Below are 218,744 nucleotides of genomic sequence, written 5' to 3'. Positions count from 1 at the left end.
GTGGGTGCTATATTTGGAGATTTCTGTTTCAAAATATTTTCGTGGATTTAAAATTGAATGGAAATACTTTGCAATTTAATTGTGCAAGATATCATTTTTGCGAATTTACCATGATCGCAGAAATAAATTGCACATGAGAAAGTTGGTTTAGAGTATCTTGGAGCTGCTGTTGTAGAGAGGTTAAGATGTTGCCCACCTCTGTCACTTGTCAGATGCAATATGATACGGATGGTTTTCCTCCACCTCATAAACCTGGCACGTCCTTACTAAAAGGTAAATCACGCCAAACTTAAGCTAACCTTCTCTTAGTAGGCCTCAGCAAGCAATATCAGGTACACTGTACTTGGTCCTTAATAAGCAAGAATAACAGAATCATCAGTTTTAAAATATTGTGTGTCGACTGTCTACAAATGATGTCCAACATCTGAACTTTAACACTACACAAGGGATCTTGTAGTAAAACTGAAGGCAGCTCTGGGGAACCAATCGGAACCAATCAGGCAATCACAGGTCAAAAATTTCCTTAGAAGACTGAGGATAGAGCGACGCCCAACTTCAAAGCCACAGTCAACCACTATGTACCATTATTCCGTCTTTGCATATTACAGAGTTAGGTCCCTTGCGGGTAGATATCGATTGTTACGTCATTATTTTGTAAACACAATTCACATCGTTTTCGTCGAAAAGTATGACGCTATTCTTGCAAACACACGACGTCACAATCAATACCTACTCGCAACGACAGATAACTCTGTAATATGCAAATACAGCACTATGTGCACTAAAGGACTAAGTTACCTGTTCTGTTCTGATGCCTCCAGTTTTACTATGAGACAGTTCAGGGGTGAAAATATCATACGTGATCGGAACCCCTGGAGTATCAAGGATGGCCCTGGGCTAGTGCTCTAAAATGAATTTTTACACTCCTGACAATACAATGATTTCATCAAAACAACTCTTTAAACTGATAAAATCTGCATGGAATAATAAGTCACAAAGACACCAAACAGGTTTTTTTTTCTTTATTTTTTTGCACCTTTACTGTACAGCCCCAGCCAATATAGTCTCTACTTGGAGGTGGAGGCAGACATTGATGTACGACTTCCGGATCGGCTACGCTTCCTCTCCTTAGCCTCCTTCATTCTCATAGCCAATAACTTAGCATACTCAGCAGCATCCTCACGCTTCTTGGATGCCCTCTTCCTCTTCAGAGCAATCTTGTGGCGTTTACGCTGGAGAACAACTGGGGTCACAAGTCGCTGGATCTTGGGGGCCTTTGTTTTTGGTTTTTTGCCTGAAGATAACAGAATTGTTTTTACATAATATTCTCAGTTTGTATTGATATATCTTCCATTATGAGTAAATATCAGGTTATTCACCTGTAGCATATATATTTTTGAAGGTTAACTGATGGTGTCTTAACAAATCAGGGTTTTTGCCAGCTATTTTGGGAAAAGGACCCCAAGCAAAATTTTGGAAAATATCATCGGGTGTTTTTCAAAATTGGGAAAATATGATTTTAATAAATTTTATTCATTTTTGAAAAGTTTTGGAAAAATACACGAACTTTTACAAGATATTTATATTATTGTCGTAGCTTTTCACATCATTTGGGAGTTTTAACTTAATTTGACCATAGTTGGGAAAATGTTGACTAAATTTGGGAAAATACATTGCTATTTTTCAATTGGGAAGGGGTCCTTTTACCGGACCCTACAAAGGCCTGGCAAAAACCCTGGGTGTCTATTAACAAATAGAAATGTGGCTAAAAAAATTTCTTTCTGAATATCAAACATATTCTCATAATTTTGTTTTTCACTTTCGTTTTTAACATGGCAAATTAACGCTGTACATGAACAGTATGTACAGGATAGTATAAAATGGACATAATTTGTAGATTACAGAAAACCATGGTTGAACCTACCCTCTTTCTGTGGAAGTGGACGGCGGACGACATACTGGCGAACATCATCCTCCTTTGTTAAGTTGAAGAGCTTTCTGATCTTGCTTGCCCTTTTAGGTCCAAGCCTTCTGGGAACATTGGTGTCGGTCAAGCCCGGGATATCCTGCTCACCTAAAAAGTGAAATGCGAAAAAGGAATTATGATGACTTTTTTTTTTATTGCAGTAATGGTGTTTTCAACAGAAGGCAAATTTTTAACTGCTTTCGTTTTTTCATTTCATTCCACTATCACTTATTATTTCCCCTAACCCCCTCCCCCAACTATTAATATAATCAGATCCTCAGAAAATCACACAGAAATATCGCAAACATAACACTGAACACATCATCAACAGTCCTCAGATTTTTCTCTCTTCACAGACCCATTTTGAGTCTCTAAGCGAGCTGGGTGTATAGTTGTCATCATTGTAACTGTGATTTCTATTTGATAGCATCTTTTGTTTGATCTAGACTTGTACTTTAAGAAACATGTTTAGAACCAGGATTTTACAAATCTCAATTGAAAACTTCTATTCTACTACTATATATATTATATTGTACTGAAAGGGGTTAACCAGCTTAGCATTAAATTTTGCAGAATATATCCTATATACATGTAGACACAAATTTCTGTTTTTACTGGCAATGTTTGAGTCAGCTAAGTAAATTGGGCATTGGTATCTTAATATTGACTATTCATGTGGACAGAAAGTGAAATTACTAATACACTTAATCATTAATGTTTCAAAGTACAAAATGATCAAGAAATTTGCCACATCAAACAGTCCTCAGATTTTTCTCTCTTCACAGACTCGTTTTGAGTCTCTAAGCGAGCTGGGTGTATAGTTGTCATCATTGTAACTGTGATACATGTGTAAATTAATAATGAAGAACAGAGGAGCAAATCATATGAAATTCTGAAGATGAACAAAAACTTTTATTTGTAAGACATAAGTCACATGGAAATCTTAATGCACATGTTTCCATATCTTCTAAAGTTACAAACAAATACTTGTTTTATTTAATTTGGATTGTCTTAATATTTTCTTCAACAAATCAATAGTTTTAAATTGCAGATTTTCAATTTCATGAATACTTCGGATGTCACCAACACCAGATTCAGAAAAAGATATTTAGAAAATGAACCTGCAGCATAATTATAACTTATTTTAAAAAAAAAAGTATTTTGCTTTCAAGCTTCAATAAAGAACATATCAAATCAGTATATCACAGTCCTCAGATTTTTCTCTCTTCACAGACTCATTTTGAGTCTCTAAGCGAGCTGGGTGTATAGTTGTCATCATTGTAACTGTGAAATAACTGTTTATTATTGAGTAATTCCTACAAGCAATATGAATTTAAGATAAAGCAATACTCTATCATAATATATACTGTATTTCGACCAATAAGTGCCTATGTCCCTTTAAGAGCCTCTCACTCTTTTCGAGGCCTCAATTTCAATTGCCCAGGCATAAAGAACCAAACTTCACAAAGCTGTATAGATTTGCAATAATTGTCTTATCAGCATCTTTTCACCATAATTTTTTTTTTCAAATTTAAAAAACGCCCTGAGCGCTTATTGGATCGAATACGGTACTTTGGTTTTGAAATTGCTTTTTATTCCCATAGGTAGCCGGTACTAGTAGTGGAAAGAGGAAGTAACTCTTTCAATATGTGATATTTCTCAAGTCTTAAGATGGATTGTCGAGTAGGAATGTGCCATCATTAAAATAAATCTAGCATGGGTAGATACTCCCTCCCTATAAGCCATGCACTATTAAATGTTCAAAACAGTTGAAAATTTATCCCATTTTGATTTATACAGGAGAGTCCAAATTGTGTTTACGAGGTACTGGATCATCTCCTAGAGTTGCCAATGTGCCAGAACCAGAAAAAGTATCAATTTCTCAGAATTTGAAAACATTCTATGTCCAATAAGAATATCACTGTCTCAGATTTGTCTCTCTTCACAGACCCATTTTGAGTCTTTAAGCGAGCTGGGTGTATAGTTGTCATCATTAATTGTAAGTGTGATATCAGATTATCACAAATAATGAAATTAAGTTTAGTAGGTGGCATAGCATTCATTCATTCTTCCACATTTCTATCTTTAAGTTTTGCCATCCTATACCTAGCGCATGCATTTAATTATCAACAATTTGATAAGAAAATATTTGCAGAAATAAATAATTCTTTTATCATTTAGATTTAGTAACTACTTGCTAAAAATATCTTTTAGTTAGAATTTTAAAAAACCGATTTACATTAGGAATTTCATAAGCTTTCATACAGTCCTCAGATTTTTCTCTCTTCACAGACTCGTTTTGAGTCTCTAAGCGAGCTGGGTGTATAGTTGTCATCATTGTAACTGTGATATCAGAAATAGAAAATAAAATAAAGAAAGGAACGAAGTTCAGTCAGTAGCTTTCATATAACATATCATTTCATGTTTCTAATTTTTTTTTTTTAATTTTTATTAACCTATACCTATAGCAATCAAAACTGCATATATCAACAAAACATTTGCAGTAATGAGTAAATCATTTAGAAACTAGAAATGTCTGTAAAGGTAGAATTATGGCGAATTGCATTAGACATGAAACAAGCTTTAAAATACAGTCCTCAGATTTTTCTCTCTTCACAGACCCATTTTGAGTCTCTAAGCGAGCTGGGTGTATAGTTGTCATCATTGTAACTGTAAGATCAAGTTTTTTTTGGTTTTTGTTTTTTAAATATCTATTGCACAGGAAGTATCTACTTTGTTAATTAGCAAGATTTTAAAAATATTTTCTCATTTCTTTAGTTTATATTAGTATACTACACTTACAATGTTATTGTTTCTAAGATTGTCAAATTAAATATACACTTAACAAGAGATCCCAGAGGGATCTTGGCGCCCACCAAAGATTGATCTATGTCTGACAAATGAAAGAGGGATCTTTTCTCTGCTTTTCAAACTTACAATTCTTTTTTCTGCTTTTCAAACTTTAAACTATCAAAATCCAAGATGGTGGTCGCAAAATGCAATAGGCAGAACTAGGGTCCTAGAGGAACCTACATATGATATTTGAGAACAATCCCTTCAATACTTTCTGAGAAATAGCGGTAACAAACTTTAACTATCAAAATCCAAGATGGCCACCGGTCGGCCATCTTGTTGACCGATCAGTCCCAAAATGCAATATGCACAACTGGGGTCCTAGGGGAACCTACATATGAAATTTGAGAAAAATCCCTTAAGTACTTCCTGAGAAATAGCGGTAACAAACTTAAACTATCAAAATCCAAGATGGCTACCTGGCGGCCATCTTGTTGACCGATCAGTCCCAAAATGCAATATGCACAACTGGGGTCCTAGGGGAACCTACATATGAAATTTGAGAAAGATCCCTTTAGTGCTTTTTGAGAAATAGCGGTAACAAACTTTAACTATCAAAATCCAAGATGGCTACCTGGCGGCCATCTTGTTGACTGATCAGTCCCAAAATGCAATATGCACTACTAGGGTCCTAGGGGAACCTACATATGAAATTTGAGAACAATCCCTTCAATACTTTCTGAGAAATAGCCGTAACAAACTTTAACTATCAAAATCCAAGATGGCTGCTTGTCGGCCATCTTGTTGACCGATCAGTCCCAAAATGTAATATGCAGAACTAGGGTCCAAGAGGAACCTACATATGAAATTTGAGAACAATCCCTTCAATACTTTCTGAGAAATAGCGGTAACAAACTTTAACTATCAAAATCCAAGATGGCCACCGGTCGGCCATCTTGTTGACCGATCAGTCCCAAAATGCAATATGCACAACTGGGGTCCTAGGGGAACCTACATATGAAATTTGAGAAAGATCCCTTCAGTACTTTCTGAGAATTATGCGTAACAAACTTTAACTATCAAAATCCAAGATGGCGGCTGGTCGGCCATCTTGTTGACCGATCAGTCCCAAAATGCAATATGCACAACTAGGGTCCTACGGGAACCTACATATGAAATTTGAGAAAGATCCCTTCAATACTTTATGAGAAATAGCGGTAACAAACTTTAACTATCAAAATCCAAGATGGCTGCCTGGTGGCCATCTTGTTGACCGATCAGTCCCAAAACATAATATGCACAACTAGGGTCCTAGGGGAACCTACATATGAAATTTGAGAAAGATCCCTTCAGTGCTTTCTGAGAAATAGCGGTAACAAACTTTAACTATCAAAATCCAAGATGGCTACCTGGCGGCCATCTTGTTGACCGATCAGTCCCAAAATGCAATATGCACAACTAGGGTCCTAGGGGAACCTACATATGAAATTTGAGAAAGATCCCTTCAGTACTTTCTGAGAAATAGCGGTAACAAACTTTAACTATCAAAATCCAAGATGGCGGCTGGTCGGCCATCTTGTTGACCGATCAGTCCCAAAATGCAATATGCACAACTAGGGTCCTAGGGGAACCTACATATGAAATTTGAGAAAGATCCCTTCAGTGCTTTCTGAGAAATAGCGGTAACAAACTTTAACTATCAAAATCCAAGATGGCTACCTGGCGGCCATCTTGTTGACCAATCAGTCCCAAAATGCAATATGCACTACTAGGGTCCTAGGGGAACCTACATATGAAATTTGAGAAAGATCCCTTCAGTACTTTCTGAGAATTAGCCGTAACAAACTTTAACTATCAAAATCCAAGATGGCGGCTGGTCGGCCATCTTGTTGACCGATCAGTCCCAAAATGCAATATGCACAACTAGGGTCCTAGGGGAACCTACATATGAAATTTGAGAAAGATCCCTTCAGTACTTTCTGAGAAATAGCGGTAACAAACTTTAACTATCAAAATCCAAGATGGCTGCCTGGCGGCCATCTTGTTGACCGATCAGTCCCAAAATACAATATGCACAACTAGGGTCCTAGGGGAACCTACATATGAAATTTGAGAAAGATCCCTTCAGTACTTTTAGAGAAATAGCGGTAACAAGAATTGTTAACGGACGGACGGACGGACGGAAGGACGGACGGACGACGGACCACGGACGAAAGGCGATTTGAATAGCCCACCATCTGATGATGGTGGGCTAAAAATATAAAGACAGACTGAGGAATGTATCAAAACATAATACAGGTTACAGATATCTAAGTCAATTTTCAAATGAATCAGTCCTCAGATTTGTCTCTCTTCACAGACCCATTTTGAGTCTCTAAGCGAGCTGGGTGTATAGTTGTCATCATGGTAACTGTGATTTCAGAAATTGAGAATAAAATAAAGAATGGAACAAAGTTCAGTCAGTAGCTGTCATATAACTTATCATTTCATGTTTCTATTCTTTTTTTTTTTTTTTTAATTTTTGTTAACCTATACCTAAAGCAATCAAAACTGCATAAATCAACAAAACATTTACAGTAATGAGAAAATCATTTAGAAACTAGAAATGTCTGTAAAGGTAGAATTATGGCGAATTGCTTTAGAAATGTAACAAGCTTTAAAATACAGTCCTCAGATTTGTCTCTCTTCACAGACCCATTTTGAGTCTCTAAGCGAGCTGGGTGTATAGTTGTCATCATTGTAACTGTAAGATCAAGTTTTTTTTGTTTTTTTCTTTAAATATCTATTGCACAGGAAGTATCTACTTTCTTAATTAGCAAGATTTTCTCATTTCTTTAATTTATATTAATATACTACACTTACAATGTTATTGTTTCTAAGATTGTCAAATTAAATATACACTTTAAAATATAAAGACAGACTGAGGAATGTATCAAAACATAATACAGGTTACAGATATCTAGTAAGTCAATTTTCAAATGAATCGCAGTCCTCAGATTTTTCTCTCTTCACAGACCCATTTTGAGTCTCTAAGCGAGCTGGGTGTATGTTGTCATCATTGTAACTGTGATTTCTATTTGATATCAACATCTTTTATTTGATCTAGACTGGTAATTTCAATTGAAAACTTCTATTCTACTACTATATAAATTGTACTGAAAGGGGTTAACAGCAATAGCATTAAATTTTGCAGAATCAGTGTTCAATCTACAATTATTTTTCGTGGGTCCTTTTCAATGGTTTTTGTGAAAACCATGGGTCCCCCCCACAGTGTTAAAGATACCCATTCCCAGAAATTTCATGGGTCCTTTTAAAATGCTATGAGTACAGGACTCGGGATGCGCACGTAATTTATCACTGCAGAATATATCCTATATACATGTAGATGCATATTTCTGTTTTTACTGGCAATGTTTGAGGCAGCTAAGTAAATTGAGCATTGGTATCTTAATATTGACTATTTATATTGACAGAAAGTAAAAATACTAATAGTATAAACTGACTTAAGTCTTTAATACTTCAAATTACAAAAAGATCCAGAAATTTGCCAGACCAAATTTTGAAAATGCCAACAACAGTCCTCAGATTTTTCTCTCTTCACAGACCCATTTTGAATCTCTAAGCGAGCTGGGTGTATAGTTGTCATCATTGTAACTGTGTTGTGTAGCGTTTGAGTTATCGATTATCATTTTAAGGTAAGGATAAATATAATTTGACAAAACTGATCTATCAAATCAGCACAAATAATTTCCCATTTTTTAAAATGCCTACATGCCCTTACATATCTAATTTTGATGACAGTCGGTTGCTTTATGTAACAGATAAAATACATCTTATCTAGGACTGTTAAAAAGGATGGACATTAGTAGAACCACTGAGCAAATCATTTGATTTCATTAAGCAGTTAAGCTCTTGTACAGTTGTAAATAAAAGAATTTTTATGTGTGAATTGCTATGAATTTTACCTTTTTTGACAATGGCCATAGAAAGAACGCTGAGATTGCTGTCTACGATGCAGCCCCTGACGGACTTCCTGCGTCTCTCACCGCTTCTCCTGGGTCTGAAGCAAGAGTGACCCTTGCTCAAAAGAAGACGAACTCTGCCATTTGTCAAAATTCCCTGTTTCATGGGGAATCCCTGCTTGTCGTTACCTCCTGTAATTCTCAAAATGTAACCCTGCAAGGCAAAAGATGCATTTTCATTGTCTAACATACTATAGATTTTAATATAAGTTAATAGTAACTAACTGTATAGCAAATCAATGATGCTATGTATAAATTGGAAACAGTAAGTAAGACCAACAGTTCAATAGCAAAATTAGGCTATATTACTAATTTTATAATTGTTGTAGCAAAAGGTTTGCATAACAATCCGGGAATTAGCCATTCTCCATATGAAATTGGAATGGAATATTATGTGGAAATGGATGAAAAAGAGAACAGACTCTTTATTCTATTTCATAGAAGGGACTTATAAAACTTGTTCAAATACTACCTTCCATTCATCTCCAAGATGTTCAGCAGAGACTTCAGTTGCAATACGTCTGTCGTAAAATGGACGCAACTTTCTCTCATCATCAACTTCAATCAGTTTTTGACAGCCAGTGGCCGGATATGATATATTCAGCTGAAAGCATAAAAGTTTTTAAGTGCTTTACAATATATACTTATTGTTAACTGGAATTAAATTACTTTATTACTAATTGGCTTACAGCGAGTATGCACAACAATCCAACATCTAGTATTTAAACAGATGGTAAGAGTAACTCACTTAACTAGCCTGGTTAAGATAAATTAGTCTTTCACATACTTTTATTTACAACAAATTTCTCATACCATTTCTGGTTTATTGTTTTCCAATAGACTCAAATATATTGAGCCATTGCCGAAATCAAACGATCAAAAAAGGTATTTTCTGCCTATTTGTAGAAACACATATACATCAACTGCTCTTAAACCTTGTTAAAAATCAAAACACACTTGCATTGTTCTATTGGAAAAAATGCTATTTCCATGAGCAATATTTTTGCAAAGGGGTGGGTGGAAGCTCAACATTCCTAAAAAATGTTTTGGAATCCAGCAACTGGGTATTTCCCGGAATATAAAAGAAAGCAGGTTCAACACAAAATATATGCAGTTGGACAGACTTCCTTTTAAATCCATTCACTAGATTTTGTGCATACAGTTACCTGGTCCTACCAAACTATACATAACTTCAACATGAAATAAGATATCTACATCACAATATAAAATTTAATTTTTATTTCATCTACGTTTTAACTCCTGTACTTATGTTATATCATAAGCAACTGCTCTAGTACTCATTCAAAAGAACAGGGCATCAAATATCAACTGGTTATGTTTGAACATCAAACTACGGCAATAATTTGGACTTTAAGATTAATTGGTAAAATTGGTTCCATGCCTATCAATATTTGTTTTGGTCAGCACTCTGCACACTACACTTTCAGGTACCCGTTATTCAGTAGGCCTAAATTGATACTGTACCCAAATTGATACCCTGATTGAAAAAATACCTAAAACATTTGCGTTGTTAAAGTTTACCTCATTTCTCAGTGGTGATACCAAAGATGCATCATTTATTGATAATTACACTTCGTTTTATGTAACTATTTTTGTTATTTTCTCTGAAAGATAACTTTGAAATTGATAACTCTGTCTGAAACGTGTTAATCCCTAGAAATGTGGCCGTGGGACAGTTACTTTTTGTACTGTAATAGTGTTTTTTCAAAGCGTAAGGCCTTCTCAAAGAAAATTTTCTTAAAAAATGAAATTTAAGATATAAACACTTAACAGAAATAGATAAAATACAGTTGCCACACATTATTTTTTTATTTAGTCACGTGCAAATTGCTCTTTGCATAGCATTATTTCTCCATCTTAATTTTAACTAAAACTGTTACTAGATTCAAGTATTTTGTAACTTGATTGATTCATAATTATGTTTGTAGTTTTTTTACATTGAAATTTTTTACAATCATTAAAAATAATTGATAGTGGTCTTTTGACATATACACCACATTGGAACTATATAAGCTTAGGTGAATGCCACAGAAAACTGAATTTAAATCATTGAAATATCACACAAGTCATTACGTTGTGTTACGGGGTACCAAATTAGCACAGGTACTGTTGTTAAAACACAATTTTTACAGTAAAATGCATAGCTGTATTCCGTATAACTTGTTATAATAAACGCAACTACGTCCCCTTTATAAAGTAAAATCACAAAAATCTATATAAATTGATTTTTCTTAATTTTATACATTTTTTCTTGCTGTGTATCAATTTGGGTACACATCATGCCACAAATCTAGAAATTTCGAGACATGATATTAATCGTTCTAACAATAAAAATAAGCACTGTAATAAGAAAAACAAAGCATAAAAATAAAGTTTGTATGCTTTTGTTCAAAACAAAACAGAAAAAGGTGAAGCACACCAAGCAACAAATGTCATATAAGAGAAATCTACGTGTATTGGTATCAATTTGGGTACTACACTTTCAGGTACCCGTTATTCAGTAGGCCTAATAACCAACCGACTAACAACAGTAGAGATTGAAAAAAAATCATACGATGCCGATGGGGTGTTTTCAGCTAAGTTAGTCTATCGGATATCACGACGCATTTCTACAGACACTTAAATTAACAAATATTAGCAATGACAAGCATACATTTCATGATTCGGAATCCAAAGTACAGGCGTTTTGTTTACAACCCTCTTCACATTGACGTTAGAAAAATTCTACATGTGAAGAAAAATCCGATCATTATTAGAAACATCGGGGGTTGTAACATCAAATCGCCTATCCTTATACATAGATTGATTATCAGTGCTTATTTTGGAAACTTTATTTTTTCGGCAAGTGTCTCAGAATTCGTATAATAATAATTTTGTTCACCTTCATGCTGATCGGTGCCGATCAGTATGGCTTATACCGGAAGAAAGGACTTTCGAGGAGGTCTCGCGTTTTGACGTTTTGAACGTGACTTCCGGTTGAGAACTTGTCCCAAGAGGAAAAGTGTAAACACAAACATCAGCACGTTTTACAGCTACGCAGTTGATTAACTGTTGACGCGTTTAATGTACATCCAACGAAAATTATTCAGAATGGCTAAATAGAGTGATGCATAATACCAACAAATATCACAAAATTGATAAAGAACACAATGCGTAGATCCCAGTTTAGCATCACTTCAAACGCGGGAATATTCAGAATGTGCAAAATCAGTAAGTTCTAAAAATGAGGCTGAGGCAATCTCATTTTGCATAAAGCAATCTGAAATAGTAATTAGTTATGTAAACATTTTCACGATGTTGATGGATTGAATTCTATGATTTTATTCTCAAGAATAATATGTGTTTCATTCAATTTGATAAAAAAGTCACCTTTAGTTTGTACAAGGACGTATAGGAGGAGGATAAGCTTAAGTCACACTAGGCTTTGGAGAAGTACAACGCAGGAGCTTTTGTAATTGAGCTGCACTGACCGTGAAGTTGGGCGACAACTGATTTTCCTTTGATATCCGCTGGCACAGCCTTTGATGTAGCTTGTGGGTGCGGATGCGAGGGTTACCGCCTTACATAATAAGTCATTCTGATGCGGGCTGTCATTTCATGAGCTGTCGTATTTTTTAACGAAAATTTAAGACAGGTCTTCTTAATTTTTCATCCTTAAAGCAAGTAATAAACGTTGTGAAATTTAATGAACTTTACATTGGTGTTTCATTTGACTCGATAAGACAAGTATTTGTTGAGAAAAATGGTTTTTATTCCGGGTTCATAGGCATCTCGCGTGGTGTTTAGTAGTGTAAAGAGACAGTGACGAATCCTTCTTACTTAATATGACTGAACACAAGGCCTTAAAACGCCCAGCCAGATGTTTCAGTAACCATTAATTATGCAATGATAAAAAGTTCAATTAATGGAAATAACGGATCTGAATTTTCTGTTTATTTTTTATTCATATATCTGACTCTATCCTTGTCCCAAAACCCCCATTTGAGAAGAAAGTCCACATAGAGAAAGAAGAAATTTTTATTTCCGTAACAGATATTCCGTTTTGGGTCAGCTGCATGATTATATTGGAACTGGAAGGTGGTCTATCACTTGAACGCTTGCAAATAAAGAGCAATTGCACTGAGCTTCTACTGGACGAAGATTACCTTCGTTGGATCATAAAAGCGTTTGAATCGCTTGATTATATATTGAGCTGACTTCAAAGCATCGCATTCACGCTGATGGGATTTTTTACAGTGGGTAAAAAAATTACGGCCACAAACTGAAGCTGTCAGTGTGTAGGATTGAATTTTGAAGATTGTGTTTAATCTTATATTTTTATGTATGTGTTACCTTAGAAGTGCTTCGCACTTCGTGCCCTCTGGGCATGCGCAATCAGTATTTCATTCCATATAGGATATAGTGTCACGGAATTTTTTCAGGATGCAATTAATTATTTTTCATATTTTTAACTTTAGGTAAAATAAGAAGCTCAAACTTTTCAATGGTGGTAAAAGTGTAAAGTAAGTAACTTTTGTAACTGAAGAAAAATACTAAATTGTCTGCTCCTGTTTTTTATAGTGAAAAAAATACCATTTGTCAGCGGTAGAGCATCTTTAAACTATATGCATATTTCATTATGTTTTCCCAGCGTTCCTTGGACTGTGAAAAGCGTAGAATTATCTTGAAGTGATGGAGGAGGACTGGAGTATTGGTGAGAATCAAACACAAGAAGGAACGTCTAAATTCATCGTCCTCGATTCTCAAGAACAGGTTGACGAACCTCAGCAGGACTGGCCTGCTCTGCAACCTCCAATGGTATAACATTTAGTTATCGCAATACATGTACAGTGGACCTTAGATTATCTAAACACTTGTGTCCACATGCAAATCTATGCGAATTATTAAAATATATAAGCTGATATAGAATACAGTCTGCTAGGATTTATGAATCAATAATTTTAGAGTACTTCATGTGCATTTGTTCAATATATGTGGAACCAGTATTTGATTTCCATTAACTCAATGCATAATATTGGCTGGTTGGAGTTTTGTTTTCATGCCTTATTGAAAAAACGGTATAATTTAATATGAACTTATCTGTGTGTGTGTGGTCAAAGATTGAAAGATATCATCAAACAGTGCTTTATGTTGTTTAAACTTTTTCAGGCTGGCTCATCAGAGGCAAATAACAACCAACAACCAAACAAGAGCAGACGGTTAAGTCTGATTGGGGACTTGTCCGAGGACGAAAGGAAATTAGGTGATGCATGTATATTAGAAGATAAATTCATTATTGCATTTATAGCCATTAAATATGGACATTGTTGAATTCTTGTTGGTTTTGGCAATTAACTGATTTAACAGTTCTAGATAAATTGTTATTTCCTTCCAGTAAACTGTAATCAAAGAATTGTTGATATGTTCCAGCTCGAAGGAAGCCGTCAAAACTTGATTCTGAGGACTGCTCAGTTTACTGATAGGAAATACCGTGTTGGACTCACTCTTTTACATATTTACTTGGATCCTTAGTGAAGCCTCTGTATTCTTTTTGATCCATGGCCAAAACCAACAAGAATTCAACAATGTCCATATCCTAGTGTTGCCCTCCATCCCATCCCCCAATCCCCACCCCGTAGTGAAAGCCCTCCATCCCATCCCCCCATCCCCACCCCGTAGTGAAAGGAAATTAAGTGATATATGTATGCTTGACATTGAGTAGAGTCACAAGTTCAAGATTGCACTCAGAAAATTGATTTTACAGTTCTAGATATATGATAATCTATTATATTTCTTATAGCAGAGATAAGTTTTATGCCTCGACTCAAACTTGGAGGGGGATGGGGTTGGCTATAGGCTCCAGTGTTAGCCATGTTAACCCTCCCTGCCCTGCTTTGATAATTATATATATACAGTCAAGTTTAGATCTACTTTACAATAATTGAACTTTCAACATTAAAGTCGTAAAATGTCACAACATATTAGTAAAGTATGGAACAAGATGTTTCATTTCACGTTTGATTTGATTTTTTTCAGAAAATGCAGAGGTGTTAGTACTTGACAGTGAGATTGAGGGGACAAACTTTTTACACAAACGAAGCCTTTCTAACAAAGGGTACAGATTGCCAAGGTAAATACATACTGTAAAGGCCTTTATAAATAATGATATTTCAATTAATCACATAACTGGTGTTGTTCAAAATATATATTATATAATATATAATATATTTGAAATATTGTACGATACAAACTTTTTATAAAGGAGTTTCACCTCTATATAAAGGAAACATAGAAAAGGCATACTCATCTATCCTATTTGGTTCATTTTACTATTTATTTGACCTCTATATATATATATATATATATAAATACAGGACACCTGTCTATAAAGCACATATTTGTTATGTCCTTTTGTAGTTCTTAATAGACAGGTTTGACTAAACAAGTAAGTTTATAATAACATTGTTCTGAATTCATATACTATATGAAACCATACTGAATTTTGATATGACATGAATGTCTCCTATCATATCTGAGCTGGAAAGATAAAAAAAAGTTTTATGCCCCTCTCAAGAAATGGAGGCTGCAGATTTCAGTTTGGGGATAGTATTCAGAAGACACTTGACTTGTGTTAGTCTCTGTGGGACATGAGTGATTGTTAACCAATGAGTGTTGTTAGTGTATATGAAAATAATGGCTGATGTAAATGTCTTAAGATGACTAGGAAAACTACAGTGAGACAAATCTATATATCTATCTATGTTAAATTATGCACTAAGAAAAAGAAAACATGAATAGATTATTGCATTGTAAAAAAAAAACATGAGTTGTGGTCTTTGAGGCATAGCTTATAATTTTAGGATGAGGCATAGCTTATAATTTTAGGATGAGGCATAGCTTATAATTTTAGGATGAGGAATAGCTTATAATTTTAGGATGAGGCATAGCTTATGATTTTAGGATGAGGCATAGCTTATAATTTTAGGATGAGGCATAGCTTATAATTTTAGGATGGAAACTTTCTAACACTGCTTATGATATGGAACATATACATCCAAGGATTATGCTTTCAGAACTTCATTGTTGAAAATATATAAGCAAATGAATAATGTCTTTTGGTGTTATCCAGTGACGCAGATGAAGTGATCAGCGAATCGGAGGATCAAGTGAATGAAACTATATTAGAAAGACCCCCTAAAGGTAGGTAGGCAAGAGTATCAAAAAATTGACTTTTAAAAAGAAATGTGATGTGCAAGTTTTTCCAATGCATGTTTCTGTTAAAACTCAAATACATATATTTACTGAAACATTTAAAAGACATTGTGCCTGAAAGGCCTGAAAACGTTAGCGAATGAGAATGCTGCATTGATATTTTTATTTTCACTGTACATTTGAAAAATATATATACATTTGTAGCCCTGCAGGTAGGGCGTTATAATTGTACTTGCTGCCCCTATTGCATGAACGTAAAAGGCAACTAAATTTAGGATCTTTTCTTCCTAATTAACTTTGTTCTTCCTAACGTCTCCCTTGACACCGTCTCACTTTTGGCCTTGAGTTGAGCGTTTGCCCCTGTGAGGAAGGCTCTAGGTTCTGTCTCATGGCCGAGACACACCAAAGTCTATAAAAGTCATGATTTCTGCTCCTGCTTTGCCCCAGCATACAGGGAATGGGACGACTGGTTTACCCGTTGTCAGTATAATGTGACCTGGTGGGGTGTGTTGCTTGGTGTCTTTGGTGGCATGCTTCAGTTATATAGCACTATACTATCTGTATGCTATCTTATGTAATTACGTCCACAGCCAAGTGTAACCAGCAGAAGGTAACAGGTAACACCTGATATACTCCTAAATGAGAATCTCAACTAAAGATTCTCATACATTGTAATGTATTACATACCAAACATGCAAGAAAAGTTACATCGGACAGACAGGAAATTCCCTACCTAAGAGAGTACAAGTGCACATCAGAAACCAGAAAGATCCCAATAAGTGAACATTTAGATGTGTGTGGAAATGGACGCTTTAAAAATCTTTTCTTATCATCAGATGATAAGCTCATGCAATATCAAAAGAAAAAAAAGGAAGACACTTTCATTCAACTTTTTGGACAAAACTATTTATTTCTTCATATTGAATGTAGGTGATGGTAAATGTACGAGTGAAGACGATGAAAACCAAACTGAGGCCTCGGGTAGTAAAACAATACACAGCAGTACTGGGAGTGGTTCAAGGTAAGTTGGTCAATCTGTAATTATAGCGAATGGTTGTTATTATCAAGGACAAGTTGTGTAATTTATAGGAAATGTTTCAACACATTCACCCTAGAAATTTCATAATGGACTGGTCTAGTCTTTGATGTAGAAGAGTCTAAATGTGTCTTCAGGGGTGAATGAGTAAAATGTGATCTTCAAGTTTTAAATACACATCATACAAGCATATTTGCACTGGATAAAATCTTCATATTAATGTTTAACACTTATCTGAAATATTGACACTAGTCACAAATACTGCTGAAAACACACCAATATGTTATATACAATAGACTTACATCATATACTGAGGTGAAATATTGACACTAGTCACAAATACTGCTGAAAACACACCAATATGTTATATACAATTGACTTACATCATATACTGAGGTGAAATATTGACACTAGTCACAAATACTGCTGAAAACACACCAATATGTTATATACAATTGACTTACATCATATACTGAGGTGAAATATTGACACTAGTCACAAATACTGCTGAAAACACACCAATATGTTATATACAATTGACTTACATCATATACTGAGGTGAATAACATATTTAATGTAGTAAATGCATTAGTTGATCAATATTCATTTACTTTGGATTAAAAATATAAAAAATCTCTTTTATCATATAATCTGCCTGATGCATAATATTATGTACCCATCGCATAACATTATGTACCCATCGGTTTCGCGCATATCATATTTTTGCACATTTTACTAATGTAATATGACCTTGAACGGTTTTTAGCTCACCTGGCCCAAAGGGCCGGTGAGCTTATGTCATGGCACGGCGTCCGTCGTCCGTCCGTCCGTCTGTCCGTCAACATTTCCTTTAAATCGCTACTAGTCATAGAGTTCTGAATGAAATGTAACCAAATTTGGCCACAAACATCCTTGGGGGAAGGGGAACAGAACTTGTATAAATTTAGGCTCTGGCCCCTCCTGGGGCAGGACGGGAGGGGCCCAATAGGGGAAATAGAGGTAAATCCTATAAATCGCTACTTGTCCTAGAGTTTTGCATGGATTGTGACCAAATTTGGCCATAAACATCCTTGGGGAAAGGGGAAGAGAATTTGTATAAATTTTGGCTCTGACCCCCTGGGGATAGGAGGGGTGGGGCCCAACAGAGGATTTAGAGGTTAATATTAAAATTCCTTCAGAAAAGAAACAATGAACCTGTATTCAGAACATTACTTGGCATTACAAACCAGGTGAGCGATACAGGCCCTCTGGGCCTCTTGTTAGGTCAACTGACCCCGGCCGTCCGCCATGCATTAACTTTTCACATTTTGAACTTCTTCTCTAGTTCTACCTGTGCGATTTGGCTGAAACTTGCATGAAATGATCCTGACATGGTCCCAACAAAGTGTTGTTATTTTTCGGGTTGATCTGAAATCCAAGATGGCTGCCACAGTCGCCATCTTGAAAACACATTTTGAACTTCTTCTCAAGTTCTACCGATGCGATTTGGCTGAAACTTGCATGAAATGATCCTGACATGATCCCGACATAGTGTTGTTATTTTTCTGGTCGATCCGATATCCAAGATGGCCACCACAGCCGCCATCTTGAAAACACATTTTGAACTTCTTCTCAAGTTCTACCAGTGCGATTTGGCTGAAACTTGCATGAAATGATCCTGACATGGTCCCGACAAAGTGTTGTTATTTTTCGGGTCGATCTGAAATCCAAGATGGCTGCCACAGCCGCCATCTTGAAAACACATTTTGAACTTCTTCTCAAGTTCTACCAATGCGATTTGGCTGAAACTTGCATGAAATGATCCTGACATGGTCCCGACATAGTGTTGTTATTTTTCTGGTTGATCTGAAATCCAAGATGGCTGCCACAGCCGCCATCTTGAAAACACATTTTGAACTTCTTCTCTAGTTCTACCGGTGGGATTTGGCTAAAACTTGCATGAAAGGATCCTGACATGGTCTCGACAAAGTGTTGTTACATCATTGGTTGATCCCAAATCGAAGATTACTACCATGACACTATATCTAATTAATTTCCTATATGTTAAGGCCCTTGGGCCTCTTGTTTGAAATCAAATTTGTTGAAAGAAATTGAAAATGATCCTGACATGATCCTGCTAATTGTATTTCTGTATATTGTTAGTGCATGTGGCCCGAAGAGCTGGTGAGCTTATGCCATGGCGCGGCGTCTGTTGTCAGTCCTTGTCTGTCCATTGGTCAATATTTTCTTTAAGTTGGCTTCTGGTCATAGAGTTTTGCAAAGGTTGTGGCCAAATTTTGATTAGAGAAATCCTTAAAGCTTGGCGAATGGGGACAGAGTGTTTATAAATTTTACAAGACCCCCTCCCCCCTCCACCCCCCCCACTTCATATCTTATTTATCACTTTTCCCTTTTCTCCTCCAGCATTGTTATGCTGAGATATGATTCTGCTAATTGTATTTCTGTTTATATAAATTCATTTTGATGATTGTACAAATTCAGCATTGTGGTAACATGTACAAGATAGTTTTTATGTTGAAATTTGATTGTGTAAAAATCTTAACAATACGTGCTTCCTTGTATGATACATCACCAACTGTGATTCAAGAGACGTTATCTGGTTGTTTTCCTGTCCAGTACTTGTGTACACCGTTATAAACAATGCATTTTGAAGAGAAAACACTTGAGCCGAGTGGTGAGGCGAATTTCATCATAGGTTTGTGTCTGCATCTAACAATTTCCATAATATTACAGCAAGGAAATATTTTCCTTCAACACTTGTAACTTGTGGTCTATATTTAATTTGACATATTGTTTGCAACAACATGATAAAGAGATATATGTATCAACCAACAGTTTTAAATGTTATATAGAGATTAATATTTGACGTGATCACATCAAATTTTCTTTCAACAAAGAAAATGGATTAAACTATTTTCATTGCCTATATTAAGTTTCTACAAAAGCTAATTAAGCGTTAACTTAGGATGGCTTAGTCTTTGAACAACAGCAGGCGCAGCATGTAATCAGGAACACACTGGAATAGATGATCAAGCCTATAGCAGAGTAAAGCATCAGTAATGAGCAGAGGCAACATGTGATCAGGAACAAACTAAAAAAGATGCTGAAGTCTATAGCAAAGTAAAGCATCAGTAACGTAGCCTGGTAAGTGTTTTAACCAGATACAAAATATCAACCAGATACAAAATATCAAAGAAACTCAATATAACAAAGCATGACAATTTATTGACTCGTGCCCTATCCGGGCCTCGAACTCACAATCTACGGCACACAATCCCCTAGCCAAACATAGCTGCGCCTTCTACCACTGCGCCACATCCACATCTCTATTGGGTGCCGTAGATCGTGAGTTCGAGGCCCGGATAGGGCACGAGTCAATAAATTGTCATGCTTTGTTAACCAGATACAAAATATACTTTTATATTCCAACAAAGAACTGTACAACAAATACTAAGTTCTATGGGTTTATTCATTGCATCCTCATGATGAAAACATATGTGAAAATGAAATAAACAATAATGTTCATGACTGTAACGAAATGATTGATAAAATTGATATAATATCTACAAAATAAAAGACATACACAGTAATTATATATAAATCTATATGTTCATACTATCTACAAAATAAAAGACATACGCAGTAATTATATATAAATCTATATGTTCATAATCAATTCTCACACAAATGATCACCTGTATATAGATGTATACTTATGTCTATGTGTTGTTCGAATTTATTCTTATGAATATTATAAGACTCCTTCATATATGGATATTAAGGATAGGGATATTCTAGTGGATGGTCACAAAATTTTGTAAAACTCGAGGCTTGCTGAGGGTTTACGACATTTTGTGATCGCGAGGGTAAAATAGCCCTATCCTTCATATCCATATATGAAAGAGTGTGAGGCTTTATTGCATGGGTAGCAATGCTATACAGCCTCAGGTGATATGAGATTCTTGTCTGAGACCAGCCAGAATTTACATGTACACCTGAAGGTATGAGAGAAATATATATACAGTCGAGACTGTCTGAGCGACCCCCTGTATGTAGCGACTCCCTGTCTTATGTGACCTTACTTGAGACCCCACCAACATAATTTGCTATAAAATGGGTCTGTTTTCAGCGACTCCCTGACTTATGTGACAAGCTACCATGTTTTTACAACCCCAAAACTATAAAACGTCTGTCTTGAGCGACTGTTCATTCTCCTCTCTCTTTAATTATAATCGATAAAGAGGTGTGAACATTAAAATAAACATTCACTGTTGACTACGATAAAAGTACATTACTGTGTAACCAGTTTTGACAGATCATGAAAGATCGTTTTTTTCACAACATTTGGCGACATAACTTAAAATAGGTCAGCTACCATCCACACATTTCTCCTTAATAAACAATGGTAAACATCGACAATAAATAACTGGACAAATTGAATAAATCAGCATGTTTTAATTGGCCTACCGTATCATCCTATGTCTATGGCTTGTTGTGAGTGACTCGTTTTTGTTTTGTACGTGACATTTACGACCAAACATAATTGCACTCCTTGGTATAAGTAAAAAGTCATTATGACTGCCATCCTGAAGTCAGCAATCCTATCTTTTCTTCAAACGTTTCTCCTAACGCCAGTTAGTCTTGTAAAAACAAATACACGATTTAGGCTTGTGTAATGGCCATTTCGTAGTGGTCATTTTAGGACAGGTCTGTTTTTTGTGGGTTTTTTTAACCATGGTAATCAATTTTTTTTTTCAACTAGTAAAAAAAAAAGAAATAGGATTCTTAACCCAAAATTACACGCCTTCAGGTATAATTTTTGTTTTAAAGCCAAATATCAATGTACGTGCGTCTGCTTGTATTTATTACTAAATGATTTTTGATTAAAAAAAAGATTAAAATAATTCAGTTTTTTTTTTCTAAAAATTTGTAATTATTATTTTTAATTCATTTAAAAAAAAATCAGTTTAATTGATATATTTATAAACAAGAATAAATTTAAAGACAATTAAAGACAGATTTTCTGACAGTGATGTCGTGGATAAACTTGGACTGTCTTAAGTGACTCCCTGTCTTATGTGACTTATTTGTAACAGACCCTTGGAAAGTCACACAAGACAGTCTCGACTGTATATATTTATTTATTATAATTATATGACTTCCATGTTTTCCCATTCAATAAAGCTATTTCATCAATTTTATGTATTACACACGTTTAATATAACCTATATGCATTGCGATTGGTTGATTCCAATAAATGGTACATATTTCAACGTGTGGGACACAACCTTCTTTTTACTACGATATTTCATTATGAAATCCTGAATTGAACGACGACACCACACTAATCTGTAGATTCATAACGGTGCGTAAAATCAATATCATTTCTCACCTTCTCGTATTAATTTGAACATGATAATCAACGAATCTCCTAAATCAAACAGTTAAAGTTCAAATTGGTGTAAAAATAGCGTCTGGCAGTCCTGCATGAATGACTGTTGGGGAATTATTTTCGTGCCAAAGGTCAATCCATGACGTCACGAAAACGTCACAATCTAAAATGTCGCTTATGTGCTACAAAATTGATTAATTTCAACCTTTTTTCCTTGCATTCAATTTGTCGCCTCACTTTTAAATCATTTACATGTAAAGATTTGATAATGAAGTACATGATAAAACTAGATTAATATTTTAGATCAACTGGTTATTTTTCGCACTAGCTATTACGGCTTTGGTACATGTACTTGAGCAACTTTTGTTTTCTAGTGATACAGTCTGAATCTACACTTCCTGCTTATTGTAAATTGACTTAATTTTGAGTTTCTATCTTATCTGATATCTTACTGATGTTAAGCTGACTTTAAGCTTTAATCCTTCACAAGGAAATGTTAACACATAAGGAACAAAAGACTTCCATATAACTGGCTATTTATGCTGGTCATAATTATACCCGACTGTATGTACGGTATCACAATAAGTCACCATGAGAAAATAGGCCTACACAAGAGTTTAAAAATGATATAGGCAAGCTCAAGGAACTAACAGTTTGTTTTATATGACTCATGTTGTTTTATAATCTCTGGGCTTGCCACCTGGAGATATCTAGGTAGAAGTTCAATTCCATGAACATGTATTGTCAGTATTTAATGAAATAAAAGGACACAGAAAATTGATATTGTAAAGCTAGTGATCAAATATATTTAGACTGTCAAAGGGAAATTTGTTAAAATTTGATTTTCTCGTTGTTGAAACTTTGAGCCCTCAAAATTAATTAGCTTTAGAAACAATTTTTTAAGTGTGTGGTGACATGATGCTGAGGTTTCTCTTAATTGTTAAAATTTTAATTATTTTTACAGATCAATTAAACCAGGAACCATGATGAACCCTGTAGAGAGTCAACAAAAGTCTCTTCTCCTGTCAAAATACCTGGAGAGGAAGTTTGTTGGCACAGCAGAGGGCCTTTACATCAAGAGAAAAATGATAATCATACGAGACTGCATTCACAGTTTTGATCACACGGATATAATTATGACTGGAAGTCGTGGAGAGGGTTGCAGTGTAAAGGGTTCTGACGTGGATATAATGGTCGTGGACAAATCTGTAGCAGTTATGTACCCTGATCAATGTATTCCACCACACCTCGCAAACAAAACCATTCTGTACATTCAAGAGGCTGTCAACTGTCGCCCTGGCTTTGTCCACTTAGAGTTATGTCAGCTGAAAAGCGGATCTACACAACCTTTTTATGATTCACTTGTTAGAATAGGAAATTCAGTGTTTATTTCCAGTGATATATACAGAGAACACATTAACAATGATTGTTCTATGTACTTTAGTGAATTTGCATCTAATGGACCTAGTGCAACAAGGGACACCTCAAGTGGTAGCACTGACTTCGTTGCTTGTTTTCAATGTTACACTTGGCCAAAAGAAGCAAGGAATTGGATTCAGCGTGCACGTCTTTGTGGGTCGCCTCATCCAAATTTGATAGACAAGATTGTGAACCGTGGATGCCATCTTGTCCCGGTCGGTGACAAGTGTTCAGAAGATACATTTTTACAATGGCGGATCTCATTTGCAGCAGCAGAAAGGTGCTTAGTTCACAGCTTTACCCATATCCAGGTCAAAGTGTACACACTGTTGAAATATTTCTTAAGACAAATAAAGCAGACATTGAAAGACACTATTGGTGATGACGACATTTTGTGCTCCTACTTTCTGAAAACAACCATGTTTTTTGCAATAGAGGACACAAGTGAAATATTCTGGCAAGATAAAAATCTGTTTTATTGTTTTTGGTTTTGCTTCAACATTATCATTGCGTGGGTCAGAGCAGGATTTTGTCCCAATTACTTTATCCCATCAAACAACATGTTCCAGCGGAAAGTACATGGGCAGCATCAATTAATGTTGCTGGATATTTTGGACAACTACCGTCAGATGAAATGGCTGTGTCTCTCAGTAGGGAATGTCTACAGACCCACAATATGGGAAGATCTTAGTGATACATTGACCACGAGTATAAATGCAAGCTCAATTACCACACAAGAAAATATTATGTGTCTGGATATTAACACTATTGATGCTTTACGAAATAGACATTTACGTAACAGAATAAACATTGTCAAGTTGTTTGACTTGTTTTTTTCATCTAAGTCAGAGTTTGAGGAAGTTTACTTATATTTCCATGCCATTGATTACCTCAGATGTCTTGCCTCACAACTGATGCTTGACAATGGGTGTTATAATCAAGGGGCTGTTCTAGGCAACAAGGCGGGCTACAAGAAACTAAGGAAATGTAAATATTGGATGTCTCCCAATGCTCTAATGGGAACAAACATTTTGCATTTGGCGGTATTCCATTTCCTGACTGGAAATTTCCACAAATGCCTGGAGTTCAGCAGATCCACTAAGAAACTGGCTTCATGCTTCTATCTATCAAACATTACTGCAAATATGTACCAACCTCCTTTTGCATGTGATTTATTAAGCAGGCTTCAAAAAATATTCTCAGACCTCATTAGATCGAATCATACTTGTATGAATTTTTCTCCCCTTTTTCTAGAGCTGTCCAGCGAGTACAGAGGACTAAAACAAAGATTCTACATCCCACCTCTTCCATTCATCCTATTCTTGGATTTTCTGTGTTGCAATGAGCTTAAAGATATCAGAGGGCGTGATGAAGCGTTAAACCAATTGATACAGGTGCAGTTTGATGAGGACCAGGGAGGGCAGGTGTACTGGATTGTCCACACACTCCTCGGGATCTGTTACCAAACACTTGGTGACTTTCACAATGCCATCAGGGCTTACTGGGCATCTATACAATCAAACAATGATTATAAGTATTGGAAGAATCCTGCCATTGACAGAATAGCTGTTGTGTATTTATGTATGTATGCATTGCAGATTTATCCAAATGGAAAATAAAGAGACTGGTCTCATTAGTATACATGTATACGTGACCTTGTGCAGGTAAGACTCAAACAAATGTACCCACACAGAATGCCATGGGATTCAAACTGAATTTTTTCTCACCATTATTACCCAAAACAGATGTGGGATTGGAGGTTTTGTTTTTTTTTTTAGATTTCTGGCATACAAAACAAATAAGGGCAATAATTCTTATTCTGATTTTTTCATATATAGCAATGTTAGGATAGACCAAATTTCACAAACACATTTCTCATCAATATCAAATGGTCCTTTATTCTATCTACATTGTTTATCATGATTAATCAATCTATATTTTTACAAAGATATACAGGTCAATAAGTAATAGCTCATCACACAACTTCTTGGACCTGGAAAACAATATGTGTGTACTTGCCTTTTCCCTTTACTAGAACTTAAATTTCTATACATTTTGATATAGCCCTTATCAATATAAAACTTTCATCCTTGATGTCTGATAATTGACAAAGACCCATTTTTTTATTGCACAAGTCATCACAATAACATTCCTTTGAATAATAATAGAAGATTCCGTCCTGATTTGTGAGGAAATCAGCAATAAAATTTGAAATGTGGTGGCCTAAATGTAATTGCAGTAGGCTTGAGAACCAAGTAACTAATTTGTTTGGCCCCATGTGTGTGATATTTCGACATCTCAACATACTGACAGATAAATGAAGCCTTCTGGATATACCACAGTCAGCCAGTATCAAAACAAGGATGAAGGGACACACAGACTCTAGCACATATATGACTAGGTATTAGGCAAAGATTGAGTCATTTTGGACCATTACAATTCTATAGCATAGTGTTGTATACTCAGCAGTGCCGAAATTATTATCAAGCATATGCGACTTTCATTTGAAAGACAACTCGTACACTTTTTACACCTTTTTTGTACTTATGCTGCAAGGTCATTTGTTGGATGAAGGTGACAGGTGAATGTACATATACTAGTCATCGAATGGTCACATGTAATTAGGAAAACACTTTCAAAAAAGAGGAGAATTTAATGTCATAAACACCATCAATATTGTACATACAATTTCATCACATATTCCGCCTGATATCCAGTGATTTTGCCCGTGTAATATTTTTGTATGTACTATGGAGCAATTTTTAGTGACTGTGCTGGACAAGAAATCCATTCCTATGGCAACACAGTAACGATAAATTGATGTCAGGAAAAATGCTGTGAAGTCAGCATTTTGGAAAATAGCGGGACATAATTAGGGCCTTTGCTGGGTCTTTGCAATACATTTTGACGTGAGAGTCTTCAAAATGTTGGATGTTGTAGTTATGTGATAAAAAATATCTTTAATTTGTGTCCATTTTATATGAGATTTTATAAAACATGTCTCATAGTTTAAATTTTTGCTTGCCAAGGCTTGCAAGAATAAGATTTCTTAGACTTGTTTCATAAAATCTCATGTGAAATAATCACTCATTTAAGATCCTATATGTATACATGTATCTGAATTTCTGCCTATTTATCATCTATCAGACTGTGAACAAGAATTATTACAGTTATAAGTTATTTTATGTAAGAAATTTTCTTTGGAAATACCTGTAAGCAAATTTTCAGTGTTTGATTAACATGTTATGATGTATGAAGTCATGACATATACTCATGTTTTTGTTGTAAATAAAGCAATGTGTTTGATGTATAATCTTTTTTTTTTTATCTTTTTAAAAAAAATCATAAGCTTTGACAGAACAAAATTATATTTTAGTCTACAGATATCCAAAGTATTTCAGGAAGTATACACAGAATGTTTAGGTCACCAGCAACAAACTGTCATGTGACCAACTTTAATCACCCCTTTTGTGTCTATTCAATTCTTCAAGGTTATAGTTATCAAAAAGAATAAAGGCTTCAGACAAGGTATAAAAAACACTAGGCACAGTTTTATCTGGTTATAGAATAATGTAGAAAGGGAGTTTCAGTCAATTAAATCCGGATGGTTACATGCAAAAACTTCAAAAAATGTTATCTCTATTCTAATATTTAGTTAATTAGGACTTGAAAAAATGAAAATGTGAATACCGCGTATTCACACATTGACCTATCCTTTGACTCCTTAAATAGCCATGATTGCAGAAAAAATCAGATAATCTGATTAGTATATGCAGCTGACCCTAAGGTATCTTCACTCAAAATATTTTGCTAATCACTGAGTGGCCGTAAAATGGCCCAAAGTGATCCCCCGCCTTTGAACCCAAGGACTTGCATGTCTGCATCATGCTTAGGTGAAAAAGAAAACATGCAACTGGGTAGTGTTTCAAACACCTTGCTGATTCTGATAGTGAAAAGCAGAAGAGTTGGATAGAATTTTCTCTGAAACATAAAGAAAAGTTATTTCATTTTTTCATTAAAACAAAGAAAAATGAAATTATTTTTGTTTATAGTTACCTTATCATGGTGTTAAATGCTATATGCCGGTCCGACGGACATGTCCGGCAAAATTTGACTCGGACCGGCTATCTTAAAAACAACTGCCTGGATACTAATAGCAGGAAGTTATGTTTACTTAAAAAATTCACATTAATGTTCGGTCCAGCAAAATCTTGTTCTGTCCGGCTTACTCACAGTCCTTGCCGGTCCGAATGTCCGGTCATTTTGTTCAACTTTCGCGATGTCTGGCATATTGCAGCAATACATCAATACTTTGCTATATTGTGGCAGCACTGATTCATCATTTAAGTAAATATAATATATAGAGAGCAATGCCCTCAGTGTACCTTTATTCAATTATTTTGATGTACATCAAAGTACCAAACTACCTGTATCATCTGTTGTCGCACACAGAACCTTTTGCTTGTTATGACATAGTCCAGGGGGGATCAATATTATGACAGTGATAGTAACCCTCAGAGTACTTTATTCAATTATTTTGATGTACATCAAAGTACCAAACTACCTGTATCATCTGTTGTCGCACACAGAGCCTTTTGCTTGTTATGACATAGTCCAGGGGGGATCAATATTATGACAGTGATAGTAACCCTCAGAGTCAGAGCAATGAGGATGACTTCCCATCTACAGAGAAAGTGTGAAATTAGACCGTCACAGAATTAGCTGTCAAGAATGAACAAAATCTGTTGTGCAGCTTGTCTTTGTTGACAATGATCAGAAATTGCAACATTTCCAAATGCAGCAAAAGCAGTTTTAAAGCCAGTAACCTTTCTTGCATGTTTGAAAAAAAAAATCACTAGATTTCAGAAGAAAACATGTTGTTTCTGAGGCATTCTCTTATTTGACAGTCATTAAAGACGACTTGGTCTAGTTGATTGTTTTACTGAGGCTAATATACTTTCCTTTAACAGTTTCCACTCCAACAGCAGACAAGGTCTTGGAAGTTATCAACATGCAGAAATGTCTCATACAGGACTCCAGGGACATAGGTTCCGGATGTTTCAGGAAACTCTCTCCCAGGACATTTTCCTGGAGGACCAAGGTAAGATCACTGTTAAGTTTCTGATTTGAGGCCTATGTAACTGACATATTACCACAACTCATCCACCTCTGGATTGTGAGTTTGAATCCCAAGTGGGACAGTGGTCAGGTGCTGACTGCTGCCTGGTAGATGATGTTTTTTCTCTGGGTACTCAGGCTTTCCTCCACCATCTAAACCTAGCATGTCCTTATATGACCCTGACTGTTAATACGACATTAAACAATCTAATTAAAAGTGTTCCTGGTTTTGTTAGGGAATACTGCTTATGAATTTTTTTATTGATAAATAAATCCCCTAGGATGTGTTACGGATGTAAATTTAAAATTGTTTGTTTAGTTTTACGTCCTATTAACAACCAGGGTCATGTAATGACGTGCCAGGTTTTGTGGTAATATGTTGGAACATTTAAACCACTCTGCCAAGTAACTGACCCCCATGTACATCCAAGCATTGATAGAAGTGATTAAAATTCCTATATTCAGTTTAATGATCAAGCTGTTCAAAAGTTGTAGGAAGGAAATCCATTCTTTAAGAAAAGATTTGATATATTTACTAGGTATTATTTCAATGATGTATTTCAAAGTATTTTTTTCACCAATTGCAATATTACTTTAAGGATTACAGTAAAACCTGCCTCAGTATAAAGACCACCTGTTTATGAAGACTACTTTGTTAGGGTCCCTAACGACTAATTTCAGCACAATTCAACCTGTGTGTAAAGAACACCAATGTATACAGACCGTTTTGCCTCTGTCCCTTGAATGGTCTTTATACACAGGTTTTGACTGTACATTGTATTTTCAGATAAACAAATAAGGTGTTTTGTCATAGTTATGTTACTTTTTTTATAATTTATGATAAAAAAAACTCCTCTATTACTGTAAACCAGCTTTCATTCACGTTACTATACTTCACAATTTCGGTTTTAAAAACATTCTCGTGGAGAAGTTTCACAGATTTAAAATTAAACAGGAATACCTCTTAAAAAGAAAGTTGGTTTACAGTAAAGTAACGATATCCTTGATCTCATGCTATGATTGGGTCTCTGTTAGAGGACAATAGAGAATCGTCGACTCCCTCTGAGTTCATCGGAAGTCTACAACTGTCTAACCAGCCAATGTTAGTACCGGAAACAGTAGACGAGGAGGAGTGAGTACTTTATTTACTGTAAATCAAAAATTGATGCTCTGTCATGAAGTAATAGGGAGATGAAACGTATCAAGTTACAAATGTTTGCCTAATCACATCCTGTCTCATCTCATCACATATTCTGTTTTTCCATTCTGAAATTTAGACACTTTATTATTATATTTTTACGTGTTAAAATAATATGTGTTGTTAAATTTAGTCATAGACTTACTGACTTTAAAGAGACAATTCACTCAGGTTAATTCTTTTACATAACCAAGAAGCAAAATATGGCATAAATGTACTGTTCTACATTTCTTATGAAACATATAACACAAAATATTGACAAATTCCATGTCATTGTTTAGTATTTTAGTTGATACCGTTGTAATTACAAGCGGTTGATCAATACGATTAAGCAGGTACAGTATGTACGCTGTACCTATACCCGAGCCAAAGCTACGCTCGTTAAACAAATGAACTACATAACCACTGAGCAGGTGATAAATGATTTTTTAGGCAAGACAATTCACCAAATAAGGTAAACATACTACTGTCAGAGCGATTTGAGCAGTTCTAGACAAAAGTAGCATTTCTCTACGAGCAAGGGACAGGGTTCGACATACAAGATGTTCGACCACAATGTGTAATGGCAGACAGTGAGCGAGTTTAAACATTTCACAAACACAGTAAAACTGACTAATCTAATTTCCATTAGAACTGGGTTTTTTCCAATATATGTACAAATTTAAATGCTCCCTTAGACTGAATTGTCCCTTTAAGATTATGTCATTTGACTGTATATAGGTAAAGTCTAGTACAGGTTAACAATTTGTATCCGGTTTATTTGCATCATATATATGATATTTAACGAAATGATGGTTGTAATTGTAACAGCTTCATTGATAATTGGTTTATTTTCCTACATTTATATGTTATCTGATATATATATACTGAGGTGTGCTCTATCTGTCAACAGAAACGCCATTCCGCCATCACCAACAGCCTATGGAAATGTTCCTATGATAATCCCCTCGTCACCGACAGCTGGAAAAACTACAGGTAAACTATCCGGTATTGTTTTAAAGATGGTATACAGTTCCATGCATGTAGCATCTGTAACAACCAACAGAGGTGTTGGCTACTTCAATTATAAGAGGTTCCATATACGTCACATCAGTTACAGCATTGATGACGGGTGGCCATGATGATGAGGATGAGTGATGAAAATGATGAATTACTGTAAAAATTAAGAGTAAATGTAAATGATGAAAGGATTTGATTGGTGAAAGTGATGATAAATGGCTATGAGTTATGAGAATGATAATTTTGAGTGTGTTGATGAGGAACAATTATGACTGATGAGGATGAACTTTTAAATGTGAATGAAAATCTGGTGAGAATGATAATGATGATAAGAAATAGTGCGCATGATTAGAAGGAATATGATAATCTATATAATTTGAAAATAATTAATTTAACTGTTTTTGTCTGTATATATTACTGCTGTTGGAAAAAAATAAAACAATCACACACAAAAAATGTCACATCTCAGAGGTATCAGTTGCATTATTTTGATTGTTTCCATGGGGCCGCGGTGGCCGAGTGGTTAAGATGTCCCGACATATTACCACAAGCCCTCCACCTCTGGGATGCAGGTTCGAATCCCATGTGGGGCAGTTGCCAGGTACTGACCGCTGGCCGGTGGTTTTTCTCCGGGTACTCCGGCTTTCCTCCACCAACAAACCTGGCACGTCCTTACATGACCCTGGCTGTTAATAGGACGTAAAACTAAACAAACCAAACCAAACCAAAAAATTGTTTCCATCAATACAATTAATATTTGTAAGTGAAATGGGATTCCGAGTTAAGTTAAAGAATGTAATCTAAACATGATTTATTAAATGCCTATTTATACTGTATAACATAAAATATCTGTGTGTACTTTATTTCGTTATTTTTAACTTTTATGTAATTTTGTGGATAGGAATATTTATGGTTAGCCAATAGAACAATGTTGACATTAATCGTGGTTTATATATTTATAGTTCAGTAACAATTGCAAAAACAACCAAAGTTTCATGCAGTATCAGCAAAATATACTGGTGATGATCACTCCATTAAATACAACTTCCTTTGAATTTGCGAAAAATGCTATTTTATTTTGTTTTTAGTTAATTTAATATTGAATCATACAAATTTGATTTAATTTACTTCTAGACTCTGATATTGATGATTTAGATGAGCATGAGTTTAATCCTGCGGCAGAGAGTACATTTGCTGATAATCCAACAACCCGACATTCTCAGGTAGGCCTTCTGATGAAAGATGTATATCAAATATATTTGTTTACTATTTTATATTATTTGGACCTAATTGTTACAAGAATTGACATTTGGAGTAAGTGTACTCATCTGGTGATTGTTGAATGAATAAGATTTGCTCATGTTAGGGCCCTGCAAAAACACTACAAGTCCTATATTTTTAGCAGAGTCTAAGTTTATTTGATAAAATCAAATGTACAGCAAGCTTAGTGTCGTAATTTCTAACAATACTTCACACTACTGCTGTAAGCCATCTTATTTTTGTGTGCGATTTGATGTCACAAATTTTGTTATCTAAGTAAATTTGTGTAAGCTTAGGTATCTTTGCAAGTTATATCTTCATCAGTTATATTGTAAGGTACTGCAAAAAAACTTATTTTAATGGTGATTTCATTTCATGATATTTAACTTCTCGATCGATTGAGATCTACTTTTCCTGTAGTATAAACTGAAATATTTTCAAAGTATTTTATTTTTTTTTGTGATGCCCAATGACATTTTCACTGGTCCCTCTGTTTTACTTGTAGTTGAATCTTTTTCGCAGCGATTTATTTTACTGATTCTAATACTAAATAGACAGCAAAATACACGAAAATAAGTAGTTGGTTTATGCTACAGTTTAACTATATTTGGCTGGTATAGACAGATTTCTGGATTATACAGGTTTGAATTAATATGATTAGAAGCAAAGTCTGTGAGAAGCAAATACTAAGTCAGAATAGACCAGGATCCAAATTACACAAGAGTCGGTTTAGACAAGGGTCAGTGTTGACAGGTTACACTATTACTACTCAGTTTTTCTTGTTAAAGAAAACTTTCAAGGTTAAGTAGCAGAGATGGAGTAAAAGAAAACTTTTAATGTTAAGTAAAGAAAACTTTCAAGGTTAAGTAAAGAAAACTTTCAAGGTTAAGTAAAGAAAACTTTCAAGGTTAAGACAACTTAGAGATGGAGTAAAAGAAAACTTTCAAGGTTAAGTAAAGAAAACTTTCAAGGTTATGTAAAGACAACTTTCAAGGTTAAGTAAAGAAAACTTTCAAGGTTAAGTATTAGAGATGGAGTTAAAGAAAACTTTCAAGGTTAAGTAGCAGAGATGGAGTAAAAGAAAACTTTTAATGTTAAGTAAAGAAAACTTTCAAGGTTAAGTAAAGAAAACTTTCAAGGTAAAGTAAAGTCAACTTTCAAGGTTAAGTAGCAGAGATTGAGTTTAAGAAAACTTTCAAGGTTAAGTAAAGGACAACTTTCAAGGTTAAGTAAAGAAAACTTTCAAGGTTAAGTAGCAGAGATTCAAGGTTAAGTAAAGAAAACTTTCAAGGTTAAGTAAAGAAAACTTTCAAGGTTAAGTAAAGAAAACTTTCAAGGTTAAGTAAAGAAAACTTTCAAGGTTAAGTAAAGAAAACTTTCAAGGTTAAGTAAAGAAAACTTTCAAGGTTAAGTAAAGAAAACTTTCAAGGTTAAGTAAAGATGGAGTTTAAGAAAACTTTCAAGGTTATGTAAAGACAACTTTCAAGGTTATGTAAAGAAAACTTTCAAGGTTAAGTATTAGAGATGGAGTTAAAGAAAACTTTCAAGGTTAAGTAGCAGAGATGGAGTTTAAGAAAACTTTCAAGGTTAAGTAAAGAAAACTTTCAAGGTAAAGTAAAGTCAACTTTCAAGGTTAAGTAGCAGAGATGGAGTTTAAGAAAACTTTCAAGGTTAAGTAAAGACAACTTTCAAGGTAAAGTAAAGTCAACTTTCAAGGTTAAGTAGCAGAGATGGAGTTAAAGAAAACTTTCAAGGTTAAGTGGCAGAGATGGAGTTTAAGAAAACTTTCAAGGTTAAGTAAAGACAACTTTCAAGGTAAAGTAATGTAAACTTTCAAGGTTAAGTAGCAGAGATGGAGTTTAAGAAAACTTTCAAGGTTAATAAAAGAAAACTTTCAAGGTTAAGTAAAGAAAACTTTCAAGGTTATGTAAAGACAACTTTCAAGGTTAAGTAGCAGAGATGGAAAATTAATTGACAATGTTACAATATTGATTTTACCACAGAGTTCAGAAGAAAGTGGTTTGTACCATGACAGTAGTAGTGGGAAGTCAGAGGAACAAAATGTGACTATTAAAAAAGTGTCTCCCAGATCTCTACCTTCTGATGAGGTGAGTTAGTTAATTCCTCCACCCCTTAACATGCATTTAAACTCTTCTTATTCAAATGTCGGAACAGCTTATAAATTTTCAGGGATGAATGAGTTGATATATCTCTTTGCAAATATAGAAGATGTCATTTAATAGTTTTATGTCTTATCTGCACAGATTTTGGAATGGCTTTTACTTTGAAGTTATCACATTTATTTCAGTCATCATATGATAAAAGCATATGTCCTTAGCATGAATATATTTCTGAATATTCAAGAGTGAGAAACTTGAAAGCTGTCCTTATGGGGTGGGGATTCATAATATACTGTAGTATAAATGGTGGGGCTGACCCCTTGTGGGCCCAAGGGGCGGGGCTAAAATGGGTCAATATAACAATATCCATATCTTTACAACTTCGTCTCTGAAACTATTCTAGTAATGGATAACTCCTGTGTAATATGTTTTTATTTTTTAGGTCATCTGACCCGAAGGGTCAGGATGACCTATTGTCATCATGCACCGTCCGTCGTCGTGCGCCGTGCGCCGTGCGCCGTCCGCCGTCCGCCGTCCGCCGTCCGCCGTGCGCCGTGCGTAAACTTTTTATTCAAACGACTTCTTCTCAATAACCGGAAGGCCCAGGGTACTCATATTTGGCCTGTAGGTTGCTGGGATGGAGGGCTACCAAGTTTGTTCAAATGAATGACCTTGACCTTCATTCAAGGTCACAGGGGTCAAATAGGCTAAAATCCTTTAAACAACTTCTTGTGAATAACTAAGAGGCCTAGAGACCTGATATTAGGCCTGTGGCATGCTGGGATGAAGGGCTACCAAGTTTGTTCAAATAAATGACCTTGACCTTCATTCAAGGTCACGAGGGTCAAAAAGGCTAAAATCTTTAAACAACTTCTTCTCAAGAACCAGAAGGCCCAGGGTACTGATATTTGGCCTGTAGGATGCTGGGATGAAGGGCTACCAAGTTTGTTCAAATAAATGACCTTGACCTTCATTCAAGGTCACAGGGGTCAAATAGGCTAAAATCCTTTAAACAACTTCTTGTGAATAACTAAGAGGCCTAGAGACCTGATATTAGGCCTGTGGCATGCTGGGATGAAGGGCTACCAAGTTTGTTCAAATAAATGACCTTGACCTTCATTCAAGGTCACGAGGGTCAAATAGGCTAAAATCTTTAAACGACTTCTTCTCAAGAACCAGAAGGCCCAGGGTACTGATATTGGGCCTGTGACATGCTTGGATGAAGGGCTACCAAGTTTATTCAAATGAATGACCTTAACCTTCATTCAAGGTCACGGGGGTCAAAAAGGCTAAAATATTTAAACGACTTCTTCTCAAGAACCAGAAGGCCCAGGGTACTGATATTTGGTCGGTAGGATGCTGGGATGAAGGACTACCAAGTTTGTTCAAATAAATGACCTTGACCTTCATTCAAGGTCACAGGGGTCAAATAGGCTAAAATCATTTAAACAAATTTTTGTGAATAACTAAGAGGCCTAGAGACCTGATATTAGGCCTGTGGCATGCTGGGATAAAGGGCTACCAAGTTTGTTCAAATGAATGACCTTGATCTTCATTCAAGGTCACAGGGGTCAAATAGGCTAAAATCTTTAAATGACTTCTTCTTAAGAACCAGAAGGCCCAGGGTACTGATATTTGGCCTGTAGCATGCTGGGATGAAGGGCTACCAAGTTTGTTCAAATAAATGACCTTGACCTTCATTTAAGGTCACAGGGGTCAAATAGGCTAAAATCTTTAAATGACTTCTTTTCAAGAACTAGAAGGCCAAGGGTACTGATATTGGGCATGTAGCATGCTTGGATGAAGGGCTACCAAGTTTGTTCAAATGAATTACCTTGACCTTCAATCAAGGTCACAGAGGTCAAATAGGCTAAAATCTTTAAACGACTATGTTGTATTGTACTAATAGTCAGATGACCGTTAAGGCCCATGGGCCTCTTGTTATTTTTTAGGGGAACAAAGATGTACAGCGTGAGAAGATATCGACGTTGGTAACTGATGATGTGGAAACGTGTGGGGAATCGTTACACCTACACAATAGTGCTACGGAATCTCACTCCCACCAGCAGGTAGGTCATGTCTGGTGTCGCCCAATCATCTTCTGTAAACCAACGGGCTTTCGCGGCTATTAAATTTCGCAATATCCATTTCAAAACAACAAAGATTAACATTCACAGATTTAATGATATCTATATTGATGGTGTAGATATTAATTCCTGGAGACAAACTTTCGCGAAGTATAATTACTTGGATCGCGAAATTGGTGAAAGTATATTGCACACAAATGAAAGTGTATTTCAATATATATCACCTTCCTGAAAGCTTGTTTTATAGAGTGTGTCTTGATTGTTGAATTTTTATCATGTGATTACCATAGTCCCCTTTTAATAAATTCTCAAGGCCCGATATTACATCTGTTGCATGTAAGGGTGCAGAAATAAGTTAAATAATATTGTTGCTCTGAATTAAATACCACCCTTTAACTTTAAAAATGTGTTTCTAGCACAATACACTGTGTCAGGCCATCAGTAAACCTTAACAGTTGTTGGTTAACAATTTGTTTATATCACATGTGTGCTATAAACTCGCATTCTGATTGGCTGAAATAATGAACTTTGACCAGGACTACTTTTTAAAACACATTACACAATTCAGAGAATTCAATAGCTGTAGTGAAATATCATATTATCACATACTTCGCCTTATATCCAGTGATTTTGCCCGTTTAATATTTTTGCATATGTCACTAGTGTAATATGACCTGGAGCGATATTCATTGGCTGGAAATTCATTGTGAAGTCAGACAGAAACAATAAAATGACGTCAGGAAAAATGATGTGACATCAGGATTGCGAGGACGGCAGGACAAAATAGCGGCCTCGCTGAAATTTCTAAATACGTTTTGATGTGAAATTCTTTGTTATGTAGGTTTTGTAGATATGTGATAAAAAGTATCTTAAATTTGTGTTCATTTCATATGAGATTTTATGAAACTTATCTCGAAGATTTAATTTTTGCTCACCAAGGCTCGCAAACTTCTTAAAAACTTCTTAGACTCGTTTCATAAAATCTCATCTGAAATGAACACTCATGTAAGATCCTATATGTATTATACAGTTTATATCTGATGGTGATCATAAACACACAGATTGTTCTGTAGAATTTTCACAACACCATAAAATCACAAAGAATAAAAATTGACTTTCTCATTTTTGAAAACCATTGCTTTGGACATACATTATACATTTATCTCTGTAGAGAGAAGAGTCTGTAGAGGTCGTTGAGGTAGAGGAAAAGAAAGAGGACAGTGTCATCATCATCAGCTTTGATGAGGGGACAGATCAGGGAGATGTCACACAGAAAAGTTTGGGTAAGTGTGTTACAGTGGTAGGTCTGAATAGGAATAGACATTATGTGTCATTTCAATAACCTGTACTTGATATTTAATCAAGGTTTAATGCTAGTATTTTTAGCACACCTGGCCCAAAGGGCCGGTGAGCTTATGTCATTGCACGGCGTCTGTCCGTAAACATTTCTTTTAAATCGCTACTAGTCATAGAGTTCTGCATGGAATGTAACCAAATTTGGCCAGAAACATCCATGGGGAAAGGGGAACAGAGTTTGTATGCATTTTGGCTCTGACCCCAAGGGGGCAGGAGGGGCCAGACCCAATAGGGAAAATAGAGGTAAATCCTTTAAATCGCTACTTGTCATAGAGTTCTGCATGGAATGTAACCAAATTTGGCCAGAAACACCCTTGCAGAAGGGAACAGAGTTTGTGTAAATTTTGGCTCTGACCTCTTGGGGCAGGAGGGGAGGGGCCCGATAGGTGAAATAGAGGTAAATCCTTTAAATCGTGACTTGTCATTGAGTTCTGCATGGAATGTAACCAAATTTGACCAGAAACATCCTTGGGGGAATGGGAACAGAGTTTGTGTAAATTTTGGCTCTGACCCCCAGGGGGTAGGAGGGGCGGGGCCAAATAAGGGAAATAGAGGTTAATCCTTTTTAATTGTTACTAGTCATAGAGTTTGCACGAAATGTTACCAAATTTGGCCAGAAAAATCCTTGGGGGAAGATGAACAGTGTTTTTATAAATTTTGCCTCTGACCCTACTGGGGGCAGAAGGGGCGGTGCCCAATAAGGGAAATGGAGGTAAACCCCCTAGAGCAGAAAGAATGGTTCTCAATAGAGAATTTAGAGGTAAATCTTAAATTCCTTCAGAAAAGAAACAATGAACCTGTAATCAGAACATAACTTGGCATTACAATAACCAGGTGAGCGATACAGGCCCTCTGGGCCTCTTCTTTAGGAAATTTTATGATAACAAAATTAATTGCACAACCGATGAAATTAAATAACAGTGACATCAATGGTTATAATTAAATTTTCAGACCATTTGATAAATACAATATTTTTTATTCAACAACTAAATTTTGGTATCCGTAGACTTCAGTTATTTTGGTATCCTTATTTAAAACTTCAAGTCTTTAGGTTTCTTTGAAAAGGATATCTTATTCACACTATGATGCTTTCAAAAACATAACTTTTTTTGAAGTTCATATTTCATTCAAAACCTTACTATTTCTATGCCACTGCTATGACATAAAAGGGGATGTACATGATGGCTTTACATCCTGCCCTGTGTTATCTTACTTTGATATATTGAAGCTATGACTTTAATTTTGTACAGACATTTTTAGTATGCATCAACTCTCATGGTGATTTGTGTTACAGAGGAAGAGGGATCAGAAGGAACCCAGTCACAAGATCTGGTCTTACATCTAACACCTTCCCAGTACTCCAAAAGTCAGGCCTCACAGAGGGGGAGTAACTCTTCACAAAAACAGGACTTCACACACTCGCCAGCCCTGGATCCTCTGTCTCAGGAAAATGATGGTACTTATGTGACTTTTCATACATGTACACAGAATTTGCAGTAATTAATACATGTTCTCAGCATTGGCGGTAAATGATATTAATACTTGCTGTTAACATGTATATATATATATGTTTTGGGATGATCTTGCATCAAAAGCATAGAGCAAAAATCATTGAAATTATTGGATCTGTCATATAAAGTATTTTAGTCCAGAAATTTATCAGTCTGCATACCGGGTCTCTAATAGTTACCAGGCCGCGATTTCTCGAAACAATCATGACAGCTTAAGTCAAAGATTAAAAGTTATTTTTATTATGTAATCTATGTTTATAATTTTAGACTAAGTTCGTTTGTTACTTAAATTTGTTTTGAGAAATCGTGGCCAGGTATTATAATTATCAGAATGGATGTAAGGAATTTAGATGCTATCAAAATTAATTTTTGAAAATTTCTTCTTGCTTTTGATGCTTTAGTTTGAATGTCTGATATGAAAGTACTTGTATCTCATGGAACAAAAATTTTCAGTCTAGGTTGTAAATTCAGATAAAATCTTATTTCAGATATGGGAGTCAACCCAGAGAAAGATAAGTCTAATACTTCAAACTCAGATTCAGGTATGTAAAAAGTCTAATACTTCAAACTCAGATTCAGGTATGTAAAAGCTTGGATTAAGCTTAAATTATTATTTTATAATGACTACTCTTAGTATGCAGGGAGATATATTTAAAATGAGTTAATGTGGTAATAGATCCTTCATTTCATTTCCAACTGGAAGTGATCACTGTGGTTCTCATGACATCAATAGATACATGGATATTGTTGACAGAACAGAACATTTTATTTGTTGATGTATTAAAAACCAAATTAAAACCCAAGACCTATATCAGATTGCTAAATTTTAACTCGCCAAATTATATATTAATTGGTTTACTTTCAGTTTTCATGGCTAAATCGTCAAATATTACGACTGGGAAAATTCCCCGCTATATGGTAGTTGTTTCAAATATGTACCAGGACAAAATGTCTGAATGAACTCCAGTCATTTTGTAATTCTATAAACATTTGGTTTCCCATCAACAGCTGGCTTCCATCTGTCACTACCAAAGGATGGTACCCTACTCCACCCTGTTGAAATCTCGTCCGGCCAGAACAAGCCACTGTCACAAACGTCCCCCGGACAGAACCAGCCACCATCGCAAACGTTATCACCACACTACCCCACACCACCACCTGGGCCCTCCCATCAGGCCACAGCTTGTGAAACCAGGTAAATAACCTTCAATGTTTCCATGTTGTGTTATGGCTACATGGGTTCTTTGTGGTGGCCGAGTGGTTAAAGTGTCCTAATGTTCTACCAATAACCCTCAGCCTGGGTTGCAAATTCGATTTTCTACATGAGGCAGTTTTCAGATACAGATCTCTCATTAGTGGTTGTTTTCTGGGAACTCTTGCTTCACTGTATCTTCTGAACTTGGTACATGGAGGTTAATGGGAAGTAGAACAAACCAAGCCAGAGTGATGTCACATAGATTCCAAAGTAATATCACAAAGCACCATGAATTTTAAATAAGTTTACCTTGAAATCTGTGAAATTCTTGTATGGCCGTAAAAGCTGTAGAAGTAATATGACAATTTTGAGCTACCAAAACGATGTGGGTAAAGTATTCCAGGATTATGACATCATGATTTGAAGTGATTTTTGTTTTTATGACATTACTATCACCAAAGTGTGACTAATTGATGATAAATCATATTTCATTCACATCTTTTGGTAACTTGAAACACCCATATTGGGTATTATGTGCTGTTACCATGGTAACTATGATGTAGTTATGGATATATTATAATGTTTTATTCATTGATACTGTATGCTGTAGGCCTGTTCCTGCTCCATCTCTCACCATGATTGACACACAAACATCCATGTCAGAGCCTGGCTTCACTTTACATAGTAAGTAGTTATACACTAAAACTTGCCGTGATCTCCTTTAGAAAACCAATAAAATGCTACATGACTGCATGTACCCGTGTGAAAGGTGTTCCGGTAAACGCCTGTGGCTATGACCTGGCAGCCGTCGTTATGACAACACACACTAGTGTCATGTGGTAGTGTGTATTTTACACATGACTGTAGCTGGCCTAGGATTTTCTTGGCACATGGCGACAAGAAATTGTCTGGATTATTGCGAGAAATTAATTCTGTTCCCAAAACAGAGTTCTGGATTTGGAATCCGAATTTCCGGACTAGTGAGTATAAACAACGTTACGGAAATCCATTCCCTGACATTTCCGTCTGGATTGTGAGTTTTCCTGACTATCAGCATTTGGATTATAACGGGCCCACTGTGGTTCGTACTATGATGGATATCTTATAATAACTTTGTTGGTGAATGAAAATCACTACGCTATGACCATGGCTTTGTTAATAATTTTGACCTTGAATTCAAAATTTACTTTATAGGACCAGAGATGAGAGAGATTCCTTCAGAACAGACTGAAGACAGTAGATTTGAAGTGTTTCGTCAAAAAAAGGGAACTGGCAAGTTGACAAGGTCACCTTCAAAACGTCAGATCATCAATGATGGAAGGTGAGTTGGTAAAATGTTACTGTATCACATTACAATAACAATACTGGAATATTGATAGAAAATTGAGTTTTCTATGTGTTGACTGTTGTCTACATTTTACTGTGTACTACAAAACGGTCATTGGCGCTGTGTTTCGTGTATTAAAAACAATGAAAAACTTACTTTGAAGCATTCGAAGATGATCAGCAAATGAAACATATTAAATGCATTCAAACCAATAAGTGCCCAGGGAACTACAAATAAAACTTGATGAGATACTTAAAAAGACAAAATTTAGACCAAAATTATTGTAAAAAAAAACCCACAAGTCATTTTGAAAAAGAAACTATATGGTATTCATGTTTTCAGTCTACATTTATTCAAGATTTTATTTCACGAGAAACAGATTTGAGTCCTGAAAAAGAAGGATGGTGCTCTTATAGGGATGGAGACACTCTTTTGATTTTGTTTGAACGCAGTAATTGCTCTTCCTCTCATCTCATTGTTAACCACCAACTCTCTACCCCCCTTGAAAAAGTAAAACCCAATTGTAATTGTTCCAGTGATGACGAGTGCATTCCTATTGGGAGTGGGAATAAAAGGACCAGAGAGGACACACTGTCACCGAGGGCCGAGAGTCAACAGCTACCGAGACTGAAGAAAACTCGAACATTATCTAGTGAGGCTACGTCGACGGGATACCAGGCCAGTATGGAGGGGATGGACACAGCCAGTCCGACAGAACACATGGTAACCTCTAGCAATTTTCATTTAAAAAAAAAAGATTTACTGTAATCCTACCAGGGCTTTTTCTAGGGGCTTTTTGGGGCCGATAATGGGCCCGATTCCCAATGGAAATTATTTCAAATTTATGTCAAATTCCCAAAAAATACAGTTTACTCCTGGAAATTTTCTTCCCAATTCCTTTTCCAAAATAAGGTAAAAAGGCCTCTTTAATTAAGTGAAAACAATTTTCATGTGGAATTCATCTGTTGCTTATCAGACCTACATCCTGTTATCATGTTCTATTTTAGGAGATACAAGAAGATGTTGAGGATATCATGATGCAAGAAACAGAAAGTTATGATGCCGGCCAGACTGTACAGAGGATGGATGTTGGTGAAACCAGTGAACAACACCATACTCAGATAAAAACTGGTGGTGTTGACGCTGTCAGCAAAGATAGGCAACCATTCCAAATAGTGACCGGTAATACTCACGGACAAAACATGGAGGACAGTGCAATAACCTCTCCGAAGCCTTCCAATGCAGATATGTCCATTGCTAGTGAAGACCTATCCCATTTGGAGCGTGTGAAGGAAACAATTAAACATGGACACCGACGAGGAAAATCCAAAGGGAAGAAAAGTATTCTGAAAAAACGGACGGAACATGACAAGGAGATGACTGGAATCTCGGAAAGACAAAAGGAAACAGGTTTACAAGATCCATACACATTCCATGGGTCTCAGTCACAGGCAACATCCCTCACGAATACAGACACTGTCCCTTTAGTACCCGAGGTACGCTAATTCATTGGTATCTAAATTTGTCACAAGGACTATGAGTTCCGGGGTTGAATAGATATCCATCCCAATATTGTAAAAGTAATTATTTTATAAAGCCATCATGATATCTTCTGCCATCAACTCAATGACAAATTGATATTTTTTCTTTTCTATATCCTTTAACTTGAAACCAACTTATTTTTGGATGCAATTAGATTTTGTAGGTAATAAGAAATGGCGCTAATAAATTGCCATGAAAATGCTTTGAATACAGGTAAATTAAATCCATAGAAGAATAGATCGCCAAATTAAATTGTCTTGAAAATATCCTTGGGTATGAAAACACGAAATTAAATTGGCATGGAAATAAGATGCAATTTTTTTCATTTATTTTTTGAAGAGTCTTTTTGAGAAATGAATTATCTTTTGAAGGCCAATGTTGGACAGGACCAAACCAAAACATCAGAACAGCAGCCTGCTCCTGGTTCATCAAAGATGGAGACAACTCCAACAACTACAAGAAAAAAATGGAATAGAGCCGTTCACAAAAAATCAGGCGTCAAAAAAGCCGGCCCATCACAACATGTATCATTTCATAACTCTGTAAAAAATAAATCAACTCCTCCGAGGACAGAAACACCAAAACGAACGCCAGAAACACCAAAACGAACGCCAGAAACACCAAAACGAACGCCAAAACCACAAAGAAGGACAAGTGATTCAGGGACACTGGATAGAGAGGTAACAAGGACGCCAGTAGCGGGCCAGCTCGCTGTAAGATCTCCGTCGGTCAATCCATCTACCACTATAGTAACTCCTGTTACAGCACAAGCAACGTCTATAGTAGAACCTACTGTCAGTCAGTCTGCTACGATGGCTCCTCCCCCAGCTGTCACCCCTGTGAGGACAACCCCTATATGTCAGGACTTGGTAGTCGGTCCGTTGTCAATGACAACATCTGACACCACCATTCCGCCTCTACCACAGGAAACAGTCGTTACTAAAACTGTGTACAGAATGTGGCTGTTAGAATGTAAGGAGATAACTCAGACATTCCGCAGTCCTGATGGACATGTCACACGACAAACAACCAAAAAGGTAAGTATAACACTTGTATCAGTTAAAATGTCAAGGTCATGACAAAGACTTATTTTCATATGTCCGTCTAAAGTTCAAGGTCATGACAAATACTTATTTTTATATGTCCGTCTAAAGGTCAAGGTCATGACAAAGACTTATTTTCATATGTCCGTCTAAAGGTCAAGGTCATGACAAATACTTATTTTTATATGTCCGTCTAAAGGTCAAGGTCATGACAAATACTTATTTTTATATGTCAGTCTAAAGGTGAAGGTCAAGACTAATGCTTATTTTTATTATACTTATTACTTTTATGATGCTAATAATTAGAGGTAAAGATTCATATGGCCAGAATGTCTACATCATACCAAGAAAGTGTGTTCTAAATCACTTAAATTAGCAAATACAAATATCAAGATCATGATGAAAGTGGTAATGTTTCAATGTTTCAAAATCTTAGAGTAAAATTCTTCAAAGGTCAAAAATTGGAAATTAAACTTCATAAACTTATACTCTTTCAATCGTCTTCTATTATTCTGTAATTTGTTGGTCATGACTTAAGCAAAATGCTAAAATGATTTATAAAAAAAAATTGATTTTAAAGGCTGACTTCAATTCTTTTGTGAAATGGTATTTCTTTAATCTGGATGCTAGAATTTGATCGAAGAATAAAAATCTAATTTCTTTTGGCTATTGTAGATCTAGGTTTGAACCCAAATTATAATGATTAAAAATAGATTTCAGACTTATTCATAGTGATCTAATATCATGTTGTTATTCTCATAGCTAATTTAGCAAAGTTTGTTTACTATTCTTTGACAGGAAGAAGATCCTCCAAAACTGCTGAAAGAAGTGACAACTGAAACTACGGAGCTGCTATCTGTGTCCGATCTCTCTCCGTCACCGTCACGAAGCACCAGCACCATGACCTCTGGTGACCTTGCAGATGTCAGTTCCTCCATCTCACGGTCCAGTAGTGGTAGTAACCGCGGGTCACGTCAGAATCTCGCCAGTCTAGAAGGGATGGGAATATCTCAGATAAACATAGAGAAATCGGCGACAGATATGGATACCTACTTCACCCCGCCTGAGCCAGTCTCAGCACCAGGTCTGTAACATACTGTAAAATTACACGTTTTCGTGGTAATCATATTTTCATGCTATGCACTTATTATATTTGTTTTATGCATTTGATATGATAAGGTAATTGTGAACTCTTGAATTTCTCTAAGTACCTGTTCTAATGCAATTTTGTGGTAAAAGTTGATTGTGCCAAATAAATAAGTTAGACTTGACCATATGTCAATTAGAAATGACACATAGCGAAGTGGTTTCTGATACTTTATATCATAAAATGTTTGTTGTGTAGAAATTTGTGTTGTTTGGAAACCATGAATATGTAAACAACGAAGATGTAAACATACAATCATGGTTACAAAGACTTACCTCAGATATTTCTACCCACAAAAAATAGACTCCAGACCATGACAAAAAAGTACCCAAGTAAAAGCCACTGACTTGGCCTAAAAGTTTTAATTTTGTTAGTTTTGTGATGTTTAGATTTATTTTATTTTATTAGCCAGAAGAACAAGTGCTGTAGAGAAACCTAAAGAAGTAAAACCAAATGAAACAACAAGGAGAAGCTCAACTCAGCCGTCTGATTTTGAAATTTCCCCCCATGTCGGTGAACTGTCCACCATTAACAAAACAGGAAGTGATGTAATGGAGACATCACATTTGACTGAAGAAAAAAGGCATTCAGAATCACTTTTTACAAGTTCAACAGAAGATTGTGAAAAACTTGCTGAAGATAAGGAAAAGACGGATGAAGGTGAGAAAGCTGCTGGACAACCAAAGGATTTGGGTGATATTAGTGAATCTTCAGACGGCATTCCATGTGGGCAGACGACAGTCAGTATCGCTGTGTCATCTGACGGAGTAGAGAATGAAGCAAAGCATGATGTCAGGGAACCAGGTAATGTAAACAAACCACATTGTTAAGCATTGAACGTCTTTCAGTGGCATTCATAGCGAAAAAGAATGCCAATTGAACAGAGGCAAATTCAACATGAAGCACTAGCAAGCATAGCATTCATATTACTTGTGATACAACTACACATACAATTCATAATAAGCGCTTGAATTTCATAGACTATATGAAAGCCAACTGCACTTGGTAAGGTTACAAAGTGGGACTACAGTGAAAATATAGATATTGAAATATGAAATGATTTTATGGCTGAGGATAAGATTCATCGTAAGCATTGTTAGGATTATAGTAAGCTTCAAATTTTTGTTTGATTTTTGAATAATCCTATAATACAGTAAAACATCTTTATAATGAACACTCTTACAACAAATTTGTGGTTATTTGTTAGTAATTACCGTTTCCGGTCCGGTTGATATCAGATATCTGCAATGGGTATAACAAACAACTATGCTTACATCAAAGTTAATTTGTTGGTCCCCAGAGGTTCGTTATAATCATATTTTACAGTAGCTGTACATACACATTTAGTAATTTGGAGTACCCATAATTTACTGTACATATACATTTAGTAATTTGGAGTAATCTTTCATACTTCCCTTTCATAATTCTGGTATAGCCCAATTTTAAACTTCAATTGAATTCTAATTCCAGCCACTTCTGACACCACCAGTAATGATCCCCATTCATCAAAGAGGAGGAAGCGATCTGAAACCAGTGGTAGCAGAAGTTCAGAGATCAGGTAGTATTTCATATAAAAACATGGATAAGGGTTCAGCCCAGTGGTTAAGATGTTCAATATTCTAACACTAAACTTACAACACTTAAAGGTTTATGTGTCTTACATTCTGTCACTAGTCCTCCACCTCTTGTCCAGGGTGTCCAAGTGGTTAAGATATCTGACATTTTACCACTAATCCTCCACCAGTGTCCATAGTGGGTGAGAAAATTCTGATAAATTGTTCTACAGTAATCTTTACATACTCATTATTAGAACGAGATGTTAAGCTTTCAGATAATTTATGATATAGCCATGTGAAGTTTTTGCAATTAATATTGAAAAATAATGTAACTATTGTAATACCAAAGTCTTACAGAGCACAAAAACAAATTATCTGCATTAAATCAAATGTGGTATTGTTTAAATTGTAGCCCTCAGATATCCTATCAGGATCCAACCCTAGTCAGACCTGACCCTGCCCTACTCTGTACTCCACCCACGAAGGGGAGCGCCATCAAAAGTGAGACTGTGATAGGTAAGTACTCTGCCCTAGTCAGACCTGACCCTGCCCTGCTCTGTACTCCACCCACGAAGGGGAGTGCCATCAAAAGTGAGACTGTGATAGGTAAGTACTCTGCCCTAGTCAGACCTGACCCTGCCCTGCTCTGTACTCCACCCACGAAGGGGAGTGCCATCAAAAGTGAGACTGTGATAGGTAAGTACTCTGCTACTAGTCAGACCTGACCCCCCTGCTCTGTACTCCACCCACGAAGGGGAGCGCCATCAAAAGTGAGACTGTGATAGGTAAGTACACTGTACACTGCCCTAGTCAGACCTGACCCTGCCCTGCTCTGTACTCCACCCACGAAGGGGAGCGCCATCAAAAGTGAGACTGTGATAGGTAAGTACACTGCCCTAGTCAGACCTGACCCGCCCTGCTCTGTACTCCACCCACGAAGGGGAGCGCCATCAAAAGTGAGACTGTGATAGGTAAGTATACTGCCCTAGTCAGACCTGACCCTGCCCTGCTCTGTACTCCACCCACGAAGGGGAGCGCCATCAAAAGTGAGACTGTGATAGGTAAGTACACTGCCCTAGTCAGACCTGACCCTGCCCTGCTCTGTACTCCACCCACGAAGGGGAGCGCCATCAAAAGTGAGACTGTGATAGGTAAGTATACTGCCCTAGTCAGACCTGACCCTGCCCTGCTCTGTACTCCACCCACGAAGGGGAGTGCCATCAAAAGTGAGACTGTGATAGGTAAGTATACTGCCCTAGTCAGACCTGACCCTGCCCTGCTCTGTACTCCACCCACGAAGGGGAGCGCCATCAAAAGTGAGACTGTGATAGGTAAGTACTCTGCCCTAGTCAGACCTGGCCCACCGCCCTGCTCTGTACTCCACCCACGAAGGGGAGCGCCATCAAAAGTGAGACTCTGATAGGTAAGTACTCTGCCCTAGTCAGACCTGACCCACCGCCCTGCTCTGTACTCCACCCACGAAGGGGAGTGCCATCAAAAGTGAGACTGTGATAGGTAAGTATACTGCCCTAGTCAGACCTGACCCTGCCCTGCTCTGTACTCCACCCACGAAGGGGAGTGCCATCAAAAGTGAGACTGTGATAGGTAAGTATACTGCCCTAGTCAGACCTGACCCTGCCCTGCTCTGTACTCCACCCACGAAGGGGAGCGCCATCAAAAGTGAGACTGTGATAGGTAAGTATACTGCCCTAGTCAGACCTGGCCCACCGCCCTGCTCTGTACTCCACCCACGAAGGGGAGCGCCATCAAAAGTGAGACTGTGATAGGTAAGTATACTGCCCTAGTCAGACCTGACCCTGCCCTGCTCTGTACTCCACCCACGAAGGGGAGTGCCATCAAAAGTGAGACTGTGATAGGTAAGTATACTGCCCTAGTCAGACCTGACCCTGCCCTGCTCTGTACTCCACCCACGAAGGGGAGCGCCATCAAAAGTGAGACTGTGATAGGTAAGTACTCTGCCCTAGTCAGACCTGACCCTGCCCTGCTCTGTACTCCACCCACGAAGGGGAGTGCCATCAAAAGTGAGACTGTGATAGGTAAGTATACTGCCCTAGTCAGACCTGACCCTGCCCTGCTCTGTACTCCACCCACGAAGGGGAGTGCCATCAAAAGTGAGACTGTGATAGGTAAGTATACTGCCCTAGTCAGACCTGACCCTGCCCTGCTCTGTACTCCACCCACGAAGGGGAGCGCCATCAAAAGTGAGACTGTGATAGGTAAGTATACTGCCCTAGTCAGACCTGGCCCACCGCCCTGCCCTGCTCTGTACTCCACCCACGAAGGGGAGCGCCATCAAAAGTGAGACTGTGATAGGTAAGTACACTGCCCTAGTCAGACCTGGCCCACCGCCCTGCTCTGTACTCCACCCACGAAGGGGAGTGCCATCAAAAGTGAGACTGTGATAGGTAAGTATACTGCCCTAGTCAGACCTGACCCTGCCCTGCTCTGTACTCCACCCACGAAGGGGAGTGCCATCAAAAGTGAGACTGTGATAGGTAAGTACTCTGCCCTAGTCAGACCTGACCCCGCCCTGCTCTGTACTCCACCCACGAAGGGGAGCGCCATCAAAAGTGAGACTGTGATAGGTAAGTACACTGCCCTAGTCAGACCTGGCCCACCGCCCTGCTCTGTACTCCACCCACGAAGGGGAGTGCCATCAAAAGTGAGACTGTGATAGGTAAGTACACTGCCCTAGTCAGACCTGACCCTGCCCTGCTCTGTACTCCACCCACGAAGGGGAGCGCCATCAAAAGTGAGACTGTGATAGGTAAGTACTCTGCCCTAGTCAGACCTGACCCCTGCCCTGCTCTGTACTCCACCCACGAAGGGGAGTGCCATCAAAAGTGAGACTGTGATAGGTAAGTACACTGCCCTAGTCAGACCTGACCCTGCCCTGCTCTGTACTCCACCCACGAAGGGGAGTGCCATCAAAAGTGAGACTGTGATAGGTAAGTACACTGCCCTAGTCAGACCTGACCCTGCCCTGCTCTGTACTCCACCCACGAAGGGGAGTGCCATCAAAAGTGAGACTGTGATAGGTAAGTACTCTGCCCTAGTCAGACCTGACCCTGCCCTGCTCTGTACTCCACCCACGAAGGGGAGTGCCATCAAAAGTGAGACTGTGATAGGTAAGTATACTGCCCTAGTCAGACCTGACCCTGCCCTGCTCTGTACTCCACCCACGAAGGGGAGTGCCATCAAAAGTGAGACTGTGATAGGTAAGTACACTGCCCTAGTCAGACCTGACCCCGCCCTGCTCTGTACTCCACCCACGAAGGGGAGCGCCATCAAAAGTGAGACTGTGATAGGTAAGTATACTGCCCTAGTCAGACCTGGCCCACCGCCCTGCTCTGTACTCCACCCACGAAGGGGAGCGCCATCAAAAGTGAGACTGTGATAGGTAAGTACACTGCCCTAGTCAGACCTGACCCTGCCCTGCTCTGTACTCCACCCACGAAGGGGAGTGCCATCAAAAGTGAGACTGTGATAGGTAAGTACACTGCCCTAGTCAGACCTGACCCTGCCCTGCTCTGTACTCCACCCACGAAGGGGAGCGCCATCAAAAGTGAGACTGTGATAGGTAAGTACTCTGCCCTAGTCAGACCTGACCCTGCCCTGCTCTGTACTCCACCCACGAAGGGGAGCGCCATCAAAAGTGAGACTGTGATAGGTAAGTACTCTGCCCTAGTCAGACCTGACCCTGCCCTGCTCTGTACTCCACCCACGAAGGGGAGTGCCATCAAAAGTGAGACTGTGATAGGTAAGTACACTGCCCTAGTCAGACCTGACCCTGCCCTGCTCTGTACTCCACCCACGAAGGGGAGCGCCATCAAAAGTGAGACTGTGATAGGTAAGTACACTGCCCTAGTCAGACCTGACCCCGCCCTGCTCTGTACTCCACCCACGAAGGGGAGCGCCATCAAAAGTGAGACTGTGATAGGTAAGTACCTGCCCTAGTCAGACCTGACCCTGCCCTGCTCTGTACTCCACCCACGAAGGGGAGTGCCATCAAAAGTGAGACTGTGATAGGTAAGTACTCTGCCCTAGTCAGACCTGACCCTGCCCTGCTCTGTACTCCACCCACGAAGGGGAGCGCCATCAAAAGTGAGACTGTGATAGGTAAGTACACTGCCCTAGTCAGACCTGACCCTGCCCTGCTCTGTACTCCACCCACGAAGGGGAGTGCCATCAAAAGTGAGACTGTGATAGGTAAGTAATCTGCCCTAGTCAGACCTGACCCTGCCCTGCTCTGTACTCCACACCACGAAGGGGAGCGCCATCAAAAGTGAGACTGTGATAGGTAAGTACACTGCCCTAGTCAGACCTGACCCTGCCCTGCTCTGTACTCCACCCACGAAGGGGAGCGCCATCAAAAGTGAGACTGTGATAGGTAAGTACACAGTACACTGCCCTAGTCAGACCTGACCCTGCCCTGCTCTGTACTCCACCCACGAAGGGGAGCGCCATCAAAAGTGAGACTGTGATAGGTAAGTACACTGCCCTAGTCAGACCTGACCCCGCCCTGCTCTGTACTCCACCCACGAAGGGGAGTGCCATCAAAAGTGAGACTGTGATAGGTAAGTACACTGCCCTAGTCAGACCTGACCCTGCCCTGCTCTGTACTCCACCCACGAAGGGGAGTGCCATCAAAAGTGAGACTGTGATAGGTAAGTACACTGCCCTAGTCAGACCTGGCCCACCGCCCTGCTCTGTACTCCACCCACGAAGGGGAGCGCCATCAAAAGTGAGACTGTGATAGGTAAGTACTCTGCCCTAGTCAGACCTGACCCACCGCCCTGCTCTGTACTCCACCCACGAAGGGGAGTGCCATCAAAAGTGAGACTGTGATAGGTAAGTACTCTGCCCTAGTCAGACCTGACCCTGCCCTGCTCTGTACTCCACCCACGAAGGGGAGCGCCATCAAAAGTGAGACTGTGATAGGTAAGTACACTGCCCTAGTCAGACCTGACCCTGCCCTGCTCTGTACTCCACCCACGAAGGGGAGTGCCATCAAAAGTGAGACTCTGATAGGTAAGTATACTGCCCTAGTCAGACCTGACCCTGCCCTACTCTGTACTCCACCCACGAAGGGGAGTGCCATCAAAAGTGAGACTGTGATAGGTAAGTACACTGCCCTAGTCAGACCTGACCCTGCCCTGCTCTGTACTCCACCCACGAAGGGGGAGTGCCATCAAAAGTGAGACTGTGATAGGTAAGTACACTGCCCTAGTCAGACCTGACCCACCGCCCTGCTCTGTACTCCACCCACGAAGGGGAGCGCCATCAAAAGTGAGACTGTGATAGGTAAGTACTCTGCCCTAGTCAGACCTGACCCCGCCCTGCTCTGTACTCCACCCACGAAGGGGAGCGCCATCAAAAGTGAGACTGTGATAGGTAAGTACTCTGCCCTAGTCAGACCTGACCCTGCCCTGCTCTGTACTCCACCCACGAAGGGGAGCGCCATCAAAAGTGAGACTGTGATAGGTAAGTACACTGCCCTAGTCAGACCTGACCCTGCCCTGCTCTGTACTCCACCCACGAAGGGGAGTGCCATCAAAAGTGAGACTGTGATAGGTAAGTACACTGCCCTAGTCAGACCTGACCCTGCCCTGCTCTGTACTCCACCCACGAAGGGGAGTGCCATCAAAAGTGAGACTGTGATAGGTAAGTACACTGCCCTAGTCAGACCTGACCCTGCCCTGCTCTGTACTCCACCCACGAAGGGGAGCGCCATCAAAAGTGAGACTGTGATAGGTAAGTAAACTGCCCTAGTCAGACCTGACCCGCCCTGCTCTGTACTCCACCCACGAAGGGGGAGCGCCATCAAAAGTGAGACTGTGATAGGTAAGTACACTGCCCTAGTCAGACCTGACCCTGCCCTGCTCTGTACTCCACCCACGAAGGGGAGCGCCATCAAAAGTGAGACTGTGATAGGTAAGTACACTGCCCTAGTCAGACCTGACCCTGCCCTGCTCTGTACTCCACCCACGAAGGGGAGTGCCATCAAAAGTGAGACTGTGATAGGTAAGTACACTGCCCTAGTCAGACCTGACCCTGCCCTGCTCTGTACTCCACCCACGAAGGGGAGTGCCATCAAAAGAGACTGTGATAGGTAAGTATACTGCCCTAGTCCCTGGAAACCTACCTGCCCTGCTCTGTACTCCACCCACGAAGGGGAGCGCCATCAAAAGTGAGACTGTGATAGGTAAGTACATACTGCCCTAGTCAGACCTGTCCCTGCCCTGCTCTGTACTCCACCCACGAAGGGGAGCGCCATCAAAAGTGAGACTGTGATAGGTAAGTACACTGCCCTAGTCAGCACCTGACCCTACCCTGACTCCTCCACCCACGAAGGGGAGCGCCATCAAAAGTGAGACTGTGATAGGTAAGTACACTGCCCTAGTCAGACCTGACCCTGCCCTGCTCTGTACTCCACCCACGAAGGGGAGCGCCATCAAAAGTGAGACTGTGATAGGTAAGTACACTGCCCTAGTCAGACCTGACCCTGCCCTGCTCTGTACTCCACCCACGAAGGGGAGCGCCATCAAAAGTGAGACTGTGATAGGTAAGTATACTGCCTAGTCAGACCTGACCTGCCCTGCTCTGTACTCCACCCACGAAGGGGAGCGCCATCAAAAGTGAGACTGTGATAGGTAAGTATACTGCCCTAGTCAGGACCTGACCTGCCCTGCTCTGAGCTATATAGTTAGAAGTCCACCTCCCACAACACAGCTGACATTAGTCTAGGTAAGTCTGTACATATTGTATATACACTGTAGGACTATAGTTAGAAGTCCACCTCCCACAACACCAAAGACAGCTGACATTAGTCTAGGTAAGTCTGTACATATTGTATATACACTGCTAGGACTATAGTTAGAAGTCCACCTCCCACAACACAGCTGACATTAGTCTAGGTAAGTCTGTACATATTGTATATACACCTGTCTATAGTTAGAAGTCACACTCAACACAAAGACAGCTGACATTAGTCTAGGTAAGTCTGTACATATTGTATATACACTGTAGGACTATAGTTAGAAGTCCACCTCCCACAACACAGCTGACATTAGTCTAGGTAAGTCTGTACATATTGTATATACACTGTAGGACTATAGTTAGAAGTCCACCTCCCACAACACTGCTGACATTAGTCTAGGTAAAGTCTGTACATATTGTATATACACTGTAGGACTATAGTTAGAAGTCACCTCCCACAACACAGCTGACATTAGTCTAGGTAAGTCTGTACATATTGTATATACACTGTAGGACTATAGTTAGAAGTCCACCTCCCACAACACAGCTGACATTAGTCTAGGTAAGTCTGTACATATTGTATATACACTGTAGGACTATAGTTAGAAGTCCACCTCCCACAACAACAGACAGCTGACATTAGTCTAGGTAAGTCTGTACATATTGTATATACACTGTAGGACTATAGTTAGAAGTCCACCTCCCACAACACACAGCTGACATTAGTCTAGGTAAGTCTGTACATATTGTATATACACTGTAGGACTATAGTTAGAAGTCCACCTCCCACAACACAGCTGACATTAGTCTAGGTAAGTCTGTACATATTGTATATACACTGTAGGACTATAGTTAGAAGTCCACCTCCCACAACACAGCTGACATTAGTCTAGGTAAGTCTGTACATATTGTATATACACTGTAGGACTATAGTTAGAAGTCCACCTCCCACACAACACAGCTGACATTAGTCTAGGTAAGTCTGTACATATTGTATATACACTGTAGGACTATAGTTAGAAGTCCACCTCCCACAACACAGCTGACATTAGTCTAGGTAAGTCTGTACATATTGTATATACACTGTAGGACTATAGTTAGAAGTCCACCTCCCACAACACAGCTGACATTAGTCTAGGTAAGTCTGTACATATTGTATATACACTGTAGGACTATAGTTAGAAGTCCACCTCCCACAACACAGCTGACATTAGTCTAGGTAAGTCTGTACATATTGTATATACACTGTAGGACTATAGTTAGAAGTCCACCTCCCACAACACAGCTGACATTAGTCTAGGTAAGTCTGTACATATTGTATATACACTGTAGGACTATAGTTAGAAGTCCACCTCCCACAACACAGCTGACATTAGTCTAGGTAAGTCTGTACATATTGTATATACACTGTAGGACTATAGTTAGAAGTCCACCTCCCACAACACCCAAGACAGCTGACATTAGTCTAGGTAAGTCTGTACATATTGTATATACACTGTAGGACTATAGTTAGAAGTCCACCTCCCACAACACAGCTGACATTAGTCTAGGTAAGTCTGTACATATTGTATATACACTGTAGGACTATAGTTAGAAGTCCACCTCCCACAACACCCAAGACAGCTGACATTAGTCTAGGTAAGTCTGTACATATTGTATATACACTGTAGGACTATAGTTAGAAGTCCACCTCCCACAACACCCAAGACAGCTGACATTAGTCTAGGTAAGTCTGTACATATTGTATATACACTGTAGGACTATAGTTAGAAGTCCACCTCCCACAACACAGCTGACATTAGTCTAGGTAAGTCTGTACATATTGTATATACACTGTAGGACTATAGTTAGAAGTCCACCCTCCCACAACACCCAAGACAGCTGACATTAGTCTAGGTAAGTCTGTACATATTGTATATACACTGTAGGACTATAGTTAGAAGTCCACCTCCCACAACACCCAAGACAGCTGACATTAGTCTAGGTAAGTCTGTACATATTGTATATACACTGTAGGACTATAGTTAGAAGTCCACCTCCCACAACACAGCTGACATTAGTCTAGGTAAGTCTGTACATATTGTATATACACTGTAGGACTATAGTTAGAAGTCCACCTCCCACAACACCAAAGACAGCTGACATTAGTCTAGGTAAGTCTGTACATATTGTATATACACTGTAGGACTATAGTTAGAAGTCCACCTCCCACAACACAGCTGACATTAGTCTAGGTAAGTCTGTACATATTGTATATACACTGTAGGACTATAGTTAGAAGTCCACCTCCCACAACACAGCTGACATTAGTCTAGGTAAGTCTGTACATATTGTATATACACTGTAGGACTATAGTTAGAAGTCCACCTCCCACAACACAACACAGCTGACATTAGTCTAGGTAAGTCTGTACATATTGTATATACACTGTAGGACTATAGTTAGAAGTCCACCTCCCACAACACAGCTGACATTAGTCTAGGTAAGTCTGTACATATTGTATATACACTGTAGGACTATAGTTAGAAGTCCACCTCCCACAACACAGCTGACATTAGTCTAGGTAAGTCTGTACATATTGTATATACACTGTAGGACTATAGTTAGAAGTCCACCTCCCACAACACAGCTGACATTAGTCTAGGTAAGTCTGTACATATTGTATATACACTGTAGGACTATAGTTAGAAGTCCACCTCCCACAACACAGCTGACATTAGTCTAGGTAAGTCTGTACATATTGTATATACACTGTAGGACTATAGTTAGAAGTCCACCTCCCACAACACCCAAGACAGCTGACATTAGTCTAGGTAAGTCTGTACATATTGTATATACACTGTAGGACTATAGTTAGAAGTCCACCTCCCACAACACCCAAGACAGCTGACATTAGTCTAGGTAAGTCTGTACATATTGTATATACACTGTAGGACTATAGTTAGAAGTCCACCTCCCACAACACAGCTGACATTAGTCTAGGTAAGTCTGTACATATTGTATATACACTGTAGGACTATAGTTAGAAGTCCACCTCCCACAACACAGCTGACATTAGTCTAGGTAAGTCTGTACATATTGTATATACACTGTAGGACTATAGTTAGAAGTCCACCTCCCACAACACCCAAGACAGCTGACATTAGTCTAGGTAAGTCTGTACATATTGTATATACACTGTAGGACTATAGTTAGAAGTCCACCTCCCACAACACAGCTGACATTAGTCTAGGTAAGTCTGTACATATTGTATATACACTGTAGGACTATAGTTAGAAGTCCACCTCCCACAACACCAAAGACAGCTGACATTAGTCTAGGTAAGTCTGTACATATTGTATATACACTGTAGGACTATAGTTAGAAGTCCACCTCCCACAACACAGCTGACATTAGTCTAGGTAAGTCTGTACATATTGTATATACACTGTAGGACTATAGTTAGAAGTCCACCTCCCACAACACAGCTGACATTAGTCTAGGTAAGTCTGTACATATTGTATATACACTGTAGGACTATAGTTAGAAGTCCACCTCCCACAACACCCAAGACAGCTGACATTAGTCTAGGTAAGTCTGTACATATTGTATATACACTGTAGGACTATAGTTAGAAGTCCACCTCCCACAACACAGCTGACATTAGTCTAGGTAAGTCTGTACATATTGTATATACACTGTAGGACTATAGTTAGAAGTCCACCTCCCACAACACAGCTGACATTAGTCTAGGTAAGTCTGTACATATTGTATATACACTGTAGGACTATAGTTAGAAGTCCACCTCCCACAACACAGCTGACATTAGTCTAGGTAAGTCTGTACATATTGTATATACACTGTAGGACTATAGTTAGAAGTCCACCTCCCACAACACAGCTGACATTAGTCTAGGTAAGTCTGTACATATTGTATATACACTGTAAGGCTATAGTTAGAAGTCCACCTCCCACAACACAGCTGACATTAGTCTAGGTAAGTCTGTACATATTGTATATACACTGTAGGACTATAGTTAGAAGTCCACCTCCCACAACACAGCTGACATTAGTCTAGGTAAGTCTGTACATATTGTATATACACTGTAGGACTATAGTTAGAAGTCCACCTCCCACAACACACAGCTGACATTAGTCTAGGTAAGTCTGTACATATTGTATATACACTGTAGGACTATAGTTAGAAGTCCACCTCCCACAACACCAAAGACAGCTGACATTAGTCTAGGTAAGTCTGTACATATTGTATATACACTGTAGGACTATAGTTAGAAGTCCACCTCCCACAACACAGCTGACATTAGTCTAGGTAAGTCTGTACATATTGTATATACACTGTAGGACTATAGTTAGAAGTCCACCTCCCACAACACAGCTGACATTAGTCTAGGTAAGTCTGTACATATTGTATATACACTGTAGGACTATAGTTAGAAGTCCACCTCCCACAACACAGCTGACATTAGTCTAGGTAAGTCTGTACATATTGTATATACACTGTAGGACTATAGTTAGAAGTCCACCTCCCACAACACCAAAGACAGCTGACATTAGTCTAGGTAAGTCTGTACATATTGTATATACACTGTAGGACTATAGTTAGAAGTCCACCTCCCACAACACAGCTGACATTAGTCTAGGTAAGTCTGTACATATTGTATATACACTGTAGGACTATAGTTAGAAGTCCACCTCCCACAACACCAAAGACAGCTGACATTAGTCTAGGTAAGTCTGTACATATTGTATATACACTGTAGGACTATAGTTAGAAGTCCACCTCCCACAACACAGCTGACATTAGTCTAGGTAAGTCTGTACATATTGTATATACACTGTAGGACTATAGTTAGAAGTCCACCTCCCACAACACCAAAGACAGCTGACATTAGTCTAGGTAAGTCTGTACATATTGTATATACACTGTAGGACTATAGTTAGAAGTCCACCTCCCACAACACAGCTGACATTAGTCTAGGTAAGTCTGTACATATTGTATATACACTGTAGGACTATAGTTAGAAGTCCACCTCCCACAACACAGCTGACATTAGTCTAGGTAAGTCTGTACATATTGTATATACACTGTAGGACTATAGTTAGAAGTCCACCTCCCACAACACCAAGACAGCTGACATTAGTCTAGGTAAGTCTGTACATATTGTATATACACTGTAGGACTATAGTTAGAAGTCCACCTCCCACAACACCAAAGACAGCTGACATTAGTCTAGGTAAGTCTGTACATATTGTATATACACTGTAGGACTATAGTTAGAAGTCCACCTCCCACAACACAGCTGACATTAGTCTAGGTAAGTCTGTACATATTGTATATACACTGTAGGACTATAGTTAGAAGTCCACCTCCCACAACACCAAAGACAGCTGACATTAGTCTAGGTAAGTCTGTACATATTGTATATACACTGTAGGACTATAGTTAGAAGTCCACCTCCCACAACACAGCTGACATTAGTCTAGGTAAGTCTGTACATATTGTATATACACTGTAGGACTATAGTTAGAAGTCCACCTCCCACAACACAGCTGACATTAGTCTAGGTAAGTCTGTACATATTGTATATACACTGTAGGACTATAGTTAGAAGTCCACCTCCCACAACACAGCTGACATTAGTCTAGGTAAGTCTGTACATATTGTATATACACTGTAGGACTATAGTTAGAAGTCCACCTCCCACAACACCAAAGACAGCTGACATTAGTCTAGGTAAGTCTGTACATATTGTATATACACTGTAGGACTATAGTTAGAAGTCCACCTCCCACAACACAGCTGACATTAGTCTAGGTAAGTCTGTACATATTGTATATACACTGTAGGACTATAGTTAGAAGTCTACCTCCCACAACACAGCTGACATTAGTCTAGGTAAGTCTGTACATATTGTATATACACTGTAAGGCTATAGTTAGAAGTCCACCTCCCACAACACAGCTGACATTAGTCTAGGTAAGTCTGTACATATTGTATATACACTGAAGGACTATAGTTAGAAGTCCACCTCCCACAACACCCAAGACAGCTAACATTAGTCTAGGTAAGTCTAGGTTCAATAGGCACTAACTTCTCTTTGGGGTGGAAAGTATGGTTTATGTAATTTCTATTTTTTATACGACGAGTGAATGATATCTGGTGGGACATTTTCGATGACTAGTAGGATGTGTCACCTTCATCAGACAAACGGCCAGGCAGCATAAGTAAACTAAGGTGTAAAAAGTGTACAAGTTGACTTTGAAATGAAAGTTAACAGGATTTTGGCACTACTGATCAGACAACACTGATGACAGCTCCCTTTGTGCCGAAATATTTCAACAATATTCTGAGTTAATATTCAGTTTACGGGAAAGTACTATTCACACTTTTATGTATTTACTTGGATCTCTAGTGAGGCCTCTGTATTCATTTGGATCAACGGCCAGTTCCATTGAGATTTTCACTTATTTCCACATTCTAGCACGTTGCGCCTCCATCCCTCTGTAGTGTTAATATGTTATAGAATTAGGGGGACTTGATCTCAAAACACCATAGATTATTTGTGCTATTTCATGTATAAACATCTTATATTAGAGGAATAAGATTGGAGAGAAAAAAATATCTGATCCATATTGATAAATTTATAACTTATTGGACTATGTTGGAGTTTTAATGGCAAACATGAAAAAAGTATTTTCTTTAAATGCCACAATTGATGTTTAATTCAAACTTTCCCAGATAACCTGGTGGACAGCAAAAGAAGGATGAGTAGCAGATATGAACAACAGGACTTGCCAAATCGGAAAACCAGACCATCAACTTCAAAACCTACCATAGATGCTCCAACCACATCTACATCTCATTCGTCATCGTCTGTCAAACGGAAACGAGGGGGCACAGTTAAAGCCAATCCAGTCGCTACGAGTACTCCTACCCCAGCTAAGACAGCTTCCAGCAGGTTGAGAACCGCAGGTAGTCTAAATGTTATAATGATTTCATCTTTCACACCTGGGGCCATGGTGGGCGAGTGGTTAATATGTCCTAACATACAAGAATAGTATCAGATGTGAAGATAAAGAATTAATTCTTGATATGAAGGGTCGTGATATTCTGCCATTCAGGGTTACAATTTATTAAAAACCCTAGATTGAGAGGAAATCTTAGGTGACATACTCATTGATTGGTCAATTGTAGATCTGAAATGTTCATTGATTGGTCAGTGGTAGATCTGATATGCTCATTGATTGGTCAGTGGTAGATCTGACATACTCATTGATTGGTCAGTGGTAGATCTGACATACTCATTGATTGGTCAGTGGTAGATCTGACATGCTCATTGATTGGTCAGTGGTAGATCTGACATGCTCATTGATTGGTCAGTGGTAGATCTGACATACTCATTGATTGGTCAGTTGTAGATCTGAAATGCTCATTGATTGGTCAGTGGTAGATCTGATATGCTCATTGATTGGTCAATGGTAGATCTGACATGCTCATTGATTGGTCAGTGGTAGATCTGATATGCTCATTGATTGGTCAGTGGTAGATCTGACATACTCATTGATTGGTCAGTGGTAGATCTGACATACTCATTGATTGGTCAGTGGTAGATCTGACATACTCATTGATTAGACAGTTGTAGATCTGATCTGATATGCTCATCGATAAGTCAGTGGTAGATCTGACATACTCATTGATTGGTCAGTGGTAGATCTGACATACTCATTGATTGGTCAGTGGTAGATCTGACATACTCATTGATTGGACAGTTGTAGATCTGATATGCTCATCAATAAGTCAGTGGTAGATCTGACATGCTCATTGATTGGTCAGTGGTAGATCTGACATACTCATTGTTTGGTCAGTGGTAGGTCTGACATACTCATTGATTGGTCAGTGGTAGATCTGACATACTCATTGTTTGGTCAGTGGTAGATCTGACATACTCATTGATTGGTCAGTTGTAGATCTGACATACTCATTGATTGGTCAGTGGTAGATCTGACATACTCATTGATTGGTCAGTGGTAGATCTGACATACTCATTGATTGGTCAGTGGTAGATCTGACATACTCATTGATTGGTCAGTGGTAGATCTGACATCTCATTGATTGGTCAGTGGAGATGTGACTGACATGCTCATTGATTGGTCAGTGGTAGATCTGACATGCTCATTGATTGGTCAGTGGTAGATCTGACATGCTCATTGATTGGTCAGTGGTAGATCTGACATGCTCATTGATTGGTCAGTGGTAGATCTGACATGCTCATTGATTGGTCAGTTGTAGATCTGACATGCTCATTGATTGGTCAGTGGTAGATCTGACATGCTCATTGATTGGTCAGTTGTAGATCTGACATGCTCATTGATTGGTCAGTTGTAGATCTGACATGCTCATTGATTGGTCAGTGGTAGATCTGACATGCTCATTGATTGGTCAGTTGTAGATCTGACATGCTCATTGATTGGTCAGTTGTAGATCTGACATGCTCATTGATTGGTCAGTTGTAGATCTGACATGCTCATTGATTGGTCAGTGGTAGATCTGACATACTCATTGATTGGTCAGTGGTAGATCTGACATGCTCATTGATTGGTCAGTGGTAGATCTGAAATGCTCATTGATTGGTCAGTGGTAGATCTGACATACTCATTGATTGGTCAGCTGTAGATCTGACATACTCATTGATTGGTCAGCTGTGGTTCTAACATACTCATTGATTGGTCAGTTGTAGATCTGACATGCTCATTGATTGGTTAGTTGTAGGTTTGGACACTAGCCCTGTAGGAGCTGCCGTTAGTTCCCCTGTGACACCGAGAAGATCTCCCCGCAAAGCAAGAATCGGTAAGATTGGGAAATAAAAACAAAGATGGCATAATAGATTGATGCAATACCCATGTAATATTACCCCTTTTCCCATTCAAATTATTGCCACCCAACTTATGTTCATGGCAACTTAATTTGGCATTTTCATTATTTACATCTTTCCACAGCAAGTCAATTTCGAAATATACAGTTAAAAAGGTTCATTTGATTTGTTGTTAAAACGTTTCCACAGTGATTTATTTTCATGAGTTTTAAATGGCCAAGAAATTTATCACTTGCAAAATTTACAGGACTATCATGTAAAATCATACACTTAAGTGTTGCTTTGTTTTTCAGGCCTGTTCCACAGGGACAGGGATGCTAGGCCGCGACGTAAGACCCTACAATGTTATAATGACTTAAGTGTTGCGTTGTTTTTCAGGCCTGTTCCACAGGGACAGGGATGCTAGGCCGCGACGTAAGACCCTACAATGTTATAATGACTTAAGTGTTGCGTTGTTTTTCAGGCCTGTTCCACAGGGACAGGGATGCTAGGCCGCGACGTAAGACCCTACAATGTTATAATGACTTAAGTGTTGCGTTGTTTTTCAGGCCTGTTCCACAGGGACAGGGATGCTAGGCCGCGACGTAAGACCCTACAATGTTATAATGACTTAAGTGTTGTTTTGTTTTTCAGGCCTGTTCCACAGGGACAGGGATGCTAGGCCGCAACGTAAGACCACATTGTTTAGGGGCATTGTGTTTTTGTTGACTCATGTAGACAGGACAAAAGAACAAAAGGAAGAGGAAAAGAAAATCTTAGAGGATTCGTCTCTTGATGTTTCAACCGATGAGAGTAGCTCAAATGGTAAGACTGTGCTGGCAAACATTGGCAGAGATGGCATTCAGAAATAAATGTGTTGAGCACAAAAGAATTTTAAAATTATGAGGGATGGGTGAGATGTACTTTATTTTTAGAGAGGTAAAACACCATTTTGTGATCATTCTCTATATCCAGTGAGTACAGAGGTAAAACACCATTTTGTGATCATTCTCTATATCCAGTGAGTACAGAGGTAAAACACCATTTTGTGATCATTCTCTATATCCAGTGAGTACAGAGGTAAAACACCATTTTGTGATCATTCTCTATATCCAGTGAGTACAGAGGTAAAACACCATTTTGTGATCATTCTCTATATCCAGTGAGTACAGAGGTAAAACACCATTTTGTGATCATTCTCTATATCCAGTGAGTACAGAGGTAAAACACCATTTTGTGATCATTCTCTATATCCAGTGAGTACAGAGGTAAAACACCATTTTGTGATCATTCTCTACAAACAATGTGTATCAATTAGATGGATGATGAGGTGTCTAAAAACCTTTCTCTATATCAACTAAGTTAATATTTTTGAAAAATATCTAGAAATTTTGTATCAGGTTTTACATGTATATTCAAATATTTTTTTACTATTTTTCTTAAATAAATAAAACTTTACGTAACCTTTTCCAACTTAATCAACTGAATATCATTTTTATGATCCTACCATGAAATAGGGAATATTAAGTGTCCATCCCGTCTTTTCTTGTCCTGTCGCACCCTTGTGAGTTCAATTTTTTAGCCCACCATCATCAGATGGTGGGCTATTCAAATCGCTTTTTGTCCGTGGTCCGTCCGTCCTTCCGTCCGTCCGTCCGTTAACAATTCTTGTTATCGCTATTTCTCAGAAAGCACTGAAGGGATCTTTCTCAAATTTCATATGTAGGTTCCCCTAGGGCCCTAGTTGTGCATATTGCATTTTGGGACCAATCGGTTAACAAGATGGCCGCCAGGCAGCCATCTTGGATTTTGATACTTAAAGTTTGTTATCGCTATTTCTCAGAAAGTACTGAAGAGATCTTTCTCAAATTTCATATGTAGGTTCCCCTAGGGCCCTAGTTGTGCATATTGCATTTTGGGACCAATCGGTTAACAAGATGGCCGCCAGGCAGCCATCTTGGATTTTGATACTTAAAGTTTGTTATCGCTATTTCTCAGAAAGTACTGAAGGGATCTTTCTCAAATTTCATATGTAGGTTCCCCTAGGGCCCTAGTTGTGCATATTGCATTTTGGGACCAATCGGTTAAAAAGATGGCCGCCAGGCAGCCATCTTGGATTTTAATACTTAAAGTTTGTTATCGCTATTTCTCCAGAAAGTACTAAAGGGATCTTTCTCAAATTTCATATGTAGGTTCCCCTAGGGCCCTAGTTGTGCATATTGCATTTTGGGACCAATCGGTTAACAAGATGGCCGCCAGGCAGCCATCTTGGATTTTAATACTTAAAGTTTGTTATCGCTATTTTCTCAGAAAGTACTGAAGGGATCTTTCTCAAATTTCATATGTAGGTTCCCCTAGGGCCCTAGTTGTGCATAATGCGTTTTTGGATCGATCGGTCAACAAAATGGCCACCAGGCAGCCATCTTGGATTTTGATAGTTAAAGATTAATATCGCTATTTCTCACAAAGTACTGAAGGGATCTTTCTCATATTTCATATGTAGGTTTCCCTAGGGCTCTTGTTGTGCATAATGCGTTTTTGGATCGATCGGTCAACAAAATGGCCGCCAGGCTGCCATCTTGGAATTTGATAGTTAAAGTTTGTTATCGCTATTTCTCACAAAGTACTGAAGGGATCTTTCTCATATTTCATATGTAGGTTTCCCTAGGGCTCTTGTTGTGCATAATGCGTTTTTGGATCGATCGGTCAACAAAATGGCCGCCAGGCTGCCATCTTGGAATTTGATAGTTAAAGTTTGTTATCACTATTTCTCAGAAAGTATTGAATGAATCTGTCTCAAATTTCATATATAGGTTCCTCTATGGCCCTAGTTGTGCATATTTCGATTTGGGACCGATCGATTTACAAGATGGCCGCCAAGGAGCCATCTTGGATTTTGATAGTTGAAGTTTGTTACTGCTATTTCTCAGAAAGTACTGAAGCGATCTGTCTCAAATTTTATATGTAGTATGTTTGCAAAAGTTTGAAAAGCAGAGAAAAGATCCCTCTTTCCATTGTCAGACATAGATCATTCTTTGGTGGGCGCCAAGATCCCTCTGGGATCTCTTGTTTTTTATTGCAGATGGAGGCAGGAATATTTGATCTTACAGATATTTTTAGCTGAATTATTCTTAAATCAGAATGTATTTCTTCTTACAGTAGCAGATGAACCTACAATACCATTTGACAAGAACCAGCTGAAGGTCTGGATAGAGGATGGAGGTGGAATAATATTAGAAAAGTACAATGAGGCAGAGGTAAAAATATTTTCATACCTTATTCGACTTTTAAATTAGAATTCAGCACCTTTATACCTCTAAGCACCTTTGCCCCCTTTTGAGGTCTTTCAAAAATTTCACTGACTTTGAATTAAAGTCCCATTATGTTTTCGTAATATATTTGATTGAAAAAATTACCAAATTTCGTCAAATGATAGAGTTGATATCCTTATGGCAATATTTCTTACTTAAAAATATCGTAGTTAATCAGGATTGTAGCTATGATGGGGGATTCCGTTGTTTCCCTCTGTTGGTGCCACAGTCCATAGTTAGGTAAACATCACATATGAGAACCGCTTTGTATAACCTTTGACCCAACGTATGTTTGTCAACTGATAGATATTGACAGACCTTATTTTCGTCGTTTCTAATAAATGAGTCTCTTTATACATTAATTAAAATTCTACTTATAATCTTTAAAATCCTTTAAAAACTATTATCAAACATTGGTCATATGAAAATAGTTAGGGAGTCAATTACGTGGGAATAAGTTAGTATTAAGCAAACAAACAGCTTTGCACGAGACCATACAATGCACTGAACACAGGTAAGAGCGAAGCGGGTACACGCTTTATTAAGATACACATTTACGTGTTCTATTTATATATATATTTACAAATATGCGTTTTTGTCGAAACAGTACATATTTGAACAAAATTAAATAAAAATAAATTGATAAGGATCATCGATGTTTAGTTTGTAGAGCATTCATAAAAACATAATGGGACTTTAAATGCAGACTGAAATCATGAAAACTGTGTAGATTTCTTAGGTTTATTGATTTCTTTTGCAACGTGATTTCTGGCTCACTTTGTGCAATAATTTTATGAAAGACTAAATCCAAGCTTGGTTCTATTAAGTCGATTATGGTATTCATTATATCGAAATTTGGCTGTAAAAGTGGATTTTGTTTTATTTCATGTGTCAAATGTGATCATGCATTGTCTTTCAAAATTATTTCTTTGCTTTATTCAATTGGATAAAGAAATTTTTCTTTTAACATTAGAATTCTGTTTGACAGGTGTCGTCTGCTCGTCAGTGTATATTACTGTCAGATAGCTACCAGAGAACCGTGAAGTATTTCCAGTGTTTGGCCGCAGGACTTCTCTGTCTGTCCCATGTGTGGGTCTACGATTGTTATTCAGAGGTAACATAATATAATATTGATGAATTTTGAAAATAATGTAGCTAATCTGGAACAGCATCAAGCATCTCCATGTGGTGTATAATTTTTTTTTTTTTTTTTAATGACTTAACCAAATTTCTGTTTGATAAGCCTTTATAAAAAAGAAAAGGACAGTTTTGTTATCAGAATATAGCAAAAGTTATTATGTATTTACGCAAGATGAATACTTTGGGGTTTTTTTATGAAAAATTGTGTATTTTGATATGATGTTTTTGTGTGTTGAAAGGAAGAACTATTAGACCACAAGGCCTACATACTACCATCTGGTATCAGTCTTGAGAAGAGGCGATTAATGGAATGGTAAATATTAGAGTTCATCTCTATCTCAAACAGAAACTTTTGCTGGAGCCAAATTCTTGGGGCTCTGGTCCACTTGCTATCATGTACCAAATGTAGGTCACTGTGACCTGTATCAAATGTAGGTCACTGTGACCTGTATCAAAATAAATCGTTTATAGTCTGCAGTACCAACATGGTCTGTCAATTGAGATTCTGAGATTTGTAATTACATTACCTACATTAATGAAAAAACTTGTGCAGGCTTAAATTATAACATTTAAGTCTGATATTTGTAAAATTATCTTAATGTACATGTACTTTGAAATCTTGAAAAATTCTACTTTACAGGAAGCCGACATTAAATCTACTAGTCAATATGAAGGTCATGGTGGAGTCTGAGAGTGATAAATTTAAGGAGGAATGGACAGCCATTGTCAGGATAGCAGGAGGGGAGGCGGAGACCAAGATACAGACACGTAACCAACGAGGTAATACTGTTAGGACGTCAACATTTTCAGATAGTCTGTTCCTACATATATTAATGTCATAAACCCAGGACGTCAACATTTACAGTTAATGTGTTCCTACAGATATATTAATGTGGTAAAACCCATTTCCTGTTAAATGTACCTAGAAGTATAATGCGTTACCATTAGTCATAGACTGCATAGCCACATTAAATGTCAAGCTACATTGGGCAGGAGCAAAGCAGTTGGCATAAGTCATCAATGTTTTTTCTGGATACTCAGGCTTTCCTCCACTTTAAAAGTGTCCCATTTACAATGCTTTCACAAGGACTTATATCATCATATCAATTCAAGCATTCAATCACTAAATTTAATACATTAATTTGATAGGTGGTGTCCTTTTTCCCACAGTATTTTTTCTGTGTAATTCTGTTTTATAGTTATTTTGTGTTAAAAATGAAATATAAAAAAAAATATGATTTATTTTCTTTCAGTCAATGTAATTCTATCAGACAAGTCCTGCCCCAACAGTGTCGTCCGGCGGGCCAAACAGCTCAACGTGCCTGTAGTATCAACAGAATGGATGATACAGTGCTTGATCAACAGTCAGCTCATGGCATATGACGGTCATCCTAAATATCGATATGACTACAATCAGAGCTAACAGATTGAAGAAATAAACATAAAAGATATATATTATTAGATATTTTTGCACCCCACCCCCCTCCATAATTTGTTAAGGGAAAAACCCAATAATGGAATATATCTCTACTTCTGAATTAAATTTGATACACATAATGGAATAGCCCAAAGTCATTTGATGGGTCAACCATATTTTCACTGCATCTTGATAAAGAATGTCTTTAATAATCACAAAGCAAATGTGCAATATACCTTTTATATTTCTGACATACCTTAACTTTGTATTTTATAACTCAGGTGGACAAATTTTGACATTTTCACAATTACAGATGTATCTTAACCTTGAAAACATTTTATATTGAAAATAAATAAGTAAAAAACACATTTTTTTATCACTATTAATTAGTTACTCTAAGATTTTGATGATACCTTTTATTCATTGTCATGATTAGAATTCTCAATTTTTAATTGTTCCCTACCCTTGATCTCTTAATCATAATGATATTGTAATATGATATACAGCATGTTTATAAAATTGTTTTTAAGTATGTTTCAGTTTTAATGAAGACTTCCTTTGGATCTGGTTTTTACAGTAAACTCCTGTAATCTTTCTATAAATATTGATACATATAATTTGATAAAATCAGAATGTGGTTTTAATCATATTGATAAAGTTAAGTGGTAAGGTAATTGTGACCTTGACTTCAGGGTCATAGGTCAACTAAATGCAATTTTCCTGGTCTTTCTTGTAGAATCCATAATAAATTTCAAAATTACAGTGCTGAAACTTAAATTATGCCTTAATCACCTGAATATATGACAGGCAATAATAATATGTCAATATCTGAGTTTTGAATATTCAAAGTTTTACCAGTGTTGGATGCTGTTACCATATGGTCTATTAGAATAGGCAATTTCTTATGGGTAATACCAAAACGAGTCAGTGACCATTATCTGGTTGTGTATTCATATACAGGAGCATTATCTCTTGCGTGCAGAAAACTTTGACAGAAATGTGGTTCATGTCATTATCCTAAAGTTTTCATCGACCTTCTGTTTTAAGTATCCGGCTTGTGTTATTGTATATACAGCACTGATATGAGCAATCAAACACTGATGCTGGAGGACTTTGAAGAATTGTTGTACAATATTAAAATTTCTTTTGTGATAAAGTTTGTATTCTATGTACTTGAAATTTGTTAGTGCTTGTTAGAGGTTTATGTTTTATTTGAAAATTAATTTTAGTGACTTTATGTATGTGTAATGTTATGTACAATCATGTTTTAAGTTTTCATCATTTCTTTTTATGTTCTTGAAACTTTTAATAAATCATCTTTCAAAAATAAAATACTTCAGATCTATTTTTAACTATTTTTAACTTAAGTGTTTTCTTTAGATTTTGGATATTGACTTGCATATTTGTAACCCTGGTCAATACTAGCCAAACGATATCGCTCAGCTAGAGAGAACTTCTCTTTAGCTTGATCAGTTAAGCGTCAGACTATCCAGAGGTCAATCACAATTGCTATCCAAGCATTCCATATAATTTATCATGTCCATGAAGTTTTTTAGGCAATAATCAACTGATAGTCTGTTTCGTAATTTGTCTTCTTGAAATCGTTTAACATTTTGTAAATCGTTTAACATTTTGTAAAAAAAAAAAAAAAAAGAAAGAAGATGAAAAAAATCACTAACACTGTTTAAATTCACACAAGGCAGCATGCATGCTGTTGATAGGCGATTTTGCAATTCAGCAGTCATACAAATAATGTAAAAATATCATTAGAGCAAGATACTCAGCTTGTATATTTATATACACATGATTGATGTATCTGTTACATCTATATATATATATATATGATGTATCTGTCACATCTATATGTACATAAACCAGAAAATAATGTATATATGATGTATCTGTTACATCTATATAAACATAAACCAGAAAATGATGTATATATGATGTATCTGTCGCATCTATATGTACATGAACTAGAAAATTATGTACATAAAAACCTTGTGTGTCTGTCACATCTATATATGGGTCAGTAAGTTTAAGCATCAGATTTCATGTACTGAAATCTAATGTCATTTGAGTCATACTTTTAAACATTTAATGTTATTTACACTTTTTATGAACGATTTTAACAAAAGGAATGTGTGACTGTGTGACTGTATATGGGAATATGTTAAAAGTTGTGCCAAAGCTGAATGATAATAAAACCATTTGTTACTGTGCAGCTTTCTTGATATTGTTTTAATATGTATTGGCCCTTGATCCCGTAGCCACTCAAGTATTTGTTTGTACAACTTTGTCCATTATCACCAAAATTAATATTTAAAGGTGACTTTGCAGCATTTTACTGAAAAGCATCTTGGATATTCCAGGGGTTACTATCAATGCCATAATATCCACCCCAGACTATGTCGTTCTGAAGTTCTGAAGGCTCTGTGTGACAACAAGTGGTTACATCCCTTGATGAACAGAAAAAGAATTGAATAACTGTACATTGTGTGGCTTAAGTTAGGTGTTGCTCTCTCTGTAATCTTCAAAGGAAATCTCTGCAGGCCTGTAATTGGTCTTTTTTTCTCTCCTGAACTACATTCAGTTTTACAGGTGTGGATATTACGACAGAGATAGTAATCCATGGAATATTGGGGATGACTGAAAAGAGAAATATTTCGTTGTGACATCTAACGAGAATGTTACAAAGGTTAAAGGTAGGGACATAATTTTATGCACATTCACATGTTATTGAACTCATTCAGCAAACAGAAGTTTCACAGAAACAACCGATCAAACTATATCATTTTTATAGAAAAACATGTAATACTTTTTTTCACGTAGTAAAATAAATGAACAAATTCAAAAGTAACGAAAAATATTTATTTCCAATGAGTTCTTTCTCACCACAGTTAATGAGATATACACATCTCGGTATCATTTCGCTGATTACAAATAACAAAGAACTCCATCTCTCATCCCATCGACTAAATCACAAACTAATGTAGGGGAACACAAATCAATGATTTACTCATTTCTGCATACCTATGCTAAGTACATCCGAGTTCTGGATATAGCTAGTTAAGATGTTGGCATAATATCAAAATCACTTGATATGTATATGCATGAGTGAAAATGATCAATAAATGGACATAAATTGAAATTTTGCTTATTGAAAAAAGGGGGTGGAAATGTAATAGAAAATCAAATGATTATTAATTATTCTTGGCCAAGGTGTTGGAAAAATACAGAGCTGTAACTTGATTTGCCTTCTACTTCTAGAATATACCTCCCGTTCACTCAATCGTAGTTCTTCTACTTCAGAAGGTCTTCCGTCTATAGGCTGAAAGATCTTCTGAGAAGACTTCTCTTTTCAGAAGAGCATAAATCGAGTTGAGCTCAGCCAAGTTATATTAATCCCTTCAGTACAAGTTACCAGTAAACAATATACACTGAATTAGGTTTGGTAAACATGGGTTCCATATAGAATTCAAATAAACCATCGCAATATTACTGATTTATTATGTAATGATTTTCTTCAATGTAATATAGTAGGTAATTTTTGTATGACATGATACAATGTGAAATACCTGCTTGGTAATAAGTAACACAGTTCACAAAAACCTAACCCATCTCAAATATTTCCGAAAACCTACCCCATCTTAAACATTTATCTTTACTACCGAATTATTAACAACTAATTGAAATAAATAATTATAATTTTAGTACATGAAGAACTAAGGTTACTAAATTCACACTTCACGTACATTTACTAACAAAAAACATCGGACGACACATATACAGCACCCACATGCTTTTGATTACTCAACTAATTATCATCATGTCATATACTCAATGGTAATGCAACAGCTATATGCTGAATATTGAAATAAAATGAATCGACATTACCACATTAATGGGAAAACCACTCATAATTCATAAATACACCAATAAGAAACTAGAATATTTGATACATTAAATTACAACTGTACATTATCATGTATATATATGTGTAGACGTTTACATGGCACACTAGACAGTATTCTTAATGTGAATTGTATCTGTCAATGACTTCAGCAACTTATTTAAAGGGACAATTCAGTCTAAGAGAACATAAATATAAAACTCAGTTCCAATAGAAATTAGATCAGTCGGTTTTACTGTGATATGCCAGAAAATTCCATGGTGGTGAAATGCGTGCGAAATGTTCAACTCGCTCGCTGTCCACCATTACACATTGTGGTCAAACATCTTGTATGCCGAACTCTGTCCCTTGCTCGTAGAGTAATGCAACTTTCGTCTAGAACTGCTCAAATCACTCTGACAGTAGTGCGTTTACCTTATTAGGTGAATTGTCTTGCCTAAAAAATCATTTATCACCTCCTCTGTGGTTATGTAGTTCATTTGTTTAACGTGCATGACTTTGGCTTGGGTACAGGTACAGCGTACATTTTGTACCTGCTTAATCGTATTGATCAACGATTTGTAATTACAACGGTATCAACTAAAATACTCAACAATGACGTGGAATTTGTCAATATTTTATGTAATACGTTTCATAAGAAATGTAAAACAATACATTTATGCCACATTTTGCTTTTTGGTTATGTAAAAGAATTAGCCCTAGTGAATTGTCCCTTTAAAACTTTTAATAATAAATGCATGTATATTAAAGATGCTCCACTGTAATCGAGCATAAATGATATTCATGATTTGGTCTATAATTTGTGTTTACTCATGTAAATATATATGAAATGATACAAAATAACTTGGTGGATGTGCAATCTGGAGTTTTATATAGGACATAGTGCAGTGTATTTTTCTGGAACACAATTCATTATTTTCAATATTTTCATCTTAAAATAAGAAGCTGAACTTTTTTAATGGTGGTAATGGTGTTAAGTAAGCAATTTTTATAACTCAAGAAAAATACTTTATCTGCTACTGTTTTTGATAGAAAAAGGATGTTTTCGTATTTTTATGACCAACATTTATATATAGTTGGCTAATAAATATACCTAATAGCTTCTAGGAGATATTTAGAAGCCATTCAACTTATCAAAGCATCAACGCTGGTTTTATCTGATTAAATTGGAATATTCTTATATTAAAGGGTTAGTTGTCTTGATGCTTTGAATTCCTCAACCCCTTGCCTTCAATGCCTTCACTTAAAAATTATATCAATAATATCAAATGATGATACTAATAATATTAGTACAGAATTTGAACACATAACTGGGACATAGGAATGATTATAAATTCTAAGCAATCAGGCAATGTGTAGTAGTTATTGGTCTCAAAACTATGGAAAAATCAAATTCCCTCACCACGGGCGAGTTATAATCATAGTATAAGATTTAACATATAAAACATTTAGTATATCAGTAAGGTTGTACAACACCTACCTTTGTTAGTGAACAAATATACACTTCTTCGGCCCTAAATAATATAATCATATATACATCTGTAGCTTTCTGTACAGTAAATACTATTATTTATATCATTGATTATCGTTTTAATTGTGATCATGCTCCTCATTAACATAAACTGTATTCCAATATTCATCCATTTACCATTGTTATAAGTGACTAATATCGCAGTGTAAATATTCAGTATCTCCAGTTGTTTTGTCTAACGCTGAGAATTCAAAACACCCAACATCATAGATAAGTCTATAATGAATGTCTATTACCATTATAGGTCCTATGATAGTCATTATGGGATGTAAAGCTCAAAGTACTCGTTATAATTGTTTTGGAAATGTTTGAGTCTTTGCAGTTTACCTACAATACTAGTTTAAACTTCACAGTTTAGCTACAATACTAGCACCATTTACACATTTACTGTTGAACTCCTCTAATTAAATAAATCACTGTAGTCAAATGAGAAATGTACCAATGTATCTGAATGTAGTACTAGTGGCACTATCACACATATGACATTGATTACTGGTATCTCCCTAACATATACCAGTAATCTATTCTACAATACTACATGTATCAATAGCATCTACATATAAAATACCAACATCAATCTTCATTCACTATCATGTGGACAGAAATACTGATACCAATCTTAAGGTTGTTGGCAGTCACACAATAAGAGAACACCCATCACCAAATTTTAGGTTATCAAACATGTCGGCAAACGATGTCATTCACAAAATAGGGTGTGGAGTCTTAAGGGTGATTTACTGAAAATCCAAACTTTGGACATTGGATTTCGGATAAATGTATATATACGAGGACACATCCATCACAAATAGGAATTTCTTGCTGTATTTCAGTCAACAGATTTACCCACAGCAAATTGAGAAATACCTTCATAATTATATAATTCTGCAGAATTTCTTACAGTTTCTTGACAGAGTGTATTAGCTTGAACATTTAACACATATTTATAAGTCAAGTCGTTCATTGAAATATTCATATACACTCATGTTGATAGAAAGGATACATATACACATATCCAGCTGGTGTCAATATCTCCTTCAGAGTCCTTCACTTGCTGAGATCCTTTACAACACATTTCCTTCATCCAAGCCTTTGTCACAGATTCCGTAGTTCTCAACATTTATTGTGATTTCTCTAGAAAACAGGGCTAATACCACTCTAGAAGCTGCTGTCCTTGTGTAGCAGGACTTTTAACATTTATCTTGCATCACAGACTATGTAGTATCTCAGTGTGTACTTAAGACTGATTATAATGGGTATCTTTTGAAAAATGTTTCAATTGGTCGTGTCCCCAGTCAACACAGCTTGTGCCACTTGTTCCATTGAACTCAGAGATATATATACACTTCTTAATCACAAATTGCCTGCATCTTATGTATAATGAAGATAGCCAAACGTCAGTGCTATTCAGACTAGAAAAGTACACATTAACCACGACTGTAGTCAAATCTGTTCCAGACAGAAAATCTGTTATTGTCGTAGAAAATTAAAGAGAAATTTCAAAAAGTTTCTTCTATTAAAGACCAAGGTTCTAGTAGTTAAAGCTATAACTTGTATGGCTTTTAGTGTTTGGAGATCCTATGGTTATATACTCTCTGTTCCTCCAGCTCACATTTAAAGCTTTTCTATACGTCTTTTAACATGTAAGATTTAATCTCTGTTTTATTTCAAACCATTCTGATTGCCCTTTGTAGTTAGGTACGGAATCAAGCATGAATTGGAAATTCAAGGCTGTTGGTTGAGCACACACTTGTTCACTTCTGCTGTTATAACCTTATAAATCAGAGTGCATGATAATAAGATATCCCAAGATACATTTCTTCATCTGTTTTGTCCAAAACTCAGAATGGCTGTTCAAACAGTGATGACATCTTTCCTGTTTGTTTCAGCTTTCGATGACTAATTCGGATGACCCGCTTCACTCTTTCAAAGATGTTCTGATCATAACAAGACCTGGCTGTGTTAGTTAAGTCAAATGGCTCTGTAAAATAAAATGCACAAATATTTAAAGATGCTCCACCGCTGACAAATGGTATTTTTTTCACTATCAAAAACAGGAGCAGACGATTTTGTATTTTTCTTCAGTTACAAAAAGTTACTTATTTACACCATTACCACCATTGAAAAGTTTGAGCTTCTAATTTTACTTCAAGCTAAAAATATAAAAAATAATTAATTGCATCCCGAAAAAAATCTGTGGCACTATATCTTATATAGAATAAAGTAATGATTGCGCATGCACCAAAGGCGAAATAAATTATTTTATGTTATTTTTTGTGTTAATTAGGCATATATATATATATGATTAAACACCAATTATTGTTCAAATGATGAATATCATTTATGCTCTGTCGGCGGTGGAGCATCTTTACAAAAGCCATAATGTAATATAAGAGACACAATGCCCGAATACCATATTAATTTAGCTTAACATAAAAGACAACATTATTTAATGCGATAATGTAACATAAGAGACAAAATGCTCTATCATATTAATTTATATATAACATAAAAGACACAATTATTTAATGCAATAATGTAAAATAAGGTATCCATATTAGAATAACATAATATGAAATATGCTAATTGCTAGTGCCATAATACAATTATTTAATGCAATAATGTAAAATAAGGTATCCATATTAGAATAACATAATATGAAATTTGCTAATTGCTAGTGCCATAATACAATTATTTAATGCCATAATGTAAAATAAGGTATCCATATTAGAATAACATAATATGAAATTTGCTAATTGCTAGTGCCATAATACAATTATTTAATGCCATAATGTAAAATAAGGTATCCATATTAGAATAACATAATATGAAATTTGCTAATTGCTAGTGCCATAATACAATTATTTAATGCATAATGTAAAATAAGGTATCCATATTAGAATAACATAATATGCAATTTGCTAATTGCTAGTGCCATAATACAATTATTTAATGCATAATGTAAAATAAGGTATCCATATTAGAATAACATAATATGCAATTTGCTAATTGCTAGTGCCATAATACAATTATTTAATGCCATAATGTAAAATAAGGTATCCATATTAGAATAACATAATATGCAATTTGCTAATTGCTAGTGCCATAATACAATTATTTAATGCCATAATGTAAAATAAGGTATCCATATTAGAATAACATAATATGAAATTTGCTAATTGCTAGTGCCATAATACAATTATTTAATGCAATAATGTAAAATAAGGTATCCATATTAGAATAACATAATATGAAATTTGCTAATTGCTAGTGCCATAATACAATTATTTAATGCAATAATGTAAAATAAGGTATCCATATTAGAATAACATAATATGAAATTTGCTAATTGCTAGTGCCATAATACAATTATTTAATGCAATAATGTAAAATAAGGGATCCATATTAGAATAACATAATATGAAATTTGCTAATTGCTAGTGCCATAATATAAACTTAAAACACAAAATAATTCCATGACATAACAAAGGATACAATGTTTTCGCAAACAAAAACTAGAAATATTTAATACCTACAATAGCAGATGAAACATTACAAAGTTACCTTCAATTTTGAGAAGTTTCCAGCTTTTTTCTTCCCCTGACTGGACTACGGCCATACGTTTTGTCATACGTGTACCCAGTCTCACACTTATGACATCGTTGTCAAAGCTGCAAATGAAAAACGACGGAAATCACTAATAAAGTATTCTTAGTCTATCTTGTACCTTGAAATGGTGTTACCAGGATAATTTGAAAACAACAGCCGAGAAGATCCTGTTGTCCAAACTTCAAAATGAACATTACAATTCAAACTTGATCCCTTTCACTGCCCTGCTGATGTAGAAGAAATGAGATTTTACTGTATTTACAATTTCTCTTCATAATATCTATCAGAAACACTAAGCTTTTCGTAAATTTTCAATAGTATTTTTAACAGATGTAGAATGATTATTCCAGAAAAAATATGAAAGATAACCCATTAACAATTTTGAAAATGTAATTATTCACTTTTAGAATTTTCTTCATTATTATACAGTCAAGCAACCTTAGCGACCACCTTTGTCTAAAGACCACTGCTTAAACTAGACCTCTTTCCCTCTGCCTCTTAGGTGGTCTTTAGAGACAGTTTTGACTGCAATTCCCTTCATCAAGTAAAGTAATGTAAATCATTCAATGTACTAACTCGAATGTGTCTGTGAAGTACTCCAGGAACCCCTCAAACAGGTCACCAAGGGGCTGGCGATTCTGAACCTTAAAGTCCATTTGATGATTCATTTTCAGGTTCCGAATGTCAATGTTTTTTGCAAACAAGTTCTGAAAAACCAAAGAAATAGTATTCATTATGACAGATCATAACTTCTGATACGTTATAACCAAATGGACCCCAAAATAACAAGACAGCAGAAGAGGTCCTCAATATTGGTGGATATTACTTTCTCACATAGCTAGCCATGTAAGATAGAGTTATCCCATGAAAGACAGCTATGTAAGATAAATCTATCTTACATAGCTGTGACGTCACAATTGAAAAAACAATAACATGACGTCATGTCAGCCAAAGTTGACGTCATTTTTCTTCTATTTCGATTGATTTGTCGGATTTATTTACCATTTAATTTGTTTAATTTGCATTTCAAACCGTTTTACCTAAGATTTCTTGTTTATATTTTCAATATAAACCAAATTTTGATGAGTTCTTATCTTTTTAATCGATTGATTATTTAAGAAGTAGAGATTTTGTCACAAAATGGCTGCCTCACCTTTCGTGCAAGTAATTCGACAAGCATTAGCAATGTGAGAAAATAACTCTTTCATATGTAAATTATGTAGGATAGAACTATTCCACCCTCGGGTACAGATTTTTTGGTTCAGAAACCTCGGCAAGCCTCGGTTCTGACCCAAAATTCTGTACCCGAGGGTGGAATAGTTCTATCCTACATATGTACATATAATGGTGAATATCCGCCCCTGGACAATTCTATAGCAAAACTGAAGGCTCTGTGTGATACGACAGATGGATTATGTAGTTTGGTCCCTTGATGTACATCAAAAGGATTGAATAACATACACAATGATGGACTGACGGCTTTATTGATCTCTGTAACTTTCAAGGAAAGTCTCTGAAGGCCAGATTGTTTCTCCTGAAATGCTTTCAGTTTTGGTATAACATATTCCAGGGTTGGATATCATGTAGGACATTGATAGTAACCCCTAGAGTATTCAGGATGACAGTAGAGGACTAGTAGGGGTACAATGTCAGACCCATTTACCACTAAGCCAAACAAGTTTCTAATTGAACAAGCACTGGATGTATCTCTGTAAAGTGCTTAGGATGATTCCCAACAACAGATACTCACTGGATGTAGTTTCTGTAGCGATGGAAGGACTGGAGGACTACAGCCACCTGAAATATCATCCAAAATGTTTCAATCAATTAGACAATCAGTGATTAGATCCTCACAAAATAAGAATAGATCATCTAATATCGTATTGAACTCATTATTGAGTATTTTGCAAGACTCGAGGAAATTAGGAAAAGACAGTGACAGGACAGGACAGGGTGACCTATGGGTAATTCCTCCCAGTATACTTTGTACTGGGTATACTCACAGTATACTTATATTTTGTAAACCAACATATTTTCACACAAGATCGAATTTTGTGTATTTTGCGAGAGTATAGAATTCGCAAAAATAAATTGTCAAGGAAACGTTTAAACTGTGTTCAATATAGATTGTAACCATTAATTATGAAAATAAATTGCTGCGAAAGAGTTATGCATTATTACACGAAATGAAGTCACCACAAAAATAGGTTGGTTTAGAGTGGAAATCCAAGATTTTCAATGTGCATTATTTCACATATTTTTGAAATTTTCACGACATTTCCATCGAGATATTAGTTTATATCATATGGAAACAAAGAGAAAATAGCTAAGTTATCGTGAAATTCTGAAATTTCTGTGTGTGATACTAACACTGCAGATAGTGAATGATCATAAGACTGAGAGAATAGCTGGAAATGGTGGCTTTGGATGCATCGTTGATATCGTGAAAACGAGCCCACTTCTTGGCAAACAATACCATGGGCCTTACTCGCCAGTCAACTGAAGAAGATAGAGACAAGGTATGATGTCTTAAAAATTCTATTGTTATATCGCATATTGGATAGATTGGATTTTTAAGAAAATGTTTTCGACAGTTCAAAAATTCTAATGTTACTTAGCATATTGCGTAGATTTTTAAAATTCGACAGTTCAATTTTCCTAATTCGACAGTTCAATTTTCCTAATGAGAACAAATAACATCACATCTTCAGGTGCAGAAGAAAGGATGCCTGCTGTGAATAATGTTCTTTATTTTACAAATTAATACAACATTGCTATTATACTAATGATAAACATTCTTGTTCGACAAACATGTATCTAATTTGGAAAAAAATAAAAATTCCACATTCATATTGTCCAGATTTTGTATATAGCAGATTAATATGATAATGATCAATTAAAATACCAAAATTATCCACTTTAGACTGTCAGTGTTAATCTTACCCTGAGAGTAGTAACGTAGAAGGTGAGTATTCCTGATACCAACAACGTTGTTGACATTCACGTCACATTCCACTTCACTACAAACAAAATAAAAATGTTTTAAAATTTACAAATATTATATGGATAAGATAAAACCAAAATAGCCAATATTAAAAATGTCCATCTTCAATAGTATAAAATTGGAGTAGTACACCATTTATAACTATTCTATAACGGTATTTGCATATTACAGATTTACCTCCCTTGCTGGTAGGTATCCATTGTAAAGTCATTCTTTTGTGAGTGAAATTCACATCATTTCTCTGATTATGATGTTATGTTCGCAAACACATGACATCACAATCTATACCAGGTTCCACCTACCCGCAAGGGCAGATAACTCTGTAATATGCAAATACAGAATTTGCAATTACATCTGATTTCTACATCCAACACGATTTCAATGGTGGAACCTTTCAACAAAACCTTTTAGCAATGGGGTTTAAAAGGAAACTAATAGGATAATTAGTCTGGAAATGTCTGGTCTGAAATTCCCTTTGTTTTAGTGTTGTAAAGTACAGAAAAGTAAAAGTCACCTGATTTTATCTGTGAACCTGAGGATTGGCACCTTCGCTCTGATGACTACTACGTCCCTTAAGAAAGCTGTAAATACACAAAATTGAATAATAAGGTTTTTTGGAGGAAAAAAATATCATTTTACTTCCATCTAGTAAAATCAAACCAGTTGACTAATTTTATAGTGGAATGTCAGAATTTCTATCATTTTAGTTGAACTGATCACATGTTAAACAGAATATGATTACGTGAGATTGTTTGTTTGTTTGATTAATTAACGTCCCATTAACAGCTATGGTCTTGCAAGGACGGCCTCCCATGTATGCGGTGTGTTGCGAGTATGTTATGCAAGGTGCGTGTTTTGGGAGACTGCGGTATATTCATGTTGTGTCTTCTTGTATAGTGGAACTGTTGCCCTTTTTATAGTGATATATCACTGAAGCATGCCGCCGAAGACACCAAGCAACACACCCCATCCGGTCACATTATACTGACAACGGGCGAACCAGTCGTCCCATTCCCTGTATGCTGAGTGCCAATCAGAAAACATTGCTAAAACCGGGTGAGGCAACCACGTCTGTGAACCACCTAATTTTCATGGCAACTTAATTTCAGCATTTATGCCCAATGACCTTTTTAATTTTGTAATTTTGAGTCATATACTGTATCGTTACAGTGATTAATTTCCATGGTTTCTTATGAAGCAGACTTAAAATACATTTAAAAAAAAAAGCTAGTGTATTGTAATTATGTAATCTCTCCTGCAGAGGAAAACTAATGAAAAATAAAATTTACTATGAAGGCTATGCTATCTAAAGAAGGAAGACAACTTACTACAGTTAGCCAGGGCCTTTTTGATATGGTACAGAATCTCTGGAGCTTCCTTTGTTTGGTCAATCTGTAGGAATACAAAGTCAGAATTTACATTAGGAATTTCAATTTCTCTTAGTGCAGCATTACCGCTATGTTTAGTATTTTACAGAAAAGTTTGATCTATTGTGCACCAATTTATCAATGTCTGTTCCAATTCTGCCATGCTCTAAACTTTAATTTAACTGAAGTGTCTTTACAGTATTTGATAAATACAGAATGTTGATTGTATTCCTATGCATATAAAACTTAAGACTGACTGGTATTTTTTCTATAAAACTACAAAGACCTGAAAGGAATTATAGAAAATCTGATTTCTGTCATTTGGAGTTTGTAAATCAACAAGATAATGATCTTTCAATAAATTTTCAAAGAATGTCTTTCAAATATCTACAAGTAAGGTAAAACATGTTTTATATCATGAACACACTTATAACAAACTCTTGGTTAAAAAGTAATAATTTTAATTCCCGATCAAAGATATCTGAAATATGTACATGTATACTTAACGAAGAGATTTTGTGGATCTCAATAGGTTCATTATATTATTATATATTATAAATGGTGTTTTACTTTGATTCTCAGACTTACATGTTGGTCACTAATACTGAGACAGAGATCCATATCACTGGACATTGTACCAAACCCGCTCATGGAGGACCCCACGATGTATAGACTGCAATCTGTCAAATAAAATCAGTTATATAATGCATACATATTCTACGAAACCCGCTCATAGAGCGCCCCATGATGTATAGACTGCAATCTGTCAAACAAAATCAGTTATATAACACATACATATTCTACAAACCCGCTCATAGAGGGTCCCATAATGTATAGACTGCAATCTGTCAAACAAAATCAGTTATATAATACATACATATTTTACCGAACCCGCTCATAGAGGGCCCCATGATGTATAGACTGCAATCTGTCACACAAAAATCAGTTACAACGTATATGAAACATACATATAGGACCAAATGAGCCCATATATAGAGGACCACCTGATGTATAGACTGCAATCTGTCAAACAAAATCAGTTATATAACATATACTGTGTGCACGTAGTTTCAGGTCAAAAGACTTTCTACACTGTTAATTTTTCCTATATCTTCTAAGCAGTATGTATTTTTACAATTTTCCATTGAATTTGTCTGAGTTAATATATTAACGCATTTAAACCAAATTCAGCATACAGACAGATAATTGTACCCAGCTCATAATATTTGCATAATTATCCATGGATTCATTTTCAAAATACTATTACTTTTGAGCATCATTACAATTTTATGAAATTGTTTCCTTCAAACTATTTGTTCTTACCAATTAATTGATGACAAAAAATTCTGAAGAATTACTCGACAGAAAATTATGCTAGTAATGTAGTATTCCAACTTTGTTTAAAGGCCCACTACCTTTCCGAAACAGCTTTGAATTTATAAAACGGGAATGTAAAACAAGATCGATAATTTTGTAGAATCACAAAAGTTAATAACTTACCGTTAATACTACACGTATCATCACCTTCTGAACAATTTCATAAAAATAATTAAATGTTTATTTTCTAAATGCAGGTTGTCTTATGTTTCCCGCCGTCGTCCTAAATACCTCGCGGTAGCTGACTATCACTGCGCCAGACGGCAAAACAGCGAAATGGCTCTCCGCTGTTATCATATATATTTTTCGTGGGAAATTTTGCATATGTTTGGTGTTGTGACCTTAGGTGTTCTTAGGCCATCGATATATATATTTTCTGATGTTATTAATGGTTTTTTTTAGAAACCTTTATGTTTTGTTCCGGAAAGGTAGTGGGCCTTTAAACTATAAGAATATTTGTGATTTATAAATTAGAATATAAAGTGAACACAGATAAGTCAATGACAATTTAATAAGGAATAACTATTCAAATTATCTGATGGTTATCTTTTAGCTTTTAACAGTAATATATGCAAAAGTACAAACATGAAGGGGAGAAGATAGTGAGAATAAAGATCTTACAAGGGAAGGCAGCCGTTATTATAGCTAGTAGAGCGTCACGTAACTCCATCTTCTTTTGTAAGGCTGATTCTGTTTGGTGGTTTTTGAGGAAGTAATCCAACATGTCCTGGCTTGCCTGAAACGAAGTAGCAGCAAATACAGATTCGGTGCTAGAGATAGATGGGCAAAGATAATTTCAGGTAAGTTTCAACTCAATCACACTGTTCTTTTTGCACAATACCTTAACAAAACGGCTGTCATATTTTATTTTCTGGACCAACCAATAGCTTAAGGTCAGGGGCGTAGCTTGCTCTTTAAAACAAAAGCCCGGGCTTGCACATAAAAAATCCTAGTATGGGTTATTCATTGTCTTGTAAAGTTAAAACATCTATGTAGATCCGTCAAAGTCTTGAATGTAAATTAAAATCAAAGTTAAAATAACATAAACGTTTACGTAGATGATTTATCTAAAATTATTAATACTGAAATTTACGTTATGCGTTAATATGAATCTTCTATAAAGACACAATATGGCTTGTTCAAGATTAAAACGAAAGACACGCAAAGTCAAAGGACGACAGATGAAATATCGAAAGTGACACCTCGCAAATTATAGTGACACAGAGTAGATTCTACTTAGTCTGCTAAAACCTGCTTATATTATTAGGCTTTTTATTTATTTTTTTGCCAAATATAAAGTCAAATTAGACAAAAACAAACAACTTATAATATAGGCAGGCTTAGCGGAAAAGATTCTATTTAGTAAATGCACAATCTACTGACACATACTCTTGTTGGAGCGATACATTGTATATATAGAGAATTAAAACTTCTCGTCAAGATTGACTTTAAGAAGACAAAATACTATTTTTTTCAATCAGTGCGACTTTTATGCCTTACAATATGAGGCGCTGTTTTTATATTCATTCATTTTTTTCACATATATGTATAATTTGATTTTTACACATAAAAGAATTCGATAACGTAAGAAAGTTCTGTCAATCTATCATCAAATCCCATTAGAGTCACTCAAGATACATGCAGGACTTATCATGAGATTTTCATATACTTTTTAAGTACTAAATATTAACACATAATTATCAGGTACAGGTAGAAAACAGTCCTATACCTTTGATTTTAATAAATATAGTTTAGCAATACCAAGCATTATCAAATATGATATTTGCACATGTAAAAGACTCTAGCTACGCCCCTGAAGGTAGATAGAATTTCCTTAAAATTCATACTAAATTTCGGGTATATCACACACTTGCTTTTCAAAATGGCGACTGTGAATCTTGAATTTTTTTTAACAACTAGATAATAAGAAAATTTGGTCAGGACCATGTCATAATCTTTCCAGAAGTTTGAAATGTTGAAAGTTTACAGACAGTGCATGGTGCGCAACAATAGACAAAGTACAATGGCTATAGGTCATCCTGACCCTTCAGGTCAGATGACCTGATAAAACTATCAACACGTGCACTCTCACAACGATTAGTATCGCCCCTGTACCTTGGTGGTGCCTGCGTAAGCAGGATTCTGGTAATGTGCGACATCATTCTGAACACCTTGTCCCCACTGCAGGCCTCGCACACGCTTTGTATCCTCATGGGGCGAGTCTGCACGTCTCCTTCAATAACAAAATCATATCATATGGCTTTAATATTATTTTCCAAAGTTTTAGTGAAGATTTCAATAATTGATTAAAGGCGTAAGACACAAATTTAGATTAAAAGGTTTAAGACGCAAATTGAATCATTTAGTGTTAATCAAGTCTTGGGATGAAGTTTCCAAGTATGAATTTATAACAATCCACGTTTAAACTTTAACTAAATTGAAACATACCTTCGAGTAAATGATTAAAGGATGGAGTACCAAATGAAAATTTACTGACCAGCTGTCAGTACCTAGCAACTGCCCCACATGAAAACTTGAGACCCAGAGGTGGAGGGCTTGTGGTAACATGTCTGAACATCTTAACCACTCTGCCATCTTAGTCCCAGATATGTATATTATCACCAAAAAATGAAAGATGTATTTGAAAATAATGATGAGACTTACTTTCCACTTCCTGAGCTCCGATCCTGATACGATTCTGAGTTCCTTGAACTTGGTCTTGAGTCTCTACTACGTGGTCTATCAAAATTCTTTGATGCCATTTCTGTAATCTCTTCCTCAATTTGGTCTACAGATGATTTTGCAACTTTTTCAAACTCGCACGGAGAAATGTTTCTCTTAATTGCAGTGGATGAACAGCTTGGTTCAGCTTCACTTGGTGAGTCACTTCTCGGATTATCTTCCTTAGATGGTGATGATTTCTTTTCTGTGTCCAATTCAGGTGAAATGCTTCTTTCACTGCCGTTAGGCGAGGCACTTCTATCTAAATTGGCAGGTGAGATTCTTCCTTCAATCGCTCTGATATCACTACCTTGGTATTTTTCAGTTTGAAGACGGACTAAATTTACGTTTTCTTTTTGACTATTGCCCTGCTCCTGAGCAGCAGGAGGAAGCCTGTGTTTGTTGATGAGATACCGTTGGGCTATTAATTTTTTTCTTTTCTCATCAATCTGTTTTAAAAGTTCAGCATTGTACTGGTTAGCGAATCTGATTTGTTGTGTAAGATTAGGAGTTCTACTAGCAAGGTTTGCTACAGCAATTTGAGAATTATTCACGAGATTTATATTTTTCACCAGCGTGCTATTAGATACCAGTGTATTGTTTGTTACCAATGTTTTATTAGCTACGATAGTGTCATGAGTATCGTTTTGGATAATTGTGTTATTGGCCACAATAGTATTGTTAGTGATGACTGTTTTGCTCCTAGCTGAATTATGATGAATATTTGCTTTTTGCAATATTACTCTCCGGATATGTTCATTTTCGACAGCAGACTGCTGTAAGGGGGCGCCAGCAGCAGCGTTGTTGTTCAATACGTTCACACAGATGTTGGGTACACTTTGGACAGGTTTTGGTCCAGTTGAGAATTGTTGTGTTTGTTTCCTCACAGAAGAGAAATGTTGAGTGTTACCATTTCCTGGAAAGAAAAATTCACTTTTTTAAGACCAATAATCAGAAATTACTTCTGTCAATTAATTTATAAATGAACCTCCCTACATAAATACTAGGTATCTCCAAAGGAAATTACAGATAACTCCCAACAAATTACAGATAACACACAAAATTACAGAGAGTACACAAAATTATAGAGTGTAGGATAATAATAACATAGTGGTAAATCTATGTGTGCATCCCGAGCTCTGTATGTAAAGAATTTTGAAAATGAGTCACTTCAATACTGTGGGACTCATTGTTTGTGGCTATAGAGACCTAGACCAATAAAAAATGCCTGTAGATTAATCACATTATCTTCATCATGCTGATTACTGGTATACTTTTGAATTAACATTTAGTCTGCTTCCAAATGCATTTGTTGATCAGCTTTTCACAATTAAACCATAAGCAATTGTTGCCATGAACTATGAACAGATTAAGAATTTTTGTCTATAAACCAATCATTTATTAACCATGTATAAAAAGTTTATTAATCATTCAGTTATTAGATTATCAAGGTATTTCAGTTAATTTTCGAAAAAAAAATTAAATGATTTTTCATGTAAATTCACATTGATTATCTGAAACAATTGTCTTGACAATCAACAAACAGCGAACCAGCAATACATTGATTGTCTGGAAAACTCGTAATCTGGATAGTAATATCAGAGAAAGGAGTTGACTATTCACTTAGTAAAGGATATCTGTCAGCTTCATCCTCGATATTCCAGGGGCTCCGATCACATACGATTTCTACACCCTTGGACTATCTCATGGTAAGTCTGGAGGTAACAGAATAGAACAGGTAATTTAGTCATTTGATGTACATCAAAAGAGCTGTATAACGGTACACTGTGGTCGACTGTGCGGCTTTGATGTTAAGCATCGCTCTCTCTGTAGTCTTCAAAGGAATTCTTTGCTAGCCTGTGATTGGTCAAATGTTTTCCGCTGAGCTGCCTTCAATTTTACTATGAGATAGTCCATGGGTGTAGAGATCGTAAGTGATCGGAACCCCTGGAGAATCGAGGATGGTCAGCTTAGACTGGGGACGCAAGTGTCAGGATTATCGAGGGTTCACTGTATTAATCAAAATTGAAAATTAATTTTGTCAGTACCTCCTATGACTGTGGAACTAAACTGCTGAGACTGAGTCTGACTCCTGACTGCTACTGAAGGGACCAGAGGCGTTGGTTTGACTGTGTACGGCAGGGAACCATAGCCAGCAGGCACTGCTGGCATACGTAGTGGCTGTCCAGAAACAGCTTGGGCAGGTAGTCCAGTTCTAATAAAACAGAACATCACCTTTAAATTAGATAATAAAGCTTTTATCTTTTATTTTGCATAGGTAGATAGCTAGTGAATGTAACAACAATGGAACAAATCATTATTTTACAAGAAAACATTTTCATTTTGACTGTTATGATTTCATTCAGTTGAATGTCCTATTAACAGGGTCATTAAAAAAGTGCCAGGCCTAATACTGGAAGAAAACTAGAGTATCCAGAGAAAAATTCCATATCGTGCAAAGAAGCTTAATGACATAACGAACAACACCTATCTGCAAAAGCAGATAACTCTAAAATACTAAGACAGAGGGAATGATTATCAAATTGATCACTGTCTGAGTTATGTTTAAAGCAGATTGTTATTTTAATATAACCTGTCAAAATTGGTCCTTTTTCAATCTGAATTACTGTCTATTCTAGCATAATTGTATGGCATTTTCCATCTGGATTTATATTATAGTAATCAACACCTGTGTAATCTGGAATGTTGGTTATAAATATGCTGGCCCCAGTCATGACATCAAAGTTAAAACAGCATGCAAATTAGTTTTTTTTTTATTTTGTAACAGAAGCATTAATTAACAATTTTTTTTTTTTTTTAAAGAAAACCTTGATGGTCCTATTTTTAATAAAGGCGTTGTAAGAATGTGTACCTATATGTGGCTTGATGAGCCTGTTGACCAAAACGGTTGTAATTTAACACAACTGGTCGCTGCTGCTGCTGCTGCCCTGGGATAATACCATAAGGTGAAGCCACTGATCCATTTGATAAAATAACATTATTCCCACGATACATACTTCAAATCAAGACAGAATGGCTGTTTATCAGTTCCTTGCTGACATCTTCAAAAATGATATATTTATGTTCCTTTGTTTTATATCTGTAAAGAAAGAAAACATTATGAGTGAGAGACTGGTCAAGTTAAAATTCAGAGTTACATGAGATACGTGTATGAGGCCTTATTCCATCCTGATTACATTGGTTGGATATGCAACGCAATATTATGATAAAATGTATCTTGTCATGTTAATAACCTTGTTGGAGTAGGTTATAGATTGTGTACTCTCCGTGCGTAAACTTTATCTTTCTTCCCAACATCTTTGCATCAGCAATAACAAATATTATCCAAGTCATTTTTACTGTTTCCAAAAGAACTCAATCTATAAAATGGAAAAACAACTTTTACAGTCACATTTACCTCATACGACTGAATATATCTCGATCTGTGCACAAAGCTATTGTTTTCATAATCTGGTAATTATTAATTAATATGCATAAACATTTGCAACTTATCGTTTATCAATGCTAGGGCAACTAACAACAACCTTAGTACCATTACTAAAATACGTATGCTATATTTATAACATCATAAACCCTTTAGATCTAGCACAGTTCACCGAACAAAAAAAATGTCACTGAATGTAACAACTGTATATAGATGTATGCAATTTTGGGCAAATAAAGGCAGATTAAAGAATCTATAATCACATATCTTAAGTATAAGATTGCACTTATCAAATGGCATATGCACTAAACATACATCACCGTGCCAATGATGGTTTTACGTCTGATTTATGTTGTTGGTGAGTGAATCCTTATCATTTTTCTTTACAAGCGAACACTAGTCGGTGGAACTTCCGGTTTCAGCAGCAAATTCTTCCTAAATGATATTTATCTAAACCATGATTAAAAAAAACAACTTATGTCATTAATTTAAAATATATATATATCTAGGTGTAATATAGCAAAATGACCTAATATGTGTCTTTCGATATTTTTCATGTCAATTATAAGTGCGGAACTGCAATATGGCAGCCTCCATGATGCAAAACATGCATTTCGTGTGAAATATCGTTTGGAAGGCAGCAAAGCGCATTTAATGGTGTTTTAGATAAAAAAAGAAACCTAGGTAAGACTTTGTATTTTTTGTATAAAAAAAACAAACTTGAAATTTCTAGTATTTGTTTTTGTTAAATAATCGCTGAAGGACAGACGATCGATTAGGCAGTTACATTGTATCAACTGTTAGGCTACCACTTACATGAGTGATCAACTGGTTACAGTAAAAAAAAATTCATTTGTAACACCACATTAAATAAAGGTTCACTTTATCAGTTTGATACTTTTGCATACTTAAAATATCATCGTGTGTCACGATACACGGCATAATATATTTTGTACATTATTTAGATATTGTTGATTTGCTACAGATGTGACAACATGATGTATGATATATATGCTTGCTGACAAACAGCGCTCAATGCTCATATGATACTGGTGCAGTCTTTAATGGTGCAAGGGTTACCGTCTTACTTTCTGAAGCGTGCTGTAATTTCATGAGCTGTTGTATATTTTTTAATGAAAATTTAAGACATTTCTTCTAAGTCTTTGGTCCTTAAAGCAAGCACTAAACGCTGTGAAATTTAATTAACTTTACATTGGTGTTTCGTTTCACTCGATAAGAAAAGTTTTTTGTGTTGAGAAAATGGTTTTTATTCCCAGTTCATAGGCGTCTCGCATGGTGTTTAGTAGTGTAAAGAGACAGTGACGAATCCTTCTAGCTCCTTGTTTTGTGTTTATGAGTTTCATGAAATAAAAACAAAATTAAATAATGCATTCCATTTGCGGATTCCTACCAGTTGTATCGATACAAATCTGCTGTAACTCAAATGGAACACACTATACCAGTAGAACTGTACCGGTATAAGTGGTTCATTTGAGAAGTGTACCGCTTGTATCCAAGATTGTGGACCCAAGATTTTTCGTTTGTCACCGGAATATTTTTTTTGTTGATAACAAAACAGAGAGTACATATACCCTATGAAATTACTTGGATTATTTTTTTCATTGTATGCCGAAACTGTTTTGGTATCACTTTTATATTCATTCTATTTTAAATATAAAACATACATGGCTTTTTTATTCGAAGGGTATCTTTAATATGGGTGCTGCCATTATGAAAAAAATTAAAACGTGTTCCACTTTAGTACAACTGGTAGGAATCCGCAAATGGGACGCACGGCTAGAGTCTTTTTAAGTCAGAAAATAAAAAAAAAATCAATCAAAGAAAAGACTAAAGAAGAGAAAACCCCACACTTTATTTTATACTCCAATATTATTTCAAATGTTCGGTTACAGATAAAAACAAAAAAAGATGAGGAACCTGGAACTGCTTAACCTTATTGAGTTGTCTCCCTTGAGTGAAATATGTGGAGCAAACTGTACAAGTGTAGACTGTGACACAGGAACAGTTTACTGTGCAACATCAACACATTTGGCTGGACTTGACCCAAACACTGGACAGGTATAGTACATATATTTAGAACATATCGTACTAATTCAAATATATTACAATTTTGCTTTTAAAATATTTACAAATATACACAATAAGTTCCTACTGATTTTTCCAGCTCTTAACCATACCAACATTATTTGGAGAAGTGTCATCATGACATTATGGTTTATGGTGGCATTTATGGTTTTTTTCATAATTATTTTTCAGTTGACAGGAATAGTGTCTCTTGTTGATGATGAATTTGTACCAGGAGATGGCACTGGTAGTGTTGTGGGCATACAGTATCTGGCTGACCAGCAGGCTGTGTGTGCGGCTACCAGTAGTGGTAATCTAGTGATGTGGCATGTGACCATGGGACAGGTACAGTGGCTGGAAATCTGGTGTTGGGGCATATTCGGTCTCTGCATATTACAGAGTTAGCTCCCTTGCGGGTAGGTATTGATTGTTACGTCATTGTTTTGTGAGCGCAATTCACATTGTTTTCTCCGAAAAGTATGACGTTACACTCGCAAACACTTGACGTCACAATCACTACCTACCTGCAAGTGCAGATAACTCTGTAATATGCAAATTCGGAATAACCTTGTCACAGTAATGTGTATGCAATTAGAGTATAGTGATTCCCCATCAAATTACTTTTGCACTTTAAAATCCTATCATTGAAACATATACAATGTTTTCCTGTACTTGTTATAAATACCTGTGTGTGTGTGGCATTGACTGATTTAGTACTGTTCATCTATTTAATGATAAAATCATTAACTCACAGCTAGAATGTGTTGGAAGTGTAGAGAGTGGTTTGACCTCAATGACCTGGAGTCCTGACCTTGAACTTCTCATACTCACAACAGGTATGTATTGTATAAATCACACTACATGAATTACACTACTTGATAATAGCTTATATTCTGTTGGTGATAAAGCAGTATCTGCCAAGATTAACTAAGATTCATACAACACTGTATGAATAGATTAACTCAAAATATAAAGGTGGATATACAACCAGTGAGAAGCTAAACTTCTTGTTGTAATACGATAGTGTCTTCATTTGTGCCAGAAAAAGAGAAAAAGTTAATCAAAACACAAAACATATTGAAAATAAACTTCTACTGCCAGATCAATGGCATTGAAAATGTTTTATTACTACCAAGAAAAATATGCAGTAATTTGAAGAAAAAAATAGTCATCTGCCATTGAAATTCCTCTGCAAGTAGCACATTGCAAGTAAAGTATCTCCATCCATCAATTCTTTACTATTTTTTCTCTCTTCTTTATATTAACAAAGGCAATAATTGCATGAATGTACATTGTTTATATTTTTGATTATACAGGACAAAATACTTTTATAATGATGACCAGAGAGTTTGACCCTATCACAGAGAGTTCTCTTCATCCGGAGAACTTTGGAGAAGGTATGTTTACAAGCATATGGTAGACTAAAATTCAGTCATTTTGTGTTTGTTTCTCCTCTTGCATGTCATAATTTTTGGTTAATTTCCTCCTCTACCTCCATTACTTATCGCATATACTCAAATGTCTTTTCAAAGACAAGACCACAATTGCACAGACCAGTTTATTTCTCAGCTTATTAAGAAACACAAACTATAAGAATTAGGAGTTGCCACAACTTCCTCACAACTGAAGATCTCATTTTCATCTTTAGATGCTTGACCTACTGTAGGTCTGTGTAAAAGTCAAGAAGAATGATGTTTATGATACATTGACTTCTATATAATACAGTAGGCATATCAAAAAAGGAAAAATAACATGTTGATATTAAATTACCAGGTAAATTAACTCATTTTGAAACATCAGCTATTGACTATAGATTATGGATTATTTGTACTTATTTTTTCTGAACAAAGTGTGCCACGTTTGTCACATAGGTTTACAAATTCTGTTCTCACTTACAGCCCAGTTTGTGACAGTGGGATGGGGTAAAAAAGAAACACAGTTCCACGGATCAGCTGGCAAGGAAGCAGCTAAACAGAAATCTGAGGCGAGTCAAGTGTTTGTTGTAGAGTAATAGAATCTTACATGGGTCTGTGAAGTGGACAAGGATATCTCGACCCTCGTGAAAGATTTTGGCATGTCAACCTGAGGCTTGGCGAGGGTTGACGGCCAAAATCTTTCACGAGGGTTGAGATATCCTTGTCCACTTCACAGACCCATGTTTAATTCTTTTTCTCCCATACTTAGTAGAAAAAATTATGAGATTCCACTTGGTTTTTAGCTTTTTCATCGCGCCATTATCACAGGAACGTTGTTATGTCAAAATTGATGACGTCATCTACAATGCGCGGTGCAGGTACGCCGCATGTATTGATGACATCACGTTATTGTCTAACGCATGTGAGCTGTCTTACACCCCACTGTGTAAGATAGAGTTATCTTTTCCCTAGCAACCGCGGGATGTCCCTGTGAAGTATGGGACAATAATTGATGTTGACCCAAAATTGATTTTCATCATCAGCTATACAGTGTATAGATTTTGAAGTGTGTGCTGTGTAACATTACTTTTTTATGCTCTCCCCATTAAAAAGAGAAGGTATGTAGTGTCACCATTTCCTTACGTTTCCTCCAGTCCAGTCTTGCTTCACACCGTTCTATCATATAGAGTCCCATGTCCCATTTTGATTTCTTATGTAGACGAAAGCATTTATGTCTTAAAGATATAAAGCTTTTCTATACAGAAATTCAGACAGATCTAAAAACTACGATATCTGACCAAATAGACATTATGATTGGTCAAGAAAAAATTAATTACATACTACAGGTATAGTCATAAAAATAACGAATTTTACCATATATTCTGTTACGCATAAGCGCTTTGTGACCTAAAATGGATTTTTTTTTTACTTTGAATGGGACTAATTCACCTACCACACGATACCCGATAACGTTTGTGCAGGACTTGTATCTCCAGTGGTGATGGAACGTAACTCTTTGTAATCTTCCCGCTGAAATAACGTTAGCGTGGGACATCACCTTTAAACGTCATTCTATCACCAATAGAAACACCAGTCCTGCACAAATGTTATCAGTATCACGTGGTACGTGAATTATTCCCATTATCAATTTCTGTGATGCATATCTGATGTTAGAACGAATATACGTACCCGGCCTACTATACATGTACCTTTTGGCCAGTTACGAATTGGTCCCTATGTGTCGTAGTGGAGTACTGCCTCCGAAAACGCGGGCATTGTTTTCTTTACTTTTTTGTAGGTTTCCAATTATTTCATGCGTATACATGCATTTACATATGATTGTCCAAAACAAACATAACTACCATTCTTAATATCTACCGTACCGCTCACAAGACGTCAAACTCACAATTTGTGGACTTGCCGTATAAATTCCCTTCAGAAAGACCTTCATATGTATTATGTAAAAAAAAAATAATGCCTCAATGAGAATTTGATATTTTATGTGGTTCAGTTTTATTGCCTAGAAGGTAAGTGATATCAAACAAGTACAATAAAAATAAAAACGAACGTTTTATAATGGTTTGCATATTCATTACTTTGCTCCATTAGCAGTAATAGGCACCAATTGTAGCTCTAAATACGACACCATTTTCTGTCAAAAAGTCTTTTGAGCTAAATATTTGCAGCTAATCTTATGTCATTTCCTATCTTAGACTAATCCATAAGGGTGTCAGTTATATCTTCTTTCTGGCACCAAGGCTGTCTGAATAACAAAAGAAGGATACAGGTACAAAGAAACATACTATGTAGTTCAGAAATATTTCAATGTAATATGTTAACAGGAGGTAAAGCCAGCGTTACCATGGGATGACCGGTTACCAAGGGTCAGTTGGCGAGGCGATGGTCAGCTTTTTGTGGTCAGCACCATAAGTCCAGATACAGGTAAAGTTATATAGGGTTGTTCAACTCAACTCCACAAAATTTTCTGTATATTTTAAGCAAGTGATCCAATTGTGCCTTTTACTACATTTGTGATCTTTTATTTTCATTGTTTTTTTTTCTATTTCCATGGAAACATGGACATCAGCACCAAATAACTACAGCGAGTACAGGGAATATTGCCATGCATTGTGACTTCTTGCAATTGTCTTTTGGATATCAACAACAATAAGTCGTTGAATTTAATATATGTTTACCAGGTGCCCGGAAACTAAGAGTCTGGAACAGAGAATGTGAGCACCAGTCGACCAGTGAAAATGTGGACGGAGTGGAACAAGCTCTAGCATGGAGGTAATAGATGCATATTGATTATGAAATATAATTACTAGCTAATAATTGTAGATTTTGGTTGTAGTAGATATTACAGAAGTGGTTTGTTAATTTTGTTTCTTTAATCAAATGTGCCTCATAACCTCTGGGATGCGGGTTCGAATCCCATGTGGGGCAGTTGCCAGGTACTGACCGCTGACCGGTGGTTTTTCTCCGGGTACTCTGGCTTTCCTCCACCAACAAACCTGGCACGTCCTTACATGACTCTGGCTGTTAATAGGACGTTAAACTAAACAAACCCAAACCCCTCATAATATAAATTTTTGCAGAAAAAATATGGATTTGTAAATTGGAATTATAAGCTAGATGAAAGACACATTTGAAAATATATTAACAGTAGCCGATTGGTAAAGATGAAGAGACATTTTACCGCTAGCCCTCCACCTCTTGGTATGGTTTTTCTCTGGGTACTCCAAATTTCCTTCTCTTGCTTAACAATTGCACATGTCCTTAGATGATCCTGGCTATTATTGCGATTTTTAATTAAAACCAAAGTTATAGAAGAGCAGATGATAATGGTTTGATGCTGATGTATTATTGCAATTCTAGCTGTTGAATAAAGAAGATTTTCTGAGGATTTATAGAGAGTGTCTTAATAGTGACAATTTTAGATTTCTTAGTTCTTCAGTGTTTTATTTATGAAGGTAACCCTTAACATTGCGTCTGTGATTTTATTCTGATGGTCATATTTCAGACCGTCTGGAAATCTGATTGCCAGCACTATGAGAAGGCCTAACAAACACGAAGTGATCTTTTTTGAGAAGAATGGACTGAGACACGGAGAATTCACTCTTCCTTTTGGAGTTAACGATGTACAGGTATACAACCCAGATATAGGAGGGACTTATGACAAAAACTAATTTGTAAAGTGAAAGAAAAGGGACTGTATTAAGCATCAAAATGTTATATGATGTAACTGAGTTAACTCCTTTACCCCTTAAATTTCATAATGGACTGGTCTAGTCTTTGATTTAGAAGAGTCTTAATGTGTCTACAGGGGTGAAAGAGTTCAGTCACAAAGATGAGACAAAGAAGTATCTCTAACTGTGTGTACTAAAAAGATTGTCACATTCCAGGCAATCCACTTCATCAAGACACACAGATATTTCCATTGGACTAAAATATAATACAGTATCTTTGTTGGGATCAATATCAAATAAAACTTGTTATATTTTCTTCTTTAAAGTTGTATTTCTTGTAATTTTCACCATCACAAACTGTCATAAAACAAACAACATGTGAGTATGGATACTTATATATGATGGTTCAGATCCATAAAAGAACCAATATACTATTGACATGATGGTAAATGTCACATGAACTATTACTCGTTTTGAAAGAACCGTCACAGTCACCGCCATGTTTCAAACTTTCGGATAATATTAAAAAGCAGAGTTGCATCACATGACCTAGCGAGTCGTCACACTTGGCCAACATCGGCAATTCCCTTACAGATCGGAATAGATCGGAACAGTTCAGAGACTTCCGAGCTATTTTATACATGTACATGTCAAAAATCAATATTTAAACTTAATTGTTTAATAACTTTACGAAAACGAACTTCACAAAAGTCTCAACAAAAAACTTAGAGAGGTGGAGAAAAATATGTAGAACACTTAAAGACTTTTTCTATGCGAAAAATACAGCCACAGTACCGTCACAGACCATACAAGTTAACTTTGTCGAGATAAATATATTTTGCTTTTTCCCTACTATGAAGAGGAGGTTATATATATAGTGTGTTTCCCAATATCTGTGTCATCATATTCCCATGTTGTATGGAGGCCAGGGTATTTACGCCTTACAGTCATTACTAATTTTTGATTTTTTTTAACGTGTTATTTTGTGACCGGTGACAGAGATGTGCTGGAATCTTGATTTTTTTTACATGTAATTTTGTGACAGGTGACAGAGATGTGCTGGAATCTTGATTTTTTTACTTGTTAATTTTGTGGTAATTTTGTGACAGGTGACAGAGATGTGCTGGAATCTTGATTTTTTTACTTGTAATTTTGTGACAGGTGACAGAGATGTGCTGGAATCTGGACTCGTCTGTACTGATGGTGAGACTGAAGGACCTGGTTAAAGATTCAGAGGGTCACACCACACCTCGGACATATGGTACACTCGTTATACCCTTCATGGTTAATCAATCGCGTCAGTATCATACAACTGCTTCTGGCCTATCGTCAGATGGTGGCCTAATCAAATTGCCTTTTGTCCTGAGTCTGTTATCCATCTGTCCGTCCATAAACAAATTTTGTTACTACTATTCTTCTGAAACTATTTCTCATATTTCATTTGTAGGTTTTCCTTGGTCAATAGCTAGTTAAACCATTTTTAGATCAACTGAGATGAATTCTCTCAATTGACCTATTTTAATCGCTCTTTGTTCATCGTCGTGCATCGTGTGTCTGTAGACAATTTACATTCTCGACTTCTTCTCCAAAACTGCTGAATCAAATTCAATGAAATTTTGCACAAACCTTATATGGTCAATTGATTATATGGCCCTCAGTTCCCGGAGGGCTGTTGGAGGGGCCAAAAAAGGACAAATTGGCTAAAATTTCAAATATCTTCTTCTCAACTTGTAGATGTGGCAGAACAAAATACTCTTCATAGATAGAAGGCTCATAATGCCTTTAACAAAAACAAAATTGTGAATTTCATGGCCCTGGGGTATTAGATTTTCCCTTAGAGAGGGGGTCAAATTACATAGGAAAAACTAATTTTTCAGCATTATGTGATTGTATTTCGTGGGAAATGAGTCAAACTTGATTAGAATTATTAGCCTGAGATAGTATTTTAACATCGAAAGTATAGTACATATATGCACATATAAAGTTGTTTGTAGTAGATGAAATAAATGGATCAGGAATATCATAAAGAATATTTTACTCTTATTGTAAACCAATTTATAACTTTAATGTATTTAAAGATGCTCCACCGCTGACAAATGGTATTTTTTCACTATCAAAAACAGGAACAGACGATTTAATATTTTTCTTCAGTTACAAAAATTACTTACTTTACACCATTACCACCATTGAAAAGTTTGAGCTTCTAATTTTACTTCAAGTTAAAAATAGAAAAAATAATTAATTGCATCCCGAAAAAATTCCTTGGCACTGTATCTTATATAGAATGAAATAATGATTGCGCACGCACCAAAGGCGACATAAATTATTTTGTGTTATTTTTTGTGTTAATTAGGCATATATATACACGATAAAACACCAATTATTGTTCAAATGATGAAAATCATTTATGCTCTGTCGGCGGTGGAGCATCTTTAAGTAATGTCTGTATATTCTCTTTCAGTCCAACTTTGGACTATGAACAACTACCACTGGTATCTGAAACAAAGCCTCCACTTTGACGGCACAGCAGAAGATAGCATTGTATCAGTTGTTTGGGACCCTGAACATGCATATCGTCTCCATATAATGTGTTCTGGAGGGAGATATCTACAGTATACATGGTCCTGGGCCACCCACTTTAGTACAGGCGTATCCAAGGACAACCAAGCTTTAGTAGCTGTCATTGATGGAGGTAACAGTGCAACTCTTCACTATTCAGGTTTTACAATCCACCTTTTCCTCTGCTGCAGAGAATGGAAAATCTCTTTAAATTATCCAGATTTTAATCTAACCAAGGAAAAACAATGATTGCAGGGTTCCATTTTAAATTAGGCAGTGTTTTAATATATCTGATTCCAAATTAAGTGAGTTCACTGTAATGTCATACTTTCATCATTATTTAATAATAATGAGTTCTCACATGTGTAAGTTTTGTACAGTTCAAATATTCCAATAAGAACTTGTATTCCAAACCATATGCAGGATAGATTTTTTAGCTTGTTTCCAAAATCTTTAATATATGATCCATAGATACATTTTTTGTAGAAGATTTTGAATAAAAAGTGTTAGTACTTTCATAGTATTATTTCAATGTGTTTAAAATCACATGTATTAATATTGACTTATTCAGCCCTAAAATTTCAAAATGGACTAGTCCAGCCTTTGAACTAGAGCAATCTTAATGTTTCTATAGGGGTGAATAGGATAATATTTGTGTAAATTGATCTATGTGCTGATCTGTTATTTTACAGACCGAGTTTTGATGACTCCTATGAGAGATATGGTGACTCCCCCTCCGATGTCGGCCTACTATCTACAACTTCCGTGCCCTGTCAACTATGTAACCTTCTGCATTCAAGGCAACCCCAATGACTTGGCCGTGGTATTGGTGGATGGCCGAGTGGCTGTGTACACATTTAGTTAGTGTAGTTTGTATGAATATCCTTAAAATCAAATTGTGCAAGAAATGAGTGTGACCGTTCCTTTTATATGCCTCTGTGATGAAATAATAGAAAGCAGAAGGTTGCCAACCAAAATCTTTCTTGATGGTTGGGATATCCCTGTCCACTTGGCAGAGCAATGTATGATTTGTTTTTCCTGCCGACCAAAATCTTTCTTGATGGTTGCGATATCCCTGTCCACTTGGCAGAGCAATGTTTGATTTGTTTTGTCCTGCCGACCAAAATCTTTCTTGATGGTTGCGATATCCCTGTCCACTTGGCAGAGCAATGTTTGATTTGTTTTGTCCTACCGACCAAAATCTTTCTTGATGGTTGCGATATCCCTGTCCACTTGGCAGAGCAATGTTTGATTTGTTTTGTCCTGCCGACCAAAATCTTTCTTGATGGTTGCGATATCCCTGTCCACTTGGCAGAGCAATGTTTGATTCGTTTTGTCCTGGCGACCAAAATCTTTTTTGATGTTGCGGATATCCCTGTCCACTTGGCAGAGCAATGTTTGATTCGTTTTGTCCTGGCGACCAAAATCTTTCTTGATGTTGCGGATATCCCTGTCTACTTGGCAGAGCAATGTTTGATTTGTTTTGTCCTGGCGACCAAAATCTTTCTTGATGTTGCGGATATCCCTGTCCACTTGGCAGAGCAATGTTTGATTTGTTTTGTCCTGGCGACCAAAATCTTTTTTGATGTTGCGGATATCCCTGTCCACTTGGCAGAGCAATGTTTGATTCGTTTTGTCCTGGCGACCAAAATCTTTCTTGATGTTGCGGATATCCCTGTCCACTTGGCAGAGCAATGTTTGATTTGTTTTGTCCTACCGACCAAAATCTTTTTTGATGTTGCGGATATCCCTGTCCACTTGGCAGAGCAATGTTTGATTTGTTTTGTCCTGCCGACCAAAATCTTTCTTGATGGTTGTGATTTCCCTGTCCACTTGGCAGAGCAATGTTTGATTTGTTTTGTCCTATTTTTTCAAGAAAGAATTCAGTTGTTTAGAATTATTTTATTGCGTTGACATCACAAAGGCAAACTAATTGTTTTATATACTTAATACTTACTAGCTCCAGAATCTGAGGACAAGAACTTACCAAGGGACAGCACAGTCAAGTTTGATGCCTCATTAGGTGAAGGATTTACCTTGTGCTGTCAAACACCTCATTTAAAAGGAATCTACAGGTAAGGGTAACAAATATACTTCAGGGTTCCCTTGGTCTAATAATTGGTCTCAATTTTAAGTTGTAACTACAGTATAACTTGTCTAAACCGAACCCTGTATAAACCGGAAACTTGTCTATACCGATTAATTTGTTTGGTCCCGGCAAATTTCTTAATAAACTATAGTACCCAAAACCTGCATAATCCGGAACCTGCATATTCTGAAAACCAGAACTGTCTAGGTAATGTTACTATACCTTTCTTTGTAAAATCAACTTGGGAAAACCGGCAACAATGTTTTCACAACATGGGACTGATCATGAGGCGCCGAAGGGGATTTACCTGTACCAGTATACTAAGGGCTAGATAGTGACAACTTTTCATTCGACGGTTTTGTTACATTGTATTTGTGAATACTTTTCACGGTCAATTCTAACAATAAAACATACACATAACTTCTGAGAGTTCATTTGAATGTAGCACACCGAGAGAAATGGATCGTACATGTACACCTCAGAAACCAAGAAAACGTAGGATGGAATTCTGTGTTCTACCATGTACATATATGAGAATAAATGTTTGTGCTGTAATAAAAAAAAATCTTCTGATGATTTCCATGTGAACATATTGTGATAAGGTTCTATCCTCTATAAACCGGACACCTGTATTAACCGAACAAATCGAATGGTCCCATTCACATCCGGTTTAGACAAGTTATACTGTATACCCTCAAGTCTCATATGAAAGAAGACATACTGTATTTGACCCAATAAGTGCCTTCGTCCTTATAAGCATCCCTCTTCATTTTTGTGGCCTCCATTTCACTTACGCTGAATCAAATACAAAGTGAGATTTTGAAAACAGTTTGTAGATTTCTCTATCTGATTTCTTTTTTTATATTGATTCATATTAAGTGCCCCTTCATTTTATTTCAATTTCATAGTGCCCTAGGTGCTTTTTGGGTCTAATATAAGGATGGCCTAGCTCCCCTGTGTAGTATACGTGTTGTGTGTGTGGATGTGTATAATTAAAACCTTCTGTTCAAACAAAATTAAATAAATATTGATGGATCAGTCTAAATTATCCGAAATTAAGCTTCAGGATAAAAATGTGATTTCAAACTATCAGAGTTGAGATCTGTATAATTCAGTTCTGTTTGAGTACTAATTTGTACCTGGTATAAGTGATGTAAGGCAGAAAAGCTGTAGGAAAAGCATATGTTTTGCCAATAATTTTTCCAATGAATTAGCCGTAAATGTAAGCATTTGATTTGTGAATTTAACCACTTCTGTTACGTAACAGAAGCAATACATGTGCATGGGTGTGATCAAGTCCCCAAAACAGCAATGTTCATGCATGATCAAGGCCTTGAATCTACACGTACATATATATAGACGTCCATTACCTTAGGTAGAAAATTTATTTAAGCCACAGAAAACCTAGTTAGGCCTTTGTTATATTTAGTAGCAAATATTAATTTATTTAAAAAAAAGAAAGATAAATGAAAGAAATTCCAGTTGCATTTATGAAACTAATGCTGAAAGTATATTTTTAGATTCAGTGTGTAAAATAAAATCACAATCAAACTTTCAATATTGTCTGCTTTATTGTCAAAAGTCAAGTTTTAAGTTTAGATATTACTATATTACATTAAATTCTAATTTTATCAAAATATCAAAACTTTGGCTACAGCTATTCATTCGTTTTGTGTCCTTTTATTCTCATACACATTATATGTTATCATTTTACCTACTGTAAACCACAAATTATTTTTGTGAAATATAGATTTACAAATATTTTAATGAAAGAACTTGAATGCAAATTCAGATGTTTCATAAATAAATTTCTATGCCAGTAATAGCATTTGATTGCAAATACAGGTATGTGTATTCGCAATTTCAATTTATGCATTACGGCATATAACGTGAATATGTCAAAAAATAATAAGATACAAAATATGGTATACGTGAAAATAACATGGTTTACTGACAGTATAAAAAATGTCAAATGGTTTCCTTGAACTCCATACAAAAGATGGTGATTTATTTTCCCCATTTCATTCATTTACAAGAATTGAAGGCTTACCATTGGAAAGACAGAAAGTACCTATAGCCATTCAGCACTGTGTGTGGATGACCTCCGACCTTTTGATGTTCTGTACCCAAGATATGAGTCATGCCCAGAACTCTGTGCTTCATTGTGCTGAGCTCAATCTCGACAGTGACAAACCCCATCTGACTCTCAAGTAAGTTTCTCCACACCTGTTTATCTGATCTGTCAAAGGTATGACAAAAAATCCTTCAAGTCGATCTTAGCTAGAGAAATACTGTGTAGCACTGGTCATTTCCATGGGTCAAAAGGAGGAAATCAAATTTTAGCGGGTTTCATTTTTTATGTCGTCTTATTTGGTAGGCTAAGGACCATTCCAGTATCAACTATTTGTAAGTCGTCCTAGGTTTGGTAGGCTATCAGGACCACTCCAGATCAGCTATAGAGTGTAAGTCATCCTAGGTTTGGTATGTATCAACTGTTTCTCAATACACTGTATGTTGGCAATCAAAGTTTGTGAGAATTACAATTTCCCAAAAATTTATGAAAATAAATATAACTGGCTTTATTGTATTTTTCAGCCAATTTTCTCATTTCAGCCATCTGGCTCTCTGAAAAAACATACCAGGCTTACCTTAGAATTAAAAGTTGTTTTCGTCCTTTGTTGAGATTTTCCATGATATTGAATTTGTTTATTTAAGATTTGTTATGCTCTTTAAATATCTTATTTCCAATGGCTGTATATGTCCCGTTGTGCCCTGTCCAATGGTATATAGATGGAGAATAAGGTGGGTCGAGGGAATAGGGGGGGAGGATTTCTTCAAGACTTCCAGACATTCCTAGTTTACACTTGACCAGAGAGGAGACTAGATGCATTGTAAACAATAATTTGTTTTGAAAAAAATCAATGGTTTAATTTACAGGACCAGTATTGATATAGAGAGCTTTGTATACAAGATGGCTGTGAACGCTGAGACTGGATCCGTAGCCATACAGCTGTGTAATGGTTCACTTCTCAAGTTTGATTCAGGTATCCTGCAAAACAGCATCTTATTAATTATCTTAGGCTCAATTTCTATTTCTAAAACCTTTTCAGCAGATGTACAGTTACTGAAAATGATTTAAATGCAAATATAAGTTAACTTTTCTAATACACTGTATGCTTCAGGCAAAATTTTTAAATTACCAAATGATAAAGTTTACATACTGATACTTCGAAATTTGAATAACTTGACAAATTTAAGCAAAGTCATTGAGAGAAATATGATTATAACTCATAAATTACATTTTAAATGATGAATGTTATTGTTTACAGGTTGTGACCTTGTGTTGCCATGGGAGACGAAGTCAGGAGCAGAGTTGTCTTTTCCTATGCCCTGTCCCTATATGTGTATCTGTGATATTGGAGGGGAGGTAAACACCTTATGATAATCTCTGTAGTAGCAATTGTCTTAAATTCTAAATGGGTATAATGTGGTGGAAAATTGTATGAAAGGAAACATCCATTCTTTATCTGAGCTGCAGCAGCCGAGTGGTTGAGATGTTCCGACATATTACCACAAGCCCCCCACCTCTGGGAAGTGAGTTGGAATCCCATGTGGGGCAGTTGCCCACATTGCTGGTCAATGGTTTTTCTCCGGGTACTCTGGTTTTTCTCCGGGTACTCTGTCTTTCCTATATCTAAACCTGGTACATTCTTAAATGACCCTGACTGTTAAGAGGACATTAAAACTAATCAAACCAAATCAAAATATTCACGAATACATGCTCATCAAGTCACCACTCTAAGATTGCATTTTTCAACTGTCACATAGAGTTTGATGTGACTGGCTTCATTTCTGCACAGTAAGTATAATGATTATCGTAAATGTAATTATGATTGTAAATGTAATTATTATTTTGAATGTAATTATTTTACACAATCTAATTTTAGCACAAGCACAATCTTCAATACATTAGCACAGTTAAGATTTCATGCAACCACGAAACATATCGCTATCATCAATATACAGAAAGGCAAAGGGTTAATTTTTGTATGAAATATCTGGCGCAGAAATTGCTTGAATCTCTAATTGTGTGGAACAATAGATAAATATGCTTCCTGCTCTTTGATTTACAGGAAGTTGATCTTAAAGAGGAACAATATAAATATGCTTCCTGCTCTTTCATTTACAGGAAGTTGTTCTTACAGACAGGTACAGGCTGAATGTTATTTCCAATTGTATGGAACAATAGATAAATATGTTTTATGATCTTTGATTTACAGGAAGTTGTTCTTACAGACAGGTACAGGCTGTATGTTATTTCCAATTGTATGGAACAATAGATAAATATGTTTTATGATCTTTGATTTACAGGAAGTTGTTCTTACAGATAGGTACAGGCTGTATGTTATTTCCAATTGTATGGAACAATAGATAAACATGTTTTATGATCTTTGATTTACAGGAAGTTGTTCTTACAGACAGGTACAGGCTGTATGTTATTTCCAATTGTATGGAACAATAGATAAATATGCTTCCTGCTCTTTCATTTACAGGAAGTTGTTCTTACAGACAGGTACAGGCTGTATGTTATTTCCAATTGTATGGAACAATAGATAAATATTTTTTATGATCTTTTTATGATTTACAGGAAGTTGTTCTTACAGACAGGTATAGGCTTTTTTAAACAATAGATAAATATGCTGTCTGATCTTTGATTTACAGGAAGTTGTTATAGGACTTACAGACAGGTACAGACTGTATGTTAACGATACAGAGGTAAGTATTCCTGGTTAGGGTGTAGAAGTGGGTAGGCATATATCATTATATGGGCAGAAACAATGAAATGAGACTGATTCTTTAATTTTCTGTGTTGTAAAGCCCCTTTGCCTTGATTTCTAATTTCTTTGTAACTTTTATTTTATAATAAAATAAAATTACTAACTTATACTTTAAAGGCCCACTACCTTTCTAAAACAAAAAAATAAAATCTTAAAAACATTAGTAACATAGAGAAAATATATATTGATGGCCTAAGATGAGATTACAATGCCAAACAAATGCAAGATTTCCTGCGAAACTATGTTTACATTGAAAATTCATTTCGCTGTTTGGCCGTCTGGCAGTGATAGTCAACTAATGCTTGGTGATTACGATGATGGCGGAAAACATAATACGACCAGCGTTATAAAAATTAACATTTAAATTAATTATTAAATTGAATTGTTCAGAAGGTGAAATATTAATGATAAGCTAATAATTTTTCCGTCTCTACAAAATTATCATTCTTGTTTTACATTCCAATTTTAAAAATGAAAATCCGTTTCGGAATGATAGTGAGCCTTTAAAGATAAAAGATTTTTATAGCTATATTTTATATGGTTGTCATGTTCCCCTATACATGTGTGATGAAATATTTCCCATTAGAAAAAACTGAGAAAAGAACATTCTTACAGTGGGCTAACAAAGAGTATTCTATGATATGTGTCAAGATATTTCTGGGATATTTTTTGCTGGTCTTTCTGTCATAATATTTCATGTAATAATGTGATGTCATCAATACATGCCGCGTAACTACGGCGTGCATTGTCGATGACATTATCAATTTTGACGCATAACGACATTCCATTGATCACAGCGGAATGAAAAAGCTGACGTTAGAGTGAGGTAACATTATTAGCTCACCTGGCCTGAAGGGCCGGTGAGCTTATGTCATGGTGCGGCGTCGGACCGTCGTCCTTCCGTCCGTCCATCCGTCACATCCATGGGTGCAGGGGAACAGAACTTGTATAAATTTTGGTTCTGACCCCCCGGGGGCAGGAGGGGTGGGACCCAATAGTGGAATTTGAGGTAAATCCTATATATCGCTACTTGTCCTAGAGTTCTGCATGGAATGTAACTAAATTTGGCCACAAACATCATTGGAGGAAGGGGAACAGAATTTGTATAAATTTTGTCTCTGACCCCCAGGAGGGCTGGAGAGGCGGGGCCCAATATGGGAATTATAGGTTAATCCTATAAATCGCTACTTGTCCAAGACTTCTGCATGGATTGTAACCAAATTTGGCCACAAACATTCTTGGGGGAAGGGGAACAGAATTTGTGTAAATTTTGGCTCTAACTTCCAGGGAGCAGGAGGGATGGGGTCTAAAAGGGGAATTAGAGGTAAATATTCAAATTCCTTCAGAAAAAAAACAACGAACCTGTATTCAGAACATTACTTGGCATTTCAAACCAGGTGAGCGATACAGGCCCTCTGGGCCTCTTGTTTAATGTCATTCCATCACCAATAGAAACAATAGTTTCGCACGATATCAGGTATCACATGGTACATGAATTAATCCAATTATTATGTGAATCTACAGGTAGCATCAAACTGCACCTCCCTAGCTGTCCACAGTGAATATCTCCTTCTGACAACGCTAACTCACACATGTCGCTGTATCAGCAGGCAGACTAAGGTTCAAGGTCAGTCACCAAATGTCAAAGGTCAAACTTAGGCTAAAATGTTTCAGTATTCATACTTGTCACAGATCAATCTAGCTCTGATGTATTACCGTTTATCGGTGAATTTCCCCTTAAGGAATGAATTCCCCTCTGGCCTAAAATTCCCCAGAAGATTTAAAAAATTCCCCATTTTAAGCTAAAAAGTTACCGTTTTTGTAACACAATTTCCCCTGTGACTTATTTTTCATTATCTATTTAGACTTTCGTTTGCAAATTTCTTCATGTTTATCAGACAGCTACTGCATATTTTATGATAAACTCAAAATTTTCATTATTGAGCTTAATATCTTGCTTTACTAAATCTAAAAAAAAAAAAAATAGTTGTTTTACAGTACTTTTTTGTCAAAATGAATATAATGTTGGACCAAAATAAGAAGAATCAAATTCCCCTATATTTCACCAAGCTTTTCCCCTATTTTGAAAAAGGGTAGTTTCCCCAAAAACCTAGATTGATCCCTGCTTGTATTTGTGTGAGACTTTTTGTCGACTACAGTATACACATGTCACATTTAATTTCAAAAACAATTTCAAAAATTATCATAATATATATTCAGTGTAAAAGTGTAGTTGAATATACAGACAAAACTGTCTATAAAGATTACTCAATGGACAACGAAAAATAGGTCTTTATATCATGTGTTCTTAATATTTAAAAAGTAGTCTTTATACAGAGGTGATCGCTGAGATAGGTTTGGCTGCATGGTGAAAATTTTTATTGAGACTATAAACTTTGTTAGAGTTATTATAACTCTAACAAAGTTTATAGTCTCAATAAAAAAGGGCGCTGGGAATTAAGGGCAGGGCGCCGCACCCTGCTAACCCGACCTAGCTGGAACACTGTTATAGAAGTTCAAGTATTCAGCTGTATTATTGAATAACAATTTCTCCAATACTGAAATGTAGGAATCATCCTCAGAGATAGGTTCAAGATTTAAATGGTATTAGAATCCAACTTTGATTTATTTTACAGTTTTGCCAACTCTGTCAGATGGAAAGGCTCATCCGTTTGATGAGAGTGTGTACGCCGTGTGGAGAGAGGGTCCAGAATTGTGTGTGTTGTCCACGACGACACTAAGCTTGTGCTACAGATGCCGCGTGGTAACCTAGAAACGATACACCCTCGTGCTTTAGTGTTGTCTGCAGTCAGAAAGTACTTAGACAGGTAATTAAAAGGATTTCATGATTAGTGGAAGTCGTTATAAACAGAACTTACAAGGTTAGAATGCTTAATTTTTTTTTAAAGATATAACAGCACTATAATCTCTAAACAATAGACAGTGCATGTTGAGTAGACCTCACTAGAAGACCACCTGGCTATAAAGATCACCTGGCTATAAAGACCACCTGGCTATAAAGACCACCTGGATATAAGGAACACCTGGCTATAAAAACCACCTGGATATAAGGAACACGCGGCTATAGAGACCACCTGGCTATAGAGACCACCTGGCTATAGAGACCACCTGGATATAAGGACCACCTGGATATAAAGACCACCTGGATATAAAGACCACCTGGCTATAAAGACAACCTGGCTATAGAGACCACCTGGATATAAGGACCACCTGGCTATAGAGACCATCTGGCTATAAAGACCACCTGGATATAAGGAACACTTGGCTATAGAGACCACCTGGCTATAGAGACCAACTGGCTGTAAAGACCACCTGGATGTAAAGACCACCTGGCTATAAAGACCACCTGGCTATAAAGACCACCTGGATATAAGGACCACCTGGCTATAGAGACCACCTGGCTATAAAGACCACCTGGATATAAGGAACACCTGGCTATAGAGACCACCTGGATATAAGGACCACCTGGATATAAAGACCACCTGGATATAAAGACCACCTGGCTATAAAGACCACCTGGCTATAGAGACCACCTGGATATAAGGACCACCTGGCTATAGAGACCATCTGGCTATAAAGACCACCTGGATATAAGGAACACTTGGCTATAGAGACCACCTGGATATAAAGACCACCTGGCTATAAAGACCACCTGGCTATAGAGACCACCTGGCTATAAAGACCACATGGATATAAGGAACACCTGGCTATAAAGACCACCTGGCTATAGAGACCACCTGGCTATAAAGACCACCTGGATATAAAGACCACCTGGCTATAAAGACCACCTGGCTATAAAGACCACCTGGATATAAGGACCACCTGGCTATATGGCTATAGACCACCTGGCTATAAAGACCACCTGGATATAAGGAACACCGCCTGGCTATAGAGACCACCTGGATATAGAGACCAACTGGCTATAAAGACCACCTGGATATAAAGACCACCTGGATATAAAGACCACCTGGCTATAAAGACCACTCTTCCTCTGTCATCTGGGTGGTCTTTTTAGACAGGTTTGATTGTACATGTAATTATGAGATACATGGTTTGATGTGTGCTGAGAAATTGACCAGTCTGTGCTGTTACAACTTTGGCCTGATTTTATAAAAAAAATAGTTCAGTGAGATACCAATAGATCCTACAAAACTATATTATGGTTTATGAAATGATAAACTCACAATAAAGAAATAGACGAACATGTTAAATATTAATTTAATGACATTTTGTTTTACATGTATTTTGTTTTGGTCTTTAACCTTTCCAGGTTGGAGTTCGGTAAAGCTTTTGTGTGTATGAGGAAACATCGTCTGAATCTTAACCTGATATACGACCACTGTCCTCAAAGTTTCCTTGACAACGTTCAAAATTTTGTTCAGCAAGTCGCAGTGGTGGACTACATCAACCTTTTCCTAACAGATCTTAGGTAACTTTTCATGTTTCATCAGTTCTTGAATTTGGAGCCACTTTCCAATGTACGTAGATGTCATATATTTTCTTTCCCCAATCTGAAATTTTTTGAGGCTCTAAAGCACTATACTCTAAGTTCATTTAGGCAAGAGGTAAACAACCTAATCATTTACATACGATAGGGGACTTATATTACCCAAATTAGCCTGTTTATAATGATGACTGATCTGTTTGTTTAACAGCATTGTCCCTCCACAGACAAGAATCTTGTAATGTTGATCATGTATTAGATTCTTCTTCGCCTCACCCAATACAAATTACTTTTAGACCCAATATCTTTCCATATTAGATTACTAACAAACTGTAACTAATATTAGGTTCACGTTATACACCAAATATTTCTTGTTAATAGAGAGGAGGATTGTACCGTCACTATGTACACTGCCGCCTACAACCGGTCAGCCCCTGTTGGGGACGACGCAACTGACCGAGTCAGTAAAGTCGACAAAGTTTGTGATATAGTGAGAGAAGCGCTGGTCACTTTAAACGAAAAGAAGTAAGTGTGAACAATGGTCATGGTAACCTTCTTTAGTTGTTTGATGTTCTGACAACTTAAATAGTTTTCCCCCTAAAGTTGCATTTGAACTCTTTCAATTCTTGAACTGGACTAGTTCATTATGAAATTATAGGGGTGGATGATTTAGCTAAGTAAACAGATGAGAGATTATAATGATGAGTGCATATAAACTTTAAATACATGTATTCATCATATGTGCAAGACACAGAAAAAGCCCAAATGGTTGATATTGAATAAAATATTACTTTAAAATGATTGAAACAGAAATGGAATCTAAGGATTCTTCAGATAAAAATCTCACCTTGAAGCAAGAGCTCTGAAGAAATCGTTTATGTGCATGATGTTGAGTTCAAATTTCTCTAGGGTCAGCTAATGAAATTATTCTGACTGTTCATGTATAGAAAATAAACAAAAATGAATCCAATTGATTAATAGAAATCTATTTGTGGTACAATGTATTTGGAATTAAAGCTGTAAATGCAAATATGCTATATTGGAATTTATGAATGTCTGTTTTGAAGTATGGTTTGTATTCTTCTGAATTGTGTTTCCCAGATACCTGCTGTCCATACTAACGTCATATGTACGTAAGACGACACCCGAGCTGGAGGCTGCCCTATTAATGGTTAGAAATCTCAGAGGTAAGCTTAACATTTTGCATTAGTACCACATTGTCAGGGGTAAAAATTGCACCCGAGTATCATCTGCACTGGGTTTTTTTTTTTTTATAGTTTTAAATAATAAATTTTTCTTTGATTGTGGCTTTCTGATTTGCCTATATATTTTTGCATTCCACTATAGTAAAAAAATCCGGGATTGGCGCAGAAATATGACGTTAACGTGACGTCGCAATAGAAACATTTACGTTGCATAATGATTTGACAATAATAATCCCTTTGAAAAATCAACGGAATCGTACGCATAAACTCGGATTCACACAGTTTGCAAACAAAATTTCTTTCATACCCCGATGAAATTAAAAAATAGTGACTTCAATGCTTAAATAACTAATTCTCTGACACTGAATAAAACTGTGAACCACAATGACGGTAGTTGAGTGGTAAAGATGACTGACATTCTATTCCACAGCCCAAGTGAGGGTATTTCTTAACAGCTACAGTGGTTGGTAGTTCTCAGTTACTCTTCCCATGCTTCTTTCAACTCTAAATCCTGATAATTGTTAAAATTGATAATAATTTAACTATTGATTTCCATTAAACCATAGCTAATCCAGGTGACCAACAGACCATGTCTGCAGAGGAAGTCCTTAAATACCTCGTCTTCCTTGTGGATGTCAATGAAATGTTTGATGTCGCCTTGGGAACCTACGACTTTGACCTAGTTCTGATGGTCGCTGAAAAATCACAGAAGGTTAGTGTGTAGGGAAAGTTCCTTGTAGGGAAAAACACTTTTACAAATACTACCACAAATTCACATATTTTTGTCTCTGTGTTAATATTTTACCACAATCTACACTAGATATTTATACAAATGTACTAAAATATGATTCATTCTCCTTCATTCTCATAGAATTGACACGAATTCACTTATCTGTTTTTACAGCGGTTCGAGGAAATGAGACGTGAATTTCTTAGAATATGTTGTGCTAGTATGAAATAAAAAGAAGTTAAAAAGAGATATGGTTATTAGAACACAAGGACAACTAGGGCTACATAAGGAGATATGTACCATGAAGTCCTGAGTAGTGTACATCATGATCCTGTTACAAGGAGATTCTGTTGTGTTATAGTATGAACCTTATCAGTTTCGTGAGATACAAATTTTGTAATTTTGTGAGAAAGACACATGAATTGAAATGTTTTGCAAATAATTCTATGTATGATTGTCAGTAATAGCCTTGGATATGAAATATGTATTTGTGAATATGTTGACTTGAAATATTATTTTTTTTCAGGAAAATTAATTTTGTGGTTTACAATACAAATTATATTTAGCTTGTAATTTGTTATCTGTGAAATTAGAAATAAGGTTACCGCAGCTTTAACAGTTATATACCTTATATGACACTTGACCTTATTTATCCTGTAGGATCCCAAGGAATATATTCCCTTCCTAAACCAGCTCCGTAAGCTGACTGGTCACTTCCAACTGTATACAATCGACGAGCACCTGAAGCGCTACAGCAAGGCCTTGATACACATCAGTAAATGTGGTACGTGTATCACTAGTACATATACAGACATTCTCCTATCACAATCCTAAAACATTTGTAGTTTCTGATCATGTTTGGCTCTCCACAAATTGGACTTGTTTCAAGTTACTGAAAATCAGCTTTCTTTTAATTTCAAAACAAGTCCACATAGATTAACATTTGTGAATTTAAAACTTGATTGGAATATAAATAATGAAGATATTAATTCACTGAGTTAAACTTTTGTTTATATATATACTTATACCGTGAAATTTACAAAAGTAAATTACAAGCAAAAGAAAGTTGATAAGACGCTAGGCAAAATGAAACCATAGCACACTTTCTTCTTTGTGATATTCTATCAGATTTGCACCATTCATATTTTTTTTTATCGTAGCTAAATACTTTTTTTTGTCTGTTTTGCTGGAATTAATGCTAGTGAGCTTCTGGCACAAAAGAATATACAGGTATAGAGTTTGTCTACCACTAGGCAGATATACTTTCCATGTATTCATTGACTTTTATTTTCCTAGGACCAGAGCACTTTGAGACTTGCAAGACACTGATACAGAAACACAGACTTTACACTGAGGCCCTTCAGTTGTTCCCAGTGACGTCTGTAGAGTTCAAGGTAGGAGACTTTGTCTGTATTAGAAATTATTTATAGGAAACAGGGGAGATAATTGAAAAACGCGACATGTGGATAAAACCGATTATGACACAAGGAAGTGTAGAAAAACACATTTATAATGACCACGCTTACAACCGGTTCTTGGTTATAACGTAGAAATTTCATTCTTGTCATGGAACCTGTTGTATGTTTGCAATATTTGTATAGCGAACTCTGCTTGTAACAAAGTAATTTCAAAGGTCTCTAGAGATATAGTATAACCATATTTTACTGTGTATGGGATTAAGTGGCAAGAAAGAAACAGATATACCATACAGTCGATTATTTTTGCATGGTTAATTTGTTTTTGTGGTTTTATAGGACATTGGTAGGATCACAAAAGTTTGATCCTAAAATACTGAGATATGTATGAATTATATATACATGTACCCTTAAAGATGCTCCACCGCCGATAGAGCATAAATGATATTCATCATTTGAACAATAATTGGTGTTTAATCGTGTATATAATAGTCTAATTAACACAAAAAATAATATAAATGATTTATTTTGCTTTTGGTGCATGCACATTCATTTCATATAGGATATAGTGTACGGAATTTTTTCGGGATGCAATTAATTGTTTTTTATATTTTTAACCTGAAATAAAGTTAAAAGTTCAAACTTTTCAATGGTGGTTATGGTGTAAAGTAAGTAACTTTTGTAACTGAAGAAAAATACTAAATCGTCTGCTCCTGTTTTTAATAGTGAAAAAATACCATTTGTCAGCGGTGGAGTATCTTTAAGATTTCGAAATAGCTCAAATTTGATCTTATCATTTTAAGTCAAAGTCACAAATATTGTTATTCACAAAAATAAACAGCTATGTTTATGGTATATAGTAAAAAACAAGGGAGATGAATGATACATTTAAAATTAAAAAAATAAAAGGTGGATGGATAGATCTTAAAACAGAAAAGAGAAATAAAATGGCGAAGTGGCAGGGGAAATAAAGAGTAGGGAAGATAAGAAAGGTGCAAGTCGAACAATTATTTTATTTTTGGAATTTCTTTTCAGAGTATTGCAAAGATATATGGTGACTATTTATCAGAGAAGGGACGCCATGTTGATGCAGGAATAATGTATATCAAGGCAGAAGAGTGGGAGATAGCCCTCAATGAATTCAAGGAAAGTCTACAGTGGCGACAAGTCTTTTGTATGACCGCAAGACTCAAGTACAGCTCAGACACTGAGGCTGATGTTGCTCGCAAACTTGCAGGTACAGTTTCTATTCTTAATACCTACAACGTTATTGTCAACTTGATTGTAAATGATAATACAGATAAAAACAGATTAATCTATAGATTAAGCATACCATAGACTTGTACACTGTTATAATGAACATCTGGCGACCAGCGGAATTACTTTGCTATAAGTATACAATCATATAGTTTTGGGGCTTGACAAAGGGGCAGATCGCCTCAAAAATTCAACAATATTCTGTCCACACTGTTAGAATTACTTCTTTTATCACATAACTGGCCCGTCCAGCTATGTCATACAGCCATGGCAAAAATATCGTAAGACACATGTGTAATAACACTATAATTGTGACGTCACAGGTAGTTTTGACGTCATAATCAAAATATGACGTCACATGATTGTCTCAGTAGATAAATAAATATTAACCAATTTTCTTCAAATATGATAACAAAGTTAAATGTCTTAAGGGCTCAACCAAGTTGGATCGCCACTTGCGATGGACCTTATTTAGCAGTTATGGCCCTTTGAATTAATATAAAAAAGTCATTTTCTGCCATTTCTCTGCAATAACTCTAATAAATATTAATCGATTTTCTTCAAACTTGGTAACAAGGTCAAATGCCTTAAGGGCTTGGCCAAGTTCGATTGCCACTTTTGGCCGACATGATGTAGTGGAGGTATGGCCCTTTGATGTACTAAAAATGTCATTTTCTGCCATTCCCTGTGCAATAATTGTTACAAATGTAAAACGATTTTCTTGTAAGTTAGTATTAGTTAGTATCGAAGTTAAATGCCTTAAGAGCTCAGCCAAGTTTAATAGCCACTTTCATTATTTTAAACATCTTACTTCCGAATAAGACTTCAGTTTATTTTTTCATATTTCAACCAAGGTAAAACCTAACCTCAATAATGTTTACCTACAATATGTCATGAAAGCGGGGGATGGAAATTCCACAAATTTGCTTGTTTATAGTTATGTAAGAAATAGAATCTTACACTCCTGGGTACGTAATATGAAATTTATCAAACTCATTAAATAAAGGCTCGTAGCATATCAAATTATTGAACTCGTTTGATAAATTATATATCACATAAGCACTCATGAAAGATCATTTGGACATCAAAGGTAGTTTTGACATCATAATCAATAAACAATGTCGCATGATTGTCTCAGTAGACGAAAACATCACATCCAAGCTGGATTTCTGCTATTTTATTTAGAGATGAAATCTAAAGTTTTATTTTTATTTCTTTTATTTAAAGTTATGTGATAAATAGAATCTTACACTCGTGGCTATGTGATATGAAATTTATTAAACTCATTAAATAATCTAATATGCCACTCGCCTAAAGGCTTGTGGCATATCAAATTATTGAACTTGTTTGATTAATTTTATATCACATAACTACTCATGAAAGATCCTCTATCGCCACAATATTTACAACTTCAAGTAATTTGTATCCTACAAACATGTGTTTATAAGGATCCAGTGTTATCTAGAAAACAACCATTGATATTACTTCCTTGACCCGTATATACATGTACAGTAAAACCCCTATAACTCGAACAGCAGGGGACCAGGTCAATAGTTCGAGGAATAGGGGGTTTTGTTACATAGATTATATAGGGACACGGTCGGGACCGTACGACCAGTTCGACGAATAGGAATCCGGGTTCGAGAGGGGTTTTACTGTAGTTAGAAATACATTTTACAAACATCTCATAGAAATTGATGGGGAATGAAATTTACTATTGTTAAACCATGAAGTTTTTGTTAGTGTGTTCGCTATAAACATGTTTTTATTGTAACTTTTATTTAAATATTTTTCAGAACAACTGAAGATGAAGAAACAATTCCAAGATGCTGCTCATGTCTTGGAACAATATGCAAAGGTAAGATTGTGAACTAAATTGGAGTTTTTAGCACACATAAAATTAATGTGATTGTTCAATAATTTTCAAAGTGAGCGATTTCGATTATCTGACACAATAGGATTTCTGAAATTCAGTGTTGAGTACTATTCTATTTTTTTTTTGTTACCATGGTTACCAGGATACAGAGGAGGCCATTGTCTGTCTTATAGATGGTTGTCTATGGGAGGAAGCTCTTAGACTGGTAAGTCTAGAATTCACTGACTTCATTCTCGTTTGATTTTAAGAAATATTTCAAATCTGTATAAAATTGATGGAATTTATTTGAAATTTTACATTCTTGCAATCCAAATGAACCCACACTTTAGATGTACCAAATCTTTGGAACCAAACAAATGTAACACTTCAGACACTTGCAGGACTATGTACATTTTATAAAGTTGACGACCAGACCATGTCCCTTTATATTTCATGTAACAAAACCCTGGATAGCTCGAACAGCTATTCGTGGAATACTCCTTTATTCCATGAACAGAATTATATCCCCATTTTATCAAAGACATAATATCAAACAATGTATTCATTGAACAGGTATTTGGCCCTTGAGAAATTTTCAAAAACTCATTTTTATGCAGTTTTAATTTTAATTTGATATTGCTATTATAAACCACTTTCATAAAAATTCAAAATGCTTAAAATCACTCTAATAACAGGAGGCCCAGAGGGCCTGTATCACTCACCTGGTTTGTAATGCCAAGTAATATTCTGAATAAAGGATCATTGTTCTTTTCTTAAGGAATTTAAAGATTTGCCTCTAAATTCCCTGTTGGCCCCAACTCTTTCTGCTCTAGGGTTTCAGAGCCGAAATTTATACAAGGATGCTTCTGGCCAAATTTGGTTACATACCATGCAGAACTCTATGACAAGTAGCGATTTAAAGGATTTACCTCTATTCCCTCTATTGGGCCCCGCCCCTCCTGCCCCTGGGGGATCAGAGCCAAAATTTGTACAAGTTCTGTTCCCCTTCCCCCAAGGATGTTTCTGGCCAAATTTGGTTACATTCTATGCAGAACTCTATGACAAGTAGCAATTTAAAGGATTTACCTCTATTCCCTCTATTGGGCCCCGCCCCTCCTGCCCCTGGGGGTCAGAGACAAAATTTATACAAGTTCTGTTCCCCTTCCCCCAAGGATGTTTCTGGCCAAATTTGGTTACATTCTATGCAGAACTCTATGACTAGTAACGATTTAAAGGATTTTCCTCTATTTCTTCTATTGGGCCCCGCCCTTCCTGCCCCCTGGGGGTCAGAGCCAAAATTTATACAAACTCTGTTCCCCTTCCCTCAAGGATGTTTGTGGCCAAATTTGGTTTCATTCCATGCAGAACTTTATGACTAGTAGCGATTTAGAGGAAATGTTGACGGACGGACGATGGACGAAGGACGCGGTGCCATGACATAAGCTCACCGGCCCTTCGGGCCAGGTGAGCTAAAAATGTCTCTGACATGCATTGTTTGTCATATTTTGAGACCAGGACATTTTGACTATCGATAATCGATCATGACCATCCTCGATGGGTCAAATACCCTGTATTCCTCCAAATGCCGTTTGAGTTATAGGGGTTTTACTGTATATATAAAATGTAACATATTTTGTTAACCAATGAATCATTTTTTTATGTCCAACAGATGTACAAATACAACAGAACAGACTTTATTGAAACAAACCTGATGGGTGCCCTCACAGAAAACTACAGTCAACAGATGGAACTACTGGATAGTTCCAAACTAGAATTCACAAAATACAAGAAACGTCTAGCTATAGTTAGAGAGGAGGCTCAAGTTTCAAAGAGAAAGCCCGACTGGGAATTTCTAGGTAGGCGTCGGCTCTTTTTTTGGTATCAGGACTAGGAATAATCCAGAGCTTATTATTAAAGGCTCAAGTTTCATCAATGGTTCTTAATTTACAGAAAAGCATTTTCTGAGCAGAGATAAGGGCATGCAAAATAAATATTCAATGTATTTATGTTTATGGTACACCTGCTGTCTATCAATCTGCTCGGGTACTACACAAGACTTGTATTTCTGTATATGCCATAATGTTAGCACCGACATTGAATATAGGTACACATGCGAGCATAATACATGGCTACTATACAAGCAGCTGACTGGCAGTTGAGGTATGTGTCATGTGTCAGTCAAACTGCCTGCGAAAGCTTGCACCTGAATGTTTGATCAGAAGCTCCATTTATTCTGACAATATGCCTGTGTACCCTATATAATAACTAATGTTGGGATATTTAACCTTAGCACAGCAAAACCTGTCTATAAAGACCATCCAAGAGACAGAAGGAAAAATGTCTTTATAGTCAGGTAGCCTTTACATTATACACAGGTTGAATTTTTTTTTTGGTACTCTAGAAAAGTAGTCTTTTTCAGAAGGTTGTCTTTATAAAGAGGTTGTCTTTATTCAGCAGGTGGTCTTTATACAGAGGTGATTGCTCAGGCAGGTTTGACTGTATGTACTATGTATATACCACATGTACCAATAATATATTAGCAGTCCCTGTGTGTATGTTAAGACATCGTGAATGACATGCTGTTGTAGAGAGTGGAGGAACCGGAAACATGGCAGATGCAGATTTATTTTCCGACACTAGTAGTGCCACAGGGGAGAGCATCCAGTCGTCCCGATATTCCTCGGAGTCTGGGCGCTCAGGACGCTTTTCACTATACAGTAGATCTTCAGGGTAAGAAGATGTAATATTACAGACTACTCTCAACTCTTCCAAAGCACAGGGGTTTGTAATGATTTATAATGGAAATAACAATAATAGAGAGTTGAAATCAATATGAAATAGAATTGAAATTATTCATTGTAAACCCCTGTGCCTGAAGTGCAGAAATTCAATATAAAACTTTGTTTGGACTTTACTTGTAAATTTTCATTTCATTGTTAAAAAAATGATGACTTTATTATTTTCAAAATGTTGAAGGAATAAACATTTTATTAGGAATATCACTGATAGTTTCTTTATTTTATTTAGAATGATTCATTTCATCTAAAATAATTAATTTTTCTTTGTTTTTCATACAAAAAAAGCTGGCTTTCTGATTGGCCAAATGTTTTTTTTGCATACCACTATGGAAAAAAAAAATCGAGAATGGCGCGCGAAACCCCGACGTTATAGTGATGCGTCAACAATTAGAGACATTGACGTTGCGTATTGATTCGGAAAAAAGAATCCCTTGAAAAACCACTATATATGTTACATTTAAACATACTTCATTTCATCAAATAGAGTATAAAATTAATTATAAGCATATGTCACTATTTTTTATTTTTTTTTTTAATTGTTTGCAAACTTTTGTGAGAATCCGCTAAAAAGTTTGCAAACAATTTTTTTATACCCGATTTGAAATGACACTCTTTGAATGACACTGCTAGCTGAATACATCCCTAATGACAAACATATAATCTTCTAAAACAATGGATGGAACATTTCATTTTAAAATTATAAGGGTGAGTTGAGTTTGTTAACCAGATGAGTATCTCTTTAATTTTTGCGCAGATCATCAGCAAAGAACAGGCGTAAGGCGGAACATAAAAAATGGAAGCTGAAGGAGGGAAGTCAGTATGAGGACTTTGCTCTCATCGCTGCCCTGGCGAAGATAATTAAGATGATAGATGATATGCGAGGTAGGTCTTTATACGGTTTATCAACTTATTTCCATGGCAACTTAATTTCACGTTATCACTTCCAACAACATTGAGTTGTTGTATTTGTAATAACAGTATTAATCATGTAGCTGTTTTCTTATCGCCATATACAAGAAGACATAACATGAATATACCGCAGTCTCCCAAAATACGCACCTCGCACAACATACACGCAACACACCGCATACATGGGAGGCTGTCCTTACATGACCATAGCTGTTAATAGGACGTTAATTAATCAAACAAACAAACAAGCACACACACGTGATAGATAATTTAGTATCATTCATTTGCTTATAGAGGGAAATACTGTTAGTTGTACATGTCATGTGTGAATACTGATCTCTCATCTGTGATGATCCCAACTGGTTTATTTGTGTTCTCTAGATTTGTGACTGTATCACATGACTAGGTATGCAGTAAAGCCTTGTTATGTACATCATATGAAACACGAGCCACCACTCCATGATTTGTTTTTATCAGCAGATTTCTCTTAGATAATAGACATCCTCAGTCAAACCTCAAAAAAATATGCTATAAGCGAATTAACTTCCTGTAAAAAGCATAATTCATATCCCCATAATCTGTATTTTACAGAGGAGACAAATGCATTACTGAGAGCTCTGCTACAGTTTCACCATGACAAACAGGCCGCAGAGTTACAGAGAACGTACGACCAGCTCCTTACCCTGATAGAGAGAGGAATTCCAGAGATCTGGAGAGATGGAGACGAGGAGAGAGAATTTCAGCCTGTGAGTCTTATATTATTTATATTGATCAGAGTTATTTGATGTCTATTTACTGTAAAACATGAAATGTTTGTGGAAACTTTTTTTCATGGTTTGTAACTTCCAAACTTTTAAAAATTTGAACTTTTTAAATCGCTTTTCGTCCATGGTCCATCCTTCTGTCCGGTCCGTCGTCGTCCGTCTGTCCGTTAACAATTCTTGTTATCGCTATTTCACAGAAAGTGCTGAAGGGATCTTTCTCAAATTTCATATGTAGGTTCTCCTAGGGCCCTAGTTGTGCATATTGCATTTTGGGACCAATTGGTCAACAAGATGGCCACCAGGAAGCCATCTTGGATTTTGATATTCAAAGTTTGTTATCGCTATTTATCAGAAAGTACTGAAGGGATCATTCTCAAATTTCATATGTAGGTTCCCCTAGGGCCCTTGTTGTGCGTATTGCATTTTGGGACTGATCGGTCAACAAGATGGCCACCAGGAAGCCATCTTGAATTTTGATTATTGAAGTTTGTTAGTGTTATATATCTCAGAGAGTACTGAATCAATCTGTCTCAAATTTAATATATAGTAATATGTAGTAAAAGTTTGAAAAGCAGAGAAAAGATCCTCTTTCCATTGTCAGACGTAGATTGTTCTTTGGTGGGCGCAAAGATCCCTCCAGGATCTCTTGTTTGTATTGGTGATTAATTGACAACCACGAAAAGAACATTTTTACACAAATCTTTCCTGTTATACAGTAATGTGTAAGGGAATATAGTGTAGTACAGTAAAACCTGTCTATAAAGGACACCAAAGGGACATTTAAAGAATAGACTTTTATTTTGTTGAGGTTATGAGTGTATAATGATAATGGAACATGTGTAAATTATGTAACCCCGGCGAAGCCAGGCCGGGTTACATAAAATTTACACGGGCTCCATATCATTATTACCTCATAACCTCAACAAAATAAAAATATATTCCTTATATTAACAGTTTTTCACGTAAATCAATATTATCTATTCTTGAATCGAGTCATTCATATTTTCCCACCAAAAGTGGGGTCATGACCCTGCATTGCTACGCCAGCAACTATTCTCGTAACAATAGAATCGCTGCACGTGTTGTACTATCATTATACACTGAAAATGATAATACTACAAAGCATGGTAATTGAGTCCATGTCAGTGCAAACTGTAAATATAGCAAAATATCCTTTATAGACAGGTGTTCTTTATACCAAGGTCAATTAAATAGTAAATTATACCCAATAGGGATTATAATTCGCAGGTTTTCAGCCTAGGGACTTGTAGAGAGGCATAAGTCTGTCCTTTATAAACGATTGTCCATTATATAGAGGAGTTTTATAGCAAATAATATAAATTTGTTTGAAGCAAATATATGATTTCCTTAAAGGCAAAACTTATTTGCCAAAATCTGGAAAATTTATTTCATTTGAAATTCAATTCCTATGGAGATAATTAATCATGATTTAAAAACATCTATCACTGTACAGACACTTGGACCATTAACTACAGCCAACAGTATAGCACAAGCAGTTCAGCGCGGCCAAACTCTGACAAGTTCTCAGGAAAAACTAGGTAAGTCACCTGTTAAAAAACATATACAAGATACATTCAAATGTCAAAATATGTAATAATCTGGTTTTTTGCTTGTTGACATAATTAAGCTTTGTTTTGCTTTTAACGTCTGCACTATCAGTACCACATTCCATAGAGTTTTTTCCAAATGCAATTAATTACTTTTGTTCTGAAATGAAATAGAAAGCTAAAACTTAATAATGATAGCAATAATGCAAAGTAAATAACTTTTGTTACTGAAGGAAAAAAATACTCATTCATCTTCTCCTGTATTTAATAGATATAAATTACCATTTGTCACCTTTAATATACAAAATAACTTAATAACCAGTGTTGGACGCTAATTAAAAGTCTTATATAGGTTAAGGTTTTCTGATATTTAACCTCCTAACCCTTCACCTCTGGAAGTCAAGGTTTCAGACATTCCTTGGCACTGAACCTGACACGTCTGTAAAGTTAAAAAGGTGTTAAATGAAATATTTTACATAGGAGAGAAACATGTATTCCTATCAGGGACCCTCCAAATTCTGGTACATATAGTACATATCAAATGAAGCAGTCCAGTCCAGCACTACAATTATATAATGTATCTAGTTTCTTTTGCTTTCAATTTCTGTCTCTTACTCCTAATATATGGGACAAAGAAGTAATTTGAACCGTGTGGATCCCGTGTCATCTGGAAAATCCTGTTGATATTACTTCTTTGACCCTTACTCCTTATATATGTATGTTACAGATCCAGTTATTCGTATACCGCCAAATCTCCGTAAGGAAGTCAGCTGGAAACTGCATGTGTTGGACTCAGGTTCTGCCAAGACTTGACTCTGTTATCTCTATGGAACTAATATATAGCTAGTGCAATATTCAATTCTAAGTGAATGGAGGACATGACTTGAATGGGAAATATCGAGGTTATAAACATTTAATGTTTGATATCTGTACTTAAGGATGTCTTAATGTATAGAATGAAGGTAAATAAATATGTCTCTTTAAAATTAATGGGAACATTTGAAAATAATATGGCCGATTAATTAAACAATTCATGTATAAGAATGGTGATCTGATTTCTATATTCTGACAAAGCTCATTGACATGGCAATACCTTCTCTGAACAACCCAGCACTAAGGACCTTCCCATGAAATAAGATCCTGATCAGATCAACAGTGCCCTGGCTGTCTTACATGTCGTATTAGTCATAACAAGTCTTCCAAATATGGCATATAACTCCTTTAAACCTGATAAATTATAAATCCACACCAACATGATAAGGCCAAAAAAATGATATGTCTGTTACCCGACCGACCCTCATTTTTTTTTCCATTTTTCTGCGAAAAAAAATTAAAAGTCGGGATTTCGATTTCAGACTTTGGTTCCTGCCATTATTTTAGAATGAAAGACACTGAAGAAAAAAAAATCCCCCGACCTACCAACCCTATTTATTTTGCCAATGTAACCTTAAACAGACATTATTTTTTTTTGCCTAATGGTATTGCTACAATAACTAACTGTGGACGACAAACCATAGGTTTCTGTCAGATAGTTGGTGTCGGCTGTAGTGTACACAGAATCTGAACATTAAGTTGTTTTATTTCTTATGTCACAGCACAGGAGTTTGACGTTCTGTCAATAATATATAGTACAAATATATATAAAAATATACCCCTATATACGTGTTTTTATATAGTATATAGGGGTATTTTTTATATATATATATTTTGTACTATATATTATGGACAGAACGTCAAACTCCTGTGGTCACAGGTGCTATAAAGTCTTTATTTATTATTAAATTAATTGTTTTTATTGAGAAACTCTATAATCAATGCAATAGCATGACATATTACGGTACAGGTGCTGACTTCAAAACCAGAAGGTACTTTCACCACAACATATTTTCCAAGGCTATTCTTCAGTCTACTACAAATTACTTCACTATCATGCTTGTAGTACCGCTTGTAGATAAATTACGTGTATATTGTGCAAATATGCCAATGGGGCAGTTGTCGACGACAAATGCAATGATTGGCTCCGGTTTCAAGCATGTGATAAACAGGAAGGAGTAACTTGCTAGTAAAGTTAATTAAACCTAAATATTAACATTAAACTACAAACAATCAAATCAAGCAGGAATGGACTGGTAAAGTTTGATGACCAATCAGAGAAAGGGATATATCGATAAAGGTAACGACTGTCTTCAACACTAACCTCTTCAAATCATCTGGAATTAAATACCATCGTAATGTAGAGAATTCAACACCTGCAGTAACACGATTGCTCACAGGTACCGAGATTGTGTCTATCGAATCATCATCTTGGACATATTTAATGGAGCGCGCACACGACCGGAAGGAAAGTCGCGCCAAAACATGGATGAGGCGGAGTCGCCATTGTCCTCTTGGAAACGACCATTGAGGTTGGATTTGCAGCAGTTTTTGTACCACCAAGCCCCAGCGCGGACGTGAGCGCAGTTTGAATCGTCCCTGCTGTCGTTGTCGCGGTCAAACGTAGTGAAGGGCTGACCATTATGGTAAGACATAGCATCAACTGTGAATGAAACTTTAAACTGTAAACTCGTGTAAATTTTGTTAAAACTAATTATAATGTTGTGACACAACAAGATTTTTGAATGTTTCTAATTTTCATCACATTTAAGTTCAGTTCACCATCATCAGATGGTGGGCTATTCAAATCACCATTGTCCATGGCCGTCCTCAGTCCGTCCTTCCGTCAGTTAACAATTCTTGTAAATTCTTGTTACTATTATTTGTCAAAAGCACTTCAGGAAGCTGTCTCATGTCTCACATTTAGATTCCTTAAAGGATCCTAGTTGTGTATATTGTATTTTAGGACCGATTGGTCAACAATATGGCGGACAGGCAGCCATCTTGGACTTTTATATTTGAAGTTTGTTACCGCTATTACTCAGAAAGTACTGAAGGGATCTTTCTCAAATTCGATATGTTTAGGCTCCACATAGGTCCTAGTTATGCATATGGCATTTTGGGACATATCCATCAGCAAGATGGCCACCAGGCAGCCATCTTGTATTTTGATATCAGAAGTTTGAAAAGCAGAGAAATTATCCCGCTTTCCATTGTCAGACATAGATCATTCTTTTGGTGGGCGATTTCTCGGTTAATGTATTACCAATCATTTAAGACAAATTTAAACAGCTAAACGCATCAAATTGAATTGTCCCTGCTGTCGTGGTCAAACGTGGAGAAGGTCTGCCCGTTATGGTAATACAAAGCATCGAATTTAACAGAACTTGAACTGTAAACCAATTAATTTTGTCACTCAACACGATTTTAGACCGTTTCTAAATTTCATCGCGTTTTTTTTATTGTTTTACCAGTCATTTAAGGAGCTTTCTTTAATTGGTTCATTTTGTTCTATGTGCAATGGTTCTATTTCAAACAAGCCTAAAATTATAAAAACTGATTACAGGTCTCATTTCATTCCAAATTTGAAATATTTCAAATTTTACCCATTTTCAATAACAACAACAAAATCAGTTTCTTTACTTCTTAAGTATACAAAAGAGACTCGTCCGAAAGAATTTTAAAAAAAGATCAGATTTTACATCAGATTCGATAACAATCATAGCATACTTCCTTGTGTACTTCGATTCGTCTGAAACATATTTTCAATGTGCTTTTAGTTTTCCGTTTTATCTATGTTAACCCACAGGCGTCTGCATCTGGTTTGGAAAAATAAAATAGCTTTTCCCTACTATATCATATAGTAGGTGTAGGTTATTAAATTTTTCCAAAACCAAATGCAGACGCCTGTGGTTAACCAGATTGGAATACACTTGTACAACTGTATGATTATCAGAATATGAACGCCACTGACTGACGTCATTATGTTTATCATCCACCTGGATTGGCTTCATTATGGCCCATTTGGCTACATTTTATTGTTTAAAGAATTTTTAATTGATATATTTTTTTAATAGGTAATGAGTTTGTTGCTTTGAATGTAATGTGGTCTACATTGTAGTTCATTTGAAAAATCGCATAAAATTGTTTTTACAACATCGAGTTCAGACTTACACGATACGTTTCCGGAGAAATCCTGCACTGTCAGTTTGTAATTTGTACTCTCGTTTCCTACAATAAACGTTGAATACTGAGCATGCGCCCTGATGCCGTCCCAGGCCTGTAACTCCACACGTAAAGTTCTCTGAGTATTGGTCAGGAGGTACAGGACATCATTGCCTATAAGATTAACGGAGATTAATATCTATTCATTAGTTTCTAATCAGTCAATTTTCGTTAATGTCCTCTTTACAGATAGGTTCATAAACAATGTTTTATATGTAGATGGAATGAGTTTCAATTTATTACAAGTACAAGGAAAATTAATCATAACATTTATTTTTACAAATATAAAGATAAAGTACGTTTATATAGATATTCACACTACAAAAAAAATAATTTACCACTGATCAAATAGGACGTTCTAATTATAGATAGAGTTGCCCAAACCAACCGTTTGAAACGTCTGTCGACATATAAATCGAACAGAGTTTGTAATGTAATTTGTTGCCTACCTATCCAGAAGTCTCCGTTGAGATCCCCGAATCCACTTTGGTAGTCCGACCAGTTACGGTAGAAGTCAGCATTGCCGAGTGTTCGTTTTTGTATAACCTTCGTGAAATGAGAGACTAGCATTCCTTATTTATATTTTACATAGTATACATATATTGGGCGTTTTTTGCAGTTTACATAATATATACTGCAGTGTATTTATTTAACAATTAACGGATTGTTAGATTGCATTTATTGGAGATATAAATGCAATTATATCTCCAATAAATGCAATCTAACAATCCTTTATTGTTATATTTACATTTTACTTTCTAGTTCAAAGTCAAACATAATTTAGATGCAAGTGAACATTTTAATTTCCCGCATCAGACATTTAACTTCAACACCCAAGTTCAATATGATAAAAATATTCCCTATGAAAAATTGAAATGAAAACAAAATCTAAATGTTTTTCAATAGCTTTTCAATTTACTTTCATTTATCCAGACATTTAAAAGATATTTTTATAAGTTTCATAACCATACTGGTTCATTCAACTACAATGTCAATTTTCCCGCGCGGACTAACATGGTGTCAGTAAACAAGAGTCACATCCATTTATGTAGATATTACTACACCAAGTCTAGGCTGCATTTATTGGCTCATAATGCAGATCACGATTATCATTAGAGTAATGGGAATCGCTGTTGCAAAATGTACATAATATTAGTTGCATTCGTGGTTGCTATTATGAATATGAAAGACAACGAAATTGTTCAACACAATAGTAGCATAAATTGTTACAAAGAACCATGGATATTTCTGTCCGCGAAAAAATATTCAAACCACGAAAGAAAGTAAACACGAATATGATTTCCATGTCACAGTAAGCGATACCAGGATAGTTCCGATTGGAGGATTGGAATTCATATTATGCTATAACTGTTGAAATAAAGCGTCATTCAACAGACATGTATATACGTTAAGGATATTGCACCTCCGTTTTAAGTAAACAAATATCTACATATTGAAAAATCTTCAACTACAGTTGAAATTTATTTACCAATATATAATATGCAAGCTTCTCTACAAAGAATGTATAAATTTTAAAACTTAAACAGGTATAGACCAAAGCTGTCCTCGTTTTTATAGTACATTCAAAGAAAATGTCTCGGTTTTAGTCCTACCGATAAATAATTCAATCAGAATGAAATAAATTAAATTGCATCTTATACTGTTAATCACTTTATATTCGTGAGACACACATTTTCGCGTTATTTTGCTAGAGCTTGAACGCGAAATGTTTCGCTAATAATTGTGTAAAATGTATAATATGAAAACATAAATGTCAGTAAGAACATTTAATAGCGAATTTATGTATTCACGAATATGATGAAAATAACTATGACGCGAAATACTGTAAACCACCTTTCCGAAACGGCTTTTATTTTTTTTTAAATAGGAATGTAAAACGAGATCGATAATTTTGTAGAGTCACGAAAGTTATTAACGTATCTTTAATACTACACTTATCATCATCATCATCTGGAAAAAGATAGAATGATTAAAATGTTTATTTTCATAACGCTGGTCGTCTATATTTCCCGCCGTCGTCCTAAATACCGCGCGGTAATTGAATATCACTGCACCGGACGGCAAAACTGCGAAGTGAATCTTCACTGTTATATATTACGAATGATATCTTTATGTTTGGTGGTGTTACCACATTTGGGACCATCGATATGTATTTTCTTTTGCTATTAATGTTTTTAAGAAACCTTTACATTTTTAAAACAGGTTCGCGAATAATAATATTCGCGGATTTTAAAACTATCCAGAAATACCTATGATGTTAATGGTAATTCGCGGAGACAAACTTTCGCGAATTTACTTGGGTCGCGATATTCGCGAAAAAAAACGCACACGAAAGAAAGTTGGTTTACACTATTGTACGCGCGAAAATAAAAAAAAATGAAATAAGATGATAACATATAACAGTAAGGCCTATACTCACAGTCCATGGTCCACCAGCCGTGTCCACATCGCAGAATAATGTTTGGACGTCTCCACTTTTCAAAGTGATACTGTATATACCAGAAGGAGATCCGATGGGAAGTTTACCACAGCTGTTTAACTCTGTAAAAAGAAATTATGAAATAGGAATTACCTAAAAACATCATTGTGATTCCGAAGTAGGACACATGGCATATTCGATAGTGTCAACAAAATATCCGAACTTGATACATCATCAATGCACATATCATGCACAGTCATAATAATGTCCCAGTTGACACGACTAAAACGTCCTGCTATGTTATTCCGTCTTTTGATAATACCGAGTTAGCTTTCTTGCGGGTAGGTATCGATTGTTACGTCATTTAAGTAAGCATTGAACGCCTTTCTATTGGCATTCATAGTCCAAATGAATGCCAACTATATAAAGGCAAGTTCGATGAAGCGCGCAAACGCTTCATGTTGGATTTGCCTATGTTCAGTTTGTATTCCTTTGGGCCATAAATACCAATTGAAAGACGTTCAATACTTATAAATGTATTAACATTTGGTTTCAATTTTATGATTAAATCTCAAAGGATTCTGCATCTTTCGTTATCGTCAAGGATGAAAAAGCCATTTGAACAACCATTTTCTGTGATCGCTTGTACGACAATTATGACTTTACAATGATAATGACGTCATAATAAGCGGCTGCGGTTCATAGACTATATGAATGCAGATTGCGCTTGGTAAGGTTACATAGTGGGACTTACGTTGTTTTCTCCGAAAAGTATGACATTACGCTCACAAGCAAATGACGTCAGAATCAATACCTACCCTCAAGGACAGATAACTCTGTAATATGCAAATACAGAACATCTTTTTTCGCAATGTTAACCAACTTATTTTCTCGTTGACTTATGTTTACGTGTTCATACCTAACCTTTTTTCACGGCGATATGATTTCGCAATTAAGATTAATATGGTTAAACTGTATCAACTCTGTACTGAAAAAAGTAGGTTTACAATGATTTTCACGAATTCTTATCGCCTGTTAAAGTGCATGCAGAATTAAGTTGTTTTTCAGTATTTGTTTTACTAGGAGGCGACACCATTATCTGTCTAGAAGTCATTTGAGCAACAATTAATATTACAGCTATCGTCTTACCCGTGACTTTTGAGTAGTAAACTGGTGGTGTCGACACACCTGCGTTGTCTTCCTCACCAATAGGTCTAGAAAAGGTGTCGCACGTCATAGTTTCCTCTTCATATGAAAAGGAGAGGCAGTCTTCCATTTTACAATAAGCAGCACATTTTATCGCGTAAGGGATTCCAATGTTAGAACTTAGTCTATATGAACTGAAATCATGTTGACCTACATGCAATATTCTGGTAAACAATTGACACTCGGTGTTGGCTTCGGCATCCAAAGAAAGCATTCCTAATATGACAACGAGGTCAGCTATTGCACCCATCGCATCGTTAAAGACTGGTAAATCTCGAATATCACTAGAACTGCATTTAGGTATATGGTTCACTTCAACGCCTATATAATTACTTCATCCAAGTTATGATGTCGAATTTTCGTGTTTTCATTGGTAAATTGTTACAAACGGGCATTGTCTACCCTTTCAACTCTTTATCATATATTTGTTACTATCATCGCTATATATGTACTCCATACTTGTAAATATAATACCTGTAACTAGCCAAACTATTGTCCTACAATAATCGATTTTGCTGAAGAGGTTTAATGACAAATGCTTTATCTCTCGTATTGTTGATATAATATGAATCTCTATTTTTGATGCCATCACTTTTGATAATAGCAGGATGTTTTATTCTATCGACAGGTATTTATTTTGCTACAAATAAGGACGTCCTCACTCATCTGTATTATTAATGTATATGGTGAGTGTACATGCCGTGAATGCCAATTGAAGTCATCTCCGTGCGTCACTTTTCGTATCAATCTAATAATTGTTTCATCTCCGTTGTTAATATGCAATTTTATCAGTTTCAACAGCCATCAGACCAACACAGAGAATTGATGTTCAATGAAAATGATCTGATCGATATTACTGTAAGTAAATATTGTATGATTTTAAAGTTAAATGAGTCGTAATTTTCATACTCACGAATCAAGAAGGGCTTTTAAAGGCCCACTACCTTTCCGAAACGGCTTTTAATTTTTAAAATGGGAATGTAAAACAAGATCGATAATTTTGTAGAGTCTTAAGAATTATAAACTTACCGTGAATACTACATTCATCATCACCTTCTGAACGATTTGATTAAAATAAATAAAATGTTTATTTTCATAACGCGGGTCGTATTATGTTTCCCGCCTTCGTCCTAAATACCGCGCGGTAGTTGACTATCACTGCGCCAGACGGCAAAACAGCGAATTGACTCTCCACTGTTTTCATATATTTACGCAGGAAATCTTGCATACGTTTGGTGTCGTAACCTTATTTTAGGTCATCGGTGTGCATTTTCTGATGTTATTAATGTTTTTTAAGAAACCTTTATATTTTGCTCCGGAAAGGTAATGGGCCTTTAATATGTTACCGCCAAAAGGTTTTGTGTATTACAGTACTTACAATGCATAAGTTTCAGTTTTACAAGTAGAAATCAATAAATTTACAGGTACAGTGCAATGAACTGAGTACATACACTCAGACCATGAAGCCAAATTTTGGTATTCAATATCATTTCACATTTTCCCAGTGTTATTATAGTAATTGTAAAGTGATTTATACAGGTATGTATCTATCGTAAAACACATTAGACATAAAACAAGAATTTAACAGTGCACCAGTTGTTCTGTGTTGTAACTTAAGCTGATAAGACATCATACATGTTTGTCCATTTCAAGAATTTCCACAACGTAATTCACCAAACATGATGGATTTAAATAGATTACAGAAGACAAAATAAAATGTCAAGTTATTTTTCCCAGTTATGGCACATATAACGTTAAACTTAACGTTTTCCGCGGTCGATTAGTATCCGCGAGAATGAATCGCCGTTTGATTAAAAGGAAAAATCGCGAAATTAAATCGTGAATAAGTCGTTTAACTTGAAAACGCGAAATCATGTCTCTTTTCAAACATCAGCTTTTCTCTGTCACTTTATGTTTCGCTTATGATTAATTGAGTTAGTTACCTATGTGTAACGATAGACTAGGGATTATTATTCATGTTTAGCCATGTTCTCAAATGATGCCGTAATTGATTTGTGTACTGTTGTATCATATTTTTGTTTCGAGTTGACATCTCGATTACTTTTTTTGTGTCAGGAGACTTATTGTTTTTCTCTATATATATAGATATTTTATAAAAGAGTGTCTGCAGCCAGGGCTATGTAAACAATCATGTTAATTTATTTATTGACATGAAAGTCTCTTTACAAATACCCTCTATACATGGATGTCAAATAATTATACAATAGATTGTTAATTTTTATGCATCAAGAGACAAATGGATACATAAATTGGAAATTCGTTGTTGACAGCCAGTAAACTGTAGCCTGCATTTACCAATGAAACTGTTTCATCGAAATTGTGTATGATCTAATCGTTTTACATATAGTTTTTTGCTTGTCCGTGATCTATTGCTTTTCCAATTGTTCTTTGCTCCAGTCAATATCGATTGTCATTAAGAAAAGAAGTGGTTGCTCGTACACAGCCATATTTCCCAACCTGAATTTCAGGTCAGGAAATCTTGACCTGAAATTCACCTGAAATTGGCCAGAAATTCTGGTTAATTTCAGGTAAAATTCAGGTCAAGATTTCTTGACCTGAAATTCTGGTTAATTTCTGGTCAATTTCAGGTTAAGATTTCTTGACCTGAATTTCAGGTCGACTTTCAAGAGAAATTCTGGTCAATTTCAGGTGAAGATTTCTTGACCTGAAATTCTGGTCAAATTTCATGCGAAATACTGGTGAATTTCAGGACAAGATATCTTCACCTGATATTCAGGCTAAGAAATCTTGACATGAAATTCAGGTCAAGATATCTTAACCTGAATTCTTGGTCAAGATTTCTTGACCTGAAATTCTGGTCAATTTCAGGTGAATTTCAGGTTAGTTTTTTAACTGAAATTCTAATCAATTTCAGGTCAATGATTTTGACTGAAATGCATTGAAAAATCAGCAGGGTTTCATTATAAAGAGGAAATCATTGCAAAAAGATGCGAAGTTATTTGCCCAAACGTGAGTTAAACACAGCAGTTTAGGGCAAAAAGAAGTAACAGTGGGAATAACAACAAAACGATATTAAGGATCAGCTGATGTCTTATAACAGAGCATTTGGTTCACAATTTGTTTTGATTTATGCTGTAACGAAATTTGTATTGTTTTAACATAAATAAGATTATCGGCAGATAACTTATTGAATCTTGGCGTTATGCAAATATAGAAAGAAGTAGGCGTATTTGTAAGTTTTGCGACTCTTATCTTGATATTAAAGATGAATACCATTTTATTCTTATCTTTAAGTACGACAATTGATCTCCTGATTTAATTTGTGTATAAGGCAACAGAGTAGAAAAAAATCGTTAATGTACTGGTACTGGTGCTGCCCATTCTCCACTGCAAAAGAGCAGTGTCCGCTATGTATGTCAATTCTATTTGTATGATATTCAAATATCTGTACAAATTAGGTGAAACCCTTAATATAATGGAATAATTTGAACTTCAAAGTGAATGTTATAAGGAATGCGGATTATCTCTTATCCCTATACACTATAATAATACGTTTGATCATATATGATGCAAATATGGTTTTGTGAATGTATTGGAATTTACCATTGCAATGTAGCAGTATCAGTTTGTCCTCATTTAATTGAAAGTATGCAAACGTTGAGATTTCTCTCGAGATTTATGCGCTGCATGTTTTGTCCATTTTTTGGTACAAAGAAATCGCTTCAGTTTCTTATACGTAGAGATAAAATACGGGATAGTATAACCCCATGATCACATAGTGTTGTAAGTCATGATTTAGTGATCACCAAGGTAAAAAATTTACGTATGAACTTATGAATGAGAAGTATAACATGGAATCCACATATCTGCTATTTCTCGAGCATTTATTAAGACGTTTGGTATTCACACTATCTTATACCACACATCTACCCATGTCATGTACTGTATAGATCTGACACCAGGACATGCTTTTCTATTGTTCTAATAACGCGATAACAAACATTAAAATAACAGTGATTTTCCGACAACAAACATGCTTTGTTTTGTGTCGGGTATTTAATGGTCCGTTTAATGGTGGGAACAAAGATACCATCCCGGTCTATCTAACACTAGCAGGTTAATTAACAAAGAAGGTTAAGTGGTGTATCGAAATAACATGTCCGGTCACAGGCACTCGTGGCGTTTTTCAGTACACTTGATCTAAAAATAAAGAATATTAAGTATACTGACATAAGACGCGAGTACCTGTGGTTAAGTAAGTAATAAAACATTATCATGTATTAATATAAGCACATATAATAGAAAATATCACGTTTGAGCAATATTTTTTGGTATAAAGCCAAAAAAAGTAAAAAGTAAAAAACTACGACATATCAAAACTTTTACATAAAACTTCTTCTAATTCTTCGACAGTTTAGAAGTTCTTACTTATGCCTTAGTTATAAACGAAAAATAAAAAGCGGGCAGATCTACAGTCTAACCTTCATAATTAATTTCTTCATTGGTGACCATTCTTTAAAAGAATAACATTTGAAATAGAATATAAATTAATTCATAACTTAGTCTTCTATATTTAATTCTTGTGTAAATGACCATGTTGAATCCAGCAAGTTATTTTTTTCATTGAATTAATAAATACGTATTCATCCATTCATATTGCAACATAATATTCTTTTAATAATATTGTTATGTTTTCATTTAATTAATTAATATGTATTCACCCATTCATACTACACCATAAAAAATCAATATTTTAAAAAAGAATATAGTTATCAACTTAATAATCTCCTACTTTTTACAACTTAAACTCCCTAACCTTACGCTAACCTAAGTACTGAAGTCTACAAACCGACGTCTCGACAGCGGTCGTGACAACACCGCCATTGTTTGTCGATGACTGGTCAACCCGGCGTTATGGAACCGTTCATCCATTGTCTCCATTGTCTTAGGTCTATCATACACCAGGATGATTGTTTGTTATACCCATTCCTTAGCGTTCTTTGGCCACGTGTTGAACATAACTTTGTGCAGAGATATATTGTCAAGTGTCATTGAAGAGCTTGTCTGTTTGCTATTCAATTTTCATATGTTTAATTTCTTTGGTTTCTAAATTAAGTTTATCTACAGTGTATCGGATACAATGTTTGAGGAAATGTTAATATGATGTAGTGTCCGATAAGGATGTTACAGTGTTGTGTGAGTAGTGAGTTTACTATTATCTGGGACATAGACCGACAATGAAGATGAGGAAATCTATTGTTTCTTGATACAGGTATGTAAGACATTGTTTACTAAATATTGTATTTATCTAAACAATAAAGACAAGGGTACAGAAAATAACCAACACATTGTTAAAAACGTTATGTTGTAACTGTTAAACGATTGTAGTATTTTTACCTATCTACGATCAGTACTGTGCATATCTCTATATATACAAACATGTAACGTCTTCATATAATTGTTTTACATTGTATTTCATTCACAATAAGCATCGATCTGAAATCAATGAATATTATCTAAACTTTAACTAATTTTCTTTGCATAATCTTGATAAATCATATTGTAAAATAAAAACGTTATATTTATATGCATAATGCTTAAGTAAACGCAAATAAAATACTTAACAGATCCTGATGCATTTTCTTTAGATGTATTCATATTTATAAAGGTAAACCCGATATACGAACTAAATTTGTCGAAGTTTGATATCAGCATTAATGATAATGTTTTATATTACATTGAATTTCATATAAAAATTGACGATTTAATGATTTTCAGATAAAAATGGGATGTGGGGCCAGCATGTCTAAGACAGCTGCCGACCCTGTGAACCTTCCGGTGGAGCGGGAACAACAGCAGACGACAGTTGAGGATAGGCCATCTTTTCCATCTGAAACACAGCTTGAGATAGAGTATATAGGAGAAGATCAAGTAAGTGATGTTTTTACTTATGCTCCATACTGTCTTTTTACAATGGATATATGATGTTTGTTTTTGATAAATGAAGGTACTGCATTTATTTTCAGTCATTGGAATCACTCCAGTAAATGATTCTTTTAATCCAAATTTTGATAAATTGTAAATAATAATATGAAAAAAGTTGTTTGCTTGTGTTAGACAAACATTTATATACATTTTAAATTTTGTTGCTTGTGTGAGAAAACCATTTATATAGAAACGATTTAATGTTTACGATTCCAGTTGAAAATCATGAAAACTCTGCGACATTATCCCAAACCAGAGCCTAATCCTAAAGGTCAGAAATCGAAGTCATATATCCAATGGTTTGGGGACTGGACACCAGTGTGGCCAGACGCTGTCCAAAATATGTCGAAACGAAGACCGGCCAAACCCCAGGATACGGACTCTGGCCTGGAGGATGTAGCTAACATTGGTTTGACCACCAACGACATTGAATTCAGAGCACGCCATGTAAGCTTATATTTCTTATATTTATTTCTCCAAGATGTTTTTTCATGAGGTCATGTGATTCAATATTTTTCTTCACGTTGTTTCGTTTATAAATCAATCGGTAAAACTGTCCACTTAGCCTTATTTTTATCAGATATCTTTATTCTTAGCCATTGTTTGCTTATCTATGAAATTGTTTCGATTTCAGTTTTTTTTAAGAATTGAACAGCCGAAAATCTTAAAATGCAATGGTGAAAATTTGACGGAACATAATTGTTTCAGTTAACGAGGAATACAATGTAGCATAGCAGTTATATGAAACAGAACTCATGAGAATTACCATTTAGTCTTGAAGATAGAGATCCCAATTGTTTAAATGTAACTCAGTTTGTATAGTTATCGATACTTGTTGGTTTATGAATACTCCTAAATATACAAATATCATTGTATGACAAAAATCAATTAAAAGGTCAATAATTTATTATCATAATATATTGGAAAAAAAACCCAAAACGATTAGAAACTTTCCAAAAATCTTTTCAAATTCTCTCAAAATTTTAAAATGATTATAAATTCAATTCCACTGAATATTATTTTGTTGACAAAGCACAAAAATGATCTTAACTGAAAGATTTGAATCAGAGTCACTATTTAGGTCAAATGTCACTTCATTTCTAGAGGGATAGTTAACTTGTTCTGACATCTGATGGACTATCTATCGATATAACTTTCGGCATATAACTATATACTTAATAAAATTCACACTTATTTATTACAGAAATTTCATAATCTTTTACTTTCACGAGTTTCTTTGAATTGCAGACTCCACGTTATTTCAACGAAAGCTTTGACGACTTGATAGAATACCTCGTCATGGGTGTTGATGCTTCAGCGCAGCCCGAAATGTTGGTTGTCCAAGCGCTTGTTGGATGGCTGAGTAGTCAGAAGCTCAATACATTCAAACACCTCGAAGGAACCGAGGACACTCCTGAGGGATGTCTGGCTCTTCTTGCACAAAGGCGCACAACATTTTCCACCGTTTTCACCATCATATGCCGGTATAATTTCTATAAACTTAAGTAAAGTGAATAATGCATAAGCGGTATTTTGTTTAAGTTTACATTCACATTCTGCTGTCTTCTTGTAATGAGATTAAAGGTCAAAGTTCATTGTTTTATTTCTTTTGTTTTATATTCATTCCATATTAACATCTACTATCATATTTATTTAATAAAACCGACTACATGCTTATTATGTATAGTATCCTAACGCACCGGTACTTTGGGTCAGGAATGGGTAGCATTCTTAGAAAATTAAAGTTTCATCGTCTAAAAGCAGTTTTACGTTAAAATGATCGTATTATAATGTTTTTCAGGAAAGCCGAGATAGCATGTGTTCAGATTGGAGGAATGTGTAAAGCACTGGGAAGATACCAGCCGGGGGACACCAATATGACGGATCTAGCTTGCCTGTGGAACGCCGTTTACGTAGAGAAACACTGGTACGTCATCCACCCAATCTGGATGTGTAGGTCCTATATCGGGGCCAAATCTAGCGATTGGTTTAAGTTTACAGAGAAATCCCAGCAACTGTCAAATTTTAACAAGTTGGCATTCTCGGAATATTATACAATGACGGACCCCGAGGAGTTTAAGTACCTATGTTTCCCTTTTGACCCGCAGTGGCAGCTACAAAAGAAGCCATTATCCAGAAAGGAGTTTCTAGACCAACCATATCTTCTGCCGCCATTTTTCGGTTTGGGACTCAAACTTATCACCAAACATGCTTGTGTTCTAGAAGTAAACAATGGGAAGGCTTTGATTGAAGTCGAAGCCAAAGCAAAAAACTCAAATCTGCTTTATCTTTGGTATGATTTATCTTTCGGCAATAACATGTCATTGCTGAGTGAGTCGGACAGGGAATATTTAGATCCACAAGCGATACAAAAACATGTACGAATGCTTCGATCTGGGAATAACTGGAAATTTCATATCCATCTACCGAGGGAAGGCGTGTACAAGTTTGCAATATTTGCTGGTCCTAATCAAAACCCGTTGGTACGGGTCTGTGAATTCCTTCTGAAGTGTTCATCTCGGAAACCAAACTGTCTTCCTCTCAGAATCGACCCTGGAGCGATTGGTATTGGACCAAACATTGCATCCGAAAAAGTCGGACTAGTGATACCATTAAGACACAAAGGCGACGTCTACGTAAGGAAAGGGGATGTGTTCACAGCGAAATTTCTAGTCGACGGGAATTTCGCTGATAAGATAGAAGTAAAGGCTACATTTTACGCTTCTGGATTCGCTGGTTCAAGAACTGAGAAAGTTTCTTGTGAAATCAACAGAAAGCAAAGAGAAATAACCATCACAGCCACTGTACCAAAAGACGGGGAGTACATCCTGACGGTATGGACTGCGAGCAACTTTGAACAACGTAAACGAAACGGTTACCAACCAGTGTGCCATTACCTGTTGACGTCATACATCACACCTGTGCAACAGGTAAGTACATGTACGCTTACATTACAGTAGGAATCTTATTTTTGCTGTTTTGCTTTTTTTGTTTTTGTTTTTGTTTTTTATTTTGGTAACAAAATGATATTTATCATTTACTCTTAATTTCTTAATTCACGTCAGAGTACCCAAAACCTCCAGGTATTTGCTATTTAGATATGTTTTTAACAAAAAATGATTTGCTGTTGATTCAGTTGTATTTTAGAACATGACTCATTTGCAATCGGTTTTCTGTGTGTTGTCTGTTGTTTTTGTTGGAAAGTTTAATTGACCTGTAGTCGTTTGTCACTGGTTCCTTTGCTGACTCACATATACCCACAGTTGACCTGATGTCACTGGTTCATTTGCATACTCACATATACCGACAGTTGATCTGATGTCACTGGTTCATTTGCACCAAAGATATATTGACGACTGACCTGGCATCATTTTCTAACTCGCTTTACCCATAGTTTAATTGATATCAGTTACTTTAAACTTTTTTGATGCAGGCTCAGTTTGTTCACGATGTAATTGGCTTAATTTCTGAAATACCGTATAACCGGTTATTTTCGTGGGTCATTCGCGATTTGGACCAAAAAACGAGAAAATTAAATTTTAGTGGATTTAAAATTTCGAGCTTTGGTTGAAATGGTATATAAGTGTAATAATATTATTAATCCCGCGAGAATAACCTACTATACAGTATCATTTTATTATTGTTTCTCTTACAGTCGCCTAGACAAAGACATCAGCGACGGAAGCTCCAAGTTGCCATGGAAGCGGAAGACATGGATGGGATGGATAATGCAATCATGCATTGTATTAAAGAAGGAATAGATCCAGACGATGAGGAACTTGAGTTTGCAAGACTCAAATGTCAAATTCTTAAAGCAAGGAAAGGTAATAATAATCATACCATAGAAATATAAAAAAAAAAGTTTGAAAGCTGTCAGAATTCATGTGTGCCTCATATACCTATAGCAGTTATTATCTGCTATTGTACATATTAAAGCAAATAAGTAGATTCAAGCTATGTGAATGTAACATGATTATATCTATAAACATTTCCTGTGTAAAAATTAAATAGTTACGTAATTTAATTGTGAGAATAACGCCATATATTTGTGTGGAAACGTCATAAATATTTATATACAGAAATGATGTAACATCCTGTCTATAAAGTTGAGGGAACTCTTCATTACAACACTAACAATTATTATCAATTACTAAATGCAATACGAAACTAACCATTACGTAAATTGCTGAAGTTTCTTGGTTTTTCAATGTTTCAGACATACATGATTGCATTTTACGGAAGAACCTGGACATTACTCTACAAACATTAAAATTCATCAGACAGTCTAAACTGACCAAAGTCCTCTGCCAGGAAATCGTGACATTGGTCAACTTAAAAGAAGGTCAAGATTACGGTCATGTCGGATCAGATTGGGAGGAATCGGAGTCAGATTATTCACTCCAATATTCCCTGAATTCTATTCCAGGTTGGAATCCGGACAATTAGTATAGATATAGACAGGAAAGAATTTGAGTCATATTATTCCATTAAATAAACCTTGAATTCCATACCAGGCTGGAATCCCAAAAATTAGTATGGATATAGACGGGAAAGAATTTGAGTCATATTATTTCATTTAATATACATTGAATTCCATATCAGGCTTGAATCTGGACAATTAATATGGATATAGACCTTCTAATGATGACTTATCGTTTAGAAAATCTCTACAATATCTGGAATGTAGAGACAGAACATAAGCTAGTATATTGTAGACTTACAGGATTCGAGTGAAAATATTTCCTTTACAAAACAGTAGTATATACCTGTTAGTGATATACCTATATAATAAAATAAAATCATTCATTAAAACAATCCTAAGTTACTACATGTCTTCCTGATGGCAAATTAGTCAGGAATCTAGTCAAATATAAATATTGAATCTACCGACAGGGTGTAGACTTCATATCATAACCTTACGACTACATTCTCTGAGGACAACAAACAGAAGAAGGAAAGAACGATTTCGAACATTCCGTTCAATATATTCTACATCTGTTGAGATCCATAGAAAAACATATAATAGACAGATTATTTCATTTCAACAACAACACGTGATGGCTTCCAGTTTTCTAACAATACATTCTTTAATAATTTAAAAACATTTAATAATTTATAACATCATTTTTTAAATAATTTATAACATACATTTTTTAATAATTTATAACAATACATTTTTTTAATAATTTATAACATACATTTTTATAATTTATAACATTTTTTTAATAATTTATAACAATACATTTTTTTAATAATTTATAACAATACATTTTTTTAATAATTTATAACAATACATTTTTTTTAATAATTTATAACAATACATTTTTTAATTACTTTTTTACCGTTACCTTTTGTTTTCTGTGTTTAGAATAAATATGAATTAACCATAGATGTGAAAACAGATCAACATGCTAGTTCATTTTAAGTTCCATTATAAAATGAATAATCAATACGGTGTGAATGCAGATTATAAAATTTCTGGAGTGGCCAAAGCTGAAGGGTTTTGTTTTGTACAATTTTGTATAAATCGCTTACTATATTGATTTTTCGACTTGAATTGGTTACATTTATTTGCTTTTACTGCCATTTTGTACTGATAAGTCTCCTGAATTAGTTCTAAGTATTACTGCTTATGCATTGTGAGTTGTGCAATAATCTCGCTATCCTGAATTATGTATTGATAAAATTAGCTGAAGTCAACTTGATAGGCGATCATTTTAGACTCATACAATAACGTAACTCTGTGCTCGGCCACATAAAACCATTCTCAGACAGAGTTTTTGCTCAAATATATGATTTTACATAGCCTTGAGTAAAATAAAATCCGTCTGAGAAAGTTTTATGGTGCTGGGCCCTGGTCAATACTAGCCGAAGTTCTCTTTCTCAGCACTAGCCGAAGTTCTCTTTACTCCATTTAGGCTCGATCAGATGGGCGTCAGGCTAGTCAACCAGAGGTCACGAGTTCGATCCTGAGTGGAGGCATTGATGAAATTGTAAAGCTTATTTACCTCTGATTGGAACCATCTCGAGACGAAACATTTCCCCGCATTCTTGATGCGGCAATACGCAACATTTATTTCACATAAAAAATTGGTAAACAGTACCATGATATTGCATTAGAACTAATTTACGTACACGGCCTACTATACCTTTCAACCGGGGTACGAAATGGTGCCTATGTGTTCTAGTGGAGCTGTGCTCAGAATACCAATCGGGCACAATTTTCGAAACTTTTTTGGTAGGTTTCCAATTATTTTATGCGTATACGTGATTTATATATTATTTTTGTCCAAAACACACATAACTACCATTCTTATTATCTACCGTATCGCTTACAAGAGGTGAAAATCACAATTTGTAGACTTGCCGTATAAATTTCCTTCAGAAAGACCTTCATATGTATATGTAAAAAAAATGTCTCACTGAGGATTTAATATTTTATACGGTTCAGTTTTATTGCCTAGTAGGTAAGAGATATAAAACAAGTATGATAAATGCTTACACACGTTTTAATAATGGTTTGAGAATCATTACCTTGCTCCACTAGCAGTGATAGGCAACAATTGTATTTCTAAAGACGACAGCATTTTTTCTCTTAAGTCTTTTGAGCTACAATACGGCAGCTAGTTATTGCACCTACTAATGTGTAATTTGGTTTGTCTTTCTGCAACAGAGCTTAAACATTCTTCAAGAATATTTGTGACAAAATAAAATGTTTGAAAAAAACCTCTCTTCTTCTCTTACGCATCATGCACGGCATCTCTTTTCTCTTACGCATCATGCACGGCATTACCACGTGACATTCGCGTGAAAAACTTTGTGAATTTCACTTAAACCGGCACATTTTTCATGTGAGTTTTTCATTTATTTCACCCTTTTCCTGGCTCACGTGAAACTCAGGTGAAACAAAATATAGACCGTGTATATATTGTGAACCAAATTATTCTTGTGGTGACTTAATATACTGTTTCCGTGGCGATACAACTTAATTTCGCGATCTATTCTTCTATGTTTTACTTAACTTATAATTGGAACATTTTCGTGTGGATTTATTTTTGCGAGTTCGAACCCCATGAGGGGAAGTTGGGTTTTTTCTCCAGGAACTTGGCTTCCATCTACCACCTTAACTTTGTACTCCATTATTAAAACACCGACAGTTTACTAAAAATAGAATAGTAAGCTAAACTAATCAAGCTTAATATTAACTCTAATTTAAAGACAGGCAACTATGATATTCGCTATGTACCTCGACAAATACAGAATAACTTACGATCACGTGACCAACCTGACTGTTCCCACATGATAGTGTGTCATCACTGGGATTACGCTTGCCTTACTGCCATTTAACTGATAAGAAAGCTTTTGTGTTGAGTAGTTGTTTATCATTTTCTTTTCAGTCATATCTACTATAGATTACAGATTCATAAGGTATTCATATTTTGTTTATTCAGTATTTTACCGAATACCCCTTAACCCCATTTGTTGTTAGGCTTCACACTAATGTATAATAGTCCAATCGCCGAATTCGTTATGTACATCATGTTAATATATAATAGTCCAATGGCCGAATCCGTTACATCATGATACTTATCTAGCCAGCAATTTGCATCTTCCTCTGTCAAATCATAATAGACATAAAAAGTTAATGACCAGGAATGTATTTGTTTGTGTTGGTGTGTGCGGTACGCAAGTCCAGTAGTTATTGGTATTTATGTGTCCTTATCTTACTGGGTCATGGGTCAGTTTCCAGAATGATAGTTTCAAAGTCGTTAAATGCCAATCAAAGGATTAATGAAAATTATATCCATTCAAATCTGTTTACAAACGGAGGCCAAATAATTCCATCTAGTAGAGTTGTTAATAATTAAAAAATAAATAAAAACACATATGTTTTAATTCTAATTAATATGTATTATGTTATTGTTTATTTTTTCTGTTAATTTTTTTCTTCATCATTTTGATGCTTTAAACATCACTTGTAATTTTCTGCGCAAAATCATGCTGATGAGTGCGTGAACATCCGAAATCCGAAAAGAACACAAGAGAGAAAAGGAGGAATGTTCCAAAAAGGATTTGTAAATGGATCGTTAAGTAAAATGAATGTTCCCTGCTCGACAAAAGACAGACTGCATTCTTTCTCAATAACTGTAGTTACAACTACAGCATAGATATATTCACGTTTACAAGTGTTACCAGTAGATCAGCATCACAGAAGTCCAATATATTGATGAACTAACACACATAACATTGATGGCACGTCGTCTTCATTGTATCACGTGATCGATATATTTATATACCTGTGTATGATGATCACATGGTGTGATGGAATGTGACGTAGCCTATCGAAACAAAGGTATACTAATGTCCGTCAGCGTTGCGCACCCCAAGCCTCGCCCCTCTAGTTACATATTGGTTATCTTATCTCAAAGTCAAAGTATAGTAAACTCTACGCTACCTAACGATAGTTGGATTAATCAAACCAGAATCTAGTGGTAATGAACCTTAATGTTAAAAATAGTCATTTTTAAACGAATTGAAAGTAATATTTAACTCCTTAAAACATATATGTATACCAGTTGTTTTCTAGTAAATTGATTGTGGTATCGCCAGCCTATCCTCGATACTCCAGGGGTTCCGATCACCTACGATCTGTAGAGATAGTAAGTGATCGGAACCCCTAGATTATCGAGGATGTCTCCAACCATGCAAGCGAAAGTTCAAAATATTACGAAATACCCCTGGCTAAGTACGTGAGGCGGTATTTGAAGTATCCAGATATGTTGACAACGACACGCATTACGTATAATGAAGGCTATAGTACAATTCACAAGGCAGATAATGGCGGTTTCTAAAACAAACTCTTCTAATGATTCATTGTCTGCTGACACAACCATTAAGGATATTTAAAGCTTTTTTTTCTTTTTTTCCCTCTCATACTTCTTATCCAGTCATTTTCGCAATTTTTAATGTCAGCTGGACCCATTCAAAATGTGATTTAGGCTAATCACAAATTTAGAATAATTTACATATCTTTACGTAATGATTTCTGATTTGTGGAGAACTCCATTCTTTACCTTCATAATGATTTTAGTGAAGAAATAGTCGCAGCAAATGCGAAATTAAAATTTCCCTTATCAAGCGATTAAACTAATCATCTAAGGTATACAATTGATTAGTTGTATCTATCAATTCTTATTTCAAGTTTGACAGATAACGACATCAGAATATTATCGTTTCTTACATACCCGTTTTTCAACAGATACATGATCACTTTGTCTACCATTATATTACCATTGCATATATTTTCCAAGGATACCCAGATGTGGTCACCTTAAAATACTCTGACTCATGCAACTACTAGGAGATCACAATAATTGCTAAAAATGATATATAACATTAAGCCCAAATCATGACAGTCTCTATAATAGCATATTCTGGGTAATAAGATAGTTCTCCCACCTGAAAAAAAATGTAAAAAAAGACGTAAAAGCCAAAATTGAACATTTTATTTTTAATGTGAAAAAAGTATTGGATGGTATTTATAGAAAGGGTTGACAGTATATACACGAGCATTGAGATTGTCATGATCTGTACTTGTAGGGTAGTCAAATCACTTTTTGGAGAGAGCCAGCAGAGTTTCGTCTAACGTCGATTTGTTGTTAAAGTGGACTGGTCCTCTTAAATTATTTGCTCCCTCGGAGATTTTTATCCAAAAAAGAAATTATTTAAATAGTAACAGGTCATTTTAACAAACGTCTCAGATTTTACTTAATTATAAATTACCGTATCATAGGTCAGACATAACTCGATTTTTATTTAAAACAATAAATCAGATTTTAGCGAAAGGATTTTTTTCGTGAGCTGATTACAGGAATTTCTCAAAGTTCACGGATAAAATCATGTTTATATTCTAAGCAATGTGTAGAAAAATCGAAAAAATATCCCAATATAAAGCACTTCGTAAAGACACAGGGGATAATAATCTTTACAGCCAATTAGTAGTCAGATTGTGTTAAAATTGACCCTTTAGGACCCAGAGAAAGGGGTCTTATGAAGCAGGTGGTTTGGCTGTACTGGTACCCAATAGCTAGGTAACAGCCAGGTAAAGTTGCGATATCTTGTATCAGCGAAAAGAGGGTGCTCAATGTTAACGGCATTAATACTGAATTAATTCATACGTATTTTTACAGACAATTTCAAATACTGCTTTATTAATACCCAAGCGAGAAACATTTCAATATTTCTATTATCAACTAATCATAACAAAACCCCAGCATAATCATCAATGTTGGTGTTGTAATTTCACTTTAGGGTTTGAATTTAATTAGAATCAGCGTTTAAATTTTTTTTATTTCAAGCGTGTCGACTCTTCTTATAATTTTAAGCGTGATAAAAAATATCAATTTACACCTGAAACATTCAGTGATAATTACATTCAGTAAGAAAATGGAAATAAATAAAACTTGTATGAGGTAAATATTAAATTAATTATTATTTAAATAGGACGAACGATTTTTATTTAGTATTTCATAAGTAGAAAAAAAATGTGAGTGGGAGATAAAGGTGTGGTACGATTTGGTCAAAAGGCATTTATCAGACACAGGTACTCGGGTAACAACCAATACGTATGATAAAATTCTATTAAAATTGAGAACTGGTGGAGAGATGGACACTCCCCTATACCATCACATGGGTGTAAGGCCAGGGCGTGTGATGAGGCGATGACGTCACTGCGGCTAGTATTATAAGGTGACCGCTATCTGGGTATAGGACCATTTCGGAACATATCTCCACTGTCCAAACAGGAGATAGTGGCAGACACCACTTAACTGTATAAATATATATGTGGTATTTCCTATCACCGGCCTAGCATCCAAGTCTATCGTGGTTTCCAGAGAAATATCAAAATAATAATGGATATTGAATTATTTCTTATACCAATATTCATAATTTTCCTTGAAGGTAAGTTATTATAACATGTATTAATATACTATATAATGTAGGGTTAATATTGATTATTGATTTTTGTTCGATCACAAGCTTAGAATTTCGTCTTACATGGAATACTGTCATATTTACGCGTACAGTCATAGATTTACATTTTTTTTATTTAATTAAAATTTTGATATCTGTCACTAAAAGTTTTATTCGGTGATGAATTTCATGTGTCATAATCTCGTCTGTTCATGTATATATAAATTATATCGGACATTTTTTCATTAAATTAAAAATGATTAACCACTTTGACTTTTTACCACATGTAGCAGACGAAATTAATAAATTACCAAACATAATCATTGAAAAGACTGTTGTATGATTTTGTAAATTGTAAATGTAAATGAATTTTCACGTATCTTTTATAATAAAAGTGATTTAAGATTCAAAGTTCAAATATCTGTGTCATGGCTTATGCCTTCCATGAAAATATTTGGTATTTTCTCTATATTGCCTTAATGTTTCCCAGGTAGCCCTTTCGCTGTGGGTATCAATGTATTACCAAACGTGGATGATGTCTGTGGATTACAGAACCCCGATTTGCTCCCCCAGGGATGTGATTTTAGTAATACTACACAGTTCTGTAACTATAGTCACCAACCGGAAGGAGTATGGTTGAGAAACGACGGCAAATATCCCAAAACATTTCTGTCTTACAACAAAATCGAATCATCACCAAATGGTAATTAACGGTTGATATACACACAATGGTACTATTTTTTCAAATAAAAAAAATCTTGCTAATATTATTTTGCTCTCTATGTTTTAAATGCTATTACCCAGCATATGGGTTTTTAAAACATAATTTATATCCTGGTCTAAGCGTATATAGATATATATTATTTAGCTTATCTTTTCTGCTGTCAATATACTGTAAAGAATTAGTATTAGGTTATATTCGTGATTTGTTTCAAACCACGATTTCAAAACACCAGCGAAAATTAATACACAATGAAAGTATTAATGTACCAAAAATGTAGCGCGATATTCGAAACACAAAATTCAGACATTGTGAAATTAATGCACTTAACAGTATAATTCTGGGGAAATTGTGTGGAAAATAAGCGCGTTACTTGTTCAATGACAGATTTTTTTAACCCCTTCTCGTGGTACACAGCCAATATTTCTTCCCATGAATTTTACGTGAAATTTCACGTGAATGTCATGTGAATTTCACGTTTAAATTCATGTGAAGAAATATTGCCTGCGTAAAACCTAATCGCTCCTTTTTTTAGTATTCTCCTTCTACAATCCCCCTTATGATTGAGATTGGCTTTAATGATGAATCGGTTGTTTGATGCAGAGCTGGTAATTGTTTTATGCATATGTGTACATTGTATATCACAATACTTGTTTTTATTTATTTTTTGTTTCGTCTTTCTATTGAACAATGTCTTTACTGGTTCGTATTGTGTTGTTGGTTTTTAAAATGCTTCTGAGTTTATTCCCTATAAAGATGATTTTAGATTGATTCATAATCGTAAAATAATAGTCAATACTCTCTGACCTTGACCTCGAGGTTAATTTTGATGCCAACTATCACTCAACTCTTTTAACCCCACGGCTTTTTTTGTTACCTCGGAAAGCTATGTTTCTTAAATGAAAATATTTTGTTATCATATTTTACTACTAATAACATTGTGCCTTTTTTTACATTTACAGGAACCTATGCTGTGGCCAATTTTGATCAGCTGGGCTATGACGAGGAGGCAGCCCTCCTATCCCCACAAATAGAAAGCGGACTAGTATGTGTGGAGTTTATTTACTTTCTAAAGACTTATGATTTTAATCTTATGGTTATGGCAGATAACTCAACACTATGGACTTCACCTGGATATTCAATGTCTGATAGAAAGTGGAACACTGTCGTTTTAGCCGTCAACAGCTCAGATCCATATCAGGTATGAATTCTTTTCTTATAATTTGTAGATATTATAGACTATATGTAAATGAAGGATGCAACACAAAATGTAGTAAAACCCAAGACTGATAAAAGAAATCTTTTAAAACTTCCGTAAAATCTAATATGAATGAAGACTCATTTAAAATCCTATATTAATGATGAATTCTGTATGTGTATTTACTTTTTCGTTTCAGTTACAATTCAAAACGACAAAAATAAGTGGGCTTGCAACTGTTGGTTTTGACTCAGTAAAATTATGGCGTGCATTCAAACCGACAACTATTGCACCTACAACAACAACATTATCTTTCCAAACAGCCATCCTCCAACAAATAAGCGGAACACCATTGGAGAAAATTACCAATGCTGACAACTTTTGCACAACGATACATAAAACACTGCTACCAGAAAGTTGTACATTTGATTCTGGATTCTGTAACTTCACATATCCTCAAGAATCTCACCCCTGGGAAGTTGTCAGTGGGAGGAGAATGTCATCATTATATGGAACTATTGAAGCATCTCCGAACGGTAACATGATACCAACATATTACATCTTAATATAGTTGAATAGTCTATGACTTTTAAATAAATTCATAAATTTGTAATCAGAAAGTCTTTTAAATTTAAATATTGATTTTAAAATAACTCGGAAATCTCCGGACTGGTCCGATATATACTGGTATTGCAATTTTAGTCGCGTGATACTAATTGGGATGTTCCGATATATACTGGTATTGTAGATGTTGATCAAATGATGCAACTCGATTTTTCAATATTATCCGAAACTGTGAAACAAGGTGTTTGCGGTTCTTTCAAAACGTGTTATATTTCATACAATATTTACCACTATGTCAATAGTATATTGGTGCTTTTATGGGTCTGAACCATTATATGCAAGCATCCATATTCACACATTGTATGTTTTATGACGGTTTTTGATGGTAAACATTACATGAAATAAAACTTTAAGATTATAACGGATACAAAATCATTTCCTGCATTTTGAGACTACTATGACTTTGTGTAACAATTACAGCCTCTCTTGACTGTAATAAAATATCGAATTATCATATAATAATTGTTAAAATGAAAACTAATAGAGAAGTTATCGTAATCGGTATTAAAATCGAAAAAAGAGTAATTCTGACAACACAAACGACATTAAATTAATTTCCCAAAGTTACTTTCCCGAAAGAGCATGTCGTTAATATATCGAGAATATCTAAATATAGTAAAATTGGTTCCTAAAACAGTAATTATTATAAATTCGCATGTGTTTAAGGCAGTTGCAGGACTGCTGAAAATTGATTTGAATTTGTTTTTACTATCAAGAATATCTCTGAGATGATCTTGGAGGTGGTAGTTATTTTGTCCAACCATTTTGATTTGGTAAAGATTAAATAAAGCTTAATTGATATTTTTTTCTATTCAATATATAGTAAACGCGATTTTCTCTTTCGCCTGCTCCGCCAACCCTAATTGCCAATAGCCTGAGGCTAAATTTAGTGTTGTGAAATACGATGACCCGTTCAATGCGTTCAAACTATCGTCTTTGCGCGGCAGAGAATACGCGTCCTTCCGAGTTACTAAGTTCAATTTTCGGTACTCAATGCAAAATCGCATGGACCCATCACGTTTTTGAACTAACACTATGGGCGAAGCCGACTACCCGACAGCTCTATGATCCCCTCTGACATCATATCTCGAACCTGCCTATCAACCTCCTCGCGCTTATGTATCGGAAGCCTATATGCTCTTTGTTTAATAGGAAGTTCATTATCGGTATCTATGTCATATTATATTAGTATGACGAATAATACCCTTACCATTAGTAGAATAAAATTATGACAATTTTTTTATCATAAGTGCATCCGGATATTAATTTAATTTTGATTATCTGATATTAAAATTGAAGAGAGATCTGAAGAATTCAGCACCATTACCTCTTTTGTCGAGCTTCCATTTTATTTGGTTTTAATTTTGGTCTTTGTCTAAACTGTTGTTTTTATTTCGTTGTAGGGAGTTACGCTAGTAAACAATTTCGATTTAACGATATATCAGACCTTAGTACAGATGTACCGGAAGGGGAAATATGCATAGAATTTCTTTATTACCTGGCAACCAGTAATTCCAACATCCGGGTTGTCGTGTCGTCACAATCCCAAAATGAGGACGTATGGGATTCAACAGGTGGGCATTCTGGTATATGGAAATCGGCCGTGATTGGAATAAAGAGTACTGCTAACTTCCAGGTAAGATATCTTTTTCAAATACGACCATCCTCATAACGAACATTCTCCAGTCTTCTTTACGTACTTCGAATACTTATTTTGAGTTTTACTAAAGGCTAGTTTGTTCTTTTGTTTATAATTTCGATAGGAAAAAAGGACAGTAAATGTTTTACGTGAAATACATGTACTAAAGTCCACTTTTAATTCAAATGCATTATATTCACAGCTTTCATTCACGTCTACAAAAACAAATTACAAGAACACTATTGGTATTGATGATGTCAGAATTTGGAAAGTTTCTCTACCCACGACTACTACAGAACGAACTAAGGCTACAAGTATCCCTCCTGTATCACATGTTCCCGTGACAAGAACTTCGGCATTAACCAGTACAGCAAAAGTATCAGCATCTATCACAACTCCCGCTTCATCAACCAAAATACCGATGTCAGTCACTACCGCTACTTCCACTTCATCATCAACTATCTTATCTACAATCGTCTCATCAAAAACTAGCTTTTCAATAACCACCTCATCGACAACACCTTCTGCTGTTGTTACATCAACCAAAACAACTCTCGGCACGATACCAACAAAAACCACCTTACCATCAACCACCTCACAAACAACAAACGCCCCGCCAACAACAACAATAACCACCTCGACCACATCTCCAACCAAAATACAAACCACCTTACCATCAACCACCTCACCACCAACAACAACAAACGCCCCGCCAACAACAACAACAACAACCTCGACCACATCTCCAACCAAAACAACAACCTCCTTACCATCAACCACTTCGCCAACAACAACAACCACATCGCCGGCAGCTACCTCCGTCACCACCACCACATCACCAACCAAAACTACAACGAGCGCGTTACCAACATCAACAATATCCACTGTGACACCTATTGTCGACTTATCGACCGGAAGTAACATTTCCGCCATCTTAAATGCTGAAGATTTTTGCCAAAACGGAAATAGAAGAATGCTATCAGAAAGAAGTTGCAATTTTGATTCAGATCTTTGTAACTACACATCTAAATCAGTGCGTCACCCGTGGGATACGCATACTGGAACATCCATTACTATATTCGGAAGCATCAATGCGGAACCGAACAGTAAGTATTAAACGACCTTTGTACAAAACAATGCAAATACGTAGCAGTTTGAATCCATGCAGACGTAATGATAAATGTCGATTTTACAAAACAAAAAAAGTCACAATAACTACCGCTAAAATAAGTATGTTTACAGAAACAATTTTAACCTAAATCACGATACTCAGTTCGTACAATCTTTATCAGTATTGTGATATATTGAATATATTTTGAAAGCAGGTCAACACTTCAAGGGTACTCACAATAATCAAGAAACAAAAATGTTTCGTTCCTAATTGATTTTCAAAAGTTTCGAGAATAAAAAAAAGAAAGGAAAAAAATCCCGGTTCATTTAAAATCAATGGAAAGTAAACGTCATTAATGTAAAACATTTTGTTAATGCAGGGACATATGCAGCTAAAACGTTTGGTGCTGGACTGTATGAAGATCCTTTATCAGCCAGTCTAAGTACGTCAGTACCGGAAGGGGATGTTTGTGTTGAGTTCTCTTACTTCGTCAGCCATTCAGATCTTCTCGTAGTAGCCAACATCCAATCAGATAATTTACCATTGTGGAACACAACGGACGAATCAATAAGCGGATGGAAACGCGCAGTCATCGCATTCCGAAGTTCCGTTCCGTTCCAGGTGAGTAAAGTTAGATATGCTTGATTTATTATATGGTAGGATGCAGAAAACGTATTTCTTATAGGACGGCAATATTATCGTTTACCACATCCTCGATACCACAGGGATTATTATCACTGTCGTTATATACCTTTGGAATATATCCCCGGAATATATTTTTTTTATATAAGTCGAAGGCAGTTCGGGAGAAACGAAAGCTGACCAATCACAGGCCCGCACCGACTGCCTTTGGATATTACAAAGAGAGCACAGACCAACTTCAAAGTTTCAAGCCAAATAGTCAAACACAGTGTATCGTCATTCGATTATTGTGATGCGCATCAAAAGACCAAACTACACCTGCTCTCTTCTCTGTAGTCGTATACAGAGCAATCAATGTTGCTTTGGCATATTCAAAAGGTGGATATGACGACAGTGATTTCATCAATATCGAAGATGCTTTTACCACTACCTAGGTTAAAAAGCTGTTTTATTTTCCTAATATGAATGAATGGCTGTAAATTTACAAAATAAAAAAACAATGTTAAAATTTCACCTTATTAAAACTATTTTACCTGACTTGGACAACCACATTGTCCCGAATTCAGAATGGAAATTGGCTTTTTAAAAAAACATCCATTACGTTTCCCTCGACAGAAATCACCTTCATGAAGTCTATTGTTTATAGATATTATATCATCCTCTATACTTTGCATTTACATTTAATGTCTAACATACACAAATGGATGAAGTTTGATACAATGATATTGTATGAAGTAACACAGCCTGGGGTTGAATTTGGGGTCAAACGGTAAAGTTCAAAGGTAATTGTTCCAAAATTGATTTTTGGGGAAATTTTGGCTTCCAGTCAATAACTTGAGAATGAATTGATGGACTTAATTGAGACTTTACACAATGGTACCTTACGAGGCAATACAGCCCGGCATTAAATTTGGGGTCAAAAGGTCAATTACAAAGATCACTGTTACTACAATAGATTTATAGCGTGTAGGGGTCGGCAGGGGATATGGATTACTTCAGCAATACTCATATATGGTATATTTATGGTTGCTCTACATTAAAATCAAAGCCACCTATAAATTGCAATTGCCATTTGATAAATGATGCACATAGCCGCGGGACAAAATGGCGCTGCTGAAATGTTTTTTTCCCGCATCTGGTTAAAAACAATCAGCCAATCAGCGAGCAGCTAATCTGGCTCTGGAGGTCCCTGCAAAAATATGGAGGCTCAATAAAAGAATACAAGGGAATTATATGAAAATATTTAAAATAAATGTGTCGCAGTATAAATTAAGCTATGCATAAAGCTTGTATTTATGATTTTCTTGATTTTTCAGATATCGTTTACAACAGCGAAATCGACCTATAACAGTCTGATTGGATTAGATGATGTTGAAATATGGAGTGTATTGAGACCATCTACCACTTCAACAACAACTTCAACGACTGTTACAACCACTAGTTCTACATCGACGACAATGCATCCTACTACAGCATCACCAATGGCAACTACAAGATCAACATCAACACCTAAATCAACCACAACAACACCTACATCAACCACAACAACACCTACATCAACCACAACAACACCTACATCAACCACAACAACACCTACATCAACCACAACAACACCTACATCAACCACAACAACACCTACATCAACCACAACAACACCTACATCAACCACAACAACACCTACATCAACCACAACAACACCTACATCAACCACAACAACACCTACATCAACCACAACAACACCTACATCAACCAACAACAACACACTACATCTACCACCACAACACCTCATCAACCACAACAACACTACATCAACCAAAAACAACACCTACATCTACCACAACAACACCTACATCAACTACAACAACACTTACATCAACCAAAACAACACCTACATCTACCACAACAACACCTACATCAACAAAAACACCTACATCAACACAACAACACCTACATCAACCAAACACACATCACACACACACACACATCAACTACATCACACAAACAACACTACATCACCAAACAACACCTACATCAACAACAACACCTACATCAACACAACAACACCTACATCACCAAAAACCACATCACCTACATCAACAACACACCTACATCAACACAACACACTACATCCAACAACACCTACATCACACACACACCTACATCAACCAACACAACCAACACACATCAACTACAACAACACCTACATCAACCACAACAACACCTACATCAACCACAACAACACCTACATCAACCACAACAACACCTACATCAACCACAACAACACCTACATCAACCACAACAACACCTTCATCAACCACAACAACACCTACATCAACCACAACAACACCTACATCAACCACAACAACACCTACATCAACCACAACAACACCTACATCAACCACAACAACACCTACATCAACCACAACAACACCTACATCAACCACAACAACACCTACATCAACCACAACAACACCTACATCTACCACAACAACACCTACATCAACCACAACAACACCTACATCAACCACAACAACACCTACATCAACCACAACAACACCTACATCAACCACAACAACACCTACATCAACCACAACAACACCTACATCAACCACAACAACACCTACATCAACCACAACAACACCTACATCAACCACAACAACACCTACATCAACCACAACAACACCTACATCTACCACAACAACACCACAACAACACCTACATCCACCAACCACACCTACAACTACAACAACACCTTCCATAACTATTAAAACACTTACTATAACACCAATTAAAATCACCGCACCTATCACAACTACAACTCCTACCACAAGCAAAACATCCACATCAACTACAACATCTGCTACCACATCAACATCAACAATTGCTGCAATCATAACAAAGCCAACCACAACAGCTACAACACCTACCGCAACTACTACCACATCAACTTCTACAACACCTGCTGCAACCACAGCAACACCTATCGCAACAAAACCTACCACAACACCGATTAAAACAACAGGCGCTGTAACATCTACCAGTTTAAAGCCTACCAGATCTACCACAGAAACACCTGGTTCTAATTCAGCCAACTCGGGAGACCATGCTAGTCTTTCAGATAACGAGATAATTCTAATCGCTAGTACAGTGTCTGGATGTCTATTCGTATTGGCCATCACCTGTGTCATTGTGTATGCTATGTACAAGAAAAGACGAGAATCGGAAATATTAAAATCATATTTGAAAAATAGAATTTGAATATTATAATATAATTGATAACAACTGATACAATGTCGAATCCTGATTGGAGGAAGAGCTAGTGTGGTCATGAATTTATTACAGTCACCTGTCCATACATAGAATTGTCGCACACTCGGAATCGTGACGTGAAAATGATGGAAACACCATGATCTGGGATTCACATGTTACTTCTATAAAACGGTTTTTTATAACTTAAAAAAATATTTATCATATTTCCGAATAGTGTTATCACGTGACTGACCAATATGAACAGGTGATGGAACAAAGATTGTTAATAGATGACTAGAACAATTTTGTTATATTTCACCTATGTCCATAATTGCCATTAGAATCATTAGCTTTAAGGTAGGTTTCGCTTAACCAAATAAATATTTTTTGTAAAATCCGATAAACGGAAAAAACGATGAAAAAAATATGTTAAAAATACCTCAATTTGATTTCTTTATGTGTATGAGATTGAACAAATGTGTCTTGATTACAAGATTGAAGGAAATCCTTGATTTATTTCGATGTCAGTCAGACAGTATAATATGCAAGTGAAGCTGCAATGGATTCTGCTGTCGAAGTTTTACGCATGCGCATTGTAACGCACTAAAAGTAAACAAAATGGCTGAACGAAAATGAGATAAAAATAATTATCTGAATCGGCAACAAAGAGGAGGAAATTAGAATGGAATCTGGTAGCACTCTATAATATGTCTAGGGAATGAAATTCAGAGATGACTCGTAGCAATAGAAGAAACAGGAGCAACATCTCAAGCGGAACTTGCCCGAATCTGTTGGTATTCTTGTTGCACGTGGTGAGTTAATTTCAACACATATGCCAGCTAGCGAACATACAGCCGAAGACTAACTACATACATGTTTAGTGTACTAAGCTAGCGAGCGTATGTAAGTAACATGAAGTGTTTTAGATAACATGATATGTATAAACAGTCCATCGCACTTCGATTTTTTGTTGTTTTTTAAACTAAACATGCCGTGGCAAACTGCCACTGCTATATAACTTTTTTGTTGCACGCTTACGTTTGTTGATGCGGCCTCGTTTTTTTAAAAAAATACGTCATGCTCTATGTTAAGTCTGACTTCGCTCTATTTTTTGCGGAGTATTTTCCTAGTCAAGCTAGGCAATTGACCACCCATATTCTTCGTTGTATGCATTGAAAATGAACTGCAGATTATATCTGTGTACAGAATAAATTTCAATTTCGTGGTCTTTATATTTCATTGGGCGAAACCTACCTTTAAAGGTAGATAACTCGTTCGAGCTTAGCTGTTTACATCTGATTGTTTAATCAGTAGAATAAAATACTGCAAACCAACTTTCTGTGTCGCGGCATCTTAACTTGATGATTTCCATTTCAAAACAAGATTAACATTCGCGGATTTAAAAAAAAAATGACTGGAACTCCCTATCAGTATCAATGGTATAGGTGTTTGTTCGCGGTGATAAACTTTTGCGAATTTATATGGGTCAGGAAATTCGCGAAAGTGAAAGATTTGGTTTACAGTACTGCTTTTAATTCAGAAATATTATTCATATCGTGATGTTACAGTATTATAAATTACTATTATGTATTAATAGAGAATCTTATTTATTCGATTTGCAATATGTAATATATATACATGTGTTTTGATCTTTAAATTTTTTTTTCTCCAATTGGTCACAAACATTGTATAAATATTACAAAGAAAGCCATAGAAATTAAATAGAATTAGTGTGCATTAAAAAGATTTAAAAGTGTAAATATTAGTACAAAAACAGAGATTAATGGGAGAAAAAAAAAGTAGAAAAATGCAATATCTATATTGTTTAAAGGCCCACTACCTTTCCAGAGCAAAATATATAGATTTCTTAAAAACATTAATAACCTCAGAAAATATATACCGATGGCCTAAAATGAGGTTACAACACAATTTCCTGCGTAATATATGATAACAATGGAGAGTCATTTCGCTGTTTTACCGTCTGCCGCAGTGATAGCCAACTACCGCGCGGTATTTAGGACGACGGGGGGAAACATAAGACGACCCGCGTTATGAAAATTAACATTTTATTTATTTTAATTAAATTGTTTAGGAGGAGATAATAAGTGTAGTATTAACGTTAAGTTAATAACTTTTGTAACTCTACAAAACTATCAATCTCGTTTTACATTCCCATTTTAAAAATAAAAAACCATTTCGGAAAGGTAGTGGGCCTTTAATTGAGCCTCTCAATAGAAGATTGACGTGATGTTTTTTTACATGTATTTGTATAGGTGAAGCTTTAACATAGTGCTGGAAAATGGAATTGTAAATCATAAGAAAACTTAATTTGTTCGCTTCGGTTTATATTTTTTTCCACATCCATATCATATCTTATTCACCAGGACAAAGGTGTATAATTGTATATTATGTTAATATCATCATTATGTACAGTCTACTTTTGTAAGGGAGGCATTATCAATCATTTCACTTTTCTACCATTTAAACATGCATATCATCCTTATGTTGTTCTATGAAAGTCATCGAAAATCGGTTTCGGGGAGTTGAATGAACTTATTTAATTTATGAAATAATGTAAGAACTCAAAGTCTGAACAACACCCTCATTGAAATTATAATGTTATAATGATGAACTGTTCAGTGTTATATTAAGAACTGTGGTTTCTTCATGTAAGTCAGGACAGAAAGTTGGTCCAATTACGATACATAGAACAATGTAACATTCATAACATAGAAATATTAATCTAAAAGAAAAAAGAATTTAATTCAAAACATTAAATTTTTATCCAAAAAAAAAAAAAATTTGATCAAAACACATTTGTACAAATATGAAATATAAATGTATATTTAAAAACTAATTTATTTTGTAAAAGTACCATGGTATTTGTTCTATTTTTCATGAATATAAATGAACATTTCAAATTACATAGTGGTATTCAATGAGCATGTTTTTAAGGTTCAAGAATAATGTTTGTAATACATATTATAGTGTTTTACGTCCCATACCAATTGACCCAAGGGGATAACCAATACTAGTATAAAATTTAAAAAATACTAAAATAAAATGTTTTGTATTATACGTATTTTGCCTTTATTGTCGCTGCCCTTCTGATGAATATTTATATCCATTTTATAATATTGATGTAGCTACAACTTCATTTCTTTTCTTTACTTAAAACCTTTCACGAGGAATTTTAACTTTCATCATTAAGGTCTATTAAAAATTTCATAGGTAAACTTTCAAGAAATTCGCGAAAATAAATCGCACGCAAAAGAAGTTTGGCTAACTGTAACGTGATGTTCGTCATCTTAGCTTTCAAAAGTTTTTGCGCCAAGATAAACCTTGTGTTAAAATATACTAACCATATCTTCTCTATATTGCTACTTATGACTAATTCCGTTGAATCGTAAAAATAATCTCAAAATACACAGAAAACTGATTTGGCTTTATTATACAATTAATATGCCATGAACGACAAAACATCCGGTAATAAAAATCCATATATAACATAATTTATATACATATACCTTATATGTACTGAATTCGGAATTATAGTTCTATGAGATAATGAGATGATGCCCTGTTAAAACTAAAGAAATTCCTGTAGGCAGAGCGTTAGAATTGTACCTTCTACACCCGTGGCATGATAGGTACAAGACGACTAAATTTTTGGAGCTTAGCATTTTTATTCTCACTAAAAGACTTTCTCGCTTCTTACGTTGCTTGTTGTCAGTGACCGAGTGGGGCGTACCTTTTGGTGCTGTGTCTCTTGTGGCATACTCCATTGTTATAGTACTATATTAAAGATGCTCCACCGCTGACAAAAATATTTTTCACTATCAAAAACAGGAGCAGACGATTTAGTATTTTTCTTTGGTTACAAAAGTTACTTACTTTACACCATTACCACCATTGAAAAGTTTGAGCCTCTAATTTTACATCAAGATAAAAATATCAAAGAGAATTAATTGCATCCCGAAAATATTCCGTGGCACTATACCCTATATGGAATTAAGTACTGATTGCGCATACACTAAAGGCGAAATAACTTATTTTTGATTATTTTTTTGTGTTAATTAGGCATATATATACATGATTTATCACCAATTTTTGTTCAAATAATTAATATCATTTATGCTCTGAACGGTGGTGGAGCATTTTTAATGGCAAAATTTCCACTTTTAGAAAAAGTCACCATAATAACATACTGCAGTGTTTCGAAACACAAACACACGGGAAGCCACCGTCATTAAATGACCCTGGCTGTTAATCTAATCTACCAACCAACACCATAGAGATAAACACGACTTTATAATAAGTAAAAGTGACTACTCGGTAGCAAACTAGGCCATCATGGTCTGGAACTGTCCATAAACTGAGGCGTCACGGGGAAGTGAAAATAAGTATGTTATAATTATAGAATATTGCATAAATACCCGATACAGCACATCCATAACCAAAATGTGTTTTTTAAATAAATGGACTTATGTCCTTAAATTACTTTTTCCGACATTAGAAGGAATATCACAAGACAATGACAGCATCATATATAGGTCAGTGAAGGAGAGTCGTAGTTGTTCCTAAAAACTATCAAAGAGCGTTAGAATTTATCAGAAGCTGTCATGACGGAACTGTAATTATTAATATAATGATATAGGTAAAATATTAAATTATAATTGATGATGTGCACCAACGTCACTTAAGGGCAATATATATACTGTCACGTAGTCCAGGAGTACTTATTTCATGATGTGGCCGTTCAACTTCGAACTATACGTGTCAATGCCTTACACGTTATCTCCTATCGTCAGAATATTCTACATTAGCACATTTATACACTTTGATTGCGCCATCCCTCTCTTTCGTCCATCTTCGCCGCCTCTCCCTTTTATCCAACTCCGCCATCTCTCTGTTTCGTCCAAATTCGAAACCCCTTTCTGTTATCCAACATTGCCAATTTGATATTTTTCAAGAGTATGAAAATAGCAAACTTTGCATCTCACGAGATGACAATTTAAATGAAAATTAATAGGAAAGATGTACTTAACATTATTTTTTTTTTGCTATTTCAAAATAAATGTATACCCACTAAAACGATATTTTCACTGTAAATGCTGTTCTGAATGGTCAATATTGAGGGAAAATATCAAAAGTGTTGATAATTTTTATTCTAGTAAAAAATACCACATATATTTGCGCCATAAAATCTTATATTTTACTCTGAAAAATGACTGCTTTTGGGCCTTTACAAATCCTGTTGTAAGTGTGTTTTGGGGTAAATATCAGATATGTCTCCTTTGTTCAAAAGGGGAAACTCACAGAGACTAACTCTGTTACATAATCATGGAACATGAAGCAAAAATGGCATGATATATATTGATGTACATTCGTTATGAAACATTGAAAGATCACTAAGTCCGTTTGCCTATCTCATCCATACACAGATATAGAATATACAAATTTTTCGAAGTCTGGTCTGGATACCTGGAGATATGGAAAATAACATCGCTACTTATTCAGATTCCCGTTAATTGTTGGATAATTGCTAATTTAAAACTGTTTCTTTAATAAAACCAGACTACGACATTGCGTTAGGTAGTTATATGATAGTCGTATGAAAAATCAACAACCTTACACATCGTCTCTTTACCTTTGTTCCCTATAATCAATTCAAAATCTTCTTCAGATTAGCGACCACAGATTAGCCACCATTTTGTTCATTATCTCAAATTTTAATCGGTTTGCAACATACTAGAAATGTATAAATATACTTTTTACATTTATTCATTCATTTCAATCATTTTTAGAATTTTTTTTTATTTATTTTCTCATTTATTTATCATTTAATTGATATTTGTTCATTTATTTCATTTATTTATTTATTAATAATCTCATTTATTATAATTTATCTCGACATCTTTATTTTATTTATTCGTGTATTATTCAATATATTTATTTGTCTATTTATCTTATTTATATATATTCATTTAATTTATTTTATATTATTCCTTTGTTTATGTATCAATGTATGTACTATTGGACAGTATTTCTCTATTTTTACAAAATGTGAACAAACAAATACTTTAAGGTGTGTTTTATCTGATAACCTAGTATGGGAACCAACACGTGGGTCGATCATGCTAAAATTACAAATGGCTAACAGGTCAAAGGTTTTCTATGTTCAGCTATAAAAGCACCAACGAGTTCTTGGTTGGCCTATCTGGCCATAGATACAGTTTACAGTATAACAATCATGAGGACTTTAGTATTCCTAGCGGTGATGGCTGTCACTCTATGTAAGTATATTATATATCATTCAAAGTGTTGGTGCTGATTTGTTACCCAGTATGTATGGTATAACATATTTAAAGAAATTGAAGGTTGTAACAATAACGGTTTGTTTAAAAACGTAACATATATACTAATTTAACATGGGTAATGTTAACACGATGATTCTCACACAAAAACGGAACGATACTTTAATAATCTTCACATTTTTCTGATGCAAATGAAAAATTCTTCGAAAGAAGAACATATATGCAGGAGAAATGTCTTATTTTAGGTAATTTTTTCTTCAAGAGAGGTTAATGACCTGAAATTCACTAGCAAAATAACCTAAAATTCACAAGAAAATGATGTCATTTTCACCTGAAAAATCTGCAGACAAGGAAAACTACGTTAAATTTTAGATCAATTAAACATGAAACTTTTCTTGTTAATTGATTTAACTCTCAAATGTATGTCTAGTTCAGGTAAAATTCGCATGAAATGGACATAAAAAACATCCACATACATTTTTTCTCTCTTTCTTATGATGTAAAATTTGAATTGGTTCTGACTATTACCTGACTTTTACCTGATGACGTTTTAACTGTGCATCGTAATACTGTATATTCGTAGCGCTTAATTGAAATAAATATGTTTTTCGTTAATGTAAATGAGTCATTGACATATACTAATAATAAAACATAAAGAAGGCATGGAAAGATCCAGAAATAAAGAATATTTGTGAAAAAAAGAAAGAAATATCAATAGGTTCGGAAAGATTGCCCATTCAAGTCTCATATTATTTCGTTATGTTTATATTCCAGACTTTATGGTAACAACGAATACCAGAAAATAATTTACACAACAACATGTTATATTGTATATTGTTTTTGTCCAAAACAAATATAACTACCATTCTTAATATCTATCGTACCGCTCACTTGATGCCAAGTTCGCAATTTGTAGACTTATTGTATAAATTCCTCTCACAAAGACATTGAAATGTATAAAAAAATGTCTAGCTGAGAATATTGCCTCAACAAGTACGATAAATTGCATACAAACGTTTTGATAATGGTTGGCTCCATTAGCAGTAATTGTAGCTCTTAAGACGACACCATTTTCTGTCAAAAAGTTTTTTAAGCTACAATATTGCAGCTATGCATTGTCTAGACATTTCCATGGGTCATCCTTATATTGCATATCATGATACTGTATTGTGTTGTCCCGCGCAATATTGTTTTGCATTAGATTTGTATTTAATTACATTTGTATGTGCATATTTTCACGTTATTGCAGGCATGGTGACTTCCCAGAGCTGTCACTCTAGCGCGTTCTGCAGAGGCGACAGTCAAACAACCTGTAGTCAGCACGCTAACTTTGAGTACTGTCACAACGGCCAATGTACCTGTCCAACCGCAGTACACCACTCCAGTTCGTATGATATTATATATGATACTGATGATAACTTCTGAGTGTTAAGTGCAATCAAAATAGATTAGTTGGTTCCATACTTATACATGAAATCATGCATATGTACTTGAATGTGTGTGGATGTATTAACTTAATTTATTTTCAGAAAAAAAAATTCCGACATATAACCATATGCCTTTTCCCTCTTAATCGCAATTTCGAGTGACATCTTGGGCAGTTGCCGGGAACTGAATGTTGTTCGGTGTTTTGCCTTCTGGTACTCCGCCTTTCCTCCACTTTCTTATTCGGACGCGTCGTTAAGTGACCCTGACTGTTAATAGGATATTATATCATATGGATGATACACAAGAAAAATGCCGATGAGGTCGTATCATTTATCGGTATCATGCGCGTAAATATGATATAAGTATATACGTAGAACTGATAAATGACGTGACGTCATCGACGTTTTGAAACAGACCACAGTCAATCCGAAGTCCTTGGATATAACTGTCGTATATTGACATCGGATGCGACACAAGAGCATTCATTTTGAAACTAAGGGACTATTTTAATAAATTACTTGCCAACATTGCCACCGAGGAGAAAATTAGAACCACTCGAAAAGTTTAAGTTTATCGATGCTGTATATTACTGTTAATTTTCGTATGCGCAGTTTGGGCGTCATAATTAGGTTTTGCGGCGAAGAAAATGTTTTATTTTGTTACATATTCTAACACCTATCACATTCGAGGTAATGTTTCATATCCGAGGTAATGTTCCGATGGAGACCACAATTGGACATAATATGTATATTTATAACATAGATAACGTTACATAATATGTATATTATGTATATTACATAAAATGTATATTATGTATATTTATAACATAGATAACGTTACATAATATGTATACTTATAGCATAGATAACGTTACATAATATGTATATTGATAACATAGATAACGTTACATAATATGTATACTTATAGCATAGATAGATAACGTTACATAAATGTTTATTATAACATAGATAACGTTACATAAATTGTATATTTATAACATAGATAACGTTACATAAATTGTATATTTATAACATAGATAACGTTACATAAATTTTATATTTATAACATAGATAACGTTACATAAATTGTATATTTATAACATAGATAACGTTACATAATATGTATATTTATAACATAGATAACGTTACATAAATTGTATATTTATAACATAGATAACGTTACATAATATGTATATTTATAACATAGATAACGTTACATAAATTGTATATTTATAACATATATAACGTTACATAAATTGTATATTTATAACATATATAACGTTACATAAATTGTATATTTATAACATAGATAACGTTACATAAATTGTATATTTATAACATAGATAACGTTACATAAATTGTATATTTATAGCATAGATAACGTTACATAAATTGTATATTTATAACATAGATAACGTTACATAAATTGTATATTTATAACATAGATAACGTTACATAAATTGTATATTTATAACATAGATAACGTTACATAAATTGTATATTTATAACATAGATAACGTTACATAAAATTGTATATTTATAGCATAGATAACGTTACAGTTATATTGTATATTTATAGCATAGATAACGTTACATAAATTGTATATTTATAAACATATATAACGTTACATAAATTGTATATTTATAACATATATAACGTTACAAATTGTATATTTATAAATAGATAACGTTACATAAATTGTATATTATATAACATAGATAAGTTACATAAATTGTATATTTATACATAGATAACGTTACATAAATGTATTGTATATTATATAACATAGATAACGTTACATAAATGTATATTTATAAATAGATAACGTTACATAAATGTATTTAATTATAAACTAGATACGTTACATAATTGTATATTTATAACATAGATAACGTTACTAAATTGTATATTTATAACATAGATAACGTTACATAAATTGTATATTTATAGCATAGATAACGTTACATAAATTGTATATTTATAGCATAGATAACGTTACATAAATTGTATATTTTACTAATACGTAATATATAGTAAAATTTATAACATAATAACGTTACATAATATGTATACTTATAGGATAGATAACGTTACATAAATTGTATATTTATAGCATAGATAACGTTACATAAATTGTATATTTATAACATATATAACGTTACATAAATTGTATATTTATAACATATATAACGTTACATAAATTGTATATTTATAACATAGATAACGTTACATAAAAATGATATGATAGCCTATTATTGTTTTTAATTCATAGGCTGTTCTTCTGCGTCGGATTGTCAAACTCATGGTCATAACCATGGCCATTTCTGTGCGCACTGCTTCGACGGACACTGTGTCTGTTAAAAGAAAAACAATGGTAAGCATATATCAGATATATTTTGCTTTATTTTTTCCATAGAAAATGGTGACGATATACATTTTATGATTATAATACAAACAATGGTGTGCATATAATTTTTTTCTCCATTTTTCTATTAAAATGTTTTTGTGTAAAACATATGAAAATAAAATAAAGATTTTATTGTACAAAAATCTTGCTTAGAAATTGTTGGTACTTAAATATTTAAGTTTATAATGCCGAGATTTAGCTACATTTGCATTTAAAAATCCGGAACATTTACCCGTTTTAATCCCTTTATTTTTAATGTATACATTATGTGGAGAAATACAAATAGTAGTCGTACTTGCATGATTAGGCAGGTGCAATACGATTTATTGTTAAAGAATTTATATTTTTTATCTGAGCAAAGAAAAAAAGAATGTTTAATAAACTTAAAAAGACCGACACTGGTGGCTGGCGTTTTTGACATTGATGAAACATTAACATTAATTAAGAATCATTTTATTTATAGGTCATGACGTTTTGAGAAAACCATTGCTGTTGCAATGCTACGATTAGTTTCTTATGTATAAAGGAAAGCAAAATAAAAGTTTAAAACATTGGAAACGTTGTTTTCTGTTGTATTGGTGAAACATCCTAACAGCTATGGCCATGTATGAATTTATCAGGTTTGTTGGTGGAGGAAAGTCGGAGTACCAGGAGAAAAAACACCGACCAGTGGTCAGTACCTGATAACTGCACCATATGGGATTTATTTGATTGGTTCCAGTATTGTTTTCACTTATTGTAAATGTACATATACAATATGAATATACTATAATAGGTGTGGATCGAAGATTTATTACCAACGCGTTATGTTCCAGGTAATACTATCCTCGATACTCCAGGGGTCACTGTCGCTGACGTTATATCCATCCCTCGATTACCTTAAGCAAAACTGGAGTCAGTTCATGAAAAAAAACTTCGAAGATTACAGAGAGAGAGAGCAACGCTCAACTTAAAAGCATTAATACAGTCAACCACCTGTATACCATTCCTTTGATGGACATCAAATGATGGGTTGGCCCTTTGTCCCACATACACTCCACTATGAGATTGTCCAGGAGTGTATAACGTCAGTGATAGTAACCCCTGGAGTATCGAGGATGAGGTAATACGGGATCCTTACAAATATACATTTGTAGGATCCGTCAAACTATGCAGAGTAGATATGGGACAGTAACTGAACCGTGTGAAAAGTTTAATTTTTGAATTATTTTTTATTGTTTGTTGTTTACTGGTGTGTAAACTGCGTTTTTTTTGTACAGATTTTTCAACATGACGCGCTTACAAACAATAAAAATCATTCCAGATACAGTCGGTCATTTGATGGAATCCCGGAACAGATGGCTTTAATTTGGCGGGAAATATTGTCAAATTCTGAGTGTACACAAAATAAAGTTCCACATTCTCTTTATCTTTTTTCATCCCAATTACACAATATTTATTAAATATTTATTTGCTGATATATAATTTAAGATTAACATTTCATTCATACATGCAATATATTGAAGATTGTTCATACAGATACAGTAGGCTTAATCGGATGCGCATTCACACTACTTGCTGAAGTCAGTGTTCCGGTGTGTGTATTCTTGCACGACAACCACTGCGTTTATGCAAGTGTAAACGATTTCGCAGTTGGTAAGGTTTAATTGCAAAGAGAAATCGAAATGTAAATATATTATTGTGAACCATCTCTTTTCGCGTACGATTTACTTTCACGATATCGAGATTAAGGCAATATTGAAAGATGATTTGAGGAAGGTTTTAAATTCGCGAAAATTGATGTCCTTGCTTTGGAACAAAAATTCCGAGACTCATTAGTCGCGAGAGAAAATTGGTTAACTGTACTTTCTTGTCTCATATATATATTATGAGTACATGGAACTCAGTTTGAGTTAGCTAGCTCCCATTATCAATGGATTTTGTTTAATGGAAACATATTTGTTGCTATTACTAGAACCGATCTATTGTGGAATTAGCTCTCCTGCACTGTACACGACACGAATACATCTACAATCATAATTCGGTGTGTGTATACCTACGTAATTCTATTATTCAAAGAATGTATAGATCTTCAGCCTTATTCAATAGACTTTTATATCAAATGACTTTTCTATGTTAGCTATATGGTATTGCTATATTTTGCGTATTCCATTATTGTTTTTTTTAATTGGTTTTGTTCTTTTTAGTATATATGTATGTGCTTTTTCATAAATGAATTTTTCTTGCAATGTAGTTCTACATGTATAATATCCTAATACTAAAGAAATCGGAAAGTACCGGTGTATTGTTTTTGTTTAAATATCGGTATTTTCATTTTACCCTTGTACATTCTCTTCACATGTACATTTTATTTGCATATACTAAGATTTAACCAAGACGGTAATGGAAAGCTTACTCTGTTGTTTATGTTTTTGATTTTTTTTTAACATGACGCTTATATTTCATCAAAATCATGCATAGGAAACTTATGCGCCTCGTATCCGTAGTTGATGTTTGACCGAAGATGGAATTAAAGAAGCTGTAGATGTCCTGATAGTTATAGTGACGGTTGTGCTGGAGTCATATTTGGAAACCGATACTTGTACTTTCATTTTATCGAATGGAACCCAGCAAATACCAGGAAAGCAAGCCAACATATTTTAGAAATCAATAAAACCAAGTAAATTGGTGCGAAGAGATGGTAACAAATTATCCGAACACTTGAGCTAATTTTTTTGTTTTTTTGTTGTTGTTATTGATATAGTGAAAACGTTACTTTGGAGTAACAAGATACTTCACAAGGGATTCGAGTTACATGACTTTTAGTTAATGAACGAAGTATATGTATCGCTAACTGTCATGAACAATTTCGTAACACTCAAGTCGCAAAATACAGGTTTCGGTTCATTTATGAATTAAGTGGATGGATGATAAATACATATACCGGTTAATGAGGTCAGAGGAAAACAATCAACATGAACTTTATTGTCATGCTAGATTACAAATTAAGTTAAAGTGAAATGGAGTTATCTCCCTTCTATTTCCTTTTACAAAGAGTTGGCTACCCATGGTATTTTTTTTTCTTATAAAAATGCTGAATTTTAATTACATTAGATAAATTAACTACAATGTTTGCGATTATTTATTGAATTTATTTATATTGAACGGGTGCGGATGAATGATTTGTGACAAAAAGGCATTGATGTAAGCTTGTCTAAAAATAGAATAATGAAATATGGAAATGGTGAGAGTCCTTCTGCGAAAGGAAAATATATTGTTATTAACATGTTATATTTCTGGGGAAAAAAGTCTTTATTTCAGTCAAACAGAACTTAAACGAATTTCATAATACTCATTTTAAGACACAAAGTCACATAATCTTTGTACAGTTATCATACAGGATGTCCCATAAATTATGTTTAATTTTCAAAGTTCAATATTTTCTTTAATACAGCACGTAAAGCACCAGGATTTCATCTCTAAAAAGCCAGCAATCATAAATTTCATATTTTGATAACAAACAGCTAAACAAACAATTCTAGGTAATCTTAGAAATGATTTTCATAAAAGACTCAGTTTTTTAAAAATGCGGTTTAAACGACGTTATCCTTGATAAAGCATACAAAGTATAGAACAGTTCACAGTGCCTGTATAATGTCATGTGGAGGTGCCAATATCTTAAAAGTGATTACGTTATTATGACGCCAATGGTTTTCATCAGAATCAAATCATTATTTTATATAATGCATACAATGAAACGTTTGATTGCAAATTTTCATATACCAAACTATCTTTTTTGTTATTCATTTACGTCAAAAGTAACAACATTTTGAATGTGTAACCTGATTTATGACACTCTGTATTTATTTGGTTGATAGAGTCATAGGGTCATTTAAGGACGAAATTTTAGTATTAGTAGCGTGTTGCGTGTGTGAAATATGTGCGCGATGCATGATATTCATGTTGTGACTATAATAGTGGAACTTTTGCCTTTTTATAGTGATATATCACTGAAGCATGCTGCCAGAGACAGCTCAATCGATCACCGTTTACTAACAGCCAACTTCGCTAGCCAAAAGTATTCAGTTTCATACTCTCCCTGAAACCTTGGTAGATCTCCGCGTCAAAACTGAAGTTTCTGCTTACAGATTCTGATGCGGCTAGGTTCAGTCGACAAATGAAAACGTGTTTTTTATATGCCAACAAAACTAAAACGAAGTAATGAGCGTGACCATTGAGTTCATGTCTGTCAACAACAACTCCTAACGAAGTCATATTTACTATTTATTCAATTATTAAATGTTTTAGATCAGCTAAATGAAGTACATGGATACATTGCTCTACAAATAGATTGGGAAAGTAAATACGTGCGTCGTTTCTGTTTCACAAAGTTTGACAAAGTATGCCAAGATAGACTTACACTAAAGCATGAAACACAAAAACTGATTACCAAACTAATAAACAAATGATCATCAAATCTTCGGTATTTTGAATCTGTCACAAACAATGTGTATTTCAGAAGTCGCTGCCAATTTTTTCAACCCATATAACAACAATATAAGCTTTTTCATGGGAAAATGGAAGGGGCGCAACTGCGGTGATCCAGCAGTTGGCACATTGCTGGAACTTCAGTCTAGACGTAAAATTTGCCAAGGGTTTCAGAGAGAGTATCGTAATGAATAACCTTGGCTAGCGAAGTTGACTGACAACGAATAAACCAGTCGTCCCACTCTCTTTATGCTGAAGGCTAAGCAAAAGCAACTACTAGTTTTATGCACAATGGTGACATGATGGAGTGTATCGGACGGTGGACAGAATTGATAGCCTTCCTCAGAGGGGGAGCGTCCAATGCTTTATCATAATGTTCGGTTATGAGATAGTGCTAAATTCGAAAGTGACCACCGCTGTCTGCAAGTCATAATGTAGGTCACTAGTGGTAGAATGTCAGTAACGTTATCCACATGCTCACTCTTGTACCTTGTAAAATGGCTGAAATTGGTTGGTGATGTAAGGGGAAAAATAATCAAACGTGGGTTTGTCAAGTGATTAGTGGCATCCCAACCCTGTTGAGAAGGACTTTTACGCGGAAAGCCTCTTGGTGATTAGCTAAACTCTCGGGGTGGGAAATATTCCTGTTCACTTGACATGCTTACGAACGATTTCATTAATCTTTAACTTATACCACAATTACTCACGTTAGCTTGAAAATCAGGATCATGAAACAATCTTAAGTCTTAAACAGTCTTAAGTTTAGACCTAGCCAATCACAGATGACGTTACAAAAAATTACGTCATTTTGATTGGCTAAGCAAAAAATTAAGTCTAAGATTGTTTCATGATCCTGGGGCCAGAACTTGTTTACAACTTAAGGTCCATCGTAAAGAAGGATAAGTAATACGTACAACAGATACAATCTTTAATGTATACAATGGATACTTATATCAATACTTTATTCCCATGATTCCACGTATTTACTTTAACATGAAAAGTTTGACCGGATAGCTGTTTCATGATTTCGTCAACACACTTCACCATTCACATAACTTGTGTCTTTATCTTGTTCAAATCGGTGAAAGTAAATGTCTTCTAGCCTTGTCAATATGCCTTTTGAATTCTTACAAAGGATTTCACGGATCGCTGTTATATTTGTGTTTCTAGAGTTATTGACATTGTTGAGCGCTAGGAGAAAGTTTATGTGACATTGTCTTTGTGTCATCCTTAACTACAAACATATTATTACGCTGTATAAAGAAGGCAATGGCCTACTTAATGTAATTCACAGACTGGTGTATATACAATATATTAGATACAGGGCAAAAAAAGTAATTCTATCAGTGTGAATAAAATATTGCCGAGTAGTCAAGACACAAAAAGAACAAACAAAATTTTATGTTAAGGACGCTCACTATAGTTTATTGGATGTTCTCTATGTGTTTGTTGTTTATGTGTTGTGTACGTCCGTGAACGCCCTATATATATTTTAAGTAATTCGTATCCTACAGACATATGTCAACAAGGATCCAGTGTTATATGGAAAACAACCGTTGATATTACGTGTACAGTTAATTGTATTTTAATGTTATATAGGTTGGTAATGTCTATAAATCAAAAACGCCCCTTTTTTTAAATAACAAAAAAAAATGGTAGAAAATATCAATTCATCAAATTCAACAAATGAAACAAACATGAAAAGATTGTGTTTCGAGGCATCTTCTAAGAAAAACATTGATTTCATGTTAGATACATTTATATTGTTTATGTTTTTTTTTCGTTTTTTTATTTTTTTGTGCCGTAATTTTCATATTAACGGATCAAGATGAGATGTTATTCGCCTCCAAAAATTACCAACATTTTGAGAATAACAATACTTATAATGCTTAGGTTTTAGTTTTACATTGTCATTTAAAAGCATAAAATGAATTTCGACAGTACTGTCAAAATCGTTAAATTTCCGTATACAATGCAGTGAAATGGGTACATGTGGTCAGAATATGAAGCCAAGTTGTGGGTATCAATACACCTGTTTACAGGGCTATTAATAATTGAAAAGTGATTTCTGCAGGTATGTGTTCATTTAATTATATATGAAACATAAAATACGACATTTTACAGTGCATTATAATTGTTTGCCAGTACCTTTCAATAATCTTCACAGCTTTTCAATATTTCTAGATGACACAAATATCTTAAGAACACTAAGTTTCTGCGGAATTAGAGTTTCGCGATCAGGTTTGAACTGAACAGTTGCATAGCCATTTCTTTATTATTTCACGAATCGTATTATTGAGGCAATGTTAATATCTGGTGAAATCGTTGCTTCCATAGGTAGAATTCTTTCAACTACTTAACAAAAATTTCCATATTTTAGTCAACGTAATTTGGTAATAAACGCAATGACTAATGATCACAAAATTGTGAATAGATAAAGATATTTCAAAGTTACAAGTATATATTTCTAATATCTATTTTTTGTTTTCTTTGTTTTATTATTATTATTATTATTATTTATTCATTAGATATTTTTTAAGAAAATATGTTGTCTAAGAAGTTGTTAGGAACACATTAAAACAATAGGGTATCAAAGCTAACCAAACAATAGTCTTCATTAACTTAATGTTATTCTGGCTTTGTCTTTTTTAAGAAAAGTGATCTGCCCTTGCGGGTAGGTAATGGTTGTGACGGCATTCTGTTTGCAAGCGTAACGTCGTATTTTTGTTAGCATGAACGACGCGAATTTCACTTACAGAATAATGACTCCACGATCGATGTCCCTTTCCGAAAGGGAGATAACTGTAAACTGTAACTGTTGTGTATTACCTTATAATTGATAAACATACACAAGGAGGAAATTTATCAATTTTTATCAACTGATTTATCATGTTACAAATTTTAAAAAAATATTCTTTTCGATATGAAAAAAGTTTGAGAATTGAAGAGAAAATGTTTTAGTAACCAAATTACTCAAAGGAAATCGCATTATGTAAGCTTTGTATAACTGTACTTTGGCCTATATTAATGGTATCTTTAACTGGATAGTGGGGATATAACTAATCGGATATATATCAAGATAGTTTTTCTACTGTGCTAATAATAATTTACTAGAAATATCTAGAGGAATTTATTTGTATGCTATAAACTTATCTGTACTTTTTAAATGGATAACGGGAGAATGATTATTTGTTTAATTAACAATCATTAATTGTTAATAATTATTTACAAGAGATATACAAGAAGAATGCTTTTAATGTAAAGGTGGACATTACCACTATTGCTTTTGTATTGATAAAGTCAGTATTATCAGGTAGGTATATGTATTGGTAATTTTTCGTCTCATTAAAAAGTTACAAAATGGCTACATATTTTATTCCGGCATGAACGTAATTTATTATGGAGTTATATGGTATGATGTACATTGATAAAATGTTTAAAAAAAGATAAACAAATACTGGCTATTGGCTATAGTTTGATATGGTTACACTGTATTAGGAAGACCATGATATGCGCTTTTTAAGCTCGATATCCGTTAAACTAGATACATCATTATAAGTGAATTAATTGAATAACATTGAGCAGAGCGTCCACACATGAACATTAGTTACCTACAACCTGTAATTACGATTTGATTAATCTCACCTGTCGCGCCATAGATATGCAATTAACAACCTTTATATGTATATTTCATTACATTGACATTGGTTTGTTGATTAGTTGATCACTATCTGGATGCAATTCTGTAATGTAGACTCAAGAAAAAAACTCATTAAAACACTCATATTCAGTATATACCTTCTTTAATTAAAACGTAAACGTTAATTTTTTTCATATACGATGTTTTGCTTGAAAATTAAAACAGCAAAAATGGCGTTTTTAAAATAATCCATACAGTGGATGAGCTTCAGAACAGTATAATGGCAAGCTATCAAAACTGATAATCCACCAATGAAGCGCATGTAATATTATCGTTACCACAAGGTTCTTAAGGGATCAACCAACTAAATAAAAAAAGACCTTCGAAATGGCCCCTGTGCATATGGAATGGCCCCTGTGTATACAAGATTGAGCCCAGGATAGAATTTTAACCCGGCCGCTGATTAGCTGGCTAATTATGAATTTCAAAAGTAAAAATGTTTTCTGACAGGTAATTATTCCTAGATAACCATGATATGAATTTGGAAATTCATATTGAGATTTAGGTTCAAAATATCAACTTTGATAATGAATAGGTAAAAGCATTAGAATTTCAGGATTTGTTTGTGCAAAATGCGCCTGATTTCAATAAAGTTACCCTGGTTGGAGTTTGAGCAGAAGGACCCAAACTTTTTTTTCTATTTAGTGTTATATGAGAACCTAGACTTTAATTATAGAACACAATAGCTAACTAATATTTCTTTGTTTTAATAATACAGCACAAAACTTTAACAAAGTTTAACACTGTGGTCTATGTAAAATTATTTAGTTGGTTGCTCTCTATATTAACACTTATACATTATATTAATAAAGACTTATGCACTTAAGAAAAATACGTAAATAAGTTATAACATTAATATTTTATTAATATTTTCAAATTATTTAAACCATTATTGTATCATTGTATTTTGTGAGAAACATGGATCAGTGCTATTTCATGCAATGAGTTATCGTGTGTTGGACACGTATTTAACTTTCAAAAATATACTTCGAGACACCATTCTGAAGCACGGAGACATTTCACTCATACTCAGGGGTTTCTTGAATTTGAGACACATATACTGTATATATATATATTTTTTTAACAGGCTATATTCGCGTTCAAGTGAGTGTCCGCGAACTTTTGTACCCGCAATTCAATAGAAAGAATGACAGGTAACATAAAAAATATAGCTTATTCCAGTTAGAAATTGACAAATGTGCGAACATTTACCCTTGCGAATTAGTGTCACAGAGATGATCGCGAAAATTTCTCTCCGCCAAATCAAACAACTTTTGAGACAATAGACTGATAATTGCGTCTCAACCACTTGTACTCAAATGACATGAACATACCCTAAAGAAACAGCTGGAACACACGTTATTACACTATTACTCCTCATAAGCTTCATTATTTAATATTGGCCCACGTAATATGCGAAAGTTCATCCCCGGCGAAAATAGGTTACAGTAAGTATGTATATTACAGAATGTAGCATACAGTATGTAACATACAATATGTGTCATACAATAAACAGCTTCTCATTTCTACACTGTACATGAAATTAAACTGCAAAATATCCATGCAATATTAGGGTATTCGGGTAGTGTAGTGATTATGCCTTACACTTATCCGGCCTGGGTCCAACCCCTAGCACGGACGTTTAAAAATAAGTGATCGCCTGTTGGATCACGTGAGTATTCTCCGCATACTCCAGTTTCCTACCACTCTAAGGCCCCTCGTGCACTTACATCTGAACCATCGAAATTGAATTGTATTAGTAATAACTTATTTTGCAATGGATGTAAAATAAATAAAGTCTATATTTATCCATACAATAAATACTATACACATTTGACACCTTTTTATGTTGAGCTAATCAAACAGATTGTGTACTCCTTTTAGAAGAGCGAAAGCTTCTGTCCAAGACACAGCATCACTTCTCTGTTCATACACATTACTGGCGGACAGTCTCTTTTTGTCTAAAGGAGGTAATACCCTCGGAGTTGAATTCGAAGACTTTGAAACGGAATTCCGTCTTTGTGCAGAGTCATTTTCTTTTTGTTTGAGTGCATTTGCCTTTTGGACCTTTTCAACTTGATCCAGTAATGTAGGCATACTATTGTTCCTTTTCATTTGTTCATTTGGGTATGAACTCCGAACACTTGGGAGATTCGGTTCAGTTTGTCGAGAATAGTTCCGGACCCCGGAACTATGGTGATCATTCACACGAAAGTTTACATGAGGGGACGGAGCTTTTGTCTCCAATGGGGAGGACAGTCCGGAGTTATCCGTTGAGGGATCTTCCAGTGATGAAGATGGCGTCGTAGGTTCGCCAACCTGTACACCATTTGTATATCCAAACTTCATCGGGTAAAGCACAGACGCTGCACGCATCATAGAGTCAGATATCCCCTGCCCTGTGTTCCTCAGAGCAGCGATATTTCTATTCTCTTTCTCTTGAACAATTTCATCTTCCTTCACACCGTGCTTTTCCGCCAGTATGTGTACTAAATCGAAAAGTTTTTTCGTACTTGTCGAATGTTGCAGTTTTATTAAATCTGCAAACGAAACAATTTGTTTCTTTGGTTTCAAAGTCTTTGCTGGACGCCGTTTTCTTTTTATAATGTCCGGTAGTTCAATTATCTTTGAATCAGTCATTGAAACTTCACTAGACTCTCCCCCTGGGTTCTCCGTATTATTCTGCGTTTCCTCCATTAATTCTTTATCGTCATCTGTAACAGATTTCTCATCTACTTCCTCGGTATCCTCATTTATAACAGGTAACGTTATATAGGTTTTGCTATTGCTCTCTTCACCTTTTCTTAATTTCTTTGCACACTTTTTAGATCCCAATTTCGTGTTTTCAATGTCTTCACCAGGGTCCTCCTCCCCATTTTCCACCTCTGTACCGTCCTCCTGTGTTTTCCCCTGTAGATCCTCACCGATACCACTATCAGGAGAACCCTCTTTAACAGGTACTAGCTGATTAACTTCAGTCGGAGTTTGTACCACCAGAACATTAGATATATTATTCATAGCCCTACGATCTCTTTCGAAATCCTCTTTCTCTCTCTGCTTTCTGTCCCGACGGTTCTGCCGCATTCGTCCACGATACTTTACCATGGACTTTTTCAAGCGTTTTTCTTCACGTTGTATGTTATTTATGGTCAGCATCATGTCCTTCCGGTACAGGTTAAGCTGACGCTTGTATTCGACCTCATTTCCGGCGACCCTCGTGACAGTTATCTTATTGACCTCGCTTTGAAGACCAGCAGCACGTGCGTAGGCAGAATGTGCCATGATCACTTCCTGTAAAGACACAACAAAAACAATATATTTATGTTCCTCATATAGAATTGTTAACAAAATCATGATCAAATCTAAACATTTAAACCTAGGCGAAATTTTCCTCCGCATCTGGAACAAAGTATGATGTCATAAATACTACATATGTAGAGAAGAAACAATGACAAAACCACAATTTATCTATTGTTATCAAATAGGAGATAAAAATCACGGAACATCTTACTTACCAAATCCCTAATTACAAAGATGTCTTATCAATATGGAGAATAGAAATAAATCCCGTTTTCATTTTACTGACTTTATGAACTATAGCCACTAACTCGAAAAGTTAGGACTGCCCATACTTCAGTAGTCAGAGCTAATCATAGAATGCGACAGTCTCTGTGTTACGACTACCCCGTTACAGAAATATAATCAATATTTCTCTTAACGGTATATCAAATCTTAAATCACTTAATGATATAGATTACGGTATCTTCACATAGCTCATGTTAGTTCAGAATGCCAAAACGACGTGGATACCTGTAGAAGACTATCAGCAAACATCCATGAGAATCTCCTTCATTATCGCCTAACCGTATGACAACAAGCTACAGGCCTGTCACAATACCAACTGATTTCAACAGTGAAGCAAATATACCTGCAGATGAAAGGAGGGCCCGAGTTTATTCATCATTATAATGTTAAAGGACGGTATTCACTGTAGTCTACATATACGCCGGAGGTCCCTTTAAATACTGAAGAGTATATAAACAGGTGAACGTCTCTAATATTCATGTTTGATGAGAAAATTAACGACGGCAGAATTGCTTGCTTCGCTGAACTCGTACCGCTTCCTACTGATGTGGGTATACCTCATACTGGGACAACTGTGCTGTTACGGAGGATTAACACATTAACACGGCTTCAGCATCATTAAATCCTCTCAAGATCGATAATATGGTATTCATACAACTTTCTCCTAATCGATTGGTATATGTAAAGAGTATAAAAACGAGATGCATTAGTTAGCATTATGTATGATCAAAGGTATCCAGTAACTTTTAGATAAATGGTATTTGAAGGTTATGTGTTACTTCTTAAACATGTAATACGTATAGCCACTCAATCAAGATTATTACGGTAGCATAAATCGCCATTTTGCTGATCAATACTAGTAAATCTTATTAGTTTTCTAACAATCTATCCACATTTGTTTGGCTTTCGATTTTATGTCGCATCATCATGGGGTAACGGATAGATTTCAGAGTTCCCCACGGAAAATAAACCGAACTACGCAAGTTTTCTGAAGTTGCTTTATGTGATTTAGAGGTAACCTAGTGGCAGAATAAATAAAATACCTTAAGCACTTAGCCACTGGCGCTTGCAGGTGGATGGCTATTTGTAGAATGTCGGACACCTTAACCACTCGGTCCCCCTTATACAGACGTGGAGGGCTAGTGGTAGAATGTCAGACACCTTAAAGGTAGGTTTCGCCCAATGAAATATAAAGTTTACGAAATTGAAACTTATCCTGTACATAGATATAATCTTCAGATCATTTTCGATGCATACATCGAACAATATGGGTGGTCAGTTGCCTAGCTTGACCAGGAAACTACTCATCTAAAATAGAGCGAAGTCAATGCAAGCTTTTCATAGAACATGACGTATCTTTTTTTCCAAAACGAGGCCGCATCAACAAACGGAGGCGTGCAACAAATTGTCAGATAGAACTGACAGTCTTGCCACGGCATGCTTAGTAAAAACACAGCAACAAATCGAAGTAGATGGATTGTTTATACATGTCACACTTGTTTCCTCTATTGCTACATTTCCATCACTGAGCTTCATTCCTTAGAGATATCCTAGCGTGCTATCGATTCCATTCCATTCTAATTTCCTACTCGTTGATGCCAATTTGATACATGTTTTCCTCACACGCTTTCGTTCAGCCATTTTGTTTACTTTTAGTGCGTAAAAATGCGCATGCGCGGAACTTTGATATCACAATTCATCGCAGCTTCATTTGCATACAATCCTGTCAGCCTGACGATCGTAATAAATCAAGGATTTAGTTCAATTGTGTATTCCAGACACATTTGTACAATCTCATACGTATTAAGATATTAAATTGAGGTATCTTTAATAGTTTTTTTCAAATTTTAAATTTTTTTTTTGTAAAATCCGATTAACGGAAGGTTTATCGGATTTTACAAAAAACATTTATTTGGTTTGGCGAAACCTACCTTTAACCATACGGCCCCCATTATACAGACGTGGAGGGCTAGTGGTAGAATGTCGGACATCTTAACCATTCGGCCCTCCTTATACAAACGTGGAGGACTAGTGGTAGAATGAAGGACTCCTTAACTACTCGTTCCCATTATACAGACATGGTGGGCTAAAGGTAGAATATCGGACATCTTAACATCTTGGGCCTCCTTATACAGACGTGGAGGGCTAGTGGTAGAATGTCAGACACCTTAACCATTCGGTCCCCCTTATGATGACGTGGAGGGCTAGTGGTAGAATGTCGGACATCTTAACATCTTGGGCCTCCTTATACAGGCGTGGAGGGCTAGTGGTAGAATGTCGGACACCTTAACCACTCGGTCCCCCTTATGATGACGTAGAGGGCTAGTGGTAGAATGTCGGACATCTTAACATCTTGGGCCTCCTTATACAGGCGTGGAGGGCTAGTGGTAGAATGTCGGACATCTTAACCACTCGGCCCCCTTATACAAACGTGGAGGGCTAGTGGTAGAATGTCGGACATCTTAACCACTCGGTCCCCCTTATACAGACGTGGAGGGCTAGTGGTAGAATGTCGGACACCTTAACCACTCGGTCCCCCTTATACAGACGTGGAGGGCTAGTGGTAGAATGTCGGACACCTTAACCACTCGGCCCCCTTATACAGACGTGGAGGGCTAGTGGTAGAATGTTGGACACCTTAACCATTCGGTCCCCCTTATACAGACGTGGAGGGCTAGTGGTAGAATGTCGGACACCTTAACCATTCGGTCCCCCTTATACAGACGTGGAGGGCTAGTGGTAGAATGTCGGACATCTTAACCACTCGGTCCCCCTTATACAGACGTGGAGGGCTAGTGGTAGAATGTCGGACACCTTAACCACTCGGTCCCCCTTATACAGACGTGGAGGGCTAGTGGTAGAATGTCGGACATCTTAACCATTCGGTCCCCCTTATACAGACGTGGAGGGCTAGTGGTAGAATGTCAGATTCCTTAACCACTCGTCCCCCGCCCCCTTATCCAGACGTGGAGGGCAAGTGGTAGAATGTCGGACACATTAACCACTCAGTTCCTGTTACATGGAGGTTGAAGGCTGTGGTATGATATCATACCCCTTAACCACTACGCCTTCGTCATTCGTTGTAGCTAGTGGAAGAATCTCAATCAGTATGCAACAAATCTTTCTTATTTGTATCGGCATTACATGTTCTAAACCAAGCGTACTCACTATATATGTATTATGCTTAATACTAATTAAATTGAAAAAAAGTAGACCCCATAATATCCGAATACATTAATTCAACCTCGCAGTATGTACATTTGTATTTGAAATAGTTCAAAAATGCATTCACTTGAAACCGTTTGTTTTAGCCCATTGTTTCTGATGGTGTATCTTTATATATTATATACCTGATGCTTTATCATGATGCGTTGTGTTTGAAATTAGAAATTAAGCAATTGTTCAGTCATACGATTTCAAATGCTTATCATATAGTCCCAAATATGCTATTCTTGATCATTTAAGACAATCTATTAAGGATGTAACAGGCCTAATTTGTGCATAGTCACACGGTCCCTTCTACCTTCGCTCTAGGGGGGAATTCCCGTTAGCTCAGTCGGTAAAGCGACGGACCAGTAAGTCCTGAGTCGAGGTTCGAGCCCGGATGGCGACACACTACTTTCACCTTGTAACAAGGATCTTCAGCGGTAGTATTACGGTCATTCAGGTAACAGTAATTTAATACTTTTGACCTCGGTGGGTAGTTCTAAAAGGTTATTTGACAAGCAAAGAGTGAGATTTACAACAGTCTGATTGGCAAAAAGGTACATGTATATACAAGTTCTATTTTAACTATAATGGGTTTAAATTTTAAAAATGTTGAGACTTTTATACTAAATTAGCATGTATTACTATTGTTAACTTATAATAAAAAATTCTTGATTCTTTAATTACCCTTAATGATATCCATATTGAGTGGTACTTGGTCGTAATAATTACTTAGGAATAGACAATAAGATAATTAAACATAGCCTGGATTCAGATCGGTCATGAATCTATTTAATTGATGAGAAACCAAGTAGACTCAATAAAAAGTCTATGATACTCGGATCAATATGCCTAACATAACATGAATTTTCATACCTCATCGGTACATATACCACGGGTTCTATGCATTAGTGAAGTGATTTAAATTTCAAATAGGTGTGATGTTAATTACAGATAACATTTATGAGGAAATAATAATCAACAGTTTTAGGAAATTATCTCCTTAATTAACAAATGAAATTCAAATTAAAAGACTTTAAAATAAATAATAGCACGACTTGATTTTTTTTTGCGAAATGTGAGTTTTCTTTTTTCTATTTTTGTTTTCGATTACAAAATTTAAAAGCATTTGAAAACTTATATTGAACCACAAAATTGTACTAATTTATATCCGCGTTGAAAAAACATAACTTATAATTTTTCGCATTTGCACTAAAATAACTGTCTTTACAGTGAAAATTTGCGATACCTTTTACACACACTACATTGTATAGTTGTTTTTTTAACTAATATCATGACTATGTATATTGTGAATATACTATGTCATTTGAAACCTTTCTGTCGTAGATGAATGATATAGTCGTGTATTATTATATGAAGTATGGTCATGGATGTAATTCATATCCACCATTTTTCAAGTTTTATTATTCGATCCTCTAAATCATGGTGATATAACGGTTAAGGAATCGTATGATGATACAACCCCTTGGTTGAAAGCCTACCTTAGCGACAGCAATGTCAAAAGAGCCCACCACTCGAGTCGTCCCATCACGACATCGCTTCTTCTCGATTTCTAATATCACCATTTTGTTTCAAGGAACAAAATACTTCCTTAGCATAAATCAATTCCAATAGTATCGTATTGTAGAACAGTATTGTCGATATATCCTTTCACTTTTTTTGCTGTAAGTCCTCTTTTGGTTATGCTGCTTTCCAAGACGTATGTTGAGATGTAATAATACATAAATTAGTTAATTTTCCGCAATTAAGCAAATGTCCGAACTTGCTGCATTCATGCTGCATTTCTAAATTATCCGCGTTTCATTATTAATTATCAGCTTTGATAAGACACGTCCCTAGTTCTGTGATTTTGTAACCGAAATCAATATTAGATTCGATATAATTAAAGCTCAAAGCTGCTTAGTCTTAACTAAACTGTTTCCTGATAACGAAATTGTGTAAATAAATGAGGTTGTCAGGCAATGTTGTTGCTGTAATTATTAAATCACTTGTTTAAAATCCGTCTGGCAGAAAAGTCTTAGAATGTCACAATACGTCTACCTTCAAAAGACAGTTGCTTAGGAAAAGTCCACGACAGCGGATTAATTCCAGGTGTAAACCTCATCATCTTCTCTAAAACTGCGTAAGATATATTTTGAAACGTTTCGTTTCCAAATCCAATGTATGCACACAGTCTATCACTATGGACAATTCACGAGATGAGTAAAATACACTTGACGTTTTATGTAAGACTCCAGGCAACTTTCACTCGTTTGTAATGTTAAACAAAACATTTGAATAGAGAAGGTTTTTTGTGTCTGTTAACATAACAGATTATGCCAATAAATTAACTGAGCTTCATGCGATCATTGCTGGACCATCTCCTGGCAATCTGAGGTATCTAAGTTATCGTTTCCAGTAACGTACACAAATATAAGACATTCCGAATTGTCATTTCTGCTTGTAAGAGTCGCACGTGACCCCTCCCATGTTTGGTGCCTAACACGCTCTTCAGCTCAGCATGTTTGTATCAACGCGAGCATTCAGAGTTATAATGTGATGAATACAGTTGGACTGTTGGAAGGCCCTAACACCACCTACTTCACTAACGGATCACTTGAGTTCAATAGTTAAACATTGACTCGAGATATAGAACGATTCATGCTGGTCATATTCACATCTTCTTCGTGTCTGGTTAGTTTGAAATATCTCTTATTGGAAAAATAAAGTAATAAAACCCTCCATTTGTTTTAAGGAAGTATAGTACAAAATCCAAGCATCAGAAAAATGAAAAGGGCAAACTGTGCCATTCGAAAAAAATATATAATCATGATGGATGGGGATTTTATTTGACATACAAATGCCATTTAAGCTTTTCAGTGTGTACTCTCGTGTTAAAGACAGGTTAGGTGTCCCGCTATGTTACTCAGGGAGCAAGGAAAAACGAATGTCAACAAATCAAGTCCTCAAGTACCCGACACCTTAATGAAGATATACCGTGTGGTGTGTCATCTTCAGTATGACGCCTATCTCCTCACCAACGCTATACATATCTCTCTTCAAACATTAACATTAAGTCCACAGGCGTCCATTTTCTTATACGATTTCATTTATTTAATGGAAATAAACCAAACACCAGAAAGAAGCTAATGAATAATGCCGTTCCAATTAGCTAAATACACAAAGGAAAATACGAGAGGGTTGGACTAAGTGAAATTGTCAAATAATATTAATAAAAGTAGTGTTTGATTATCAACATAGGGGGTTGGGTTTCTGAATGTCACTTCGTGCAGCGCTGACATGCGGTATAAACGGTATTTGATAACGATGTTTAAATATGTGTACGAACCTGAACATCAAAGAGATGAAATGAAATTGTACTGTTATAAACGGGATATAATGTACTTGTACCATAAATACAATTGACAAACGGAAAACAATTAAGGTCAAAGTACTTATGAAAAGAAAAAAAAAATACGTGAAATACGACACAGCGGAAAAACAAAAAAAAACCTACGTTAGCATATTCCCTCACACAACATGACAAGACAAACCTTCCGGTTTCTCATCATGTTAAATAAGAGATATAGACATGTATTAACAATGTTTAATGAGTCAAAACGCTATTATGCGTATGCTCGCGGTGACTTGTTTTCGCGGTGACTTGATTTCGCAGTGACTTGTAATCGCGGTGACTTGTATTCGCAGTGACTTATTTTCGCGTTGACTTGTTTTGATGGTGACTTATTTTCGCGATGACTTATTTTCGCGGTGACTTGATTTCGCGTTTTCTTGCTAAACAACTTTTCCGCGGTTTTCTAATTTCGCGATTTACAGGTGAGCGCTCTATTGTACGTGTAGCTAAATCTATTTTGTAGCGAGTAATTTTTGCGGATCTTATCGATCGCGAGATACGCGAAACTAAATCTTTAACAGAAATTCTCAGCATCTTTTGGGGTTATGAAGTCGCAGACAAAAAACGGAAGGACATTCTTCATAGACGCAATACGTCTATGAATTGCGTCTATGAAAAAGAATGTCCGTTCTTTTTTGTCTACGACTTTATAACCCCAAATTATATTGAGAATAATGCTTATAATTTAATTCTGATAACTCAATCAGATACTAATTAGGCATAGTTTCCACAATTTAACTTACTTTTACAATAAAACAAAATAAGTCGTGGCGCATTGATATCTTATCCAATAATTCAGTTTGGCCTTTAAAATTCCCCGGGAAAACGTTTTGTATTTATGACGTCATAATACGTGACGTACAATTCTTTCGGTCTATGGAAAAATATCCTCAAAGATCTAACCAACAGAATTGAGTGTGACATATGAAATTAACTTATTGTACAATATTTGTTTATTCATACTATTCTTTTTTCGAAGTGTCTTCTTTATTTAAAGATGCTCTACCGCCAACAGAGCACAAAAGATATCCATTATTTGAACAATATTTGGTGTTTAGACGTGTAGGTCTATATATATGTCTAACTAAAACAGAAAATGACATAAGCTAATTTATTTTGCTTTCGATGCATGCGCAGTCAGCACTTCATTCCATATCCATATACATATGTATAGGATATAGTGCCATGGAATTAAATGGTGTAATATAAGTAACTTTTGTACCTGAAGAAAAATACTTATTCATCTGCTCCTGTTTTTGACTGAGAAAAAATACCATTTGTCAGCGGTGGAGCATCTTCAACTCTATTGGGAGTTGTAGCATTCGTTGTTTTATGTGGAAAAACTTTGTTGATAAGAATGATATAATTGTAAAATATCTTACATATTAAACTTCAATGACACTTACAAAAGGGGGTTAGCAAACCCGCCAAGGCCTATTACATTACAAATATGACAAATGCAAACGATCGTTGTTATAGTAGCAAACATCAGTTAGTTTAGTTTTCCTTTTCAAATGTTTGGAAGAATCTCCTCATATTTAGCGAACTGATCTAGATGAAATGATACGTTTCTTGACCTAGCGGACAACCATACAAGATATAAGTGTCTCATTGGATATATTAATAGTTATTTACTGTAAGATAGCATCTTAAAGTCGGGATTTCTATATAACAATGGATTGTACATAACACAAAGCTAAAAGTACTACATGTAAATGTTCTTGATTCAAAGCAGTATCTAACATAAAATGACAACGGTGTTAAAACTTTTAAAAAGTTTTCGTATTATCACAACATTTATAATAAAATTACTCAATTACATCACATAAAAGTGATATAATTCTCCGATAATGCTTAGGGTCATCGTTTGTAGTTCATTATTAATCGCTAAATAATGACCAAGCTGTAAGGCTGTACGAGATCTAGTACAGAAACGAAAGTCACGCAAGTCTGTTGAATATGTGCCAACCATGATATCGCTTCTATCCCTTAGTATGTAAACGGGTTAATAAATCAATTGTATCTGTAATGGGTATAATTGTTTAGTTATTGTTTTTCTACGTGTTTCTGCATCGTTTGTTATAACAAGGCCTAGTTTTTTTTCTAAACCTATATCTAATAGTATTATGGACCACCAAGTAATATCCTTAAGTCTCAACCTCTAGTGTTCTCGGTTCTTAATCTATATCTAATAAACATAGCTAAAACATGTATTAAGCTTTTCTAGTTAATTCTATAGTTTTATTTAATACGTCCTTAATTTACTTGTACCTGTTTTCTAGAACAAAAGCAGTATTTTTGTGTGTTGGTCTAAAGCGGTGTCTCGCAAAACCTGAATATAACTTGTCTGATTGACCTTACCTTGGTCAGAGCAGCCTTGGTGTGAGGCGGAATATGCTCGAAGTGACCGACGGGGTTTTCCACAACTTTCCTTTTCCCTCTAAAGTACATCATTTTGGCAATCTTTGTGGTTTTGTCTCGCTCACTCCTGGAATTATCTCTCCCGAATGTTATCACAAAAACTTCAGAATGCACTCTTTAAGATGTATTACCGACGGAATTATGTTACCAATACTTCAAACATAGTCAATTGTTTGAGTATGTCACTCACGAAGAAATGCACCTAAGTTAGCTGATATCAACAGGAGCTCTGTCACACAATTTATGAGAACCTTTCCTATTTCCTTTGCTCATTTATACTTCAACTAAGCACACATTAAGCATTCAAACAAAGGCAGTTATTACACTAGTGAGGAGCACCTCCTCATATCCCCCACCGAGTGACGTCACTTCCCGGGGGGTGTGACGATGAGGCGACAGTAATATGGACCATAGCGCAGACGACTGTGTACTCATACGCAGCTACTGAAAACAAGGGCCGCCTATTTCAGATATTTTAGAACGGTTTGTTAACATCAATCGTTTAATGGCAAACGTAGAATGCGTGGATGCGGAACTAATGCTTAAAACAAATAGGACTTTGTGATAAAGTTGCAATGTAGAAGTAGCGGCGTAAGGAGAGCGAGACGTATTAGTGATGGGCTGCGATACGGGAATGACGACGGTTGGACCTATGACGTATGAACACTGTCGATATTAGACACTTACAGGTGTAAATCATCAGGTATTACATTCTTGATTATCCCGATTAAAGTTTCCCTTTGATCCACTTTCACTAAACTTTTAGTTTGCGGTTGTGTAGATAATTTTTTTTCGTCAGAAAGAAATGGATATTTGATCAAATTTGAGTTACCTGACGTCTGTAACCGACTTTCGGTATGTTTACATACGAAGGGTTGTGGTTTAGTAGATTATTTACTTCTGAGTACTTTAGGAAGTCTGTGGTTACATGACGATTGTCGAGGACTTTCAGTTCATATACGCTAGTTAACGGCGAAGTGAGTAAAAAGAAAATGCATTATTAGTTTTCATAAAAAAACGTTACAAGTGTGGCATTTCCAATGTACGACAGTAAGGTAGTGTATTTACCCACACGTGACGATGTGTACCTAGTTTCACTGTTCATTGACACATGAATGACACGGCTGCGGTAACATATAACAACTTTATTAATATATTGCATTTTTTCCTTATAGGAACAATGTGTTTGTCTACAAATAAAATAATTACTTAATTACAAATAAACAAGCAGAACAATCTTTAGACACTAAAAGTCTAAGGTTTAGTTTTATATTTACGCCCTATGTACAGTAAAGGCCATCTATAGACGGCCTCACCCGTATGTTATAGCTTGCTTGTATAAAGTGCGACGTGTGTGTTTTGGGAGACTGCAGTATATTACTGATATGTTTTCTTTAATAGTGGAACACTAAGATACTGTCAAATATTTAAGGGGATTGTAGAGCACCCAACCTTAACAATGCAGTAAATCATTCGCAGGTCAAGGTCAAGTTGGTAAATTGGATATCTAACACAAGGGTTTGTTGAAGTTTGTTGAAACCGAAATTTATTTCGAAGCAAACAGGATCTTGTATATAATAAATCAACATGATTTAATGTGACTTGGCTTTATATAACGATACACATATTTTAGTGGACGTTCTTCTTGAAAACGAACGACACTGTCATCGCAATCTATCTGTTTTAATTAGTAATTAGTATTGATTAGTAATGTTATCCAAACTTTATCAGTTGCTTAGGGCATGAGAAGAAAACGGTCAAACGCAGATGTTAACAAGGGATATAAAAAGCATTGTTTTGATAAAAAAGGAAAACAATGAAACATATTTCAAATCCATCTAGATCTTATTATCAAATATTTAGTTGTTCTTACAAGCACTTACTAAATGTTTAATGATTCAGGTAAAACTGAAACATGGCCTTAGTATAAACTATACAGGTCTTAAGTGATTATGTTTGAAGAGTCTACAATACAAAGTATAACCTGAATCGAATCCTCATGTTATGTAGATAAAACAGAAATATCAAAGTATACATACTTTAAACCCGCGCGCCGGTTGTATAATGAGAGTATCCTGGGGTAGATTTGCTCTAGGTCTAGAGCATAAAATAGAAACATTATCTAAATTTATCATTATAATTCAATCTACTTCCAAGAAATGCAAAACAATTATTGAATCTTTTTCCCTGTTGTGTTAGCCGATAAGAGGTGACGTTGGAACGTCAAAATCATTTTTAAGCCAATGACAATGTTCGCTACAAGGAGGATTTAATAATTAAGTAACAAAAAGACTTACCATATTGAGCTGCTTTGCTGTCGCCATGACTGATCGTTATTACTGAACAACTTCTTTCCCTTAGGTTCCTCTGTTTTGTCTTCTTCTCAATACAATATCTGTAAACAGAAAAAAACAAGTAAGATAAACAAAGGCATCAAACATTTGGCGATATCTATAAACAATAGTCCCAACATTTCAGTCAATCTTTTAAAGTTATCATTATATGTTTTGTGTATTTAATGGCTTTACAGGATTGGATGATAGCGTACTCAATAAATTGTCTGACGTACAGTCAATATCTTGGAGTGGGGATTTCGAATTCGCAAATTTGGAGTGAATGACTATTTTTAAATGTAATCATAACGAGGTTGAATTACCGCTACACAATCTTGGGTCAAAGGTATTTATGTGCGTTTCATACAGAATTTCTTTTGTTAAATGATAGATAGATGCACCCGAACACTGATTTGTGTCAGCGTAAAATAACGATATTCATCATGAAGCTTCAGTCACAACATTTTCGAAAAGCTATTAGCATGAGTTCAATATATAGTGACGAACCGACTCTGAATGAGCTAATATGAAATAAGAAAATCTAAAGATTTATTATCAATGTAACTGCCATAAGCAATTCGGTAGTGTGTTAATCCTTTCGGTTTCAATGAGTATGTACTGTTACCTAGATATATATTCTTTGCCCAGTGATGTTTCGCCTTGTAATATATCATTATCCGATATAGGTAAATGTTCCAAAGCTATATACGTAGCCCCCGAAGCGTAATTCGTTATGAAAAATCATCATCATATCTTCGCATGATTTGGTGAAGCACGATTAGAGATATTATATAGTATAACATTTTATTCTTATATGACATTTAAAGTCTCAACTCAGGCGAATAAATTGAATATTAATACATTTATTATGATTAAAACACAAATAGGTTAATATAATTTCATGTAAGTCTCAAACGATATTTGAACACACAACAAAAATCATATTCATTGCAAAATAGATGTCGCTGAACACAATTAACGGATTCAATAAAACACACACATAGCTTATAAAAAGAAGTTTAAAAATGTATCCACAAATATGTATTTCAAAATGATACCACAGGCTCCCATTAGCGACAAACAACAGTAAAATATTCAAAAACAAGCTTGATAGGCAAAAGTATTGACAAAATGCATTGTGCTGTGTGCGATTTTTTGAGTTGATGTTGTTGAAATTCCAAATCAAATAGCAACACGATCAAGCAGGCGTAATTAGTGAACTCTATATCCAACCCGAAAGGTATGTAAAAGCAACACAAATTCACCTAGGAGACTCGTTCCTTAGAGAAAGTTACTTCTCAGACAAGTTAGTGCATCTAAAAGTGTAAACTAATGTAATTGTGAAGCTTTACTTCGCAGACGTAGACATTTGCGGACACATCACAGTGAAACCTTCTACTCTATTTCCATTAAAACCTGTCTATTACCGATATCAACGTCTACGTTCAATGCAGACTCAGGCTAAATTGTCCCTTCAAAATTCTAACTGCCTTCACGCGAGCTACTTTATAGCATCCATAAAAAACTATCGCCGTAACAATGAATGTAAGACCTAATTTGTTTTCTTATTTGTTTGGTTGTTATAATAACGGCACGATCAATCGCATTTAGCGGTCTATAAAACTTTTTAGTAGAAGGAAGGTCAGGAAAGGTACGAAGATGAGAGCTTTCCGTAACAACCATAGGAAGGCAAACTTTGTTTCTATCTATAATGTTCGTGTTTACTTGGTAAACCGCTCCACAAGAGATCTATTCTGCTTCTCACGCCAGCGAGAATACAAATTGTTAAAAAGTCTTACCTGTACACATTTAGATCAATTCTCGTGAATAAGTGTCAAAATTGTGTTTTGTTCAATAAAGGTTCACTATCATCGAATATTTCAAAGGCCGAGACACCTGCTTTATCATCCATTCAGACGAGTTAATCACGCAGAGGAAACGAGATATCGTAATGGAGATAATTGACTGAAATGTTACTTCTTATGTATGTAATTAATGAACCATGACGTACATCAAGTCCCCCCTGATAGCGTATTACTACACATTATCAAATGTAATTACGTGAAAGGTATTATATCGAGAAAATTTTAATACACAGTTGTATGTTTTGTATCACATAACCTGCGTGCCTGGTAAAACGTGTTAAATGATTTTAACGATCATGGAATAGCAGACATTACTGGTAATCATCCTATTAAGAAATACCTTATCAACTTGTGGAAAGAATGCTAATTATATTTGATATCATATTTTGAAAAGCTGACAATTAGCAAACACTGCTTACAGCGCGTCACTAATGGTGTCTATAGCATTATCTGTATTACTGGTTATTGTCGCTTTGAAGAAATCTATCAATGGTAAAAATTTCTTTAATATTGAGTGACGCATCATTGATAATTCATATCATTTTGAGATAGTTTTTTTCCTGTATGTCACATTATATGTGGGCACATTTTGATGTCTAGTTCCGATAGATGAAATCGGTTTTATAGCATTTTCTTACTGCACAAACCAGTCAAAAGTAAATTTGTTGTAGCAAAGATTCGAACCTAATTAAACTGTATTAAAATGTATCATTGATATACTAAAACCAAAAATGGAATAAATCTAACAAACTCTAAAGAAATTTAGATATGAGAAGAAAATAAACTTTCATAAACTGTTTATTCAAATACATAAGGGTACGGTTACTTTTACTGTTCTGGATTGTCTATATCCCCTTCATATAAGGTCCTCTTTTCGTGATCATGGACGGGTCGTTGATCATTTTAATATATTTATGTATGTACAATTGACTTGAGTGAAATAAGTATACATTTTATAAGTGGATTTAATTTTCCATTATATCATCGTAGTAAATCACATGACATCTGGATTAATTCATATTATTTAACATATAAGCTTCAAATTATAAACGTATATAGCTAAATGGTATATATAATGTAACTGTATATGCATTTGGATAAAAAATTATTTTATAATAATAATAAACACGTAACTTTGTCCTACCTGTTTGTCTATAAACACTCCTGATAAAATACGAAAGAAAATTCCATTGTTATCACAGGTAAAATACAGGAAACCCTTCCTAGTGTTCCCTTTGTGTACAAATGAGAAAACGCTACACTACACAATGTTTTAGTAACAAACCAACACAATTGGGTGGCACACATTAAAATCACTGGATCAATTTCCGAAATGTTATCCCTTACAGTTGATATATTTCTAAATTAATATCACATTACACACGAAAGTCTTGATTTGTTTACACCGAGTCATCAGGTGCCGTGACTCAAAAATTACGATTTCATTGTTTGAGCTGAAGTGCAGTTCAATGATTCCATAAATATCCAATGTTTCATCAGGCGAAAGTTGACAAACAATGCCGAGAAGGCACAACACGGAATCACCCGGATCAGACCCAAAACAGGTTAATGTACGTGTTGCGTGGCATGCGCAGCGTCGTACCCAGGTTGCAGCGGTACATGTGACGTCATAGACTATTGTTGAAGTTCAAAGTGTAACCGCGTCCTCCCATATACTGTAATGGATATCGATAAGGTCGATAGAAGATAAGTCAGAGTCAGCTGTCGACTAATGTCGTCTGCCGACGGAGAAATGAACCCTGATATTGTCAGTCGAGTATATGTCAGGTAAATTTCTCGTTAAGTTGTTTATTTCACCCTTGAATCATTAAATGTCTCTCGGCATTACTAACAAAACATCATTACCGATTCAAACTATTTTACATATCAATTTATGCAATTGCAGCTTACATAACGACTCGCTGATTTAGTTGAATAACTTACGAGAAAAAAAAAGAAAACTGACTAGACAGCACCTATCCTTAAAGAATGGTTATAAGATATGTGAAGAGAACTTTATTTTTATATGGCAATATTTGCTGTCTTTCAAAACTGTAAATACAAAATTCTATTAAGCTAATGTTTGTAAATCACATCAGAAAGGAGCATATTATCTTTAGGAATATCAAATATAACATGCAATTTAAGACCTTTTAATGGTGACAAAGGTAAATATTGGATTTTAAATCACACACTCACCATTGTCTTTCTAATACATGTTTGATTTGAGCTAAAAGAAAATATGTGGTCGCTGTATATTGTATGTAATTTATTGAAATATGTTTACACATATTTGTCTTAAAGATGGTTAAGGAGCTAAACATTTAAAAAGAGACTTTTATATTGTTTTACAGAAATATGTTTGTGTTTATGCTTAGTTTGAAAATGTTTAGTATATAAAAGGGTATTCCTTGGGATTTCTTTACAGACGTTTTCATTTTCTTAGACCAGCGTTTCGTGTAACGACTAGTGTAATTAATCCATGTAAATTTTTCTGACCACAACTTCCTGTAGTAATTTAAAACTTCAATGGTTAAACAGGGACCAAATCACCAAAACAATCGACTGTTAACCTGTACTAAGCGAATTGATATGATAAACAAATTCAAGTATTAATTTAATACATGACTAAAGTGAATGAAAATTTTAACGTTTTACAGTAAATAGCTGTAGACATACAATGAACATTATCACTAGACCTCGGAGAACATAATATGACGTCAGATGTACTTCGAGACCCCAAATGTATAATGTTTAACTATTTGATATGAAAGTTGATAAAGTAGCGCATCAAGATATGTTAAGGTACGCAAATAATGGTGAAAAAAACCCAAGAGGGGATGGTTTTTATGTCAAAATAATTTTCCATAACATATAAGTTTATTAGTGTACCAGAGATGAAGAACTCCTATGGTAGTTGTGACCATCCATCGACAAATCTGAGGATAATTGCGTTAATATGACCTGTATATTAGATTATGTACATTAGTGCAATCCCCCTCCTTTAAATTTTACGTAACATTACAACGATCCTAGTCAACAGCTTTAATCAATACCGCGAAACATAACGAGAAAATGTCACCTGCAGGATTCGTTTATCGATCCATTCTATTTCCTGTTTTGGTCTGGCCAAAGGTGAAGATCTTCCATTAGACATTCATACCGTTTCTGGATCTGTTGTCTGATCTCACCATCAACATTGTCCAGACAAAAGACTTTAATGCGCGATCCATGTAAATGTATATATTTCGGAGAAGACGGGTTGGCATGGTGCCAATTTATATAGAAATAATAGTCTATATATAGCTCGATTGTCTCATTTATTTGTACATTAATTAATGAAGGGTTTCCATGAAGTGTCTTAATGATCAGGAAAAACCCTTCTGCCTGCAGTATCTATCAGCAAATAATATTTTAAGTGCATTTACTGGTTAATTTTTTAACTTTTCCACAAACATATCCTTTTAAATATATTGTATCTAAATTAGAATCCAGGTTTTGGAAATAACAGCACACTAACCACAATAGTTTTTGCCCTTCTAAAGTAGCAAACGCTCACAAGTTTTGATTCAACTTTGATAAATCTTCCCTTATCCGTAGACAACAACCTAATGTGAAAGAGGGAAAGAGAGTAAAAAATCACTTGTTCAGAAACCTGTTTCAAGGTACATAGGAAATATCAGAAAGATCCTTTTTAGCAGAAACAATCTTGAGCAATCCACATACAAGATGGCTATCTTTCGGCCATTGTTTTTGTATTTGTGTTAATGAACGAAATGAACCAATTTCATCACTTACTTGGTATATCTAATGGTTGTTTGTCGATTGGCTATATAAAGAAGTTACTGTTTCTTTTGGTTTGTGTTAACAAATCATGAATCATCAAATTCCTTGATGTCTAGTATTCTGGAGTGGCTGTTGATTCTCATTCAATTTGTTATGGATTTCTAGTTTTAAATTCCTGGATAACCTAAACACATTTAAATGTCGTAAGAATGTGTATACTTTAGAGTAACCTCTGATCGATCTGCAAGAGAAAACGTTGATAAGCACGTACTTTCTGTCGATATGACAATCATCCGGCCTGTTATAGCCTCGACAACACCTAGGATGTACCTGTGGAATTAACCTGTGTCTGCTCTCGTCCTACTGTATTCCACACGAGAGTACCAGAGGGTCAGATTTGGAAACTTTGTATCACTCTAGGCGTTACATGAGCGAAATCAAGGCGTTGATAAGTTAACGGCAGTAGAATGCAGATAAAATGCGTGTTTACACAGACAACCAAGGTTTAAATATTGATTTAATGCGCAATAAAAATTCTATTCTGCAGAGAGAATATTAAACGAATCTTCCCAAAGGCTAGCCGCATTTTATGTCAAACGGTTGTTTTAAATGATGCGTCTATAAATGTGCCATCACCTGTGAAAATAGTATTAGGTATCATATCACTGGTTTTTCATATAACAAACGTCATATAAAAACGTATACACTAAATAAGAAAACAATTTATTATATAGATGAAATGCCAGCACAAGATGAACAGAAAGCTTATTTGTTATCAAAAAGAGAAATGTGAATGTCACGTCTTGGCCTCAAAAGTAAAATCCATCTTGAATATCCAAGATTTTGCTTTCTGATTTTTACGGTAAAATGCACTATGAACAGGCTTTGTTAGGGATAAAATCCAGAGCTCCCAGGAGTAAAACCATAGAGACCAGTATCAGACAAATGTATCACGTGAGATGGAGGGCTGCTGAACGCCTGAACCACTATGCTAATGCAATCCTTGAGAAAATAATAATGTGCCAGGCAGGAAAAAGTAAACGCAATAAAAAAGCAGTCTGAGATAGAGAAAATGTACTCCTGGTTTTTCCGAGTATCTACTGATAATAAAAACTACCATATTAATGTGGGACAAGAGGTTGAAGACAAAGTTTCAATAGATCACAAGACATGACAAAATTAGTACTACTTACTGGAGTTCGAATGTTACCTCCGACATGTACGGTCCGTTAACGTCTGTAAGGTATATATAGGTAAAGCTTCAACGGTTGTAAAAGTAGCAATATCTTCAGACAATTTGATAAACAGGAAATGTGATTTTACTACTGCGTACATTTGGTAAACAATAACAATGACGTTTGTGACAAAAGTATGGTCGACTTCTGTTAAATCAGTGGCTAACACTTGTAAAGCCAATATTTGAAACAAGAAACATATCAAAATGATTTATTGTTTTATTTTTGATGACTTTTATGTCATTTAATGTTTTTTGTACAATGGTTTGTTAACTGATTAGTTGATGATGATTGACAAATTTCTTTTTAAGCTGGTGACATTTCTGGTAGGACTTCGCTAAAACTATTTACAACAATGTGATTTTTTATGTGACGTAAGTATTGCGCTATAACGCATGAACATGGATTGGAATCAGACCCAAATTGACCACAATTATCACGTACTCCACACCACAAACGGAACGAGTATACAGCATACTGACAGTTTTATTTGTATGACGTTCCTGATAAACATATAAAACTTACCTTTTCCAAACAGCAGTTATAAATTCACATTACCCCGTTCGTGTGTGTATGTCTTTTATTCCTAAATACTTGACTCTAACGATTTCGTCTCAACTAACATGATATATAAACTTTATACACTAACGCATGTTTTGTCATAAATCAATTTCTTGTCAAAAAACTAAAACTAAAAAGAATCCTTAAGGTATTTATAACAGTTATTTTTTCTTTATTTATTTTCTCTCTCCGACAACGTTCTGTACACAACATTGAATTACGCCAGGATCGGTTATAAATTGATAATATATAATCTTACAGATTAGAGGCATTTGGATGCGACAGGAAAAATGCAAAATAGATTGAATAAGTAAGTCCATGTCTAGATAAAACTGTCTGCTTTTAATGCAGCTAATACTAAACGATGCTCATAGCTTACATCGCTCATAAAAAGATTAAACTGTCTAGTTGTCTAGTTCCCTCGTAAGATTAATCTTCCATTTGTTTCTATTTGTACCTTCAAAGAAAAAATTTTTCATAAAAAGATAAAATTAAACAATTAGTAGCTTTAATACATTATAGGATAAATCTTGTATTAATATTAATATTCATATCAAAGCATAAAAAAGGCATTTTCTACATAACTAGGTCTAGTTATGTGCATTTATAAAGTTGATGATCATATAGCAATGGCGAGGAAGAGAGGATTGCATTCTATAAATATGGTGATTACATTACTGCCGTAATTTCCTGTGCATTGCCCACGGTCTATAAATGTTTAGAAATTATTTCATTTTTCATTATCTTATTTGTCGGAACGAATATTTGGACAATGCTCATCCTCGATATTCCATGGGTTATTTTCACTGTCGATATGGTGATCCCTGGACAATGTTATAGCAAAACTGAAGGCTTTGTGTGCGACAACAGGTAGTTTGGTCCTTTGATATACATCAAAAGAACCAGATAATGATACACTGCATGGTTTTGAAGTTAGACATCACTCTCAGTAATTTTTAAAGGATATCTTTGTAGCCATGGAATTGGTAAGTTTTTTTCTTTCTGGAAATGGTTTCATGTTTACTATGACATAAGGCATTGGTGATAATGGCAGTGATTCAAACCTCTGAGTTTCCACTATGAAGATATCAACTAAATGTTTTAATTGTCGCGATCATATAATCCTAAGAATCGTAGGAAATTGTAGAATTATAAACCTTTTTATAGTAAGTTCAGTTATATTCATATAATTTTGCTTGTTACGAGCATTTTCATTGGATTAAAAATTTACTTTATCAGCCCATAAAGGAAAAAATGGCGTCGCCGTTTGTAACTTTGCTTCTGATTGGCTGAGATGACGGCGTAATGATTTCATAGACAAAAAAGTCCCAAAATGAATTTTGAATATTGAAGAGATTATCTTTAGTAAATTGAATTATAAGGATTAATTTGAATAGATTTTTTATGTTATGGAGATATTACACAAAAATATGAGTGTACTTTCATCGGTTTATTTAGAGTACACTCAGATTTTTGTGTTATATCTCCATAACATAAAAAATCTATTCAAGTTAATCCTTAAATAAAGCGAAAGTCGCTGACCCGCATAAATAGCCGGCTATATGATAAGTTATGATTTCATTTAAATGAAGTTTCAACAGGAACAATACATAATAACAAAAAATAATAACAAAAAAATAAGCAGAATACAAAACATACAAAATAAAATTTCAGAACATCGTGGGGGTAACTCACGTTAGCAATGAATGAAATACAATCACCTTAAACACAAGCCTTAGAGGTAAATGACTATACATGTGTAAAGGGCAGTGACATTTAAAAATTATATCACTGTTATCTCGCTAGACTAAGTCAGCAGGCTTTATTTCAATCTTCTTTCCTTTATCGGTAAATCGATCCAAATCATATTGAAAATTACACAAGAACGTTTGTGTCATCTCATCCTTGTTTAAGTTAAAGTCAACATCTAAACAATGGGTCGGATTATACTCTCAGTGAACTCAGGCCAATGATAAGACAGGTATTGGTTTACGTTTGGCATCAACGGGTACAGTAAATCCGATTTACGTCGAAAAAATGTGACATAGTTTATAGGGATTTCTTAGTCTCGTCAAACAATATTTCCTTTATTTGGAGGTGAAAAATACGAGAATTGCTGAAAAATAGGTCATTGAAGTACGGTATTTTTTTTTCCTGACTCTAATGTTTGAGAAGTAGAGTCATTGTTCATTGTTATCTATAATGGATTCTCTCTATCAAAGCTTTGCCATTTGACTCTCGGCATGTTTCTGAGTTCCCTGTTTTATTACAAAAGCAGAAATTTCGCTTAAACCAATTATTTTACAAAATATCCAAATGAGTTTTATATGATTTTAAAAACACACAGCGTATTTAAACATTGCCATTAAATGTATTACCATACGATTTACGGTTACCTTTGAAATATGATTACAGTCAATTTACGATTCATGTATAAAATATGTTTACCACTAACAAATGTATACTTCTAAAATCTGATATATGTAAAACATGAATTTGTTTGCAGTAGTTATGTTGATATAAAATTGGAATAATGTATTTAAATTTATTCTAATTTATTTTATTTTAAAAAAATGTCAATTTTTTTTCCATAAAATTCATTATCTATAGAGTAAAAACTGCTAAGATATATAAAGTTTTACAGCGTCAAAAAGCACCATATTTTGAAGTGACAAAGAGTGACTATATATATTTTTAATTACAGAGTAGAACTAAGTATATATCAACACGGTTAGGTGTTTTACATATGAGTAACCTTGAATACATCTCATACAAAAGTATTGTCTAAAATTGTCACAAAAGGTGTCGCGTTAACTATTATTGGTAGCAATTGAATACCGTTATAAATATCGTTTCAAAATTACTTTTTGACGTGATGTGCCATATCAAATAACATGCAATTAAAACGAATCAAGAGCCCTTTGCAACTGTTGACAATTCTAACCCTAATAAAACATAATTAAAGTTCTTATGTAAATATAAAAAGGACTGCTGTTACAATAGAAAACTATCAGAGTTCATATTCTGGCTATATTCACCTCAATATACACGATACACGTTGACGAAAACTCCAATATTATATATTGGAAATATCATGATAGCACTATTCATTTTACTATAAATTTTATATCCATATCTGATATCCAATTGCGTGTATATTTAACTATTTATATTTTTAACTTACTGGAGTTAGACACGTACTTGTAACTCTTGTAAAAACATATAAAAGCACCCCTAAAATGTTATAATGGACTGTTCTAGTCCTATATTTAGAAGAGGTTTAATGTGTCTTTACAGGTGAAAGAGAGTTTATTTTCGATTTAATCCTACCATTTTTATTGTTTTATGATATTGTTAAAAGAAATATTACATAAAGTAATGAGAAAATGTCTAAAATTTGCATCGCCTACCGTAAACGTATTTGATGTGGGCCTGTTACATGAAAAAAAAAAAACATTTCTGTAAGTTTAGATCTTCTATTTTCCAAACCATTCATAACCGAAATTAATATTGTTTTCTATGTACCTACGGCATATTACATAAAGAAGATCTAACTTAGTTATCAGTATAGTGTTTTAGAAAAGTTATTCACCCTGATTGTATGAAATATTATATAATTATATAATGGCAACCAGAACATTTACTTGCAGTAGACTTGCAACATTCGAAACAATTACTGCCCTTGAAACAATTAACAAGGAACGAATAAAGAAAAAATATGAAATATCAAACTTGAAGAAACGCTAAATAGTACGGTTAATAAAGTAGACTTACTTGAGATGGAACTTCGAAGATCGATGACGATGTCAATATTATCACCATTGTAGCTTTTTGGTCAGTTATACATTAGCTTGCCGCTTAAATCTAGACTGGACACATTGGTCAGTTTTACTCAATAGGAGTTAATCTTTAAGTGAAATTGTTTCTTTTAAGATTTATCGGAGTACGCTTTCATTTTCTGTAATCTATGCTTACAGCATAGTGTTATCTGGTAGCGAGTTTCTTAAGATCGATTTAAAAGGGTGTGTACTTAAATGTAATAGTCATACATCATCAGTAAGTCGCGAAAACAACACTTCGGCGATTTTCAAAAGTAATCTAAAAGTTCATTTATCGTTCAATAACATACCACGTGGTCAAACATACACGAAAACATGCGATATGGAACAAAATTGTTACACCGACCGTGAAATCTACGTCAGACTAGGCCTTGATTTATAATCAGTTGACTTTAAAACTGAAATATTCTTTTGTAGTCATATTAAGCATTTTAAATATTTAGTAAGTACTTTTTCTATTACATAGACATGTTTTTCATGGCTTTTTAAACTATCTAAAGTCTGGCATACCATAGGTCATAAATCAGGATATTCCACTCTAAATGTTCTTTATTTGGTACATTAGTAGATTTACTAGATTTAAAACCAATTGACCACTGGTAGTGACCAGTAAATATTTTCTATCGAGTAAAGTTATAATAGTGTCCGTGGAATCTATCAGAATATACCCAAATGTTAATTATTGTTTCTTTTATCATCTTAACAGCTATCATCCTATAACCATGTAGTCATTGATAATTCCTTTGAGGATAAAAACAAGAACAATTTGAATTCAGAATACCATTCAATATATTGTCCAGTCAACAAATGATACTTTATACATTAGTAATGTATTAGAACTCATATGTTTCATTGCTCATACAAGTCACATACGGTCATTGAAGGACAAAGTCGTGATGACAAAATATGTTGTATTCTATGTGAAAACACCAACCTACGGTTAATAAAAAAAAGAAAAAACCTAATCCTCTCTGCAAGCCTGCGACAAAGAGGCGTAGGGCTAGTGGTAAAATGTTACATAACCCGCTCATTCCAATATCGTCGTTAGTACCAATCGACACGATCGATTCTAGTAATATGCATTTTTTTCATTATGAATGCTGATTTGAAAAATAAAGACTATTGATTGTCTTTTTTTATAAAAGCTAAAGTAATACATTATCATGAAACAGGAAGTGACAAACCTAACCGGAAGTTAAAGCAACTGTTGACGAATCCTTAATTAGTAATAGAGTATTTCTTGGAGATATGTCGTGATTATTTGAAATAAAACTAATACTAAATCAGTACCTTATCCGTAATTTTACGAGCTTAATTACACACGTATTTTCTCAGTGTGTATGCTTTAACAATTATTGGATCAATAATTCACATAGTTGCCTTTTGTATGTTCATAAACCATAAGTGATACTCGAAATTGCACCGATGCTTGAAGTCGCGCTCAAAAGTAGATACATGTATCTTATGAAATAAAAATAAACAATATGTGAAACATATCTGAGGAGTAATGACAAATTCAGGATGGTGTCATGAAAATGTGTTCATTTCTTTTGAAAACTGTCGCTGGTCACGAACCCATGTTGAGAATGGAGAACTGTTACTAACAGGTCTTGAATCGTAACTTGAAACCCCAAACATGAACGGATTTCCATAAAGGATTTTGACAAAATTTAAAACAAAATTCATACATTTCACATTTTGGAAAAATAAATGACACGTTTGAGAATACACTGAATATATAGGCAGAGACAAGTTGAAGACAGAGGTAATACTCTCGCACTGTTAAGTATCATCACGGTGAGATAGCAGAGTTAAGATGGCGTATATTGGTGAAATTCTCACATACCAAAATAAATATCGGGGTACTTAAACCTCCTTTTAATATCAGAAGGTGTTAACTCGCATATTCTTGTAAAGATAAACACATGTGTATTAAAGGACATGCAGCGGTAAAAACACATGATCACAAAGTGAATTAATTAGACCAATGTATGCGGAATCTAGACAAATATACTCGAGTCTGCAATTTTAAAAAATCATCACAAAAGATTTCCATAAACACTGGCGGTAACCTATCAATTAATCACATCATTGATATGATAATATATGCCTTGCGTACTATTTAAAGAAAATATATGCGAGATTTTCTTTGATATTTCTTTGACATTTATCTCCTGTATCGGTTGTTTACGTAGATACGATACTTCCTCAATATGGAATCATATTATAACGGTCAATGTATTTATCCATGATATTTATCACCAGCCTTCTATTTCTGAACTGATGCAACAATAATGTAGCACATTTATTGAACATTTCCGAAACTCAGTCATTATCAATCATTTTGCATGAGTAGCAAAGTATTATCAGTGAGCGATATACATTAAAAGAAATCAGTTCATTAAATAATAGTGCACAGTGTTGCTTTAGAGTTGGGCGTCATTCTTTTCTAATCACCAAAACAACTTATGAATAAGTTCTCCGGAAATAACTCCAGTTTTACTATGAAATAGTTAAGAATCATATGGATATAAAGACAGCGATATCAACTTTTAGATTATCGAGGATGTTATTGGTTTCATGTTGCTATTGTTCATTACAGATAATAAGTATATTCTATTGTTACTTTTACGAGTCTGGTCTTGTTATCTTTAACCTCTGGTAGAACTATATTATTTAGATGTCATTGATGTTGGGAGAGGACTTTTATAAGTTGCGATATAACTTGTACCCAATTCTGATGTAAAACAATTTTTGCATTAAAACTATATGCATTGTACATATATTAAACTGTTAAACAAAATTTACAAAAAGGTTGGAATTGCAGATTAGGCTCGGCTAATTACAACAGAGATCAACCGACTAAATGTTTTACATAGACCATAATGTTAAACATTTGTAAAGTTTGATTAAACCGGCATGTGAATATTAGAAAGCTATTATATAATTTAAGTCTGTGTGCTCATATAATACTAGATAGAAAAAATGGGTCCTTCATCTCAAACTTTTACCAGGATAGCCATTTTGTAGTTAGATGCATTTTACACTAAAAAATCCCGAGATTCTCATCTCTGTCAGATTTCGTCTTCAATGGAACCGAAATAGATATACATGTATTAAACTGGAAAATTCTCCATCGGCGGATACTCACGATTGATTAGCGTAAATCAATCGACCGTGGATCGTGCATCCTCAATATTCCAGGGGCTCCGATCACTTCCGATCTCTACACCACTGGACTATCTCATAGTAAAACTGGAGGCAACAGAATAGAACAGGTAATTTAATCATTTGATGTACATCAAAAGAGACGTATAACGGTACAATGTGGTTGACTGTGTGGCTTTGATGTTAGGCGTTCGTTCTCTCGGTAATCTTCAAAGGAAATTTTTGCTAGCCTGTGATTGGTCAAATGTTTTCTGTTGAGCTGCCTTCAATTTCACTATGAGATAGTCCAGGTGTGTAGAGATCGTAAGTGATCGGAACCCCTTGAATATCGAGGATGGGATCTCCGATGATAACAGATTTTTATAAGCACTCAATGTTATGTTCTATGAAAATAATATAATGAACGTTACGTTTCATTCACACAAAACAAAGACGTTTGATAAAGAAAGTATATCACTTACCTTTTCGCTGGTCAAACTGGCTATCTTGTTTTTTCGTCACATTAAAACGGTATACACCTAAATGAAGTTTCTCACTTTCCTTTCAATGTTCAAAGTTTTCCAATCTTCTCATGGCTACGTCTATTTAAACCAAACAAAAAAGATAAATGTCTATCTTTATCGGGACAACAGTTGTCTATAACACAAGATATGCTTCAAAATACTCGTCTGCTTCTTTTAACGACAACTAGGTATATAACTGTGTGGGTGTCCTATTTATAATCAATATCGCGGATATTTTAAAGAAGGGTTAGTGTACATTGTAAAAACATATAGATATTCTAATGCTTATGGGGACAAGTTAAGTAAGCTTTGTGTAACAATTTACTTTTTTATTTACTGATTATAGTTGTATAATTATGTGGCTAAATCAAGGTCAGCTATCTCATTCAATTATCATTTCGTATGCACCTACGATATGATAACCAAATATATAATTGTGTAATACGTATACGTTGCTTTTTATTTACCAAGCATAGTTTTACACTTTCAAATAAATCATATTCTATGTAAAAAGTCATGATTTTAAATTTCCATCAAATTTATACAGAACATTAATATGAGCAGTGTTGCGACCTTAACTTTGTATTAGCTAAAAAAATTAAGCAGTATTTGGCTATTTTACATTAATTGTCATTAATACCGATAGATTATATGGTGGAGAAATACTTACATTTCTATTCACTACTATACGCTATATTTTCACAGCCTTTTTACTAAAAGACTAGAGTATGTCAGACGTAACGTTCTCCTATGTTTCTGGTAGCGTTATTCGTGCTGATATAGTTCCATGATTACCAGATATTATTGTGGCTATCGTGAAGACAACTTCACAGACTTTCAGGAGTGTCTCATGCCGGATAATGAAATGTATGTCTATTGATAAGTGTAAATTATTTCTGCCGTTAAATACCTTGGCACATTATTTTTGTATAGCGGTAAGAAATATGAGTAAAAAACAAAATCAGATTTCAAATCTGTCTACGCTTTGGACTGGCTGGTGTCATGTTCAGTCGTTTATATTTAGAATTGTGTATAGTTTAAAGTTTAAAACTATTATAGAGAAAGGTCACTAATTCACAGTTGAGCAAGTGTCAGTCGCTTTAAACACGCGGTGGCGAATGATCGAGGGAAATTCAATAAAACATTTAATTTAGTGGGCCATTTACCTCGAAAGCCAAACGTGGTATAATTTTTGATGATCTCATTGATAAAAATATTGATTTAAATGGACACTATATTGATACGTTGTAAGAAAAGCGTTTAAAATTTGAAATTAACCATTTTGTCTTACAGCTATTCCGAAACAAGTTAACAATTAATTCTCGTTACACTAGTTGACTCAGAAGCGTGATATGAGTCTTTATTTGGGAGGAAACCAAAGTATTCGGGGGGAAACCATCATCTATACATACCCGAGTAGTCACTATCACTGGATATAACGACAGTGATAGTGACCCCTGAAGTATCGAGGGTGATAGAACACTCACATGCACATTAAATGAGTTATTGAAAAATATAACTAAAATATTAAAACTATTTTTTTATTACTTAGTGACTTTTGACTTTCTATATAAACATGTAAATATATTATAAGTAATATGAACAAAAACCATCAAAACTGTTTCATCCATCCACTCATCACCTGCCATTCTGTGTAGAAGTAATCGCTACAATACACATTGCTGATAATCAAATTTGGTCGCCTATTACTAAAGATATTTTAATGGAAAATATATCACACATTACAAATTCTCTCATTTATTATATATCTAGTAGTGTGATTATTATTTATTTTCCTATTCTACAAGATTGTATGACAACCCCCCCCCCACCGGACAAAAGCCCCTTGGGACATAAAACCCCTAGAACAAAAGCCCTATATCTAGGCATAGATTCATGTATAATCAAATGATTAGTTACAAATTAGTGCCATGTTTCGTATTTTTCAATCATTATAATGCACAGGAAAATATATTAATTCTTCAAAAATAAAATAAACAAAATCAACACTGAATAAACGGTTGAAATCATTTTTGCAACGGGGCCGTTTTGACTGGGGTCGCCATTGCATTGTGGCCGTTCTGTCCGGGCCGTTTTGACAGTGGGACCGTTTTAACTGGGATTCGTCTGGACAATGTTCAATAGGGTTTTGAATCCATGACTAAGAGTTTAGGGCCTAGATCCGGAACGTTTTCATAGATATTTGATATGCCCCTACTGGTTCAATATTATCGAATCGAATTATATTAGTGATCAGTTGATGACAGTTACTTAACAGATAAAGTATTTGGCCAAATATTTACCAGGTGGACAGAATGACAAATATTTGTGTATAAGTCAACGTTAGGTATATTTGTTTTCTCGTTTGGATACCACTTACATGTCAAATAATTATTATGAAAAAGGCGAAGGCCAAGGACGGAACCTTGGATCATACCGATAAGCATATTTATCTTTCAATTATGGTGACAAAATAAAAAAGTTCATTATTCTTTTGTTTTTTGAAGCAATTCTCTTTTAACTACATAATTTGTGTTTCCTTTTCAGTCATGGAATATGATAACGATTCAAAGTTATTTCCACTGGGTAAGTGCCTAAAATTATTGCGTAAAAACCGATTTCAACACAGAGAGAACAATTCTCATCATACCCCTTTATTTCATACGTATTCGACTTTATACATAATTATAAACCAAAAGAATAAAATGATTTGGTACAGGTAAATAATCTCGTTCTTAATAAGCATAATATTAGCATACCCAAAACAATCAGAAATATAAGACCTTGGTGTAGAGAGAAAGCTACTGTCAAGAGAAAACGTTAAACTTTGTTTATGGTCAGAGCTTATCAATATGACAGATAGCTATAGATAGATAGCAATCGATAGGTCAAAAGTCATATATTTAGCAGTATGCGATATTGCATTGTAAAATTGACAAGAGTTCACAATGTGATATCAAAAGTAAAAATTAATAATAATCACAATACTAGATATATAATAACACAGAAATAAATGAGAGAATTTGTAATGTGTGATATGTTTTCCATTAAGATATCTTATCTTTAGTAATATGGGGCGAAATTTGATTATCAGCTATGTGTATTGTAGCGATTCCTTCTACACAATATGGCAGGTGATGAGTGGATGGATGAAAAAGTTTTGATGTTTTTTGTTCATATTACTTGTAATATATTTACATGTTTATATAGAAAGTCAAAAGTCTCTAAGTAATAAAAAAATAGTTTTAATATTTAAGTTATATTTTTTAATAACTCATTTAATGTGCAAATGAGTTTTCTACCACCCTCGATACTTCAGGGGTCACTATTACTGTCGTTATATCCAGTGATAGTGACTACTCGGGTATGTATAGATGATGGTTTCCCCCCGAATACTTTGGTTTCCTCCCAAATAAAGACTCATATCACGCTTCTGAGTCAACTAGTGTAACGAGTATTAATTTTTAGCTTGTTTCGGAATGGCTGTAAGACAAAATGGTTAATTTCAAATTTTAAACATTTTCCTTACAAGTGTCCATATAAATCAATATTTTTATCAATGAGATCATCAAAAATTATACCACGTTTGGCTTTCGAGGTAAATGGCCCACTAAATTTAATGTTTTATTGAATTCCCCTCGATCATTCGCCACCGCGTGTTGAAAGCTACTGACACTTGTTCAACTGTGAATTAGTGATCTTTCTCTATGATAGTTTTAAACTTTGGTTTAAACAATATTTTATTCAATTCAATAACGATACAGTACAATATACATGTCAAAAAAGGTTGGATACAGAAACAAGTACTATGTACTTATGTTAATCCGTCTCCATATATAGCTTATAGGCAATAGGACAGCACTGATTTATAAGAACTTTCAGTGCTAAATTTACAGTGCATTGGTAGGGAAAGGGAAGGGTGCAGGGATTGAGTAGACAAAAATGGTGTTTATTTTTTAACCATACAAAACCGGAGATTTGTTGATAAATCGGCCATAGTTTGATCATTAGTAAAACTAACACGGGTCATGAGTAAATAACCAATATACGAAAAAGATCAGATTAGTTTTAAGATAGACAGTAGAGTAGTACTGATGGATACATATGTATTTATATCTACTAGAGTAGTACTGATGGATACATATTTATTTATATCTACTTGAAACGGTTTGAGCGACTGATAAAGTTTTGAACCGTATCAACAATATTTGCATTGTACTGATCGGGCATATTAGGGTTACCATAGAGTAAAGTGTTAATATCATAGCCATGAGGTAGTATCTGAAATATATCATCCATGTTTGTTGGTAATTTACACAATGGAGAAGGAAATGCACGAGCAGCGAGGACTAACTACAAGATTACGATGATATAGATGTTTAGAGAACTACAATGCATTCTAAGACGGGAGTGGTGAATCTGGCCGTGCCTTGTTTTACAATAATAATAGTAGAGAGGGACAGCTGGGATATCAGTGTTAAGGAAATTTTTGAGACAGGTAATAGATGGATTAAATTTTATAATTTCCGGAAGCGAGTTCCATAGGTCCACAGAAGAAGGTAGAAAGGAGTCTTTGTAAAGGTTAATGCGGCATGGAGGTTGATAGAAAGAATCGGCCCCCCGTGTGTTGTATGAGTGAATATTGCGATGAAGAGCTGGTAGCATGTTAGTTAGGTAAAGGGGACACTGACCATGAACAATCTGATGGATTTAATGATTATGTGTGTTCGCCTTCTATACATTAGTGTATTTAATCCAGATTCTGTATACAGACGATCAATTAGTTAGTGAGTTTGGTGGCACCGGTAATGATCCTAGCTGCTTCAAGTTGAATGTTTTCTAAAAGATTACTTTGTCCAACTGTTATATAATCCCAGACAATGTCTCCATATTCTAGCGATGGTCTAATGAAAGAACAGTGTAAAGTTTGAAGAGATTTTCTATCAATGGTAAATTTGAGGTTTCGGAGTAAATTTAGTTTTCAGAAGTTTTACTAATAATATGTTGTAGATGGTCAGACCAAGTTCCGTTAGCTGAAAGGGTGATGCCGAGATGTTTGTGACAAGTGACTTCTGTTAGTGTGATATTATTCATAACTAGGGAGGGGTAAATCTGTTTGTTAATTTTTTTGCTTACGGTCATTGTTACAGTTTTAGAAGGATAAAAGTTTACAAGCCATGTATATTAGACCAATCGTTAATTTTTCTGATTTTCTGGTTATTATTTAGTAGATTTGCAATCAGATCAGGGGATTCCACTAAAACAAACAATGATGTGTCGTCCGCAAATAGTTTGATGGAACAGCTGATACTACTTATAATATCTTTTTTGAAAATTAGGAATAGCAATGGACCTAGGATGGATCCTTGAGGAACACCCGCTGTAATATATGCGAAATGAGATTTTTTACCATTAATCACTAGACATTAACAACGATTAAGCAGATAATTAGAGAACCAAGTGAAAATATTTCCTGAGATACCGATAGATTTTAATTTGGATAGGAGACCCCGATGCCATACCCGCTCAAAAGCATTGCTTATGTCACAGAAAACTAATCTTACTTCGCTACCCTTATCAAGATTGGAAAAAGTTTCATGAGAAATGAATAAAAGTTGATTGATAGTGGAATCACCCGATCTGAAGCCAGATTGATGGGGAGTTAGTAGAGATTTATCAACCAGAAAATTGTAGACGTATTTATATACACACCGTTCCATTTACTTGCCTAAAATGGACAATAGTGATATTGGACGGTAGTTTTGAATAATAGATGGATCATCTTTTTTAAACATTGGTGTTACATTTGCCTTTTTCAAGGAAGATGGGAATATAGAAAATGTTTAGAGAAAGATTGAATAGTTGTAAGGGATAACTAAGGATATTGGCCGCTTCCTTGATAAGACGAGGGCTTATCAAGTCAGGACCAGCTGCTTTTTTGGAGTTTAGAGATTGTATCGCATCGAGAACGTCTTGTCGAGATATGAAAATGTGTGAAAGTTTGTGAGGACATTCGGGAAGCTCGGGTGGGTGAATATTAGTATCATTAATAGTAGATTGAGAGGAGAAGAATGTGTTAAAAGCTTCAGCTTTATCGAGATCATTGTCCAAAATCTTATTATCGACAGCGATAGGAGGGATCAAACATTTCTTGGAAGGGTTTGACATTAGACCATTGACGATTTTCCACCATTCTCTAGCATTAGTATTATCATCTAACCTATTGCAAAGTTTTTTAAATAACTCCATTTCGAATTTCGAATGGCAGTAACACACATATTTCTTAAACTTCTAAATTTGGCCCTGCATTTCCAGATTGTTTAGCCTTGCAATGAAAATATTTTCTCTTGTGTATCAGTTTTTTTATATTGTTAGTTAGCCATACAGGAAATTTTTTTTAACGGTGATAGTTTTAAAAGGTTTTTTTTGTGTGTGTGTGTGTGTGTGTGTGTGTGTTTTTTTGTTTTTGTTTTTTTTTTTTTTTTTGCTGTACTGAGAATAATTTCTGTTAGTTGTTCTGTACTTTTGTCTATATCGTTATCATCTAAAATAGCGTCCCAGTTGACTGGAAGAAATCTGTTTCTATAGTCATTGCAATTACCGTGATTATAGAGTAAAATGTTGCGTTTGAAGCATCTTTTGGAAGGTTTAGATATATTTATACTACCATAAATGGGACAATGATATCCCATAGGTTGATCGAGAAAGCTCTCACCGACATGACAGATGTTAATTAATGACGGATCACTGGTGCAAACTATATCAAGGAGAGAGGAAGAAGTTTCAGTAAAAAAGGTAGGTTCGGATATACACTGTGTTAGGTTGTAAGTAGTTAACATGTTTTTAAGATGTAATGAGTGATTATTATTGACCAAGAGGTTGGCGTTAAAGTCATCGGTAATAATTATATTAGATAATTCAGTGTTGAAAGCGAGTTCGATGGAATGTGAAATGTGGTCCAAGCCAGAGACAGGTGTGTTAGGAGGTCTGTAAAAGGTTCCATATAAGATAGATTTTCCAGATATATTTAGTGGTAGCCAAACGTACTTGACTAAAGGTAATTCGAGGTCAGATCAAGTTTACATGATAAGTTATTACTTATACAGACATTCCTCTTCCTTGCCTATTTGGTATACAGTAGCGAAAAGGGGGAGATAAACCAGGAAAATCAACATCAGAAGTAGTATCATCAGGACTGAGCCATGTCTCATATCTAGATTGTATAATTCACTGTAGAGGATATCGTATTTCTGCTTAAAACTGTGTACGTTAAGGTGAACAAATGTGTATTTGGCTTCGTTCAATAATGTTGAGAAATTGGAAGAACATGAAGAAACAGATGAAAGATCAGATTCAAACTCTTGAGGTCCAGGATTACGTTCAATATCCCCATTAAGAAGGAGCAATAGTTGAACAAGTAATACAGATATAGCTGATGTACATAGGTTAGGGGATAGGGATAATATGGCAAGTGCTAATGGAAAATGAGAAACTGAAAATAAAATCGGCACACATGGACCAGAATTACTTTTGAAGTTTTCATGAAAAATGAGCAGTAATTGGAAGAGTAGGTTATAGATATGCTTGTGGTAATACAAGGGGCCACGACACTTTTTGCTATATATGATATATTCTTCATTTGTGTGACAAGGTCATGTTTGTATTTAGCTGAGACTTTTAACGTATACGAGAAAATATGCAATATATATAATACATTAAGAACGTATAGAATTTCAACAAGAACAGACCCGGTCATGTATGTAAAAGTGCATGACCGATAGTAGTTACTATAAAACAGACCTATCCGGACACGATAAAGATTAGGACATATAGGCATTCAAGTTACGGAGGTTAACCTTCGTAGGAATAATGACATTCGTGACCGGATAGGGTATCGAATAGATTGAACAATAAAATCAACAGCTATGTGGTGAGGAAGGGGAGGTAATTGTGCCGGGAAAGTAAAAGTGCTGCGGAAAGGGAAATTAGCAGGGTATCGAATGTTATTTATATTATGGCTATTAAACTCATCGTGGATTTGGGAATGGGGTAGGTAGGTACTATTGATAATAAAATGCTTAAAGTATAAACTATTTAGTTTCTAAAACGCTAGTGAATAAAGCTGAAAACGTGAATAAATGTACATTAAAAAAGCCAAAATTTTGAGAAACACAACATCAAATACTCATTCATACCATATATCGCAATATATAATCCAATGAGATATATAGAAGTATATATGTACATTAGTTATGGTAATGCAGTTATCAAACTATAAAGTGCATCTATATCCATACCAGGAGGCAAATGTAAATATATTACTATGATTGTACAAATATCGAGTTACATGATATCCAATCATACTTTATCTGGATTTAGTGACAGTTTATCAGATTTGTAGCTAACATTTTCATAATATATTGGAAAGAATATTATTGATATATACATAGTGGGAATAATTTTAAGAGACTCCATGGGGATATATTAGATTGTTTGTCAATGACCTTATCAAAACAATTGATAACGAGGAGTCTGTTAGACCTCACAAGAAAGCAGTATTTTAGTAAAAATACGTTGTTCACGTAGTTGTAAGATTTATAAAATATAAGGAAAGAAGTGATCTGAGACACTGTTATACACAATACCAATTGCTCGACCATCCATATTCATATGTGTCATAGATCGTATTGCATTTTCAATGGATATAAAATGAAATTATGCACATACATGTACAATAGATTGAGTAATAACAAATTCATAATGTACACACATGACGTTTCGATATCAATTTAATAAATGGATATTATACCTATTACAAATTGCTATGCAAAGCAGTTTATAAAAATTACGTAACTGGTAATTCTTATTGGTAGCAACACAAATAATGGTGGTATATTTGTGTATACCACTACAAATTCCATAAGTTTTATATCAACAAGATTTATAAATAAAACGCTGAGGTAAAGGATAAATTTTCATATACATTTCAATTGTGTAAATAGGTAGGTTTGTGTACACATTGTATTGTTTGAATTACATGACATGCCAGGCATTGCATAAATAAATACCTTGATTTAGTAATATTTTGACATATTCATAGCTAACATTTTCATGAATATTTTCATAGTTCGTTTATGTAAAATACTGAACGAAAAAAAAAAGAAAAAAGAAGAAGATATTTTTAAGTCGTTAAAATGTGTATATATGCAGATAACGAGGGTAATACAAATATGGTAATAGCATTCATAATATAGCAAACGGCTAATGACGTCATATGCTTTTCTGAAATAGCGTTCGTGAAAGTTCACAAAAGAATCGACTGATAATGCGAATGGGTTCGTTGGCTTACGCGTGATGTGGGCGAAGGGAGATAATTACATGTAGGTGAGGTCAAGAGAGAATATTATTGATACCAAAAATAGCCTACTTGTATAGATAAAGCATATATATATTAATTAGGTAAATGCATACGTGCATAAATGTAGATACGAAACATCACATACATACTTCTGTTATAGCTAAGTTTGTACTTAATGTTATTTCATATCAAAAGGCATTTAGATGGAAGACAAAAAAATAGGCAGCTACATGCACATGTAGAAATAATAAGGCGTGAAATGGAATTCTTGTTGAGATGCTATATACTAACATGGGTGGTATTTATGTTGTGTTCATTAAAGAAGGCATATTATATGACTAATTATTAGTCTTCCTACGTTTTTATCATACGAGAGCTTTCAATCGTTTTTACCGTGTATAGACAAAAACTATAACCAATAGCAAGATTACTCAAGTTTTCACATCATACCATGTTATTTGATTGAATAATAGGCTACATGTACACAATGGGTATCAATCAACTTTATATGATTACATTTTTATATTGTATAACAAAAATCAAGAGAAATAAAAAAAGTTTATAATCAAACCAATTACATGAAAACAAAGTTTGAAGAGATCTATTAAAGAAGCTCCACCGCTGACAAATGATATTTTTTCACTATCAAAAACAGCAGCAGACGATTTAGTATTTTTCTTCAGTTACAAAAGTTACTTACTTTACACCATTACCATCGTTGAAAAGTTTGAGCTTCTAATTTTATTTCAAGTTTAAAATATCAAAAATAATTAATTGCATCCCGAAAAAATTCCCTGGCACTGTATGCTATATGGAATGATGTACTAATTGGGCATGCACCAAAGTTAAAATAAATTATTTTATATTATTTTTTGCGTTAATTAGACATATATCTACACGATTAAACACCAATTATTGTTCAAATAATGAATACCATTTATGCTCTGTCGGCGGTGGAGCATCTTTAACTACAATGTATTTTATCAAGAGATGCTATTATGCTGACAGGTTCAACATAGGTCTACTTGATCAACTTTTTATTGAGACTCCAAAAAAAGATAAGATTAAAGTCAAATATCACCGCCGGTATATATCAGCTCAGGGATGCTGACTCCGACTGTTTGATCACACGGCCGCGACATGACTGAAGGGAGAAAAGTCCGATTCCCTCCTGATCTGTAGGATTTTAGATGATTTATCTTTAATCATGATCTTCCCGTTTGTAGTCCATGTTTGCCGTATTTGCTTACTTTTAACAAGGTTTCTCGCGATGTCAGCTAGTCGCCCGCGGTATTTGGTGAGGTCCTCATTAACTGAGACTCCATTGAATTGATCGTTGGAGCGAAATCCACAGCTGGATTTCAGAAGGGAGAATTTGGCGTCCACAAAGCTCAGACGCGCGATGATTTGCCGCGGTCGATTCTGGCCTGGTTTTCCAACACGATGAGACCGCTCCAGAACCTGGGGAGGGAGATCCACTCCGCACTCTTGGACAGCCTTCAAAATAGTCTCGGACGTATTTTCATCATTTTGCTCTGGAAAGCCCGAGAAACGAATAAGGGTTCTTCTCCCGTATTGTTCTATTTCATCAAGCTGATGGAGTAAGTCATCGTTTTCAGTCTCGAGCCTAGTGACTTTCTCAATGAGAGGAGCAATCTGTTCATAAAAGAAATAGATACATGTACAAAATATAGCTTTAAAATATCATGTCACAAGACGAAAATAAAGTTACGAAAGTTTGTGGAAATCAAATTAAAAAATACTGAATTTAAATATTAAGCAATGTTCACAAAATACATAATGTAGCACTTATATCATGAAATTCTGTATGATAAATCCCTCCGGCTTCGGAAAATGAGACGTCCCCGTCTCAAAGTGTTGATAGCCACCGCGACGTTATCGATACCCGTTTTGACGCGCTAAATACATACACTGCCTTGTTTCTTGTCCGTTATTGTGGGAATTCCGATTCGTAGATCTCCTGTTGGCTGGACTTGTTGGGACGCAATGCATATGTATCGAAGTTGGAACTGTACATGTACATAAACATGCATCGTCTCTCAGTCGTGTTATTTCGTTTTTCAACTGATGAATTTGATTCGATAGATTGTCATTTTGCACTTTAAGGATTTTAATGGTGTCTCTTGCCTGGTTAAGACCATATTCCAGGGTTTGGAGTTTTAAAGTTTTAAATTCAGATATTTGTTGACAGTTACTTCTCAAATATATGCTGGTCATATTCACTAGTTAGAGCGTTCACGTCCAATTTAAGTTGGCGAATTTTAGCCCTTGAGGAATTCTGAATTATCTTGTTGTTGTCGGAGTTAATTACATTTTTAAGTTCTTCGTTTAGCACATTTGTGAATGGTTATATAGATAGTTCCTTCTTATTGTCTCGGAAAGTTCTGAGTCTTGCAGAATCTCGCATCCGTTTTGATGTGGATTTGGGTTTTTTCCTCGGCGGTATCGGACTCTTGGACTTTGTGTCCGTAAAGTTGTTCGGAGCAGGAACAGAAAGTAAAGTAGGTTTGGGACGCTGTCTGGTCCAGGGAGACGATCCTGTATTACTGAAGTTTTCAGTACGATGTCCAGTCCGACTTAAGCACATTCGAGAGAAATGGCCAATATTTTCACACCGGAAACAGTAACAGCCATTCGCAGGACACCACAACAATGATTGGGAACGAATTGATCACCGCATCTGTAACAGGCGACATTCGCCATCCTGATTGTTACTGTCATGAAAAACGTAATTCTGGCGGGTTCCAAAATTTGGCGAACACAGCCTTGGTTTGCTTTCCAGTCTGCGATTCTGATGTTCCTTGGGGAAATGTCACTTGGCAGTAGAGTTTTTTGGAATTTTGTGCGTAACTCGTCTTACACAAATAAATGTGGCAAATTACTCCGGATATCTCACACCAATTTATCACAAAAGGAATTCCCGGTAGTTGTGATACTTTTCCTCTGTCACATTACAAAACCGAAAATTGAGGACTGGCAAAGCTCCAGGGCTTGACGGTACCTGTAATGAACATTTAAAATACGGTGGTCGGTCACTCGTCAAATCACTTGTACTATATTCAACAGTATCATGTCAAATGAACATGTTCCGCAAAGGTTTAAAAAAGGCATTGTTATACCGATTGTCAATGGTGGGAATAAAAATCCGTCCGACCCAGCAAACTTCCGTAAAATAGGAAAATTATTTAAAAGAGTCTTACTAGAAAGGATCGAAAGTTTGTTACGAACATTAAAGATGCCCCACCGCTGACAAATAGTATTTTTTCTCAATAAAAAGCAGGGGCAGACGAATCAGTATTACCACTATTGAAAAATTAGAGCTTCTAATTTTACTTCAAGATGAAAATATTTGAAATAATTAATTGCGCCCCGAAATACTTCCGTGGCACTATGATACTATAATTAATATATAATAATATAATAGTAATAATGGACTTTTTTTCATTCGATTGCACATTGAGTCAACCATGGTAACCATATAAGTATAAGCTATTTGATTGCAATTTGATTCTATTCTAGTCACATGAATCGAAATTTTTTGCCAAATGTATTGATAGCTATATATAGGGGTCAAAGAAGTAATATCAACAGGATTTTCCAAATGACACGGGATCCAATCAAACGTAAGTCTGTTGGATACGAATTACTTCAAATGGTAAATATGGGACAAGGAAGTAATTCCAACCGTGTGGACAAAACAAAATTGTCAAATTTTCGAGGCGATCTACCCCTTTATCAAGACAAACAAAACGAACACGATTACATAATAGGATACGAACAGTAAAGCGGGACAAAGTAGACAAATATTGAACTATACAGCACAATGGAGCGCAATTTACCGTTCGGCAGTGGCAGC

At 35.3% G+C, this 218,744-nt stretch overlaps 7 protein-coding genes, 1 long non-coding RNA gene and 3 pseudogenes across 13 annotated transcripts; 7 read left to right on the top strand and 4 right to left on the bottom strand.

The window, feature by feature from the left end:
• Positions 1–1,007: 1,007 nt before the first annotated feature.
• Positions 1,008–11,824, bottom strand: LOC138333785 (small ribosomal subunit protein eS6-like). The gene is made up of 5 exons (XM_069282367.1): positions 11,684–11,824; positions 9,254–9,385; positions 8,725–8,935; positions 1,925–2,074; positions 1,008–1,294 (listed from the first exon to the last, which is right to left on the bottom strand). The coding sequence occupies exons 1-5, from the start codon at positions 11,687–11,689 to the stop codon at positions 1,068–1,070; spliced, it is 726 nt and encodes a 241-aa protein (XP_069138468.1). The 5' UTR covers positions 11,690–11,824; the 3' UTR covers positions 1,008–1,067.
• Positions 11,825–11,871: 47 nt separating this feature from the next.
• On the top strand, positions 11,872–70,418 carry LOC138332684 (uncharacterized). The gene is made up of 44 exons (XM_069280675.1): positions 11,872–12,012; positions 13,433–13,599; positions 13,951–14,044; positions 14,818–14,911; positions 15,911–15,981; positions 16,924–17,014; positions 28,811–28,941; positions 29,994–30,090; positions 31,049–31,131; positions 32,290–32,378; positions 34,419–34,523; positions 36,488–36,604; positions 37,794–37,905; positions 39,273–39,434; positions 39,978–40,031; positions 40,498–40,684; positions 41,295–41,368; positions 41,879–42,005; positions 42,548–42,734; positions 43,019–43,507; positions 43,925–44,590; positions 45,395–45,680; positions 46,152–46,547; positions 47,214–47,301; positions 47,712–47,995; positions 48,289–48,630; positions 49,105–49,536; positions 49,744–49,905; positions 50,110–50,628; positions 50,739–51,260; positions 51,368–51,529; positions 51,736–51,987; positions 52,190–52,441; positions 52,643–53,074; positions 53,640–53,878; positions 57,562–57,649; positions 60,818–61,051; positions 62,843–62,926; positions 63,585–63,755; positions 66,090–66,187; positions 67,230–67,355; positions 67,621–67,694; positions 68,022–68,161; positions 68,635–70,418. The coding sequence occupies exons 2-44, from the start codon at positions 13,474–13,476 to the stop codon at positions 68,802–68,804; spliced, it is 8,709 nt and encodes a 2,902-aa protein (XP_069136776.1). The 5' UTR covers positions 11,872–12,012; positions 13,433–13,473; the 3' UTR covers positions 68,805–70,418.
• Positions 19,744–24,373, top strand: LOC138333784 (cyclic GMP-AMP synthase-like receptor 2; annotated as a pseudogene).
• Positions 24,420–28,793, top strand: LOC138333783 (uncharacterized; annotated as a pseudogene).
• A 1,237-nt stretch (positions 70,419–71,655) lies between the features above and the next one.
• On the bottom strand, positions 71,656–90,179 carry LOC138333782 (uncharacterized). Its single transcript, XM_069282366.1, has 15 exons — positions 90,078–90,179; positions 89,190–89,417; positions 88,366–88,532; positions 86,261–87,233; positions 85,712–85,829; positions 84,218–84,332; positions 82,808–82,899; positions 82,181–82,244; positions 81,367–81,433; positions 80,792–80,868; positions 80,219–80,347; positions 79,599–79,645; positions 78,425–78,555; positions 77,804–77,910; positions 71,656–76,220 (listed from the first exon to the last, which is right to left on the bottom strand). The coding sequence occupies exons 2-15, from the start codon at positions 89,330–89,332 to the stop codon at positions 76,081–76,083; spliced, it is 2,370 nt and encodes a 789-aa protein (XP_069138467.1). The 5' UTR covers positions 89,333–89,417; positions 90,078–90,179; the 3' UTR covers positions 71,656–76,080.
• A 157-nt stretch (positions 90,180–90,336) lies between these two features.
• On the top strand, positions 90,337–124,447 carry LOC138333781 (elongator complex protein 1-like). Its single transcript, XM_069282365.1, is given in 35 exon segments — positions 90,337–90,446; positions 91,676–91,841; positions 92,040–92,192; positions 92,602–92,683; positions 93,164–93,244; positions 93,746–93,831; positions 95,605–95,704; positions 95,962–96,052; positions 96,786–96,909; positions 98,113–98,212; positions 99,413–99,643; positions 100,203–100,370; positions 101,471–101,585; positions 103,636–103,809; positions 104,537–104,643; positions 104,929–105,026; positions 106,322–106,375; positions 107,962–108,064; positions 109,074–109,120; positions 109,123–109,265; positions 110,729–110,887; positions 111,284–111,427; positions 112,004–112,089; positions 112,674–112,819; positions 113,498–113,621; positions 114,134–114,231; positions 115,288–115,489; positions 117,306–117,367; positions 117,528–117,590; positions 119,034–119,220; positions 119,953–120,094; positions 120,917–121,044; positions 121,663–121,817; positions 123,310–123,394; positions 124,131–124,447. Coding segments are annotated over 34 exon segments (4,074 nt in total). The 5' UTR covers positions 90,337–90,446; positions 91,676–91,691; the 3' UTR covers positions 124,217–124,447.
• A 3,367-nt stretch (positions 124,448–127,814) lies between these two features.
• On the bottom strand, positions 127,815–131,598 carry LOC138332683 (fibrinogen-like protein A). The gene is made up of 4 exons (XM_069280673.1): positions 131,091–131,598; positions 129,942–130,063; positions 127,951–128,047; positions 127,815–127,819 (listed from the first exon to the last, which is right to left on the bottom strand). Exons 1-4 carry the CDS (start codon positions 131,395–131,397, stop codon positions 127,815–127,817), a joined length of 531 nt encoding a protein of 176 aa, XP_069136774.1. The 5' UTR covers positions 131,398–131,598.
• A 4,478-nt stretch (positions 131,599–136,076) lies between these two features.
• LOC138333780 (hillarin-like) lies at positions 136,077–142,209 on the top strand. The gene is made up of 7 exons (XM_069282364.1): positions 136,077–136,401; positions 136,908–137,060; positions 137,331–137,561; positions 138,363–138,598; positions 138,916–140,044; positions 140,770–140,938; positions 141,331–142,209. The coding sequence occupies exons 2-7, from the start codon at positions 136,914–136,916 to the stop codon at positions 141,558–141,560; spliced, it is 2,142 nt and encodes a 713-aa protein (XP_069138465.1). The 5' UTR covers positions 136,077–136,401; positions 136,908–136,913; the 3' UTR covers positions 141,561–142,209.
• A 5,818-nt stretch (positions 142,210–148,027) lies between these two features.
• Positions 148,028–158,229, top strand: LOC138332682 (uncharacterized; annotated as a pseudogene).
• A 5,232-nt stretch (positions 158,230–163,461) lies between these two features.
• LOC138333779 (uncharacterized) lies at positions 163,462–167,982 on the top strand. Its single transcript, XR_011210030.1, has 4 exons — positions 163,462–163,568; positions 164,839–164,973; positions 167,290–167,391; positions 167,888–167,982. It is a non-coding gene; the product is annotated as an uncharacterized lncRNA (long non-coding RNA).
• Positions 167,983–175,677: 7,695 nt separating this feature from the next.
• Positions 175,678–201,866, bottom strand: LOC138333777 (uncharacterized). 6 transcript variants are annotated; one of them, XM_069282361.1, is made up of 3 exons: positions 201,774–201,866; positions 190,517–190,614; positions 175,678–178,882 (listed from the first exon to the last, which is right to left on the bottom strand). In XM_069282361.1, exons 2-3 carry the CDS (start codon positions 190,541–190,543, stop codon positions 177,446–177,448), a joined length of 1,464 nt encoding a protein of 487 aa, XP_069138462.1. In that variant the 5' UTR covers positions 190,544–190,614; positions 201,774–201,866; the 3' UTR covers positions 175,678–177,445. The 6 variants fall into 6 exon arrangements, with proteins under 6 accessions (XP_069138462.1, XP_069138461.1, XP_069138460.1 ...); XM_069282360.1 differs by lacking the exon at positions 201,774–201,866 and adding an exon at positions 197,397–197,455; XM_069282359.1 differs by lacking the exon at positions 201,774–201,866 and adding an exon at positions 193,562–194,241.
• Positions 201,867–218,744: the final 16,878 nt, after the last annotated feature.

This window comes from Argopecten irradians, chromosome 10 (genome assembly GCF_041381155.1).
Source record: "Argopecten irradians isolate NY chromosome 10, Ai_NY, whole genome shotgun sequence".
Taxonomy (NCBI): Eukaryota; Metazoa; Mollusca; class Bivalvia; order Pectinida; family Pectinidae; genus Argopecten; species Argopecten irradians.
This window is presented reverse-complemented; position numbering and strand designations above follow the sequence as displayed.

Coding starts and splice junctions, on each gene's coding strand:
- LOC138333785 (XM_069282367.1), bottom strand. Junction 2,075..8,724: donor TATGGCCATTGTCAAAAAAG/GTAAAATTCATA, acceptor TTCACTTTTTAG/GTGAGCAGGATATCCCGGGC. Junction 1,295..1,924: donor TCCACTTCCACAGAAAGAGG/GTAGGTTCAACC, acceptor TGTTATCTTCAG/GCAAAAAACCAAAAACAAAG.
- LOC138332684 (XM_069280675.1), top strand. CDS start 13,474: ATGGAGGAGGACTGGAGTATTGGTGAGAATCAAACACAAGAAGGAACG. Junction 44,591..45,394: donor CACGACAAACAACCAAAAAG/GTAAGTATAACA, acceptor ATTCTTTGACAG/GAAGAAGATCCTCCAAAACT. Junction 51,530..51,735: donor CAAAAGTGAGACTGTGATAG/GTAAGTAATCTG, acceptor ACACTGCCCTAG/TCAGACCTGACCCTGCCCTG.
- LOC138333782 (XM_069282366.1), bottom strand. CDS start 89,332: ATGTATCGTGGGAATAATGTTATTTTATCAAATGGATCAGTGGCTTCA. Junction 84,333..85,711: donor CTTACGCAGGCACCACCAAG/GTACAGGGGCGA, acceptor ACTTCGTTTCAG/GCAAGCCAGGACATGTTGGA. Junction 76,221..77,803: donor GAAACTTCTCAAAATTGAAG/GTAACTTTGTAA, acceptor TTTATTTTACAG/AGCCATTTGACTTAACTAAC.
- LOC138332683 (XM_069280673.1), bottom strand. CDS start 131,397: ATGGGTGCAATAGCTGACCTCGTTGTCATATTAGGAATGCTTTCTTTG. Junction 130,064..131,090: donor TTACTACTCAAAAGTCACGG/GTAAGACGATAG, acceptor TTCTTTTTACAG/AGTTAAACAGCTGTGGTAAA. Junction 128,048..129,941: donor CGGCTGGTGGACCATGGACT/GTGAGTATAGGC, acceptor CATTTCACGAAG/GTTATACAAAAACGAACACT.
- LOC138333780 (XM_069282364.1), top strand. CDS start 136,914: ATGGGATGTGGGGCCAGCATGTCTAAGACAGCTGCCGACCCTGTGAAC. Junction 137,061..137,330: donor AGTATATAGGAGAAGATCAA/GTAAGTGATGTT, acceptor TTACGATTCCAG/TTGAAAATCATGAAAACTCT. Junction 140,045..140,769: donor ACATCACACCTGTGCAACAG/GTAAGTACATGT, acceptor TTTCTCTTACAG/TCGCCTAGACAAAGACATCA.
- LOC138333777 (XM_069282357.1), bottom strand. CDS start 188,252: ATGATGTACTTTAGAGGGAAAAGGAAAGTTGTGGAAAACCCCGTCGGT. Junction 178,883..188,159: donor CCAAGGCTGCTCTGACCAAG/GTAAGGTCAATC, acceptor GTGTCTTTACAG/GAAGTGATCATGGCACATTC.